Below are 236114 nucleotides of genomic sequence, written 5' to 3'. Positions count from 1 at the left end.
CTAAACTAATTTTATTTATACTAGATAGCTCTATCAGTTCTAAACTGTTCTGCCTGAAGATTCATAAGCTGGATCACCACTTGTGAAGAAATTTCAGTCTTCTCCAAAGTTTTCTTTTGAGTACTTTTACTGCTAATTTCTATGCATGATATAATTTACAAAGCGTCACTAAAAGTTTCCCATGTTTTTTATGCTACTTCCATAAGTTTAAATGCCGTATTGGCTAACTTGTTCAACAAAAGCAGATAATAAAAAATATCTGCCTGGACAGCATATTTTCTATTTCCGACAATCTTGAGTGTTTACGCGCGTAATACAATTCATGTTTATCATCTTTCTTGCATCATCTTTCTTGCCGTGTCATAACGACTGCTTTATTTTCGTAAACATCTAAATCATGACCTCTGCTCCCCGTGTTGTCGTTATATTTCTCAATTCACACCCATATCGTCTTAATATCTGCCTAATTTAGCCGCTTCTATTTGTTTTTCAAGGATGTGAGGTCTCTAAACCGTTGCGCCAACTGTCAGTTGTATTTAGCTGCGGTTAAACAGAGATATTTGCATCTTCAAAATCATGAAAGCGAAATAGGTTATATAGGTATGGCTGGCAGGCATGATAACGCGATTCTGAATATTTTTCATTCTGTTAAATCCGGTTCATATAGATCACAACAATGCATATTTGTTAATACAACATTATTCTAATTTCTAATTATTGTAATTGAACTACCTATAATGAACCAATTATCGAACTAAAATTTGTTAATTAACCATAGCGTAATTTGTTCGTCATGGTTGGTCTCGTAACCATTCAGGAATCCGGTTGGCTTTTTACTAAAAAGATGAAAACATCGTTCAGGCTTATGCCTCGAATATTTTCACTGACTTGCAATATATGGTTCCCCGTGATCCCCAGAACCATCATGCTGGTATAGACTTCAGTAACTCCAATCAATCCAATCTATTTACACAGCGGGGAAATTATACATAAACGTTTTAATTACATACATTTGTACCAAACACAAGCTCAATATTTCTATATTGAACAATTTGTCCACTCCCATGAGAACCTGAATGATGTAGACAATTATCCTCTTTTAATACTAAGTTAGTGTCGTTCAATTTTGATATTTTTCAACTAATACAAATAACCCATTTGCTATAATTGGGCGTGCATTTCAAGCATTTTAAACTCTCCGTATGTGTCTGCTGTAAACAATTTATTAATCTGTTGCTGAACGGCCAAGAACCGACTGATTCTATCCAGACCTATCCTTCTGTACCATCATCTGACGTTCCTGCCATAAACTCTGTGCTGTTTACTAGAAGTACGGACGACCAAATTGTCGTTGAGAGAAAAACAGCACGAAAAAGATGATGTATCATGTTTATGGAACGCTGTTGTGCGACCTGTGACCCATTGCACCCAAAATTATTTTTTATTATCGAATGATACCGTTCTGGATCTTGACACACCGTGGGAAGCAGGGATAACATGGTGTGAAAGATCGTTTTGACATTTTAGACTTAGGGGCTGTTTACATGAGCCCGGTTACCCGAGATTCAACGAAGCATGAGATGACTTTGAGGTATTGAAATAAGTCTTTATGACACCAAACAAGGACATGCTATTGTTGTGGTGATTATACGACTGCCAGGATCGTGTTATCTGCTCGTTTCAATACCTCAAAGTCCTCTCACGCTTCGTTGAATCTCGGGTAACCGGGCTCATATAAACAGCCCCTAAGATGATATCGGACAGTTATGTTTTTGAGGACTTATTCATGCAGTTAGACTTTTTTTCGGCGCCATTTTGTTGTTGTTCACACTCGTAATTATAATAATAAGTTGAGAGCCATCGCTAATCTTTAAAACCTGCTAAAAACAGACTAATATTGTCGGCAAATAAATAGCATTTCTTGGAGTATGAAATATAATGATGTTGATAGGATATCTTTTTCGTCACGAACATTTTTTTTTTTCATTTAAGTTTTTTTTTTGCGTATCTTTTTTTAAGTATCTTTTTTTCTCGTTGATTATATTTTCTTCGAGTTATTTTACAAAGCATGTCTGCGTCAGAATATGTGATTGAAGATGTTGGCCATGTCTCTCTTCCCAATGCAAAGATCTTCTCACGAATCTTCTCTCAGCACGAGAAGGATTGTAGGCAGTTATTGCTTATTTGAGTTGACTGTCTCGACTAAATAAGCCTGAGAGAAATTAGGGAATGACTCAGAACGGACGATCAACTTGCTCTAGAGCAATTTCCTGGCTTGATTAGGGAATTATAAGTTACAATCCTTCAGAGCTTATGGCTCGATCAGGCTTTTGAACCGAAAATCTGATTAAATTCGCTGAGAACCGAGTGAGTGCAGCTCGTTTGAAATTATAATTCTGCCTAAGAATAACTCTGAGATGATTTTAGTATAGTCATTTCGGCTGCATTCTTTTGTATTACTTTCTTATGTTACCACGACAACGTTTCCATGACTACCATGAGGTAACCACCTGGTTACGTAACAGTAATTTGCGTCACCGTAACTAAGCAACGACAAGTCAAAGGTCTTTCAACGAACGTTACCTAAAAAACCTACTCCAAAACATCCAAGTTTTCATTACAAATGACGCGAAATTCGTATGAAATGCAAGTCTAATTCTTCATTCAATATCTGTCCATCTTTAGTTGCATGGAAACTAACGATATTAACCTCATACGAAAGGCAGGCCAATCTTTATAAATATATTATTTATATTTGAAGATTCTGCTCAAAATTGTGTCTATTTTCATCAAGATGTTGTTTGCGAATGACGATAAGCTCATAAATTAATTATCAAATGCTAAATATATTTCGCTTTAAATAGCGTCGTTATTAGCGTGGGGCCATATCAGTATGATTTATGTAAATCTACTGTAAATTGTGTGATTGGAAATTATTTTTATGAATGTTTTGTTTGTAGCGACGCTCGTGCACGTAATAACGCACTAGGCCAAAGCGAACACCCACATATTTGCTTAGGTGACACGTTACACGTAGCATATCAGATCCAGCTTTTAGCAAATCTTCGTTTGACAGCGAGTTTTTTCTTCTGATATATGCTATAGTGCATCCATTCTTTATGGACTATTGTTCAGGAGGATGAGTTGTCAGTGAATCTAGAATGTTTCAAGTTTGCAAGAACGTACAATGGTCGAAAACCCATTCATCGTGTACATGCGGTTTTAGATTCGTAGAGTTTCAGCTTTCCGGCTGTGAAATAACGATTTGTTCAAGCATTGACACTCTCTTCATCTCAACAAACAAAAGCTACTCATACAAGCAGTTACCATCTGCCTCGTGCAATTTTAGATCACGTTTAGTTGTCACGTTCAGGCACTAATCTATCGCTTACTTGCGCAGCATCTGGTCACGCAGCGGTTTCTAAAGTCAAGTAGCCACAAAATTGCTTTGTCTTTGATCTTTGAGCTATTGGGAGGTATTCTTGGAATCTATACAAACTATATCTGTTGCACATTTGCACTCTTAACTAGCTGTAAATATAACTTGGAAATGAAATACATTTTTACTCCAATTCCCCTCCCAATATTAAAAAAGTTCAAGTACGCGTCAGTTTGACATCGAATTACTCCACATCATGACATTCAATACAGTCCCTAAATTGTGTTAAATAGTCCTAAATTATCTATAGTGATCGCTGGAATAATATCGGGGAACTTTGCATGATATATCAGTCAAGATATCCATCCTTCATTGTGATAATATATTACCTTAAAAAGTTAACATGAGTTTATTAAATTAATATTCTCCGGAACTGCTAAAAAGGAGAGAAAAACTCTAGTTATTTCGAATGAAATAGTTCAAATCCCTAAATGATGATTCAGAAATAGAAATTCAAGTTCGTGTTTATCTGCAGACTATTTGACGGCCAATTTGGGTCTTCATGGCTGATATGTGCAGGGCGGAAGATGTGGTTGTGACAGGCAAAGACATCTTGTCCAAAGTTGTTCATTGTGAGGAAGCAGATGTCGAAAATTAAGGAAATGTAGGTTGACTTTGTGGGGAAATTCTTGGAGAACGTTGACCGGTGAGCCCATCTAAGGTGGACTTCGCCGAAACTAAAAATGAAGGAAACGCAACCTTTGATTTACTTCTAATGAGGAAAGCCCTGTCACTGGGCTTCGTTCCTTGTGGTTAGGGTTTGATGAGGGGGTAAGCCTTGGTGGGGGATGAACCGTTAAAACGAGGGCGTGGTTCTGACAACATCAAAACAGACAAATTTTCACATTCGATCAATTCAAGAGCCCCTGGAGTAATATTAGAGCATAGGTTTTTGTCGACAACCGTGAAACAGCCTGTCGACAATGGCGTGAGAAGAGGAAATGGAGGTATATCATTTGGGGATAACTCACAGCTGCCCCTGCGCGGGCTTAACGCCCCAAGAATAATCCTGGCACAGTGTAGTACTCCCTTTCGTACCACGAGAAACGTGGCAACCCTTACATGGACATGTAGGAACAAATGTTCAGTCACTCCTAGGTTCACTCCCTTGATCACAGTTACAATATTCTCTGTAAAACAAAACACTTGTCCTTTGTCCTCGCGCAATATTTCCCATGTGAAAAGCGTTACATAAACGCGTGACCGAATATTGCTCAAACGGCTCTACAAGAACAGGTCCCTTTGTCCTATTTATCTCGAAGTCGCGGCTTTGATAAATGAAGCAATCAGTAAAACATGGGGTCATTCTGACCTTGAACTTTCAAACATTATGCTAATCTCTTTATTATTTACAATGTGTTTCAATTATAATTTTTCATGCATAATTCCCAGTTTTTTTAACACGCACGTATATAGGAATATTCGATCTATTTTTACTAAAATAAACGTAAAAATACCCGCAGGTTTTAGACATTAAAAACACGAACATCAAATGGCCAATAATATAAACATTTTATTTAAAATTTCGCATTTAGGGGCTTCTATTTGTTTTTCAACTACAGGAAGTTTATCGCTCATTGTATATCCTAGAATAACACACTTCCTTATGCCACGTTTTCTATTTAATATGGAAAGTTGTATTGCGTTTGTTGCTGTCAAAAAAATGACCGCAAAGAAAGTAGCACAATGTTTTGTTAAAAAATATTTCTTCAACGTTTTTAATAGGCTTATTTGTACGAAACTGAACCCTTTTGGGGGTAAAAACACTCAAATACGTCTATGTACGTACTTCACGATAAAAGCCTACGCGCGCATATGACGCAAAGTAATATTCTTGACAGTTTCAAGTCAGATACGAAGCACGAATTTTTCCCTCAAAGATTTTAGCCGTTTTAACAGTAAATCACTTTAAGTTTGGTTTATAAAGAGCACTGTATGTCACAGGGAGCATTTGTTTTACTCTCGGTATCTTTTTGATCAAATAAAACCCCCCAAGTAAACCTCAAAGTGGGGAATTTTCGAGACAGGAATAATTTTTCATCGACACTACGTAATTCTGCGGTTTCATTCATAAAATTCCGCTATGAGCCAATCACATTGCGAGTTAGAGATGACGCAGATATATTGACCAATCAAATGCGCTGTTTCAATTGTACCGGCGAAAATTCGAACGGAAGAGAATTTATATAAGCGAGCGTCACTTTCATATGAATAGGTTTTGTATATAGGGTCATGGCCTTAATATGTGAAGATTTTTATAGAAAGACGTTCAGTACGAAGTGTTTAAAGCTTAGTGATGTACGACAGGACATTCTCCGGTGCTCTTGGGCCATATTTTTCTCAAATAAAGCAGATAGCGGCTGGTGGTAATGGGAGAATTTTATCAGGGATCGACACACGTTTCGACTTTCCTGTATGTATTAAACGGATCTCAGTCGCCAACAAAGATGAATGTCGAGCCGCATTGAGAGAAATACGTATCAGGAGACGTTTAAGACATGAAAACATTGTTGGACTTCTTAATGCTATTATTTCAGACGGCACAGATGTGTCCGATATTTCGCCGGCGAATTTTAGAGAGACGAGTTGCATATACTTTGTACAAGAACTACTAGACGCCGATCTCAAACAAGTTATCGAAAGTCATACTCGACTCTCGGACGAATATGTAAAACTATTCTTCTATCAACTGTTAAGAGGGTTAAAGTATATTCATTCTGCGAATGTCTTGCATCGAGACTTAAAACCAAGTAATATAATGGTGAATGTTAATTCATTGCAATTAATGATCGGTGATTTTGGTCATTCAATGGTGTTAGATCCAGAGTACAATCACGGTTCTTCTCTAACCTCTTGTGATACAAGTTTATGGTACAAAGCACCTCAACTCATTCTTGGAACTGGCCAGTATAGTACGGCCAGCGATATGTGGGCTGTGGGCTGTATTTTAGCTGAAATGCTGTTAGGCCGGCCTTTGTTCGAAGGAGAAAATGATTTGGAACAATTAGAACTGATAATTCATGCAATTAAGGTACCCATAAAAGACCAAAGCCATATTCGCAAGTATTTAACGGAAGAAGTGAACATCATGTATTCGGGAGAACCGAAATTTCCACTTCAGTCGAAATTTCAAAAAGTTGATTGTCAAGGTATGTAGCAAATTTTTTACATACATATTTTTGAATATTGCCACCCATTGCGGTCTATTGTGAACAAACTCATAATGTCGACTGGCTTCGTAAAGTTTCGAGCAATATGGGAACAAATTTGAGCCATTTTAAGCAGATTTTCCTGCGTTTTCCTGCGTTTCCCACCGATCGATATGTTTCGTGTCATAATCCGTGATAGGAAACACGTTTAGTACTACAAGTTGACCTTTAAAGTGTCGAAATATGGGCTTTGTTTCGCTTCAATAATTAATATGCAAAATAACGATCGGTTTCAAAACTTCTGGAACTTGTTTTTGCTGCAATTTTTTCCCAGCTAGGCCTTTTCTAGGGAGTATTTGTGCGCCAGGTGAAGATATTTTGTTATTTTCATCTATTTGGTACGGCCCACAAGTCTGGTTTCTATATATACTTACAACATTGTTCATTACGTAATATTTAATATACAATCTTTGCATATTTTGGCTAACCACGATTAAAACTGTCTAGAAAAAGTATGGCTTTTATGGCTCATGCAAAAATAATCAAACGTCCTATAAACAAGCCTTTAGCATTCAAAGTCATCGTTAAAAGCTGTTTATGACTGGAGTTGATATTTTATTCAGGGTTATTAACTATTTATTTCCTTCAAGAAGCAAGGTTAACTGTAATCTTATATACATGTTTACTAATCCGTTTAAATATCTACCGGCTAAAAGCTAGTAACGCTTCTAACTTTTCATGAAAGGACCTTTATATGGATGGCAAAACATCCCTTTTATAATTGTTAACAATTTGTCTGTGTTATGACTATGCAAAATTTAATGAACTAGACACAGAAAATAATTAAAGGTTAGAACGTAAACATGTTTCTCCTGAACAACAGTCATGGGGTAGACTCATGATCTGAAGCATGACTGTCATGACATCATAGGAAGTAATCATGAAATGGTGGGATTCAGAAGACCGCTTGCTGTTGATAAAGAGAACTTTGATGTTTAGCTAAGGCTCTTTGTTCGAGAGTTTATTTTTAGGAGGTCTTCTGGAAAGGGACAAAGTACATAAGCAGCCTACCTTGTTGATAAATTTGTGTTAATGTCTAATAGAACCATATTTATTTAGCTTGTTGTCCCTAGAATCAATATTGCCCCCTGGGTTGGAGATGTCTTTTAGGCAAGTTCAAGTTATTGCAAAATACTACCTACACTAGACCACCACATTTGAGATAACCTTTCAGGGTGATAGTCTAGACACAATAACAGGTTATGGAATATTGCTATAGATAGAACCACCACACTCGAGAATTTTGAACGTAACTAGACCTGTACACTGTATTATACACTGAATCATTTGATCTGTAAATTCTTACACAATTTAAGATCTTACAAGGGGTGGCCATGTTCACTGTTTAATAAACATGTATTTCATGTGGTGATGTTTAGAAACTTGCAAAATGCCCGAATATCTGTTGCTAAGCAATGAAAAAAACATAGAATTTGTATCCAGGTGGCAATACAATGCCATATCTTGAAAGAATTCATATACAAATAAGAGAATAAAATTTTATCCATGCTGTAGGAAGAGATTATTTTAAAAATAACTCCATTTGTTTTGTTTACAACTCTAAAATTGCATAAAAAATTAATATAGTGTTGTAATGTATTTGTTGTTAATGGGAATGAGTGTGTTTTATCTCATTAAACTCAGCCAAAACACAGGTTAGACAAAGGTAAAATATGCCAGAAATTATATTGTTATATTTTCCATTGAACTCCTGTGCCTTTGTGTCTAAACTTCTTGAAAAGGTTCAAGTGTGGTGCGTCCATCATAGATTGTGTTCTACAATGAACTTGCTAGTCCTTGTGAGGAGAAATGCCTGAAGGAAAATGCCAGTTGGTAGACAAATGACACCCTTCATCCCTTTTAAGTATGAAAAGTAATCTTTGTCAAGAGGGTTAGGTTGAAAATCCTCAGATGCGTATTTAAAATGTCTCATTTCTGATGTGCCAAATTTGGGGGGTTATTAGCAACGATAATCTTTATGGCATAAAGCAACGCGCTAGAACGGCCTCAAATGTTATGGATTTAGTATTTTATCCCAAGCCTTGCCAAACATTTGCGTTAAGAGTGGGACAATGTGGGAGGGTTTTGTTTAGACACCTGTTTTGAGGGGGCTAAAACATTGAATTTGAACAAAGTGCATCCAAGGCAGGACACCTCAATCAACCCACAAGAATCTCATTGAGAAAATAACGATAAGAAAGATATCTTAGATAACATCCTGAATTCCTATCGTTCAGTTTCCATGGTGAACAATATTGCTAAATTACCACAGTTTTCATTATGGACATTAATCATCCCAGTAATAGACAACATATAACTTGCGATATCAAAAAAAGGCATATTTCACGCTAAAGTAATATATCGCTCATTCGCAGCTGTGAAATTGTGGTCATGAATATATAAACACGCACGTATAACCACCATAAACAAATTCCTAGACGACATAGGCTCATAGGTTGGGTTGGGCTGGTCACGTTGAAAGTCACGCGCAGACTTCCTTCCAGGAAGAAGGAAATATTAACGGCCAACGCAACAACTCGTAATTGACAATAACCAGTACTTCCTGATTATGGCTACCCGTTCTTTTTTTGAGAATCTCGTTACGAAAATATTATTATTTCATTGTAAAAGACGTATAAAATTATCTGGATTTTGTTGGATAGATTATGGAACAAATAAGAACCAAAGATTTTAGATTTGATTATTTTAATTTTTTTTTATTTTTTTACAGCGTTCCATCTCCTCGAACATCTCCTATCTTTCAACCCTGACGATCGCGTGACAACTGAGCTGGCTCTCAGCCACCCGTTTCTTCAGGAGTACGCATGCGTAGCGGACGAACCTGTGTGTCTAAAACCCTTACATCTAGAACACGAAGTCGACGATTTTTTGGAATACACGTTGAAAGATCTGATTGTTGGTGAATGCGTTGTTTTGGCTGAAGAACAACCTCGTATCCATCAGCAGATGTCGAGTTATTCAAGTCTCACTGATATAACCAAAGAACTGAGTGTTAGTCCATCTGAGAGCACGTCTCATTCGACGGAGGAAAGATGCTCTCTCACTCTAGATCTCAAGACGGTCGGTGAAGATTATCACGAGAATTCCAATGAAAGTGATTTCAATCGTTTTAAAGTTTTAGAGGTTCTCAAAGAGGAACATGGTTCGTCTAGCGATAGCAATGGTTTAGCTGCTCATGAAGATGGAGTGAGCGAGGCCCCTCTCGTTTTAAACCATTCAATGACAATGTTCAGCAGCTCAAAATGGGAAAAAGAAAGGCAACGATCTGGTCATCGACGACATCACCATCACAGAAGGAAGAAGAAGCTACATTTAAAGAGTCCTAGTTCCGATAACGAGTCATCTTTGGATTCAAATTCTGGTCGTTTCCATGATCATTGCAATGGATCCAAGGAGAAAAACTTGCCCGAGGTTCAAGTTCCGTTAAGTGAAATACCCGAGAATCATGTTCCTAGATTGAGCGGCCCGGACGAGCAACGATGTGATGTATCCCCAGTTGTTCATCCTTCGAATCCCCAGACATCCCTCGATCAACAATCCACAGAAGTCCCCAACGTCACAAACTCGCTCACGCAAGCTGGAGATGATAAAGTTCAAGAATTGATATCTCGTTCTCGTCAGATTATTGCAGAGAAAACTATAGACAGTGTGCCGGCGATCAGCGATATTTGTGAATGCCTCACTCCAGCTGTGTCCACTTCAACTGATATAACTAACAATATACCTCCAGTCCCGACTGTATTTGAGTCAGAGCTCTTTAATAATGCATCGACAGAAGTTGAAAAAGCGCCGGAGAAAAACATCTCCTCTTCAGTTAGCGATCTGAGTGTGTTGAGTAATCACAATTCTACCTTAGATCTTGGCGTTGCTGAGGTGATAAGAAGATCTCAAGAACTTCTCCGAGACGCTTATAAACCTAGTGTTGCCGAGGAGAAGAGTTCTGTGGCGGACGATCACGTCCAGGAATTGATTTTAAGATCAGAGCAGTTGCTGAAGAATAAGGTCGAATTAGAGACCTCCAGACACGACTTATTTCCTTCAGAAGAGAAAGGTTCATTGCCAGGTAATGGTAATTCCCAACCAGTGCCAAGTTTAAGAGAAACTACGGACGGATTTCAGGCAACACATGGACTTACTGGACTGAATATAGAATATTCTAGACCAGAGTCACCCGTAGGCCATTACAAGTATACAACACCTTTTACGGAGAGACCCTCAAAATCTATAACACAATTACCACCTTTCAATCATCGCTGCCATTCAAGTGCAAGAGAGAAACTCAATAACCCGCAAGCCATTACCTCGAGCTTCCCTTGCCCTGCCATTGACAACAACAGCACCTCCCAAGCAGTGCACAACCATCAACTCCTTCCTAAAGAATCCAACAGACGAATGCGGTATCTGTCGCAAGAATGCAATAAAATTCTCAGCCCGAAGGATGAATCGAAGCCGAAAAGCGAAGATGGAAAGACGCCACGTGTGGAGAAATTTCGAAAAAACGAGGGATTTAGTTCGATGAATGACATCCAGAATTTTGACCAGAGCCTGGACTCGATAGATTTACAGGAGATGAAATTAGTTCTCGATGAGGCCAAGAAACTGTTGGAAAAATCCAAAGAACTTAGTCCCAGGAGTGAGAACGTTTGCTTGGATGATGATCAGAACCTCATGGAAGTTGATGGGAACGCGGGGTTTCATAGGAACGAGGGGGGTGTGAAGAATGGTGCCAGGAATTTGGAACCTGATTTAGATCGAACAGTCGAGGTCAAGTTAAAAGAGTTATCTTGTTTTCAGAATGAACTTGATTTTGTTGATGAAGTGTCAGAAGAGGTTCCTGTGAGCGATCACGCCGTCAAGTTTGGGGTTGTCAGGGTAAAGTCGGCCCCTCCGCTTCAGAAACAAACATTGCGTCTTAACTGTTTCACGCGAGTGCGAGGCTCCACGATTGATGATCCAACTCCGCTAAACAAACAGAGAACCATCGTGTTTTTAACGAATCTAATTTCAAAGTAAATCACCATTTTCACGATAAATCCTTGGACGAAGCTCCTGTACAGAAAAGAACGAACGAAGCCGTCTCTGATGATAACTCTCATAAACACTTCAAAAACTCCAATATGACTTCATCCGATGTTCACCTTTCAACAGCCACAGTTTACGATACCATGACTGGAGTAGAAAGTAAAAATCATTCACCTGAGGACGATAACAAACACTTCAGAGTGAATGAAGTTACTACCAATATTTTGGACTTGAACGTCGACAAACGATTAACTACGGACTCGAAGTACAACCTTAACTTGAACCAAACCGAGTGTCGAAAGTATTCATCGAAATATGAGATTTTAGAACGAAACAAAAATGCGTTCTCAGACGAGGTCGTGGACAAGCTGTGTGGCAACGCATGTCGTATTGAAAACGGCACCAGAAGACTGAACTCCAAGGATACAAATAGACTTCAAAGCTTTTATGCAACTCTAAAGATAAAATCGATCATGCGAAATCGAACTCGCCCAATTCGGGACAAGCGACATGACACTTATCCATTTTAATCAGTGCAGGCCAAAAAATTCTCTATGGCCTTATTTTAGTTCTTTAAAACTCCTAAAATAACCGAGTTTAACATCGACTTTGATTCTCAAAGCAGCGAGCGCTCAATACATCCTCTTCATTATTAATCTCTTTATTAATTTATTTCCACTTTTTGTTTGGAAAAAAATCGATTTCCAATCGATGTTCTAAAAATTGATCGCTCTCTGCTAGTGGGAGTCTTTTATTTGATATTTAAAACAGATATGGGCGGCGGTTTTGTGGTAGAATAGAGAATAGAATAGAATAGAAAAACATAATTTATTCACTCGATAAAGCTTTATTTACATTCTTAATTTAAGGACAATTTTATTACTATTTTATTCGCGTGTGTTCTAACACGAATTTTAGGTGATATTAAACTTTTGTCTCAAAATAATATATCCTAACTTTGTTGTTTTATACGATGAACGCATTGTTAAATATATTCCTTAAAATATAGTCTGGCGTCATGAATTTCATTTGCTTAGTAGCATATATTGCGTAGCAGCAAGCCTTTCCGTTCAACCTTGTTTCAACCAACCTTGGCAAGGTCGAATTTACAGCAATACAGTATATTCTCGTAAACTGGCTGGTTGGATCCATTTTACCAGCCTAAGATGAAGTATTGGGGTGAGTTTAAAGAGAAACAAATTTTGTAAACAAAATGCCAGAATCGAAAGTGAAAGTTTGAAAGATTTCTCAGCGATTTAGTGAAAAGTGGCAACGTTGACAGGAACTCGAAGAGCAAGATATTCTCTCCTTTATTGCTTGGTACGAAAAGTGTATTTTTTACTCAGTTTGGAAGGTGATAGCCAGCTTACAGTTCTTACAGAAATCACTTCATGTATACTAGAGTTATTTCTATAGAAAAGCTATTTCTGTACCCAGGCTAGAAAGATATCTAATTTTTGCCAAATATCAAAGTAATTTGTGTTCAAACCTTTTTAACCGGTATATCATCTGTTCTTCGTAAAAGAAAGAACGGATAGCAGTGAATATTAGAGCTATTTCACTGCTTTAAGATACAGTTGACCTCTGGGTTCCTTTTTTTTCCATCGTTATAAAGAATTTAATACAACGATATTTATATAACATTCATCTAGGTGGTAGTGGTTAAACTGGTATGTACGTTTGATCAAATGAGCTGTCCTTCAAAACCTGCACAGAAACGAAAGAAACCTAACATTGGTAGGGGCGAAATAAATCTTTCTAATTTAATATAAATGTGGCTCTCTTGCGTTCGCTCTCTCTGCGATGACTTGTGAGTAAACTGCTTTGATTTTTTGTACAAATTCCCCAGGCCACAAACAAAACAGGGTGACCCCCCAAAAAGTACCCTATATTGAAATCATTCTTTCATTGTTAAGGGACTTTTTTGATGTACATAATACTGTACATCTCTGGTTGTTGCTAATTTTAAAGGGAACCATGCTTTGACGATGATCAGCTAGTTTTAATATTATGGCAGGAAACCCAAATTTTGTATTATTACAGAATGTGAAAAGCCTGCGAAGAAAAAAATGGCTTGGGATTCATACAATTCAGTTAAAGATTTTGGTTACGAGTTTAATGAAGGTGACCTTTTGAATTAATTCATTTTAATATATATGCTCTGATCTTTTATCATTTTTACTTGTGTGACAAGAAGAGAGTCATTCAAGCAATCACATTAGATTCGAGTGAGAATAATTAAAAAGCAAAGGACAAACAGTTTGTATTTTGAGAATAATTTGAATGTACATTGGTATTCCGGTTTAGTTTAACAAACTCATGTTTTTAAGTAATCGTTTAAAAATTACACCAGAATTAGCAATGATAAAATTTTTTTTTTAAATTTAGAGGGTCGTCTTGTCATGATCGATGATAATGAAGCTGGTTTTAATTTTTATATCAGTGATGACCACTCGTACAATCAGAAAAACTATGAAATGCTTGGCGAGGTACAGTATATCATATGTTATTGTGTAAAGATGTACGAAATGCATTTGGTGATTTGAAAATTGAAAAAGTCATTTCTATTTAAATGCAGGTCATAACGGAATATGTTTATGAACTAATGCAAAGTGAAGAGATTGGTTTGGAGAAGTTAGAAATACCGTTAACCAAAGAATCATCTATTTTTCCCAACATTAAAAAACAGGTACAGTATATGACTTGAAAAATTGTCAAAAAGATTGAAAGCCATAAACTAATTCACCGTACATTGCAGAAGAGCAAAGATGGTGCTAAAGGATTCATTTTTGTGAGTAAAGACTTTCACTCAAAAGAGAAATTATTAGTCCTTGTTCATGGCTCTGGAGTGGTGAGAGCTGGTCAGTGGGCTAGGAGGTTGGTCATGTTGTTTAAAAAGACATACAAGGCTTTGTTAATTAAAGTTAATTGTTTTCAGATTAATTTTCTTTATATTCACGCTGTGATTTACACATGTTTCAGGCTAATAATTAATGATTGTCTGGACCATGGAACCCAGATTCCTTACATCAAGAGAGCAATAAAGGTTTATATCATATTTATCATTATCATCTTGTATAAATGTGAATGTATATTCCATGATTAATATATCTGTTTAGAATAGCTATATAGATGTATTTCAAATGTAGGTAGTCACTTTGAAGGTCTTTTTGTGGTTATATAAAACCAATCAAGCAAAATGAATTAATTTGATGTCTTAAGGATGGTTATGGAGTTGTTATCATGAACACCAATCAAAATGATACATATGTTGATGTGAAAGGGCAAAAAGTCTGGAAACAAATCAAGGTATTGTAACTTATAATACAACATGGCATAAAAAGCTCGTATATGTTTAATAGAATAACTCTGATTTAGGAAAGTGAGTCACCAGAGAAACACTTTTCTTACGTATGGAAGAACATCATTTGGAAGACATCTGCATCAAGAATCTTTGTTGTGGCTCATAGCTATGGCGGATATCTTGTTGTTGATCATGTAGGTTAATTGTTCTGTGATAACTATCAGGGGCCAGTTGTATAAAAGGCTAGTTAACTTTTAATTGTAGTTAAGGACAGAATTGGCCAACCAGAGTCCTGTATTTCTGAGTTAACTAGGATTTTACGATGCAAAATGTAGCTAAAGAGTTTTATACAACCAGCCCCAGTAGTTTTAGATTTGACAAGTGTATAGTGTATAGTGTTAGATGATGACAGTGTAGAAGTACTGACATATGTCTTTCGTATTAATTTTAGTTTTCCAGTTCTCCAAAATGCCTCCCACGGGTTGTTGCTGTTGCGTTCACAGACTCAGTTCATAGTTTCTCAAGAATGTATTGCAAAAATGAAACAAGAAATTGGTTTATGAAGGTACAGTGAGTGACACAAGCACATTATGCATATCATATGTAATAGTAATATTCCTATAATAGTTAATATAAGTTGTAATTATTCCTTAATAATTCAGACAGTTAATTGTTATATTGTATATTACTTCAAGAACTCTGTAAACTGGGTTTCTTCAGACAGTGACCTTGATACACCAATGTCACATCAGGATGATGAGAAACATGTCACACGAGTTTCTGCTGGTAAATCAACTTTACGTATCTCATGTATATTCTAACATTAATAGACTTTGTCTTGAGATCCTAACTTGGTTGTGCATCATCCTTTCTATTTGAGAGAAAGGATGATGTATTCCCCTCTCCTGCAATCACAGAAATATAAGATGCTATTTTTTTTCCAACCAGGAACAACAAAACATGAAGAAACTTCGTGGAAAGCAATGGAATCAATTTTTAAATATTTCCAAATACAAGAATCCGAGTTTGATAACATAAAGGAGAACTCAAAGATGCATGGTAAGAAATCGTCAAATAAAACAGGGAGAAGGTTGGCTTGTAGTTTTGATATGACTATGACTGGCGAATCAAACAAAGAAAGCACGTCACATAGTGTTCATAAGAGTGAAGAGAGTTTTAAAGGTAGGTTTAATGAACCAGACAGAAATGAGAAAGGCATAACTGAAGTCAGCTCTGATCAACAAAATGTGGCTGGTGAGGGCAGTCCTGATAACAGTGCTGCTGATAAAGATGTGGCTGGTGATGGCAATTGTGATGACAACCCTGATCAACCAAAAGTGACTGGTGATGAGGACAATCGTGATGACATCTCTGGTCAACCAAAACTGACTGGTGATGAGGACAATCGTGATGATAACTCTGGTCAACCAAAACTGACTGGTGATGAGGACAATCGTGATGATAACTTTGGTCAACCAAAACTGACTGGTGATGAGGACAATCATGATGACATCTCTGGTCAACCAAAACTGACTGGTGATGAGGACAATCATGATGACATCTCTGGTCAACCAAAAGTGACTGGTGATGAGGACAATCATGATGACATCTCTGGTCAACCAAAAGTGACTGGTGATGAGGACAATCATGATGACATCTCTGGTCAACCAAAAGTGACTGGTGATGAGGACAATCATGGTGACAACTCTGATCAACCAAAATTGACTGGTGATGAGGACAATCGTGATGACATCTCTGGTCAACCAAAAGTAACTGGTGATAAGGACAATTGTGATGACAGCTCTAGTCAACCAAAAGTGACTGGTGATGAGGACAATCATGATGACAACTCTGATCAACCAAAATTGACTGGTGATGAGGACAATCGTGATGACATCTCTGGTCAACCAAAAGTAACTGGTGATAAGGACAATCGTGATGATAACTCTGGTCAACCAAAAGTAACTGGTGATAAGGACAATCTTGATGATAACTCTGGTCAACCAAAAGTAACTGGTGATAAGGACAATTGTGATGATAGCTCTGGTCAACCAAAAGTAACTGGTGATGATGGCAATTGTAATGACAACTCTGGTCAACCAAAAGTAACTGGTGATGAGAACAATCATGATGACAACTCTGGTCAACCAAAAGTAACTGGTGATGATGGCAATTGTAATGACAACTCTGGTCAACCAAAAGTAACTGGTGATGAGAACAATCATGATGACAACTCTGGTCAACCAAAAGTGACTAGTGATGAGAAGAATCCTGATGACAACTCTGGTCAAGTAAAAGTAACTGGTGATGATGGCAATTGTGATGACAATTACTCTGGTCAACCAAAAGTGACTAGTGATGAGAACAATCATGATGATAACTCTGGTCAACCAAAAGTGACTGGTGATAAGGACAATCCTGATGACAACTCTGGTCAACCAAAAGTGACTGGTGATGAGAACAATCCTGATGACAACTCTGGTCAACCAAAAGTGACTGGTGATGATGGCAATTGTGATGACAACTCTGGTCAACCAAAAGTGACTAGTGATGAGAACAATCATGATGATAGCCCTGGTCAACGAAAAGTGATTGCTGATAAGGTCAATCCGGATGACAACTCTAGTCAATCAAAAGTGACTGGTGATAAGGTCAATCCTGATGACAACTCTGGTCAATCAAAAGTGACTGGTGATAAGGTCAATCCTGATGACAACTCTGGTCAATCAAAAGTGACTGGTGATAAGGTCAATCGTGATGACAACTCTGGCCAACCAAAAGTGACTGGTGATAAGGTCAATCCTGATGACAACTCTAGTCAACCAAAGGTGACTAGTGATGAGAACAATCCTGATGACAACTCTGGTCAACCAAAAGTAACTGGTGATAAGGACAATCATGATGATAGCTCTGGTCAACCAAAAGTGACTGGTGATGAGGACAATCATGATAACACTGCTGGTCAACAAAGAGTGACCACTGATGCAGATAAAGACAAGGAAGACAAATCTGATAAGAATGAGGCATCCAATAGCCAGGCAATCACAAGTAGTGAGTATGATCAGGCCACAAGGACAGATGAAATAAATGACAAAGAGCAAAGTAAAACACTTAACTAGCATTGGTAATAATTGAATAATAATTGAAGATACTAGTACCAGGACAAAACAACCAAAGGAGGGGGTGTTATTTAGGTAGGTAAGACAATTGTAAGGTGTGGTGGACCTCTAATGGATCAGCTAGTTAATACTTTCACTACAAAGTCCAAATTTACAATTTTTTATTGAAAAACAACTCTACGCCACAAGTATAAATATAACTCTTTATATTGTTTTGTATCTAATCTTGATTTGTGAACAACCTCCAATCTTAAAAAAATTTTTAACTTCACCTCTCAATTGATCACTTTAGATAACATATCTCATAGACAAAGACTAAACATTTTTGCAAAACCCTATTCAACTTTACACATTTATAATAGATGTCACGTAAGGCAAAAGTAACCATTACTGATCACAACAACACTTGCCTATGGTCAGAAGATGATAGCAAAATAATATATTTTTTCGTACAATTGTTACTTCAATAGATTTTCAATATATTGCACAATGGCAATTAAAGCATAACCCAAAATCATCATGAGAACTTTCAACAGCTTGTGGCATTCCTTGCTGTTCAGTTCATGGAAGAATATTTCAAAAAATGTCACATAAAGAAAAGTTCCAGTCGCAAGTGCTTGAAACAAGGCTGAAAATATCCGTCCTAAGTTTGTAGAAGCATAGGTCAGCATGAGAATTCCTATACCAAAGCCAACAGGACTCATTGCTGAGAAGAGAAAGGATGACTTGATAACTGCTGGTGCAGGAAAGCTATGCTGCACAAGATTGATTCCAATTGAGAATGCCAGAATGCATTTGTGGATGACCAAAGCACCTAGCACTTGAAACATGTTGTTGATATCTTCAAAAAGGCCAACTGCAAGACCTTCAAACAAAGCATGAACTGACAAGGCAATAAGAAGCAGGTAGGATCTGAGGTAATGCCGTTCATTGTGATGCTTTTTGCTGATTTCCGCAAATATGCTGTGCTCGTGATCATGATCATGATCGTCATTGATTTGGTTATGTTCAGTACTCTGTACATGTCTGTGCTCTATGTGACTATCATTGACCAGAGGAACTGGTGGTGATTGGGCAATTGGTGGTGGTTCATCGTTGTCACTTTCTCCGCTGTCATTTTCGCTAGGTGAAGGCTGGCTGTCAGGTGTTCTTGTCCCATAGCTAGGAGTGTGTCCGTTATGAAGGAGTGGAGATGCTGTTGAATCCCTGTGGTTATGAGTGTGGCTGTGACCATGACCATGAGAAGGTCGCTCTTTTGCAACATGGATTATCTGCTCAACTGTCAAAATCAGAAAGAATCCAATGCTTATCCCAAATTCAGCTAGAGGAAAGCTGTGGTCTATCTTAGCGTTTTCCAAAACAACCTTAAAGTCCTTCTCAACTGCTGGTAATAATTCCAACATACTCGATGCAAAAAAAGCTCCACCAGCAAAACACGTACACAAACTAATCACTTGCTTGCGTTTTCTGTCACGCAATGCTCTGCGATTTGGGTCGCTTTGCGATCGCTTTTGACGAAGTGTTAGAGGAAGTAATCCCGCGACAAATGTGACCACAAATAAAACCGATAAAGAAATTATTTTTACCACAACTGAATGCATTTTTGAGAGTGAACCGTCCAATTTTTGCCGTTGAATTACGTCTGATTGATCAACAGTTCGTCAAACTATGCTACGATCTCCAATTCAATTGAGGAATGGCTCGTGACAATAGAATTGCACAATAGGAAAAGAAACAGATTTCCTTCATGCAAAAGCAGACGTGAACATGCCTTACATATACCAAATAACTCGTATTTCGGAAGTATTTACGATGATTCCCAAGCAAATCTCTGATTCTCTGGTACGATTTCACCCAAAAATCCTGTATTTACAACCACATTTATCAACATATGACTTAGCTGCGTAATGGTACTCGTTACTTAGTGTCCATATATAGACAAAATATTATTTATATAACTTGTCAGTGATCTGTCGCACAGTCAAAAGGACAATGGTATTAAAATTATTAAATATCAGATATCAGCCATATTTGTTTACGGATGTTCGTCATATTCGATTCCTGATTAAGATTGGGATTTGAATCATCCGATTAGGATTTGAATCATCCGATTAGGTGAGAAAAATGTGGATTAGGAAATACCTGAGATTAGGAAATCGATTGTTCCCAGACTTTCCTCGCTAGAAACTCGCTCTTTTATGTCCGATGAAAACATTCTCGCGAGATAACACGCGGGACGTGTCGGTGGTAAACTAACTGGTGATAAAGGACACCATTTCAAAACACAGTCAATGAACTTTTGTATTGAGTTTATATCTTTTATTAAAAAGCTATTTTATTCAAAGATTAACTCAATAAAGCCTCTACAATGACTCGTAAGTATGCTAGTCCTGTGTTTATTTTTAAACGAACAATAAATTTACAATAGAGCGACCTAAAATGGAAATTTTATATCGGTTTTTATTTCATTTCTTTTGTCTTTGATATTTAATATGTTGTCTTTAATTTCAGTATCTATTGATTGTAACAAAGGTAGAGATATTTGCCCCAATTTCTTTTCCTGATGATTACTATATTTTTTCCCCAATTTACTTCTTAAAAACTGATATTTTAATACTACAATTAAAATGACAAAATGTTTATTTTTAATTTTACAGCACATATAGTTCTTTATGTCTTTGAATGTTCATGTGGTTTTAATATATCAATATAATTTAAATATAAATAGCCTGAAGGCTTTTGCCATGACTACGGGTGAATCAACTGTAAGAATGTACTTGTTAATTGAGTATAGTGGATCATTAGACCATTGCACCAATTAGAATCATTAAGCATGTTATTAATTTTCAATTAAAAGATCAGTTAGCCACAATATTTACTATAGAAAGCTTATTCTACAATAAACTGTTGTTGTTTGTGTCTGAACTAGCCGAGAAAGATATCTCAAACGTGCTGGTCCAGTGTAGGTAGTACTCTACAATAAGCTGTCATGGTGTGTGTCTGAACTACCTGAGAAAGATATATTTATAGTGGTGGTCTGGTGTAGGTAGTATTCTATAATAAGTTGTTGTGATTTGTTTCTGAACAACCAGAGAAAGATATCTCAAATGTGGTGGGTTAGTGTAAGTTGTAGTATTCTACTATTAGTTGTTTGAAAATATCTGAATATTTCTGGGTAATCTTTTGAGCATGTCTTTATTTTGTTTGTCAGGTGGTAATCAGAGAGAACTTGCACGGGCAAAAAATTTAAAGAAACAGCAAGGAAAAGCAAAAAAAGGAGATGAGCAAGATGGAAATAAAGGAGCAAATCTTGTTAAAAGACAAGAAAGGTAAAATTCATGCTGTCTTCTTTTTAAACAATTTGTGGCTACGTAGTTATCCAGCTATGATTTCAGTACAAATATCAACCAATAATAAGCCAGGTATTCAACAAATCTGAATTTACATTTCTTTATTTTATATAACTTTGGCACTTTAAGCAATTCTATTATTCATGCTTTCATTTTCGTGTAGTACTTATTCAAAAAGCATTTCGAATAGTGCTTTCCTAAAATCCATACAATGTTTATGAGAATATTATTAGACACACATGCTTTTAGGAGTTTTTAGAGAAATGGTGCCTTTTAAACAAGGGGATGATTTAGTTATTAGAGAAAGCTTGAATTTGTGTTTTTGAAGGTGCTTAATGTCGTCTAATGTCATCTGTTTTATTTAAAAATGGATTTGTATATATATTAATGACTGGACATAAATCTCATGCACAAATATCGTTACAAAAATTGCAACTGAAACTTAAGGTTACAAACATACTCATGATATTGTCTGATGAAGCTTTATGCAAATTTATGGATTTTCAACCACAAAATGTTGATGTAATTGCAAACCAATGTTCACGGTGTCCTCTTGGTAGGCCGTTTGTGGACGTAAAGCTATGCCCATGAACACGTTCACTCTCCAGAAACTTCAGAAATTCTTCAACTTGTTGATTTTTGCCAATTGGGCAACAAATATGAACAGAAGAGGATGATCCTTGCTTGTTGATTTGCTCAAGTACTGGTTTGAGAAGAGCATTTGCAATGCTGATATTCTCACAATATAATGGTCCAATTTTATAGCCTTCATTGGGAACAACTGACTCTCGTGCAACAATATACCCAGCCACAGATCCTTCGCTATTCAAAGCAACACATGCATGGCTTGCTGGTGAATACAACCACTTGTGTAAAAACTGTTTCCGATCATATCCAAATATTACTTTATCATATTTCACCAAAGATTCAAAGTTAGCATCTGCAACTTCTCTCACATGATATGACGAAGCATCACTGGAGTTTCCTTGGAGTTTCCTGAAAGCGTTTATTGAGTTAAGATTGTGAGTCTCAGCCGAATACAAGATATCAGCATTGCCAAAGTATTTTTTGATTAGTTCCAGAGATTCTGATGAACGTGCATATGAGCCTATGTTTGTCATTGGTTGGGATTTTTTAATTATGTGCTGCAGCATTTTTAATGCATAAGCATTTCTTTGATGTTTCTCTTCAATGTTCATTGCACCTCCATGGCAATAACCATCTTCGTATTTGAGAACACAAGAAACCGCAATTGGCGTACCATCCAACTCTCCAGCATACAATCCTGTGGGGTCACAAGCCAGATAACAATCTATTTCATCAAATGCTGGCCGCATTTTCATTCTTAACCTTGTCTGTAGGAAATATTTCTTCAAATATGCTGACGATTCTGTTATCATTTTAATACGAAACATCTTTATTTGCTAATATGTCTGGATTTTATATTTAATGGTTTTGATTTATGAATAACAATGTGTGATTGTTACATTAGGGTTGCTTTTCAAATTTCAATGGTGCTTTAATTTCCTTTGGTGCTTCCTCTTGCACGAAAACAATTTCGAATGGTGCTTCCAGAAAACACATTGAATGTCTAGTTAAGCTCTGTTCAAAAAACTGTTTGTACTCTAAATTCTGACTAGAATTGCAACTCAAGGTCTCTCAAAGCAGTGCTATTATAATATTCAAAGGCAATTTTCAACCTAACAGTGTTGATGTAATTGCAAACCAATGTTCATGATGACCTCTTGGTTGGCCATTTGTGGCTACAAAGTTATGCTGATGAACATACTCACTGTCCAGAGACTTTAAAAATTCTTCAACTTGTTGATTTTTGCCAATTGGGCTACAAATATGAACGGAAAAGGATGATCCTTGCTTGTTGATTTGCTCAAGTACTGGTTTGAGAAGAGCATTTGCAATGCTAATTTTCTCACAATATAATGGTCCAATTTTATAACCTTCATTGGGAACAACTGACTCTCGTGCAACAATATACCCAGCCACAGATCCTTCGCTATTCAAAGCAACACATGCATGGCTTGCTGGTGAATACAACCACTTGTGTAAAAACTGTTTCCGATCATATCCAAATATTAGTTTATCATATTTCACCAACGATTCAAAGTTAACATCTGCAACCTGTCTCACATGATATGACGAAGCATCACTGGAGTTTCCTTGGAGTTTTTTGAAGGCTGTTATTGAATTTAGATTGTGAGTCTCCACAGAATACAAGAAGTCAACACTGCCAAAGGATTTTGTGAAAGCTTTCAGTCCTCCTGATGTCAGGGCATAAGAGGCCATATTTGCCGTTGGTTTAAATCTTTTAGTCACTTCAGACAATTTCAACGTATAGCCAGATCTTCGATGTTTCTTTTCAATGTAGTATGCACCTCCATGACAGTAACCATCCTCGTATTTGAAGATACAAGCAATCCCAATTGGTGTACCATCTAACTCCGCAACATACAATCCTGTAGGGTCACAAGCAAGATAACAATCTATTTCATCAAATGATGGCCGCATTTTCATTCTTAACCTTGTCTGTAGGAAATATTTCTTCAAATATGCTGATGATTCTGTTATCATTTTAATACGAAACATTTTTATTTGCTAATATGTCTGGATTTTATATTTTAATGGTTTTGATTTATGAATAACAATGTGTGATTGTTTCATTAGGGTTGCTTTTCAAATTTCAATGGTGCTTTAATTTCCTTTGGTGCTTCCTCTTGCAGGAAAATAATTTCTAATGGTGCTTCCAGGAAACCCATTGAATGTCTAGTTAAGCTCTGTTCAAAAAATACAATATAAATTCTGACTAGAATTGCACCTCAAGATCACTCAAAGCAGTGGTATTATAATATTTAAAATATTGTTTAATAAAGCAATTTTCAACCCAACAGTGTTGATGTAATTGCAAACCAATGTTCATGATGTCCTCTTGGTAGGCCATTTGTGGCTATAAAGCTATGCTTGTAGACATATTCACTGTCTAGAGACTTCAAAAGTTCTTCAACTTGTAGATTTTTGCCAATTGGGCAGCAAATATGAATGGAAGAGGATGATCCTTGCTTGTTGATTTGCTGAAGTACTGGTTTGAGAAGAGCATTTGCAATGCTGATATTCTCACAATATAATGGTCCAATTTTATATCCTTCATTGGGAACAACTGACTCTCGTGCAACAATATACCCAGCCACAGATCCTTCGCTATCCAGAGCAACACATGCATGGCTTGCTGGTGAATACAACCACTTGTGTAAAAACTGTTTCCGATCATATCCAAATATTACTTTATCATATTTCACCAACGATTCGAAGTTAACATCTGCAACCTGTCTCACATGATATGACGAAGCATCACTGGAGTTTGCTTGGAGTTTTTTGAAGGCTGTTATTGAATTTAGATTATGAGTCTCCACAGAATACAAGAAGTCACCACTGCCAAATGATTTTTTGAAAGCTTTCAGTCCTCCTGATGTCAGGGCATAAGTGGTCATATTTGCCGTTGATTTAAATCTTTCAGACATTTTAATCACTTCAGACAATTTCAACGTATAACCAGATCTTCGATGTTTCTTTTCAATGTAGTATGCACCTCCATGACAGTAACCATCACCGTATTTGAAGACACAAGCAATCCCAATTGGTGTACCATCTAACTCCGCAACATACAATCCTGTAGGGTCACAAGCAAGATAACAATCTATTTCATCGAATGATGGCCGCGTTTTCATTCTTAACCTTGTCTGTAGGAAATATTTCTTCAAATACGCCGACGATTCTGTTATCATTTTAATACGGGACATCTTTATGCACATTTTATTCCAGGTGCATAATTTATGACATTATTACCAGTTTTTCACCAAAAATTCGCGAAAATCAGGCGATTTAAATGATATGTATTATTCCTCGGTCAGATAAATACTTCTAAAGATATTTTGGATCAAACATTCCAAAATATAGGTTTTTTCAAGAGCTTGAGAACTTATTAGGGTTTTGACGTCATACCGTTCATGGAAATATTGTCACATTCAGTGAGTCACATTACAATAAATACATGTCGTCGTATGCATCAAAATTTGTATACTTTGCGCTGCAAAATTCCGTCTAGATGTGTTCTATACGGTTGTTTCAACACACCAGATGCTGAAAATCTAATAGCCCTACATCCAATACCGCGTATAATGGAGATATGGAAAAAAAAGTTGGAAGATGGAAAAAAGTTCTTTAGCTTGTGGATTTTTTCCAACTGGGCAGCAGATATGAACCGGCGTGGATAATGCTTTGATTGCTTTTGAGTTGATTCGCATACTGCGTACTGGTTTGAGAAGAGAATTTGCGATGCTGATATTCTCACAATATAATGGTCCAATTTTATAGCCTTCATTGGGAACAACCGACTCTCGTTCAACAATATACCCAGCTACAGATCCTCTGCTGTTCACAACTTTATTTAATTACGTAGTTCTAGCCTCGTCGTAACTGGAGATGGTGAAATTTATTTAGGGGGAGGCGTACAGGTTTAGTTTTTCCAGTTGTAAAGGGAAAAAAATCTTTATTACATTTTGTTTTTGAAAACATTACAATTAATCATTTTAGTAAATATGCCGTTATAATAAAGTCATGCAGTGAATCACGCCAAAAGGCGAGAAAGGTCAAGATTTACGTAATGCTTACGTAATCCGCTGTTTTGTGTCAACAATGAAGCACTATTTAATATGCATTACTTCTCGCTTGGTTTACTCTGTTCTAGTTAAAAAATAATATAAATTAGCAACGAAAAGTGGTTAACTCTCACAATATTCCATTACCTCGTCCTAAAAATGCCGCTTGCAAACATCAACTTTCCTAGACTCAATTTGCTTGTGAAAATACGCATGCATCACATGATCGACGCATTTTTATCCTTAGCCTTATCTGTCGGAAATAATTCTTCAAATATGCTGATTTTGTTATCATTTTCAAGCGAAACATCTTTATTCGTATTTAGAAACATTTCTATTAGTGCTTTCACTCTAGAGAATATTTTCTGGAAATACTTTTTCGAATACAGTTCTTCGAAGAGTTCTTACACATATTAAAATAACCTAAAATAGAATTACATATTATACTCTAATTTGTAACAAAAATTGCAACTAGATCTGAAAGTTACGAACATAGCAGCAACACAGTCATGATATTGTCTGATGAAGCATTGTGCAAATGGGATTTTCAACCAGAAAATGTCGATGTAATTGCAAACCAATGCTCATGATGACCTCTTGGTAGGCCATTTGTGGCGATAAAGCTATGCTTGTAAACATATTCACTGTCTAGAGACTTCAAAAGTTCTTCAACTTGTGGATTTTTGCCAATTGGGCAACAAATATGAACGGAAGAGGATGATCCTTGCTTGTTGATTTGCTCAAGTACTGGTTTGAGAAGAGCATTTGCAATGCTGATATTCTCACAATATAATGGTCCAATTTTATAACCTTCATTGGGAACAACTGACTCTCGTGCAACAATATACCCAGCCACAGATCCTTCGCTATTCAAAGCAACACATGCATGGCTTGCTGGTGAATACAACCACTTGTGTAAAAACTGTTTCCGATCATATCCAAATATTACTTTATCATATTTCACCAACGATTCAAAGCTAGCATCTGCAACTTCTCTCACATGATATGACGAAGCATCACTGGAGTTTCCTTGGAGTTTTTTGACACTTGTTTCTGAATTGATATTATGAGTCTCTGCCGAGAACAAGAAATCAACATTGCCAAGATATTTTTTGAACATTTCTGGCATTTTAGATGTCCGTGCATATGTGGTTAGATTTGAAATCGGTTCAGAGTTTTTTACGACGTGTCTAAGTATTTCCATTCCATAGCCAGACTTTTGATGGTTCTTCTCAATGTACGTCCCACCTCCATGGCAATAACCATCCTCGTATTTGAAGATACAAGCAATCCCAATTGGTGTACCATCCAACTCCGCAGCATACAATGCTGTAGGGTCACAAGCAAGATGACAATCAATTTCATCGAATGATGGCCGTCTCTTTGCACCCACTCTTGTTTGTAGCAAGTAATTCTTCAAATATTTTGAAGTTTCTGTTATCATTCTAATACGGAACATCTTTATATCTTCTAGTATTTCCTTCTTGTATCAATAAAATATTTGTATTTTCACCGATTAGCGATCACATGTATCATTGTTTATATGAAATGCATATTATTAAGTTTAATTTATACGGTTACATAATAATAAAGCTTTTTTTCTGTAGTACTTCCTGTCTATCGGTGCTTCCTTGTTGTACTAAGAAACATTCCTATAGTATACCTCTTCCACGAACCCGTACAATACCCCTTTACTATATCCCCCTGCAAAAATTGGGAGTGCTTTTAGGAGTTAGATAGCGATGCTTATTGAAGGGAGGAGGTGTGCTTTAGCAATTAAGAGCTTTTTAGAGAGTGGAAGTGGTGAAATATGTGTTTTATACAAAGTTATCGTGAACATCAGAGAGCTTTGGCAAGAAACCAAAGTAAAAAATGATCTGGCGGTTTTGCAAGCTAAAGGTTAATAACTATTATGTTCACTTTCAGAGATGCGGAGGTCATGAGGTTGAAACAGCAGAAAGCCGCTGAAAAGAAAGCCGCTGCTGATAGTGGCGCTGGCTCATCAAAGAAATAACCCAAGGACTATTCAGGTTTCTTCCAATATTACATGGTTTTATCTACAAACTATATTAGTTTATGCTATGTGCTTTGTTGTTAACCCACAAATATTTGTTTGCCTTGAATTTTCATGTCACCTTAGTTCGAGATACCCTCTAGTTCGAGATTTAAACTAGAGTAAAAAAATATTATAAATAATGTAAAAATGCTCTGAGAGTCACGTCGATAATTTCAATGGAGAAAAGTTTTTGGAACGCATAAACGTCAAATTGTTATAAATATAGGTATCAATCTGCACATGCACACTATGTAATAAATGTGTTTATTGCATGCTTTTAAAATAATATTCATATCGCATAAATTTATAAATAATGATAAATTTTAAAACAGTTGTTGTGTGATAAATATAGTAAACTTTGTCCTGAAATAAGCTTTATATTGGACAAGCATTGTGGCATTAGCTCCATATAATGCGGTAAAACTATACGATCGAGGCCTTCTTCACTTCAACCGTATTCTTGAGGAAAATGGTTTTTGTTTCATTTAGGTAAACGCGAAATCCCCAAATTTGATAGGAATATGCTTAAGGTGGATGGTAGCCGTTGCATTTCTAGCGCATGTCCTATAGGCTATACGAACTAAGAACCCAAGTCAAGACCCTGGGTACGAGGTTGCTAAGAAGCCAGCATGCATGCAGACAGTATACGAATTAACATACGAAATCTGTCATGACCTGCACCCTTGTCAATCAATGTAAACAGTTTAAACGTAACACAATTGGCTTGGCTCGGTTTTTCATCCACAACACATTATGTAAACACGGCTATAGATCGGATATAACGAGCGTTACACAATCCATAATCGTTTCTGGTTTTTGGCTAACTGATATTAATCTATTTTGGAATATATTTATTGGAATATATTGCACGCATGCATGCATGTGCGTGTATTTTGTTTCTAAGTCTTTCCGACTGCGCCTAAAAAAAGACAAAGCAAGCGGAATCATCTGGGATACTTTTGGAAGAATACAGATCATTTAACACAACCGCTTCGTTTTGTTTCATATCAAAAATATTGACTCTAATATAAAGAAAATGCTTATAGGCTTCTTTGGCTGAAGTAGAAAAATCGCTTATAACTTGTCTACGAGTCAAGTGTCATTCAAATGCCCTTAATTTTGTGGCGAAAAGCAATCCTATAACGACGAATTTGTTGTCGTGAGGCTGCATGTTTTTTTTCCTAATAATATTTGTTTCGTTATCTGTCTTTTCGTCGTTCTCACGCGCGGTTTAAAATTGCTGCTGGCCGAGAGTGCATGAGGCTATAGTCATTCTATAACAGCTCTTGCCAGACACATCAACGCGCGCCGTCACTGCATATGAAATGAGTGAGAAACGAAGTGAAATTTATTTTGCCTAATTTTGAATTCGTTTGTAATAACAGCGTATAACCGCAGTGCTAAGAACTTAATATTATCATTGCGCCTACAAGATCTCATCGGCGATTTAATAATACTGCTTTTCAGCATTGCCAATTATAGTACTATTTAGTATGTTTAATCTTAGCACGCAGATGTTTTCTGTCTTTCCACAAAACGGAAGTTGTTATAGAGCGTGCTAGCAGCACACATATTTACATGAAAAATGTAACGATTCTCTGGTAGCAAGGCTCCTTCGTAGATCATAGACAGACAATTTCTCCTGATGACTGGAAAATGCTAGTTTCTCATCAGTTCTCAAGCGGGATTTGAATTTTTTTTCGCTGTTTACGCGCTACGGATAAATATCTATTCAGCTGGAAAGGCAAGTTCGCTTTCGGTAGCTATATAGGCTTGAACCCAGAACAACAAAATGCCAGTGAGTATTCGCTTCACAGACTTACATCTCAACTACTTGACATCAAGAGCAAAGGACGAACCAGCCTTATCAGGAGAATTATCCATAAAGGATACTGACCACAGTTCCCAAAGATGGCACAAGAGATGGACAATTCTTCACCAGAATTTACTGCTTTACTTCGAGAACTCATCGTGCACCAAACCAGTCGGTATAATTTTCCTGGAACATTCAACTGTTGATCTCGTCTCCTTAGCAAAACTACGAGATATCCCCAAGCAGGTAAAGACTAAAGTAGTACATTATTTCTGCATGCATACGTATATAACACATGCAATCAATATACAATGAGTTTATAGGACCTGTGAATATATTCGCATAAATGACTGGAAGGATCCATCTAAACTTTGAACGAATGCTGCATGGAAATTTCTTTTAAACCACTTCGAAGAGAGCGTATATACGTTTAAGATCTTGTCGAAAACCTTTTTGGGATGCATGTTTATTGGCGCTATATAGTTTTGTTTATGTCGTTTATATATATATATATATATTCTGTCTTTTCCCGTCATATATTTACGAGTGCATGGATTCATCATTATATACATGCATGCATGTTACATTCATAAGCACCGATTCTAACCTTGTAATTTTGGGAAATCACCTATGGCTATGCTATTGTAATAACTATAACTATATAGTATATATATTTTTTACAATTGCACTTCTTATATATACAATCACAGTGTATTTGTGAATTCGCTACAATTCATATTTCACAAATGCCTGCCTTTCGAAAGAGCTTTTCGATACAAATTATTGCAGAATCATTGCTGCCCGTCTTGTTTTATTAAATAGACACAAAAGCTTTATATAAGCGGCGTTAAATCAAAACCTCGGCATGCAGACGCTTTGAAATCTCTACAAATTGCTGGCAATCTTGGTTGTGTGGCGTAGTGGATTTAAATCTGTGATAGATATGTATATATATAGAACATGGAGGCGTGCGATACTAAACTATTTTAATCTTTATATATCAGTAGATATGCGGCGTTTTATTTCGTTGCCAGTGAAATGAACAAACTACATATATAGAGCTACGGGACGGCTTTAATAGCGACCTGTGAACTTGCAGCTTGGATCAATCCCGTTTTCCGCACGAAAAATCAGAGTTAACTACCTTAAAATTCGTTTAACGTGTCCCTTGTGAACACGGGGATACGATATAATTGTTGAACACGTTTTTCAATTCGTCTGTTCGCTATGGCTTTAATTTTATATTTTATAGTTTATAAGCTATTAAAAAGTTTTTCAATGACCCCCTCCCCCCGTAAAAACAGTTGAACTAAACACAGCTGCAAGACAAACACCGAATGCATATACTATTGTATTTTAATAAAATATATCATTGTATATCAAAGCTTTTAAGCTCATTTTTCATTGCCCGAATTTGCATACGTAATGAAATTCGTAGACGGACAATAGACTAGCGACAGTATCTTTTTTCGGTATCAGAAGTAACGGCTGTCTCTCTGATATCTTCGTATCTTTCGGTAAACTTTGGATTATTCAATTCTATGCTTCCAAAGGAATGATGTTTATACAGAGTTATGAGCTTGTGAATTTTTTTTATTTTAGCATACGTTCTACATCGCAATCCCGGAGGACAGTGAACAGCAGAAATATTTTCTTCGAGCAAGTTCAGAAGATGAATGTAACAAATGGGTGAATGCTCTACGGTCGTGCAGGTAATTTTTGGATTTTTTGATGGAGTGAATGAAGACAGCCTAGTCCCTAGGACTCTTATACGTTCTTAGTGCACGCAGCAAGGCTGGACTTTGTCGCCACTTTCTGTATTGAGGTTAGTTTACGATCTACGGCGCGGTTATCTGATCTTGTTCGACGTCGCTAGTCAAATATTTTTCTTGAAATAAGCTACGAAATGCTTTCTTCCTTCATAACGTTTATTGTTGTAAATCGCAAACATGTCAAACACGTCACGAAGTTTTAAAACCCGATGTCAAACACGTCACGGAGTTTTAAAACCCGATGTCAAACACGTCACGAAGTTTTAAAACCCGATGTCAAACACGTCACGAAGTTTTAAAACCCGATGTCAAACACGTCACGAAGTTTTAAAACCCGATGTCAAACACGTCACGAAGTTTTAAAACCCGATGTCAAACACGTCACGGAGTTTTAAAACCCGATGTCAAACACGTCACGGAGTTTTAAAACCCGATGTCAAACACGTCACGGAGTTTTAAAACCCGATGTCAAACACGTCACGGAGTTTTAAAACCCGATGTCAAACACGTCACGAGTTTTAAAACCCGATGTCAAACACGTCAGAGTTTTAAAACCCGATGTCAAACACGTCACGGAGTTTTAAACCCGATGTCAAACACGTCACGGAGTTTTAAAACCCGATGTCAAACACGTCCACGATGTCAAACACGTCACGAAGTTTTAAAACCCGATGTCAAACACGTCACGGAGTTTTCGATGTCACACGTCACGAAGTTTTAAAACCCGATGTCAAACACGTCACGGAGTTTTAAAACCCGATGTCAAACACGTCACGAAGTTTTAAAACCCGATGTCAAACACGTCACGAAGTTTTAAAACCCGATGTCAAACACGTCACGAAGTTTTAAAACCCGATGTCAAACACGTCACGAAGTTTTAAAACCCGATGTCAAACACGTCACGAAGTTTTAAAACCCGATGTCAAACACGTCACGGAGTTTTAAAACCCGATGTCAAACACGTCACGGAGTTTTAAAACCCGATGTCAAACACGTCACGAAGTTTTAAAACCCGATGTCAAACACGTCACGGAGTTTTAAAACCCGATGTCAAACACGTCACGAAGTTTTAAAACCCCACGTCACGGAGTTTTAAAACCCGATGTCAAACACGTCACGGAGTTTTAAAACCCGATGTCAAACACGTCACGGAGTTTTAAAACCCGATGTCAAACACGTCACGAAGTTTTAAAACCCGATGTCAAACACGTCACGGAGTTTTAAAACCCGATGTCAAACACGTCACGAAGTTTTAAAACCCGATGTCAAACACGTCACGGAGTTTTAAAACCCGATGTCAAACACGTCACGGAGTTTTAAAACCCGATGTCAAACACGTCACGGAGTTTTAAAACCCGATGTCAAACACGTCACGAAGTTTTAAAACCCGATGTCAAACACGTCACGGAGTTTTAAAACCCGATGTCAAACACGTCACGAAGTTTTAAAACCCGATGTCAAACACGTCACGGAGTTTTAAAACCCGATGTCAAACACGTCACGAAGTTTTAAAACCCGATGTCAAACACGTCACGAAGTTTTTAAAACCCGATGTCAAACACGTCACGAAGTTTTAAAACCCGATGTCAAACACGTCACGAAGTTTTAAAACCCGATGTGTTTTTAAAACCCGATGTCAAACACGTCACGGAGTTTTAAAACCCGATGTCAAACACGTCACGGAGTTTTAAAACCCGATGTCAAACACGTCACGGAGTTTTAAAACCCGATGTCAAACACGTCACTTTAAAACCCGATGTCAAACACGTCACGGAGTTTTAAAACCCGATGTCAAACACGTCACGAAGTTTTAAAACCCGATGTCAAACACGTCACGAAGTTTTAAAACCCGATGTCAAACACGTCACGGAGTTTTAAAACCTGATGTCAAACACGTCACGGAGTTTTAAAACCCGATGTCGAACACGTCACGAAGTTTTAAAACCCGATGTCAAACACGTCACGGAGTTTTAAAACCCGATGTCAAACACGTCACGGAGTTTTAAACCCGCGCAATGAGGCCTACGGACTAGGCTGGGCTGGGGTAGATTGTGGGAGGATTGGGATAGAGATGGGAGGGAGATTGTAAGCGAGAGAGCAAGATAGTCGAAGATTGATTGAATGAGAGGTGATTGATTAGAAGATGAGGGATGAATAGGGAAGAGAAGAATTAATGAGTTGTTTCAGGCTTTAATGAAAGCGAAAAGGATAGAAAAATGATTGAATGAAAGGTGGTTGAGAGAATTAATAATGGATGAAAAGGACAGGGAGACATCGTGAAATCTTACGATTTTATCTTCTCTTGTAGTTATGCTTCCCTACAGTTGGAAAACAAACAGCTTGAAGCAAAATATAATCTCTCAACTCAAATCCTGGAAGCCGAGCAAGAAGCCAAAGAACAACTGATAAATCAATGCATGGAATATGATCAGCATATTCAATCCTTGGAGAGTAATGTAAGTGAACCAACATGATCTAATCGTCCCTGAATGAAGTGTACCTCTGAACCCTTTTGAAACCCTCATGGACAATGTAATATTCTGCTCATAGGTCTTTTATCGTCTTCTGGAATACTTGAAACATATTCTGCCATTTTTTGCCCTTGCAGCTCGCAAAAAAGAGGCGTCAGGAGGAAACAAACAAGCAGGTTGAAAATCAGGAAGACGAAACCGAGAGCAACGATATTAAAAAAATTAAAAAGGTTCTTCGACTAAATACTTCCTTCCCAACAAGATAAACCACTAACGATTAACTCCTTCAAGCAAATACTTTGAAAAGCAGAGAAAAGAAACGGAACTTCCTATAACTTCAACTAAAATATTTAACACTTTTTAGGTGCAAAGTCTGGTACGAGCTTGGCTTTGTCGTCGTCGCTGGCATTCTGTTGTCCAGAACTACATTGAGTCAGGTCATGCATCAAGCATACGCCAGCGAAATCAAGTTATCTTTCATTTCGTCCAAGAGGAAGAAGAATATGTGACAGACTTGTCAACTTTGGTCACATCATTCTTACGTCCCTTTCGCATGGCCGCCAGTGCTAGGAAACCCCCTACCTCACACGAGGAAGTTAATTCCATATTTTTAAACTGGTAGGTAACTGCGTGCATGCATGTCGTGAGAGTTTGTTTTAAGTTCTATATTCTGTGAAATACGTAATCCTAAGTTGATATATTTTGTTTCAGTGAGATTATCCTATTTCTTCATCAAATATTTCTAAAAGGACTTCATACGCGAATGGAAAATTGGCCGACACTTATTCTTGGTGAGGAAAAAACTAATTCTCTTTAACTGTAATCAACCTTGTATTCCAACATTTTTAATATCTTCCGTAACTTAGTTTAGGTTTCCTCCTGTAGTAACACTGGATCAAGAAGAGATCGACCTCTCTTACTGGACCTCTAGGAAGAACAATTTAACACTGTTTATCCTTTGCAGGCGACCTTTTTCGTATTCTACTTCCAATGTATGGGATTTATCAGGAATATGTTCGAAACCACCACTATAGTCTTCAGGTAAAAGCTCCATTAGTTTCGATGAAACAGTTTCAAGATCTCTTTTAATATTTTAAATCATGTCATGTACAGATGCTTGCAGAATGCAAGAAACATTCGCTAAGTTTCAACCGACTTTTGACAATCCACGAGGAAAAACCAGCCTGCGCCAATAGAAGTTTAGAGACGTTTTTAACTCTCCCCATGCATCGAGTACCTGGTTACATCATCACACTTCACAGACTTCTAGCATTCACTCCGCCTGATCATGTGGATAGACAATCATTGGAGCATGCGCGTGGCGTTTTAGAAGAATTATCGTTGGTAAGTTATATTAAGTTATCTCAAAACCTTTTTCGTGGTGACCTCTCGTGCTAATGAAAATTTATCTCTTTGGAAAATTGTTTATAGATTTTTAAGTCCATAAATAATGTTAGTTCGGTTTAGGTTTCCACCTGTAGTAACACTGGATCAATAAGAGGCGATCCTTACTGGACCTCTAGGAAGAACAGTTTAGAACTGATAGAGCTATCCAGTATAAATAAAGGTTTAGTTTAGGTTTCCTCCTGTGGTAACACTGAATCAATAAGAGATGATCCTCACTGGATGAATCTCAAGGAAGCAGTTTACAAACGTGGGCGATATAAAATGATAATAATTTGTTTTTAGTTGATGCATGATGAAGTTAGTGAAACAGAAAATATTCGCAAGAATTTGTCCATTGAAAGGCAGATAGTGGGAGGTTGCGAGGAACTGCTTGATGTAAAACAAGTCTTCATTCGACAAGGTTAGTGTTGTCATTTTATATTTTTTAAGATTAGTTCCCATATGCGTGATTTTCTTGCTTAATTATATAAGAATTAGGATAATCGAATTAAGAAGTTTTCAACTACGAGTTGAAATGAAATTATTAAAATTATGTGAATAACCTAAATGTTTGTTGCACGACCCCCCTGTGGTGTGGACACGTGTTTCTCGGTTGGTGAAAGATGAAAAATAATTGTCGCTAACCAAGTTTTCTCATTACATAATTATTGAGCCTATAGGATGTCTTTGAATTGAAGATTTCCACTCAATTCTTGCATTTCATTAAACCAGCAACTGCTCAATCTTTCGAAGAATATATCGGCTGTCAACCTTGACATTGTAGGTGCTTAAGATAAATCGTGTAATATTCAAGATGAATATTAAGCTATATGCATGAAAAATCATAACAAAACACTTATAGTTAGGAATACAGTTTTGAATATATTCTCACTCAATTTAGCATCATCTGGTTAATAAAGTATATCTCAATAGCTGTTGTTGCCGAGCTCCTCGTGTCTTGTGGAAATTTACCTAATTTTTTTCAACATAATTATGCTTTTCAACAATATATTTAAGTTTGTTGACACGAAAGCAATGAAATATATCATCAATTATTCATCGTAAGCTATCTTTAAAAATGACAACATAATCATTTGGCTCTTACTCTACCGGACACAAAGACCTTCCCATGTACTCAAAAACCGTCAAAAAAGGCACTGCATTGATATATTATCACAAAGTAGTTATAAAAATAGTTTCACTGCTGAACGCTTGAATATTTCCTTCATGAATACTTCAATGAGATCCAGTTTATCGCCTCATCAACGCCGTATCGTATCGATGTTTGTGGCTGGGATTCATCCGAACTGATTAATTTTAAATGATTTGCTCAAACGAGTGCCTTCGCGCTTCGACATTGGTGCGAAAACGACTTTCTGACACTTTCTCGATTAATCTTTTCGCAAACAAAAAGATAACATTCTGTAAACAGTAGATTGAATGTCGATGTTGTGTAGGAGTTTTGCAAGGTTTCTCTGAACCAAGGTATGAGCTGTGTTGATTTCATATACAGGATGTTTTTTTAGCTCAGTCCAGCCTATTAAATTTTGAGGTATCAATTGATATGCTTTAAATTTTGTATACGCTTTTGAAACTGAGCTAATTGCCAGTTTATATACGGCGGCTTGTGTCTTTTTTCTATGGATTGTTGAAAAGCATTCCTCGATATTAAGGTCAACTTAGTTTTATCATAACTCCGTGCAAAAGGGATTCGTATGTTGTATGTTTGAATAAATTTTGTCCGCTCATGAGCTGTATGACTCTGCGTGCAGCCGTCAAGGAAAACTTGTGTTTCTCTTAAGGCAAAATTCAATTTATAAGTGAAGAGTTGTGGAATTGTGATGGTGCCCTAGTTTACTGTGATTTCTATAATGTCTATATATTTAATTCAGTCTGCCATCGGAACATTTTATTCTGCAGATGGTCCTGCTGTGTACTATATCATATGTATAGTATATGTTTTGTGCATAATCACTGTCAAAAAATGAGTCCACTTCTGAGGCCTGGATACGAGAGACAGACGTTTACATAACTCTCGTACCTCGTGAATAAACTTTTTCGGCTTTTTACGTTAAGTTATCAGACTAAGACTTCATTGAGCCTTGCATGTTTTAATCTTGGCTCGGATGATTCTAAAAGTCCAGTAAGGACTACGCCAGGAAACCTAAACTAAACTAACTTTATTTATACTGGATAGCTCTATCAGTTCTAAACTGTTCTTCCTAGAGGTCCAGTAAGGATCATCTCTTATTGATCCAGTGTTACTACAGGAGGAAACCTAAACTAAATTAACTTTATTTATACTGGATAACTCTATCAGTTCTAAACTGTTCTTCCTTGAGATCCAGTAAGGATCATCTCTTATTGATCCAGTGTTACTACAGGAGGAAACCTAAACTAAATTAACTTTATTTATACTGGATATCTCTATCAGTTCTAAACTGTTCTTCCTAGAGGTCCAGTAAGGATCATCTCTTATTGATCCAGTGTTACTACAGGAGGAAACCTAAACTAAACTAACTTTATTTATGCTGGATAGCTCATCAGTTCTAAACTGCTCTATCAGTTCTAAACTGTTCTTCGTAGAGGTCCAGTAAGGATCATCTCTTATTGATCCAGTGTTACTACAGGAGGAGACCTAAACTAAACTAACTTTATTTATACTGGATAGCTCTATCAGTTCTAAACTGTTCTTCCTAGAGGCCCTGTAAGGATCATCTCTTATTGATCCAGTGTTACTACAGGAGGAAACCTAAACGAAACTAACTTTATTTATATATAATGAAGGAACCTGTTGAACGTATCATCGGCTCCAAATCAATAAAATCCTTCCCCCAATAATTCGTTGTTATATATTCATGATGTTTTTGTATATTTATTTAATGCATGTGACGTCCTTGAAACCATTCAAACAATTGAGTCAGCTGTCATGATAATAAACAGATAAAACATACAATGTTTGATCTCGTAAACACGCAACAAACAAATTGTTCATACTGTGTTTAGTGTCATCGTATTTACATATGCGATGTTTTGATTTTTTTCAAAGGAAGCTTGATTCAAGTCGAAGAAAGTCACAAAAAGCCGATATTGTCGTTTGCAGGACTTGGCTTGAAACCTCACGAAAGAAAGGAGTATGTTCGTCATTGCTTTTTGTTCTCTGGACTGTTGTTAATTGCAACAAGATCATCAAATGGGAAGCTGTCTCTACACAAGGTGAGCTGTTATCTAGTGGTAATAGTAATATACAACGTATTCGAGTCACGGAAGAACCGTGAGAGAGTTATCATTTGTGACAAAGTTAGTTTCGTTGAGATTTCTTCCTGAGGTAACAACGAGAACGTGATTCAGTTCCTTTTTATTGTACTGTTTCGAAATTGCCGCTAATTTACTCAGATATCCTAAATCCGGGCTCAGTTCTATTTAAGTCTTAAAAAAGCAGCTCCTATTTTCTACCTGCTATGATGTAATTGAGGGTCTCCTCAACAATCTTCTGCTCCTCATATATTTCCGTCAGTTATACAAAAAGAGCTAAACACAAGTCAGTTTTCCCACACTTCAAATATTGCGTGGCAAGATCTCAAGGTATACAATAACTTACTCACTGCTTTTATCTGTTTAATTCTTAAATATGATGTGTTAATTGTTCGTTAACACGATATTGTAGTGTATTATGTGCATGTGTCGTACAACTCTCTGACGAAGGGTTGATTCCATGAGGTAGATGTACAGTTATAATTGCCTGATCATTGCTTTACCTCAGTCTCATGTGAGAAGACTGCATGCTGTTGGTTTCACTCTGCCTATTTCCAGGTATTTTGGGGTTCCCCCGTACTAGGACTGTGTTAAGATAAGAGGGCAGATCTGGAGGGATAGATTAACTATTAGAAATAGAGTTTATATATAGTTTCAATATGTATTTTTATTATTTTAGTCAACTGGAAAACTACATCTGTCCAACGTGTCTGTGATTGAAAATCTATTCGAAGAAGGTATTGAAAAATATTCTGTATGGATTCACATCTGCTTTATTTCTGTTCGCATCACACAATATCATAAAATACAGCAATAATATAATAATTTAGACATCAAACACTACATAATATACTAATTCTTTTAAGTATAGTACTAATAGTAGAACATCCCCTCTACAAAAAGTCTTTTATTCAACATCGTTGCCTACAAGTGACGTAGCTATTTCTGTAACTATAAAATCTGCAGTTTCATCTTCTTTCGCTGTGAACTCATCTGACCTACACAGTTGCAATCACGTAAATCTCAAGTATATTACGTTATCGTTGACGTAATTGCTTTACTCGACGAATGAAAGTGTCGTATTTTCGTGATAAGCTGTGAATATCCAAGGATGCGGTTGGCAGACAAGTGAATCTAGTCGGATTATAAGCAGAGATTTCCCAGGTTTTCAACGCATTCATTGTTTGTGCAGCGTAGCGAATACCACTTTACTGCCATGATATGTAGGCTTAATGGTTTCTGCTTCTACGTCAGTCTATTTTATGCCTTGGTTGTGAACATTGCGTGGTAGCGCGGTCAAAATGTTGGCGTATAAATCTCGTGGAACGCACAGGCATTTATAAACATCACTCAAGCTGTGGTTTGCTTTGTTAAACGATGGCAGAATGTAGTTTCAGGGCGACATAACTTATAACTAACGGAATTGCTTATTGTTTTACCTGGTTTTGATAACCAGCAACTGCAGCATGGTAATTTCGTATTCCTAGATATAATCTTCGATGTTAGTACACCTACGACCAAGATCGATCAGCATTGTGGATATGCTGACATGGCGTTGAGAGTTGTTGTACATCCACGTGATGGGGAAACCCCACTGACTATAACATTGGTTGCACAGACGGCTCACGAGAAAGCAGCCTGGCTTGGTGACCTGAAGCAAGTAAGCATAATTCAGTAAGGCCATAGCTGGAAGCCTAATCGAGGTGCATATTCTTATAGTCGTCTTATTCCCCACTGATTTATTTTAAAAGCTATTGTTCATACGGTATGTAAATATGAATGTGTGGATATGCACCCCTCTCCCTCCAAATTAGAGGTCTAACCACGCCCCTAGGTTCAGTCATACTCCTGTGTGTAATCTCGTCTGCCCTGGCTTGAATCAACTTATAATACTTCTTAATCTTCTTTTTCAGTGCATTGAAAACATGACATTGATCGACAACGTTCAGGACACCTCGTTCTCGTCGCGTTATTGTTTTACTAATGTCAGGTAATTCCTTGCTCTTCAGTTGAATTTCCCGTACTTCCTCTCACGATATGAGATGAAATGATATTCTTGTTTACTTTTCAGAAATGATCCAAGTTTGTACACTGATGATGTTGGTATTAAATACTCCAAGTGTCTAAACTCTTGCAGAATACCGCGGGTTAGTGGAAAACAGGAATCTCAGTTTACAACCGATAGAACTATCCAATATGGATAAAGTTAGTTTAGTTCAGGTTTCCCCCTGGCTTTTGTGTTAACAGTAACAGTTCATCCATCTCTTTCTCCTTCACAATAGATACGTTATGCAAGTCTGAAGCGGTTATTTGAACGTTTACTGGATTTACGATTTTTGAGCATTGAATTTTTAAACACCTTCCTCATCACATATCGTATATTTACGGACGCTGACACCATATTGGATGTTCTGGAGAAGTTTTATAATGATCGACAAAGATCGTGCTCATTACCTGTGACCGGCGGCGATATTCATCATATCACTACCAATCGTCGTGTAAATTCACTGAACGAAAAATGTTCCACTAGAAATTGTGCCCCAGGTGAGTGCCATAATTCTTGCTTGTTGAATTGCCCGAATGTCAAATTTATGTTTCCTCCTGTAGTAACATTGGATCGATAAGAGATGATCCTTACTGGGCCTCTAGGAAGAACAGTTTATAACTGATAGAACTTTAAATCTTTTTTACAGTCAAAAACCACACGGGTCTTAACGAGGAATCGATTGAGGATGATGAAGAGCCTTTAGCTCGACCAACGACACTCCAACTTCCCCAATCTTGTTACCACCGTCGTCACTCATCCCCCTCTGCCCTGGGCGAGGGTCATGTCTTCCAGTACCCCAATTTGGACACTTCAACTAACAGCACAGACTCTGAGCTGGATGGAAGGAATGATTCTGAGGCGCTTTTCGCAAGCGGTTTAAAACGATCAAGAAGTCGTGTCAACAGTGGCCCCTCGAAGGGCCGCGAGGATAGCGATTCTAATCTCGGTTCAAAAACATGGCCGAGAGAGTCTCAGTATAGCAGCCAGGGGAATAGTTTGTCACAGATTCATTGTACAAGCCAGGGTAAAAGTCTGTCTCATGAAGGAAATGGTCAAGTCTCTGAAGTGTCTGGAATAAGAGAGAGAAAGTCTCGTCGTGGATCAGAGATTGCAGTTGAACCTATACCCGTCATTACTATGGACTGTTCCCTCGGTAATAATGTTACCTCGGAGAATATTGATACTCTAAACCAGACTTCTGTCTTGGAAATTGACGCTAATAACAATCCAAGCCCTAAGTCAAGCAGTTCTAGTATAGTTAGTGAGCACTGTCTCAACAATGTCTCAAGTGGTAATATCGTTAAGACTACTCGTGGCAGAAGTGGACAAAGTGATAACCTGCTCAAAGAGAGACAGAACAAAGACAGGAGTATTTACGAGGGAATTAAAGATAGTAATCACAGTTATGTTAAAGAGATCAGTGTTCAACAGAACAATATTAAAGACAAGAAACACTCCAAGTCGGTGATGAACAGTTGTGGCTTTTCGCTTGGGCTTGAACGTTCAAAAGAACTACCGGACAAAAGACCCAACTCTTGTCCTAAGACTGTGGGGAAACAAAAACCAGATTACCTCAAAACAACCTCCCAGGAGAACCCCAGCCCTAAGCATAGTAAAGCAAGATCTCAGAGCTTACTGGAGAGGCGCAAGGGGGGGAAGGAGGCGAAATATGGACTCTCAAGTTCTGGGGAACTTAAACCAAAACGGAAATTTTCATTTCCCCGCCCTCTCTCACCCCGGTTAAACTCGAGCTCGCCAAAACCTGTGGCAAGTCCTGGGGCGGTTGTGACGTCAGCACGGGCGTCTAGGAGAAGGACTAGTATTACTGCTGCCGCTGCTGCATTCGCGGCTGCCACTGCTGGCGCACCTTGCTCGCCTTCGTCACCTCTTCCGTCATCAAATGCACGATTTTCATTTCGTAAGTATCATTTTGTTCACGTAACACCTCAACTTCAGATCACCTGAAAATATACAACTCAACTATGTCATCTTTTGCATTGTGCCAGGTGAAGTTCAAGGACCATTAGCTAGAGTTTTGACTGTATTACATCACTGGCTTATTAAACACGGACAGGTATAATTATAGTTCCTTATCTTCCCAAGATATCCTGCGATAGCGCTTGATAGCCCACTCTATACTCTGTTTTAGGATTTCCGCAATGTCCTGGCGCTACAGTCGAGATTGAAAACGTTCATTGATAAAGTGAAAAGATGTGAAAAGACCACCTCGGAACAGAGACGATTTTGTAACACAATTTTACAGTAAGTGAGCGAGCTGTGGTGTCCAATGATGACATCATTGTGATTACATCATCGTTTCTCCATTCGCAGAACTCTCGATAAGGATCCCAGCAGAGCAACTGATGAAAAACTTTTCGAGAGGATATTCTTACGTCGGGTAAGGAATTGTAATGAATGAAGCTTTGTGCTGGACGAAGTAGAGTTCACCTGAGTTAAAATGAGCCCACGGATTGGACTTTTTAACCCATCCATTAATGATCTGAGGGATGAACTAATATGATTTGTGTTTAGATCCAAACGCCGTCAGAACTTGGACTTACTTTTGATAAGGTTTCCTCAAGTCAGTTGGCTGAACAACTAACACTCACAGAACATCTTCTCTTTTCAAGAATACCTTCTTTGTACGTCAGTAACTTGCAGCTATTTTGGCATCAATAATAGTGCTAATATTCTTGTATGTTTTCATGGTGACATCAATAAGTAAATTAGCTTGTAGGTACACCACGTCTGTATTTCATACTGCAAAGCTTTCGGTCCGTTAATCGGGGCCTTCATCAGTGCAATAATGATGTCTTAAACAGGTCATCATCAATTGCACTGATTAAGGCCCGGGTTAACGGACCGAAAGCTTTGCAGTATTAAATACTTACGTGGTGTACCTACAAGCTAATTTACTTCATAATAGTGCTGTTCGTCACATGAAAAGTTCGACGTCTGAAACAGGTCTTCAATACGTCAGTTTCAAAGTCTTTGTCGTATTTCTAGCGAGTTTCTTAATCTGTCGTGGATGAAGGCGGATAAGGAAGTCAGAGCACCGAATATTTTGAGAGTGAGCCAGAGATTTAACGAGGTGAGTTTTAAGGCCGGTCTTTGTTTTAATGAATGGCCCATTATCAGATTATCTTATGCCAGTTTTCTCATAGGTAAGCAGATTGGTGGCGTCAGAGATACTCAGCCGCAGTACAGCATCATCGCGGGCGGCGGCTATAGAGAAATGGGTAGTCGTGGCAGACGTGTGTCGTCATCTTTGCAACTTCAACGCTGTCTTGGAGATTGTTTCGGCGCTTATGAGTAGCTCCGTTTTCAGACTGAAGAAAACATGGGAGAAATTATCAAAGCAGGTGGCTAGATTTTGCCCATCCATTTTCAGTTTTCAACTAACTCTGCATTTTATAATCCAAATTCAGAAATGTTTACATTTTTGTCCTCTCTTTCACAGACAAAAGCCATGATTGACAAGTTGCAAGATTTGGTGAGCACTGACGGCAGATTCAAGAACATGAGGGAAGCTTTAAGATGGTATGCTGTCTTATGCGGAGCTGGTTCACTGAAATAAGTTAATCCATAATTCTTTTAAAGGAGCGCTTTTCGTCACCAAATACTGAATAATCCTGGCAATTTCCGAATGACAAAATCATTTTCTTATTTCTGTTTTTAGTTCTAATCCACCGTGTATTCCGTACCTTGGTTTTTATCTCACTGACCTGGCGTTTATAGAAGAAGGGACGTCTGTAAAGAATGAAAGTGGATTAATAAATTTCTCAAAGATGAGGATGGTATGCTTGTATGCCGTCTATTTCACCCGGAATATCCTAAATATTCGTTCTTCATTGAAATGAGAGAACTTCTTTATTTTATATAGATTGCACAAGTTGTTGAAGAGATTCGCCAGTACCAGGAAATTCGTTACAACATCCAACACGATTCGAGGGTTAGTTTAGTTTGCTTGTTTGTCGTCGTTGTAAACGTCCAGTAAGGATTATCTTCTAAGGATCCATTGCTGCCACCATAAAGAGAGATAAATAGCTCTTAAAATGTAGCCAGGATCGCCCTCCTTTCACCATCTCAGGTAAAATCACCTCAGGTAAAAACCTGTCAATTGTTCATCTTTATGAAAATCTTATTTTAGGTTACAGATTATTTATTCAATCGAGAGATGCTAATGGATGAGAATTCGTTGTACAAAACATCTTTAACTTGGGAACCAAAGAAACGACCATCTGTGAGATTAAAGAAAGCTGACAGTCAGGATTGACTCGCAGTGTGTATGATCATGGTATATCTACGTTTTACATTTCTAAGTAAAAGAGAGTTTCAGTTGTTAACTGCTGGGTTTTGAGCCAGTTTTCAACAGAAATATGACAATGAGCATTTGTTGTGGTTGGTATCAACAACACTCGACCAGTTTGCGATCAATTTAAACCTTCGTTTTCTTCATGAAATGCATTAATACAGTGTTGGAAATCTTATGTTTTCTTGGTAGTCATCCACTAGCTGATTTTATCCATGTCGTGGAAAGCAATTTTTGAACTGTTTGGCTTTGTAAAATATTAGATATTTTCTATTTTTGAATTTTAGATAGTCACTCATTTTCAAAGTAATTTTATCGTAATTTATTAACTGATACAAAAGGAAAATATGTTATCTACAGTGGTGTTAGATATAAGTTGAATTTATATGGGAAATAAAATGCGCATAGTAGGCTATCGTAGACTTGTGGTACCCTTTATTTGTAGTAAAACACTCCAGTAATATTAAGAAGTTCAATGATCTGTGCTCCTCACTGCTGGTCATATACAGCTCAGTGTCGTTGTATGACACTCCAGGATTATCATTTAGTTCAGTGTTTGTGTGCTGTTGCTAAGCAACCGGGTTATGACGAAACAGTTGATTGTGCATTTCATTTAATTTGCCACATACTTCATTCCTTCACTTTTTTGAAGAATTTAACCTCAAATCACTGCTCTTTTCTCCATTTAATCGATCTTAAAATGTCTATGTCCACCTCGTATCGATACGAAGTTGTAAACCCAAGTGCTAAAGCTTTGAAAAAGGCGTTAGAAAGACAAAAGCAGCGAATTAAAGTAAGTATAAGATACTAGTTGTGCGTGGAAACTTGAGTCCTACACGAGGCCGATACAAGCAGTTGTCTTTTGTATGTTCAAGTTATTCAAGTGTGTACTGTTTCAGTGGATTGTTAGAATATGTTCGTGCAGATTCTAAGTAATAGCCTAGCTTTATGTAAGGTCTAAAGACCGCAAAGCCTTATTAATCTATGTTTTTTTGGCATAGATTTTAATTACAAAACATGTGAAACTTGTGTACTCATATTTTCATTTCTCATGACTTCAATTTTAGAATGATGAAGCTATGACACAGAAGGAAGATGGAGTGAAGAAGTAAGTAAGAAATAGTGCAAGATTATAAGCTTTGAGTCATGACTACAGTCTTGACAAAAATGAAACAACTTGTGCTAAGGGTCTGTTCACACAATCCAGTTTTGTCAGATCCAGTTCAATTCTGACGTACGTTTTATAGCCTGTTAACTTGCAATGGATATGTGCTGCAAATCAACTGAAGCCTGGCAATTTAGTGCTGTTTCATCAATTGAATTAGGTGATTAGTTCACTAACTTGACATAATACAAACTTCTTTTTCTTCGTAGTGATATGAGAACAATTCTTATCGCTGACTGGGTGGAAAAACTGGAAGAGGTATGTTTATATACTTCAGCTTTAAATATTGGTGATTGAATAGCATTGTGAATCCAAACAGTGAACGAAATAAGTTCTTTTTTGTTATAGACATGTTTTAAGAAGAAAGCAAGACGAAATTCAGAAGAGATGAAAGGAGAACTCTTCCTTTCCAACAAAGAACTAACTGCTGTATGTACAAAGCTTTGTGTTTTGAAAATGATCAAGGGATAGTTCTAGTGTGGTATTGTAGGTAGGGAGGCAGATGAAGGTAGGAGGGAGGATTAGGGTAGGGGGATAGATTAAGGTAGGAGAGAGCAGATTAAGGTAGGGGGGTGAAGGTAGGGGGGTGAAGGTAGGGGGTGAAGGTAGGAGGGTTGCCGGAAAATTTGGATAATCAAGGTTGAAAATGGGATAATCAAGATGGCAGAGATTCAAGTGTTACTCTGAGCTTCCAATTATGCCAAGGTTTCCAACTTCACTAGGTTTTCACATAATCAAGACCCCCAAATTTGCACCACTCCAGCACCTGCACCAGCCTGATAAGGAGGGTGCACCCTGCACCACCTCCAGTAAATCCATCCTTCATCCACCACTGTTTGTTTTAGGTTAGAAGAGCTCAACTGCAAAACTTACTCTCAAGCGAACAAGAGCAATACACCAAAGAATTAAACAGTCTGGAAAAGACGTTCCACACACAACGAATATGAAGTGTTTGTAAACTGTGAGTACCTCGTTGAGTGAAACACTTGTTGTTGTGGGGAATATCTCGATAAATCAATATGAAACATAGATTCAAATTGACCTAAAATTGATCAACAAACAAACCTCACTCTTGGCACCAATTTGGTTGCAAGATGTAAATAGTATATAATATATAAATAATATATATACAATAGTTATATTTTTAGGATATTCATTTTCTACGTATGCACGAGAATTTATCATTTTTAAACATGCACCTATTTATATTTCGTACTCTACTGATCGACAGCTGTTTTAGTAATTTACTTTGAGAAGAGCTTAAGCAGTATATGGGCCAGCAAAATATCCGAAGTTGTAGAAACTTAAGTGAAATATTTTCGTTCAACCTTGATAATGATGGTGTGTGGATGTCCAGTTTCAAAACTGGAACCATCTGATACAGCAGCGTCAAACGCAGACAGAGATCTACTGCTCGCAAGAGATCGTATCCTGCGAGAAACTCGTCCCCTCACATGAAGCGCACAACATGCCAATGACGCCAATCCCCTCCCCTCCCGCCCGTTCAGAATTTCTTCATCGCTCTAATTCGTAAACTATTCGTGATTTCGGCCGTGCTGAATTTAGTCGGCCAATACGATTTTTGTGTCCTTCATCAAGTACTTTAGTATCGCTAGGATTATCTTGTGTGCTTTAAATATCCCCCTGCGCTAACCTATTTGAACTTGAACGTAATTCTTTCAAGTACTTCTGAAACCCATTAGCTACCTAATCGGCGTCTAGCTCATCACCATAATTGTTACAATCAGAAATAGACATTGCAACGTTTGGTTTAAATTTGTCGCGTGTCCAAAAACATGTCAAAGCCAAGTCAGCCTAAATATAAATTTGGTTTAACTATTTTTATCGTGGCCTACATTAGACAAAAGTCAGCTGGTCTGATATTCAACCATTTAATCACTTTAATATCCAACATAGGACCGACAAGCATATACTATATAGTTGGACAATAACTGAAATATGTTTGACTTATCGTCAAAGGGCGGGGATCAGAAATTATTATTAAAAACGTTGCCCCTCTAATCTTTTAAATATACGTGGGCAGTTCTGTAATAACCCTGGAGGAAGCATAAACGAAAGCGTTTCACCCACGCAAAATCAATTATAACGAACAAACTAGTCTTGTATAGCATACGACAATTCCATTTCATTTAACTGTTCATAAAAGAAACGATATAAAAACGATTTAAACAACAACATCAATTTTGAGGTGAAGTGATACGTGCTGAGGATTATTTAAAGGTAATGATCCGCTTCCTTCTCTTTCGATTTCTTTTTTAATTAGCGCCAAATGATTAACGCGAGGTTATACGTACGAGATAAATTTGTGGGCGAATTGTTCATTTTTGCGCCCTACTTCAATTATCTATAAAAAATGAAATTTTAAAAGCAATATTCAGCTCGTCGCGAAGGATTTCATATAATACTCAATATAGTCCAAATACGTGCCCTTATATGGAACTAAAATACTACAGTGTGTTTGGTATAGCACTTGTATAAGTTCTGTGCCTTCAAGAGATAACTCCACGTTTTCGTTTTAATTTTTTTTGGCTGTGGATTATGAACCTTCTCTGCTAAGTCGTCTTGGTATGTTTTCAATCCGTGTAAAAATGCGCAAAAAATCTTCGGCTGTTTCCTGATGAGCCGTCATGTATTTATGCATTCATTGCATTTGCCATAGAGTTCGAGGTCGGTTGGGCGGGACTGACACGTGAGGAAACTTCAGCCGCCTCTCTGATAAGATTCAGCCAAAATTGTTATACATTTTAAGCAATTTTTGGACCTTTTTGCCTAACTGATCATCTGTCGGCCTTACAAAAGAAGGTTTAGGCTGATACCCATGTATTTCACTCAAAATAACAATTCATAATTCATTGTATAGTTTTATAGTCAGTTTTGCGTGTATTTCATATTACTTATCAACTTAAATAAATTTTTGGACGTTTTCCATTCTTGAAAATCCTAGCGAAAATTTGTCGAATTTTTGTGTGTTTGCTTTGCATATCTTTCGGCTGCGGTGTTCAATCCTTGGCGGCAAGTCTCTTTCATTATACCACGCGTCTTTTAGCATACGACTATGCTGCTGTCCCGCTATCAACACTTGAGACTTTTTTAGCTGGACACGGGACAAGAATACATCAATTAACAAATATATTTGATATTAATTTAGACCTCACGCAAGGAAACAAATGATAACTATAGAATAGCTCTGTACCACAATAACTAGAGAACAAGGTTTTCAGAATTTGATTACTCAAAATCGTTTAAGATTCAGTTCTACCCACTATCGTGCAGTAAATAGACTTGCCAATCAGCCATTGACGTTTGATTCCTCAAGTCTACTTCCTATATTCAAAAAGACATGATTCTTTTCAAGCAAAGAAACGTCTTACCTCAGGATTAGAAATGCTGTTTACTCAAAATTATATACAATAAAAATATTTAGTTTGTTCTAGAAAGAAAAAGGAGAAACTTCTGAGTGTTGCTGTTCTCCAATGGACGTGGGTGTTTGCATGCTTGCTTGCAGTGTTATATCTTGTAGTGTTATATTTCTTGCTATGATCTCTCTCTCCTGTCAGCATGTCATGACCGAACATTTTGACAAAAAGCCACGTTTTTTTTTTATCTCTTTTTTAACTAATTCAGCGGAGTCCGGACCGCGCACAACTTGATGATATATTGCTTCTTCTATAATTGCCTCTTTCCTCCCGTCATAATTTTGCGTGGCTTTTTGCATTCCCGGTCATAGAAACCATCGCATGCACCATACGCACACGCAATATCTGAACACGCGTGAATTTAGTTTGTCCTCCCATCCTCCCAGAACTCAGCAGTACAGCGTAAGCAATTATAAAAACAGTTTTTTCTGATGAAACTCGACAGGAGTTTTGAACAACAAATTATGAAAAATCACAAAAAATTGTAAAAAGTCTCAGCATCAAGATTATATTCTCTACACAGGAGGGACTGTGGTTCGCAGATACACGATGAAAAATCTAAACTCTAGTTCGTTTTGAAAGGACAGGCATAAAATTTAGATAAATGTAAAGCCATATATGATTGTGAGTTTGAGATATCTTTAGAGTTTCAAATTATCCAGGGTCATCGTTACAGCATTTACAGTAACCTAAAACGGGACAGATTTTTTCTTCAACTAACAATTAAAGAAAAAAAATTTACATTTATGGCCAAGCTCAGACGCCTCTGTCGGAAAATGCCCCGAAGGCGGAAGGCTGATGAAAATAGTGAAAGAAATTTAAAGATTATTCTTTTTAACGAATCCGGATTTGTTTTGAACTTCCGTCAAGTGCGTTTACAAACCAAGGCAACAGTTGCAGGTCTAGAATATTTTTATATATAGCCCCATCTGCTAATAGCTAGGTCTGCGTTATAATGGGGTAAGATATTAACACAATTCATACATCAGCACGACTGTTATCTTCGCTCTGTTTCATTCAATCAGATGCAGAGATTACCTCACGATAACACCAAGCCTTTTAAAAAGCCTTGCGCGCCGTGAAATTTTGCCAAAACATTAAGTGATTCCAACGCAAAGGATTACATGTAAATTGGTTGTTGATTTCATTTGTAATATCATGGCTTTCTTTCAACAAGGAGTTTTTCTTGTCATTTTCGCCGTTCTTTTAAAGCCTCACGATGGAGTTCCTCTTCAACGCTCAGGCCAGAACAAACGTTTGTTTGATCCTGTGGAAATTGAACGAAATATCGACAACCCCGGTACCCCAGCCCGACAAGGACAGGTCAAAAGAGTCTCTTCTTCATTTGTGTTTATCAATGATACCGAAATTGCGAAAGGTTTGGATTATCTGAAGAAAAAATACCCCGGAGTCGACTGGTCTTTGGTTACACCACTACCAACAGTCAGCCCTGGAAAGAGGGAATTTGATGGTGAAAACTCTTTAGAACAGTCGAAAAGGACATCTTCATTTGCGTTTATCAACGACACTGACATCGCGAAAGGTTTGGATTTTCTCAAGAAAAAATACCCCGGAGTCGACTGGTCTTTGGTTACACCACTACCAACACTCAGCTCTGGAAAGAGAGATTTTGATAGCACAAAAAAGTCTTTAAAAAACTCAAACAGGACATCTTCATTTGTGTTTATCAATGATACCGAAATTGAGAAAGGTTTGGATTATCTGAAGAAAAAATACCCCGCAGTCGACTGGTCTTTGGTTACACCACTACCTACGGTCAGCCCTGGAAAGAGAGATTTTCAAAGTGAAATGGAAGAGTCCAGATTGATAAAAAAGAAACAGGATTTTGGCAAACAGTTAGATCAGTTCAAGAGAGATATGAAAAATCTTCATTCTTCAATCGCTGGAAGAAACAATATCCCGAAGTACGGTAGCGAGGCAATCAAACAAGACCAAAGAAAAGGAGATTTTTCTACACCGGAAGAAGAGATGAAGTATTTAAGAGAAAGACGTTAGATAGTGATTGGCCCGTATTAACAATTTTTGACTTTAAGAATAAACATTAGGAAACGAGTCTTGTCAGATGAACATAGAATTAACGGAATACGCGTGCTAGTTTATGAAAAGTGTACAAAATTTACTTCAGTTAAGTTTTCGTGGATATATTATGTACATTAGAAGAACCTATTTATTTTCATTCTGAAATATTCAACATGCATCCACTTACGTCACCCTAACAAATGATAGAATTGCTGTGAAAATAGTTAAGTTTTAAATAGTTTAATTACAATTCAGAAATGTGTCGTTTTGTGTCCAATCTTGTTTGCTGTTTTAATCTTGATTAAATTGCAATTATTCAGTCTTGAGTGTCGTATATAATCATTTAACAAGCCAGTGATAAATCTGTCTTCCATTAGACACTGAGGCTGTAGACTTTCTCCTATCTTTCTACATTGATAAATATTTTTCCCGCCTACACCGAGCAGCCGTGTTTAGTCTGACGATTTTATGCAAAACATATACAGGATGTTTACACATATATCTAAAATGTATTACAGAACTCGTGTGCGTAGAATTAAGTCTCTCGTGTGTTCTCTCTCAGTTAACTGAGTTAAGCATGATTAGATCATGCAGAGGTGGTACATGTTTTTGAATGAGAGCTACCTTAAAGTGATTTGATGTTGTACAGAACTCATGTGAGTAGAGTTAAGTCTCTCCTGTGTTCTCTCTCAGTTGACTGAGTTAAGCATGGTTAGATCATGCAGAGGTGGTACATGTTCTTGAATGAGAGCTACCTTAAAGTGATCTGATGTTGTACAGAACTCATGTGAGTAGAGCTAAGTCTCTCCTGTGTTCTCTCTCAGTTGACTGAGTTAAGCATGGTTAGATCATGCAGAGGTGGTACATGTTCTTCAATAAGAGCTACCTTAAAGTGATCTGATGTTGTACAGAACTCATGTGAGTAGAGTTAAGTCTCTTCTGTGTTCTCTCTCAGTTGGCTGAGGTCGGATGATGCAGAGGAAAATACATATTCTTGAGTGTGATCTATCTTAAACTAACCTTAAAATGTTGACAGACAATGTGTGATTCGCACAGATGTTTTAAAAAAAGGAAGCTTTGAAAATGAAACAATTACACTCGTATATATAGTATAGTTATCGTTCGTACTGAATGATAAAAACATTTTGGAGTGGCATATCTCAAAGCCTTATCATATCGTCTTTTGAATACCACTTAAGAGATATGAAACTAAGGAAAGGTCACGGTCACTTTGTTTTTACAATTCATCTTGACCCATTTCTCTCAATACGGCGCAGTGATAGCAAAGAGTTCACAGACAGGGTAATATTATCATGGTTTCAAATGTATCAGGCCACTTGGTAAGCCAAATGCACACAAAAATAGATCAGTTTTATATTTACAGTTAAAAAATGTAACAATCATTAATGATACGCCTGTATTCATTTTGATAAGTTTTTAACATTTTTTAAAGCATTGTTGTAGACAAAATATTCACCTTTGGCTGAGATAGATTTTTGGGTAAAAAAATTATGTCCGTTATGGGCACGCTAATTTGCTAACTGTTGTGAGATTGTATTAGAATATTATGTTATAAATAATTGGATCTCTTGTTTCAACAAAATATTTTCTACCACGTATTATTTCATACAATACTATCAATATTTTTAAATTGCCATACAGGCACTGTTTTACTTTTCCCCATGTATCCAGTTATGTACGGCCACTTATTTTTTATCTCTCTCAAATTTTGTATTTGGAGTTTTATATTTATCACAAACACACAAAAAGTTTGATGTTGTACAAAAACATTATATTTCCATTTTTTATATAACATAATATACTATTGCAAATATACGCGTCAATATAGCCGTTCCTGATTTAAGGAAGCGCTACCATGCTTTGGTTCGCCGTTAATTTATTACTGAATACGTTTTAATACGAGATATATATATATATTTAGGCACAATCAATATGAATTGATTCTCACAAATCGTTATGCGAATCACCGCGAGTTGTTGACCAAGAACTGGACCCTTTTCTTGCATTCATCTTCGAGCAATCGTTCTGATTCCTGACGTGCAAGTCTGGCCTTCAGAAGACCCTTACCGCCAATCTTTAAATTCCTCCTCCGCTCATCATCATCCTCAGGTATCCCATCAAATCCCTTGTTATACTCGGACAACCCTCTCTGATTATAAGAGAACCGATATGCCCCCGTGGACTTTGCCTTTGGGGGATGATTTTCCCGTCCTACAAACAAATCAGTGTTTTCCCCCCCGGTTGGGATTCGAAATCGTTTCACTTGTGTTTCTGGTGTAGTCACAGTCAAATACTGCGTTGCTACTGGAAACGTTCGAGCCGTTTCAGGTTGTCTTACTTGAAGTAGAAGGTCAGAGTTCACTCGAATTTGTTGGTTCAATTTCGAGCTTTCCTTCAGACATCTTGGCTTCACAAGTCCAATCTTTTCCTCTGCAAGCTGATTGCTCTCTTCCGAATATCTTGTAGGTCTTGTTTCTATGGGTGCACCCCTTTCCCCGTTCTCTTCTCCCCCGCCTAGTGATCCAAACCCTCTCTGCTGTGTGAGCGATTCTTTCTCCGTCGTTTCTCTGGGAATCTTCAACTCATCTTCGCCAAAAGGTATGATGATTTTTGTCGAGTATTGAAAAACTTTTGATTCGACAAATGGTTGTCGTTTACTGGTTTGAATGACAGTTATGATATCATCATCTGGTGCCCCCTTCTGGGGACCCAGAGCTTCCTCCAGTGACGTCTTTCGGTGCTGCCCTTCTGGTTTACAATATTCTTTGACTGTCAGCTGAGGCAGTCTTGTGTAGTTTTCAGAATTCTTAGACAGTGATACGTGATTGCTGTCTTTCCATGCCTCCCTTGGTTTCTCGGGTTTTGTAGTGGACTTCTCCACCTGATTGCGGGTAACTCCAGCAGTATTCTCCTCGACCTGTTCTTTGATGTTCGTGTTCAGCCTGATCTTCTCAGATTGTTGTTTCTGGTTTATTAAAACCTTAGGATAAATCATAATACTCTCGCAACGCACCAACAGCTCTTTGCTCTTATTCCGACCAGTTAGTAACGCACCATCCTCTCCTCTGTGAACTCGACGTAACTTTCCACCAACCATTGTGCTTCCAGGAGACAACACATTCTCACTAGAATTGTTTAAGCCCTTGCGAAAGCAAAGACTACCTAGCTGTCCCGTATCATTATCACCACGCATTTCCACTATACCCAGACTAGTTTTAGCCTTTGCTGTTTTGCTATGCATCGTTTTAACCGAAGATTTTCCTGCTAATGCAGCTTTCTCTAATATTGAAGACTTCTCATTCAGTAATTCCATTGGTTCCATGGACGTCGACGAGTCTGTTTCGGCATGTACCGATGGTCCTGGCATGCCTGGTGGTCGAGGATGCAGTGCAAGGTTTTGCTTTGGTTTTAATACGTTGAAATTCTCGTCTAATTTGGGACGTTTAAAAGTGGCTATGGATTGGCGCAGTTTCATCGGAGAACACTTGATTGCTTCGAAGTACGTCTTTTTTGATGGGTCGTTTTCTTTCTAAAATACGAGAATACTACGACTGTAGACTAACTCAGGTATCAAAATGCTTAATGAAAGCTTACCTTATCGTTTGGAGTCAATTTTCTTCCCTCATGATAGCGGCAAGGTGATTTATATAACACATTTGAATGATCTTTTTCTTGTCTTTTCTCAGCTATTTCCTTCCTAAAAATGGAAACAAAGTTTAGTTCTTTTCAGTTCCACTTGTCAAGCTCTACCACAAGTTGCAACAAACTTGTACAGTTTGACATTTTTAGTAGTGGTTGCCGTCTGGCTAAAACAGTCTTTAGGAACTCGCAACTTCTTCAGTTGTGATCTTCAGTGGAAGACAAACTAATAATGCCCTCACCGTGACACACCAGGTTCTCCAGCTTGTTTTATGTTAGGCAGCCATCGTGAGAGGTAGTCATCACTAGCATACGTCTGAGTCATTTCTCTATGTTCAACATCGCTCTCAAACTCCACCTCGCGCCAAATACGATCACTTGTTGTCACGCTTTCTGAAGAGTCGACCTCTTCTCGCGTGTCTTTGCTGCGAGGAGCTCCCAAAAATGTCATTTCTGTGTCTGCGAAAAATTGAAGTTCTGTAAGACAACGAGATAGATCAGACGCTAGGTAATACTACTGAGCTATGACGGAATTCAGGGTATATCGTCCCGATTTTAATGCTATGGACAGGGAAGGAACGTTGAAAACTTTCTGGAGAAGCTCGAGGAGTTTTCTTATGTAGTCTGGTTTTCATCGTACGTCAAGGACGGGGCTTTAAAGATTTGTCATTCAGAGACCTTCTTGTAGTCCATCATGCAACCACATTACTGTTCTTTCATCAAACTTAAATCATAACCAGGATTTAGTCATTTAGTAGTACCTTAGATTACCACAGCTATGTTTAGACTTGGGCACTTGGATCATTACACGAATACTAACTGAATATGCAAGTTTCCTGCTGTGTGGGGCTGTCTAGACGAACCAATATACTCTTAACTACCCTGCGGCCTGCCTTCGTCCAGACACAGCTTCCTACTGCATGAATTGATCATAAATCCTTGTTCATCATATCAACTCAATCCATTCAAAAGACGTTATTCTGAAGACGTTAAGCGACTGGTACAAGTCTTACTATCGCTCTCACTATAGACAATGGGTATATGTGTGCAGAGTGATATCGTATTACCATAGTATATTAAAACTGTGTAAACTAATGTATATAAACCACCCTCAAACATCACTAAATACGGCATATTAAATACATTATACCTTTATGCTAACTTTACTATCATCAATTCCAGTCTTTGGAATAAAAGATGTCGATAAAAAGGACTGACCCAACGCGTACACGCTTTAAAACCACTCTACAACTTTAAGTAGTTTTCCTTGGCTACAGTGTGTATACCTGTTCAAGAAACCATTTTACTCAGATTTCAGTTAGCAATACAGCGCACAAAAGAGTGCGACTGTGTACACAAGAAAGGTTTACAAAGTCACGGCAATTAATCACCTCACGCGATTTAAAATAAGCCGAAACAACCAACCGTGTTTGCCTTTTCATCAAAAGCTTTATGTCCATACAGTTTCTTGACAAGTGATGTCCCAACTTAGCTTGTTACCAAGGATCTCAAGAAAGATGATGCGACATTTGATACCCCGTTCAGGAAATTCCGACACCAAGAGTCGGTCAAATGTGACCTGTGATTAAATATGTTTTGTCAATTTTGCCTACCCGACTCGTTTCTTTAATTAAAAACAACGTTTTGTTTCAGTTAATGAGAATCCAAGGCTTTTAATTCCTGGTCTCATTCAGTTTGCTTTTTTGACTAGCATGTGAACAGAAACGACTGAAAACACTCGCGGTTAGGAGTGAAAGGATTTTTTACTGAAAGAATAATATGATCAATCCGGTAAACAAAAATTGATAATTTCGTATTTTAATGGACGTTCATGCTTCAAAGAAAACTTGACATAAGATCCAACAGCTTGTTTTGTTAAATTATTTGGCGGGGGCACCAGGGCCTTTTTTAACATATATACTGGGGGGGCCAAGGCCCCCCCACCCTTCATGTTGCCCCCCCCCAGTTCACTATTTTGGCCCCCCAGTGAAAATCCCCTTTTTGAAAGATATTAACAAAAAATGAAGAATATTGAATAATAATTTAGCTCTGCGACAGTGTATTACTATTAGCACTCTTGTATTCTGTAACCCAACCTTTGTCGAATGTAACTCGACGAATGTTATTTGTCGAGACAGTCGAGCACAAAAACGGCTTAAATAGACAAATAGATTCATCAATGATCAATCATTTTTCTGTTGTAATGTACAATATTTCAAATGCATCTTTACCTTTACAAATATACGTGGATATTTGAGTGTACAGAGATTATCCAGTTTAAAGAAAATATTCTTCAGACTGGAAAATACACTAAACTGTCAAATATACACTCCATTACTCCCTGTTGATATTGACACACATGTTGTACCTTTGATATTACTTTTGGTAAGACGTAAGTTAACTTTATATTTTTTGTGCGTTTTCCATATTTTTATCTGAGATACAAATACAGTTTTTAGAATAAATTTGAAGGCTAAGAATATAGGAAACGGCGTTTCTTGACTATACTGATTTCAAAAATCTCCCGGGTGCCCCCTAGCTTTCGGCCATGATCGACATTCCTGCTTCTTTCCGCTAGTGGGGAAGCCCTTTTCTGCCAATGGCCCACCCACTCGAAATTTCTTAAAAAAGGCCCTGGGGGGCACCGAAACTCAAAACGCGAACTTCAAGACATACAGCGCAAAGGGATTTATGGTTTTTTGGGGGGGGGATCTCATCCGGAATAGCCAATAAAGCATCGCGTTGCTTCCGATGTGTGACTGATGTGTGACCGATTTTTAAATATTTTAATTTTTCTATCATTGATACAATTAAAAAAATTGATTTTATTTCAGTTATCGACAATTTTGTTATATTATTTAACACATCAGTTAAGAAATGATATTCACAACCATACTTGAAGCTCATCATTTTATACACTGCATTCCTTAATACTAAATCATATTATCGTAGATACTTCTATGATATGCAGTTTTTATTTAATGTCCCACAAGGACAGAACCTTAGTAGAGTATGCTTTTACATCAGTCTGATTCAGTCATATAAATAGTTAAAATTTAGGCATCTCCCGAATTTGGACCACAACAGCAGTCACATCATCAAAGTTTCCTCCAGGAATCATCAACGCATCTTCATATTTCTGAAGTCTTTCTTCTCTTGGTGTGATCCTGAAAAGATTAGAGGATACTGGATGAAATGAGAGATTAGTCCTACTGACCTTTAGGAAGAACAGTTTAAAACTGATGAATAAAGCTACCCTGTTGAATAATGTTGATCAACAATAAGGAAAGGTAGATTTACCTTCCTGGTTTTAATTCAACAGAACGTGCAAGTGCTTCCTTTGTTAACTGCCTTGAGCGACCATTTAAATCCATACCCTAAAGAAGTAAAAGATATTGCCACCCTATGTAGATGAGAAAGACTTATATAAACAATAAATGACACTTACATCTCTTGGTGAAGTTAAACTAATTGCAGCATAAATATCCTTTGGATACATGTTGTCAAATAAACCATCTGTTCCAAGTATTATCAAATCATCATTTTTAATGTCAAACGTATGCAAAACTGCATCATGTGTGCTGTAGGGAGTAAAGCAGGATATGATATATTATGAAGATTTAATGGAGCATCAAGGTATTTCACATCCTCTACCACAGATAAATTAAAGGCACTTTACCTATTACCATGAGGAATTGCCTTGCCGTTCGCAATCTCTTTCACTCCAACTTGGAAAGGGACATTTAGGTCAATATATTGCTCTTTACTCTTGTAAAGTATTTCACCATTTCGGAAAATGCAAAAACCACTGTCTCCTAGGTTTAGTGTTTGGAGTTGACCATTTGCTTTGTCCAGTATACCAAGGCAGGCTGTACTGCTTCCTTATAAATATAGAAGCATTTAAATTTGCATGTTGGAATGCAACCTCGGTTAGAATGAGGTCAGAATAAGAGATTTGTTAAATCTCACAATTACCAGCTTCAACTTGATTTTTCTGCAAAATCTCACTGTATGCACAAGTCAAGAGTTCTTTGAGGTCTATTTTGCCTCCATTTTCTTGCAAACATTTTAAACAGTTTGCCATCAGCATATTGGGAAACAATGATGGATCAATGCCTGAATGTCGCCATCCACTGACACCATCCGCAACACCTTACAAGACAAATTGAAAACAACACAATTTATAACAAACAATATTTCCTAAGAGTCAACCAAACTAGCATGCCGGTAATAAACCAATTATTAAGTTGTTTCTACTGCGTTATATTTGCTATTTCAAACTGTCAATCACTGCAAATATATCAATCAATTTGCTGTATACATAAAGTCCTATGTCAACAACAAAAAGTCAATTTACCGAAAGCTGCGATGCCATTTTCATTCCATATAAAATACGCGTCTTCGCAGGCTGATTTATTGTGTGGAGCCCTGCAATGGGCTCCGAAACTTGCTTTATATTTTAGCTTACTTGCAGCAGAGTTTGCGACAACAAACCTTCCGCCGGTTGCAAAATAACGGCAAACATTTCTTCCCCTTTGCAACAGATTACATTTGGCAAACTTGATGAGACTTCTACAAGACATATTGTTGTTATTCTTGAAGGTGATTGCCCTACATTACGGTGATGTAAGCGTAAATCATGCAAGAATTTCCTGAAGTCCCTTTAAAAAAATGTTGATTTTCACTTTGTTGACAATTTTGTTACTTTCAATGTTTACGGGGGGGAAGAGGGGGCGGAACGGAGGGGGGAATTTAAACCACCAATCCGGTGATCGAAAACGATATATATAGATTATTTCCGATTATTTCTGGATTTAGGAGAGAGATTTAGGATTATACCATAAGATTAAATCATAAACTTCAAAGATTAAAAAATTAATATAATATGGCGGACGATGGCTGCGGACACTGAGAGATTTTATTATGTTTATAGTTGTGATTTAGACGCTAATGTTTCATTGAAAATGTAAGTTTTATAAAGTTTATATTGTAATTTGTGCATGTGCATATTGTTATCCTTGATAGCCCAGTAGATATCAATCAGTTTAAGTTTATATCCATGTTCGTTTGTGTGTGAAAGTGAAAAGTGAAAAGTGAAAACTAGTTTGTGCTATTCGTCTGCAATACAAGCCTTGTAATGCAGTACTTTAATACTACGTTGTTGCAAGCTCTGAGAGCTCTTCATTTTTGTTTAAGTGGAAATTTAGAGGGCAAACGTGAAAAGAGAAACTACAAGGCTTTAATTGAAGATCCACAATTACGATTCTCTGGTCTTTATCAGAGGTTCGTTTCAATCAGATTTATATGTGGTGACCATTAAGGCTTGCTGTTCAGTGTGTATTGCAACTAAAAATTCACTGTCTGTTTAATAGTTCATGCTCTGATCTCTATGTGAGTTGCCAGCTATATGCAGATGGTCAGCCATTATGCTTACCAACCAGAACAGCATATAGACCCTTTAATACAAGATGGAAGTAAGTACCAAATATTTGGTTCTTCCACCGTGAAGGTGGGGTAGAGTTAGTAATGTAAAAAAACGTTTCGTTTACATACTAAACTGCTATATTTCTTAAAATATCCTGGCAGACAGAACCAACATGCAGACATCACTGTAACATACCCTTCTTTAATATCTATTAATGTACTTCAAATCCTAACATAGCCGTTCACTCCAGTTTCTTTCTCTGTTCAGTTGGAACGAATGGATCAACTTGCCACTGAAGTACAAAGATCTTCCCCGTAGTGCCCAGGTAAACCTTCCAGTTAGAGATACAAATTACTTCAGATTTTGCTATGGAAAAATAATTTAAGTACCATGCGTTTCTCAATAATAAATATTATTGCTTAGGTTGCTCTAACAATATGGGATGTTTATGGTCCAAGGAAGGCTCTTCTTGTTGGTGGCACAACTGTTTCTCTCTTTGGGAAGTCTGGGTAAGTTGCTTTAGTCTCACATCCCCACCTAATACCCCTGCCTAACACCCCTTCACCCCCTCCCTCCCAACTCTTCCAAAGACATTAACTGGAATTGTTTCCTTTCACCTGCAGTACATTAAGACGAGGTATGCATGACTTGCATGTCTGGCCTGAAATTGAGGCTGACGGCAGTCATCCTTCCAAGACACCTGGAAAAACCTCAGATCCTGATGACAAGATGAGCTCCCTGGCAAAGGTAGATTATATTTAATTTGATATGATTATCTAATTTCATACTCCACTTATAGAAGATGACGTAAAACTGTACTGTATACTTTCCTTGATTACTGCAGTTGAGTAAAAAACATCACAAAGGCCGAATGCACAAAGTTGATTGGCTGGACAGGTTGACCTTTCGTGAAATTGAAATGGTGAATGAGGTATGAGTAAAGAAATAAAGAAATGATAGTTACAATCTTCTATACCTTCTCATAAGACAAATTTTATATACTGCCATATCTTGCAACAGTTTCATAGAAAATACCTAGAGCTGTATCTTGTGTTGATTTTCATTGGACATATTTATTTCATAGAAAGAAAAGCGAAGTTCAGATTCAATGTTTCTAATGGTTGAATTTCCAAGAATACACGAAGATGGGATTGATTTTTCTGTAGTTTATTATGAGAAGGTATGCCTTAGATTACAGTCTGGATCAGTTTGGTAGAGTGTGAAAATACAGGTTATCCTGAACGTAAAATCTTTGTGTAGCGATTTTTTTCTCTATTCTAAACGAGTGACTGCTGAATTCAGCCTATGGCTGCAGGCATTATGTATTAAATCGTGATGTGTTACATTTTACCGTTTGATATTTCTAGCTTTCAGACGAAGGAGAATTTCATTACACTCCAGAAATCGTGCGAGTTCATGATCCGGAGATATTACAGGTACACTTTTTAAGAGATAATTGGCCTCGCTATCGTCACAAATTTTGACTATAAGATTTAATAGCCGGAATAATGAATTGGATTCCCTCGAGACAAAACGGTTTCACGCTCATTTTTTAACCAATACAACGTTTGTTTCAAAGTCCTTAGTCTTCCTGAGTAGCCATAGAAAAGCGAAGAAAAAAATAAGAACGAAAAACTATCTTTTGCTGGAATAAAATAAAAGAAAAGCCTTACATTTGGACCCTTAAATTTGGAGCGTTTCTTCATTAATTTCACATAAAGATCTCATTCTAGGCTGCAGGCGCACTCCACACATTTTCGTGTGCATGTATTGGACTGAACTGAACGAATTTGCATAGAAAAAAATCGTTTATTGTGCGAAGTTTATTGCGATACACATACAAAACTGGCGAAGCTGTTTGTTATTTCAGCAAATTTATCAAAACCTTTGTGGTTTTTTAATTGAAATATCGCCATCTTTGTCGCGATAGTAAATAATTTAATCAGTTTATCTCAACAAGATATTAAACCTTAGCAAACTCTTTAATAACAGCGACATTCCATTCACGTTTTTAAGCTACGTTCATTAAATACAAGGAAAAAATTGGATTTTCAATATACGAGAATGCAAAACAGTTCTCATTGAACGCGGTTAATAATTAATTATAAAATACGAAATTAATACTGGCTGTAAGTCAAACATCGTAACATAGTTGAACGTTTTTCCAAGGATATCTCATTTGAAATAAAGAAAGATTTTCAAACGATTTTTGGTTTGTAAGGATTAAGAACTTTTGCATGATGATTGAGATGATTTTCCTGTAAAACTAACTGATGCAGGTAACTGTGTCCTTGTCAAGGGGCCATTTGCAATGAATGTTTTCCCGTCTTTGTTGCCCCCTATTGAATACAGTTATTTATCTAATTTCCACTTTGTTTTTTCCCAGGAAAATTTGGTCGAATCAAAGCATCACAAATTAGTTCGCAGTGTTCGTAGTGGAACAGTCTCGCATGAAATGAAGCCAAACGCGGCCGTCAGAGATCAACTCAACGTAAGAATACAACTCTTGATTGATCTAAACCATCTAAACTAAACCCAATTTCTTCAATTCACAAGAGGAACATGTCAAAGTCAATAATATTAATTTGAAAAGATGAAAACTGCTGTGAGTTTTTCATGACCTGTTGCGAGCCTCTTCAAGAATATTTTTATAAAAGAGTAAAATTGGGAAAATTTGCTAAGATTATAGTTTCCAATTATTCTCTCTTTTTTTGCTGTGTTTTATATTCGTTGTCGTCTCCCATGCGCTCTTATGTCAATCGTGTTATATCTTCGTAATTACCTCCCCATTGATATTTAATGTTTTTGTCATTAACAAGTCCCTATTTTCAGTGGAAAATAAAATAAATTCGGTCGAAATCTTGCCCGTTTTATAAAGCTTTAAACTTTTTATATGCGAAAAAACAAAAGAAAATAAACCATCTTCGTTAATTTCTCGTTATTTAGCTTTGTCTTGAAGACGTATTGAAAATTCGTCGTTTGTAATTGCTCTCGCAATTTCTACAATAATCTGTGGTTTATTTCCCGCTGTTCGTAATGAAACTCGCCAATTCTTTGCTTGATTCTGTATTATTTTCTTCAGCAAATCGTTGGTTATCCTCCAAGCAAAGTTTTGACCTCAGAAGAAAAAGATTTACTCTGGCAGTTCAGATTTTATCTTTCGAGCCAAAAGAAGGTGAGGGTTGTAAAATAATGCGAAATATGCAGGAGAATGTATTAGTTTGTATTATTTTGAATGTATTAGGCCTGTATAGTAGTGGATTTCGGTCAGCCAAGATATCCAGACTTGTTCAAGCTCGTTTCTCTGGCGCGAAATACGTAGTTCCCCGTAAGGATATCCTGCAAGATGAGTGATAATTTGTGTGATTTTAGGCGCTCACAAAATTCTTAAAATGTGTCGAGTGGAACGAGTCTCACGAAGCAGGACAGGTATTTGACAGTGGAAGATGTTTGTTTTTTTTATTTGAATATATACGACGTTGATTTGGCCCCAGTCTGCTTGGCGATAACACTTGCTAATAATTATTACTAAGAACTAAATTGATTGAAGATTGAATAGTGATGGATTTGTTATTTATTTGAAGGCCCTTGATCTTATGCAGAAGTGGAGTCTTATTGATGTCGATGACGCGTTGGAATTATTGAGCGAACAGTTCACTAATCCAGCGGTTAGAAAATACGCTGTCTCGAGACTTCGTGAAGCAAATGATGACGTGAGTGGTATCTTGTTTTTTGATTAGTTCATTTTAGAGCTCTGTTAATGAGGTGTGAAGTGGTGGTAATAAAATCTCCTGTCTTTCTTTATAAAGGACCTGCTGTTGTATCTACTGCAATTAGTTCAAGCTCTGAGATACGAGCCTAATCCTTCTCAACAGGCTGGGTTCAGTCCGGAGTCTGCTGGGGAAGGTATGTGATGATACCTTTAGGAAGAACAATTTAGAACTGATAGAGCTATCCAGTATAAATAAAGTTAGTTTAGTTTAGGTTTACTCCTGTAGTAACACTGGATCAATAAGAGATGATCCTTACTGGACCTCTAGGAAGAACAGTTTAGAACTGATAGAGCTATCCAGTATAAATAAAGTTAGTTTAGTTTGAGTTTCCTCCTGTAGTAACATTGGATCAATAAGAGATGATCCTTACTGGACCTCTAGGAAGAACAGTTTACAACTGACAGAGCTATCCGGTGTAAATAAAGTTAGTTTAGTTTAGGTTTCCTCCTGTAGTAACACTGGATCAATAAGAGATGATCCTTACTGGACCTCTAGGAAGAACAGTTTAGAACTGATAGAGCTATCCAGTATAAAAAAAGTTAGCTTAGTTTAGGTTTCCTCCTGTAGTAACACTGGATCATTAGAATATAAGAATAAATATTTTATGTTAACAGATAATCCTTTGCTTGAAAGCAAACCTCCTGAGCAGCAGGTCGCGCTATCAGAGAGTCTAAAATCAGTGGAACCGAAGGGCTCGTATCTTGAATCATTTCTTATATCACGTGCTTGCAGAAGTGAAATATTGGCTAATTTTCTTTACTGGCAAGTATACTGAAACTTTAGTAAAAGAATTTTCAAGGATCGGTGAAATTGATATTTGTGTTTCCAGGTACCTTCGAGTGGAGTGCAGTGAGGATAATACGACTAAGGCTCACGCTATTTACAGTAAAATTATTCGGCGTTACGTGCGTGCGCTTATGCAGGTATAAAATATCATTCCGAATAAAATTCTATTTACATATAGTAGTTGAATAATCAAATCGAGTTAGGAAGATGTCTCTTTTATATATTTACCAATAAACTCTGGACTGCTCCATATTAAGAAATGAGTTGACACCCTTGTCCCACTCTGGTTACTACGGTTGATATTACGATATTGCTTAGTGTTTTGACTGGGGTTTTGATCATGATTCTTGTTTAGGATGGTGTTCCAATAAAAGTGCGGAAAGCAAGGATGTTAAGACGACAACAACAGTTTGTTGATAAACTAGGACAAATCATGAAGACTGTGGCCCAGTTCGGTGGTAACAGGAAGAAGAAGGTATAGCGTGTGATAAGAAGGTATAGCAGGCAGTAAGATAGTATAGAGCATGTGAGAAGAAGGTACAGCAAGTAGCAGGTGATAAGAAGATAGTTGAGCTTGTGAGAGAAAGGTATGGCAGGTGATAAGGTGGTGGAGCATGTGAGAAGAAGGTACACCAGGTGATAAAATGGTGGAGCAGGTGAGAAGAAGGTATAGCAGGCGATAAGATGGTGGAGCATGTGAGAAGAAGGTACACCAGGTGATAAGGTGGTTCATTTCTCTGTTCCTTTAGATTGAGAAACTCCAAAGTATTTTACAAAATCCAGAATCAGTTGATCTGAAGGAACCTTTGCCTCTGCCCCTCGACCCAAACGTCAGAATAACTGGTGTAGTCGCAGGTTTGTGAAGGATCGTATTAAGTTTTGATCCCGCCAGAGTTTTTAGTCATTTTTCATCCAGAATAACTGATATATTTTAGATAAAGCAACGTTATTTAAAAGTGCTTTGATGCCAGCGAAATTCACCTTTAGAACTGTGGACGACAAAGAATACATTGTGAGTCATTTTATAAAAAAGTTGCTAGATATACTTGAAACAAGTCTGTTGCTGAAATGTGATTTTTTCTTATCAAAGACAATCTTTAAAAGTGGTGATGATTTGCGTCAAGACCAGTTAATTCTTCAAATTATTCGCTTGATGGATAAGGTACTGAGCTGAAGTTTTGTGGTTAATGATACCTGAAAAACCAGCTTTTTTTAAAGCCTTAAGAACTAAAGAAAGGCGTAGAATACACATTCGAAAAGTCGAGTTATTTTATTGTGTTTTATTAGCTTTTGATGCTTGAAAATTTGGATTTGAAGCTGACTCCGTACAATGTTCTAGCAACGAGCACCAACAGTGGTGAGTGTTGCGACCAAGAATGAATCTTGCGACCAAGTTTTGTGGAACTTTCGTTGAAAGTATTGAATCGTGTCTTCATTTTCTCCGTCTTAGGTTGTGTGCAGTTCATCGAGTCCTGTCCTGTCGCAGAGGTTCTGGCCTCCGATGGTAGCATTCAGGTAAATAACGAAATTTCAACTCGAATTTGCGATTTAACCATTTGCATGCATAGGTTACGAACTCTTCTTAAAATTATGCACCATCCACATCCAGTAAGGTTGTAGAATGTAGACCTTGATTGCTGAACGTAATCAACATTGTCCAAGGGACACAGTGTTTGTTTTCAAAGGTGATGATTGAGAGATTCTTACAATGGTTATTTTTTCAATTGTGTTTCCTTCAGAATTTCTTTCGTAAATACGCCCCATGCGAAGGTGCTCCGTGTGGAATCAGCCCAGAGGTTATGGACACGTATGTGAAAAGTTGCGGTGAGTTTTATAATAACCTTACAATGGTAATATCCAGAAAGAAAACGCCCACAGATCGATCCATTAAGCGGTTACAAAAAGCATTGAGATGCTAGCATTGAGATACTTGCATGCGTACCTAATTCCCGTTGGCTTGATAGCTCACGATTAATTGATTGTAAAGTTTGTAAATTGAAGTTCTTATAGTTCTTATATACCATGTTTAGTTTGTTTGATTGTAAATGTAATTTCGTCTTAGCTGGCTATTGTGTGATCACGTACCTACTTGGAATTGGAGATCGCCATTTGGACAATCTATTGCTCACAAAATCTGGTAGATTTTCCAGCTAATTGTTCTCATACTTGTTCAAGGTTTTCGTATTTGCCCAAGTTGGTAACGTGTCTTTTCTTCTAATATTCTTACGAAGGCAATTTATTTCATATTGACTTTGGTTATATCCTTGGTCGAGATCCCAAACCATTGCCACCGCCAATGAAACTAAGCAAAGAAATGGTGAGTACTTGAACTAACTTGAACTCTGTAAAAACTACTGTTTCAAGGACGACAACAAACACACATCGCTTGCTTCAGAGAGATCTTTACATAGCTTAATCCTCGCATGGTTCTTTCGTTATGAATATCTCTTTCAAATTTTTTCAAGGTTGAGGCAATGGGGGGAGCTCAAAGCGAATTTTATCAGGAATTCCGAAGGCAATGTTATACAGCCTTCTTGCATCTGCGCAGGTATGAACACATGTCTTTAAGTACGCGTTGTTTGTGCTAGAATTCTCTGTTTTATTTTTGCAGATCAGCAAATTTGATCCTCAATTTATTTGCGTTAATGGTGGATGCGAATGTACCAGATATTGCGTTGGAACCTGATAAAACGGTGAAGAAGGTGAGAGATTGATAGATTTGGGGGGGACTATTGCATGGCGTATCCCTTATTAGATCCCTAGACTGCTTGGGCCTTCAGGCATTGGCCAGTCCATCCTGACCCAGCCACTAACTGGTAGGTTTTATCTTCAATAGCATATGAAAGTCATTTTATACTCTCTGTTCTTAGGTGGAAGCGAAATTTCGACTGGATCTTTCTGATGAAGAAGCGGTCCATTATCTTCAGTCTCTGATTGATGAAAGTGTTAGCGCTATGTTCGCTGTCGTAGTTGAACAGATTCATAAATTTGCACAGGTAAATATCAACAAGCTTTCATATAACACGGCCACATGGGTTAAGATCCCATATCACAACACATTACAATGAAACTCAGGTGTCCTACTATTTTACTCTTTCAGTACTGGAGAAAATAGCCTGTGCAGAATCATCACAGCAAAGTATCAAATACAATGTATTTGGTCATGATATGCATTTTCTGATCAGTGCATCATCAAAGGTCAGTCAGACTTTGAGATGATTCGAAGAATAACATCTAATATGTAGCACCTTTGAATACAATTAGTACAGGTTCTATGATTGCATCAAATGATCGATATATCAATATCACCACAGGATTGAAAAAGCGAAACAGTCAGCATCTTGGTTATGATGTAGTAACAATGCACATTTCATATGACTTTGTATAAAAAGTTTACAAAATGTTTGGTAAAAGAGAATTATATTTAAAATTTCATGTTTGATTTTTCATCTGTTGAGTTCCTTTATAATTTCTTCCAATGAATACTTGTTATCTTCATTGTTATTGCAAGTTGTTAAAGAATCGCATGATGATGATATCTGAAGTGATGTTAGCACAAGATTATGAACAAAACAAACTTTATATTACACTAGAGAAACTGTTGCTTCAGTAAGTATCATCTTATATTGATCCAGTGTTACTTCAGGAGGAAACCTAAACTAAACTAACTTTATTTATACTGGATAGCTCTATCAGTTCTAAACTGTTCTTCCTAGAGATCCAGTAAGGATATTATCAGCAACAATATTTCCATGTAAGCCTTCACCAAAATCAGAACTCACCTTTTGTAGTTCATTATGTTTTGCAGTTATTCTCTTTTCTGTTTCAGTGATTTCTTCTCTTGTCTCATGTAAACTTCTTTTTAATGTCTCATTTTCATCTTGCAACTGAAATTAGGTGAAATTATGAAATTAATAGCATTCTAGAATGCAACATTCTCCAATTGGTCAAAAGTTGATTATTGTTTTGTATGTTATGGTATTATGCAAACCTGTTTCAGCTTATCTCGAAGTTTTTGACGAAGTTCTAACTTAACAGATAGAACATGATCTTTGATATCTTCACTTGGTGTACCAGAGGGTCGCCTAAGTATGCAAGATACATTTCTGAATAACAGTGAACAACAATGGTATCGGATAGACTCATAGTAGAGCATGTAAACCATTTGATAGCAATGTTATGAGTAAGCAATTTGAATTTTTTAATACCATGCCTCCTCTTGACCAATTGACTGTGGTTGTAGTTCATCCAGCTGTTGACATAGATGGACCAGATTCTCTTGTTGAAACATGAGCTCAAGTTCTTGCTAAAAACATTTCAGGATGTTCAGATACAAATCATGGCATATTATGAAATACTAGCTATGAAATTATCTAAAACATATCTGGTAGAATTTTATTGGTCAAACCTCAATGTTGACTTTCAAATGTTCAATAAGTTGTGGTACAATACTGTCAAAGATTGCTGGATTCTTCTCTCTGACCTTCTTGAAGCAGGAGGAGATCTTTTTAAATCTACGGTAAATCAAAACACAGGTAAATCAAAACTATACCCGCATACACATGTCATCACTCCATAGCCAATTTGAGAAACAGTTTCTACCTAACAGGGGCCAAACATTTCTGTGTACACATGTCCAACAGTTCTTTTATATGACTAAAATTGTTGCAGATCTCCTTCTCTTGCGCTTCGTCGTCCTTTTCAGCCTCAAAATTACCAGCTAAACCGCTTTGAATTTCCCGCTCCTTGTTCCCCGCCATTTTGAGTAAAGAATGCTTGTTCTTCTCGGCCTAGTCCACGACAGAGTGACAGGTCGATGGTCCAAAACAGTGAAGAAAATGGAGATGAATTCTTTTATTTTTTGCACTTTTTAGCAGGTAAAACGCTTCTTTTTCATTGGCGATATAAAGAGTAACTATGTATCTTTTACCTTGAATTGCTTGTTTGCTTATTTGTTGGCTGGAAGAAGCTCTGAACCATCTTACCTTACCCGGTAGTAGCTTAAGCAAGCGATGCCGACGACATTAATTACTAGTTATTTGATACGTGGTTTTTGATTCAATTTTAGATCGATCTCGACATATCAAATAACTGAACCGTGCTTTATTCTGCCAGTGATAACTCGTGAGTATAAACGCTTACATAAGAATTGTCCTAATTTCATCTTTACATCTAGTTTTGTCTCCTCCAGGACTTCCTGGCAAGTGACTGGGGTACATTGTTTAATAATCGCATGTATTGTTCATTTCATATTTATATTGTGACACATTACAGTTCGTATTCTAATATTTTATAAAGTAAACCAGACTACAGGTACTTTCACTTTGTAGAATTTTGTTGTAATTTACATCAGCGGCAACTGTTTGAAATTAAACAGTCTGACTTGTTATTAAATGTGGTGTTCAATATCTATATAATGTAGTTGCAAAATAGTCAAAATTGTGAAACATGATCATCTGATTTATGGATCCCCAAATGTGTAATTTATATCCGACATTTTCGGGCTGTTTATGAGAATATCTGAATCAAATGCAATAATAGACCTAATCGTTGCTAGAAAAAGCAATAAAAATGTTTAAAAAACTCCCTGTACAGTAAATGCAAAGAAAAGTTGAGTAGATCTAATATTGGTTGTCTTACAACATTGTTCCAAGTTTGAGCATATGAATATTCAATAACACAGATAGATTAATTTGATAAGTATACAGTATGATAATATGAACTTGATTAATGATGATTTTTCCAATTTCTACTAGTTTACAATGGCAGATAAACAAGCTAGTGTGGAGGCTAGCTTCTTGCAATCCAAACTTGGTGATTTAGACATTGAGACACTTCAAAAACTTCTCCAAACAGCTATTGCTAATAAAGCAAAAGAACCAGAACCTAGTGGAGTGGTCACCCCCACTCTGCCAATTACCTCAACTGATGTGATCACCCCCTCTCCACCAAGTACCATTTCAACTGATGTGGTTGCCCCCATTCTGCCAAGCACCACCTTAACTAATGTGGTCACCCCCTTTCCACCAAGCACCACCTCAATTGATGTGGTCACCCCCACTCTGCCAAGTACCAGCTTAGCTGATGAGGTTGTCTCCACTCCACCAATCACCACCTCAACTGATGTGGTCACCCCCACTCCACCAATCACTACCTCAACTGATGTGGTCACCCCTACTCTGCCAAGTACCAGTTTAGCTGATGAGGTTGTCCCCACTCTACCAAGCACCACCTCAACTGATGCAAACCAAACTGTAAATAATGGCATGACAGAAATGAACGACGAAATTGAAAGCAACAAACCAATAGTTGCTGGGAGCTCAGAAATGCCATTTAATGGTGGTTATGATGGCAATGAACAAGCTCAGATTATGGCAGATGAGGATTTTTCTCCTGGCAAAGATTTCTCCCAAGATACTCCACCCAATGACCAGGAAAAAGGAAGCTACTTTGTACCAACTCAAGTAACTAATGCAGGTAATAGCAGTGCTGAATATTAGTTATCATGACACTCATATTGCTATAGTTTGAGTCTATCAAAATGTTATCCAGCATATTTTATTAAATAGTCAATAGGAATGTGTTTTTCAATTGCAGATCAGCAAGCCATTGGATTACCCAATTCTCCAAACACTCCGACAGTCAATCTTCAAGCATTGAAAATATATGAAGATGATGATGCTGAAGAACTTACAAGCCATGTATCCGAGAAAAAAGCAAACTTTGCATCAACTTCAAGCCAAAGTTCTACACTAGTAGACACTAACCAGTTCGCTGATTTTGTTGACCAGGATGGGCAGGGTAACTACCTTGAGAAAACTTTCCTGGATGATCAGCAAAATGCACCATTGAATCAAGCATCAACAAGTCAAGACCCCAAGAATGTTCCAAGTCAGATGTACATCCAGCCCAAACAAACCCTATTCAATACCCAGTGGACTACACCTTCAAACACAATTGGCAAGCTTGATCAAAAACCAATTCTTGTCTCAGCAGAACAACAAACTATCCAACCCTCAACCAACCAGTTTAATTTACCATTAGATCGACCACTAGCTGGTTTTGACCAAGAATTCCAAACAGCTCCTAGTCCAATGTCGATTTCATCCAGTAACTCTCTAGAAGATGTTCCATCCAAAGATTTTCCATCTGTGGTACCACCTTTGTTAATACCAATATCCAAGGTTAGCCAGTACCTTCCTGATGGGACAGCCATTTTAAACACAGAATCAAGGATACCTCTTGCCTTGAAACCTGTCATTGTATTAAAAAATGAAGTTGCTCTGATGGTGTTTGAACGAGATGATGGTTAGTAAATTTATCCATGACCCTTTGATGAGGTGGAATGATAATTATGTAACTTTATAAACATGGTGGCTCTGTCATGAGGGAGGAGTATTCAGTGTTGTAGTATTTGTAACATGGTACAGCAACTAGTGATCATCATATTTCCCGCTCAGAGAATTTTTTTGTGAGCAAACAAAGTGTTAGCTTACCAATCAGTGAATCTCTATTCTCCTGTCTAGGTTTGTGCAATGGATGTGAAAAAGTTCTTGAACAACAGGACTTGCAAGACCTGAAGGAGAAGCATACCTTGAAACTTCGGAGAAGTCTTGTGACTTATTCAAAACAACAGCCCCCACAGCTGAGGCAGAATAATGAACCAGTCGAACCACTTCATCAGCAATCTGGTTCATATGTTAGTGAAGCAAAGCCTCGAGTACAGGGACAAAACAACTTGCAAGCAAGCCACGCCTTGTCGCAGCAACAACTAGCAAATGATTCAGGAAATCTCCAAGGACAGCAACCCCAAAAGCATGACCAACAAGCATCACAGCAATGGCATCTGGCTGATGAGACACTTCATCAGCAGCAACAACAACAACAGATGCAGCAACAACAACAACAACAGATGCAACAACAACAACAACAACAACAGATGCAGCAGCAACAACAACAACAACAACAGATGCAACAACAACAACAGATGCAACAACAACAACAGATGCAGCAACAACAACAACAGATGCAGCAACAACAACAACAACAACAACAACAGATGCAACAACAACAGATGCAACAACAACAACAACAACAGATGCAGCAACAACAAGAAAGCCATCTAAGCCCAAACTTCAATCCAAGCTCAGATCCCTACCAATATGAGTCCATCACTTCATTCCCACAACCCACTGACCAGGGTCCATCACAACCTGAACAAATGCACAGAACAAGCTCATTACCCCATCTTCCGACACAGAACCAAGGACATCCAACAAATCCAAATCAACAGAATCAAACACAATCAAATTTAGTGGTGAGTGTGAAGATGTTCATCTCCTGGACTTCAAAAATATGTTTGCTTGTTTTTTATTCATCATCAAAAACCTATTCACTTCAACCTTAATCAATTATGTCTACTTGTGAGAGGTGAATCATGTGATTGCTGTCGCTGTCATGTATAAAAAAAACATTGCACTTAATCCTTTTCTTCCAATTGAAAGAAATCATTCTGTTCCTTTTGCAAATTTGCCTATTGAATTTGCTGAGTCTTTTGTGTTTCAGCCTGGTCTGAAAGCCCCAATTTGGATGAGTGATGAAAATTGTAAAAATTGCAACAACTGTGGAAAAACATTCTCTGTTACAAGAAGAAAACATCATTGTCGGGGCTGTGGAAAGGTGAAGATAAACTTTTTGTCGATCATGATCAAGGAAGCTTAATAATCACAAACAAACAATTTACTTTAATGGTTTATTGATAAATACATTTTCATCCTTTCATTTTCTTTGCATTCTAGATATTCTGCAGTATTTGCTGTGATCAACTTGCCCAGTTGCCTTATTTAGGGAGAAAAGTTGCAAGAATCTGTGTGTCTTGTACAAGGGCAATCAGAAAAGGTAAAAAACATTTCTAATAGTTACTGGTTAACGCTGGTTAATCATGAAGTTTTGTGCTCATGAATAGTGCACTAATTGCACTAATCAGTGGCCTCTTTCTGGCCCCCATTCATGAGGGTGGAACTCTGAGGCTAAGGAATACTGAATGTGAAAATGTTCTATTCTGAAATGCTCCACAATGCATGTTTTAAATTATAACGTTTTGTTTTTCCCATAGCGTATTCTGATAGAGCAAGACTCAAACAGCAGCAAAGATCCCAGCGCCCATCGCGGTCAGCCTCGGTCTCTCAAACTCCAACACAGAGTCAATCACTTTTGTTTATTCCTGAAGATAATGTCCTGCCAAATACGCCGTTCACACCCAGGCCAGAGAACAACTTCAATGTTCCTCAGAGGACCACTGAAGCCTACCCCACCACTCCCACGGGCAACTTCAATCCTGTTAATGACGTGTCACAGTCAATGCCTGGTAGGTGTGTGAGGGGGGGGAGTTTTGTGATGTGGGGGTATTCTGGGGGGAGTGTTGTGCTGTGAGGGGGGAGTGTTGTGATTGTGGGGGGTATTCTGGGGGAGTATTGTGGTGTGGGGGTATTCTGGGGGAGTGTTGTGGTGTGAGGGGGGGAGTTTTGTGATGTAGGGGGTATTCTGGGGGGAGTGTTGTGGCGTGGGGGGGGGAGTTCTGTGTGGGTCTGCATTGGGTGTTCTTTGTATTATTATTTAGTCATGCTGAGGCAGTGAATTTTGTAGCTTTGTCTCTTTCATCCCGCTCACAAAATTTGATTCCAATTCCATTTTACTCACGATGAACTCCACCCTGAAAGAGGTTTTTAAAATCACACTCAAATCTTATTCAGACGTTCCCATGCAACCAACCTCGTCTCAATTTCGAAATACGCCGTATGATGATTGGCAACCGTCGCCTGCTGCCGGATGGGAGACCGCTAGCCTTTCTGGGTTTGGACAGAATAGCGGTAAAGTTGGAAATTCATGGAAAATCCCTTCACGTCCTGCGGGTCGGATTATCGCTTGGACAGATGCCTCCTCTTTGACCCTGGAGGAACAGAAAAAACGCTTTAAGAATCTTAGTAAAGTCTTAAAAAGTAAGAATTGTTTAATCTCAAACTGGATCTCTAGGAAGAACAGTTTAGAACTGATAAAGCTATCCAGTATAAATAAAGTTAGTTTAGTTTAGGTTTCCTTCTGTAGTAACACTGGATCAATAAGAGATGATCCTTACTGGACCTCTAGGAAGAACAGTTTAGAACTGATAAAGCTATCCAGTATAAATAAAGTTAGTTTAGTTTAGGTTTTCTCCTGTTGTAACACTGGATCAATAAGAGATGATCCTTACTGGACCTCTAGGAAGAACAGTTTAGAACTGATAGAGCTATCCAGTATAAATAAAGTTAGTTTAGTTTAGGTTTCCTCCTGTAGTAACACTGGATCAATAAGAGATGATCCTTACTGGACCTCTAGGAAGAACAGTTTAGAACTGATAGAGCTATCCAGTATAAATAAAGTTAGTTTAGTTTAGGTATCCTCCTGTAGTAACACTGGATCAATAAGAGATGATCTTCACTGGACCTCTAGGAAGAACAGTTTAGAACTGATAGAGCTATCCAGTATAAATAAAGTTAGTTTAGTTTAGGTTTCCTCCTGTAGTAACACTGGATCAATAAGAGATGATCCTTACTGGACCTCTAGGAAGAACAGTTTAGAACTGATAGAGCTATCCAGTATAGATAAAGTTAGTTTAGTTTAGGTTTCCTCCTGTAGTAACACTAGATCGATAAGAGATGATCCTTACTGGATCTCTAGGAAGAACAGTTTAGAACTGATAGAGCTATCCAGTATAAATAACATTAGTTTAGTTTAGGTTTCCTCATGTACTATGACTGTATTAACTTTAGAGGCCTAAGATCAATCAGGTTGTTAATCGTAGTTTGGTTCTGGTTTGACTCACTGAGAAATATCGTATTTTTAGCTGAAGAAGGCGCCGTAATTCAAGCAGCTACAAGTCTTTCCATATCTGTCAAAAAGATTACAGGTAAAAATTTTAGGAGAGCGTGATGTGATGTATTATACTTCACTGTCCATTTGTCATTGAGATGGTGTTTCTATTTTTAGTTACGTTGAAGCAACAACGTCATGAAGTATGGTTCTTCTCAAGTATTGGTTTGGAAAACTCTGGTTTTTGTGAAATTGCATTTCTTCTTGAAAAACGAATTATCGAGGATGTATTTCCTTACGAAATGTTGAAAGTATATCGAACTTTGCACTCGTTGATTTTAAATCAAGGTCAGTAAAGGCAGTCCAGTGATTTTTATTCTTTTCATATCCCTGATGTGTAATTTATATCCATCTCAACCTTGCTTCCCTCATCTTCTCTGCAATGTCTACCACCTCACATCTTCTTCTGATCTCTTCATTTCATAATATCTCTGACCAGTTCTCCTTCATCTCTTCTTATTACGTGTCCATATGATCTCAACCTTGCTTCCCTCATCTTCTCTGCAATGTCTACCACCTCACATCTTCTGATCTTTTCATTTCATAATATCTCTGACCAACTCTCCTTCATCTCTTCTTATTACGTGTCTTATCATTGTCCGTTTGGTTTGCAGGTGAAAGGTTTGATCACTGCAATTACTTGGCGTTCAACAATCCTCTGCTGGGAAGCGAAGAGAATGCTGGCTTTCTTTTTATCGCAGGCGACAAAACTGTGAGTACTGAGTGCATTACATGAAGAAATGACGGGGGAGGGGTCGTGGATTTGTGGTAATTAATGATTTGATTAATAATATACTGATTGTTTTTAGCCAACACTGGTCCAACGTCTTGCCAATGGGAAGAAATTACTCTTTGGGATATTACTGAAGCAATCCGAACTACTGTGGGCGAAATACGTTCCTACAAGATTGTTGAATGCATTAGGAGTCCAGCAACAGAGTAAGTGTAACAGTTGACTAGGAAGTGTAGCGATCCTGCAAGGCTAGAGACTCCTTTTATTGAAGTGGTCACATCAACAAAAAGCACTCTTCTAACGTTCAAATTATGAAAATTCGACCATGGTTGAGTCCGGTGGAAATGGCAAATACGACCATGGTCGAATTCGCCGGAAAATGGCAAATACGACCATGGTCATATTTGCCGGAAAATGGCAAATACGACAATGGTCATATTCGCCGGAAAATGGCAAATACGACCATGGTCATATTCGCCGGAAAATGGCAAATACGACCATGGTCATATTCGCCGGAAAATGGCAAATATACGACCATGGTCGAGTTATCCGGAAAATGGCAAATACGACCATGGTCGAGTTCGCGGGAAAATGGCGAAATGGAAAATTAGCCATAGCGATAAAAAATACTTGCTAGAGGTGAAATACACTTGGTCTCGTTGTTTTGAAATATCACAAAATTTGATTTTCTTTCTAGCTTTTCCATCTCCTGCAATCAGTTCAAGAGACAGGCCGAGTGTTTGCAGTGTCGATCCGAACGAGTTGTATTATTCCACCTTTTTTGCCCTCAACAAATTTTTGGTACGTAAGTGTCCTGATTCTTAACTTTTTCGCTGTGATTACTGCGGAATAAAAGCATACGCAGTATTAATGACTTGTTCACGGAGTCATTCGGGAATTAACCGCGAGTTTTATTTCTAGAATTACAAAATCCCTCAAGCCTTGATTCCTGGGGTGAGTATTTTAAAATCAGGAAGCAAAGTTGTTCTGGAGTTACCATTTGCCTATCAGACTGAGGTATGTCATTACGTCATTGAACCTTGGTGCCTCGTTCTCGCGAATCGTCCACCAATCGTCTCCCTCCTTTCATTTGCAGATCATCAGTGTTCTTGATAGTTTATTGATCGATGAAAGTAAACCAGTGACTCTCCCAATTGCTGGAGACCTCGTTCCTGGCGCCAGCGGTCATTTTGTTTATTCTCCTAGCAACGCGGTGTCAGCACGAAAAGGTTTCGTTGTGTTGCAAAATAGCAACGAGCAATTGCAGACTGGAAACCAATGTAAGATAATATTCGTTGTTTGTACCTAATATTCGTTATTTGTACCTAATATTCGTTATTTGTACCTAATAGTCGTTATTTGTACCTAATATTCGTTGTTTGTACCCAGTATTCGTTGTTTGTACCCCTAATATTCGTTGTTTGTGCCTAATATTCGTTATTTCTACCTTCGTACAACCGAGCCTAGAGGTACCAGCAATATTTAATGATTAATTTTATCCCGTTTAGATCTCTCCTTCAGTGCTATTCTTCTGGTTCTGACATTTGGAGATAATTGTAACGTACAAACAAGATTTGGGATATCAGTTATTGAAGGTTTGTTGAAGAAGAAATCCTCCTTTCTCCATTCTTCTCAAAAGTTATTTGTTTCGTTCTATTACTAATCCCACCAGCCTATGTTGATTTGCAAATAACTTTTCGTTGGAGACCACTGATTCCCCAGTATTCATCGGTTTTTGGAATTTTGTAATAAAGGCTTTCCTAAGTAAAGTTTTTCTTAACTTAAAATTGCCATCGTGTTTAGAGTTTTTACGAAAGAATATTGAGGTTTCCTTGCCTTCGTTCTAGATGGTATATCGGTCAACCTGAGCGACAACCAAGCCAGAGAAGTACGTAATGCAATATACCAAGGTACCAACTGCGCAATGTCCCTGGGAGACTCAGAAGAGTTCACATTGCGGTGGACTGATGATACCTGCGCTAGTGTACTCAACCTACCAACACCAATCAGAGTCGTTCAAAATGTGAAGAAACCTAGCAAAGGTTAGTTTTCTAGCGATGAAATAAGAGAAGTCTTAAGGGAGGAGATCATTCATGCAATGTGCGTGACCATATAACTTCCAAGTTCATAGTGAGAGATACCACTATTCTCAGTTGTAGTCCAGTGATCTTAAACCTTCACTCTACATTCAGGTTATTATCCTCCCTCTGCTGCGCCAAGTCAGCCAACGGTGCGTACAGAAGTTGGTCAAACGAACGTGGTGATAGAACGTGTTAAGACCAGAGATATTGAAGCCGCCATACAGACAAAAATTATTTCAGATAATCCTCAGCAGACCGTTGACAGTCTTGAGAATGATGTAAGACAAGCATGTGCTGGATGCTTGCTAACATTTGCAAACAGATTGAAGCCTGGTACTGAGAAACGATTGAATTTAACCCTAGAATTGGATTGTGGAAATTATAAGGTAAAACTGAACTATTTTCTTCCTAGAGGTCCATTGTTAGCTAAGAATCATCTCTTATTGATCCAGTGTTACTACAGGAGGAAACCTAAACTAAACTAATTTTATTTATACCGAGAGGTCCAGTAAGGATCATCTCTTATTGATCCAGTTTTACTACAGGAGGAAACCTAAACTAAACTAAACTAATTTATTTTTACTGGTTTCTGTTCTAATCTATTCTTTCTTGAGGTCCAGCAGTTAGGCCACTTATTCTAATATAATTATTTTGTTTATCAGAAATGGAGTCTTGGGCCTAGCAATCAGCCTATCAATCTCTCTCGTGCTTTGCAACTGGCCCTGAACGAAATTGATGTCCCAGATGTCAATGATAATATTGTGTTTGTATTCAATGTGATCCTTCAAAAGAGAAATTAATATATTAGGAATGTTAGTTCATAAGTTAATGGTAATTCATAGCTGTCGTGATTTTTTTATAAACTGGTTTAATATGCATAAACTCCGACTGGATGTTAAAAGAAAGACATCAGGTTTTCGCAAGTGGCGAGTAGTTAAAAACAAGCCATGATAGTTGTTCTAAGATTATTTACAGATTTAGTTTTTGTTGTAAACGCCAAGTACTTGCAGATGAAATTTTCAATTACAATTTAGTTTGATAATAGCAATAAAATTGCAGACTTGTCTGGTCAATACTATATTGTCCAATTTTATAGAAGTTTTAATTCTATGCTGTGTGGTCACAGATTTAACATGTATCTTTGAACTCATAAACTGTGTGGTTAGACATGGTCACACAGAGTTACCAGCACTGGTAACCATATATCGTGGTGTGGTTGTTGACGAAGTTTCTGGCTCGGAAATGATCGACCTGCCTTCGCACCACTTCGGATAATACGAAGAACTCCGAACTTTAACAACATGTGAAAATGAAATACTCATGTTTTATATACTAGAAAAACGTATATCTTTGCGATTTTCTTTCCTTGAACAATATTAAAGGGGATTTAAACATGACAAGGTTTGCAAGAGCTGGAAAAAGAAAGTTCTTAGACGCTTCTACCTGGAATGAACTATCAGAAAGTATGTGCTCAAGTTTCAAAATATTCTATCTCAAACATGAGACATGCAGACTAGTCAAACTCAACCACAAACCCCGACAGTTTATTGTAAAATACTTCTCACAGTAGACCACCACGTTTAAGATATCTTTCTAAAGTAGTTCAGACACAAACCCCGACAGTTTATTGTAAAATACTTCCCACAGTAGAGCACCACGTTTAAGATATCTTTCTCAGGTAGTTCAGACACAAACCATGACAGTTTATTGTAGAATACTACCTACACTAGACCACGTTTGTGATATCTTTTTCAGGTAGTTCAGACACAAACCACGACAGTTTTATAATAGAATACTACCTACACTGGACCACCACGTTTGTGATATCTTTCTCAGGTAGTTCAGACACAAACCACGACAGCTTATTGTAGAATACTACCTACACTGGACACTGGACCACCACGTTTGAGATATCTTTTTCAGGTAGTTCAGACACAAACCACGACAGCTTATTGTAGAATAAGACCTACACTGGACCACCACATTTGAGATATCTTTCTCAGGTGTTCAGACACAAACCACGACAGCTTATTGTAGAATACTACCTACACTGGACCACCACTTTTATGATATCTTTTTCAGGTAGTCAGACACAAACCATGACAGAGGTTTAAAGGGTCTTGATTTAGAGTGGAATTATATTAATGTATGTATGTAAAAACAACAATGTACCACTGTTTTTGAGAAGTCATTCTGTGTTCTTTAGATCAGTCAAATACAAAACCATCAGCTGTGAAGAAAGATGCTCCTGTATCAACCAAAACAAAGAAAATAGTTTCAAAAGGGAAAAAAAGTTTAACACAAGAGAGATCTGAGAAGACAGTTTTAGATCCAAAGAGACAAAAACAAATTGAAGCTCGTAGATTAAGAAGAAAGAAGCGAAAGGTAAAATTCTTCAGATTTTTTTTTAAGGAAAACTTAACTTCTTTGAATCAAGCCTTGAGGGGAATAGTTAGACCAAGTGATGAAGTGGATGCGGCTGTTCTATGATGCTTTTTTTAATGAATGTGAAAAAAATGAGAAATATTTTTATTTCAGTGTTGTTTTGTTTGTCGACAATATGGTCATCAAGCGTCAGAGTGTCCAAACAAAGAGGATATGAAAATTGGAAGTTGTTTCAAATGTGGATCTTTAGATCACACAACAAAGAACTGCAAAGAAAGTGTTGATGATACGTCTTCAGGTGCTGAAATTATTGCTTTGTTTGTTAAAGAGTTTTTATTAACATAAGTTGTACAACTATTCACTGTTGTATTCAAAATTCTCAACATTTCTTGTTGCTTTCAGGTTCTTTTCCATTTGCAAAATGTTTTATTTGTCAAGAGATGGGACATTTGGCCAGATCATGTCCTGAGAATCCCAGAGGATTGTATCCACAAGGTATTTGTCATGTTTCATAGCATCTTTTTAAAATGATTTTCTCTAAATTTTTATTCTTAAATGTATGTTTAAAGGTGGAGGATGTAAAGTTTGTGGCTCTGTTGAACATTTAAAACGGGATTGTCCACAAGTTGTAAAGAAGAAGATTAAAGGTAACATGAGTGGTCATAGCCTAGCTCAAATTCTGCTGTCCTAAACATGCTTCTTACGTCTCCCTTCCATTGCCCCACATCCATTCCTGCTTCTATAGTTTGATTGACTTCCTCTTTCATTCTCCCCTACCATTTTCATTTCCCACCTATTTTCTCTTCCTTTCAACTTTCATTGTCCCCATTCACTTTGATTTCCCCCAACCTCTGCCCTGTACTTTCACCCTCACCTTGTTTCACCCCCCTCTGCTTCCATGTGCCCTATTATTTCATTACCCCATTCACCCAATTTCATTTTTGCTGCTCCTCTTTCATTGCCCACACTTGCAATCCCCCCTGCATGGTCATTTCCATTTCCCCAAAACCTCCCCCCTCCCCTCTCACCTTGTCCATACAATAAACATCATTTCACTTGAACACACACAGGAAACGTAACAGAGTCAGTGATCCTGACAGTACCTGAGGGATCAAGTCATAAAAGTGCAGATGCTGAAGATATTGTGGAAAATGAAATTCCTAAACACAAAAAGAAACACAAAAAATCAAAAGGAAAAGTTGTCCATTTTTGAGGTTGGTTGAATTTTTTTCTTTAACGTTTATTTCTGGTCGAAAATCATTGTCAATTTTGTAAAGTTCCGTACATTAATAGACACCTTTCGTTTTTGCTCAAATTATTATAAAACGCTCTGCTAAGTATGATAATGTTTCAACCTTCAGTGAATCAGTTTTTCAGTGTTTCCACGGGCACATACATATATTTATCATCGCCCTTCTATCACAAGTTAGATTTAATGTTTGACCTAAGAAACATGTATAGCCTACATATCCACAAGTACGAGTTAAGTAGCCAAGGTTATAAGTTCGTTTTCTCAAAAGCTTCTTGATTTCTGAAAAACATTCTTCACTGCTTCTCTCATCTTGCGGTTCTTATAACAATATACAAAAGGGTTGACGAGGGCATTGAACAACGCTATCGTGTCAGCAATTGGTACATATATAAACAATGAGGTCGCATCAGGTTCCTTTTGAAACGACAGTTTAACCAGCAGAGCTGAAATAGGCACATAACAAATTGTTATAATAGCAACGATGTAAAAGACGGTCCATGTCGCGTTTCTTTCTCTAGTTTCAACGACTGATTTTGAAGCGTTTTTAAAGCTTACACGTTTGGTGTTCCGGCGCCGACTTTCACGCGTGGTTTTTCTGTCTGAATGCTTGGAGTTTCCAGTTGAGTTTGGTGGTGCTGAGTTTTGCGCTTGTGCTTCAAGTTTCTCTTGTGAATTTTCTTCGTTTGATGCGGTTTTAAAATATGTCTTCAAGGTCTCTGATTCCTCTGTATCATTGGTTATGTTATCTTCTTCATGTGGTAATCCACTAGCAGTCGTCTCAACTGGTTTATCTTCTGATTTATCTTCACTATCGCACGAGTTTTGCTCTGAAAGCTGACGCTTCATTTCTGCTTCTTTTGATGAATTATGATTGGCGTCAACTTGATGGATTTTTGTCAAATCGTTTCCATCACGAAGCTGTGATAGAGTTGATGATTCCTTAGCAACGCTTTTCGATTCGTGATTTTCAACTTCAGTTAAATTTCGCTTTCCTTCTATCATATTCTCCCCTGTGTTGGAAAACAGGACTACCGGATTTGTTGGTCTAGGATTTTCGCCCTGTACGGTTAATGACCCAGTATCTATGGTCCTGGTATTATACCCCGCGCTTACAGACCCCGGGGTGGTGGAGACCCTGGTGGGTCTGCTATGGAGCCGAGCTAACTTTCCAATCTTGAAATACATAAATAAATTGCCAACGAGCAGGGAAAAGGCGATGAAGGTATAAAAAGTGTAAAAAGCGTTCGTATTCGACGGGAAAAATGAGCGAATACCAATGACCAGGAACCAAACGAACCAGCTTAGCAACACAGCGTAAAATAATCGTCGTTTTGTGGCCATTCTGCGATGAGTTATCGCTTTAAATAAAGCTAGATATCGCTCTATTGTTGTCAATGCCAACGTCATGAACGAAACTGGCCGAAGATACTCGAGTAGTCGCCGAACTATAAGAACATAGACGCACGAAGTGAAGCCGAAGATTTCCGATAAAAGCCGAACAACGTATAATGGTTCAAGTACCACTGCTGAGACGAAGTCGACAAATGCCAAACACACCAAGAGAAATGTGTTTGTTCGTTGTAGAGACTTTTGTTTTACATAGACGTACATTATCAAACCATTGCCGACTGCTGTCAACACTGAAAATATCGAAAGAATTACAATGACTGAAATATAAGTGGCAAGTGTACTTCCACTTGGACGATCTAGTAAATGGTAAATTCCCAAACATCGAGTGAAATATGGCGCACTATCGTTTCGTGTGATATTGCTCTGCATTCTCGTAGTTTCCTAACCAAAACTCAAAGTGTGTTTACTCTCAAATACTCCAACGCTGTGTTTTTGCAGGAATTAATGTTTTATTCATCCGCTGATGATTATTTTTCTCCAAAGAACTGTCAATATTTCCAATCAGAGCGATTTTCTTGATGCGCAATTGTACCTCGTTAATTCTTCATTTTCTCCCTAAAGCTGCGAATATTTCCCAACGTTTCCTTCATCCAAGTTTTCCCCTTAGAATATGTGTAGTCAGCACTACGTGTAAATTAAAATGGCAAAGGTATCTATTTCTCATGCAACTCTCTCAAAATGAGACCACCACCATCGTGGTTTCCCAAGGAATATATCAATTGTATCGGTGTTCCAACAAAGCTTTCTTTTCTTCTCAATCTTATTCATAAGGAAGTGTTACCTTGTGTCGAATTTGCTGCGTTTTTTCAGCCTATTGCTGCAATCTTGTTTATTCTAAGCTTACATGGAATTAGTTGGCTATTTACTGGCGGATTAAAGGTTTTTTGTGAGAAATCACACCTGCTATAGATTGTCATTTCTTTTGTACTCTAATATGATAAGACAAAAATTTGTTGTCCAGCTTTGAAACTAATTAATCTCATTGCGCATTTTGACAGTTAGATCCCATAAAAGTTTTATATATTCATAAATTTTTGATGTTGAATCATATTCGTGCTTTTCCAATAAGGTATCCCGTGTGATACATGGCTTTGAAACCAATTAGTTTCACGTCATGTTGTGACATCAAAATACTTTGTAAATTCCATCAAATTTTTATTTGAAATGAGCTTAGTATTTCTAAGCCGACAGTAAATGGATGGAAATAGGTTGTTTCTAAGTCTTAAGTTGTCTAGAGTTCTATTTATTATGATTTAGTAAGTTTAGTTTGTGCAATAATTTCAGCCTGAATTATTTGAAAATCTAATCCAAACGTAGGACGTAGGATAAGTACGTATATCTTAATATGCCGTGGTTTGTATCATTTTAAACATTTCTAAAGAAATTACGAGTGATTCATTTTCTAAATATACATTATTGTTTTTCTGTTGTTAGATGTCATACTCGCCTATTGTAACTTATTATGGTTACATGATTTTAAGAAGTCTATATATGAAACATATTAACATGTTAGTTCAGCTTTTTAAACCGACAACAACCGGCGATGTGTATAATTACCCAGAACTCCAGAAACTTAATGAAAAAATTTGATACGTTTTGTCTCAAATCAAAGAAAAAATACCGCTGGTTAAATAGTGTAATTGTAACTGTAAACTTTATGAATCCTAGCCCAGTCTGAGATTGGCTTATTAAAGGACGTGGGAAGCTTCCTTCATTTGCTGGGTAATAAGGAACCAACCATTTGATTTTTATAGGCAGCGGAATATAGGAAGGTGTAGACTCTGGGTTTTGATAGAATTGATAGGTTTGGACTACATATATTATGTATGCATGCATATGTACATACAATTAGATTGTTATTCCCGCGTTGTTATTTTTAACTTTGAAGTTCTTGCTGGATATATTGAGATTCCACCCTGCCCTTCCCATAAAAACCAAGTAATACGTCCCTAAACGAGGCTGTTTAGTTCTGACATGCTGGATGATTATAATAGTTTGTCGTTCCTGTTGTTAACAGTAATTCCACACAAGACAAACTTGGGCTAACATCTAACACAACCGAATTAAACCCTAAAAATCTTAAACCATTCAAAGCCAACACTACGTGAAATTTTGAAACAATTCATAGTGAAATGTAATCATCTGAAAATTGCTAAAATTATCCTATTTCGTTGTAAAACATGTCAGATTTCATTACTGTAACATATTTTAATAATCTACTATACAAAGATTCATAGTTCTTATGTGTAGTTGTGTTTACCAGAGCATGTTAGTTCCGATCATCAAAGGTCTTCACGGACTCTTGTGATTACACGCCTACTTGAGTATCCCCGTGTTCTAATGCATGTGTCCTGACTCTTTTGGCGCCAAAATAAGGAACGTGGGTGGCAGACTGATAATATAAGTTCGATAATTTGACAAACAATTTCAGCCACAGCTAGCTTGGTGAATCATGGTTAAAAAGGATATTATTCTATATCTCGTAATGTATGCTCGAAACCTAACATCGTCATGCAACTGTACTAAAATTTCGATATTAAAAACGTTTTTCAAACTTCCAAAACTTCCAAAGCATCAAAAAATTATGTTTATGTACATTTAATCTAAAAACAAGTTGTAATGAAGAGATTTCTTTGGGTATTCGTCGAGAGGAAATAGCTGGATAAGCTCTTTAAAATACAAAATGCATGTTGATATGCTAATATGTAGTCAAATAACTTGTGATAAGATTTGGCTATGAAGAATAGAGCATTTTATTTGAATTATGACTCATTTCCACATCAACAAATCCTTTTACGTCAACTGACTCTCTACAAACCAAACTACACGAAGCATGCATATTCTAGAAGCTGGTCGGTTTGGTAAAACAGATATCGTCGATAGATAAGGAGAATAGGTAATGGTCTTCCTTCCTTCCTCCCTTATAGATAGCCACATTTTGAGAAATTGTTTTCAGAAAGACCGTGCATGATGTGGGCAGACGACGCAGAGGCGTAGATCAGTTCCGCGTGGTTGAAATCCTGTCGGGGAACTTCAGTTGAATTTTTCACATTTTTGTTAATTGTTTATCTTCTCCTTCGTTCACCCAGCCATGAATAACTATTCCTCGTCTGCCTGACCATTTGATTCAAAGAAAACGATAAAATAAAAAAAGTACTCGACACAAAAAGAATTCAAACTGTAACGGTCAAAATATACAATCTCATGTTAAGAATTAGTCAATTTAAAGTTTTGTTCTTCTAAGCTATATATAAAGATGTTTGAAATAATACTTGCAACTCAACTTACCCTCGTTACCAGTTTGCTGCGCATTTTAAGATATCCCGTCATGCTTTATCTTTAATCTATTCTCTTTAATCCATCGACGTCGTATTATAGGCATTAGGCAACTTTGGCAAAACAATAGCGACCCACACAGGCAATAATGTCTAACAAAAAATTACAGATTTCAATCGTGCAGTCCTGCTGACTTTTCCTGCTGTTTAATCGCTGAAAAACAAATCCTTTCGTTCCAGGCAATATAATCTTGTTGTTTTTAATATAAACATCGCAGAACAAAAACGTCTTTACAGCGTTCATTGAGTTCCTATTTTTAAGTAAATATCTTCAACATTTCGACAGATTTGTGCAAAAAAAAAACAATAGCTTGATAATAAGATTTTGTTTAAGATTTTTTTACTGAAATATTTGAAATCACCGGCTAATATTCATTTCACTTGTCGTTAAAAACTTTTTGGTTACTAAGCGATACTTTTGAGATGATATATTGCCTTCAGTGTTTGCCATGCAGTATCTTATTAATTCTTGTCGCATTCATAAAAGAATTTTGACCAGCACTCGACTAGATACCGCTATGAAGCAGACATCTGTCGTGTGCGTATATAGCTATCAAAAATAATAAAATATTGCATTCTTAATTGTTTTAAGAGGATTATGTTATCGAGTGGACGAAGATTTCTTGGATGAAATTTTGTTCTTTATTAATGTTTCTGAAATGATTGTTCTTTAGCGGCAAAGTTGCGTAATTCTTATTAAGAAAGAGGGGAGGTCTTGAGGTTATAAATTGAAATGATTAGCCATGCCTGGATGAAAATACCCGCAACAAAATACTTGCCAATTGTTCGAGTTGAACTTTAAGCTCATTTACTCAAGTGATTAATTTTTGTGGTGAAGTCTCAACCGTCATAATGGGCATCTATAAAGTGGCGCTGCAGTAGTGAATTACATTTTATTAGCTTCTTCGATTCCCTTCACCGCGAGCAACAGGTGCCCATTACTGCGGTATCAAATATTGATTGCATAATAAAGATTTGGCTTCAATATGATATAATTAGAAGTGATTTCTCAATATTTTCTGTGGTGATAGAACTTTACAAAAGTTTGAAGAAAAACTGTGCCAGTTTTCGTGCCAGAATCTTGTCCAAATAGCAACGCAAGTAATCGTCGATACAGAAATACAATATATTTGATATCTATAAATACTTCGACAAGGATAGTTACAATACTCAGGGAAACTAAAGCTGACTGTACGATCATTTAACGTCAAACCTAAAGATAGTTTTGCTATACGAGTTACGTTTAATCCTATTCGGATGACTTTCGTCGCGTTTCATCGTTTTAATTCCTGCTGGGGGTACGTTAGACGATTTTATGGTTTCCATGTAGATATCGAAAGCGAATCATTACAATATTTCGCTCAATATCTCGCACAGTACTCCAAGAGCAACTCTACGACCTTATAAAGTTGCACGCGAAAGTTCTAACGCAAGTTAGCTCAAGTGAAAGCCCATATCCTGCGGAGACGTTGTTATTACATCATTGACCTGCATGCAAGATCAACTGTGAACTGCGCGTATAATCGGATATTGTAGCGTATTTCCGAAACCAAGTGGTTGCATTCTGGAGGCGGGATTGCGCATAAAGATCTCTCGCATATGATATGAAAGTCAAGTCCTCTTGACATTGGGCGCATTTTGGTGACGAATCTCAAAGCATCAACACACATGTCCTCAACGATGAATTCAATCTGGGAGAACGATAGCAATCCCTTGGTGGAACAATGTCAAAATGGCGTTTATTACCTAACCAAGGCTCCAACGGGAGTTTTTTATTACAACTACTTGATAAACATAGTGTTATCATCCATCGCAGCTGCTGTCGGGACCGTGGCAAACCTACTCGTAATAGCAGCCTACTTTAAAACGCTTCGTCGCCACGAGTTTAACACCAGCCTTCTGGCGTATCTTGCTGTGGCTGATTTGGTGATCACGGCGCTTGTTCAACCGTTGATGATAAGCCGTTTAACGCTGGAGCTTCTAGATCGACATTATTGTCTTTATTGGCTCGTGATACGAAGATTGTTTGAGTTTACCGTGCCCGTGTCGTTCCTCTCAGTTGGTTTGATCACGTACGAAAGGTATCAGGCGCTTTTCAGCCCCATCAAATACCGCACGAACTCCTTAAGACGACGAATTAAAATAACAATGATCGTCATCTGGATATTCGCACTGGTTACAACGTGCTTGCGAATCTTCGATTTCTTTGTTGTAATCTACTATTTCATGGCTTTGATCATTATAATCGCGTTAGTGGTTGCAAATACCGTCATCTATGTTAAAATCGGACGAATGGCCGCGGTTTACACGAAGGACAGACGAGCAACTGCGCAGAAACTTTGCGACAGACAAAGCTCAAGAAAAATCCACGCGAAAGACAAGCGGAGTACAAGAACACTATTCTACATATTCCTAAGTCTAGTAATTTGTTACCTGCCCATGCTGGGAGCCGTACTCTACTCGATTATTAACGGGCAAGAGAGATCGCAATCGATGCGATTCCTATTTGGTTATCTTCCCTGGGCCGACGGATTCGCGTTTTTAAACTCAACTCTGGACCCGTTCATATACTGCCTGCGCAATCCCAGGCTAAAGAACGCTGTTCTGGGTTTCCTGTGTCGTCGTGTGTACGGAAAACGCGACTCGTGTGTCGAGGCTGGCGCAAAGAATTCTCTCATGCTTCAAAACAGCAGCTCTGACAAGAAACATCCGAGCGATTCACGAAACTCGTAAATGTCAAGAAGAACTCGTTGATAAAGAATAAAACACGCTCAAGAGACACTCAAATCATGCATTGCGGACACCCTTCTCTTGAACTGATGAATAATTGAGAAGAATTCAAAATGATTTGAAGCAAGATTGTGAATTATTATTAGCTACTCTGTAACGACTGTGGTAATCTTTCTGCAAAATTTACCAAAAAATCTTCAAACGAGCTGCATTGGAGAACACAAATCAAATTGAGCTACCATGCATGCATGCATGCGCGTTTCCCATTTCATCGTTTGCCATATATATTTGAACGAAGGCTATTTGACGTAGTCTTTTGAGGGATGTCGTCAACGTCATGGAACTGAAAATGCCTGGAAGGCAAAACCAACCCGTCACGACCATGTGGTAATGAACTAAGAGTTTTATCGCTCTTTCGAGTAGGAATTGTGAACAAACAAACAAAACTTAAAAAAGTTTCCTTAGATTTTATCTCCATGCATGCACACACGTGTGAAGCAGCTGAATAACAATGGCGCGTTTTAACTCTTGAAAATTTTGATATTTTGTTTGTGCAGTCCGAGATAATCCACCTTAAAAATTTGAGTTTTTTAGTCCGCTTGAAGTATTCTTAAGCTAGGGTTATGTTTTATATAGAAAGGAGTTCAATGAAGTTTGGCAGTAATCCGATTTGAGGGTTATAGATTTAAAATTTATCAAAAAATATTTTGGTAAATAGTATAAAAATCGTCTGGCATAAGTATTTTATAATCGACACAAAATAGTTGTAGAGATTTTGAATATACTATAGCTTGTGAATATTGAAGGAGTTCATTGCATATAGCAAGTATATGAGACATGATAATTTTTTTAAGCATACATGAAAGTGGCTTTGCATGCAATATATATATCATGGCAGCATCCTGCAAATTTCTGTAAATATGGCTGTAAAATATGAGTGATAAAAAGGTTGCTATGTGTTACATATTTAGTAATTGTCGATAAATAATGTTTTTCCCCGTTGTTTTATTCAACAAACACACTTCAGAAGTAACCAACTGTTAAGGTTAGACAAGAAAGATCCTTTTCAAGTACTATAACAGCATGTCCGTTGACAGACAAACGTCTGGCTTGTCTGTATACCACAAAACATATATAACCGCAGACAGACAGATGTGTTTTGAAATCTTTACAAATCCTGATAGAAAGAAGAAACAAATGCATGTAGGAGGCAAAATATGAAATCGAGACGTAGATATGCGAACAGTGAGTTATTTTCACGTTTCTTTACCACTGTATACAATCAGGGGGGAGGTTGACTTAGAAGTGTGGAGGATCTAATCTATCAGAAGATGAAGAGTCAAAGTGATTATTTGAAAATATTTGTAGATGCTGCGTTCATAAGTATCAGTGGACTTGTTTATCCTCTTGCATGACAAAGTTCACTGATGTGCGTGCATTCATCATATTACGAAAGACATCGAAAGTCCGAGATTGTGAAACTCTTGAGAATATCCTAATCCAAATATTGCTCGTCAAGTGCATTATTTATAATATCATGCACTGGCAATGCAAGTGCATTTGTAAACACAGATTATAATTCCTACCACATTATAGATAGTTGGGTATAAAATTCTATTTTATATTTATATTTTATATAATTCTATATTTTATAGAGCAGAAGTTATAATTTAGTTTTGTGGCATCCATTGCAATGCATCTGCTGCGCATGGCAGTATTCCAACATGTTATATAATATAAATATATCTTATCAAAATACGGCTGATGTTGTTTCAAAATTGAAACGCTGTTTTATAATTGAATCAAAAGTTGAGCAAAACATCCCATTATATTAAAATATTCATCTAAGGTTCGTTTACAAGACGCACGGTGCTTCTAAAATGCACTTAAACTGTTTGAGATTATCGTATTTTAATTTTCTCTCTATACACAGCACTCGTGCATGCATTCATACTCATTTAACAATTTCCCATCTTCTTAGCTCAAAGTGTTTGTATGTTTTACTAAAATCATTCTTCGTTTTTGTTTTGTAACTCCCGGACGCAATATTGTGTTTGTTTGTGCATGACAAGTGCTGTTTTTTACACGCACTCTCTCCTGTATGTCAGCATGTTGGCTAATACCCATGCATGCAATGGATTACCCTAATAGATACCTCCCTAGTAGATGGTAATTTTACCACGTTAATTGGACCATATTCAGGTACCAACATAATAGAACCAACGGTCTAAATTCAGGAACCAACGTTCCAAAGAATGGAACCAACAGTCTGAAGAATAAAACCAACATTTTGAAGTTTAGACTAGACTAAAGTGGATCGACTATTAATTGCCCTGCTCTAAGGGGCAACATTTTGAAAGTTATACTGGCCAAAATGGCATACTGCGATGGACGTGTTAGTTTTTGAGCGAGAAAAAGTCTGTTTGTAAGACAAAGCATTATTCTCATAATATGTTTGCTCAATACTTGCCAAAGGATAATGCATGACACTATTCAAGCCAGATTCAATATGCACTTAATGAACAGGAAAGCAAGTGTCACTACAAGTCTGCAACTCCGCAATACCGTGTGAATATTTTCGATGCAGGATCGCGTGTCCGGAGAATTTAACTTTAACGAGGTTCTAATCGTTATTTGCTTTTCCTGCATGATTGATTGACGCACAAGGTTGTGTGCATGTAGTTCAGATATCGCTTTTCACGAGGAGGAAATTAGAGACGTGACCTCATGAGTCTCTTGGTACTTGATGGCTTTACTTACTTAATGGATTTTGAAATGCCTGAAACCTTATGTAATTGCTTATTTCTTAATCCACGAGCGAAATAATTATAGAAGAACGTATGGTATCAGAGGAATAATGTCACAGATAAACTGTTTCCCCATTCACGTTTCTCTACAGTAGAGAAACGTGAATGGGGAAACAGTTTATCTGTGACATTATTGACTCTACATCAGTTTCACGATTGAATATTGGTTCAGTTTTTTAACGGGTCATGCAATTAACCGAATGTTATTGAAGGTGACACAAGTAACTGTGTCAGCAGCAAGCACGTTAAAATTTGAGTTTAAAATATGCAAATGATTACGCTTGAATAAGCTGGGTGAAGAATGCATTACCAGCAATATTTATCTTTGGATATTGTTCACTCGATGAGTTACGCGTGTCCAACAGTCAGAATTTCTTAAGGTTCTTATTTGAAGTAACACTTATCGAAGAGCTTATTGCTTGGGTAATCCGTGTCGCTATATTCATCTGTCAACGAAAAGTCAAAAGGTTCAAATGGATTTTGCCAATATTTAGGGATAACTTACAATCTTATTAAAGCTTTACGTCTAAGCTCTAAAGAGGTTCTTCAGAAACGTTTTAACCAGAGCGGTACCTTTGCTGCAAAGCTTTAGTTGTCTTACTCGCCTGGTCTCGTATATCTCGTCTAACAATAGCGAAACAAGGCGAGTTTAGCCCTTCGGCTTTTCCGGGTTGTATCAACGCAAGTCAACTAAAAAGACTTCCTCTCTTTATCGAAGAATTTAGTCCTAAGGCTAAAGGCTGCTTTCCACTTATATGCAAGTACTACACGGACGGAAAATTTTAAATGCTTTTAAATTTTTATTATTTAACATCTAGGTCAACTAATGCATACTAGAATATGCAGAAAACTAAGTTCCTTCGATTTATTCACTTAGTTTTTTCAAAGGTAACATGTATAACAGTATAAGGATTTAGACTTTAACGTGTGTGTACGTGCGTATGAAAAACGCGTAAGTGGAAAACAGCCTTAAGGCACTTATTTATAAAGCTATTTTGTTTTACACAAACTCAGTTGAAAACTTGGCCACTCTCACAAAATGGTGGAAAGACTCTCTCCTTTTCTCATTCAATTCGAAACACAAAAGATCATTGCGAAATTTACTTGATATACTAAAGCACACGGAACTATGGTTATTCGTATATTTAGAAAATAAATTTAAATTTAGCGCTACTTTTGATGTTTTCCTGTCGCTTTTCACCGAAGCGATAAGCGCAAGTGTTATAAAGATTCTTATAACGTACAATTACGAAACAACCATGGTCTATTACCGCACTAAACCCCATATAAACTGAGGCGATAACTCGGAGCCAATTTCAAGCCGAATTGGGTACCAATTCCAGCCGAGTAATTTTTTGTCTTCACAGTCAACGATTGCAAGGCGCTGATTTCAATGAGTTCATGTCAATATCTTAACCTATATCCTTCCCTAGTCTCTTATGATCAATCCGATTAAGGAAAGGGTTTAGTGAAAGATTAATGGTAAGGTTTGCTAATAAGATCGGTATTTGAAGAGGATGAAGGTTTGGAAGGTTTAAAAATGGGTGAAGGATTTGGTTTAGGTCTTAAAATGATTTATAGAGAAAGGATTAGAAAATTGAGATGGATTAGAGTGTAGTGTCAAAATCTCAAAATTTCAATCACGCGATGGTTAAAATGGCAAACTTTAATTATACAAAGAATCTCGTTACAACATTAATATTGAATTCATATAAAACATGCAGATATCTGTTCATACTATTTGATGTTGTCTATTGAAGTCTGCAACATTGTACGCCAACGGAATAAAAACTGGAAGGAACATAAGTGTTACATTTACAGCTGCATATTTGACCATTGCTTGAAATCCTCCATTCACCACAGCCTCGACTACATCCACAATCTGTCGCTGTATAACTGGCATCGTTACAGGACATAGAGAGGGACCCAGTCGCTGATTGACGATAGATACACGAGATGCTTTGATTGGAATTATTTCCATTGTTTCCATTTGGGCCATTTGGACCTGGGATTGAAGAAAAAAATTCATTACAATTCTGCTTTCTAAACTTTCTATTTTTTCCAAAATTTCTTTCATGGATGACGCTGATCTTTCACGTTCATCATCTTACCTCTTGGTCCAGGATATCCATTGATACCATCCTCTCCACGTACTCCCTTTGCCCCTTTAGTACCTCGCGGTCCTGGAGGACCTCGTGGTCCGGTGTTACCAACATCCCCAGGATCACCATCAGCACCATTCGCACCATTTTGTCCTGAATTACCCTGGTCACCTGGTGCGCCAGGATTACCCCTAGGTCCGCGTGGGCCTGGATCGCCTTTAGGACCCGGTGAACCAGTTGGTCCTTGTGGACCATTAGGTCCTGCGTCACCAGGTTGACCCTTGGCACCAGGACCACCATTTGCTGCATCGGCACCCGGTTTTCCCGGATCCCCTCGACACCCCTTCTCGCCTGGCGGACCTTTGGGACCTGAAATACCGTTGCTACCAGGGTTTCCAGCAATGCCATTCTCGCCTATGATAGAATTTTTTTTTAGTTTGTATAATTACAGTTCCTTCGTGGCAATTCATGGCCATTAGCTACAAAATATAATGATTGATGTTTCTTGTTTGAACCGAAACGCAAGAAGGTTTTTTATATTGGAGTCGTCGATCGCGAATTATCACAGATCATGTTATAAACTGCGTTATTAATTGAAGGCTTGAAGCTAGTATTTTCTTCTAAAAACAGCTTGTTGCATGAGCTCACCTGCATCACCCTTTACTCCCGTTGCTCCTGGCAATCCCTTAGGTCCTCGTGGTCCAGGATCACCGTCATATCCATCATCTCCTCTTTGTCCTCGTGGTCCAGGTGCACCTAATTAGAACCATTGTGATGAATTAGAATAGTGGTGAATAATTAGAATCATTGTAACGAATTAGAACAGTGTTGAATATTTAGAACAATTGTGATGAATTGTGGTGAATAATCAAAATTATCGGTGTTACTCAATTTAACTCAAACTGTTTCAAATTACACCAGTTAGAATTCCTCAAAATTCTTCACACGAGCAAATATCCTTATCAAAAGTTGCTGGCTGTACAAGATGCTGGTTGTGGTTGTCGTTACTATTACCACGACTAGTCTCCATTTGTTGCATTACAGTAATATCTTTAGTATTTCATTTTTAACCTCGTTTACTGCCAAAAAACACCATGTCTCACCTGGTCCTCCTCGCTGTCCTTTAGGTCCCTTATCACCCTGGGGACCTGGGTGTCCGTTAGCTCCATTGACCCCAGGAGCCCCTGGGAATCCCTTCAAACCTGGGTCCCCCTTGAATCCTTTTGGTCCGATGGGTCCAGTTGGACCTCGGTCACCCGGCTCACCGGGACTCCCAACAGCGCCGTTGTTTCCAGTTGGCCCGTCAAGACCTTGTTGTCCTTTTGGTCCAATATCTCCACGAAATTCTGTTGGAGTGAAAACAGAGGAATGCTGTGGTTGGTTATTATTCCTAATAGTCGAATCTAAGTCTTTGTAGCATTGGAATATCGCATAACATTACTAAGTAAACAAACGTACGTGCGTGTTGACAGATCAGTCTGGCAAAGAATCCAGCTTTGATATAGAGATCCAAAAAGTCCGTAGCGGTGAACACCATGTCTGGACGTGGTGTCAACAATCTCAATGCTTCGATGTTAACATTGCTGCCAATACCGATAGCAAACACGATCACACCCTTGTCAATTAACGGTTTTACAGCAGCATCCAACCCTTGACCTCCACTAACACCATCCGTGAAAACAACCTGAATAAACAACGATGTAAAATCATTCGCGGAAAAATTGACTGAAAAAGGATTTGACGCTTGGTTGCAAGGGGATGCATCACCTTCTCCCTCCTCTTCCCTCCTCTTCCTCCCTCCTCTTCCCTCCTCCTCCCTCCTTCCTCCTCCCTCCTCTTCCCTCCTGCTCCCTCCTCCTCCCTCCTCTTCCCTCCTGCTCCCTCCTCCTCTTCCCTCCTCCTCCCTCTTCCCCCCTGCTTGCACCCCCCCATCCCTACACTCCCGCTGAGCTCCTCAAGGATACTTACAGCAATCTTTGGGATCTTTGGGGAGTCTCTGGCGCCTCCACCTCCCATAAAAAGATTATCATGTGCTTCTTCTAAAGCTCTATCGATTCGAGTCCCACCACCAATCTTTGTCAAAGCTTTCACGGCATCTCTAAACGTCTCGAATTTTTCATGATCCAAGAATTTAATTGCAGTCGTTGCTGTTGCACCATAGTTCACGACACCATCGTGCGTTCCGAGTTTCATAACCCCGAAGAAGTAGGCCATTACTTTAACAACTGTTTTCTCTAATTCATAGTCAGCCAAGGAAACGCTGTCAGAACCATCGATTATGTAGGCAATGTCAATAGAAATAGGACATGTTTTGAAGTCTAAAATAGAGATGTTGAAACCAGCGTTATTTCTAAGCTGAGATTACCATGCATGGGGTTTTTGGAAGAGTATCGATTCCGTAGTTTATTGCTTTGTATTTTCGTTATTTTCCTTTTTAGTTTGCCATGCATGTGGTAGTTGTATGTTGCAACATGACAGCTTATTACTGTGTTGTAATAGTTGATATACTGCCGTTAATTGTGCTGCAACGTGTTCAATATAAAAAAAACCCATGACCAGCCGACAATTTAAAAAAGTAAAGTAAAAAGCAAATTCCGAACAAACAAGACATCTTGAGAATCAAAATATAATTCAAACAAGACACAGATTGAGACTGTAAATTTTCTACATTTTGTCTGAAGGTCATCTACATTCAGTCTACACATTCTGTCTGAAGATGACTTTGTAATAAGTCGAAAATTTACAGTCTCAATCTGTGTCTTGTTTGGATTATATTTTCATTCTCAAGATGTCTTGTGTGTTTAATATAAATGCTAGTGTACGGTTTACAACGTTTTGTAATCAATTTTCTTTATTCTTTTCAGATACCGAAGAAAAACCCAAAGGATTTGTTGTACTTAATGGCAAGGTTTGTGTAATATCCTCTTAAGTTCGGCGCTAATCCTGTGTTATAAATGAGCAATAAAACACTGTGAACGAGTTGAACAAAATATGCGGCAGTATTTTTAGATTTTTAGGAAAAAAAACATAGCGCATATATGGCGTTGAATTGAGGGACTAAAAAAACGCGTGACGCCCCCTTGTGGGAAAAATATAGCTTGTTGTTTCTCGTTGACCACTGTTTACCTGGTAGCTTAGCAAAGGCGAGGAAGGACTACAATATCTTCCTTGATAAAAACGCGTAAAATGACTGGCCCACACGTATTAGACGAGCGATAATATTCGCGTCAATATTTTGTTCGTTCATTTGGCGGCAAATAAAGGAAGGTGGGACTAGTAGCAAATCTAGTGTCATAATTTGACTGATGGAAATATTTTTAATGTAGTCAATTTTTGACTTAAACTAAGTCATCTCAAGATTACGTTAAATTATAATCAAATTATATGAATCACTAATGAACACATATTTAATGTTGCCAATTTTTGACTTAAACTAAGTCATCTTAAAATTACGTTAAATTATAATCAAATTATATGAATGACTAATGAACACATCATTAATGTTATCAAGTTTTGACTTAAACAAGTCAACTCAAAATTACGTTGAATTATAATCAAATTTCATAATTTGATTATAATTTAACGTAATTTTGAGTTGACTTGTTTAAGTCAAAACTTGATAACATTAATGATGTGTTCATTAGTCATTCATATTATTTGATTATAATTTAACGTAATTTTAAGATGCGATTTAAGATCCGATATTCGGATTTGGCTGGCATTTTGTTATTAGTGAAAGAATTTACTGGCAAATCATCCTGTTGGCAAACGTTTCTGGAATTTGTACAAAATATGACAGTAAAATTTTCCTTCATCCGACTGTGGGCACTCAATCCAGAGACTTTACTGCATCGTAAAACAGAGCAGTTACTGACAGACATGTCTGTTACTGCTTGAGGAAAGTTATTAAACACAACGGAATATATTTGTCGTTGTAAAACTTGCGAGATTTTTTGTTGTGATAAAGATATTGCTTTCTTACCAATATGATAAGGGTACGTGCTGACATCTTGTGAAACACGGTCTATTTCTGCAGCCATCATCTGCTGTCGGAAGGCATCTGAAATTGAGGGGAAAAAACATACATGAGAAAATCTTTCTTGAATGAAATCACCAAGCATTTGATGGAGAATACGATAGAGCCATTGCAAACTAAGGAATATTTGAGGCATGCCTTAGAGTGTTGTATCGTTACAGCCTCGATTTCAACCTTTCATAGCTTTCTTCCCAAAACTCATCTTAATTGAATGCTTAAGCTAACAGGAATGATATGAGTCGTGAGTGTGTAACTGAGCACTAAGTTTTGATTTTATATGCTATGACTATAATCATCGCTTTATCAGAAAGAAATTGTACACGATTCCACAAGGCGGAAATATTGATAAATAGACTTCGTGCACAATATAGAATATTTCTTCATATAATGAATTCGTATGACTCAAACGCTGAAAGGCACTGATTTGACTCAAAGTGTCTTTAAATCAAAGTATTTGGCTACGATATGTAGGCTAAACTCCGACAAGGCCACTCTTTTAGTGCGAGCGAGGAAATGTACACTCGATGAATAAATTAAATTGCTTTGAAATTCCCTCTAATAGCCGAATACAAACTGTTTTCCGAAGAAGACAGTGGGTTAATGATAATAATATATATCAGTGATTATATCACAGTCTTATTACTTTATAACACAACGTTACACTGAATTATATGGGCACAAGTATAATCCCCAACGTTCGTCAATCTGTGAATTCAATGTACTTTAGAGAATTATTCTTGCTTTAATAGTATAATGATTTACTTACGTGCTCCAACTAAAGCTGTTACCCAAAGGGCCAGCAAAGATACAACACGGTTTGCCATGTTATGTGGTTCAATACAGCCTGTGAATTGTGACATCGTAACTCTAAGTCTCAGTATATATATCGTGAAGTCATATCACGTGGGCACAGCCATTACTAGGCTCTCTTTGTTCCAAGCAAGGTTTCCATAACTCCGCCTTGAGGCTCCAAATTCCCATTAAAAATATCCGTCTCCAAGTGTTCTGAATAGCTCTTGACCCTACCTCTTCACACGCTCTTTATCACATCCTGCCTTAGGATTTTTGAAAGAAATTTAAGATTCTTGGTCACTGAAACTAATTTATCTTTTTCTCATTAAACGACATCAAAGACTAAAGAATTTTGATGGTTTGTTATGGGTAACACTAAGTGGGGTTTTTCTTTCGTGAGAGAATATTGCATGAAAATAGACTATATTTGATTGTCATTTCTTATAATATATTTAGGTTTATTAATAGGTCACTAATGGAAATTTAACAAACGTTAATGATTACAGCACATTTTTGTGCAGAGGAGAATGACACAAAAAGCTGTTAAGATTTTCTGCGTATTTTGGTTTTAATATCATTCAGCTCACAAGGTGGCCATACATTATATTCTCTGAAAACAACTCCTATATTTGAAGTAGTTTCACTTGAATAAACGTTTGAGAAATCATAATTTAGTAACGATTCTCTTTATTAAACTCAGTTCTCTTATTGAGCTGCCTGGGTATAGTTCATCACACAATGTTAAGTTTATAATAGCATCGTTTCAAAGTCCAACTTACTGCATCGATGGAGCTAACTTTTGCATGTAAACTAGAAATATGTTAAGATAAGATACAGTTTCCTGGGCTTCTAAAATTAATCATGCAATGACGTAAAAGGTTCAAAGACGTGTACAAGCACTTCTGTGGCATTCACAATGCGAAAAAGGGCGATTCTTCGATCAAGGTTTTCCTTTGCACCTAACCCGTGAAACACTTACATGCATTTGTACATAGTTAATGAAAGATCTAGAAGGCACAGCTTGCCAATGTGAAGTGCAAAGATACTTGAAGATCTTACAATAAGTCTTGTGCTAGGAATAAGTTCATTCGCAGATAATTGTATTTTAATGCTGCATGAACAATGACATTGACGTTGTCTTCCAAGCAATTTTGGGGAGAAACAAGTCGTATATGATAAGAATAATATGAAAGATATTATAAGCGTCTAAGAATTCAGTTATACAAAGTAATCTTCGCCCTAACTACCAGAGTGATACCTATATGATGCTAATAACTCAGTTAGAACATGGTTACAGTGTTGTAACATTAGTTACACAAGATATTTCACGGTAATGTAAGGTATAAAATATTTTAGTCCATGCATATACATAGAAAATAAGAAAGTTATTTTGTTTTAAAACACCCGTCATCTCCTGCTTTGGCAAACGTCATATCTTTTGAGAAAGACCTCTACGTCTTTCATGGCCTTTCCGCAGAAAGACACGCACAGAAACTTTGTAGAAAATTCTCTTTTTTTATAAAAAACGTGATGACGCCCATCGTTTCTCTTCAATCATTTGTAAAACCAGGCAACATAAACAACCAGGAAAAATGCAATTAACAGCTGATGAAATTAACACCGGTGTTTGCAAGAAGGCATTCCTGTGCTACAGGGTTTTTGATATTGGTTTTTGGCTGAGAAATAGCTCTTGAAATTTAAGAGCGCTTGTTGACTTTCATATTGCCTGGAAACAGCGAATCCGGATGAAATATGTAAAAATGTTCAATTTTGACCACTCCCACGCCGTTAAAGGCAGTATAAAAGATAATGTCTGGATGCTTTGATGTTATTCTCTCGCGTACTATATCATTCAACATGAAGGCGTTTGTGGCCCTCGCGTTTGTTTTTACCTTCGCTGTACTTCACACATGTAAGTACTGGATCTTATTGTTGACTTATAGATTAGTTATTAACTTTGTTAATTATTACCTTTATTCAATATAAGCTTTTCATGCTAGAGTCTGTCGCTGTTTTTAAATGCCAAGTCTCTATATGTGTATAATTATCGTCCTTTATGAAGTTATAAAGTTCACTAATTATGATTCGTGTATATAAAATTTCATCATCTGAATCAAACGTAATATTGGTTAGATAGTCAAAAGACGCTGTGGTTTCTGTCTGAAATATCTTAAACTATTCAATTTCGGGAGTTGATGAATTCGAAGCATCCATTTTATTCAGACAGAAACCTTTGTGACTTTAACTAGACCCTGTGTCTATGAATATATTCTCTAAATAATATCGTATGTATTGTCGTGAGCAATTATGCTTAATCGACTTGATTATTATTATTATTTTATACTTGAATATTACTTGTAATCATGAAAAATGCAAGCACCGTATTACTACATCATGTTTCTTCATGATTTCAAAAACATGATGAAAGTTAATGTTATATTTGAATAGAGCGAATGTTGTTCATGAACCAGTTACATTCGCAACGCAACAACTTGGCACAGCAATTGATGATGAAAATTATATATTCATAGAAAATATTGACGTGATATTGTATGTGTGAATAAACATTTTAATGTCAGAACCCTTTCTTTTCCAATTAACCTCGGTAACAAATTTTAAAGTTGACAATGTTAAAGTGATATTTTATTTATCTTGCAGATGGAGCGCCAAGGGCCGCGCATTTTGCTGCGAGGCAAAGGGACTCGTCACTACCGACAAAAGGGCCGAAACCGGCTATAAAAGGTATGTTATTAATTGGCAGGCGTTTCCAAAGTTACAAATTGAAATCTTGTGGAAATTACGGTTGAACACGAGGGTACTTGATATCGGTCTTAGAGACAATAGTTATTTTAAATCAAGCATGTTAAAACCTTTGTGCAAAGCAAATCAGTTCTGTCTTTTTGCAGGACTCCCGGGTCTCCGAGGAGCTACGGGCGTGAAAGGTGACGCAGGCCCTGCTGGTAGTACCGGAGCTCCTGGCCCTCCTGGTCCCGTCGGAATCAAGGGTGATAAGGGAAATCCTGGACCTCGAGGTGATAAAGGAGAACAAGGTGCACCTGGTGAAAATGGTGGTAATGGAGGAAATGGCGCGAAAGGAGAGAGAGGTGGCCAGGGGAACCCTGGGAATGATGGTGATCGAGGTAAGAACGTCATTAAATTTGATGTATTTGGTTCAAAAGTACCTACCACTTCCACTGTGAGTTCTGTGCAGCATTAGATCACTCCAAACAACAAATGAAGAGGTATATTTTTCTGATTCTCCCAGGCCCACAAGGCAGTCCTGGTGCAAAAGGTTTCTCTGGTACAGATGGTACACCAGGTGGTCCAGGGCCAGCTGGTGATCCAGGTGATGATGGAGACAGGGGTCCACAAGGAGAAAGAGGAAATGATGGTGCTGATGGTAGCAATGGTAGTGATGGTGCTAAGGGAGCTAAGGGTGACAAGAGAGCTAAAGGAGATATTGGTATGTATACTATGTACATTGATTAAGACGGGTTTAATTTTAAACCAATTATTTTTCAGTAAAAAAGTATGAAGCAATTTAAAATTTCTTTTATTTGGGAATATTGCTTTCCTATGCTGCTCTTCGATAAAAACATTGTAGATCTAAATTTATTATGTAATAAAAATTCTTTTGTCACACACCTGACCATTGCTCTTAACTTGATTTTGTTAGGACCACGTGGACCCGCGGGTAATAATGGTGCCAAAGGTCAAACTGGTAAACCCGGTGAACCAGGAAATCCTGGTGGTCACGGACCAAGGGGTGATGTCGGGGCTACGGGTGAACCAGGTGAATCAGGACCCAAGGGTTACCCAGGAATTCGAGGACCACAAGGAGCAAAAGGAACACCTGGAGCTGATGGTGACCCTGGTAGTTCTGGCCCCAATGGTGGTAATGGTAACCAGGGTAGACCTGGTTTCCCAGGAACACGTGGTATAAGAGGAGATCCAGGCGATAGTGGTACTGATGGCAACCTAGGACCTGCTGGTTGGTATCTTCGCAACCTCTCATATCAGCTAATCTGTCACGTTTTGTTTTTCGATTTTGTATTAGTTTGGCGATGTTTTGTAATTTCCATTTTCTTTTTTTCAGGTCCACCAGGTGACCCGGGTAAGGATGGTTCCCCAGGCAGCACCCAGGAAATGTCTTGCCGAGTTGTCGAGGCAGCTGGAGGAAAAGTGAATTGCAACACTCTACCAGGTGGAGCAGCCTATAGCATGATGGGTTGCTACTGTAGTTATTCCTGTACACGAAAAGTCATTACTAATGGAGAATGTAACTGCAATTGTCTGTCAGAGCATTTACACACAAAAGGAACTTGTTGTAAATTGCAGGTTGAAGTCACCGTATAAATGAACAAATAAAGGGAATGCCTGTGTATCTAGATATATTTGCACATTTTATGTATGTTGAAATAAATGTTCTGTGATTAATTTTTTTGAAATAAATTCTTTTAAATATATCTTCGAGTTGCCTATTTGTATCTTCTCGCGTGATGTCTTTCTGCTATATATCAAAACGTGCGACTAAACCTTGAAACTCTTCTTAATAAACACCTCTTCATGCTTGCCTCATTATGAGTCATAGCCCTAAATCTGACAGTAAATCATCCTCTTCATTCATATCCAAATAATCAACCCCCTTGCCCACTCACATGATTAATCATCTGCCTGTTATATAACACCCTCCTTTAAAGGGCCGCGTCTCTCCCAAAATTTATTTTCTGAATTCACACAAATGTACTTGTTTTAATACATGTTTCCCTCTACATTTGAGCCTGGACCAATAGTCCCAAATAGCTACACAGGATAAGTTGAATGATGCTATAAAAATCCTGCTTGAATCGCATTTAACCATCTCTGCATGATATAACCATGCTTAACTCAGTCAACTGAGAGAACACAAGAGAGACTTAACTCTACTCACATGAGTTCTGTACAACATCAGATCACTTTAAGGTAGCTCTCATTCAAGAACATGTACAACCTCGGCATAATCTAACCATGCTTAACTCAGTCAACTGAGAGAGAACACAGAAGAGACTTAACTCTACTCACATTAGTTCTGTACAACATCAGATCACTTTAAAGGTAGCTCTCATTCAAGAATATGTACAACCTCTGCATGATCTAACCATGCTTAACTCAGTCAACTGATAGAGAACACAGGAGAGACTTTACTCACATGAGTTCTGTATAACACCAGATCACTTTAAGGTAGTTCACGTTTAAAATAAAGGGAGAACACAGAAACACCACACTATAATATCATATTCTAACATTTTGTATAGTCCAGCCACAATCAGATTTTGGCAAATATCGCGTGTCGTAAATAAAACTTTATTAACATTGATTATTGTCGTCACATCAGCACTTCCTTTTGAGTCGAATGAAATTATGCGAAATAAAAGCACGTATTTCCTTACATCTCGTCAATTTCAAGTGCAACCTCTTCTCTTCCTAGCGACAAATTCTTTTCATGCATTATCCGATGGGACTCATTTTTTCAAGTGTCCTGCGAATTATTAATAATCACTCCATTTTATATTCTTTAGTCTTTGTTTCCCGGAGTGTAATTGATTAGGAGTTATAAGAGACTGAGAAATGCTTGTATCTAAATGGATTAGGTGTTGAAAATTATATTTTTGGATTTTCTACAGCGTTCGAAATGATGTAAAGGAAATCAACTTCGTGTGTTGTTCAGGAAACACGATTGCGTAGTGGGAGACAAAAGCTTTTAACACCGGCCTAGCAATACTGCCAAGGAAACAGTCTTAAAATATAACTCAAAGTCTGAGTCGTTTGTTGTATTCTTGTTGAAAAATAGAAGCAGAATATTGGTTATGAGAACCATATCAGATGCTATTCAAACATGAATGTACATGCATGTCATTCGCGATTGTCAATGATGAAAGAATATTTTACATCAGTTGATATTCCCGTTAAGTTGATATTCTCGATAAGGAACCAGGTTTGGTTTAGTTCCAACAAAGCATTGCCAAATGATATCGGGCGAGGATGCCACCTTCAATGACTTTGTATACACAGATCACTTTCAAGTTTGTCGTTTTATAGGATTTTGACATTAACAACTATGCATCCTTTCAAATTCATAACCAAAAGCATGAATGATAAAGAGAAGCACGTTAGATAAGTTAAGATGACACACACATTCTGAACACATTGTAAATGCTACAATTCAGGTAGCCTCAGAAAAAATGACAGAAAAAAAGCATTTAATGGAAATAAATATGTGCTGGTTGCGACTGTGCAAGTACTTAAGTGGCTAATTCGTTCATTCTGATCCTTAAAACGCCTATTAAAAGCATTTCTTAAACGTATCATTATATTTAAGTCTAGAAATAGTTAAGCAACCAACCCAATATCTACGATTTCAACATTCATGCACGCGGTATATCGACATTGTATTTTGCAATCAGATTTTTTATTTAATGCGTGCATTACTCCATGCCTAAAATAACCGCTTGAATGAGTAACGATTTATTTTTTTATTCTGCATAATATTGGCCTATTTCTAGATTTACATTCCAATGTTCATCAAATTTGCTCCACAAGGTTGCTTAGCATTGTAAAATCATTAATTTTGACACCAACTCGTTAGAGCTAATGAAGTGTTAATTCTGAAAAGGTCAAGGACCACTTCGTTTTACGATTACCGTTCAAGTGCCTTAGAATTATCTTGCAGCACGATTTTGTGAAAGTTTCTTTTAGAATAATTAGATTTTGAAATGATTAGCAACGCATTTTTTCACTGAATTAGATTAAATCCTAAACAAAAACTTAATCATTTTCCAGAGAAGCTAGTCGATTTCCCTGCGCAATCCTCGCTTTCTTTCTCTGGGAAAAAATACTCCTTTCATCCTCTTCAGGTTGTCAGAGCAAAAGTAAACGCAATCGTACTGAATCGACTCCTAGTGGCTAATTTAAGGTGGCGCGTTGTTATTCGTCTTTTCCTGTGAGGGCACTTACGGATACCATGTTAACCAACTAGGCAACGCAAGTATTTGTCGCACTTAAAGTTCTTAGTTTTCTCATGAACCAATCAGAGGCGAGTTACAGGGTTTTTGTATAGAGTGTCCGATATATAAAAGCGAACTTAGACAAACTGACAACACGAAGTGAGTTATACGGCCTGTGAATATGACGTCCCTATCGTTACTGGCGTTCTGTCTTCTAGCTTGTGTTTTTTCTTCAGGTGAGGAACTTATTTAGTTATATAATTATCTCAATTTAACTTAAAGAGATTCTTGTTAACATATTTAAACGCATTATTAAGTCTAATATCATTTCATATGTGATGTAGGTTTGCTTGCGAGTATTGCGACTTGTAGATTTTGCTCTATAAACTTCAAATTGTTAGCTTTCTACAACGTCAACGACACAAAACAACTCTTTCATTCTTGTATATTCTGGCTGTATAATATAGCATTGCCCTTTGCGAAATGGTTAGCAGGTCTTCGCTTAAAACTTTAGCCAAAGCTACTTGCTAGAAGCTACTTTACCTCAACCCTGAACTTACAATTTGAAGTTGAGAAGAGCGATAATCTATTCGTGGCATTAAGTTACTTAATTTGAACTCGTGGCAATAAAATCAATTGAAAATTTGTTCTAATTAATAAATTAATTGATATATTATATCGCGCAATAGCACAAGATCAATACATAGATACATCAATTCAACATCCTGAATATTTTTGTTGATATAATTACAAATTTTGATCATTTTGTTTTTAGATGCACACAAAACAGCTTTTGACGGTAAGATGACGATGATATTTTTCTTCCTCTGAATCAGATAATTTTGACTGCGTGACAGCGTGGACATGTACATATAGGGTTGGGGAGGGATAATTACGACCAAAATGGACATAATAATTTCATCTTATATTGCCAACATCGGAAGCGTAGTTTTCCGACTAAATTCCCACACATTATTAGCATAGCAATATATTTGCATTGAATTTTTTCCTCGCCGCTTGAGTCCTGATAAAACAGAACTAGCGACGTTCAATCCTTGTGGTTGACATCACGTAGTTTGAATGCACAATGTGAGCGATCCATTTTAATAATTGTGAAATTTCCTCTTTCCTAATATTCATTTTTATTTCACCAGCCAATCTAGCCTCACTTTTAGAGCCGTCAAATGATGATATTTACAGTATAAGCACGTTTATAAAAGGTCAGTATGCCTTGCTTAAAAATCGAAGCAATTGCGCGCGACGTTCTGATTAGATTTCTAATAAGCGTTCTAATTTTTACCCCCAGGCGAGCGTGGTCCGATCGGCCTTACCGGGATAACTGGAATGGCAGGAACGACTGGATCTCCAGGACCTCAAGGACCTTCAGGATCTGCCGGTCAGGACGGGGACACAGGTGACAGGGGACCAAAGGGAAGACAAGGTGATAGAGGTAATCCTGGAACTGATGGTCAACATGAGACTGATGGGGAACCCGGTATGTCGGGTCCAAATGGAGATCCTGGTGCTCCTGGGGCGAAAGGTGAGCTCTTTAGCCCAATTTTAATCTGGATGTTCTAGAAGAAGCTAGACCAGATTCACCTATATTACTCCTAAACTGATTACAAGAAAGTTAAAGAGCACCTTTGTGCATTTGAGATATAATTCCAGGTGTTTGACATCAGAGAATATTTCTAGAGGTGGTTTTACGTCATTAGTTCCCATTACTAAGCGAGTATTTTTTACTCCAGGTTACCAAGGAATCCGAGGTCTTCAGGGTGATCATGGTTCTGATGGTGTCGACGGACCAACTGGTCCCAGAGGAGCCACTGGCAATAACGGTCCTAAAGGTTACAAAGGTAACCCTGGTAACAATGGTGCTGACGGTTATAATGGTTTTAATGGTGCTCCTGGTGACCGAGGTGATAGAGGCGATAAGGGTGATATTGGCCCACCAGGTGCGGATGGTGAGTCTGGTGGTCCTGGTGATAGTGGGGCTAATGGTGTGCCTGGTACAACAGGACCTGCTGGTGATGCTGGTAACACTGGTAACCGAGGAGCACGTGGTCCTGCGGGGCCCACCGGTGATGCTGGACCTCCTGGTCATCCTGGTCCTAATGGTCTTGCTGGTACTGATGGTCCTGATGGTCTAAAAGGACAGCCAGGTGATACTGGTCCAGCAGGTCCACCCGGGCCACCCGGACCTCCTGGTCATCCTGGACCTGACGGTCCTGATGGTGCTGATGGAGCGACTGGTCCCCCAGGTACGTCATGTCTTATCACTCATTTCTCCTTTCCACGAGCAAAGTATAATAAATATTTCAAATTTTAGGTGCCGCTGGAGCTCCTGGAAATGATGGTACCAATGGAGCCACGAAGTCTTTACAATGTGTCTTCGGTACAACCAACGGTCTTAAACATGTATGCAGCGCAAATCGATTCCCAATGGGTTGCTCTTGCCATTTGAATTGCAATGGAAAAGCTTGGATTAAAGATAATGCTTGTATGTGCGACTGTACTTCATCTCACAGCACAGATAATCCAGTCACAACGGGTGGAACGTGCTGTTATATCGCTTAAATGAAAATATAAGAGGACCAAGAAGCGTCGTCAGTTGTACGCCTTATATACTTGTAATTTTTGATTCTTGAATAAATGGAAAGTTGTTTTTATATAGTTAAATATGATGTGTTGTTTTATGCTAATTTATGCTTAGCGTTGTCAAAACTGGTTGATGCAGTAACGACAGTAATCCGACCGTCTCCGTGACGGACCGAAATGTCTTTAACCTGCTATGACTGTGTCTTGGTGGGAATGCTATACCGGTCAATCAGCTATCCAACTGTCAACATTGTAACTTTACCTCCATTGATGGCAAATGACATTACATATGACTGCTCTTCAATACATTTCTTTACGAGGACCTATATCGTTCATAACGTGATATTCGTGACGGCTTTGTCTCCTGTTGTTTTCTAGTGTTGACAAAACAATGCCTGCAAATAATTGATAATTTTGTTCACATTCTGCCCTTGATAACAATCGTTTTGTGTTCATACTGTGAAATTTAATCAACTTAGTTCAGATCGCGAACCCTACTAAAACATTGTGATCTGTCTTGCTTCTATAGCTAAATCTGTTGCGGATACAAAATTCTCAGACGCCAGGAAAGTATTCAAGGTGAGGAAAAAGCATTAATCATTATGTTCTAGTTTTATTATCAAACGAGAATGCTTTGCAAGTTCATTGTATATGACCTCAGAGAAAAACAGATAATTTATCAGCTTTAATTTTCTCGTATTACTTGCATCAACTAAAATGTTGTTCACACTTCACAAGTTGTCTGATAATAGTCTGACGAATCAAGACAGTTCATTCATTTCAGTTTCTGAGTTTTGAATAATATCGGGGATTTTCACAGAGAAAACAGATTCCTATATAAGCTGAGTTAGGTTCATGAGTTAGTGTAATACAAATTACTGAAAGATGCTGTATTATCATCTCTTATTAGTCCAGTGTTACTACAGGAGGAAATCTAAACTAAACTAATTTTATTTTTACTGAGTAGCTTTATCAGTTCTAAACTGTTCTTCCTAGAAGCCTAGTAAGGATCATCTCTTATTGATCCAGTGTTACTACAGGAGGAAACGTAAACTAAACTAACTTTATTTATACTGAATAGCTCTATCAGTTCTAAACTGTTCTTCCTAGAGATCCAGTAAGGATCATCTCTTTTTGATCCAGTGTCACTACAGGAGGAAACCTAAACTACACTAACTTTAATTATTGTTTTATTATTTATATTTATTTTTTACTCAGGTCCTTAAGAGATGAAACTCATGAAAGCTTTGTTGGTTTTCGTCTTCACGATCTGTTACTCTGAAACTGGAGAAGCTTCTTTGGTTCGTGGAGAAGGTAACAACACGATAATAGCTCTTTTACCTTTCCACACCCCCACTGCAGACTCGAAGCAATGTTCAAACGAGCTTCATTTTAAATCGGCCGTTCAAAGTCAAGCTTTAGTCTATGCGGTTAAAAAACTGAATTCAGACCCAAACTTCGGTGCCATGATTTCTCTTGGCTACGATGTCGAGGATATTTGCGGAGATAAACCTGAACATTTGCTCAACGTGATAAACACTTTATTCAAAAGACACAAAAGACAACATCCGTGCGCTTTTGTTGCTGATTTGTCAAACTTTTTAACCCGACTTGTTGTGCGTAAATCACAAAAAATTCCTGTGTTTTCTCTCGACTCTGCACCTGATGATATTGGCGCGTTCTATCTCGAACCCAAAAAACCAAGAATCGGAAAGGCGGCGGCGAAGTTCGTACAAGAATTAAACTGGACAGTTTTTGACGTGTTAGTAGCGAATGAAAGCAGTTATGAGTATTTCAAGGAAGCAACTAAGACCTTGAAAGTTTGTGAAAATCGCGTTTTGCAAGAAAAGTTTGTATCTTCTCAGAACCTTGCGAATGAGAGTAATCCGATTTTGGTATTTTCCGATTCATTAAAAACCCTAAAAAATCTCCCATCAACCCTCAAAGAACGAGATACTGTTATCGCCGGAGATGTGCCACAAACTGGTGAACGGTTTGCAAAAACTTTGGCTCTAAAACAACGCGTTCCAAATCTGTCCGAATTTAAAACGTTTTTGTTAGAATCCGCTGGCAGCAACGACAGCTGGTTCGGTGCGTTGATTCGTGACTCCGCGCAGTTTAAGAATTGCGCTACGCCTGGAAACAAGTCATGTTTGTCGGAAATACTCGAAAAACTATCGGGCGAACTCCGTCACGGAGGAAAAGTTATCGATGCTGTGTATACAATTGCGCACACATTGAAAAGAACTCAAAAACAAGCTCTCAGTAATGACGATATTATTTCAACACCCGAATTCACAAGTGCAACAGGAAACCCAATATGTTTTTCGTCAAATAAAGTATTGGAAGTGATTGACTACAGCGTCTATAATCTTGGCAAAACGCCGCCTTCCTCGCTTGGAAAAATCCAGACGTTCTCCGCTAAAACAAGTGCCGAACTTTCGTTGGACGAGTTGGATTTGAATCGTGATATCACTAGTTGCTTACTAACGTGTCCCAAAGGAACCTCCCCAGTCCCCACCTCGGCCAAATGTTGCGTTGAATGTAAGAAAAACCCTAACCTTAGCCCCAACCCTAACTCTACCGCTAATACAACCGCTTGTAAAAAAGGACTGAGGCTGAATAAGGACGGCTCGAAATGTATTGAGGTTCGCTTGGATTATTTGAAGTGGAAGCACCCACTGAGTATCGTGATTTTCCTTCTTGCTATTTTCCTATTCTTTGTTTTGCTTTATTTGGTTAACCTCTATCATATTAAGGCACAAACACCGGCTCTTTTGACGTCTAAACTCGCCACAATGTTGCTTCTTTTGTCGTTGTTTATAACCTTAATTCACCCTCTTTTACCGATTATTAAACCTAGCGCTAGCGCGTGCAATGCTTATGTATTTGGCTTCGTTCAAGCACTGGGTATCCCATTATGTATCCTTATATCCCGCTCAAACTCCTACTTCAAACGCTTTAGACAGGAAGATGGAAGTTTAAGAAAGAAAGTTTGTCGTTCAAACCCTCAAAATCTCATCGCTATTTTCCTTATTTTGTTTCAAATCATCCTTTCTATCATATTTATCGCGGTCTCTTCGGCGCATGTCGTGTATTACGAAACCTCTGACCCCTCTGTCGATTACATCGAGTGCTCAACTTTTTCAGGTGGCGAATTTCTGTTCCCGTTTTTCTACACGATCATTTTGTCGCTCGTTTTTACCGTCAAAAATTTCGGTGCGGAAACGATCGAGCATGACTCGTATGAGTCGCATTTCACGGCCATCTTTTTCTTCGGTTTTTACTTTCTATCCTTTCTCAATATCATCATCGTTTACGGTGTCACTGGTAAAACCAAGGTGATGTTAATCTGTGTTCTGGGAGTCCTTCATGTCATCAATTTCCTCTTTTTTATCTTCTTCCCGAAGGTATATGTGGTTGTGTTTAAACGTGACCCAGTTCGTTTCAGACCTCCTGTTCGCACTGAGAGAGAAGTGTTAATCTTTGATTTATCTGGTATCGAAGATGACCCGCCAAAAACAAAAAAATGAACACCTCAAATACATATGAGGCTAAGTCAGGGTATTTGTGTACTTTATGTGGATAACTTAGGATCATGTATAGATACTGAATCATCTAACTTTGCAAGTGACTATATATATCTCGTATGCTGTGTCTCTGTTTTGTAAAATATTGTAAAAGAAATTGCTCTATATAGTATATACCCTTTATAAAACATTGTTTTCTATTTTTATTGCCAAATTTATTATACTGCTGTATTTTCCTATTAAAGTATATATAACCTTTTAAGAACAATCATTCTTTTTACTTCAATCATAAGGGCCCTTAACACATGAATCAGACTTCTGGAAGATTTCATTAATCTGTTTCACAGCTGAATGCGAACAAGGCTATTGAAATTAAAAGCAATTTATTTACTTTATTCTGTACATCTCTGTGAACAAACACTGCCTATAAACTGTATTTATTTGACAAGATTTAGGCTCAGAAACACGATGCAATGATATTGTTTTCTTTAGTTTTCATCAGAGCAGATTATGAAGTTTTCTTTATGAAACAGAAATTGTCTTAATAAGTTCATCTTCTGAGACAGTTCTGTGCATGGGGCACCCTGCAGTCCTTGACCACTGTTTTTGACAATAATCACAAGTACCGAGAGATTAAATTTACATGTCTGAAGAAGTGGTAATTGCGTATAAAAATACACTCCGTATATATTTGTCTGTCAGTTCGCTAAAGATCTGTTACCGAAAACAACGACACTTTTAGAGTAGAGCCTGCAAGAAATAAGATCATGCTTTTATTAAAGATTTTACTAACAATATTTGATAAAAAAGTGAAGAATTTGTGCACTAGGTTGCTCTAATATCATATCTACTCTGAATTTGTTTCGACCCTAACGTATGTGTATTCTACTTCATGGTCTTGGGAAAAAAATAGATGTCATATGCACATATTTATCTATCTGTTCAGTTTCAGCAGTAGAGAACAATCAGATTTTTTGAAGAGGCTGCTAGTCTGTAATTCCCTTTGTTATAACGGTATTGTTGTAGGAATTATTACGCTGGTATCTTTGTCATTAGCGGCAATGTTTGTGTCCTGCAGTGACCTGTCCCAGTAAATTAAAAACAAACTGTGTAGACCCTGTCCGCCTGTTGCAAACTGACATGGTTCTGTACAGTTCACAACAGGTTATACGCGGACATCTCTCACATATTTTTGTTTCATAATTCACCAGTGATTTCTGTGTTTCAAAATGTAGCCTCGATTTGATAGACTGCATTAAAGCTGTTTTGTAAAGAAGCTCCACCCCTACTCCGCCATCAACCTGTGAACTCCTATGAAATATTTAACACTTGCAAGAATATGTTTGGGTTAGATTGATGACAAGATAATAAGCCTAACAAATTTGATCGGTTTTCATCAATAACAATACACTAGACACTAGCATGTTGTTATGTTAGTTTCTCTGAGACATATGTTGAAGTAGAACCACGGTTGTACAACCTAATATATCTGAATAACTCAGCGACTATAGGATATCGTATTTATATGCTTGTGATTGAGAAGAGGTGAGTAGGTACAAATATATTTCTTCAATATCTTCAGTCTTTACATCATCTCATTTTTAAATACCGGACTTGGCAGCTCACAGGCTCACAGCTGTAGGCAATAAGACAAAGGCTAACAAGGGAAACAGTTTCGGCAGACCTGTTCGCCAAAACACTATTTGCAAAGCCACAAATTCACACCAAAATCACTTTAAAGCGCTTTAGAGAACAACAGGAATTATCGACTAGCAATTCTAGCAATTAATTTTCAAGTAGAATAGCGTATTAAATATACATTTGAACGGACGTACCTCACGAGTTTGCGCATGTATCGTATATCCCAGCAGAATTCGGCAATCTTTCATTTCAAGTGTAACTGTGTAACACTATGTTTGTCGGTTTTTTGGCTTGAAACGATGCGTATGACTGATTGGCAGACATGACTGGACTAATGCAAAACTCTATCTATATCCATACATATGTGATATATATAATATATATGTATATGTTTATATATATGAACGAAGATAGGCATAAAAACTGTTATTATTTTGGTCATTAGAACTAAATAAGTTGTTCTATTTTTCATTTTATAATCGTGTCCGGTCCTGATTACCTTTTTGATTTAAAATAATAATTAAAATAATTGCAGTGATAAAGGAAGAAATCTGTTCAACGGAGATTATAACATTTAACGAAGGCAAAGCCACAGGTTTGCGGTCCTTTGTACACAGGTGTCTGGGCTTTCCTTGAAACCGAAATATTCTGTTTTTGCACTTGAAATAAAAACAAAACCAATTTGACGCAAAGTAATAAATAAAACGCATTGAGACATTGAGGATAACTTCTGCAAAAACAAAGTGTTTAGCTGGCAGCTGCTGCTCCGTAATTGGCATTCAAACTAATAGCGAAGTCTTGACTTTATAATGATTGGAATTGTTCACTAATTTCATGAACGTTTCTTTGTGGTGAGCCGCCTAGTGTCAAATCAAATATGAGGTGCATGCGATATATGACGCTAGAATAATTACAATATTAGGAACACAAATGTCTGTATAATTAGCTTTTTGTAAAATGAATGTCCCATTTACCACACTGAGGTATTATGACAAGACTAACAAGTGTCGCTAAACAGACTCTTACGTGGCATGCTCAGTTGCAAAGGCAGTTCTCTGGTGTAAGAAGATCATGCAGTGTTATGTTATGTGCAAGATTTGAACTTACATAGTTGTATCTTAGAGGAATATAAACTTTCTCGCAAATTTATATATTTAACTTAGTATTGTATTCTTCTTTTCCTTTCAAAGACACAGAATAATACATTGTACAACCAATCTAACTTGTTGTCCAGGATGTTTACAAAAGCCAGCGCTTTCTATCTTCTTACAAACATTATCATCATCTATGGTTCCTCTGACGTAATGAAACATGGTGACGTCATAATTGGGCAATTACTTCCCATGCACCAGTCCTCTGGAAATCCCAGATGCAAGGTCCCTGATCTCACGAGCATCATCAAATTCGAAGCACTAGTTTACGCCACGAACCGGTTAACCAAAGAAATGGATCTGAAAGTCGGTTATCATCTCATAGATTCCTGCTCAAAAACTGAACCTCGTGCCAAGATTAAATTCGCTGTACAGAAATGGTTTAAAGATGGGCAAAATGCATCACGTATTCCCATTGCCATCATCACAGATATCTCTGACCGTGAGGGCTTCTATTCTTTTGCATCAGAGCGACAAAGTCAGGGTAAAAAAATGCCTTTAATTAGTTTAAAACATCCTGGAAAATTATGGAATTCATATTCGATGAATCCACAGAATGGTTTTGTACAACGCGGGGTGTTTGGTTTAGTTCGTCACCTTGATTGGAACATTCTTGACATTGTTAAAGATGACAATGATAATGGATTTGAAAAGTTTAAAAAAATTAACAAGGCTGGTAGTATATGTTTGTTGAATGAACTTTCTTTTAATGGTGATAAGTTGACGTGGCTAAAACGAGGAAGAAAGACATCCCCTGTCGCTGTTCTGTTTTCAAAAGATGACACAAGTTCAGATGTTATCGACCAACTACCGAACTATAATTTGTCTGACTGGAATATATTACTCGGACATGAGGTATCTCAAGGTAAGGGACGCTGGGCAACCAACATGGCGGGGGTAGTTGGAATACGAAGGAACTATGGAAATTTGATGGATTTTGAAAAACACCTCAAAACTTCAAAGCTATTTAAATCTGCTGTAACAAAAAGATTTTGTTCAAATCAAACTGCTGAGGTGTGCGCTGGTCATAAAGATAAATTTATAGATCAAAATATACATCATGGCGCTTCGGTGATTGACGCAGTTTACGCTATTATAAAATCCCGTCAAACTGGTTCGAACAGGTCATCAGAAACAAGTTTAACTGGAATTCGTGTAACCAGCGATACTGGTGAAGTCGTGAGCTTCGATACGGACGATATGACGAGAAATTATTTCAGTTATGATGTTTTGAATTTTCGTGGAAATCGTTTCATGAAAGTTGGTAAAATCCAGTTTGGTCCTTCAATGAAGGTAACGCTCAGTGATCAGATTTTTTGGAGGAATCAGAGCCCACATGGAAGATGCTCAGCGGATTGCAAACCAGGAACGTGGCGAGAGATCTGGGGTGAAGCTAAACAATGTTGCTGGGATTGTCGGCCTTGTGTTCCTGGAACTGTATCCTCATACGCGAATGAGACCAGCTGTGTGAAATGCCCGATCGGAACTAAGCCAACATCGGATCAAACAAAATGTCAACCTCCGTATATCGACTACTTAAAGTGGCATGATCCGTTTAGTCTTGTCATGATATTTCTGCACGCTTTCACAATATGCTTCCTTGTGTATGCTGTAAACATTTTCGTAAAAAAAGCGAATACCCCTGTGTTCCAGCGATCCAAAAGTGCCTCTCTACCTCTCTTATTATCCCTGTTTGTCACCTTTGTATTGCCTATCCTACTCCTGGTAAAACCAACGCAGAGTTCATGTGGCGCTTACAACGCGATATTCATGTTCTCTCTGGGAATACCGCTGACGTTTTTGATCGCACGGAGCCACGTGGTGCTCAACTATTGCTATGGTGACGATGGGGAATTAAAACGTAAGTGGTTTCATTGTAGCCCCCAAACCGTAATTAGCTTCGCTCTGATCATCCTTCAACTGATTGTCGTCGTGATCGTCCTCACTGTCGCTCCCCCGAAAGTTCAAACCTTTACCTCCCCCGGATCTGATGTGGAGTACATTGAATGTACGTCGCATTCAAGACCGGAGTTTCTACCTCTGGTATTCTTTATCCTGGTGTTGATAATGGCCTTCAATATCCTTCACATGAACGAAGAATCCTCTCCACTTAATCAAAACGAAGTGAAATTCGTCTCCTTTGGTATCTACCTGATGTATTCTATATTGTTTGCCTATTTTGTTGCGGTGTTTGGCATAAATGGTAAGAAGAAAATCCGCGTCCTGTGTGCAATGGCGTATCTGTTTGGAGCAAACTTTCTGGCAACAATATTTCTGCCAAAGATCTACGTGATCATGTTCCAGCCGGAGAAAAATCTGCCTGACCTGAGTCATTTGTTGAAAGATGAAAATGGTAACCAGGAACGATTGGCGCATCGGGAGTGTGTTGAATCACCTTTACTGGGACTGCAGGCAGGCCCATATGATCGCACGGAGGTCTAGGAACTAAAGCGCACTGCATGTCTTGGAATGAATAGCATAAAACCTGGCATAAAACAGAAAACTTTATTTGAAATGCCAACAAAGAAGGGCGTTTTGCACGTGACCCCGCACTAAAAACATAAGTCGTTTCATTTTAATAGAATTATTGTTCTGTTGAAATAAAGATTATCAAATATAACTGAACAGTGAATAAATATGTATATGAGTATATTAGTGTGATGTTATGTGACTTTTTTCGAGACTTTTAAACAGCTAGGGAAATTCCCCTACGAGTGGTGTCAGCAAGGATACCCCATATTAAATGCAATATAAAGTATTCCACGTGTTTCACCAAATCTTACGGGCTCATATAGGACTAATAGCAGCAAACAAGATTTAATAACGAGTGAAAATTTGTATTTTTTTATTTGATATTTTGTCCTAATTTCAAAGTTTTGTCCGTTTTCTTCGTGTTGGATAGTCTTTGAAGCGAAATCATGTATGGGAAAAGACGATACGAAGACAGAGATCGTGATGATGGTAAAAATTATTGAACTAAGTTGGAGTATCTGCACGTGTGAATAATCTTAAAAAACATTGCTGCAAATGTCTATTATTAAACTAGGAAGAAAGAGAAGACGTAAGGTTGACCTAAATGACATTGAAGATAAACTAGAGTCATTGATCACAAGAGTTGGGGAAAAGGTTTGATATTTGTAACCATAATTTGTAACCCAACACTGTTATTATCCTTTACAAAATCAAGCTCAAATGGCAGTGTCGATGCCTTGACAGTTTTCTAACTAACTCTGTTTTCTCATTGTAAAACTGAGAATTTATAACCCTACAGTAAGACCTGGTTGATTTTTATGTAAAGCTCTGTTTTCTCATTGTAAAATTGAGAATTTTATAAGCCTACATTAAGACCCAGTTGATTTTTATGTAGAGTTCTGCTTCTTTGGAAAACAATTTACAACAGTTAGCCAATGTTTTGGAGGCTGACCTGCCAAATTATAAAGAAAGAATTTTAAAAATTATTTGTACATGGTGAGTCAGTCAGATTTATATGCTCACAAACGTATCGTATATGCAAATTGAATAAGTTCATGTATCACAAAGGCTATGGATATGTGGAGTTCATTCATTTGATTTTTCATTTCTCTCTGTACGGTAGTGCTAGTAACCATCCTGATAAAATCAGTGTATATAGTACCCTTGTTGGTTTGTTAAATGTGAAAGACTATAAATGCGGAGAAGAGGTATGTTGCCATGCACCACTTGTTAAGTTCAGTCAAAAAACTGTCAAATTAAGAATCCAGACCTTTGGATATTGTATTAAAGAGATAAATCCATTGGCAAACATGTTTATTATTTTAGTTTCTTGACTTAATGGTAGATGATTTGACTAGTGTCTTAAAATCTGGTTCATTTGAACGAGCACAGTTGATGGTAAGTTGACTATTTAGCTCAGCAATTCTTCATATTTAAACCAGTAAAAAAACCCCAACATTTTCATCAATCTGTTTGTTGTAGATTCGATTTATTGCTGACCTTGTAAACACAAAAGTTGTTGTCCCATCATCATTGATGAATATGTTTGAGAGCTTCATTGCAGTCACACTGGAGAATGATAATATGCAAGTATGCAATACAATTAGGAGTTTATTCTTTTTTATTAAGTTTGAGAAAACATATGAACATAAAAATGTTCATTCTCACAGTGAACTGTTATCAATTTTAAAACAGGTTCGTTCAGACTGGTTTGTTCACACAGTTTTATTGTCTTTTCCTTGGGTAAGTTAAAGTTAATCGTAAAAATCTTAAGTCCAACAAGACTCATCAACTTTACCATTATGGTTACCAGTAACGTCTGCACAAACAACTAATTGATATCCTTGGGTTTTTTCACCAGGCTGGGAAACAATTGTGGGAAACACGTGAATCAGATTGTGAAAGATTGTTTAATACAATTGAAATTTATTTAAAGTAATTTGCATTCTGTTAATGTTGTTTACAGCTGCACTTTAGCCAAGAACATCTTTGTTATGATGTAATCATCAAAAGAATTGCATTAATTTTAATATTCTGTATTTGTCTTGCAGTAATCGTCGCAAAACTCATGTAAACGGTTTGAGAGTTTGGTCTTCAGATCATCCCCATCTACAGGAAGAGGTAACATTATACTGAGTGTCTCTTTATCTATTTTATTTGAAAAGCAGTCTTGCCCTGAGCCTAAATGATTTCACTGGTCATTTGTGAGGGAATGTCAGTCAATAACTGAATATTTATTATTTTCGTTTCAGTATCTTGATTGTCTTTGGGCTCAAATACAGAAGCTTAAGAATGACAATTGGGTGGTAAGTCATATTTTGTAACTTACCAACACACATAATGACTTTTGCCTCAACTTGTAATGCATGCATGATAAATGTTGCAATATAACCAGGGAGCATGCACCCTTGCAGGTGGCATTAGTAACTGAGAGTTGCAGTGTAGTACCTGAGAGTTAGTACCTGACAAAGGCCATTACTAGAAGGTTGAAACATTGAGAAATGTTTCGTCTATTTTAGGCAGTTGTTACACCAGTCATGATAAACATTGTTCATTTTGGTAATATTCTTCCTTGTTGAGACGCGTCCAAAATAGACTGAAATGAAATGAGTGATAACAATATTGGGGCGAAAGTTATTTTGGAATGCTTCTTGCAGCAAATCCGTAACTTTGTACTATTTTCTCATGATTTAGGAACACCATATCAGAAGACCTTATCTGGCTTTTGCAGAAACTTTTTCAGAGGCTTTACAGGTGAGAAACAGTGGATAAACAATTATCATCAAGGATGGTAAAGGAATGAATGTTTCATTTATTTTCTCAACAGCATCCTCTGCCAAAGATCCCAATCCTGCCTCGTGAAGAAGATGTTCAATATCCTGTTCCCCAAGTTGTGTTTCGAATGTTTGATTACACAGATGTACCAGAGGGACCCACAATGCCTGGCGCTCATTCTATTGAAAGATTTTTAGTGGAAGAAAGTTTAAACAGAATAATGAATGCACACTACAAGAATAGAAAGGAATGGTACAGTGATGATCATATACAACAAAATCCTTTCATCCGTTGTCGAAATATACCAGGACATTTCTTGATGCTGTTTTAATTCTGTTTTTGTTAGTGCTGCGCAGTTAATGAAACTCCCAGATCATGAAAAAATTCCTTTCGAATACTGTGTGATTGAGGTAAAGTGATTTCTTTTTCAATGAATGTTCATTTTTCAATCTTTGTTTGCAAAGCAATCTTGTTTTTTATTACAGGTGATATTTGGGAATTTATTTAACCTGCCAGTTCCACGGCATTTAGAAATATTTTATGGTTCACTTCTGGTTGAGCTTTGTAAGACACACCAAGCCTCAGTTCCTGGTGTCGTATCCTTTGTGGACATTGCTGTCCTTTTGTCATCAAATATGCATTTAAACTCTCTTTCCTGACCACTTTTGTCTGCTTCGGATGGGAAGTATTTTTCAAGACAAAGGACAATTTTTCACAGAGAAAGGTTGTCTTCTGGCAAACGTTTTTGAGAATGCTGGTATGTTTACGAGTGTCTGTTGTATTATGATAATGAATCCTTAATCCCAAAATCACAGCTTGCCCAAGCAACTGAACTGCTTTATGAACGAATTGATACAATGAATACAACTTGTCTTCACAGGTTAGAAATTATTTTCTAAATATTAGACTTCTGGCTTCCATTGAAATTTTCGTCGTAATATGTTGTAATACACGTCTAATTACCAGCCTTCTCAGCTCACATCACGTTGTATCATCTTCTTATTTCATTCATTTTTAATAGATTTATAAACTGGCTGTCCTACCACTTCAGTCAGTTTCAGTACAAATGGACGTGGAACGACAGGCAAGTTTCTAGATGATAAAAATCATTATTATCACAGTGTTCTCTCTTGCAAAAATATTCTCACTGTAATGGATTATTGTTTTATATTTGGGTCGTTTGTTCATTCTCATTCACAGGATTACCCTGATAGAAGAACCTGCAAACTCACCTCACAGAAGATTCGTTTGTGAAGTGTTGGAAAAATGTTTACGGTAGGACACGCGCCATTTTGTTTAGGAATCTTTAGAAGTTTCACTCCGTATATTTAAGTGACCATTTCTGTTATTTTATGGTTGTTGTAGTAATGCTTTCAGCTTCAACTATTTCGTTTTTTTAGGTCATCATATTATGAATTTATCCTAGAAGTTGTTCCAGAACAGTTACACGAACTTATGCCTCAAAAGCCAGACTACTCGTACAGATATGAGGATAATTCAGGTAATAGAATCTGACACATTGGGAATAGTTGATATATTAACAAGTTCAGAGGTCCTGAGTGTCTCTAACAGACAACGTTGTTATTCAGTTGAGTAAAAAGATCCTCGTCTTTTGCATGACAGAAAGCACGCCTGGTCATGAGCATGCCAAGACACTCGTTGATTCAATAAAGGCAAACAAACCCATGGATGAACTTCTAGCTTTAGTCAAAAAGATTCCTGCGACATCAGGTGATGAAGAAGACATGGATTATAACCAAGGTAAAGATATGATTTGTCTCAACACACCCCCACATCGGCCACAGGAAATCTATCTCTGAACTTTTGTATCGTTGCTTGAAGCTATTAACCATCTCTTTTGCAGAGACAGCGGGAGCCACGTCTCTGAAAGTTGATGTTTGTTTGCAAGTTTTGCTGAGAGCTGGTGCGAAGTCTATCAGCCACACATTTAAGGCTTTGGACAAGTATGTACGCTGCGTTTCATTCTCAAACCCGGCGTACGAAACTGCTAATTCTGAGCTAAAATTTTATATTTTAGATTTGAAAAGATACTGCGAAGTGTAGTTACAAATGAACAGCAGGAAATGCATTGCCTCAGGGTATTACAGTCATTCTGGCGACTTCATACGCAGGTAAAATATTAAAGCTTTGCCTTTGAAGTTATAAATTGTTGTTTTCGGGAATAAACAGAAAATCACAACATGTCTGTTTCAGATGATTGATATTGTGACGGACAAGCTGATACGGATGGATATCATCCACAGCAACTCGTTCGTTAACTGGCTTTTCTCAAAAGAAATGGTTGAAGATTTTCACAGGTATAATATACAGACCAATGATTTATAGAAGACATGTTTCGAAGGTCAGGGATCAGTACTAGTGTATGTAGGTGAACAGGTTAAGGATAGGTTTCTAAAACATGAAAAACAGAAAAAAAGCACATTGAATAATAAGATTTTAAGCTACCGTCACGTTTTATTGTTAGGTCTTATGTATGGGACATTCTTCACTCCGTGTTGAAAAAAATTACCAAACAAACAGAGAAGGTATTTGATTATAATTATCTGGAATAGTTGTTAGTCATTTCGTGTAGGTCATGAAATGAACATTTCCCTCAAAGATGGGTCCAGTGTGGTTCGCACTCCCCTCGAGCCCCTTCCACAGCAAATTCATCCTATTTTTTTCCAAAACTTTGTACTTCATGTCAGTTTACACGCTGACACTACTACTGTATCTCACGTGTGATGTAGGCGAAGGAGGAAATGGAAAGGGAGAAAAGTAAACTGGAGAGGATGGAAGAAAAACGGAAGAAACAGAATGAAGAACAGGGAAGTGGGGAGGCAAGCATTGAGGAAATTGAAATAAAACGAGTTGAAGTGGAGGGATTCACAGATAAACTCGGAGAAATGCAGAGACAAGAAAAAGAAGTGTTTATAGTCATCTTTCAGGTATGAGAAATATTGTGCTTCAGTTGGTAGCTTCGTTGGTAGCTTCGGTAACGTGCCGTGGAAGACGGTTGTCCCAGATCTACGTACTGTACTTGTCAATGATCAATGTTTTGTTAAATTTTTAGCGTTTTGTGATGATGCTGAATCAACATATTGCTAAAAGTGAGGAGCAACAACAAGAAATAAAGTCACCGTCTTTTCTCGCCGTTTCAGACAGATTACGAGAAATATTCTACACGGTAAGGATGCATTAAACAACTTGGGAGCTATCCAGTATAAATAAAGTTAGTTTAGTTTAGGTTTCCTCCTGTAGTAACACTGGATCAATAAGAGATGATCCTTACTGCACGTCAAGGAAGAACAGTTTAGAACTGATAGAACTATCCAGTATAAATAAAGTTAGTTTAGTTTAGGTTTCATTCTGTAGTAACACTAAATCAATAAGAGATGATCCTTACCACAACTCTGTATCAGATTTATTTTGTATAACTGTTATTCTATATTTTATATTTCAGTACCACAGTGAAATCAAACCGTATATTTCAATCTTGGATTCTCTGCTCTTCACGTCAGATGTTGATCCTCACATTCTTAGTATATTTAATCAATACAAAGCTCTGAGTACGTGAACTCATATATCGACTATCAGGTAATGCTGTATTGCTCATATTGGCGCTTAATGCTTTTTAGTGTGATTTAATGAATGTAAGTTTTAGCTATATATTATACCTCATTTACAAACGCTCTCGTGTAAACATACGTGGAAATTAAATGTTTTTAATATCGTAAAATCTGCCTATTCAAAAGAAGCATTAAGGATCATTGCGACACAGATTAAGTACTAGTTGATATGAAACACAGTGACCATGGTATGATGGTTCTTTGTCCCGCTTTATTGTTGGAATTGGAACCTTATGTGCCTTGCTGAATGAAGTGCATTACATGAAGTCCCTCTACTGCCACTTGCTGCCACTGTACACTATTATACAGTTACATACAGGTCAGTGGATTAAGTGATTATTGACCTATGTTATTGACCAAGCATGAATAAAAAGTTAAAATGGGACACCTGATATCTCAGTTTCATTAAAAGGTTGCATCACTTCTAAATAGATTTAGAAAGCTGATCATTGCTTCACTGATATTGGATAGCCAAAGTAATTGACAAAATACTTGGAAAAAGACCCAACACATGCTTAAAAAGGGGTAATACTATATGGATCCTATACAAATCATATTAATTTAAAAATTTGATCACATTAGCAAAATTGTGTTCTAGGTCAGGTCCAGGCTACCTTTTACTGTAGACCTTCTGTAGACCTGGATTTTGTGGCCTCGATCAGGTCCAGGCCTGCATGGTCTGGGCTGGATAAACAGCATTCACATATGGGCCTAGGCGTGGTCCAGGCCAGGTCAAAGCGTATAGTGTAAATGCAGCTATCGAAAACATGCAACATTTGACTATGGATTTTTATGGTTATAGCTCCTTCAAGAAGAAAGTTTTGTAATGAACAAGTTCAAGATGCAATATTTCAAAGCAATGACATACACATTGTCAGTATGAGAGGATGTAAAAGTCATATCAATAAAATATCTGAAAGTTGTCTTAAGAATCAGGTATAGTATTTTTTCTTGCACTAAATGTATGGTTGTTGATTGTGTGAAAACATAAAATTGATCTTTTTATACCTCTGTCGTTCCATTCTCCTAAGTTTATTTTCTAACTATCTTTTATATTATCTTCTCCTTGCCCATAATCTTCTGTCTAATAAAACATTTGTTTGTCTATCTACATGTCTATTTATTTGTCTAATTGCTCTACTTTTTTTTGCATGAACAAATCGGTGGTAATAAGTCTCCTGTATGATGGCAACACTTTATTAATTTTTCACTTTTCTTTCTCATTTTTTTTGTTGAATCATTTGAGATCATTGACCGCTCCTTCATTTCTCTAACAGCAAAGTTATAGCGGCTTGGCAGCAGATTCCCCTGTAAAAGACAAGATGAAAGAAGGATAATGGAGTTTAACATTGCAGAAAGGTAACAATTTTATTTTGATTTAGTAAAACTGGTTCAGCTCCTTTGAAATATTTAGTATAAGGCCTTGAAGATAATTAAATATAAACCACATTTTTTGAAACTGCATGGAAAGAGTATGATAAAGAAAAGGTGATATAATCTTTAATGAAACTCTTTGGCCAATCAAAAAATAATTTACAAATGTTTGAAGCTAGAACTTACTATTTTAAAACCCGGGTTAACATTATATGATCCTTCGCTTTCTTTATTGAGCCTCTCTTGCTTCTCTCTCAAGAGACTTGAAGTTTTCCATACATTTTTAAATGCTGAATATCTTGGCTTTGTTATGCCTTGTTCTGCATTTCCAACCGTTTTCCCAAAACTAAGGTCAATTACAGGAACCGTATGGGGTCGAGAGCCAAGTTCATCAATGCAATCAATAGATCTATGTTGTTTGTTGTAGGTTGGCTTCACAAAGCTGTTTTGTTGTGGTGTAGTGGCTGATCTTACTTCTTTATCTTTTCTAACTCTTGCATTTTGTCTAATACCGGTAGTGGTCATATGTTCATCAAATGAGTCGAAGGAAAAGCCTGAGATATTTCTCTTATTAATTGAATCAGGATTTCTTGCTGAGGGACTTGTAGTTATTGAATCATAATACTCCTGCCAATCGTAAAAGGATTGTGAATTATTCTGTTGTTTTACATCATTTTTCCATGGTACATCTTCTCTTCTAAAATTATTTGATTTCTTAATTTCATTTCTTCGCGTTTCTTTCACTTCAAATTCTCTATCAAAGCCTTGAAACTGATCATCTTTTGAACAATTCTTATTTCTTCGGAAATCCCTTTGAGCATCATTATTCTTTGTGTGATTGTCTCTGATGTGAACCATAAGACCTTTCTCTTTAGTCATTTCACTAGGGGTTTGTAAACAGTTATTCTCCTCTTGTTCATTTCTTTCCCAGATACTGGCAGCGAAGGTGTCAGCATTTAAATTGTTTCTTGTATACTCACTTTTATTTGCTAAATATTTTTTTGTTCTTGTTTTGCATGTCTCTAAATCAATTTTGTCTTCTTTTTCAAACTGAAGTGTGTAAGCTCTTGGGGGTTTTAAAGGATTTGAATTAGAGACAGCCACTGGTATCTCATCTTCTGAAATATTTCTACTTTCTGTGATTTCATTTCCTTGACACACATCCACACTTGTTGTATTTTGATTTATATCATTCATTTGCTTCTCAGTAATGTGAAGATCCTTGGTTTCAGATTCATGATTCTTATGTGTTTCTAAAAAACCAGGCTGTTCATTGCAACTGGAAGTGTCCTCATTCTCCATAGAATTTCTTCTGTGAACTGGTTTCCAGCTTGTGTTATCAGTCCTTGTTATAAAACTTTTTTCTTCACTATTGTCTGGAGAATGTCCTTTAAAGTTTTTCACCAAATCTGTAGCTTCTATTTCTGCATTATAATGCTGAGCAATGTCTTGCCTAGATATGTTTGAGCTTGACATATATTTTGTTATAAAACACTTATCAAATGAACTTTCACTCGATTCTGGAACATTACTTCCACCATTGTTTACAGGGTCATTGCTTTGTGAACAACCACCATCTAATGGATTACCATTTATCTTCAATACCTCATTCCTATTTGTGTTATCCCCATGTCCAGTAAGGTTGTCATCCCTGCAGTCATCACAAGGTAATTTCAACTCAGCTAAGTTTAATTTTAAGTCTGTTAAACACAGTTTATCTTTTTCATTTGACTCAACATGAAAATTTTCTAAGTCATTTTCCATGACACTCTTTGCTTTTTCTATAACTACAGATACATGCCACGCACCAACAGACACCTACAAAGGAAATATCTTTATCTTAATAGCTAATTTATCATGATTTCCTCCAGTGTGATTTTTCATGCATGAGTGGGTACAAAACACAAATCATTATATAATCATTATATTATAATCCAAATGTTGTTCATTATCATACCTGCACAACAGTCAAGTCACCCATGTCCATGTGGTAGGGTAGATATTGAAAATATTGAGAAGGTTTGTGAGGGTAAATCAAACCTGCATTCTTTCCCCACATGTATAATTTGCCAGTTTCTGAAATATATTTTGAAGTTTACTTCATAGGTATGTGACATGTGCATAGGAGAACTAGTTATAAATGGACTAGCTATACCTTACCTGTAACAGCAGCTGAAGTTGTTTCACCACATGCTATTTGTTTAACTGGCCTTGGTAAAAACTGACCAGGGATTGGCTCTGGTTTACTTTGATATTTTATACTTTTATCCACTCCTAGTTGACCCTTACAGAACAACAGAATATATAAGATTATCTGCTATAAATACTGTAGCATATCTAGATGACAAAGCTTATCTCGGTTGAGCTAACCTCGTAGTTGTTTCCCCAAGTGTACACTATACCAGAGTCACATAGTATCATTGAATGACAGTCACCTCCAGCTAACGAAATTACCGAACTGTTTTCCATGTTTTCAAGAGTAAAGCTCTGTGGAGTGGATACAATTCTTGTCCTGTTTCCAAATGCTTTACCATATCCCCATGCAAACACTGCACCACCTTCTGTTGAAACAAACATAACACAGACATTACAATATCAAACTTGGGCATCAAAAGTGGAGAATGAATGAAGTTCATCATACCAAGAGATACCAAGCTGTGGATATTACCACATGCTACATGGGTTATTGAGCTGAGACAATCTATCTTTGTTGGTATGACAGCATCATCTGTTGTAGCATTTCCAATCTGACCATGTTGGTTACATCCAACAGCCATTACAAAGCCAGTAGCAAGAAGGAATAATGAATGTCTAGCACCACAAGCAACCTCTTTAACTTTCATGTCTGGAAACAGTTCTACCAGGACTGGTTGGAGCTATGAGATGTGTGTATTGTAAAGCTAAATTAACGGATTCTTATCCACCAAAGCTAATTTTGTGGCTATGTGTGGTGTGTCAACCTCAGTGAATTATTTGTGACTGTTCAATTCTCAGTGATATGTTGCCATTCTAAAATCATACCAACAATACCTGGTTTTCTTTGAAATCAGCTTTGGAAAAATTGTATCCCAGTTGAGCATTAAAATTATTACCAAAACTATAGCAATAACCAGTGTTTGTCCAGATAAAACTATGCCTTGCTCCACATGCCATGTCTTGTATGTTTCCATTCAGTTTAAGAGGTACTAGCATTGGTTTAATGGTAGTCAAACAAGTACCATTACCTAACTGACCGCTGGTACCATTACCCCAACTGTAAAGGTTACCTGTATCTGTTTGGAACAACACTATGGTTAGCAAGTAAAGTCATGAAAACAATCATTAGTCAATGTCACTTATGATGTTATTGATCTTATCTAAATCATTACTAACTGAGTGGTCATCAGTAATTTTGATTATATATCATCATCATCATGTCCATAGATATACCTGTTAAGGCCAGAGTATGGCTTGAACCACAAACACTGTTCAGTGGAAATTCACCATCAGGTAACATTAGTCCACCACCTCTCAACTGATTCAACGCCATTTCCAAAGTCACATCTCCTTTAAGATCTTGTCCATGCTGTCCAAATTCACCACAGCCCCAACTAACTAGGGAGTGCGTTCGTTTTTGGTTTGTTGGAACGCTATTTACAGTTTTTTCTTCCTGGACATGTAGAGATTTGCTTTTTGGCTTGTAGGGAGCGAAATCTTGATCTTTCACAGATGTACCGTAGCTAAAATATTGCTTTGAAATTCCGTGAAGTTTTTTTTGTAAGACTTCTGTAAAATTTATTGGAGTCATAACTTCCATTTTGATCTATTTTCCTGATAAGTTCAATTCAACATCCTTTCTGCCAAGCACACAGGAAAGTTTTTAAAAATAAAAACAAACGAACAATGAGTCAATGACATTAGTTGCCATTGTAACTCATACTATACACACGGGTTTTTACCCAGGTAGAAAGCCCTTCATTAACGGATGTATTATTTCATTATGTGCATATTTCATTGCGATCAACTGCAATTTTTAAATAAATAAAGAGACAATAAAACATCAATTGAATGTTAATGTTTACTTTGGGGGGAAAAAACTATCAGTATTTATCTTAAAAGAGAAAATGCAAAAGATTTTTCCCGAGTATCTTCTGACCCTAATATCTATCAAATCTGTTATTATCTCAATCCCTTATGAAAATGAATAATAAATGATATTTGTTTTAAAGCAAATTAATGATTGAATGGTATAACTAGTTCGCAAATATCTGCGACTAGTTTTTTTGACGATATTTAGTTTGTTAGGGGCTTTTTTAACAAAACTACGGTGTTTTTTCCGTTTATATTTCCGGTCAACTCATTGCGATATTGTTCCGAATTTGTTCCGAGAATCATCCGACTGTTGACTTCCCTTTCTTCCCTTGAAGAAATCTCAACAAAGAGCATGCCTTCTTTTTATTTTTGAACAAAGGAGAACCATTTTCTACAGTGAAATATGGGGAAACCCGATGTATTTAGGGTGCTCCTTTTACAGATAGCACAGGAGTTAACATCGCGTAATTTTGAAGAGATGAAGTTTGCTTGCGATGATGCAATTCCTGAAGGCGTTTTAGAAAAGCTTCTTCGCCCAATTGATCTGTTTACAGAGTTGGAACATCGAGATCTCTTGTCAGACACAAACAAAGGTTTCTTAGCTAAGTTATTGCTTGAAGCTGGACGACAAAAGCTTGCTACAAAACTTTTAGGCATAAACGAAAAAGGTAAATACTTTGTGGGTGATTTAAATATTTGTCTGAAAGCTTCCTCTTGAACATTTTTAGTATAAACAAAGCACGAGTTGTACTTCTAAAACAAGTTAGGAAGCTTTTAAGTTGCAAACAAGAATGAAAATTAAAGTTATGTTAAGTTATCCACTCCCTATAACATTAACTAAAGTTGTTTTATTTCAAATTATATTATCATCATGATATCATCTGTATTTAGCATCTTTCTTGTTTTCAACTTAATATTGTTTTCTCTTTTCACTTAGCCTGTAAACTGAAAAGATCCTGCAGTTTACTTCATGGAAAGCTTCCAGGAAAAGTTCCCCACTTCCTTGGTCGTGCTCTTCTGTGTGAGGAGATAATTGCCCACCTTCACCAAGGCCATGACCGTCTTGTTACGATTACGGGACCTCCAGGGTATGGAAAATCAGCAGTTGCTATCAGCATTGGTCATGAAATGATAGACCAGCATAAGTATAGTGTTTACTATGTGTCCACCCGTGGTGCCTCGTCTGTTGACAGTGTTGCTTTTCAACTGCTCTACTCTATGAGTATTGTTTCAGGGGATGATCCAATATCCCAAGCGCATCATTACTTTGAAGCATCCCACAACGATATCTTACTCATATTGGATAATGTGGAAGATATGTTAGTGCCAGAGTTAAAAATGAGCTTTCTGAAGTTTATAAGACTCACAGGTGAAATGGCTCCACATGTGAAGATGATTGTTACTTCCAGAGTAGCACTAAAGTTCATTTCCTTCAATATGAAGAATGTTCCAATTCCTGCATTAAACAAGAGAGAAGCAGCTCAGTTGATACGTATATTTGCACCCCAAGAGATCACTAATTCTCATGCTGAGTTGTTGGGTCAGCATTGTAAAGGAATTCCATTACTAATTCGAGCTGTAGCATCATTGCTTGAGACTAATGTTGATCCTGAATTGTTAATTCAAGAGTTTCAACGCTCACCAGGGACAACTCTCAAGGGTATTGGTTGCGTAGGAATGCCACCTGAGTCTGACTTGTATCCATGTTTGAAGATCTGTTTTGAAAGGCTGTCTGCAGAGTTACAACGTCACCTTGTTGCATTATCAGTGTTTCCCTCGTCTTTCAAAATTTCGGACACAAGTTGCGTACTCCGTGATATCTCAGACCTGCAACGACAAATCGTCATCACTCAACTTGTTGATAATTCCTTTGTCAGACCGGATACCGAAGGCCGAAGCTTTTATGCCGTCCATAGCATTGTCCAAATTTTCTGCCAGGAACTCCTTAAGGAAAGCAAGGAACTGAAAGAATTTTATGACGCTGCTTGCAACAACTTTAATTTGTACTTTTTGTCTTTTTTACATGATTTGAATGAGAAATTTTATCGAACTGGTGATGAACTTAAAACTGCCATGATTGCCTTTGAATGCAACAAGAATAATATTTTTCGTGCACTTGAGAGTGCAATTCATGGAAATACGCTGGTAAAATATGTAGCGGATCTACTAAACTCTTCGTTCAAGTTCTTCACTGTGAGATTATCGTCAGATGAATTTCGACGTCTCTATAGAAGTTTGCTTGATGTTTTTGACAACCCTAAGGACAAGAAACGTTATTGTCACTCTTTAGTTTCCCTGGCTTTTCACCAATTCTGGGTCATGTGTTCTTGTCATCGACCTTGTCCGAAAGCTACCAAGATGTTTAAAGAGGCTTACAAGATGCAGAAAAATCTGGGACTTACCAAGAGTGAACAATATGCGGAATGTTTGAGTAAAATAGCAAGAGCAAATGCGTTTGATGGAGATTTAGCTACATCTGTTGCAATGGTTGATGAAGCAAATACAATTGTTGAAGAAATTGGATGTAGTAACCTTGCAAAGATGTCAGTGATTAATGATTATGCAGGTGACTATATTTTCTTTTCTGTTTTGGTTTAAATTTTGTATGACTGCCTTCTACTAATGATACCTTTAAATATTTAAAACAAAAAGCTAGCAATTGATTTCTATAGGTTTGTAAATAATATATACGAGAAAGTGCTTGAATTGAAAAGTGTTTCAGAATTTCACAAAATATACAAAGAAAAGTTAATTTCAAACATATTTGATGAATTTCTCATATATTACCATTTGAGAAAGAAATTTAAAATTCCCTTTGGAGGTCGCTTTTCAGTTTCATTTTAGTGAGGTATATTTTGGAAGAGCTTTTGCACAAAATGTACATTTTGACTTTTTAGTTTTTGCTTGGAGTTTTCATGTGAATTTTTTTAAGACAATTATTTTTATGCAATGTACATAGCTGTGTACAGCTTCAAGGAGCACCACAAGACTGCCATCAAGCTACGAGAAGGATTCCTTCCGACAGCTAAGGAGTTTTTGACAGATCATCCTTCAGTTGGTACTCTCTATGAAGAGCTGGGTAGCTCTTACGAGGCACTGGGTGATGCCCAGAAATCTATGGAATGTAGAAAAGAAGCAATAAGGATCTTTGGAGGATTTCTGGGTGACCATAAGTTCACAGCTACCTCCTATCTTGGTTTGGGAACCACTTTGAAATCTCAAGGTAGGATCTTTTCCCAGTTTTGAACTCGTCTATTTTGCATCAATTTTTTCCAAGTTTCAAAGTGTGTTTTGGGAGTACTGGAGTATGGAAAATCACTTTCTCACATCAAAAAATACATTTCATGTGATAAAAATGTGTTTTAACGTTCTTTAGGTAACTACGAAGAAGCCCTCGTAGTTCTTCGAAAGGCGCTGGACATTCAACGTAAAACCATCGGGCCACACGTGGAAACGGTGATCACTAGTCAAGAAATTGAGAAAGTTCTTGAGAAACTAGGACGGAAAAATGAAGCAAAAGAAGCAGCAAGGTTTTCTGATAAACTCATGGCTGACCAGAAACGAATTGAGAGAGCAATGGAAGATTTTGAAATTTGAAATATCCGTGGAAAAAAGCGATGATTATCATCCAGAAAGCACTTGGACTAATAATTGAAGGTTTTGTAAAAGAAGATATAATTATCAGACAGAGCACAAGGCGTTTTTAGTTATAGATTTACATAGGCCTGACATTCTGACATCTTTTTAGTGTTTTTTGTTTAAGTCTTATCATGCACGCACCTCCGTGAACCTAGCGACTACTACCAGATTTCTCGAACTCAAATATGGATTTCGTATTATCTTTGTTGCATTACCGGTTGATGCTAATGAAATGTGTTTGAAAAATGTGCTGATCGTATATGTTTTTAACGTGAAGAAAAATCCAAATTTTGCTGCTTATTTTTCATTAGCGATCGATGAATGTGCCTCCGTGCATATCATGTGCTAGGTGGATCAAACACAACAGTCGTAGATTGTAGAAAGCAAGCATTGCAATTAAACAAGTTTATGTGAATGGTTATAATAGGTAACTTACGTGTAATTTAGTTTCCCCAATAAAACTAAATGTGAATTTAATACTTAATAATAATGATAACAAGAATTTTTTTATTGGATTGTTTTCTGCAGGCAACAGGTGGTGATGAAGAAATGGTTAAGTCGTCTCAAAATTATTCGGGAAAAGCTCCGTTACGGCGTTAGGTTAGAGTTTATAAAGCAAAAAGTCTGATGAACTGCTATGATTATATTTGTAATGACCTGCTATCTTTTCGGCCGCTACCGCAAAGCTATATTTACATAGGCCACAAGTAGACTTTAACCTCATTCTGTTTCATCCAATACGTTTCACTTGGTCTAAGACTTATGCCGCTAATCTTCTGTAACTTAGCAACTGCGTCGGTTTGCAAAAGATTATTTAAATATGTGTAACATATATAAGCCTCTTGGCACATGGCAACGGTCATACGATAATTGTTACATTGTCCAAGGTGGTGCTGTGCTACACGGTATTATCCTATACAACACGGTGTTGACTTCCAACGTGAATTTTTGTTAAGAAGAGGCATCTTCCGCAATGGCTAGAGCTTTCAAAGTTCCGGTTCCCAAGTCGTATAATAATGTCACGGAGGCAAAGCTAGTTCAGAAAGGCAGTAATGTTTGGGTCCAGTTACCAGCAAATTTGGTGACAGACTCAAAAATGTGTCGACGATCAGTTTATATGGATGATTTTAACTCAAAGCCGTTTCATCGATATAGAAATGTCAAGCCTAAAATTACGACCCGACGATCCACTTGTCCACAATCAAATAAGGTAATGAATGAACTCAATTCGTTGTGTCAAATTTCACTTAATCTTCTGTGTAAGTTTCGGATTAACTGTCCTATTGTCTCTATAGTATAGTTCTTCACCATTTAGACTTTGGACGAATGTGTATTTCTTTTGTTTATGGCGTTTCTTTTTTCTCTATATTTAATTGTTAAAACTAAACATTTTACATTCCTTTTACGAAACATGTTTTGAGAGTTTATCAGTTCTCTTCAACGTCTTTGTTTAAATTAAAAACAATTATTGTAACAAGACGATTTTGCTTCGAAACAGGCGATTCTTTAAAATTATTTTTGTGTCATGTTTTTCATTTTTAGTACCTTTATCGCCTACAAAAGTAATCTTATACACGTCTTTTAAAATTTCATAATTCAGGAGTTTTCGTATCCACGCGAACATTTGGTACCTGGTTACAGTGACACAAATCATGCAGGACTCGTTAAAAAAAGTGATTTGAACTTGAACACCAGTAGAAAGTTCGGGGAGCCTTCAAACAGTTTTTACGAAGGTAATATACACTGTTTTATAATAATGCTTGCTAATGAAGTCAGCCTCAAATACAGATATAGCGTCTTCCGTATTTCAAATAAAACGTCTTCAATTTTTTGAGGAAATCCTTCCCTTTTGAGGAAATCCATCCCTTCCCGTTGTTGGACTGCTGACTTTAATTCTTTGTGTTCATATTGCAAACATTTATCACTTGCTGGTGTTTAGTACAGAATTAGAATAGTTGTGTTTAGTATAGAGCCTTTCGTGCATGGACATAGTTGTTTCATGAAATGAAGAATCTCGCAACGTTTTTCACAACTTATCAAACTTCTAGTGGAAAAAGCAAATGTTTATAGCTTGATTAAAACGATTTACTAAGTGGCTGTATGTGTGTGTTTATTTCTTGTGTGCTATAAAGTGAATTGTATTTTTATCAAACATGGTAACTTGGTTACAAATAAAGTTTTGTTTTAGTTAAAGTTGAATGTCATCGACTCGGACAGATCACCTGTTTCGTGTTAAATATTTATAGCCTATCTCAAATGATCTAAATATATATAAAGCTTTTTAAACTAAATAAAAGCGGCCTATGCTAACTTGGAGATGTCTTTCAACGTCACTTTAGGGATGTCAAAGGGAAAATATTACGAAGGAATGAAGCATACAAGCAGCGAACCGGTAGGTTTCTTGGTTATATTGCTCTTAATTTAGAAATGTTTGGAATATCTTGGGTATTTTTTTTTAAATGGCACAGATGGTCCTTGATGTCTCATGCACTCAGATGGGAGCAAACAGCTCGAACTATATTTCTAAATTTTTGATCTTCTTATGTACGAATACATGATTGCTTTTCTCATTTATGTTTTAATTCGTGTTATAGATTCAAGCGTTTTTGCCAGTAATGAGTGGAGATGCCTCAATGAGTCATCATTATTCTGGCACCCCTATTTATGATACAAGAAAACTTTCAACAGCAAGGTCATATAACGACAAAGCAAGAGATGCTTTACCTGGTCTTGGAGGAGGTGCTTTGGACACTTTTCCTGTAAATGGTAAGAGTTTCCTGGCGTGATGTTTAATGTAATGGTCCAGGAATTCCAGCTCATCCACTGAGCAATCATGCCATTTTCCTTTCAGACACAATAGATGGGGGAAATTTTCATGAAAATCCATACATGAGGCCAGATTTGGTGAATTATGAGGTCAAAAGGTCTGCTTCTCTTCACACGCCAGGACGGAGCCTTTCTCGTTCCAAATTCGAAAATTTTGATCCAGCAGCTAATGTTCCTCTAGATCCTTACTCGAGTTTTGAGAACTCCGCAAAACGGCATGAACTAGAAATATTGACAAAGTAAGTCTTTGCCTGCCTTTTGGGAACATATTAGTAAACGATTTGATTGTCGACTTTTGCAAACTTTAGGTTTAAAATTCTTTCCTAACAATTCTGTTGATATTTTCAGAGCAGAGCCAAGAGCAGTCCAGTTTGGTGAACCTAACGTAGATCACCTCTACCGGACATCAGGGTGCACAAGTGGCTACAAAGTAATTGCCCCCACCTATGAAAATACTAACGGCACTTTTTCTCATACTGGGGGTAATTTCAGAGGATCATTTACCGTAGCTCCAGATTGGGTCTCGGAAAGAAAGAAATCCGTTGTTCTTCGGCATTGAACGAAGAAATCAAATTTTTTATCATTTTACTCATTTTCAACTTGCAAAGTAAATACAGCATTTTGCTGATTTTTTTGCAAATGTTTTTAATGACATTTTCGGGTGGTGCGTTAGGCCGATAACGGATTTAAATTATTAATTTTAATGATTTTTTAAAAGCAGAAATGTCTATGAAACCAATACAACATGACGATAAGGCTACCATGTACAGTATTTAAACCAATCATGTTATTTAATATATATTGTAAATAAGCGAATAAGGTAATAAAACGATAAAAGTGATCGATAACAGTGATAAAATTGTGATAAATAGATAAGAGTGATCGATAACATCAATGTTCGCTCCCAGTTCCCTGCACGTGGGAGATTCGTGTCTGAATAAATCCAAGATGGCGAACAAACGCATGGTTTACGTTGGTGGTTTAGCCGAAGAAGTTGATGAAAAAATACTCCATGCAGCTTTGATTCCGTTTGGAGATATCACAGACGTCCAAATACCTTTAGATTATACAACACAGAAACATCGTGGGTTTGGTTTTGTTGAGTTTGAGCTACCTGAAGATGCGGCTGCTGCCATAGGTATGTATGAACTTTGTTAGGTTCAGCAAATTCCTTATCAAAAAGCACGATTGATTTATTCCATTTTCTTTAGATAACATGCATGAATCAGAGTTATTTGGTCGGACTATCCGAGTAAATCTGGCGAAGCCAATGAGAGTGAAAGAGGGCTCGTCAAGAGCAATATGGAAAGATGATGCTTGGATGTCTAAACATGTTGGTGAGACTCTGGAGTTAGATAAAGGCAATGAGAATACTGAATCAGGCACTGGAGAGTCTGTTGAAACTGGTAACACCAGTGAAACAAAGCGAAATTACAAAGTATATTTTGACATAAAGATTGCAGAGCGTAATGTTGGAAGAATAGCGATGGAGTTACGAAATGATGTTGTTCCAAAAACGGTTGAAAATTTCCGTTGCCTTTGTACTGGAGAGAAAGGGTTCGGGTACAAAGGCAGCCAGTTTCATCGAATTATCCCGCAATTTATGTGTCAAGGTGGGGACTTTACCAAAGGAAATGGAACTGGGGGGAAGTCGATTTATGGAAAAAAATTTGAAGATGAGAACTTTGTCCTGAAGCATACAGGTCCTGGAATGCTCTCCATGGCCAACTCTGGTCCAAACACAAACGGATCACAGTTTTTTATAACAACTGAAAAAACAGAATGGCTTGACAACAAGCATGTGGTCTTTGGCAGTGTTATAGATGGTATGGATGTCGTTCGGAAAATGGAGACAACTGGTTCCGCATCCGGGAAAACAAGCAAGAAGATTGTGATTGAAAATTGTGGACAACTTTGAATCATTTTATTATTAGTTGTTACAAGTACAGTAAACACACTATTGTATTTTAAAGTTCAGTTGAATGTATTTTTCATTCTATTCTCTGCTTTTTCTTGTCTACTATATGCACTTTTTGGTAACAAAGTACCTTGTCATGGGGGTAAATTGTTAATTAAACTGTTCTAATTGGCTTACTCTAATTTCTAATTGATAATAGGTAACAAAACCATAAACTTGTTAGCTCTAAAGTGTATCAGATCTTGGTGCGATAAATTCCTCCTCTTCATCATCATTGCCATCTTCATTAAGAAGTAATTTGTCAGACTGTTCTAATTGACTGTTTGCCATATTATTATTCCATCCTCGGTTTTTTCTAACTTTGTTTACTTTTCTATTACTCAAGCAAATTGCTGTTGCACAGGTCATGATGCCAAATGCAAAGAACAATGACATCACCATTACCCCAACTAAGATTGGACTCATTGATTGATTTGCATCATTTAAAAGTGGCTTTACTGCGCTGTAGGAACCATTGTTTGGGTTTGGGTTGATTTTCAGCAGTTTGCACATCAGTGGGTACAGGTCAATTGTGTTGAAAACTTCTTTTGAGTGGTAGCCTTTTTTAAATGCTGGACCACGGGCAAAAAATATCGGCCACATCAAAGGGAAAGTATTGAGGTAACCATGTGACCCTTTGAACTTCATGTGAAATGTTGCGGGATTGATAGCGAAAGTCCATCCTTCATCTGCGGTAAGCAAAATTGGTCCTATACGACGGTTGTTGTAATAGTGAAATTCTTTTGGAAAATTTTCTTTAAGCCATACTTTCATGTTTGGGTGATGGTTTGCTTTTAATTTCTTGTAGACTTTATCTTTCATTCCTTCTTTAGGCCAAACAAAATTAATGTGTTTATTGCCATTGACCATACACTCTGATGTATTAAGATAATTTGTGATATTGATTACTTTGCTCTTTGAAATATTTGCCATTCCATGATCAGCAGTCACGATAATATTCCACTTATCCAGCAAATTGTTTTGTCTCAACTGCTCGATGATGTAACCAGTAATATTGTCATTATTAATGACTTCTTGTAATGATTGTGGTGAACCAAAGCCATTGTGATGTCCTGCATGGTCAAGCATACCAAAGTACATCATTAAAAGATTTGGTGGTTTTTCTGACTTTAACCAGGATAGTGCTAAATCAACTTTATGCTTGTATGATATTTTTGTATTTTTATTCCAATATTTTGGGGTATAATTTTGAATATTATACCCTGGCCACCATATAACTCCACTGGTACCACCCTGACGCTCATTTGTGTACCATAAAGGCTCAATGCCTTTATGCCACCACCACTTAGGGTCAGTTACAGTCATATTGAAAGTATCATTGAATTCAGGGTCGTACATATTGTTTGCTATTATCCCATGTGTTTCTGGATACAGCCCAGTAGCAAGGGAAATATGATTTGGAAATGTTTCTGTAGGAATGACATTAATCAGATAGTCAGCGTATACTCCTTGATCCTTGAAAGAGTTCAAAACTGGTGTCTTAACTAAATCCAGATATTTCCAGCCAAATGAATCGAACGAGATTAACAGAACATTATTTTTGTTTTTGTAGTTATCGTTGTCCTTCAAATTCGTGCTCTCTGCGGCAGCGACAGTAGATTTGACTGGTTTGGCTTCGTGAGCTGGTGTGGCGTTCAAGTTCAGTATCAGGCAGAACGTAAGGTACAAACACCTCATTTGTTGCATATTGGATTTTCACTGAAATGTTGACCGAATTCGTAATATTTTAAAAGCCAACTGTTACAAAAGATATAGAAGCTCTTTGTTGACACGACGATCTATTATTATGCTTCAAAGAAATTATACATGAATTAATGAATACTTATGATTTATATTCGCGCACAGCTCACCCAAGCAAACCTCGTCTAGACAAATTAGTTAGAGAACCTCACTTACAGTTTTGTCACATAGCGAAGTTTCTTACAAATATGTTCGAAGTAGGTACGTTTTTAAAAACGACTCTGTCGGCTCCTGCTCAAAATTATTCTACAATAATTACTAAAATTCAATTTTACACTACAAGTACAATCATTTTTAGATCTTCCTTCATTGAAAATGCAACACCAGTCCTGACCGACGCCGCAAAAAAAAATCTCATCATGCCAAAACTAACTAAAGGTAGGTGAAACATCAAATTTTGTAATATTCTAATTTTTAAAGCCAACTACCGGAACATAATGTTCATTTTACAGCCCTGAACGTATTTACAGCAGTTAGACTTTAATAATACCGTCCATGGATCTATCATTAACCTATTTCTTTTTCTGACTATCGACTTTGATGGCATGTCGGGAGATGGTCTTGTTCTTGTCTGAGTATTTCTTGTCATCCCCTCTGTGTAAGATATACAAACACATTACTCCCATTAGCTTTCCCATGACTCTATAATATCACACTCCCTCAATCCTCTCTATGTTAATAATTCCATTGTACCTGCTCATCTTTATCTTGTTTCTACAACCTTTCCCTCCTTCCCAATGGCTGGTGTGAATCGCTGTCATTGATGACTTGCACGAGACACAGTTGTTTTGACTGAATGGCTGTCAAAAGAAGAAGATAATCTATATTTGTGCAAGACGGGAAGTCACATCATACAAGGAATTATTGTACCTGTTCTTTGGAACAGTGACCACAGATCATTCTTGTCGCTTGCTCCATATCGTGTTCACGTTCAGCATCTTCGTGACATTTATCGCAAGGATAGCATTTCCCGCAACAAGGAAATCGCATCCATCTGTAGCTCTTCTTGTAATGCTTACAAGTTCCGTTCTCTGGAAGCGCTTGGCCATGCTTGATGGGAGGGTCTTTGTTCCTCGTAGTTTTCTGAAGTTGAACTCTTTTAATTTTTTCACCTGCGCAAAATATAGGACATAAGATTTGTTAAACAATGGTGCATCATGACATCGTCTTCGAAAAAACTCTTCGATAACACTCGTTCATTTCTGTTCAGCAGTTGCCAAACTAAATCTGATATAACTTAATGTGAGACTGTGAGTTACGCGAAAACGACGCTGGACTTGAAACCTTTTGTTTCTTACTATCTGGTAACAAATCCTGAGCAAAAAGTGATATAGATCTATCAATCTGTTACAAATATTTTTACCAGAAACTAAAGCGATATCAGGTCGTAGTTGATAAAATCTAGCTGTTTCTATTTTCATGTCCAATTTCTGATGGCAATGGTTACACCACACATTCTTTGTCGAGCCATAGGTGATGCCCTGAAAAATAGATGAAGAAAACGTGAATGATTCACCCAATTGACCCAAAGACAGAGCTAAAAAAATCAAACCTTTGTTGATGTATCTTTGCTGCAGTTGAGACATCCAATGATTAATTCACACTCTGACAGAATGAGATCAACTGGTAAACATCTGCAAAAGAGGATTCATGTTTTAAACTCAAATCGTCTCAGGTTAATAAGGAATAGAAAATTTCATTTACAATTATTCTCACCCTTGAGGATCCATGTATGCCACTGTAGTGGAGTTTTGATGCACAATTTCAGAACTTGTAATAGTAATGCTTTGGTCATTTGAACATTTTGAGCAGGGAAGAACCATTTGCATACTACAAACCAAACACTAATAAGGTAAATATCTGACAGAACATTATCTTCTAAAACACAACCATAAACCTACTTCTCCATACAATTTGGCATCTCTTCTTTATTCTTGCAACGGCCACATTGAACAGTGAAAAACAATGATTTTATTCTAACAGTTGCTGTATTCTCATGAAGTTCCATTCCTTGAAACCTGATCTCTGTCCCCTTCTTTGAATTATGTGTTTTTTTTGCCTCTATCATTTCAAACATAACACTTTCAGGCTTACTATCAACTTCTTTATCTTCAGCATCAAATTGTGATGCACTTGTCTTAACATTTTCCAGGTTAGATTCCAAATCTTGCTTATCATTAGGATTAGAAAGCTCAGTTTCCTCTTTGGAACTTCCACCAACAACTTTATTGTCAAATGTAATAAATTGAAGTCCAGCTGCTTGGGCTTCCACCTCAAATTTTATCTGAAAAGAAAAGTGATTGAATCAATATTGCTTGTGCTGTTGTGCATAGACCTAGTAAATGCTTGGATTAAAGATATGTCTATATTGGACAAATTACTAGATATCTTTGTATTTAAAAAGTTAAAGGTTGTACCATATATTGAAGGGGTGTCCAAATTAGCAAGGTTTTTACCTCAAGGGGATACATGCATGTCAGAGTTGTCAATTCCGGAGATTTGCCCATGCTAAAGAGTAATTTTTATCATAGTTGCATGACTACATGCAACAGTTACCTGCTTCAATGCTTTTGTGAAGAGATCCTCTAAGTTTCTATCAAGCCATCTGAGAAATGGCCGAAATAAAAGGTCAGAAGAGTCTCTGAGTTTCTGGGCATCAGCATGCTCTTTCAAATGTTTGGCAATGTCATCATTGATGTATCTTTAAATTTATATAAATGTATGTTAGATGACTCTGAATTACCAACATAAAATGTATTAGATTTGCAAAAAATTTAATGACATACTCAGTAAAATATGGTGGAAATAAGCCATCATCATCTATAATTTCTGCTTGGAAAATCTGTTTGTGATACATACATCACATAATTAGGATTACATGTGAAAAAGTGTATTTGCAAATTAACACAGAGAATGCCATCAATTGTTTTAATTACCTCTCTTGGATAATTGTCTGGGAATGTGATATTCATTGAAACTTTATTTATATCATAAGGCTAAAAGATTAAAGGAAAGATTTGCTAAAGGTAGGATGACATTTTGAGTAAAAAGAGTATAATTTTTAATAATTTATTCCTACCCAGTCTGGATCCGATGGTTTTATTGTAAACATGCAAATGGTTCCATAACTCTCATAATTTATTTTCAAACTGTCATTAAATCGTTTCTTCAATTGCTCCAACTCAATTTCCTGCAAATACTTTACATCTTCCAGTGATAATTCTGATAATTTTTCACTTAAATGTTCTGGTCTCTTTCTAGGCTTTGAAACATGTGCTTGCCCTGTTGGTCCAATGAATCCAAGCATTTTGTTCTGAACAGGGCTTTCTTCAATAATGACTTGATCATTAGAACATCCTTTTTCAGGTATTTCTCTATTGATAGTATTGAATGTTTTGTTAACTGATTTCTCTACTCTTGTCTTGTGTAAAAACCTGCATTTTTCACCAAATCGACAATAGCCACTTCTGTGGAAGTTTCGGCAAACCGGTTTCCTTGGTTTTGGTTGTGTTTTACCCTTGTTATCATGTGACCTGTCCAGAACACTTTTATCTTGTTCTGAGCATATTTCCTCATCTTCAAAATACTTTTTTGGTAAAATTTCAAAAGCTTGTATTGTTTTAACATCATCAGTGTTTGTCTCTTTGTTATCTGCCTCATGATCATGCCGATAACGACATTTCTCACCAAATCTGCACCCACCAACACGGTTGACATATTTACATGTTGTAGAAGTAGCAGATTTTGTTCCACAAGATGTTGTAGAAGTATCCATTATGATTTAAGATCGTGATCTTTATGGTTAAGAAAAAAAGATGTTCTTCCCCAATAGCTGTTTTAAAACCATTAGAGCAACATCTGTACAATATTATATAACTCCAGTGTTGCAATTATATGGTGCAACAAACACTGATCTATATAGTAAACTGGTTCCTTTCCATCAAGGTGGTTAAACTTGCCAAAATATGACTGCTATTGAACAAGAAAATATTCATGGAGAGAATATTCGACGTTTATAGACAAGCGATATAAGAAGTTGATGTGAAAGATTTGCGTTATCCCAGGTATAGACGTATAGCTCAGTGGTTATTTACAAGTGTTATTAGTGTTATTATTATTATTAACTCTTCGTAATTTATTATAATTTATTCGTGTATTTCGCGGACTAATCCCAGACTTCCGGTATCCAGAGAAACAGCCGGAGGTGAAGATATTTTTGATATGGTTTCACTTTTACGTTGTCCAAAAGAATTAAGGTATGTGTTTTGTAATATATGCTGTATTTTGAACATTTCATACGCTTCTTTTACTTGTTTCTTACCTATGAATGTGCGTGTATGACAACGTTTCGTTTTTCGTAATTTGTTGATGGAAAATGCTGTTGTCTTTTGGGGCAAAAACAATTCTTGCATTTCAACTCCGGTAGTATGTAAAAGCTGCGAATTTGTTTGTCCCGCTTTGGCGTTTTGTGTTTATTTTGGAATTTAAAGTTGCTTAATATAAGTGCAATGTAGAATATTGTGAAGAGGAGTATTGTCTAAGTTGGTATAATTGTCGTTATACTAGGTTCTTTAAAGGAAGTTATTTATTAGACTTCAGACAGTATTTGTGTGGTGTCTTATGACTCTTATGGCTATTTGAAAGTTGATACAGTTGAACCGGTTTAATCTCGCAATTGTTTTTTTTGTTGCTATAAAAATGACGGGGCTTTAACAATTAAAAAGGGTAAATAAAGAATAGAACCAAGTTAGCTTATAAATATACTTTGTATTAAAATATTTAAATGCTCTGAAAAGAATTGTTATAAATAATGCTCAGAAAAGTTGCTGAATTGCAATTGAATATTGGAACCAATAAACTTTTCTCCTTTTAGCTTTTAACCATGCAATGTGTGACAGTAGTTGATTATCAGAAGTTTTTAACAAAGAAGCAAAAGAATCGGCAAGGTTTTCTTACAAAGAAAATTGCTTCCAAGCAGAGCGATATCGGAACTCAAAGTTGCTTGATAATCACCTACCGTCACACATTACGCACTTGAAAGCTAAAAGAGGAAAGGTCTATTATTAGAATCACATATCAAACAAAAATGTCACTTCAGTGTTAAAAAAAAAGTATTTTATTAACAAGTATGGTCAGGAAAAATGTGTAGAAGTTTCCTTAATGTGCTAATGAATGTTTTAATTTTTAGAGATGATATCAGATGATGATGATTATTTCTTCTTTGAAGATGATTACTACACAGAGTCAGATAATGATTGGTATGATGATGATGATGTTGACTTTGATGAATATGCTGCAATGTATGGAATGGGAGACAGCGATCACATGGACTATGAACCAACTCGTCTTCCACAAGAACTAACTGACCAACAAGCTGTGTACAAGGAATTAGGCATTTCCAACCCAAACAATGATCCAAAAAATCCTCTTCCATTACTTGATATTTGTGCCAGTAAGATTGCTTTGAACTTTCCATTTGCTTATATTGAGGATCGACACCCACCAGTTCCTGAGAATGTTCAGCTGAAAGTCATTAGTTATTCCTTTCCACAAGACATGCAGAAAATAAAACGATATTGTTCACTAAATAATGGTTCTTCTGGGGAATTTGATAAAGCAATTAAAAATTTGAAGTCTGTCAAAGATTTAACCCAAATTGGTAAGTAAACTATGCTAATATGTGAGCATCTTTCAATTACATGAAACAGGGCTTGTCCCATCAAATTAATTCAGGAAATAATTGCTAAGTTGTCTGCTCACTACTGTTTGTTTATGTGTTTACTGTGTCTTAGGTTTTCATCTGAGTGCCAATGTTGAAACTCGAAGCTATCGCGAGGTATGGCATGGTGGCCCACCTGGGAAGAAGGCTCCTTATTTGTATGTCAATGTCAAATTTGACCGTGGAAAAATTATTGACACTAATTGTCCCTGTGAAACCAACAGCAGTTGGTGTTATCATGTGATAGCTGTGTGCTTATGCAGAATCTTCCAACCGGAAAAGTGTGAAATGAAACCACCGTTATCAGACTCTTTGAACAATCTTACAACCTACGCTCAGCTAAGAACATTTACACAGTATCTTATTGCAGAATTTAGTGATCGACGTATTGTTGAGTCAGCTCAGAGTGTTTTAGACAGAATGATCAAACCTCAGATAGATGATGCTATTAATGAAACATGGGGTGCTCCAGATCCAACAGCAGGACCCGGTGAGTTGAGATGCGTTAACATGTGAACCTTAATTATAGCAGCATGATTTCTGGACCATGTCATGAAGTATTGTTATGTCCCTGTATGAATATATTTTCATTGATGCCCTAGGTTTTGAGGAACTGGCACAATGGTTGATCTGTGAAGAAGGTTTGAAGACGCGATGTACGGTATTAATCCAGAACTCTGATGTCACTGAAGGATGCTGGGCAACAAGTCTTGGGGACTCTGATGATCAGTTTGCATCTGTGTGGGATAGATGGAGATCAAGTCAGATAGAAAAACCTGTTATTGAAGGTAGAAAATTAAATATTTGCGGTTTGAAGATCATATAATTATATCATCAGCACAGGGCAGTATAACAAGGCGGCAGCAGTGAATACACTGTGGTGGAGCATCAAATGTGGTATAACAACTGCCTAAAATAGACAAAAACCATTTTCAAAGATTCTACTTAAGGGCCTTCGTCAGGAGAATTAGTATGAAAGTATGAGAGTCATATTAAATATCCTAGTTAAAGGGCTTGTCAAAGAGCAAGGAAATGTCAAAACGTCAGGAAATGTTTTTCTTTATTTTATCCCAGAGCAACTGTCCAATCTCAATGTTATCACATGTGTTATTAATCTGGAATTTCTTCTTTCAATAGATTACTTCAACAATCTTGAAGCAATTCCTGGTAATATTTTATTCTCGTATAATCATTACAAGAAAACATATTCCCGGGAGAAAAGTCAAGAGATAACGAAATTTCTCAAGAATTGTGAAGAATTGCTCATCGATGACTTTGGGTACTCCCTTAAAGCAGTCCAGACGTTTACAGTTCAGTTGATGGATAATATTGAAGAGCGTAACAAGAGAAATTCATATCGAGTTGGGAGAGAAAAGTTTGAGAGTAACTTGCATCTTGGCTGTATACCAAGACCTCAAGAGTATGTTGTCTTTTAGTTAGGGATAAATTCATTTACGGTCAAGATGATATAATTTAGAAAAAGCTCTAAGAGATTTGTGTTTATCATATTTCTAGCTGTTGGTTATTTCGTGATCAGCTTGCTAGGTTATGGCGACTGTTGGTTTTAAACCCTTCAATTTCTGCCAGAAATCGTGAAGAAATATTTACAACGTTGGAAGTGCTTGAAGCGAAACTACGTAAGTTCATTATTTAGTTTTAATAAAAATACCAAATATCTTGGTGTCAGCATTTCAAGCGCTAAATGTTGTGTCGTATTATTGATAGACCCTTCAGACGGCAAGAAACAGTTCATAGAATGGGACTCCCCTCAACATATTCAACAGTTGAAGAACTTATCCTGGGAGTCGTTGCAGCTCTCTGATGATCCGTTTAAAAGCAACAGTACCTCGGAGATCAGTGTATTGAAGTCAACTGCGATAGAGTATGGCAAAAATCTCACAAAGATGAACTTCTCTGACACTTCTGGCCAATTCCCGTACCCAGTGGAGCTCAGATGTGGCGACTTTGTCTCTTCTGTGACGATGTATTGTTACTTTATTGAAGCGTTGGTAATTTATGGTAAAAAAGAACAAGCTGTTGATCTGGCAATGAATTTAGCTCTGGCTATAATCAGATACTACAGTGCTTGGTTGGAGGTAAGCTATTCTCTGGCGTTTGTTTGGAGTCGAGGGAATTAGGGCCATTTTTCTGTTGCTGGATTAAATTTTGATAGGTCAATTTTGTATCTTCACTTTCGATTGTTCATAGAACGATGGGGTTATTCTTGCTGAGACTTGTTACGGCTTTGCGCAGAGCTTTGATCCGTCCACGTTCATTTGTAAAGTAAAAAATCTCACAATTTAATCCTGTGTATGTTTCGTCTTAGGGAAGCTCGCCTTCAGATGTACAGAACACTTTGTGTGTAGACCATGATGAGAAACACGAGAACGAGACAGGCAAGAAAGCCAAGGGGAAAGGAAAGAAACGACAGACTAGAAAACGAGGAAGATCAGGTAATGTTTCGTTTAAGAAACGACAGGTTAGAAAACGAAGAATATCAGGTCATGTTTCAACACATTCTCCCTCAGCTTATATTTGTGCATTTTTCTTTTTTCTTGTAGGCTCAAAAAAGACGGGAGACGAAACCGTTAAATTCAGTCCAAACGAAATGCTGTTTGATCAAACTAAAGGAATCATACCAATCACTTCTATTGCATATCTCATGTTCATTTTGGATGAAAATCAAGATCTGCTCGCTGAAATGTTGAAACTGGTGAAGCTAAGAGGTCTGGGATTGAGCGAAGACGAGCTTATGGAGTGTGATGACGTCACAAACGATGCTAAGTCTCTGATATTCCGTATTGGTGTAGTGGGTGTTGCTATGCCTAAGATACAAGCTGCTTCACTTCAGATACAGGTAGGTTCTTTAGAGCAGACATCGTATATCCTGGCTTTTAAGGTCCGGAATAAAAAAGATCGAGCCCGATGTTTTTGTGACAAGTTTCTCGTTATTGTCTTAGGTCGAGTGGTTCAATTGGGATGTGTATGTTTCTCAGAAACTGCTGCAGTGTACGCCATCAACTGGTGACGTGGAATTTCTTAGAATGTTCACACTTCGCATGCACACCCTACGTGAATTTGGTTTCCATCCATCTCATGTTCTTGTCACAAATCTCTTTCATCATGCTTATAAACCTGGTGGCAGAAACTACGATGAAGACATCAGTATTGTATTGGGAACCATATCTGCGTTGCCATGGAAATCAAATTCAATGAGCCTGCATTACAGAACTTTCCTGGAGTGTTTAAGACGACATTGGGTGAAACTGGTGGAAATTGTTCTATGTCGTGTTAGTGCGAGTTCAATTGAGTTAAGTGATGCACTGAAGTGCGTCTGTTCGGCGACCGCGATGTTTGGTTCGACTGATGACGATTGTTCGGATAAAACTAGCAGAAAGGGAACGGCTCGAAACAAGAAGTCAACGGAAAGTTCTGAGCACTCTGGAAAGTCAAATAGCGTGGCACAAAATAAGAAGATTGTTCAAGATATGTTAATCGAGAAGGTTGTTGCTAATCTCTACCTGGCGTATGTGTTAGTCAGTCATGCAGACAGTTTAAAACAAGATACTGCATCCGAAAAGCGTGTTGTTGCCAGTCGTAAAACTTCACCAAAGCTTGTGAATTTAAAGATCATAATGGGAAAGTGGAGATTTCCAACCGAACAACAACAAAGACTGTATGAGACAGCCGTCACACTTGCATGTCGTTCGTTTGCTGTGAAGAACTTCACGTACTCTCAACTTGACATGATTAACAGCAGTCACGATTATAATTTCATCGAATTCATGCAACGAAGTTTAAAGTAAGTGAGCTTTCAATGAACTACTAGTCTTAGATTTCTTAAGTGTTTCAATACTGCTGTATCTTCTGCAGATGGATGTGCAGCATTAGTGAAAAGATCGGTGTGAAAGCGTTTGACATTATTATGGAACGACAGCGTCTTCAAACAGGATCAGCGAAATGTTTTAACGATGATGAAATTATTAAGATTTGTACCACGATGTTGGAATCTGATCAGGTCAATATGGTTTTATTCCCTTTCTTTCTCTTTGATTACTATTTTAAGTAAACATTAGTAATAGACAAACTCAACATAATTATATATATTGTTATAACTTTAACAGAAAGATGAAGATCTTGTCTGGGTGAGAGTGCGCGAGGCTTTGTTAACCTTGATATGTCCTCGTAGTCAGTCGAAGATTTCTGAAATCCTCAACTTATTTCGGTAAGTTAAATTGACAAAAACCAAGTACAAAAAGTGATCTTCAATGTAAGAGGCGTTAATTAGGTTTGCGGTTATAATTTTAGTGTTTCCGACAAGGAACAGTCAAGCAAGCAAGTGCTGCTTGTTCCCGCTATATGTAAAGAGCTCTTGTCGTATATTCCCGGCAGTTCACTCGAGGAAAGTACAAAAATGAACCATCTTTCTCGCGCGATGATTACCATGCATGGTTTGTGTAAGAAATTAGAAAATGAAGATTCTGGTGAAAGTCTTGAGGGAGTGGTGAGTTGGAAATGAAAAACCTGTATATATTTACCCTGAATTTCGTACTATGATTAAACCATCTTCGTTCCTTCATATAGCAATTAGCCAAATGCTTCTTTTCTACCACTTTTTTAAAGACACTTCTCCCCGCCACCCTTGAATGTAGAATTATTAGTACGTGATATAAAATAGATCCTATATTTCTCTTGTTCATTTTTAGAAAGAGTTATTTGCTGAAAGCTCGGCGGATAAACCTGGTACCAGTGATGATAACCAAGAAACCTTGGATCCTAACTTGCAATTATGTTTTGATCTTGCTATTGAGTCAATCAAACATATCAATGATAATTTTCGATTACGCTCAGGGTTCGAAGTAAGACGAACATTTGAAAACATGTGTAATGTCATCACTTTTGTTGCGAAGAAAGCTTCTTCTGGATCTGTTCCGGAGGATGGTAAGCAAATAAAATATATATAAATTGGTCAACATAACATTTACTCGGGAGTCCATTCATTACTACGCCCAGAATGATTCATTAAAAAAGGTTTGTTGCTTTCTTTTATCCAGCGAAAGTCAAAGCCGATCCATTTGAGGAGGTTTATATAAATCGATTCGTCGAAGCTCTTTGTAACAATGTTAAAGATTATCTTCTTCTCACAGATTTCTTTTTTGAGGTATGTTGATATAATTCGTTAAAGGATGCTACTGTTCAGATGCATGCTTTGTCCAAAATAGACTTAATATTTGTTCTTTGTTGTAAAGTCTATTTACTGCTTTCAGTTGTCTTCACGTCTTCTGGCTCTGCCACAACATGGCTCGTTTGGTCGAGATCGGGTTTTATTGAGTGATGATTTGAACTTAGGATTATTTTGCCAGTCATGTTCAAGTTTATCTGTCTTATTGAAGAGGTGAGTAAAATAACAGTCTATCGTAAACCATGCAGCTGTTTTCTTCTAAATATGCGTATGAATGATCTCGTATAAGGTTGGAATTACTTAAGTTATATTTATTTGTGTTTTGTTTAAAGATGTATAGCTGGTCTTGTTGCAATTACACAAGGTGATGATATGGAGAAGTTTATTAAGGATTCTCTTCATGATAACCCTGGCTACTGTAAAACAAGAGCAAAGAATGCAAAGTTTTACTGCGGCTCTACTCTCGTAAACTTTTTGGAAGTTCTTAAACGACTTATGAGCATCTCTCAAGAGGACGACTTTGAACCATTCTCGTATAGACTTGCGTCAAGACATGCAATTACTAAGGCAGGAATTGACGAGCTTGAAAATAAAGTCGCTAGCAGCCCTGTGGAAGAACCAGCTTTCTCGGAAAATCAGCTGATATCATCATTATTATTGAGGAGGATGTTCAGTCCTGCTTTCGCCTGTTTCGATTATGACTCGGATAATTGGATGTACTAGTTAACATTCCCGGCACAGTGTGACCCAGTCGTTGGCCGTTCTCGTCTTGTGTATGTCCTAAACTGCGGAACTTTACCCTGGGTCAATCATGTTTTCATTATAAAAGACGTTTTGCGAAGAACAAGTATTTATAAACTGGAATAAAGCTTTTTCTAGATTTAACCCTATAAAGTAAACTTAAATTGATCATGCATGGGATTCTTGAGACAAACTACAGTATGAAGAAATTATTCATTAGCCGTTGGACAGTCCTGATCCTGCGCCTAGGAATAGTATTCTATTGGTTCATATTCGATTGATTCTATCGGAGGGGCTTTTAAATATTGGACACAAATAATTGTGCTGTATTTTTGTTGAGTTAAATTTGTAGTTTTGTTCATTTGAAGGCATTGCAATGATTAATGTTGTGTTGTTTGTGTTTCATATTGCAGTCTATACGGTAGAAAGCAGTGAGAAGTGTCACTCTTCGTTGATAGAGGTTTTCAAGGGTTGTTCCTACAACAGTACAACTTTCCATTCAATCTCATATTTTATCTTTTTTTACATCCAGGCATATTAAGGATACGTTATATTCAGAACCCATAGCATCTATATGTGAAAAGTGCAAATATCTTTACAAGCAGTATGCAGTTTGAAATTGGTAAGTTACCATGCATTGTGACGATCTATGCCTACACTTTATCTTCAGTATACAACTTTATTTAAATGCTAGTGGAGTGTTTGCTTGTTTGCAATAACTAACAAATATAGAAAACTTACTGACAACATTCTAATTACAGCATACTGAAAAGTTAGAAAAGTTTCTTTCTATCGTTTTGGTTATATTAATTATGATGTTAGTATGTTTTTCCTCCCGACCCAGGTGAACTCCATCCAGTGTTGCAATACGAGAGCATAACTCCACCTTGTTCATACGCTGTTTTTGGTCTTACATTAGACTTAGATGAATGAAGTCTTTCAACCATCGCCTCGATATCTGCTTTACTCATCTCTGGTTCAACCTAGAGGAGCAAAATAACTTCAGGTGAGCGTCGTTGCAGATCAACTTCTCATCTATTTCTGCATTATTTTCGGTACGGCAACAAATTTTGTCCACTTATTACTAAGGAATAATCAAACATTCTTCCGACCCTGTGGCTACGATCTCTTCAATTAAATTATTGAAATAATTTGCCAAGCTAACAGACATTAAAACTTTGCAGTTATTGTTAGTTGAAGTCGATGAAAGTTTGTTTATATCAGAACAAACCTTTGTTTATTGTTAAAATAAAACTCACTCGTTCAGTCCGAAGTTAAGAAGTCGTACTTTGAATTTGCCATCTGCATAAAAATAGCTCTTGATAGAATTTGAAACGCATGCATCAAAGATGATTGGTTACCTTCTTGCGTCGATCAGGATTCTTTGGTTCATATGTCTTTTTTTGTGTGTTTAAACGATTTACAATCTCATCCACTTCTCCACTGCTTTTCGCCTGACTACTCATTTTGCTATCTTCTCTGCCTTTTTGTTGTGACATTGCACGTTAGTTACAAGACAAAACAACGGGTTACTTGGCTGTTTGCAGCAGCTGCACGCATGGAATGTGTTAAGGGTCGCCCCGCATGCTTTTAAAATATCTTGTGTGGTTTATTCCACCAGTTTAAGGAACTGGTGGTTTGCGATTTCTTGATGTGTGAATGTTTAGAATTTGAAAATGTTGCAGTAACTTCTCGCCCAGTCCTGGTGAAACAACACTCGAAATAATTGGGATCATTTCTAATTTTTATCCCTTTCTTCAAAAGTGGTTTCCGTTGTCCCGTTCAAATCCCGTTCAAACGAAAACACCAAGGAGACACCTTAATACGACGGTCCCGCACGGTCTCGCGTGGCGTGTGCTGCGCACTTGTTTAAAAAATGGCGGCAAGCTTTAGGAGTGAAGAAAAATCGTTTTGAATATTTTTTGCTTTAAATAACTATAATTGAAAATTTCGAGGGTGTTATGGATCAACAGCATCGAAAGGTGTGTAAAGAAATTGATATTTTAAGTTTTGTGAGAGAAAATTTGCCGTAATAGATTTCTTTTTGTGCCTATATTTATGCGCGATTTTTACGTGAAGAAGTGCATTTTATGTTTATATATACTTATAGGTTTTTGCCTGGCTTGAGCGGTTGTTTCTTGATGAACCAATGCCTGCGTTTGAGATGAATTCTAAAACAATCGATATTCTTGCGAGCTTGGTTGACATTAACACAAGGAAAGATGAAGACATGAAAATATTGTTGGAAGATCTGGCTGAGAAGAAAGAGGAATACAGGAGTGAAGGTATTTAGGAAATAATGTAAATGACTAATGGCAGGTGAACATTGACAAATGTGGCCAACAAGTTACATTTATTCACCTGTCATTAAAACAATTTTTTGTTGTTGTAATCTCAACTTATCTCAGCCCACTCTTAGGATGTTTTGTTTGGATAATTGATCTTCATATGAAACTCAGACAGACACTTGTGCCTCTTTTTCCTTAGCAAATAGAATTCAACAAATCTTGTCTCGTATTGGTGTACCTCTGAATAATCTATCTCAATCTGGTCTGACAAGTGTAAAGATTCTTAGAGATATTGCTGTGGTACTGGAACTGAAAGATATTCAGCATTCCAGGTAAACAGATAGAAAAGTTGGTTGATATTAAACCTCTTTGCATAGTTGCAATAATCTTAATCTATTCTTTCAGCTATGTTCTTGCTATCAATAAACTATTGAAAGATATTCATGATGTTAAAATTGGCAAAATCAAATCCCAGCATTATTTAAAGAAACAATTAAGAAAAACAAATAAAGTTTTGATTGAGTACAATAAACTTCAAAGGTAACTTCACAATCCGTATTTTAGTTTTTGACAGTTTTAACAGGAAAAACATGTGTGTCAGCTAGGTAACAAGTTATGTATGTATTGTTATTTGATATCAATCAGGGCATTTCAAGCACTGGAAGATCAGATATCATTACAACAACCATTATTAAAACAACGACTAAAAGAGACAGGATTTTTGAATCAGAAATCTGTAGAATATCAAAAACAACTGGATCAATTACAGGTTATTTTTCAGTTATTTTGTTATATATACCATAGTTATATAAATATTAAGCTGAATTATATATTAACTGAATTATACAATTTTTTAAGGAATATCAAAGGCATGCAAAGCTGGAACCTCAATTTTGTCATAAAGCATTAGAGAAGTTTTATGAGGTATGGTGTTAACTAACCATTTGAAATATTAATTTTGTTTTATTACCAGATAGTCATGCTTAATATTTTATATCCATCCATTCTTGTATGAATTGAACATGGTTAAACCAGACTGAGTTGAATAATAAAGATGTTTTTTCCAACTCAGGATATTGTCATTTTGGAAGAGGAATTGAAACCATTGAAGTCAAAAATTGATGCCTACCACAGTCTACCTCCGGTGAATAAAATGATACAATCTAATGCATTTTGTGCAAATAATGTTTGAGCGTTACATATGTATATAGCTTCAATGACTTTTCAAGAGAAGTTTTTAACATTTTATTTAACCTAATTTTATTTAATCTCTTTAATACAGGACATTTCTCTTGCTAAAGTAAAACTTGAAGAAGCACGAAGAGAACTGGTAAGTCTTTTATTATCTCTCATGTTATAAAGCTGACTTGTTTTCACACTGACCTGACTATTTAATGTTGTACTTCAGGAAAGTTTAGAGAATCAGTTGACAAGAAATATTGAATCTATGCACAGTATGTAGTTTTTTCTCCAATATACAGTACTACAGATAATGATAAAACATTAGCTTGTCTTAAATATTATAATAGTGGCCTAGAAGTAATATTTTTAAATATAATTTAGTCATTTTAACATTTTCAACATGTTGAATTATCTTTTGGTTTATGCATATTCATTCCATCTCTTCTTACATTGAGCTTCATGGACTTTTATGGAACTTGTTAAGAAGCTTTCACCACAAATATAACACAACTCTGTCTTTGGTTTTGACTCAGCCTTGAATTTTGCTTCCCCACTTTGTCTGCCTACTTTTTTGTTTGATATTTGAGGTGATTTCTGTTGGTTGATGTTTTTTAATATGTCAGTTTTCTTTTGACATTGTTCTTCATGAACTTTTGATGAAGATATTAATATTTCCTTTCCACAAATATAGCATGCTTTGCTCTTTGGTTTTCTTCGACGTGGGGTTTCTGGTCTTTCTTCTTCACTAGGGCCTTGATGTTCTTTGTTAGCAATACTTTCTTTTAATTTTAATTTTTCATTCTCAGGCACAGGATCACCCATCTTGTTCTTGCTACATTGTTTTTCATGAAAAGCAAATGATGATTTTAGGAATTCCTGGCCACAAATGCCACAAGTAATTGTTCTAGGTTTCTGATAATTTCTAACTCTATTTGGGATGGCTTTAGTTGTAACCTGATCAGGAGTTACTTCTTTTTCTTTTAAATTTTCCACCTTATTTGTACATTTCTTTTGATGGAATTGATAAGAGGACTTTAGGACGTCTTCTCCACAAATATAACAAACAACTGTTTTAGGTTTCATAGAGTTTGGACGGTTAGTGACTTGCTTTTTTTCTGGTGTATCAACTTTTGTAGTTTGACTTTCTTTGTTATTGCTAGAGCACTTTTTTTCATGGAATGGATATGATGATTTTAGGAACTCCTTCCCACATATGTAACAAATAACAGTCATAGGTTTCTTAGAAATACAAGTTTGGGAGGGATTATTTGCCTCATCTGAAGAGCTATTTGTACCAATGTTTTGTTGTACCACAGTTTCAATTGTCAACCTGTCAAAAACTTCTTCTGACAGTGTATCCTTTTCAACAGTATCTTCTTGGAAACTTCCATTATCTTCAGATTTCTCTCTGCACTTCTTTTCATGTAATTTCAAAGAGTGTGGCAGGAATGCAACACCACATAAATAACATGGACTTGGTTTTGACTGCATTGGTTTAGGACTAGCTGGATTATTTTTAGCCTTTTCTGAATCACTTTTCAAAGCCTTCTGTGGACTTACATTATCTTCTGTTCCATCCTCCAAGCTACTATTTTCCATTGCTGATTTTTCTACCTTGTCAGATCTCACATCCTTGGGCAAAACATTGTGAGGTTTTCCTTGATCTTTCATGATAGTTCTTTCTGATACAGTTTGATCATTTGCATCTGGGGTTTTATTAGCTTTCCAATTCTTTATACATTGTGTTTCATGAATGCCTAAAGAATGTACAAAAAAATCTTTGCCACATAAGTAACAAGCCTCTAATTGTGGTTTCTTTGAGATTTTTGATTTGTTTGGGACTGCATTTGTTTTTAAAGCCTTTTCCTGTTTCTTTGCACATTGCTTCTCGTGGATTTTTAGTGAAGTTAGCAAGAATTCTTTTCCACAAATGTAGCAATTCTCGGACTTTGGTTTAGGTGACACAGTTTGGTTTTGAGTAGCTCCAATATTAACAAGGCGTTGCTGGTAGCCATCTGTTCGCTGCTTTATCACAGTTTTGGGACGTAGTTTTGGACTATTGTCATTGCTTTTAGGATTACTATCTACACTGTTGTCGGCATTGTGAACCTAAACGATGAAAGTTTTTCAAAATATAAAAAAAACAATAGAGAGGAATAATGAAGTAATAAAATATGCCTACATTATGTGTTGTGTTGTCATTATTTTCACCAGGAGAAACATTGACCTTTGAAAAAAATACATCCCCAATGCTTGTTTCATCCTCACTATTATTGTTGTCCTTGCGTAGCTTGGTAAGTGAGACTGTCTGAGGTCTAGAACTTTCATTAACTTGATTCCCATCATTAGAAGCTGACATATCTTCTGTAGAAGCTGACATATCTATAACTCCTGTAGTGATAGAAGTTTGTAGAATATGAAATTGCAGCTGTTTGGCTAGAAGGGACTAAAAAACTACTGTTTGCAGCTGTTTGGCTAGAAGGGACTAAAAAAACTACTGTTTTTTTTGCCAAAGCAAATTTAGGAAGTTGCAATGAATAATTAATAACTAAAGCTTGAAAAGTGAATTTAGCTATATTTTATTATTCTTCTATAAATTACCCTGTTTTCCACTTCACTGAATAAGGTATTATATAGAAATACCAAAAGTAATGAAAATTAAGAAATATATACAATTCAAATATAGGCTATATAGTCAAATTAAAATATCGTTATTTTGTATATACTGTAAGTACAAAATTTGGTTCAGCATTAACACGTATTAGAGTCGAAGAATATTCTCATCTATTCTCGTCAATATAAACGTTAAATATCGTGTATAGTCAGTATAGAAGCGCACTTTAAAAATTACAAAGTCTACGAATTAATATTAATATACAGCTTTACGCTACACTAAATATAACATTTAAAAAACAGCGCAGAGAACAATTATATGTGTGAAATGAGAAGCAATTTTTAGTTTAAAATGCCTTTATGTACATCCAAATATAATATTTACTTACTTTGATAAAATGTTCACATTTATTTGATAAAATTCGGGTTTTCGCGAAGCAAGGGGATTTAAAAACACAATGCTTGTAAACAAGAGTTAATTAATGTTTCATGTAAGCGAAAATAAAATGTCTCTTAATGTAGATATAGCCACAGTTAAATGATATAGGTCAGTGGCATTTTCAAAATCTCGATTTCCAAGATGGCTACCAATAGTGACGTGGACGAACTATTTGATATCCGAAATTCTTTTTACTTGGGCAGTTATCAACGGTGTATAAACGAAGTACAGAAAACACAGGTATGTAAAGTTTCTAAATTCGTTTCACTTGAATAATGTTTATTGTGATTTGATGAGGTTAATTTTTACTTAACTGAATCTATTGTCAGCCTTCGTCCCAAGATTTGAAAATTGAAAGAGATGCTTTCATGTTTCGAGCGTATTGCGCACAGGTACCACTTATGATTGCCAGGTTAATACAAGTTTAAAAGAAGTATTAACTATTGTACTGACATTCTTTAATAACTTTCAGGGGAAGTATGGGGTTGTTCTTGATGAAATCAACAAATCTTCTCCTAAAGAATTGCAGCCAATTCGTACTATGGCGGAATATTTGCAAAATCCAAGTCGAAGGTAGAATTTCAGCGTATTAAATAGTTTAATGGTTAACTTCAATGATTATGGTTAATGTCGCTACTTAGTGTTATTTATATATTCATTCTTCACATAATATGTACTAGTATGTTCTAATATCGCCAAGGAGCAGCGTGGCAGCATCTTCAAACAACTCAGCATCAAATGTGGTATAACAACTGCCTAAAATAGACAAAACACTTCTCGACGTTTCGACCTGAGGGCCTTCGTCAAGAGAGTTAATATTAGACAAAGTAACTCTCCTGACGAAGGCCCTCAGGTCGAAACGTCAAGAAGTGTTTTGTCTATTTTAGGCAGTTGTTATACCACATTTGATGCTAAGTTGTTCTAGCATGCAGACTCAATGAATAAATATTTGGATTTACAGGGAAACTATAATCAACACAGTTGATCAAAAACTAAAATCTGGTGATGTTGATGATTATTATCTTCTGATAGCAGCTATCATTTATTCCCATGAACAGGCAAGTGTAAACAAGTGCTATCATTTATGTCGCCAGCATTGTGTGGACATTACACTTCCTAGAACATAAACTGCAATAAACTCTTAATCTTTATTTCTTTAGAACTATGAATCTGCGTTACGATGCCTTCATGCCTCAGAAGCATTAGAAAGGTTGGCATAACTAGTTTTATGTTTTTCCATTTTTATCCTCAGATCCTATTTGAATCCTATTGAATATTTTTTTATAATTTTAGTTCTGCATTGACCATTCAAATATATCTTAGCATGGACAGAATTGATCTTGCAAAGTAAGAAACTTATTCACTCTCAAACTAAATTGAGTAAATTCTGTTGTATGAATTAAAATGTCTACTATATTTCTACATATATACCACATTATGTTAATTAAAATATCCTTTTTTTAGGAAAGAGCTTAAAAGAATGCAGGTAAGTCTGATTCAGTTAAACAGAATTACAATCATTGTATACTTAATTAATACTACTAAATGATGGAATATTGAAATACTTTAGGAAATTGATGAGGATGCAACACTGACACAGCTAGCTCAGGCTTGGTTTAATATTGGAGTGGTAAGATGAAAAATGCAAAAATGTGTTAACTTGAATTGAAAGTTTATAAATTGCCTGTTTTGTTTTTGCAAGGGTGGGGACAAGATTCAAGATGCATATTACATATTTCAAGAAATGGCAGACAAGTATGGTGGTAGTGTATTGCTTCTCAATGGTCAAGCAGTTTGCTATTTACAAATGGCCAAATATGAAGAAGCTGAGAGTCTTCTACAAGATGCTTTAGATAAGGTATTAGAAATATATATTACCATAGTTGGCGTACTCATTGTAATCGTTTGTGGCATTTGTTTTGCCTCTAGGATAACAGCAATCCAGAAACACTCATTAACCTGGCATTTCTATCACAGCACTTGGGAAAGTCACCAGAGGTATGATATGCAGCATTATCTCTTGTGAGTAAACTAGGGCACCTGTTTTTCAACATGCAAACAAACTGTATTGTTTCTTAGGTCAGCAACCGATACATTTCACAATTGAAAAGTTCACACCCAGATCACCTATTCACGAAGCAGTATAATAATAAGGTTAGTTTCTAATGATATTTCATCCGCACCAAGTATAACTTTTACCTAGCTTTAAGTAAACTTGTTTATTTTCTATAGGAAAAGGAGTTTGACAGATTGGCTGGCCAATATGAGGCTTCAGTCCAGGCATAAAGATAACAAATTTCCGTATTATGCTAAGTTAAATTTAATAGAATTTTTATTTGATTTCCAATTGGTGTATTTCAAAGGACATCTCTTAGGTAGCGATCAACGTAAATTAACTCTCGTAACTTTATTCTTGAGTTAATTTCACGCCACTCCTCCCAGTTAGGTGAGCACCAGGTTCCTAGCGTAAGGAATACTACAGTTGTTATTGACCACAATGAGCTTATAAGAAGGGCAGAAAGATTGAAGATTCCCAACTTGTCTGCTTTAGTTGAAACTGCAATGCTTTGGAACACCACTGCTACAATATTGATGATAAAGGATACATAAGCTAGGACTGCTATAACAACCACCAGGCCATCCTCAATCTCCAAGGATGCAGAAACCCACTAGAAAGAAATAATTTACTATTAAATCATAGGTGTTTTGTGGTAAGATAATATATGGTTATCAACATTATCAAGATTCATACTGTCTGACCTCTCTAATTGGTTTCAATGTTCTATAAACAGGCAATCTATAGTTACAAAGATCACACGACTCTCTACCAGAGATTGTCAACCAATTTTCCATACATTCTTGATGCACCAGAGCAGCTGAACCAGTACATCTGCATGGTGATATCAGTTGTGTATCATTCTCACATTTTGTATCATGACAGATCCTACAGAACAATTCAACATCCTCACTTGCTGGAGGTGGGGCAATGTACACACGACACACGCCATTGATTGGTTGCATGGGAGTTACTGGATTTTGTCGTTCATCATCGCGCGCGTCTCGTGTTTCACCTCCAGTGGACGTTGCAAAACTACATGCAGACATCACCTTGATTTAATTGTCTGAAATAGTGAAAACTAGTGAATTAACCAATGCTTCGCCATTAACTGACAAATCACGTTCAAAAACCCACTATGATCTTACCTTGTTTTATAAAAAATTGTGGCTAATTGTCTTTGTTATATCACACATAATTCATGACGTACGATTAGTGACGTATTAATTTCGTTACCTTGGTAATCGTGATAACATAACGATGATATGGTTCGTATTTAAAATTATATCAGGGCGCTGTAAAACACTTGACTTCTTGCTTTTCTTGTTAAACGCGCGCTAGATCCAGTTTTCGAGTGCATCACACATAGATCAGGTCATAATGAGCGCGTTTCCACGCCCGTGTTTTACAGCGCCCTGATTATATTTATAGTGGGATATCATATTACAGATAAATACCAGTGATAAATACAGACCTTTAGTACATTACAGAGACTGGAAATTATTATAATCGACCGACAGTATGGATGGCATATTAGGAGGATATTCTGTATTCTTTGATCTTCCTTATCAAACGGCTTGGAAAAGATATAATCATAAAAAATTTTGGTGAGTGTTTCGTCATTCCTCAATATTATGCTGACAAAAAATTGGAGATACTACCATTTGCGTTCAAGCTTGCGGCGTACGATTTTAAAACGTACGTTTAACGTTTCAAAACGTACGTTTAACGTTTCAAAACGTACGTTTTGTCACGCCCCCTTTCATGTTTGGGTTATTTTTAAATACGGTTTTAAAATACTGAATGCAGCTATTTGAAAAAAGAAAATTGCACCTATATAAGTTTACTTTTCTCACAGAGTAAGGTTCCATTTGTAATTCTTATAAAACACTTCCGCAAACGTTACAAATGTAATAAACCTATTTTTGGATATTAGCTAAGTTCGTTTGAACTTCAAAAACATGTCAATTTCATTGTCTAAACATGACAGGGGGCGTAACAAAACGTACGTTTTGAAATGGCAAACGTACGTTTTGAAACGGTAAACGTACGTTTTGAAACGTGAAACGTACGTTTTAAAATCGCACGCCGCAAGCTTGAACGCAAATGGTAGTATTAAAAACAATCCCTACTTCGTTTTCTTCACTGATCTGTCCATAAATGATGTCATTGGGTAAACCATTTGTTTACACTTCTGATATATTTACTTAAATAAATATCATTTTATATGTTGGGTGAGGTCAGGGAGACTACAAACTTAAACTCTACAGACTACACATTTTGTTAAATGTCAGTTTGCTGCATTGTTATGAAAACATGGTAGTATACAGTTTGACTGAAGTTTTATATGTCTTGTATCTGTTTCCAGGAATGTCATAATTCATTTTGTTACTGCATGGTTGGCAGTACGGCCATTGCTGTCCATACCAGGAATATTGTTTCCAACATTTGTCAATATTTTTTTTATTCTGATAATCATCACCACTTGTGTGGTGCAAGATCTTACACTTGGGGTATGTACTTCTTCATAGTTAGAAATTATATAACAAAGGCCTAACAAGACTCTTAAATGCATTTTTTTCAGGCATTATTTTCCACTGTTTACATTGTGATTGCGCTCTATTCTCTCAGTATTGAAACAACACTTCTCAGTGCTTTCTTCACACTCTCATTGATCCTGGGTTTTCAAATTGTTATGGGCCATTATGTTGTTGAAAAGGAACAGCCTATCTTATCAGAAAAACAAGGAGATGCAGTATATACTGGTCTTACCATCATGAATAGCCTTTTCTTGGAACCATTTCATTTCTCTGTACTTGTTTTGATGAGAGCTAACTTATTGCCTGACTTACAATGGAGATCAGATCTACAGTTAAAAAGAATCATGGAACATTTGGGTGGTAAAAAATCTCCATAACATGAAACACATGGATGTATATTTCTGTGCATAGTGGCAGGGCAAAAGAACTGTTGATGCACTATGATATGCATTGTTTTATGTGGGCGTTAATCTCTTTTTTTTTTTTTTTTTTTAACCCGGCCTTCTTCAGTACAATACCAGTTGAGAACTTACAAACTGATTTACTTATTGATATCACCATGCAAACTTACAAGAATATCAATCAAATATTGTTTATTGTTATAGGTCTATATTATTGCATGGTAGTATAAACCAATGTTTTAGAGTTATATATATGAAAATATATATAATACTAGATCGATGAATTTAGCTTTATACTAAAAATAACTAAATCATTATAAATGTTGAATGGCAATATTAACCATGAATAGCTAAAATCATTGGCACTTTTCAACTATTTGTTATCATACAACTAGTTCATATAAAAAGTACTTTCAAAGCAATTGTATGAACAAAAGCAAAAAACAAAACAGCAGTTAGTTTTATCAATCTGACAGAATAACTTGTCTTCCATCAAAGTGACAAGTTGTGTTTCAAGACTGTTACAAAGTTGAAAGAATGCATTCAAATAATATCTCTGCTTGCAAAAGTAACAGTGCCCTTTTGGTGTTTCAAGAAATGTTTGCAGCATTTTTGGAAGCAATTCATGTTTCATTTCTAAGAAGAAAAAAGCAATATATGCATGGATGTTTCTTGGTATATAATAGAATTTGCATCTTTTTATAATTGACAAATATTATTATGAAAAACCTACGAGGTGCCTTTCGAAGACACAACTCTAAAAGTGGTAACACATTTCCTACAATATTTTTCATTCCTTGCAGTTTAAGATAGTGTTCCAATATTTCTAAATAAATGCAAAGCAGAATACTTTCAATATTGGTGTAACATGCATGCATAATTGCATGGTATTAAAATTACCTTGATTGCTTTTTCCAAAATGCTTAGAACCACACCTTCAATTAATTAAAAAAGTCATACATATTCTTCTGAACTGAAATCAATATAAATATTGTCAATTTGCTTACCCTTGCATTCCTAGAGTTTGAAGATTTGAAATTTGCAACACTGCTGCTGGAAAAACTATCAAATCTTGATTGCTGTCCATAACCAATGACTTTAACTGGCTTAGTCTTTCCAAGTCTGAATTAGTAGAAGAATAAGAACTTTCATTTAAATATAGAATATTTATCCTACCTTCAATCCAGCACTATCATAATCCCTATAACCAAAGTTTATTTATAATCAATGCAATGTTATAATAATTGTGGTTTAAAATGTTACCATGTGGCAAATGACTGATAGCATTTTTACTTAGGGATAGGTCTTCAAGACTAGACAGCTTGAGAAGATCTGCAGGTATTTCTTCAACCTTGTTTGAGCCAACAAATAGGGATCTCAGTCTGCTACATCCTGACAGCTCATTTGGAAGATATTTTATGCTGTTCTTCATTAATTCAAGAACTTCCAATGATTTTAGTTGACCAATTTCTGTCACAAAATAAAACCATTCGATTCTAATGTGTGAACAATTGGGCATCAAACTACAATATAAACCATAGTTGAACCTGGTGGAATAACTTCAAGCTCATTGTTAGATGCTTGCAATTTTTGCAGCTTCCTTAACTCTCCGATTGTCTTTGGAAGAGATTTCAAAAAATTATCATCAACATTGAGATTCTCCAAATGTTCGCATTTCCCGATTTCTTAAAAGAAAGTGGGTGAATCGATAGTTATTTTCTTGTTGATTTACTGTTGAAAAAATGTCCCTTTGCAAAATTTACCATCTGGAAGCGAGGTGAGTTTATTTGATGGTAGGTACCTTAAGTCAATAGTAGAAAAACAAGTGTCATGAGAAGGAAACATGGTCACCAGCTATATCAAACAATAATTCACTGATACTTACAGTGTTTTGAGGAATGTTAACCTCCATAAATCTGCTGGCTGAAGTAAATAAATACAGTAAACAATGAGAGTTTTTATGCATAACTACATGAGAGCTTCTGGCTGAAGCATTAAGCTTCTAGATACAGCCCTGTTGTCATCAACCCCTTACCAATGTTTTCAATAAATTGCGTTTGAGAAATAGACCTTGGATTGAATTAATCTCCAAAACCTCTCTTGGAATTTCTTCCAAGTTTTCATAATTTATATATAGGTTTGAATAAAGTTCATTTTTAGCAGTTGCAAGAAGATGTTGTGTTTGATTTCGTCTTATACTTTGTTTCATTTCATTCTATGTCAAATATTCTTATTTCCCTGACATTTGTTGCTAATTAGAGGCTAATTATTAACAAATTAATGAGATAATGAGCAAAACACAGCTCGCCCCAATGTCCATGTTCTAAATCCTAACTCTGATCCTGACTCAAACATGGCGGGGATTCCCAAATATTTAAAAATTTAAAACGCAAATTTTTAATGTTTATGGAACTATTTTGTTTCTCTAAAGACCAAAGGCATACCAGAGATGTAAAAGTTTGGAAATATTACGTATGTTGTGATTTATTTTAAAGTGTATTTGTTAATATTTATAAATATATTTTTATAAATTCGTCAACGTGCATGAGATAATATATTTAAACACGTGCAATTATTAAATATATATAAAAATTCTTTTGACGGAGGCTTTTAGCTAGCCAAACGTAGGGAAGTTTTATATTATATATTTCGTAGTTACTTAACCACATTTTTATGACACTACTTCCCGTTTATTTTCCTATTTATACAATGATAGTGAAATCAATAATGAATAATTGTACCCAAATTATAACGCAATTTACTGTAATAATGTACCCTAATATTTATGGTAGGCTTTGTTGATATGAAGAATCTTCAATTACTCACCTCACATGTGAGCAAAGCTATTCCTAACTGTCAAAATGCTTGCATGAGTATTGATGTTGACACCGGATATGTTTATCTTGTATCCTCAAATCATTTGGTTGGATTTTCACCAGAAACAGAGAGTGTATGTATCAACATTTCATATTGTATATTTTCAAGCCACATTCAGACTGAGGGCCTATAGATGTTTAATCTTAGATTAAACTACTATAGTTATTCAATTAATATTTTGTAGGTTATAATTGAATTACCATTATGTAATTTTAACCAAGAAAATGACAATTCACAAGATATAATTGGTATTCAAAATTTGCCCCTCCTTGATGCTGTGTGTTTTGCAACTGCTAATGGTGATGTTAATCTTTTTGATACTTCTACACAACAGGTAACAGATCTATAGATTAGCTAAAGCAATCAGGGAGCAAGGTGGCAGCGTTTTCAAACAACTTAGCATCAAATGTGGTACAACAACTGCCTAAAATAGACAAGAACAATCCTCGACTTTTCAACCTGAGGGCCTTTGTCAGGAGAGTTAGTCGAAACGCCGAGAAGTGTTCTGGCAGTTGTTATACCACATTTAATGCTAAGATTACCTAAAGCACTATATGTTTTCTAATGCTTCTTAAAAACTAAAAAGGATGGATCATCATGATATTTTGAAGCATAAATGGCAATGTTACTATTGCTTTATATAGTTAGAATGTGTTGGAAGTGTTGATAGTGGCCTTACATGCATGTCCTGGAGCCCAGACCAGGAGATTGTAGCATTTACAAGTGGTAATTTTACTGAACATCATTGATAAAGATACAATATTGTCTACTTACAAACATTTTAACAAGCAATGAAAATTTCAATGTAAAAGGACTTACAATTTTGCATTGGGAGCAATAGCATTGTAGACAATTTGAAATGACATTTGGATCACTGTTGTTTAGGTCAAGGTACAATCATTTTAATGAACAAGGACTTCAATCCTATTTCAGAAATACCAATACATTCAGAGATATTTGGAACAGGTTACTGTTTATGGAACATAAATCTTGTCTAAACAGGTCTGCTACATATTGACCTCAAATGTAAATTTAAAACATCATAAAATATAATATAATTTCAGATGAACCAGTAAATGTTGGATGGGGTAAAAAAGAAACACAATTTCATGGGTCTCAGGGAAAAGAAGCTGCTAGAATTAAAAATGAGGTAATGGAAATATATATTCCCTTGCAATAGTCAATAAGAAACTCTATTAACATACTTTACCAAATACATTCTTAGAAATGAGCATTCATTCAGAGGTTTTAATAGTCAATGTTTTGTTTGCAATAACTCCTATAAGAACTCTAATGCCTTGAAATCCACTGTCCCAGTCCTCCCTAACTCAAATGTCTTCATTCTTTTGCTCTAAAATTCTTCCTTAAAATGGTTAATTATTTTTTTAGGATGATTCAGAAATAATAATTCCCACAGATGATGATAAAAAACCAAGAATAGCATGGCGGGGGGATGGTCAATTCTTTGTTGTTAGTTCAATCACTGAGAAAGGTAGAGATAACTTCAAGCTTCAATGTATATTATTTAACCACATTTACTCTGATTTGATATACTAATATGAATGGATTCAATTCTGTTTTTGAAGGAAACAGAGAGTTAAGAGTGTATAGTCGGGAAGGTGATGTTGTTTCCACTTCAGAGTCTGTCACTGGGCAAGGAATGCCTCTTGATTGGAGGTTTGTGATTTCAAAAATATTTTGTCCACTTTGTACTCTTATGAACTGTGCTGTTACGATCCTCTATTGTGCACAGATGTCGATTTGTCTACCAAATACTGAATATGCTACTGAATACTGAATATTTTAATTTGGTATTGAAAAGTTCTTATCTACGTTCTAGGCCATCTGGAAATCTAATTGCCTCAGTTCAAACATCGGATGACAAAAAACAAGTCATCTTTTTTGAGAAGAATGGTCTAAGACATGGAGAGTTTTCTTTGTTCTCAAAAGACTCCAAGGTACTGCAATGCTGGTTCCCATTGTCAAATTTTATCGATCATCGCTAATGATAAAAATCGCATGTGAATTGCGATATTGAAACCATGTTAAAGAGATGTACCAAAACTTATTTTTTCAGGTTGTTCAACTAGGTTGGAATATTGACTCTAGTGTACTTTGTCTTTGGCTCCAAAACCCAGCACCAGAAACTGAATTATTCTACGACAATGGTAAAGCTGTTTGACCCATCTTGCTTTACTCGCACCACCCCCTATGTTTGTATAAAAGCTTTGTGTATGGCTAGTTTTAGGAATAGTTTCTTAAGTAGTTGATTTTCATCTTATCTGTCCTTTCTAGTTCAGTTCTGGTACTGCAGTAATTATCACTGGTTCTTGAAACAAGAGTTGAAATTCATGGAAAATTCTCTCAATGATATTTGTTGGGATGATGAAACCCGGTTAAAATTTCACATTTTAACAAAAGATGGAATTTATGCCTCGTATCGATTTTGTTGGGAAATATTTCAATCACGTGGACACCACATAAATAATGACGCCATGGTTGTCATGGTAGATGGAGGTATTTTATTACTTTTTAATAAATGATTAGTTCCAGATTTGTGGAATTATGAATGTTATTAAATACTCCAAGGTATATAATTATGGTGCAAACTGAACTCCTAATGTCTTCTGGATCATATTCGATGATCATCATAGTCTGTTACGAGTCAAGATTGTGCAAGTGTATAAAAGTTGGTTAGACTTGAAGTTTACTCCAGTTTTTGTTAGTAACAATGCGATAGCACCGACCCTCCAATCTTGTGATTACAATCATACACAAATTACATATTTTCTTTGTCGTTCTTTAGCCACTCTATTATTGACCCCAATGTCATCAGTTGTTGTGCCTCCTCCCATGTCTGCTTACACCATACAAACAGACAGCTCAATCAATTCTGTTACTTTCCATCCACCATCCCATCGTATGGCTTTACAACTTTCTGACGGCAGCCTCGTTATTGTCAAGAAAACTGTAAACACGAGTGACGATCAGAGCTCGTGTGAGTTTCATCAAACGAGGTGCAATATTATTAAAATTTTGTATTTGTACCAGGATATTCAAGATTCAGTAGCATAATGGCGTAATCTCAATAGTCTCTGAAGATTTTCCCAAAGCTATCGGATATTTCTTTTAGAGTGCAAGATTTCGAAATGAACGAAAAGTTGCGGAATGGACCTGGATGTTTTCGTCAGTTGACATGGTGGAAAGATGGTATTCTGCTGATTTTGGGGAAGTTGCATGAAAGTGGAGGAAATGTTATTTGTGAAATATCTTTATCCCAAAATGACGGAATATACCAAGCAAAATATCAGTATGTTTATATGTACTTGCTTGCTATATTGCTGTTTGGCAATATTTCTCATTGTATATTTTGTTTTTTCTTATGGATAGAAATATTTTGCCAGTGGAAAATGTTCTTCGACTGTCTGTGAATATCGACACAAGTTTAGTTATATTAGAGTGTGATGATGGATCTCTGTTGCGATATACGTCAGGTGAAGTTCTTTTCAAAATTTTAGACTTTCGTTGTTTACTGCAACTGAGACTGGTATTGCTTTCGAAACCACACTTACGCGTGTAAAAGTAATATAATATTTTTTAATTCATCGCATCAAATTTTTACTATATTCCAGATGCTGGTAATGGCGAACTGGAGCCATGGCTTAATTCAAGAGGGGATTCTATAATTCTATCACAACCGTGTATCTATATTGAGACTGTAGAGTTTGGTGATGAGGTTAGTGTTTTGTTGTAATATTTTTTTACTTTACTTTTTCTAAAATCTATTTGTTATGGTTTTTCACAGGAGGTGGTTGTTGGTTTAACTGAACATTCTCGACTTTACGTCAACGATAAAGAGATTGCTAACAACTGTTCATCATTCTTTGTCCATGATGAATTTCTTCTTCTGACTACCACATGTCATGTTTTGCGCTCTCTCAGCATTGTACCTCATGAAAGAGGTATGTATGAAATAAATGAAATATTTTCGATATTTTGATCTCAAAGTCTTCGTTGAGAACTTTTATATACCTGCATGCTGCCCTGCAGATGAGAATAGTTGATGACTTAAGAAGCTGCTCACTTCCTTTGTGTACCTGTACGTTCTTTCCAGGTTTGACATCGTTATTTGCTGGGAAAACCGTGGAGGAAAATGTGAGAAATGTTGAACGGGGCTCAAGAATTATAACTGCTGTTCCACAAGATACAAAAGTGATTTTACAGGTAAGAGAAGTCATTGATCATAGCACAGTTAACCACGATAATATGTTGAGTACTTTATGTTGCAGATGCCGAGGGGGAACTTAGAGACGATTCATCCTCGAGTCTTGGTTTTATCATATCTTAAGAAATGCTTTCAGAAGTACGTTATTGTCGGATTTATAGTCTTGTTCAGTTTTCAATATTTCTATTTCGTCGTGCTAATTTTACTCACTATTTGTATTAAGTGTAAAATACAAGAATGCCTTCACATGTATGAGAAGACATCGAATCAACTTAAACTTAATTCATGATCATAACTCAAAGGTATTCTATATTCGTACATTGGCCTATGCATGTGTATAAATCTACCTCATGAAGATCCTTTCACTAAACAATACTATCGTCGACAGCATTTCTTAGATAATGTGGCAAATTTTATCCAGCAAGTTGAATCAGTGTCGTCTATTAATATGTTTTTGTCAGAACTGAAGTAAGTGTGCATTTTTTGAACGCTACATGTTCCAGCTTGATCCAGCACTACCAAAGAGAACCTAACACTAATTTTCCCGTTAGAACAGAAGACGTAACCCAATCTCTATATTCAGAATACTATCGTGACAAAGATCCCAGGTGTGTGTTTATTGTACGTGGAAATAAAACATTACCAATAAACAAGTGTTTTAATCTGGGGTTTCTTATTTGTTTTAGTGAAGGAATAACGAATAAAGTTGACACAATATGCGATACTTTGAGAAATGCTTTAGAGGCGATTGATCAGAATAAGTAAGTACAGATTCAACTATGTATCTCTTCTGGAAATTATATCTCCGTTGATTCTTCTGCTCAATAATTTTACTATGTTTTAGATATCTCCTCTGCATATTGACATCTTATGTGAAGAAAACCAACCCGGAATTTGAAACTGCTTTACAAATTGTGAAGAAACTTAAGGGTAAAGATTTTTTTGTCATATCTAAATAATAACCAAATACCATTTTGAGTAATTTCAGTCATTGTTCATCAGTTGTTTGAATAATGTTCATCAGTGATAAAAATTATCTTTCTTCTATTCAGATGAGAAGAAGATCAGTGATGCTGAAGATGCTCTGAAGTATCTGTTATTTCTGGTTGACGTTAATAAAATGTACGACGTTGCCCTTGGAATGTACGATTTTCAACTCGTTTTAATGGTTGCAGAGAAATCACAGAAGGTTTGAATCAAAGATTAATTATTTTCTTTATGGAGAGACGATGGAAAATCTTACTAGACCTTGATGATGATCAACATTGCAGCTCTGACAGAGCTATGAATAATTCTACACGGGATTTTTACGAGATGATCCTACTTGGGCTTTTATAGGAGGAAAAAGCGGTAAATTACGAGCCTATATTTTTCAGGATCCAAAGGAATATCTGCCTTTTCTGAATAATCTTCGCAAAATGGAGGAAAACTACCAGAAATACTCCATAGATAAACATTTAAAACGTTATTCAAAGGCTATCCGACACCTTGCTAAATGTGGTAAGTTTAATTTTCATGTTATATTCCTTACTATTTCCTTGGATAAATTCTGAACATTTCATCGTCTTTCCTAGCTTTGTAATCATATATATTCCATTTTCTGTTTGGTTAGGATCAGAACGATTCAATGAATCTTTGCAGCTGATTCAGGAACAAAGTCTCTATACGGAGGCCCTACAGTTACACTCTGGTTCTGAATATAGAACGATAGCTTCAAGTTATGGAGAATATCTAATGGAAAAGAAAAGTTACGAGGAAGCTGGTTTAGGTATAAACTATCACGTTATGTCTTAGCTACAATGTTTTCATCGGTTGGTCTTTCATAAAGCTGGTTGGTAATTAGGATAAAATAGTGTGTGTTTCACTGGGGTTTAGGCCGGCGTGGAATTAGCAAGCATGAGAAAATTATTTGTACCTTTGAGTCATTTTTGCATTATTTTGTTAGTTTTTACACGATGTGAGAAATATGAACAAGCGCTCGAAGCTTTTCAGAAATGTGGAAATTGGAGACAAGCGTTTTGTTTGGCTGGAAAGCTTGCGTTGACTGCTGAACAGATTTTACACTTGGCTAGATCTTTGGCAGGTGAAAAACATGATTATCTGTATGTACAATTAGTAGTAAGTTTTTTATTATCATTTTATTTATCTTGTCAGGTTATCTTAAAAATCGTAATAATTTTGCCGAGGCAGCGGTTGTTCTGGTGGATTATGCCAACGTAAGTTTATTTGTGATAGTGGACCAGAGTTCACTATAGTGGGCGAATTAGGATTTGAGTGGATCACGGATGGATTAAGACTTTGGAAGCAGTCTTCAGTTACTGTAACTTATCTTGAAGAAACGTATATTCTATGTTTCAGGATTACGAAGGTGCGATTGAATGTACTATTCATGGTAAATTGTGGGAAGAAGCTTTAAGATTGGCAAGTGAAACATTTTTATTGTACAACGGTTATTTGCGATACATCGAAAGAAATCGTAATCATATTTATATTTATCTTTATATTTTATTGCCTTTTCTAGATACACAAGCATGACAGGGCAGATATCATCGAGACTCATTTTCAACCAACCTTATGTGAAGGTTTGTGCTTTTTTTTACATTATTTTTATGGTATTCTGAGATTGGTCTTTGTAGCCAACAAGGTAGCTATTTCAAGTTTATTATAGCATTTTCTGTCCTTAGTATGTGAGCAAATATTGTCATCATTGGAGTTAAAAAAAGAGGATTTCGAGCGATACAAGACAAGGTTAGCAGTTGTCAGGGAGGAGAAAGACAAACGCAAACTTGATGTGATTGGTAAAATTTTTTATCTGTTATCATCCCTTATGTCTGGAGTAACAATTAACACTTATTTACTGCGAACGAAGGAAACATTATTGTTTTGTGGACCCGAGACCTGTCGATATTTCACGAGATTAAGCCTTTTGGTTGTCCTTTTAGTTGTGCTTTAGTTGTCCTTTTAGTTTCCTTTTAATTGTCCTTTAGTTGTCCTTTTGGTAGTCCTTTTAGTTGCCTTTTTAGTTGTCCTTTTGGTTGTCCTTTTAGACCCCGTTTACACTAAAGCGAAAGTTTCCGGATTCATCACGAAAGCGGAATGTTTTAGTACCGGATTCATGTTGCTGTTTACACACGCAGCAACGAATCCGATAGAAAATGTACTCGGTTTTAAGCCGTATCCGGAAACTTTGAATCCGTAAAAGTCTGTGGAAACTTCGTATCCAGAAACATTTGAAACCGGAAAATTTTCTTGTGTAAACGCTTTGCACGACGAATCCGAAGAAATTCAAACGTGACGACCAAACATTTCTCCAAGAACAAGTAATGTGAGTGTAAACGGACAAATCCGCATACAGAGACAACTAAAGTGTAGTGTAAACACTTGGCGAATCCGATACATGTGTGTAACAATGAATCCGGATAATTTTACAAATCCAGAAACTTTCGTTCTAGTGTAAACGGGGTCTTAGTTGTCCTTTTGGTCGTCCTTTTAGTTGTTCTTTAATGTTGTAATTTTCTATTTGATAGAAAATGATGTTGATGAACATTCCAACGCAGATTTATTTTCTGAAACTTCAAGTATGAGTGGTCTTACTACTCTGACCTCATCATCTCTCTCCTCAAGAATGTCGCGGAGTTCTGGGTAATATAACACTGAGAATTGTTTTTACTGAAGGCGTTACTGCAATCGTTGCAAAGCTGGTATGGAAAAGTTGTAGAATTTTAACATTTCAACTTTTTTCTAGCAAGTCACACAAGAATCGTAAGAAATCTCAACGTAAAAGAGTCAGTTTAAAAGAAGGAAGTCAGTTTGAGGATTTAGCTTTAATGGAAGCTTTAGCAGAAATTATTTTATTTGTTGACGAGATGCAGGGTAAAATTTTCAACTTTTTATGACTTACACGTATAAGGTGTGAAAAAGTAATTTTTATCGTATGAGTGAAACGATGTGATTTTTTCGTTATATTTTAGAAGAAATTTCAACATTATTGAGAATGCTTGTGTTATTTTCCTTCCAAAACGAAGCGAGGGTTTTGCAAACCTCGTATGGTGAAATACTTGATATGGTTCGTAGTTCATTGATAGATATTTGGCCATCAAATATGCCAGAAGACACATCATCCACAGTAAGCTGAAATAATTAGCTAATTCATACCCTAGCTATGTATTTTTGCGTTAAACGTTCCTATATACGTAATTTTACAGAGTTTTGGCCCTCATTTGACTTCAAACGCTATTGTAAGATCTGTGAAGAACAAGGAAACATCCCAAGGTACAGGAAAATATATCATCTGACTCTGGTTATGGTTGTGAGAAAATATCATTATTTTATCATAGTTTATCGATAGAAATACCGATAGAATTGAAACTTGCTGTCAAGTCAGGACTTACGATATTTCACATTCAAACTTTCTACAAGAACTTTCTTAATTTCTTTCTTTATTTTCAGATATTCCTTCAACACCGGCTGTTCCTGTTCTTAAAAAACGTCTTCACTGGCGTTTGGACCAACTCAAGTAATACTGGACAATAACTGCATGAATCTCACTGATGGACAGAACTTCCATGCAAGGGATAATGACAGTTTGTACGTTGTTGTAAGTGCGAAGGGGTATAAGTCGTCTCGGGCTGTTTCTATGGAGTAACTCTACAGGTTTAAAAGACAATTTTTTGACGTTGAAACGTAACCTTTCAGATTTATACTCTCGGAACTAGAGATATCTTTGACACGGGTCATAGCTTATGAAATTAACAAGATTAAGATTAAGCAAATACATTGACAGCCAATGAAACACTCACTTGAACACGGCGTGAACCTAACAAATATGTTTGCTTGTTCTATTATTACAGAGCAACAATGATCATTAATTTATTTTAATCCTGAATTTACGAAGTCATAATTTCTAAACTTCTTGTTTATTAATCGAATGTTCTTAAACAACTCTTGTCTCGAGTACAGAAATTATTTGTTTGACTTTATTAATAGCTAATTGAATTATTTGGGGATTAACACAAAGCTTGCATGTGTATTACCATAGAGGTGAGTTATAAACATCATTTACTTGTTTAATTCAGCTTAAACTAAAACGAAGTACCTTCTCTATAACAATTGAACTGGAATTTTTAAACAGAATTAATCCACTTGCTTTGTTTATTTCAGTTCATCTTCGCAACAGAAATGGCAGATCTGTTGAAAACCCCGTAGGTGGTCCAGGGTTTGTTTTCCATTATAGTTTCAATATTGATTGTTTTAAAACAAGGTTGTCGTTATTATGGTCTTGCGTGGAATCAATGTTTGTTTCAAATCAACGAATAGTTATTGCTGTCTTCAACATTATTTCAGTTATATCAGAAATAAGAGCTTGGAATGTAACAGAACGCTTACAGAATTATACACAGTTTACTTCAAAAGGACTTGGAAATCTCACAGCATTTAATCTTACAAGTGTATTATTATATTCGCGTGTCGCACGAAAGTCCTGCACAATCGAAAATATCATATCACCTGTGAATAACAGTGATTCCTCGTCATCCGCTTTATGCTATAATTTGAAACAGCAACCACTGTTCAGAGGAAAATTACAGGAAGGCTCTCGCTTTGCATCGTTTTATAAAGTAAGTATTGGCAAAGATAACTTTGTTGTGAGATAATGAATCTTGCCCTCCGGGGGGATTTTATTTAGTGATTTAGAATCCTAAATATTGATCCTTGCTTGGTTTGTTTGATACCACGCTTTTGTGGAGGCGCGGAACACGTTAATGGTTAACTTTACATTTTTTTAGGTCCGTGGCTGGCTTGTTCTTGGTGTCGTTCTCACTGGAATTATTTTTCTGGTCGTCACCTCAGGCAGACGATCTCCCCGCCGATGTAACGCTTATTGCAGAATGATTTGCTGAAGGTAGGAATGTCTTATTCTGTATTATTGTAAGTGCTGCGGTCTAAGTTCTCCCCAAATGATTGAATTGCGAATTAAATTAATTAATTTCTCAACATGATTCAAGTCATCATTACAAATGATTCCAGATTTTATTCGTATCACGTACAAAGTCTTAAGATAATTATTTACATTGCGAAAAATTATGCAAACATTTTCTCTATAATCATTTCATTGACCTCGAATAGAAAACAAAGTTATAAAACCCATCACTTAAAGTTTAAACCCAAGATAATTTAAGCATTTATAAAATGTTCGACATCAATTGAGTACAAAATCCCGATGCGATATGTTTCTTTCCTAGTGATTTTTAATACCCCCCCTCTACTTTACACATCGGAGGATTTACATAACCAAATACATTTAATTCTATAACGCACGCGATCGATATAAATATTAAATAAACCACAAGATAAGTGCAACCAACTGTCTTTGTTAGAGTCCATTCGTGAAAGTGCATCATTAAAAATGTGAGTAATATTGAAGCCATAATGAAGAAACAGCAAATATACAGTCCATGACTGTTCAAAACAATTGATGACTTCGATTCAAATATCATTGTCTTGAGAGTCCAAGGGAGGCCAAGGCATAACAGAATATCAAAAACATTACTTCCCACGGTATGACTGCAAGCCATATCACCGTCACCTTAACAATAACATATATGAAATGAAATGGTTATACCGTCCAGTAGAAAGTCTTGTGAGGGTAGGGTTAAGTTTCTCCTGCGTTTTTATGGAAAACTTCCTCTCACCTTTCTTGGCGACGACCAGGCTGGAGATACAGTCAGGAACACTGCTACCAAAAGCCACTAATGTTAATCCCATGATTGTATCAGGAACACCGAACGTATATCCAACTAGTGTCACCATCCAAACCAGAATATAAGATGTCACTGCTATCCATATGATGCATACAAAGAATGACAAAGGATACCATTTCTTGCATTTGGGTTTTCGTACGTCAGGGATTGTGAAGTAGAAGCATATGTTCAATGGTAGGGCTAAACACCAGCATAATTTTTGACATTTTCCACTTGGCGGGTGAAATGGATTTCCTAAAGCAGCATCGAATTCCATATCTTGAAGGCAGCATTCATTATCTAAAACGAAATGTTTGACCTTAGTGTTTGCAGACATTGACAAGTCTAAATTACTTCAATCTGTTCCGTCCTGTAAAATGCTCGTTCGTCGTGGTAGGTTTTCACTTGTTCGTAAACATCAAGCAAATCACACCTTTGTTCGAAGAGCCTACGCTAGTTCCATCTGTCTTGATTTCAACCTCATCATCACTTAACATCAGCATCGCTGCTTCGCTAATCTTTTCAACCTCACCTCGTTGTTTTTTATTTTCCTCAGAATCTTCCTGATCTCCGTCATGTTTATAATGATGACCAGGGCATAACTCATCTGTGCCATCGTCCCGTGCTGGAGCTAACCCCGTATAACCCAGATGATGCTCTGGGAATTGAATAGCTTTCTCTGTGTTTGTGATGCGGTAGACAAACCTCTCGATTGATGGATTAAAATACATTAGGATTAGGTACAGAGAATATGAACACATCATCGTAATAGCTTCGTACCTGGAAACAGAAGATGGAACATTGCTTAGATGTTTCGTATTATTCCCTAATCAGCACAAACTTTGGGCCAGTGTTACTAATGTTGGTTGAGAAAATTATGAATCATAAAACTTTGTCTAAGTTATTGAAGGAAGGAATTGTAGTCGAAGGTAATGTTACACTTACCATTTCACGACGCCATCCATGATCACCAACACTAAAATTATCAACGCCAGAAGGTAAGACATGAGGTCACGAACAATTGGCCACCAAGACAGTTTTAGCACCTGAGGGAAAAGGAGAACAAGTTATGTGTTTACAGAAAGACCAGTTTTTGATGAGTGGCGGAATCCTGACGAGTGAAGCAAGAGTCTTCTAAAATTTCCGACTTACGTGTCCGGAGAAGAGAGCACAAACTCCGATGACAAATAAGACATTAAAAACAGCAGAACCTAGGATTGTTCCCGTTCCAATGTCACCTTTGGTTATGAATACACCTGAATTAAGGTGAAAGATGTTGTTTTTTGAGACATAATATGACAATGGATGGCTGAATTGTTCTTCCCATCTAAGGCTGTGGAAATCCTGCGTATTTCTCAAGTAAACTACTCCTTGTTCTTTCACGCTATAGGCCTCATTTATAATACTAACCAATCACAGAATATCGTTTATAATACTAACCAATTACAGAAGCGAACAGTTCAGGAGCTGAGCTTCCCAACGCCATAAAGGTTGCCCCAGCAACATCACTTTGTAAGTTACATCTTTCACATATCACATCCAATGCTGGGACGAAGTAATCATCACAGATTATAGTAATTGCCCAAAACATATAGAATGCGACTAGGACGTGTAGTAGTATCCCCCCGTACAATCTCTGTTTACGGTTCAATAAGTCACGTGGAAATTCCAGAATGGCCGGGGGGGTGCATTTTGGTTTTGTTGGATGGCTAAGCAAATGACGGACACTTGAAGTGGACGTTTCTGTAAAATACAAGAAATCGGAAATGTATATCTTTATATCGTTTCATATCAGCTTTAAAGCCAGAAAGTCTGGGGGATCATCTCTTTTGGATCCAGGTTTTTACGAAAACTATATGAACCAACTTTATTTAACTCGTCTGACTGGCTCTACCAGTTCCATCGGGATGAAAAAGTTTAAGAAAGATTCGGTTCATCGTATCCATGCAGTGCATCATGTCATTTCTGTTTTTGATAAACACTTGAACAAACCAAGAGTTCTTGTGTATCATATTTCAAACAGCAGCCGTGCCAAAGTAATTTGACATACCATGCATGTACTTTGCATTTTGAGAGCACCTGAATATTGGCCCCAACAAAACAGATTCACGCCGGCCAAAGATGTTCAACAAGACACCTCGTTTTGAATAAAAGATATCAAACTGGCGCGTAGCAGAGACTTTCGTTGAAGTAGCCTAATCAAACCTACAAATCTTATTTTCCTTATCTTTGCATGAACAGTGTATCTATATTTATAAGAATTTCTTGTCAAGCACCATATTTAAATCAAGGCGATCGTTGGACAAAGTGTTATTATGAGCAACACAAAGATGCTTTGATGCTGAATTCTATACATCCTGTCATAACAGATAGCAGTTTTTCTATATTATACTTCCTTTCGTCTTATTATAGATCTTTTGGTTTAAGCGTTTTTCAAAAACTGAGTTATACAACTAGGAATTACTACAACGTTTAGCTGTTTGTTCATATATCCATAAAGATATTTGCAACTACCACATCGCCCAATGCATCTAAACCGCATGTCTTTATTATCTCGTGAATTGAGTGTGATGTGTAGAATAATTCAACAAGAAACGTTATTTAAAAGCTATAATAGAGCGTGCTGTATAAAAACATGCATCGGAACCTAGGATTGCCCCATTCCTGTGCAACCTTTGGTTGTGACTATACCTAAATCAACGTTGTTCGTTGAGACTTGTCATAAAGATAATGTCTTGTTATACTCATGCAGCATCGTTTGATGAACAATCGTCATGCATTAGCCGCACATTGAATTGCTCAGTGAGGAAGCATGTTCCATTAGTGCGTTTTCTGTGTAGCATTAATTCCAAATTAATTAAAAATCTATTATGACTAATGAGCAGTTATGATGAATATAATTTTCAAAATACAAATATCACATCAGCTGGTACGAATTTTTATTAATCCATGGTAACACTTCGACTTCATGTGGTTTGAAAACGACCTCTCTTATAAATGTAAGAATATCTTTCCATTTGTTTGATTCAAGCATATTCATTGTCAGGCCTGTCTGCGAGAATACGCCGGGAGATTGAATTGGTTAGAACTTACCTATATTTTGAGATGATTTATGTCTAATTTCCAGATTAAATCCGTTCATATTTGTCGTTGATATCTGCAGGAAATCTTTCACCGTGTAAAAGCCACAAAATAAGGAGATATATAAGACAATGTATTTTATTTTCTTTGTAAAGACAGCCATTATTGAACGACGTAATTTATTTTACTGTATGGACTAGCAGCAGCTGAAAGAGAGAGAATAATTACAATATTTTATATTTGCTTTATATCAACCTCATTTGAATTTCAATTTTACAAGAGTCTCAAGTACACGTCCGCAATAAGTGAAAACTATCTTTATCCCTATATTAACTATATGCTCTATCCATGCCCAACGAATTATCCTGAGGTACAAAATTTAGGTTTCAAAGATTTATAGGTTATACTTCGGGATAAAGATATCATTCTCTTTGATTATGTTTGAGTGTATACCACGTGTCTCCTAATACTAGCTGTAAAATGTTTCGTCTCAAATTACAACAATTACGGAAGTTTTATGACATATTACGTATGCAAGTATACTAATTTAAATATGATCAAACCGGATTAAATGCTCTACATCAGGAAAGAAAATCCTATCATTTAAATAATCATCTCAAATAAAATACTTGAACATTTTTATATTGCATGTTTTTTATTGTTTTGTCTATGCATGATACGAATTCATCTAAGAATCATAGAATAACGTTCATGCAGAGAGGCCACTGCATGTTAATAGCAATGATTTCAGTTTATACGTGACCATTCACATAAGATAATATTACATCCTGCTGTGATTCCTTTCATCTAAAAATACTTCAGTATATCATAGTATTTTATACTGTACAAATCAAATAGTAATTTCTTTAAACCCTTCTTGAAAAGTGATCTTTAGATATAGAGGTAGTTTTAATTACGAAATCAATATAATGGACCTGTACTGGTCTCCTATAATGACTCTTATGTGGAGTCTTAAAAAAATCAACGCCCCAAGCAGCATACGGTAGTTTGGCCTTTGTTGGACTGGGTTTAGACTATTCGAATTCATCTAATTGTAGTTAAAATAAAAAAACAGTATAATATATGGATGTCGTGATGAAATATAGATTGTATGATATATTTTACCGGCCTTTCTCTCTGTATACGATTTTATAATAAAGTGAAAAAATATATAGTTTAGTTAATGTGAGAAAAGTTAAAATAACTAAGTTATGATATAAAGACATTTTCACAATTGTAAACAGTGTAATTTATTATTATATTTTTGTATTTATTTCCTTCACAGGTGGCAAAAATGAAGGAGAAACGAACACCAGGTACCTACCGTAGAAGACTTTCGTTATAAAAACAATACTTTATCCTAGCTATATTGAGTCAATGGCATCCTAGATTACTATTCTTCCAATTCGAAGTTCTTTAATTCTTGACGATAGACGGAATATGTTAACGGTTTCATGGTAGTTTACCTCATCAAATGTCAACGAGAAATTCATAAATGTTGATTATGTCATATCTATAAGATATTTGCTTCGATGATAATGTAGTGACAAGCAACTGATTGTGTTCCGGGGGGAGTGTTACTCTGCTATCTCTGAGCGGGTTCCGCGTACTCATGCGTTGTGTTTGGGTTAACCCAGGTTGTGTTGAGATTTCCACTTTGCCGTGTGGAAATTAAAGGATTTTTATCCGGAATGCTAAGTCATCTATCAGAAGAGAAATGCGCGCTAATGTCCAGTAATAATTCTTCCTTATTTTTTGTTCAGTTATCCCTCATCATATATGAACCAGTGACATCTTGGTAAAGCCTGTGTGGTTTCCATCAGTCTAAGCTGTCGTAAAGAAATCAGGTAATTGATCTGATGTTGTACTTATAGTTTAAATTATAGACTGACGTCCTTCAACACACACACACGAAATTATTTTTTATCACCAAATGGTTGTTTGAAATATGATTAAGTTAATACTTGACTAAGTTGACTGAGTTGATACCAGGCCTTCACTGATGACTTGCCACGCTTCAGCCTGATTTTCACATATTGTCAGTCATTGTCATTTTTGGTCCTTGACTGTCCTGGTGGTCCTTGGAGGTCACTGGAGATCCTTGGCGATCATTGCGGTCTTTGGCGGTTATTAATGGTCACTGGCGGTCACTGGCGTGGTTCTTAGCGCTCATTAGCGGTCTTTGGCGGTTACTAATGGTCACTGGCGTGGTTCTTAGCGCTCATTAGTGGCCGTTGGTGCGTAAAATCGAGAAACAATTATCTTCTTCATCAGTGACCCCCAAGAGAAATTAAGATATGATGTCCAGACATATGAAAATAATGCTTCAGTGATCGTGCGTTAGATGAAATTCTCATGTGCCTGAGATGAGAATATCTAATGTGACCTGCAGGCTGAAGTATAACAACCTCGTGCTAATCGTCTGAACCACAATAAATATATTTTGATAGTTTCCTTGGTGAGAATGCTAAACAAAAACAAGGACACCCGCTTTTATATTTTAAACCCAAATTTCAAAGCAGGTTTTGAGAGATTGCCACATCTATGTCTTGACATATCAACATTTAAAATTATGATTCTCATTTAGTAAATAGTTCAACAAAGAATAATATCTTGTTTCTAAATTAATGTTGATTTAAATCTTAAAGGTTTAAACCTAGTCAACGAGCGTTAAACCTTTTAAAGACTGCCGCAAACCACAATTTCCCATTAAAATTTAGTTGCTGATAATGATATGGCCTGTGAGGTTCTTTATCTTTCTTTGTGGAGTAAGAACTGTCGCAGTTAATAACGTATGTATACTTTGGGTTGTAATAACATGCTTTGTTATAAAAAGTGTTGATGTCTTAATACCTACAAATCATTCGTTAGCCAATAGGAACAAAGCAATTAAGGATAAGTCTTTATAGTACGTACGGAAGTAATATAGTTCTTTCGTAGTTGGAAAACCCTTCTGTGGAGTAAACAGTACTTTCTGATATACGTGTGTGCCTCTGCTGCTGGAATAAGACTGGAAATCAGTTTGGCTTAAAAATATCTTATATCTTTGTTGATTTAAAGATTAAACTTGTTTCAACATAATTCTGCTGTCATTTATCGACATTTACCTGCCAGGTTTTGCAACCGTATTGTGTTTTTAGTCGTACGAAGAAACATTTTGGGGATTGGAAAAATCACTTTCGTCAACACCAAACTGAAAGCAACGAACTGTATTAAAGTTACAACTGATTTGTCAGGTTATTTTGCTACAACTGAATACGAGCTTTAAAGATGTCTCAAAAAGATGAAAAGATTTCCTTCTCGGAGCAGATCACTTCAAGGCTTCATCGTTGGGTTCAGAGAACGACCAGCAAAGTTAGGAACGAGAGAGCTCAAATTGTTAGAATACAAGAAAATCCAAATATTCTTGAAGTGAACGAATTGAATGAAAAGAAATGCCCTCCGCGTGAAAGTTCTGAGAAAAGATGCCGAGAATCTAGATCGTATGAGGAATTAGAAAAGGCTTTGAAGGATTTAATAAATAACTGCGTTACGAATGACTGTGTTATTCAAGAAGGAAGTTCGATAACTCACGACAATACAAATATTAATATCACTAGGGAAGATAATTGCTCGGAATCTTCGCCATCTAATAAAACAAATAATGATATTGAAGCTAAAGAAATAAAGAATTCAAATAACAATGAGGCAAATGAATCGTCTTCCGGGAGTGATTGCCTGCAGGAAAATGAGAATAATGATCCAGGAAGGAATCTTAAATCACTGCCACAAACACAACTACATTCTCCCCCGCATTGTCAAAGCAAACAAACTGTCATTTTTTTAAGCGATGAAGAAAGAAAAAAAGCTTTGGAGGAGTTTGAAAATGATGAAAGCATCGTAAGTTTGAATGCTTCAAGAGAAAATGAAAAAGATTGCAATCCTGAAACGAGATCTGATGAGTGTTTTAACCATTTATCAAAATCCTCCGACGCTTGTGCTATTAATACATCATCTTGTAAAGTAAACACAGGATTAAACCCGCCAATTGATCGATCAAGTTTGAATGAACGTCGCTTTCAAACATCGGCAAAAACACTGAACAAAAAACAGCCATTAAGACGTATACAATCAGAAGGGGATGCTCTAGAGTTAAAACTCTCTTTCTTTGACAGTGACGTCTCAGAATTTGCAGCCACCTGCGTCAGACATGCGCAGAAAAAGCGCTTTTCTGATATCACTCCTGACGTGCACAGAACAGTTCATTCACCAGGTTTCCTTACTGAGGAAGGCACAAAGAGTTGCTCAATTCCTAAACACGAGGTGTCGGTAAGCACTGTTGAAGAAAATACGAATTTATTTGAAGACAATGATGGGGAAGAAGAAACGAAGCCAAGGCATATTCCTTTGTCTGGACGGTCTAGTTCGCTGAGCTTGCCTTTAGAAACGTCCAACTGGAAAAACAAAGCCAGTTCTTTTAAATGCCTAGTTTCCTCCAGTCTCCCACGATCAATTCCTAGTCCCTCGCGGTCGGTGCCTAATACTACGAATTCAGGTCCCAATTCATCGCTCTCAAGCCCCAGTCCCTCAAAGCCAAGCCCTAGTCCGAAGTTTCGCAGGTTTCCGTATCAACCGGTATTCTACGTACCAAAACCAAACGAATCACGAAAACCAGCACAATGTGGGTCTGTCGGAAAACAGTCGAAAGAATATTTGATTTAGCACAATGATGTCACTGCATTGAAAACATAATAATTAAGGAAGTTAATGAACAATTCAATATATTATTGCACAATTTGAATGAACGTCCTAATCACACTGTAAAATTATATAAAAACCATGTATAAAACTCTGAAGATGTATTCTATCAGATGAGCTCTGATTTCCATTTTTGTGGATCTGTATTGTTTATACTGCATAAATATGTAATCATAATAGGTTTTATGGTGTATTCATGGCTAATATATATCAAAAAATAGGTACAAAATAGGTACAAGACGAATATACCGGAATATAGTATGTTAGACTATGGTAAGGTCCAATTTACCCCCGGAAATAAAAATGAATAAACCCTCACCCGCGGCTAGCCACCTTAATACGGCGCCAGTTAGGGGCCTGGTGCGGTTATTTTGAGCGGAAAATTCAAAATGGCGGCGAATTTGGAAGAAATTGTTTCGTATTTTCACCAGAAATGTGCGAATGTTTCGCAGATTTTAGAGCTTAGAGGCATTGGTATGTTTTAGTTATAATGTATAAAGACTAGGATAAGTGCATAGGATTTACGAGACAAGTAAATATTTATGACTAAAGATGAAAAGGGAAGGGCTAAAAGTAAAAAATGGCGAACAAAATGAATTAAATAATAGAAAAATGTATGGTTGTGGGATGTAGGGACTGGATCTGGGTGGGTAACGATTAGTTAGAAACTGTTATTTTTGCTCATCTGCAGTTATTTTATAGTTATATTTATCATCTAGTGTACTTACCACAGTATCTGACTTCTTGCTATTAATTGTTAATTTAATCCATTTAGCCCATTTGTTTCTGTTAGAGGCCACGCCCATATTCATGTTGCCCAGCTCAAAGTTATCGTCCGCACACACCCACCCACCCAGCTCAAATGACGTCAGACCGTGGCAGTCAAATTTTAATGTTGCGTATTCAACTAGCAAGTTGATCACACCATTATAAATATCAGTCACATTTATTTCACAACACTAATATGTGGAATAACTGAAGTGTTTTTAATATTTTCAAACATTAATGACAATATACAGGCGGTTGTAGTAATTCATGAGAAGGACACTATATTTTGCAGCAGATCGATTGAAAAACTGAAGTGAGTTTCATGTCAGTATTCTTTTAATCTTTCTCAAATATGGAACTTGACGTGGAACTCACTGACGTGGAACACCACACAATAACGTTGAGAGCTTGAGGTAAAAACCCACCCACCGATAACGTCCATTCGATGTTTTGCCTGGCAGCATGAATATGGACGTGTCCCCTTATGAAATGTTGATATTACATTTGTAACTCATCATAATTCTACATTCTTGCAGATGATTCTGGTGACTCATTAAAGACTATGCAAGCAATCAATGACGAGGTTACTGAAGTTGAAGAAATATTGAATGACTTTAGGAAAGAATTAACCAAACAACGTAAATTGTTAAAACATGCCGAGACTGTCAAAAAAGCTCTTGAAGGATTTGAACAAAGAAGTGAATATATTTCAAAAAACTTGCCTCAACATTTACCAGGAAATAAATTAAGGTTGGTAATTTTGTAGTTCTTTATTGTCAAAAGGAGTTTATTATTTCAATACAATGATGAATTGTTGTAAAAGCAAGATTGGTTTCACTCTTTTGTATGTTATTGTAGCAAAGGCCCTGAAAGGGCAGTCGTCTTGGCAGAGAAGGGTCAACTTGCATCTACAACAGTTGAAAGAAAACCAAAAGTGAAAGTTGCAAATTATCATAAAATTGGATACCTGACCACAGAAGAGTTTGACAGTGTACCAAAGTAAGTTGCTAAATCTATTTTTAATGATTGGTGATAATACACTCATTGCTTTCACAATATTTTATGTAATATTATTTATTAATTTTTTAGATATTTAAAAGGCCGTCTTGACTATACACATGTGAACAACGCAATTGATCAAATTCATCAGGCCTTGGCTGCCAAATATAAAATCCTCAGCACTAAAAGAATTGGTATGGGGGAACATGTTATGAAAAAGTACAGGGTATGTTAATCGTTTTCTCAATCATGGGTCAATCATCTTTTTCTACCAGAAGTGTTCAGAACTGTTCAATTTTTTACTTCTCATTGTATAATTTTTATTGAATTTCTAATAGGAATTCAAAGAACAAGAAACTGCTGAGACAAAAGGTATTTTTCTTATTTTTTTGTGTGAATCTTAGGAAAACAGATTAGCAAGGATATTTTTCTAATTTCTTGGAAATGGCAAGAAATACCCCCATAACTTAACTGTTTTCAACTTCTGGGAAATCCTAGGAGTTGGTGTCTTTTTCTGGGGAAATGAATATCTTTCTGAAAAAGATGAAAAGACCTCCAGGATCAAGTACATGCCCAGAGCTCATTAAAAACCTGTCTTCACTCATCTTATTCCTAATTTGTAGGATGTTATTTCTTCATCAATAAGGATCTTAAGGAATTCTCCAGTTTCAAGTTGGACAAAGTTGGACAATCTATTTTAAATATCTTGAGGCATTGTGGAAAACTGAAAGAGGTACGAAGTGGAAAACTTGTTCGTTTTGTTGTGCTACCATAAAATATCTTGGTGTGATGTATTTGTCTTTATTATAAATGTTGGAACTTTGTATGTATGTATGCTATAAAGAAAGACTGCTCAAGCACATATTAGCACGATTTTGATCATGTTTATTAATTTAAAATTATATTAACTAGTAACAATCATAATGAATTTTCTAACTACTTCAAATATAAAAACAATATAATAATGGAGCACAAAACTATAAACCTTTAGTAAATACCTAGTCACCAATAAAAAGTGCATGTAGAGATGTTCAATATATAGTTTAAAGGAAACACATCATTTTGTATATTGCATGTTTGTAAATGTAACTTAGTGATATCTCGGATGTGTAAGTTAATTATAATGGTCCCAATATTCGTTTCAACGGACAAGTGCGACTGTGTATTCATAATTAAGACGCTGGTGATTTTGCTCCTCCGTTGTTTCTTTGTGCAATCTATGAGAAACGAAATTAACAGTTTTGTTGAAATCAAAATCATCTCGTCTTTTCGTGTCTTTAAGAATTTACCTTTTCTGCTTTCTCTGCTTCGCGTCGTTTGTGTTCAACTTTAGCAATCTCATCTTCGACCCACTCTGGGATATCAGGAATGGCGTATGATACTGCAAACTTGATGGCGAGAACCACGTGCTTAATAAATAAATATAGTTTAAAGATTTTCACATATCCTGCATGGGTAAACATCTTCTGCCAACCATTTAGTTACCTCAATAACAATGATAAGCAATATTCTCTGTGCAGGAGTCATTCCTGGAAACATTCGAGTCAATGAACCTCCAATTCCAAGTAAAGCAAGATTCACAATTACTGCTATCACTCCCATCAATTCCATTGCATCCTTCGGTGATCAAATGAAGAAAATACATTAAATTTGTTGAAGTAATAAAACCAAATAACCAGGTGAAATGTTCTCGAGTATTTCCTTCCTTACCTGCCATGTTCCAATGTTTTCAACACGTATGCCGAATGGTCGTTGAAGATTAGTACATAATTTAAATGCATCGCTCCGAATTTCAACCAAGTTGTTAAGTAACGCACACAATCCAGCCAGCGGGAAAGCACTTGAGAACAGAACTACGAAACCAAACTGAATGAACATCTCCAAATAGTCTTCAAATGTATCCTAAGAAGAAAACATAAAACAGTCGAGAGGTGGTATGATATGGACACGTAATAAGAAGAGATGAAGGAGAGCTGGTCAGAGATATTATGAAATGAAGAGATCAGAAGAAGATGTGAGGTGGTAGACATTGCAGAGAAGATGAGGGAAGCAAGGTTGAGATGATATGGACACGTAATAAGAAGAGATGAAGGAGAGATGGTCAGAGATATCATGGAATGAAGAGATCAGACAGGATACCTCGTATACTGGCATAGCGGCTTCGATTTCGGGCTGTTTTGCCTTGGCTGTATCAAGTTCAGCAGGTTTGTCTGGCTTAGTCGTGTTCCCACTTTTTGCTGCTTTTTTCGCCTCCTCTTTTTTCTTCTTCTCCTCATCTTTTTTCTTTTTCCACTCCTTAACTTTTTGTTTGACAAATGGAACCAGAGCTTCTTTCACATTGCCAATCACTTGTTTTGTAATAAGCAAAGCACCGAGTTGCTAAACATATGAAAATGTTGGTCTCACATTAGCAAAAACTTAGCACTTGTGTTAAAAGGATAATCAGAAACTTTATCTTGCATAATGTTATCTTTCTGCTGATTTGTCAAGAAGAATTCAGTGAAACGTTTGGGGCAAAGAAGAGCCTACTGAAGACTCTAATATGCAGAGAAAGAATACTATGTTTGATAGTTTAAAGTGTTCATAGTATCCATATCATAAAAAGAAACTTACTGTTTTCAGTTTGTCAAAGTTCATCAAAGCGAATGCAATGTAGAACAAGGAAAGATAAGCATTGAAGAATTGGAACTAGCAATGGAATAACATTATTGTAAGTTAGTTCTGCATTGATATGTTAAAGGCATTTGTGTCTGATACTTACCGAAACAAGTTTGATGATCAGATGATTTTCGTAAGTTTCGTCCAAGCGATAGTTTTCTGCAACACAAATGAACATGTTGAGATCCCGTTTAATTTACGTGAATAAAAAACTAACTAAGCTTACCTTTATCGTTTAGTTTATAGGCAATAGTTTTATAAATATCGTCCATTTTTCCAATAGAGACCGCGAGGGCAATCTTCGGTGCAAACTTCAGCCATTTAGGAGGATTATCCATGCCATCGACCCAACGTTGAAACTCAAATACAATGATCATTACCAGAAACACGACAAGAAGAGACAGAATGATCACGGGAAGAGTGACGCAATATCTGAATACATTGCGTTTCCATGATGGGTATGTGGGTTCCATTTTACCTGTGATGTGGCTTGGCTTCCATTCACCCTGATAGAACGAGGAAGTATCGTTTGATTCAACTTACGTTAATATATCAGAGACCATGTCTACAGTAAACCCTATCAAGATTACTGATGAAGTTCGGTAAATTTGTACCTCAAAAAGAACTCTCGGATCCTTTAGAGATTCAGACGGCATATCCAATGTTCCCCAACGATACGCCAGCTCAGCAGATCTTCGTTTCCAAGCCTCGAGATAAAGTGTCGCCCAAACGATGTTGAATATACTGAATATGAACATACACCAATCACGAATCACTTCACCACGCGACATTAATCCAAACATTATTATGCCAAATATCGCTGGAGCAAATAACCATTTGGTGTAAAGTCCAAGCCATCCAAAATACATCGCTATTTTAACACCGAAATAATCACGGATATCATCTATATATTGAAGAGAGAAGATCAATTTAGTCACCGATTAAGATGAGGGAGATCGATAATCAAGGATTTTATCATCTAGGTAATAGAGGTTTAGTGTAGTTTCTTTATTTACTGAATAATTTATTATATTGTAACCTAGAGGCTGTGGTTTGAAGAATGCTTTGACCCAAGTCTTTCGAAGTTGCGCTAAATCATCGTGATCATGAAGGGGGAAAATTTGTTCAATCACTTCTTCAACCAAAAGTTTAGGAACTGGAAAAACAGAAATAATTTTGACATATTGTAATAAAACATCTTCTTCAAACATCATCTGCATATCGTGTGACCTACCTATAGTTTGTCCTGGAACAAACTTAATACCAGCCAATTCATCACCTTCAACTGCTCTCATATTGTTGACCAATTCCATTATGATGCTCTGCCTGTCACCTGAAGTAAAGAATAACTCAGGATCTTCAATATTCAGAAACTCTTCTTGATTCTCAACTGTAAATTCTGCCATTCCTCCATCTTTTAATTTCTTCCTTAAACCAATTTCCTCCGCTTTTTCCATGAATACTTTGATTGATGACGTAAGAAAGAACCCGTATGCAGGTTTATCTGCCATTTGTCGCACGTTGATTTCCACTTCTGGTATTCGTGATCGCAGTCGTGATAGCAACCACATCACCACATAATCTTCGGTTTTGGCTGGAAATATGATGACGACATCACTTGTTCTGGTGACTGTTGATTTCTGCCATACTTTATTTGCGATCACAAAACGTCCTGCCCCTTTGAGCAAATTTTCTGTGAATAATAAGAACGTTAGCATGTAGTATTTTACAGTCGTGTAGATTGAGATTTTTCTCATTGCTGACATCAATTGCTCTACGATAGAAATATCTCTCATTTGGCCAAATAGTGGTAAAAGTGTCTTACTTTTTGCAGGATCTGTTTGGACATTTGGTTCTTCCTTTACCACCTTAACACGCTCTAGAAATACACAAGATTCAATTGTATTATTTAACGTTATTTAACGTATTATTTAACGTATTATTAACTCAGTATCGTACGAAGAGAAAACGCAGGTTGTGTTTGAACGATTGCAAAACAGATTATAATATCTCTTGAAAGACAAACTTGTTAGAACAAAATTTCCGTTTAACGAAAAAAACTGGTAAAGTAGGATTTGCACTCAAGGACTGGAACAGTTAAAAGATTTCAAAAACCTTGTTCTATCTTAAGGTGCAATAAACACCTTTGTTGCAAGGACCAGCCAGTTGTCAACCCAAACGTGCAAAGGCAACATTGCAAAATCGTCTGTTTCATAAAACGAAACTTTATAAAGATAAAGGTGTACCTCGAACCGATTTCATTCCTTCAGGAATCGGCATCTTTAAACCAAGAAGACAACTTGTTTTTGCGCTGCAAATGCCAACAAGACTTACTTCGAACTTTTGCTTAGCTAAAGCGCATTAGTATTGTTGTAAATTCCAAGGGACGCGATTCCCACAAAACTGATTGGTTGTTTTTGTTTTGGCAAATTAATAAACATGATATTGTTTTGTTTTTAGCAGGTACCACTAGTCTTTTTGGCATAAATTACGCGTACCTCGCAATAATTACGCTCTGGATGTATCATGTCATGTTATTCTGATCAATATGTTATATATTTTATATCAAATCGTGAATCTAAAGCTACCAAGATTCATGATTAGATCACGGATAAAAGTTGATAAAAGTTGTCCACACAAGAAGACCGATATAGCCGATAAAGCATTGAGTATAGTTTATGGTGTATATAGCTCAGTGGCCTGCATGGTGAAATCCAATATGGCCGCAGAAATGGTAAAAGTTTTAGATGGTTTGCAAAATTTAAGAGTATTTCCGTCTGTCTCACAGGCATTTAACTCTGGAAAATGTCATATTAGTGTTCGTGGAATGAAAAAAGTTGGTTTAAAGGTGAATTCGTCAGTCCGCATTAACATTAAATCATGGCAATTCTACTGCAGTGTCTGGCCATGTGCAAGTGTGAATTCCCCAGATTTTATCCAAATTGATACAAGTGTAGTATTTAATACTGATACGTTTCCTGAAGTTGAAAACTTACGTGGATGTTACTTGGACATATTTACAAATATTACTCCTCTTCAAACTTTGGTGGCAAAAGTTGTCGAAGTTGTTGTTTTTGTAAGAAGTGAACAACTAAATATTTCACCTCGGCTTATTTTTGATAAACTCAGAAGAGAATCTCAGGTCAGATGTGTACTACAGGATAAAGTTTTTACAGAACATTGCTGGGTTTATGTGAGAGAATGTCACAATTGTGGGCTGCAATTTACTGAGGAAATTGATAGAATATTTATAAATCATGTTGAATGTTGCAATTACAATTCTGAGGTTGGTCTAATTAATGATTAGTAATAGTGATAAGTAGTATAAATTATGTGAAAATTAGGACTTAGAACTGTGTTACATTTGTTTTTGTATATTATTGAATAACAACTTTCAATTACCTTCATTATCAATTTAAAACTGTATTTGGGCTCATTTGACTTCAGCTGGGCTCTCCCAAAGCTGAAACAAGTGTCATTGATTTTTGAGTGATCAAGTTTCATATACCTTTCTCTAGGAAAATTTTGCAAGCGTGATTTCTGCAGGCACAAAAATTGTTATTAAAAGAATTCAGAGATACCAACCTAAAGTAATAAACAAGAAAGAAATATGTTTATCTGCCTATGGAGATATTGTGACTCAGATGAAAGATACAGTGTTTTTATCACACCAGCAAGAACAGTTGCATGTTGAGGGACCAAGAGGATTCCTATTGTTGGGACCACCAGGGGTTGGCAAATCATCACTTGTTTTGTATCTCTCTGAACTTTGGGAAGCAGAATTGCTGGTTTTGAATGGTGCTGACATCTTTGGTGCTCATATAGGACAGAGTGAGAAAAATTTGAGGAGAATATTTCAAACAGCTAGGTTGGTATCTTCTGTTCGTTTAGTTCCATGCTTTAACCCTCAGCATTTCAAATGTACTTTCCTGCTAGTATATTCATACCTATCATTTCATTCTAATGAACAATTCTTTTGATTTTCAGGGAAACATCAAAGCATGTGACATGTGTGTTATTTATTGATGAGATTGATGTGTTGTGTCCTAGTCGAGGTCAGGGTGATAATGTTGAAAATCGTGTGGCGTCGCAGTTATTGACATTAATTGATGGGATGTTTAATGAGTCCAATGTCATATTAATAGCAGCAACTAACAGGCCTGATTCTCTGGATCCAGCTATTAGACGACCAGGAAGACTTGATAAGGAGGTTTGTGTATATTTAAGTGGCTGTATGTAGACTGATAGATTTGGTCTTTCTGTTTGATATTTTTTTTTGTTAATTGAAATATTGCATGGTAAGATGCTTATATATATATATATACAGCCTAAGCATTGAGTGATTAGCTGTTATATATTATAAATTACATTCAAAGTCCAGTAGTAATTCAACTTTTATTTTAGTTTGTTATAGGTGTACCAAGCTATGAGGAAAGAATGGCAGTGTTAACAAGCTTAACATGCAATCTTAGTTTATCATCAGATGTTCAGCTGGAAATACTTGCTAAACAATGTCTTGGCTATGTTGCAGCTGATCTTACAGCATTGGTACGACAATCCATAATAAATACATTTACAACAACTTCAAAAAACCTTCCTGCAGGTAATTATGTCATAGAAGTGGTGGTTTTTCATTGTCAATACAAGTCAATGTTTGACATTATTTCTTTGCCTTTGTCAAATGTAGATGAAAATACCAGATGTGTAACAATGGCAGATTTTCAGAGATCATTTAGTACAATTGTTCCATCAACATATAGAGGATTGGATGGCATAGTTGAGTCTGATCCTGTGGATTGGCAAGATATTGCAGGCTATGATCAAGTTAAACAAGCTCTTAGACAAGTATTTTTAATATATATTTGCTTTTAATGCATATAATGTTGCTTCTCTGGCATAACAAATTTGAGTTATTTAGTGTTTCAAAGATGCATCAAAACTACATTTGGCAGAATGCATCATTCGTAATTTTCATTTGTAGGGAAAATTATTAATGAAAATTTTAACTGTGTTTTTTGCCTGTATAGGCAGTAGAATGGCCTTTCCTATATCCAGAAGCATTCTCGCGGCTTTCCCTAACTATGCCTCGTGGAATATTGTTGTTTGGACCACCAGGATGTTCGAAGACTATGCTAGTACGTGCAGCAGCAACATCTTGTCATTGTACCTTCATATCCCTAAGTTGTTCCCAGTTGTACTCGCCTTATGTTGGTGATGCTGAACGGATGATAAGAGAAGTAAGTTTTTTAAAAAGTAACTTAAATATTATTTCTAAGTGCTTGGTGAAATTTATGTTTTGATAATTTGATGATTTTTAGGTATTCACTAAAGCGCGTGCTGCGGCTCCATCCATCTTATTTCTGGATGAAGTTGATGTAGTTGTAAGAAAGAGATGTGTGGATGAAAGTGGTGAAGTTCAGGCTAGAGTGTTGTCTACCTTGCTAAATGAAATTGATGGAGTTGGAATATCTAGTAATATTTATGGGACAATGAATCGGAATTAGTGAGTATTCTTGCTATGATGATATTGCATGAATGTTAGTTGACTAAATAAGGAGCTAAAACTAGTTTTAAGGTCAATTCTAGCTAGTACTGGCTCAATCTCAAAAACGCCAGAATGGCTTTACTACAACCCACCTTGAAGGTCCGAATACCATGGTTGCGCTGGCTTTCCGCTCATGGAAACAAAATCTTTTTTTAATATGGATTTATAAAATATTATCTTTTTCCCAAGCAGTGAAACCAACACACAGCAGAAGAATATTTTGTTTGTTGCTGCTACAAACCGTCCAGATGTGTTGGATGAAGCCATCATGAGACCAGGGCGAGTGGATCGTGTTGTATATGTACCTCATCCTGATAGAGAAACAAGGCTGAAAATATTAAAGTTGTATTGTGAAAAGATTCCAATTGCAGAAGATGTTAATCACAATACGATAGCTGACCAAACTCATCTTTTCTCTGGAGCAGATTTGAAAAACTTATGTCGTGAGGTCAGAGATCTGGTTGGAATTTCATTGTAAAATCCACTGGAACTAGTCCTTGTAGAGAAATATTTGCAGGATTTTTATTTCATTCTTTTTGCGCTTTTTAGGCAGCTCTCAATGCTTTACAAGATTTTGGTGTTGAGAAATGTCGTCAAGTTGAGCAGAAACATTTCCTTGCAGCTCTCTCTACCGGCTCACCTTCACTGTTTCTTGAGCAAGTCACATCATATGAAACTATGGCTACGTCTTGGTGAAAATTAAATAAACTGTGGATTGATTTGTGGAATTTATGGCGCTTCTTTGCTGGGTTTAATGGTACTTTATGATGATGGTATAACGTTAATATTGACATATAGTATACTGGAAAAATACTATACTGTATAAACCTATTGGTTATTATTATTGGAATATGGAAATATGGATATATACTATACTGGATGAACTAACTGGTTATTATTATTGGAATATGGAAATATGGATATATACTATACTGGATGAGCTAACTGGTTATTATATTATTGGAATATGGAAATATGGACATATACTATACTGGATGAACTAACTGGTTATAAATATTGGAATATGGAATTCAAACAAGGAAGGTAAGATCAACTTTTTTTTGTTAGATCTATGTATGTTGTTTTAGAGTTTTCCACGCAATATATGCTAAAGATGCTACATACCTTGCAAAATTTGATTGGTTTGAAATAATGTGCACAGAGAAAGCTCGCTAAAATTAAGATACGCACGGGGTTGCCTTTCATAGGTATTACTATAATCGAATGCAATCAGAATTTAAACAATAATTAATGCTATTCTATATGTCCTTAATGGAATAACTCTTGCAAACAATTAATTTAATATCAGTCACAATGTCAAATTTATGATTCTGTTGGTGGATCTGTTTGTAACGTATTGGGATATTCTCTGTATATCGTCTCCAGTCTTTCAAGCTGCACTTCATCTTGCGGTCGAGATCTACGTGTATGCCAGTATCGGTAACTATAGTAACTGCAGAACACAATCTTCACTGTTGTTGCTATGGCAATCAACACAAATACATACCTAAAAGTGAACAGTATGAGGACCATCATTTGTCTCCGATAATATGAATGAAGTAGTTTGAATGTTGAAAAAGCTCGTAGTAACGATACCATTTATTTATCAACCATTTCATGATAACATCAATTGAGTCTTTTTGCTCGTAGAATTTATGCGCATGTTCGGTACATTGACCATCGTCGTCACAATACATATTGTCAGCACATGGAGTTTTTTCCTTGAGAAACAAAGTTCTCCCTGTGAACGACGAGGAAGCGATGCATTCTCCCTGCAGAGAAACCAAAAATCACCTGAAATAACCACTTTCAAGCCTGAGTTCTTAGTTTATCTTTATTTCACTTCATGGTTACTTCCATATCAGGTTTCCTGAGATTTATATCCTCTTTTCTACTGTACATACCATTGTGTTGTTACAACACACATGACATCGGTAATTCAACGTTGTGCATAGACATTGTTTGGTACCGAAATAAGAACATATTGAACCCTGGCATTCTCCGTGTTTGCAGACATTGGAGCCGTTGTTGCAGATGATGTTGTCTGGTTTTTGTGGGGCCTTCACACACGTACCATTCATACCTGGTAAAACAGACTTTGGTTCGTCAAAATGTTAAAATAACTTTTAGAAAGGAGAACTTATTTGTATTTGTAACTTACAATATGATGAAAAGGAACATTCTGTTTCTTCCAGACAAAGCTTCCTTTCGGTGCTGTTGATAAATTCACATTCATTCGTGCAACATGGTCCTGCCTTCGGACTTAAGAATCAACAGTTTATTTAATGATTAGTGATAGTGTGACCTCACTACGGCACGAGTAATAGGCTCGCTGATATTATATTAATTCAATATTAGGAGTGCAAACTTGTGTTACCTGCACTGCGCTGGGAATTGAAGAACGCACGATTCAGAACAACAAGGATCGCGTGATTTACAATTATAATGATCTCCACAGTCACAATCTTCACCTGGTTCAATGATTTCATTGCCACAATATGAAGTACCATCTAGAAATTAATACAGTCAACTTACTATCAACTGTCTACCAATAAGATTTCAATCTAATCGCAGTAATCCTAGCTCTCTGCTGATAGCTCTTCAAGTCTAACCTGTGAAACACTCGTGTGCTCTTGATACCAGTATTCTGTTCATGGTGGTGATGCTACATTGTGAAAATCTATCGTTATTTATATGTCCTGTGTCACTGGCATGTTCAAACATCAAGTAGTTGCCTTCTTTTCCACCTGGTTGACAATGTTTTGGATCATGCTAGAATGAATGTCATAAATATTGGATGTTAATTACTCTCATACTGTCTTATTTAACTCAGTTTAAGGACAATGTTGGATATATTGGAGTGCTGTTGTTACACCTCTGCCCCAAAGCTGTGACCAACTTCATGTGCCATTGTCAACGTTGCTGTTTTATCCCCAACCATTTCACCATGATTAAGAAAGGTTACAATGGCGGTGTTATAGGAAGAATCCCCGTCCCAGGTTTCGCATATTCCTCCTTTTTGCAGGAGACCAGCAAGCCAAGCCATGCCCAAAACTCCTTCTGGAAAATCTCTGTAAGTCAGTAAAACACTGAGACAATAGGATCCGTGATTTTGTTTACTCCAGCGCTTGAGATATTCGATGATGGAAATGTCAACAGGAGATGAAAATGCACCTGAAGAATAGAAACAAGTTGATGTTATGGATGGACACCAGATTTAAATACCGAGGTCGGCAGTCTCGTAATTGAGAATTTTTCTCTCCCTTTTTTGGTTTTCTCCGCTCACTAAAAGAACATCTTTCAGGTTTATCAGACATCGTTCCGGAGATATCTTGGTATTCAGAAGTAAGACAAGCGTCCAGGCATTGATATATCTTTCACCAACCTTCTGATTTCTGATCTTTGTACACGTGTAATGAAGCGATCACCAAACCAATACTTTCTCTTTGATTTTCAAAGAACGTCGTCTTTCGAAAGATCTTATCAACTTCATAAATATGATAGGCCATCTTAGCCAAGGAAGTTGTTACACTTCCCTTACCGATGTGTTTAAAAAACATGCTGTCAGCTGCTAGCATAATTGGACAACTGTTATATGATGTAGAAAAACGCTTGGTTCGCCCTTCTTTTCTTCTGTGATCTTTTGGTGGTGATGGACCATATACATGAGCACATTTCGTATAGTTTTGAATAAGATCTTGCTCTTTGTAAATGATGATAATTTTTTGAGTTTCTTTTTCAATTTGCTCTATGTAGAACGTTTCTTCATCATGAACAAATATTTTCCCAGTGAACACACCATGCGTAAAGTAGCCAGATATATGTGAGGTTTCCCTGTCTGAAATGATAGTAAACCAAATATAAACCGTAATCTTAATATTTAAGGCAAATCCTCAAGCATACCTGTCAGCTTTCCTTCGTAAATAAGATTTTCTGATAACCATTTTATGTCTTCATTATTTTCAGAAACTATTTTAATTTGAACATTGGATTGAAATATTTTGTTGTCGGGCCATAGTATCGCTGAAAAATTTCTGTAATAGAAAGATAATTTAAACGTAATATTTTTGCGCAGCACATGACTGCAATGTAGTTTCTTCGTGAGTTGTTTATTATTTCACGCATCATTTTCTATTACCTTTTGAAAGCATTGAAGTTAAGCAAAAACCTCTCGTTTGAACCAGGATTCCCAAGGACGCGAATGTTAATGTTTGTGGTTTCATAATAATTGACAAAATGCACAAGTGGAGATTCTATAAAGAACAAATGATTTTATAGGCAGAATCACTCTGCATCATCTTCTAGCTTTATCATTGCCAAACTTGATAACTAAGGTGAAACACTTTAATTAAATGAATAGGGTAATGAATGAATATAGGTAATTTCATTACTTTTGATTGTTTTTTCCTACCTGTTGGCTTTGCATCTATAAAGTAAAAATAAAAAAAGTATAATAAAAATAAAACATTTCCAAAATATTTTGGCTTAAAAATAACCATTAATCAACCGACAATCTCATGAAACACATTCATATTTCAACATGTGGATTATAATTATTTCATTTTCAAAAAACAACAACAACGACAAGAGATAGTGACGGCCATATTGCTGACGTCAACCAGTTCCAGTCTCTTATTGAGTTATTGTTAAACGCAAGACATGCTAATCTTACAATATAAATAATTATGTCATGTTTTCTGTGATAATGTGAGCAAACAAGTTCACTAATTTTGATAATTGCCGCAGGCTATGACATTCTTGTATTTCTTCCCGTGTGATTTTTGGCGACCACCGTATATAGCATGCATGCATGTAAAAGTAATCTTGTTTATTTTTTTTTTAAAGTGGGCAGTCTTTTACCTGAATGATATTCTAAAACTGATCTAGTTCAAATATTCACAGATTGAAACAGGCACGTAGTCTGTGTTTACTTCATGAAATTCCGTCAGTTATTTCCTGTTAATTTCCATCTTTAATCTTGCTTTAAAAGTAAATTAAGTTAATTTGATAACGCACGAAGAATTATCTCGTGCGAACATGAACAGTATTTCATGATATTTATTGAACTAATCTATGCTTACTTTTCACCTTAAGAATACAAAACACTCTTATCTTTTGAACAGTAACAAACAGTAAAAACAATTCAACGCACAGATTATTTTTACCAGATGTAGTGAAGTATGGATCGAATTTCGTGCACGAAATATTTGTTTCATAATGTTTTTAAAGCTGTTGCTACTCAATCTTAAAGCATTGGAAAAAAACTGATTTACGTGTAAACTGACCAAATTATACAACGAAATTTCCGTTCTTGTTCCGTTTATCTCCTCCAACCAGATACGTGTAAATTTGAATTTTGGTTTGTTTAGATAATGCATGCTTTATGACATGGCTAGACTGCATTGTTTTAGCCCGATGCTCTGCCAATATTGTGATATTTCGGTATTTTATGGTTGTGAGGTTTATCAGTTATACCAGTGCGGGAGTTTGTCTTTTCGTCTGTTTTCATAATTCATGGTAGTTTGACTATGTTAAGTTTACGTGATACTAAAAACTTGAGGTGTTCAAACGCAAAGAAGTAAAGTTTAGTGAGTTAAATATGTTCTCATTTTCTGTGATGAGTCTGGGAAACACTAGCACCAAGTCACAGTTTATTTCACACCGCTTTTCCTTTTCTTCGAACGATATCGTCACGCAGGATTAAGGCTGATTACAAGCAATTAGGTCGTGTTTGGGTAATCTTAAACTAACATTATGTTTCCTCTTGTAATCTTCACTAAATCCTTTCTAATTGTGTTGATAACGCTGCAAGGCCAATGTCCAACAACAACAGTTTTACTGTGTTTATTTTGTAATGCGATTGTTTCATAGTCACTGTATATTTCGTAATTGAAAGTAGTAGAAATATTTGAGGAACAATTGTTGTTCAACGTTAGTAGTTTTCCAATTCTTTTTGTCTAAGAATTTAACTTATTTTTCTTTCTATAAATTTTCGAACATTTTTATTTGCTTTTTGTCTCTACCTATTTACAATAATACACGTAGCTATATATAGTAAGAAAGCGTTAATTATATTTTTATTAATGAATCTAGGTTTGTGATTATTTACATCTTATACTTTTAATATTAGAAATGCATTAAAAAGTTTAAACATCTGAACAAATGTGACACTTGCATGCATGTGGCCAATCAGGTGTATTTAACTAAAACGGTCATAATACTCGGTTTTACTTGTACGTAAGAGTTTATAATGCTTCATATCTCCCTATATTATCGATATACGTTAATTTACTTTATAAGTGTTCCATTTTAATACCTGCATGCGTGCATCAGACTTGAGAGGTCGTTTAAATCTAGATCAGGTTTTTCTGGCAATTATACCCTATTTGGTTAACTCGAATTCCTTTTGAGGCACAATATTTTAAATTAAAGTCCCATCTATCAATATTTCATCGCCTGAAGGTTTTACATGTGTGTTGGAAAGTCATTTCTTCAATTAAGTTCATCGAACTTTCTCTGTCATTGTGGGTGGTGTTTGTAGGCGTCGCTTCTTTTTACTGCATGTGTTATGAAATGACACTTTTGAAAAAATAATTATTTTCACCTATGTCTTTTCGTGTGGATTTCGTGAAACATAAAACGAGGCAAACTCAAATTTTATCATTTTAGAAACTGAACTCATTTGAACTATCACCATGCAGATACTGTTTATTTTCATAAACGTGAAGAAAAACCCGCCGTATATTAATAAAATATGCTTTTGATTAATGCTATATTGTGTACTTGAAACATGACTATGCATTTCATATAGACATGTCCTCACTAGAAACGAACTTTTTTTAATTAACAGACATATTGTTCTTATTGCCTTGCTTCAGATATTAAATATGTATAGTTAGTTTCGCCAAATATTCATTCGTATCGATCCAAACCCTTTTTACTTTAAGTTTAAACATTTCAATTATAGCAAATTAATTGATAATTTTCACAACAAGAGCGTATATATTTTTAAGCTATATAAAAAGTATATCTTTGTACATGTATGCACTGTTGTTAAATGTTCTTTCAAACATTCGTGTTAACTGACTTTTCGATGTCATATTCTAAAAATTGGGTTTTCATGCAAGAATAATTATCGACTTTATTCAGGTTCATAAATTTTCTTCATTTCAACCTGACCTTCTTCCTCAGTTGGGCATGTTGTACGCAGTGTCTTGGGAGATCCATTTGTGCTACACTTGAAATTTCGATCTTTTCCAAAGCTAAATGTGGCCAAGAATGCTTTGCGATACTTGGGCAGTCTCCAGGCGTACACGACTGGGTCGACTACGAAATTTAGCAATTCGATTGGAAAATAATATGTCGAGAACATCATTGCTGGATGATCAGGTTTATTGAACAAGTCATAACCTAAGATAACCTGATTAGCAATCATGTAAGGAATGACTGTCACAACCAATATTACAGCCAAAGTCACAACAACTATTGTAACTTCGTATTCACGTTTTAGATCCGTGCTTTTCATCGTTGCCATTTTATTACCTGCCTCATTATTGTTATGGCCATTGTAAACTGCGCGATTTTTACTGCTCTGCCAAAGAGAACGAAGTTGCCGGAAAACTTGATAATATTCTATAGCGATACAAATTATTATCACCTCAAATAAGATAGTAAGAAATAGTTGAACTTGATTAATTTTAAAGTTCATTAGTCCGGCGCAGACGATGGCGAAAATCCAGACCGCAATACAATATACTGTGGTTTTCTTCTTTGACATCAACAATGCTGCTTTAAATGGGAACACAATGGCTACCAGGCGTTCTGTTGACATCACAAAGATCGTGAAAAACGATACTTGGACTGTTATCCAAAATATTGTCAGTAAAGTCATGCCTGCTTCTTTACTGAACGTTCCTGGTGTCGAGAGTCGTTCAATGCCCCAAACAATGGAATTCACCCCCGTCACAAAGTCAGCTATGGCTAAATTGAAGATGAAATAAGAACCCAGCGATGCAAAAACTTGTTTAGAATTGAAAGTCATTACAATGAGTAAAGCTCCATTAAAGACAACTGATGCAACTCCAATGACGACAACTAAAGATGGAACAACTTTGTCTGGTTCAATCAACTGACCCGCGTGTGTTGTGTTGTTAATCTCATTCATTGCGGCAGAATATTATTGTTCAGTACACGATTTCTTTTCAATCTCTTTATGCACACAACAGTAATTGTACACTTGCCCTGAGACAAGACAACAGATTGTCGAGTCAAGTTTATTTAGTTAACATGCAGAAATATCACGCTGTTCCTGTTAAATCGAAACGGACGTAAAACACAGCGGTTTATTGCTCTCACGCTATTCCTGTGGTTGCTCTGGACTCTGAACGCGTGCGAAGATATTCTCAACGATAGTTTTTTCTGTGTCCTGTGTCCGATCTGATGATCCAATGTCCTGTGTCTGATCTGATGTGGATATTAAAATTGGGTTTGTCTAGTTCGCTGCTTATATACACGATGATTTCGATTGATAAGGTCTGTGGTATACAACGCAGGTGGATCGCCCATGACAGATATAATAATCACATTGTCATTCACAAACTTCGACAAAAATTGACACTAGATGACGGAATTGTAATGAATTACGGTTTTTCTTTGGTTTCGTATTTCCGATTCACAAGTGGCGTGGCACTTCATTAAGAGAGCCCATGCAGTAATACCGCATGTGTTATTATAAAACGGAACGATAAATCTATAAGATCTGTGCTTGAATTCATCTTACTTCAATATGAGTTGTGGTTATAATTATTAATGCACTTTTACATTTAAGAATGACCTTTTAACATTATCATGTCCGACCTCTTTGTTCGAAATCTTCAATCAAGCCTGGCGATCATTGCATTGTCGGCGACTGTAGTACTGTAATATTGTTCCTGATATACAAGAGTTCAAAGAAGCCCGGTTATACATTCTGCCTTCCTAACATGTTTCTGGACTCCCACTAACTTTATATATGGACACTCGTTTTTATCAATGACAGATGTGGAAACCTTACACAAAATATCATGCAATCCGCATTTTTTATATGTTGTAAATTGTGCTTTAAGACGCACGTCTATACTGTCGTTTAATATAGTATTTCATAATTACTGATATTTGCGAAATGTTTTTGTATTTCAACATATTGAATAGTAAGAGTTCTACATTTTTCCTCGGTTAGAATGGTTGGCCCAAACGGCGCGTGTATATAGTTACATAGGAGAAAATTGAAAGAACATGTTTTAACTGTATATATACGCCGGCACGAATATAATTATCGCGCATGACACTTTTGTGTTTGTGGCCATCATATGAGTTTGCGTGAAAGAGATTGTTGATTTAAGCTTTCTTTATGTGAAATTATTTTTAATGACATTTGTCTACATCTTGGTATAATTGAGGCAAAATTTAGTTTAATGTATGCAAGGCATTCGTGATGCATGTGACTTGAACATACATTCATGGCTGTCATGAATAGCTGTTTTCCTGATGAAGCTAGGGCGGGTCGAATGCATTGTCTTTAGATGATCCCACAAATTTGCTCTAGTTTGTTGAAATTTCTATCTAATGCATTGTACATCATAATTGATTGTATTGAAATACGGGTCATCTTATTCCGGCATAATTCGTTGCAAGCGGAGAGAATTTGAATTTCATCTGTGGCATGCTGTGTGATAGATATGGAAGTGTTAAAGATTCTGTTTCATATTTACCGAAAAGAAACCACAAATCTATAAACTGTGTTAATGTTTGTTCGAGGCTATACATCACACTTAAAACCTTTTAAAGTTGTACTCATGAGTTCTAAAGTGCGTGGTAACTGGTAAATTCACTGCATCGTTATTGAATATCATGTTGTACTCGGTTCTTGTTTCATTTTGCAAATATTTTATTATCAGTTTAAACTTGCATGTCTTTAAATGTGGTCGAGCAACTTAGAATATTGAAGAAAATTCGATCTAATTATAAGAAAGTTGATTCATACACTGTTTTTGTTAAGATTATAGTGGATTGCGAGATTATTATTTTCATTTGAATAAAACAACTTACATGAAACGGAGGCAATTAATATTCGCGACTGGCTTCTACGAACTTGCAGTCTTCTACAACTGTTACTATTTAAAACACAGACCGCAAAAAACCATTGAGTTAAGAGTGCGTTAAGTAACAGCAAATATGCATCAGATATGCTTTGGCAAGATGTACGCGTGAGCCAGTGTGGCGTGCATGCATGGAATGATTTAGAAAAGGAACATTTCAATTCTTTCTAAGTTGTTTTTAAGTTCTAAGTTCGACAAAATAAAATAATTAAATGAAGTCAAGTGCCCTAAGGAATATGATCTTTCAAGTCTTCCTGCATGTGTCAATTACGTTAAAAAGTGAGAAAGAAAGACTGCATAATTATGTTGACCTCTTTCTTTTTACTGCTTTAGTTCATTCATTTTCTTCTGTCTTCTTTCATTACCCTCATTCCTTTTTTCTTCACCTCTCATTCTACCCCTACTTTATCTCTTCGTCTCTCAAACTTGTCCTTCATCCACCCCTACCATTCCCTCTTCATCCTTATCATCCCCACCCTATACGAGACATTGTTTAGATTTTCTGTGGCATGGCGGCGCGATAATGTTATTCCATATAACGTCCGCCTAGCTGTGAAGAGCGTCATATTCAAGTGTGAAAAGGTTTAATTTATAGGATTACAGAGAGGGGATGACAGATCCGTGTCGAGAAATTCCTTTTAAATGAATCGTTATCCTCTTGTGGCTAAATCTTGTTTATATATAGTTTTATTTCTTGCTTAACAACAATAAAATTTAATAAATGAGTTTCTTTGTACTGCGATTATTAGGGGATCAAGGCGTTTTTTGGCTATTATAGCATGCAAATAATTTAAAACAAGATATCTTTTATTTCCCCTACTGAGAGTAAATTAAATATTGACGTTCTATATATTCGTTATTATATTCTGTGTCACGACAACTCAGAATGAGATCTCAGTCCATGCATGTATGTTTTACACTATCATTATTATTAAAGATAACTCGCAATTCTTTTCATCGATTTTCTGTTTAGTTTTCTTGCTGTGTTTTCCATATTCGTGTTGATCGTTGTGATCTCGGCGTTTTGTTGAAATAAAAGTAAATATCCTTTCCACGCCTACCCTTGTTTACAAACCATTCTTTATTTCAATTTTAATTAAAACCAGCAGCTGTTATAACAACTAAGTTTATGAAGTTTTTCATTAATATCTTAGACTGAGTTTTCATGGAGTTGAAGTGGATTTCCGCGCCAAAGAGCTATCATGCAGAGGGCACGTGAATATGTCAACATCCTGCACACAGAACGATAATCTATTTTTTATCCATAAAACGCCATGTTTTAAAAAGCTGTCATCATATTACAATATTTTATTATTTCAGCTATGTAGACAACAAGGTCATTTTAAAAATTTCTTAAATCTCTGATCATTTAGCTTAATTTTATAGCGTGGTTTAGGAATTAGGTGTAATATGCCCTACGAATTAGATTAAGTGCATCTTCTCTCAAAATGCTCTTCTTTTAAAGATAAATTATCGATTTGTTTGCACTTTAAGTTATGTGGCATTTAAAAAAAAGTCTACTTCACTGACCACTCAAGATACTTCTTGCATGCTCGGATATAGTACATCTTTCATATGCAGTTAAGGTTTTTATTTTGTATTTTTCTTTTAACTATTTTTCCACATGAATTTCCACATGAGATTAAAGATCATATAATGGAACATACAAGTTTATTTCATGCAATTCCTATCAGTTGGAAGAAAGTTTTTAACACAATAGGGTATCAAATGTGCGTGCATTGAAAGTGCTTATCTTCGTTCGGGTCTTTCTAATGTACGTTTAACTAAAAACCATCAACTTATCGCGGTCTGTATCAACGTCTGTTCCATTAATTTTTGTGCTTATCTTATTTTGATTATTTGTTTTTATGAGAAGCATTTGTCACCTGAACATCTTTAAGGTCTTATCGTGCAAATGAACATTTGCCATGTTTGCATAAAATTTCTACTCGTTCCTGCATTAAACTTCTGTGCGATTATACACTGTACATTTAATAACTTGATCCGTTATTCGTACATGTCCTATAGTCTTTAAAACACGAGCACGTCTCTTACAGTCCGCCAACCTTTTTTTACATTGAGACGATACTTGTTACGGTAATCACCAAATGATATCCACCTCGGCTTAAATTTCTCCTGAGCAACCTGTGATAATACTTTGTAAGATAAGAAAGTTCTGCATGGTTGAAATGATCACGAATGCTTGTCATTTGTCATATTTCTTAGAACTTAGTTCGTCAGGTTTTCCAATTAGGTTGAATAGGATGTGATCGAAAGTACCATACGGTGCAATTTTTCTTGCAACTTCAAATGCAATTCTACTTTTGAGAGATGTATGTTTGGGAACAACGAAACTTTTGTGTTTCTTAAGGTCTGTTCACACGATCCAATTTTGTTCGATCCAATTTACTTTTGATGGATGTTTTATAATCTGTTGTCTTGTAATGTATATCAGCCGCAAATCCACTGAAGCCAATGTACTACTGCTTCACCAATAGCCGACTATATTTCATACGTCAAAAGTGAATTGGACCTTTACACTTCATGCACTTTTCGTCTGCAAGACTCTTTACTAATTTACATCTCTTAGAAGTAGCATTACAAGTTGCACCGTGTAACATGGCCTTTAAGACGAAATATTCCTTCATCGGCTCAATCATTCGCCCAACTCACCTTCTCATTTATGTTTAAAGTTAACACTGGAATTTTTTCCCAAATCCATTTTAAGAAAATATAACCTTTTTCAGAGCGAGACACTGTCATTATTTTATGTTCATGAATGATGATACAAAGGTGTTTCCTGAAGTAATGATGGACCTTCGTTATGCGTAACGAATGGTTGAAATGCCGATCACCAACTTATAATCACTGGTTTCCTATTGTCCTTTAATATGCACTCATTCAGGTATCTTCAACACCTCTTAATTTGAGAGAAAATTTTATCACATTAGTCTGTTTAAGCTCTAAGCGACAGTTGTAGTAATGAATATTATTGATTTGCACGTTTTTGCCATCGAAGCTGATTGATAGAAAAGATGCATTGAAGAGGCAGTTATAACGTCCTATTATATATCTGCATGCATGGTTAATGTTCAACACATTCTTTTAAACCGTTATGTAACCCCCGACCCCGTTAAGACGAACTAAACCTTTTACCATTTGTGCTTCTAAACTGGTCCTGGCGTTCATGACATTGCTCCAAGGCTAATAATAGTTACAATGAAATGTAAGGTATTCAGGGTCAAGGTTATAGTAATGAAATAATTCTTCAATAATGTACGTTCGTTAATTTTTATGTTGTTGGTTTTTCATTTGTGTGCTATGATCGAGAGTTGTCACAAACGACGGTCCCAGCAATAAAGTTTCTGTTTATTAATTTCTGTTATCATTTCTGCATCCTCGTAGTGTTTGAAAAATTGCAAGACGATATTTCGGTAAACGAAGAGCGTAAACAATCGGATTTACTACAAAATTCATCAGTTCAACTGGAAAGAAGTAATGCAGAAACAGTTTAAGATGTGGGTTATCTTTTGTGCTAATACTAATCTGTCCTGCTATCATGTATGGTAACACTGTCACTATAAGAATCACTGTTAGCGCAGCAACGACTGTCGTTAATTGATACTCTCGTTTTAAGTCGCTGTTGCCTTGGTTACCGCTTAATTGCAAAGGCAGACAATCACGACGCTCCCCCAGTTTAATGAAGATTTTGCAGTATAGGAAACATGTGACTAAGATTGTTATTTCAAAGAACAATGCAATGAATAGTTGGGTTTTCTCTTTATAATAAGCCATACAAATTCCACTGACTCCAGATAACACCCAAGCCACGATACAACCGAGTATTGTTCTGGTTTTACTTAGGAAAATATTTGCTTTGAACGGGTAAATTATTGCAATATATCTTTCTAAACTCATGATGAAGATAGTGAGGAATGAAGCTTGAATACTTGTCCAAAGTATTGAGAAAGATGCATTCTGACCAGATCTAGGAAGCAAAAATGATCTTTTCATTCCCCAGACGGAGGAATTAAGGCCAGTTAGAAGATCAGCAATAGCGACGTTTGCAACGAGATATGCGCCATTTGATGTGAAGATCTTGCTGGCGTTGAGCATCATTGATAAAAGAAGCAAACCATTTAACATCACTGCCATTACACCAATTATTATAGTCAGTATATCGTATGGAGTGTAAGAAAGAGTCTTTGTTGAGTTGAAGGACAATATATTGTTTATTGTGCTGACATTCTGTGTTGGAGGAATCATCTTCGTTTTATTTGCTGATCAGTTGTTTCATTCTTTTTCTAATTTTTAATCTTTTCCTTTATTGTTGTATGAACCATTGTCGTTTTTCACGTCTAGGATTGTGCATCCATCGATAATTCTTTTCGCTATACATAAACCGTTATAAGAGGCAGGAAAATGAATAATACTAGCTTACTATGTTAAACCCAAATATGAGCCTGAATAAACTGTTATCAATATCAAAGTTTTTCCAGCTGTATCATGATTAGGGCAATATTTTCATTTTACATTCTCTACTGAAACTAACGTGCACAACTTTGAATATTAAAGTTGACACTAATGTAGCATCATATATTTTTAATGGCAATCAATTTAAATGTTAATATATTTCACCGACTTAAATTTTTTTACAATTTGCACGTTTGGAAAGTGATGGACGACCTGTGCTGTAAAAAGCTGAGCTAAATGAGTAAATTGACATCTCTGAATAATAGACTTTCTTGATTGTTTCAGTCTCTTGTTAATCAGCTCGTTTTAATGTGTCATTTCACTGAGCTGCTGAGTATATTGTGTGACTCTTTCTTTAGTTTAGGTGAGGCAATGTTGCGTATTATTATACAATTTACAAGACTATTTAAAGCATCGTTGTGTTTCACTGATAGATTTTTTTAACCTGGGTTTTATCATTATAGACCACGCGGTCTAATGTCTGGACTATCAAACTCACGCAGTTTTGTCGGCTTCTCTGCTTTGATTGAAGTCACTCGAAAACTAATTTTCACTCAATTTAGAAGGAATGAAATCATAAAAATAATGCATTTTAAATTGCTTCTTATTTGAATGCCAGAAAAAAAGGATTCACCTGCCGTAAATCGACTGCTTTTTCCGACAATTTATTGATGATATAGAAATTGATACGAAATTCAGATCGTCATGATTTTTATCAAGATTTTGTCTTCATGACTTTGATAAAAAGCTCGCCACAAGCATGCAAACTGGTTTGCTTTCAGATTTTGAACATTGAATATATTTGCAGATATTTTAAAATGGAATATAGCGTTGCTTATTGTAAGTGACATCTGCCTTCAGATTTAATTACATGCATATTTTAAACAAGCCTCGATCTCATTTGCTTTTTTTCCTGACCCTTTTTATTTTATTTGCGCCCAACATATATATACATATACTGTACTTTCTAAACGATGTTTAATCAAAATAGAGAGTTTTCAAAATGGTATAGAAATTATACATTGTTAAATGGGAGAATTTTTATTATATATTTGTCTGTTTTGGAATTAAACGTGTCGTCTAATACTAAGTAATAGGAATAAATGACATATTTGAGTTATTGTTTCAAAATAATGCCGGGTTTTACGTGTAAAAGATTTATGCGTGTTCGTGATTGACACATACGTGTAAAGACTGTGAATAGTTGTGTAGTTTTAATTAGGTAAAGGCAATTGCAGATTTTGTGCCACAATATTGGAGGCAGGAAACATGTTTTGGCGCGTTATAAAATTTCACTAATAAGGAATGGGCGGGAAAATGAATAATGTGACGGACTCCACCCTTCAGTTTTTCGACATTTTTTTTAAAAATGCGCCCCAAATTTGAAATCAGGCTCTGTGGTGAACTCCCTAAAACACTTGTTTGCGTGTCAAAATCGTATCATATTTAATACTTAAGTGATATCAGAAGTTAAATTTCGACTATTTCTTTCTAGGTCCACTCTTAAGAAGACGAACCTCAGTGGCTCAGAAATTAACCTGTATATAAATGTGGATTTTTACTGACTTCGAGGTAAGAAATGCTGCTTAACTTATTTTATGTTTTGATGATATTACCGGGTGTATTTCACTGGGTGTTAAACAAACACGATATTCATTACACGACGTCAAATTAGTTGCAGTTTGTAAGTGTTTTTTTCTCCCAGTTGCGTCAATTATTTCCGGTGGAACGTCGTACAAATGAATAGCTTTAGAAATATTTGATGCTCTCGCCAGTAATTTCAATACGTATAAATCTTTGTCACTCACAGCTGAAAACAACTGCTCCGAACAGCAATACTATTTATGACTTCCTAGATTTTCTATTTTAATATTGACTACACTTTATATGGATCTCTTAAGGCCATATTGATCTATAACAATGCACATTTTTTAAACGATAAGTGCGTCACTTGGAGACGTGGTATATGACGTGGTATTGTTCAAGAACATGTACCACCTCTGCATGATCTAACCATGCTTAACTCAGTCAACTGGGAGCGAACACAGAAGAGACTTAACTCTACTCATATGAGTTCTGTACAACATCAGATCACTTTAAGATAGCTCTCATTCAAGAACATGTACCACCTCTGCATGATCTAACCGTGCTTAACTCAGTCAACTGAGAGAGAACGCAAGAGAGACTTAACTCTACTCACATGAGTTCTGTACAACATCAGATCACTTTAAGGTAGCTCTCATTCAAGAACATGTTCCACCTCTGCATGATCTAACCATGCTTAACTCAGTCAACTGAGAGAGAACGCAAGAGAGACTTAACTCTACTCACATGAGTTCTGTACAACATCAGATCACTTTAAGGTAGCTCTCATTCAAGAACATGCATGTGGTACATTTACCCGTTGATCAAACTCTGTTTTTTTTCTTGCATAAAAATAAGAAGGACAGACTCAAAACCGAGCGTGGAAACGCTATATTTTCTGAAAATCTGCCGTATAGAAATACAACCATTCAAATCTGGTCAGTAAGATATAAGTTATAACTCCACCTTGGGCGAAAAGTGGTTTGTCTCTGCTGAACGAATCTCAAACGACTGGTTGCTTTGTTCTACGGCTGTAATATTTCCGTGCCTTCCACATCTTATACATTTTTACTATTTTACATAGAATGATAGGTTGTAGCATTACTTGTGTATTTTAAGGTTAGGATAAGATATTGGGTGCCAAATCTCTTGGGATATAAATATAGCAGAATATCGTTGACATTGCATGGGTCACACCAATACATTTACCATACCAGCATCCGAGTTTATTTAACAAAGATTATTGGCACATACTTTAGCGATCGTAAACAAGTTTTTATGCTGATTTAAGACTCTTTAACAATTAACATATGTGCCGAAAATCGTATGACACGGCTGGAACGTGACTGAAAATTGAGCTACAGCTAGTCAGGGCTTTTTACTTATAAGAACATGTTTCTGGAAGTTATTTGCAGCGACTGAATAAAAACGAAATGAAGAATCCCAGATAAATATTTTTATTATATATAGTTTTGAATCAAAATAAAATATCCACAAATACACATGACCTTCAGGCTTCGTGAGAGAAGTTGGAAGCTTGCCGGCCCCGACGAGAGCCTCTTTATTCTATATATTATTGCGATATTGCTTGCTCTGCCTTTTTACTTGTTTTATTTATTAAAGTATGATTAATGTAATAATGCGCGATCATTTGGGAGCAAACCTGTCATGCATTACATAAAAGGGAGAAATATTTCTAAATTGGTGAATATATAGCTACATTTAAGCAAAGCCGTATACAAGAAAAATGTTTGTCACTTTGTCATTAACCCACTTCCTTCCCGGGCTTAATTTTTCTGTTTTAAGATGCATACATGCATGCATCAGGCTCGTGCATTACACGTGCATGTATATGATTCGGTCCAATACTTGGAAAAATGACAATTATAAGGTGGTAAAAATATTCCTATATATAAGTATTTTCATATTATGACTTTTTTCCGAGCAAAATTCAGTGGTAACAGATGTAATTGTTTTGGTTTTTTATTCCAATATACAAACCTTGTGTTATGGTACGAAAAGTAAAATATATATATATATATATATATATATATATAATTATATATATATATATATATATATATAATAGTAATAGTAAATAGTATAGCACGCGGTAATTCACTTGTTTCGGAATTTAAGTATTTCTGCAGCTTTTAAAGCCATTGTGATTAGTTTTTCTCTGAGAAAAAATATTCATACCTGCAAGAGCACATCTAAATTAGTTTCATGAACTTTTGATAATAATTTTAAACGAATCTTATAGAGGTGTTATAAAATAGGAATTAACCCAAGTTTGGGGGCTTTTTATCTTCGGATATCATACAGTTGTAATTTAACCAAACACTCATGCATTTTTTGAGATATTGTTCATGCATGTAAGAATATTTGTGAATACACCCAGTTTTTATGAAAGTGTTTGTATACTATGCCAATAAGTTCTTTATGATTTGAAATCACGTTTTAGAACAGAAACGAGCATGGTAAAAATAATTAAAAAACATCTATATACGAGTACCACAGGCCTGTTTTACAAGTCGTTGATAAGTTACAAGTTGTTTTAAATGATATTGATTTGTGCAATACTAATCGTGTATTGCATGGTTAGAAAAGGGGGTTAAGTACCTCCCACACTTCACTTCCCAAAAAATAACACGTATTGCTCTTCCTTCCTTCTCCTTTCTTTCATAAATGCTTTTTAAACACTACAGTTTCCAAGTAACACATTTTCACTGATAAAATTTCCCAAACGTGCACTGTATATAAAGGGCGAGCAAGCTTTGATGAGACAATTCAGACAAACCAAGCCATGAAGTCTACAATTATTTTTTTGGTCGCACTGGTTGCGCTATCGTGTAAGTATTGACATTTTTTCTTTATTAATTATTATCACATATTTCGTTGATTTTCACCAGTATCTGTTCATTCAGAATACAGCCAATGTCTCACTTTTTGGGTTTATAAGAATTTTTATTCTCAAATTCACTGTCATATATTTTTCTTTCAGATTCTTCACCACTTCACGGAGGTATGTTGCTCTTCATCATTCATTCAACTCTAAATGTTGCTTGGCTTTTTTTAATTGTAATTTGTAATTCTTTTTTCTTTTTTTTCGGCAGATGAAGGATTAGCGAAAGAAGGTAAGATGAGATATTCAAAACCCTCGTTCTCGGGTTTTTGTTTTGTATCTTACGTCTTATTGTTTTTCTTTTAGATGAATTATCCTACGAACAACAAGGTGAGAATAGCAAAATTTTACATTCATAAAGTCCTTGAGGAACATTTTTTTGAAATGTCGACGTAATATTATCCTTGCTCTGACAGATTATAAAGCGTACTACAAAGGACCCCCTGGTCCTAAAGGCATGAAAGGAGATCAAGGCGAGAAAGGAGATCAAGGGAGGAAAGGACCAGTTGGTCCTAAGGGACAACCAGGTCCTCCTGGACCACCGGGTCCGAAGGGAGATAAAGGTTATCCGGGTCCACGGGGTCCAGAGGGACCTCAAGGTAAGAATTCAATGTTAGATTGTAAATAACGTAAATTATTTTTGATTGTAAACTATTTGAGCTGTTTTGAAACAAATCATAGAACAATCTTAATTCTCATGCAAAAGACGACCTCCTGTGAACACCCATTTAAACCCTTGTCTTCCTGTTTAGGCCCTCCTGGTCCTAAAGGCGATCACGGTGAAAAAGGTGCTCCAGGTATGAAAGGTCCCCCAGGCCCAGATGGTCCAACTGGACCTTCAGGTCCACCAGGTAAAGATGGAGAACCAGGTGAGCCTGGAAAAGATGGAGAACCAGGACCACCAGGTCCAACTGGAGATAAGGGCGATAAGGGAATGAAAGGTGACAAGGGTAGCCCTGGTGAAGATGGTGATCCAGGACCACCAGGACCCAAGGGAGACCAAGGTAAATTCAATTTTTTTCTGTTTTTCTATCGTATCGTTGCTGCTCATGATATGTACCATTAAGATTTGTTTTCAACTCACAGGTGATCCAGGGCCGCCTGGTCCTCCAGGTCAACCTGGCAAAGATGGACGTCCAGGACAAAAAGGAGATCAAGGACCACCTGGACCTCCAGGCCCTCGAGGACCTCAGGGAAATGAAGGACCACCAGGACCACGTGGGCCTAAGGGAATGACTGGACCACCAGGACCACCTGGTCCACCAGGACCTCGTGGTAAGTATGATGAAGTTATTTACCGAAAGTTTTTTCTACCTTGAGCCCTTATTTTGATACATTTAATTGAACTAATGTAATGGACATTGTTTTATATGGAAAAATAATTGTTTTCTAGGTCCACCAGGACCACGGGGACCACCTGGACTGTCAAACTGTAGACTTGTGACAGGAGCTGGCTCACAATTGCAATGCAAGTCCAATGAAGTTGGTTTAGGTTGTAACAGTTCTTGTGGTAAGGTCTGGCGCTCTGATGTCAGAACATGCAAACACAAATGCTATGGTGCTTACATTCGAACCCAGATGATCTGCTGCCGTGTTGGAGGATATTAAACAAACAATATGTTCTTTATGAGTTCATTTTGTTAAGATATTATGATTGAAATAAATGCTATGAAAAAATAACTTCTGTATATTCAGCTATGGATTTATCACTACCAACTACACAGTTCTGTGAGGATGTAGAAAATAAAAAGAAAGCACAGGTAATGGAGGAATATGCTGTGTCCATCATTATTATTAGCCTCTTAATTCAATCCCTAGTTTAGCATGTAGTTCTTTGCGTAAAAAATCCTGAATTTCATTCACTTCTTCATCCCGAAAAGTTTTCTCCATGGAACGGTATGTGATTCGATAACAATGACTCAATCGTTCTGTCCTGGGATGTACAAACTCATCTATCAATTCAACCTTGAATAAAATATTGAGGTTGATAGAATGTAAGTTTTCAATAACTTTTCAAGAGATGTGTGTTTGTTAGGGAATAATTCTAACAATTTTGTTGGTCTGGGGAGTAAAAAAATAGTTGAGCAAGCACTCCTGTCAGAAAAGTGAAAAGGATTCAAGGGACTGCTGTGGCTTCTTAAAGTATAACTGTTATGTATTATTTTTTAAATATAACCTTTTCAACAATATCTCCTGCAGTGGATCGTACAATTTCATAGAAATTGTTTGCTGTGTATTTCTCAGAAACCCAGAAAGACACATCTTTATATGTTGGTGGATATTTACTGAATGGCTTGAATTGTACAACCTTGTTTTCTCGAAATTGAGACAAAAATCTTTCATCTTTACTCCAAAATAGGCGAATATCTGGGATTTGAAATAATTTCATAGCAAGGCGTTCCAGGCCAATGCCAAATGCCCAGCCAATTTTGTTTTCTGCACCAGCTGAAACATCAAATTGTTATATATTAGAAACAATCCTGGAAAATAATTGAATGATATTCACTCACCATTTTTCAATATATCATGTTGTAAAATGCCACATCCTAACAGTTCCATCCAATCATTCTCAACCCTGATCTCCATTTCCCATGATGGATGTGTGAAGGGAAAGTATGCTTCAACCCAACGAGTCTTTACTTTCTCCTTACATAAATGCTCAACAAGATTGGTTAGCGTTTCCTTAAGGTTGTTTTCAACCAATTTAACAGCCTCTTTGGTGTGCACTGCTTGACATTCAGGTGTTGCCTTCTTATCATGACTGAATATATTTACAGGCTCCTTAAAAATACAATAATATTGGATATAAAGTGTATATTTTGTCAGTCTTTATTTACAGTCTCTGCTACAGATACTAACTTGATTATTTTGGAAGAGTTCATGCTTAACAAAAACTCTAACACCTTCCATTTGATGAAATACTGGATAGTGACTTTTGTCAATTTCATCACGACGATATACATCTCCTGTTAAAATCCATGCATCAAGGCCCATCTTAAGTAAATCTTGTTCATGTGCCGTAGTATGGGCGCGTAATAATATGTCTTTATTGATATAATAATTGTCATTTTTTGATCTTGCAGTATGGTCTGATGGTACCAGTAAACTATCAAAGTTCTGATACGTGGTAACCACAGGACTGACATCATCAATCATTGTGAATACAGGTGAGCCCCAACGGGTACGATGTGTGGCATACATATATTTGTGTATCTTATCCTTTAAAATCTTCAATGGATGGTCAGTTAAATTATGTAGTTTTCTATCAACTTTTGTTAAAATACTTGGTGTGATATTAGTCATTTCATCAGCACGGTACGACTGTCCCAGTACAATAATTTCATTGTTTACACGATTGAAACTAGTACTCGAAATGGTCGACAAATATTTGTAAGCATTGATTTTGCCGTAAATAAATTCAAATCCTCTAAAATATCTCAAACAATTCTTTTGTACAACTAAATAGCGCGATTTCTGCAGCACCGACACCATTTTGAATCAGCCAACACTAAACACAGCTATCGCAAAGCATGCTTGGAAAACAGGAAAACCAGTGGTTCTGGAATAGATTTATTTATAAACGAGGTTGTACGTCTTTATACTCAAAATTTAGAGGCTGAAAGATGGTGAAATCTTGTAAATAATGTGGTAAAATCAAGGGGAAGTGTAGGAACACTTGGCCTCAGTGTGACCGTATATGTAACTTTTAACTACAAGACATCTATTTAGAGATTTTAGACTGCCACCACTTGGTATAAATTTGGTGAATAAATCAGGTGGAGTACTGTTATCCAACCCTGGTCAATAAATCAAATGACATGTGTGAATTTCGTCAAAGTGTACATTTTTACTTCAAATAAAAACCATTCCAGACATGAACAGCCCTTCTTTCAAAAGACCTAGCAAGCTGGTTTTAAGGCGCCAGACACTCGCCTTCACACCTTTGCCACAGGGGAAGAAGTTTGGTTGGAAATTGGGCGACTTTTTGTGACATTTCTTGGATGTGAAACTCCTCAGTTTTTCACACCAACCCCAGTCTGTTCGAACCCTTTTACCCCCCCAAACTAATTTTTATTTCATGCAATAAAAATATATATCTAAATTAACATTATATACTTAAGCTGTGAGTTTCTTAAGATTATCCTCAGAATATACACGACAGGCAGCATCACTGGGAATTACTGGCATTGGCAACCCTTTCTCTTCCTGTGGGTCTAGTACGGCTTCTGTGACTAGGATTTTTTTGAAATCTCACAAAAATAGCTGAACTTCATTTCTCCTACATCTAATTTGGAGGAGATAGACTGAAAAGAACTTCACAGCAAATCAATTTCCACAATAGAACACTGTTCGACAGTTGTATCAAACCAGAAGGCAAGTTTGTTTCTACTGTTACTTGTTCATCATGTAAATTAATGTTGAAAGATTCAACTCCTGTAATAATGGGATACATTGCTGATGCCTATCATAGTTTGTCTGTCAAATATATATTAATACCTTTTGCTGACTCTAGTGCTGTCTGAATGCTCGAGACACAACTTTGGCAAGTCATCTGAACAGCAAACTCCATCTTAAGACAAAACAAGCACTAATTTAGCTATGGGAGTGTTGAAATTTCTGAAATGACCCCCAGCACCTCACCTTCTGTTTTTGTTTTTCTATAGATGTTGAGTTATTAGAAGCTTGTAAACAAGAGTTCCATCGCCGTCTTAAGGTTTATCATCAGTGGCAAAATAAAAATAAGGCATCGAAGTCGACGGGTCAAAGTGCTGGTGATCAAAGAGCACCTCAAGAGGTCGTGGAAAAAGGTTGGGAAATAGTTAATATCAACATTATATGCTTTTATTCTAACAAGATGATTTATTTTATCAGTTCTGAACTGTTGTTACTACAGGAGGAAACCTAAACTAAACTAACTTTATTTATTCTGGATAACTCATTTAGGAAATCCAGCATTGAAGAAATCAAAGGAAAATATTTTATATCTTCAGGTAAACATTGTTGGTAACCAAGGATGCATGTGACAAGACTTCCCTTATTGATACATTCAATGCTGGTAAATTTCCATCAATTTCCTCTGTGTCTTGTTACTCTTGAGTCTTGTTACAAGCTAATGGCTGTGAATAATATTCCTGTTTAGTTTATGATATAATTGCGGTAGAAGATTATGAAGATGTTAAGACAAGATCTTTAATGTAATGTTATTCAGTTGAGTCAAAAGAAAGTTTTGAAAGTCTTTCCACTGTATGGTGGCCAGAGATCAGTGCTGCTCGCATAAGGAAACCATTTTAATTTGTTGGACTAAAAAAGGAGCTTCGTCCTGGCAAACAAACGCATGAACTGAGTAGGTGAAAGCTAATGAAGGTAAAAAACTTGCAAAATATATTGGTGCAGGTTTTTAAGAGTGCTCATCAGTTACTAATGAAGGAAACAATGAGATTTTTGAAATGGCAGTAAACAAGTGCAAGATTGTAGTAAAAATTAAAAAAGAAAGGGGAACTCAAAGATCAAGCTTGGGTGTATATCTGTTGTTACAAGACAAACTAATGAAGTACTTGAAATTTAAATCATTATATATTTCAAGTTTGCCCTGAATACCTGAGATGTTTGGAATGACACTGGAAAAGGATACAATTTTTTTAGTTAGGTGTGCAATTTTCCACGGGCAGAGAGGGTCGGCTGACGGCTATTTTCCATTTACAAAACACTCAGAATCTTATAAAGGACAAAGCAGACTGAGAAAATAAACCAGACCCTGAAATAACTCAAAAACTAACCAGGTATTTTCGGTGGTTCCATTTCGGAGTTTGCAAATATCGAAAAATAAAAGAAATGGTAAAAGAAAATTGCTACCGGGAACCGAGAAAAAAAGTTGTTATAGTTTTAGTTTGAAAAGATTAACGCGAAAAGAGAAGGCTTTTATATCAAGCTAAGAGTATTTTCACTTACAACGGACTTCTTACTAATCACTTACAACGGACAATAGAAATATGCAAAACATATATTTATTTGGCTAATTTATATCCATTCCGGGCAAGTCTGGCATGAGTTAGTTGATTATCTATTGTTGTCAATGCGTTACTTGTCCGTTGGAATTTTCTTTGTTTGTTGAAGTAATAAAAGGCGGTTGAATCTAGACGAAACTCAGTCTTTGCAGTCTCGAAAAGGAAGCATCAGTCAACGAAGTTCAGGAAAAGTTGGAAGATTCTCGTAGATACATGGTGCATGATTGTTAGTTTGAGCAGCTTTTGGCTTGATCTTTGGCTTTGTAAACAAATTTACTGATCGCTGTGTTGATTTGAATAGCGTGGGAAGACGTTAGTGAGTGGAGCCATATTCTTACCGATTATTACTGCTTTATCTTGTATATTTCGATTGAAAATGTCCAATGCAAGTGAGCTGTTACTTTAATTTAGTTTTTCCTTGCTTATTTGATTTCAGAACGAACTACGGCGCCGAAAGATGGGAAAGACGAAACACAAGCGCTTGCTCGCTGCGGAATAATAGGTATTGTCCTATTAATATATGTGTATTTTGCATTTGTGACTTGAAAAAACACGTTTGCACTTTGTTTACGGACAGTCAGGGTGGACGAAACTTGAATAGTTTTGATATATAGAAAGGAATTCGAACTTTATGACTGTAACTAACTTTCCCGGCTGGCCTATTCGTTTTTGGGACAGGGTTGCCCGAAGGGAATGCTCGTTTTGAAAGGGAAAAACGGATTGAAACTCAGTGCCTATATAATTATTTGTATTGGTATATGATTGTACTATGCTAGACTTCCCTGTCCTTTTGTTTTACCGAAGTTCTGTTTTTGTAGAACGAAAGAATCGTAAAGAGATATCGGACATGCCTTGGGACATTTATGCACGCAAATACAAAACTCGATTTCGACAATATGCATGAGTAAAAATTGCATGGAATTTGGCTTTTTGGACTGAGATATAAACTGAACACTCTTCTGTTTACCTCCTTCATTTTCAAGTTTTCCGCCTGTGCATGATTTTTGCATGAAGTCTGGTCGTATCAAGCGCATGCGGAGTGAATACAAGTGATTCTGGGGCCCCAATCACTTGTGTTTTCTCCATCTTGACGACTATATAGTCCGGACAAAAATATCGCTCAGAGAGCGCCTAAAACATAAAAACATGAAATATGTATTTCTAGAAGGAGATGATAGTCCAGTGTTCTTGCTTTCTTGTACAAAAACGTGCATGATATTTTGTATTAAAACGTGCATGATATTTTGTATTAAAACGTGCATGATATTTTGTATTAAAACGTGCATGACATTTTATATTAAAACGTGCATGACATTTTGTATTAAAACGTGCATGACATTTTGTTTTAAAACGTGCATGACATTTTGTATTCAAACGTGCATGACATTTTGTACTAAAACGTGCATGAAATTTTGTATTAAAACGTGCATGACATTTTGTTTTAAAACGTGCATGACATTTTGTATTAAAACGTGCATGACATTTTGTTTTAAAACGTGCATGACATTTTGCATTCAAACGTGCATGACATTTTGTATTAAAACGTGCATGACATTTTGTATTCGCGTGCGCAATGCGAAGGCCACGAGTGACTGACGTTGGAGTGTTGGAGGTTCGATATAATTTATCCTGAGTGCTTTATACATAAGTGACATTTCTCTCTTGGAAATTATTCATATCATACTTTTGTTGTTAGATGATGAAGGATCGTCGCAGGATCAGGAGGATCATCGCAGCATCAGATGTTGAAGAATCGTCGCAGGATCAGATGGTATGGTATGGTATGGTATGGTATGGTATGGTATGGTATGGTATGGTATGGTATGGTATGATATGATATTGCTACCTAAGTGATATTTGTGACTTGAAAATTAATGTCATATTATTGTGATAAAGTATCGTTGCAGGATCAGATGTTGAAGAATCAGATGTTGAAGGATCGCCGCAGGATCAGATGTTGAAGAATCAGATGTTGAAGGATCGTCACAGTTCAGTTCTGATTTTCATACAGTTCACACACAGTTCAGTTCTGATTTTTGTATAGTTCATTCACAGTTCAGTTCTGATTTTCGTACAGTTCACACACAGTTCAGTTCTGATTTTTGTACAGTTCAACACAGTTCAGTTCTGATTTTGGTCAGTTCACACACAGTTCAGTTCTGATTTTCGTACAGTTCACACACTGTTCAGTTCTGAATTTCGTACAGTTCACACACAGTTCAGTTCTGATTTTTGTACAGTTTAACACAGTTCAGTTCTGATTTTCGTACAGTTCACACAAAGTTCAGTTCTGATATTTGTATAGTTCTCTCACAGTTCAATTCTGATTTTTGTACAGTTCACGCTCAGTTCAATTCTGAATTTCGTACAGTTCTCTCACAGTTCAATTCTGATTTTTGTACAGTTCACACACAGTTCAGTTCTAAATTTCGTACAGTTCAACACAGTTCAGTTCTGATTTTCGTACAGTTCACACACTGTTCAGTTTTGATTTTTGTATAGTTCATTCACACTTCAGTTCTGATTTTCGTACATTTTACACACAGTTCAGTTCTGATTTTCGTACAGTTTAACACAGTTCAGTTCTGATTTTCGTACAGTTCACACACAGTTCAGTTCTGATTTTCGTACAGTTCACACACTGTTCAGTTCTGATTTCCGTACAGTTCACACACAGTTCAGTTCTGATTTTTGTTCAGTTCTACACAGTTCAGTTCTGATTTTCGTACAGTTCACACACAGTTCAGTTCTGATATTTGTATAGTTCTCTCACAGTTCAATTCTGATTTTTGTACAGTTCACGCTCAGTTCAATTCTGAATTTCGTACAGTTCTCTCACAGTTCAATTCTGATTTTTGTACAGTTCACACACAGTTCAGTTCTAAATTTCGTACAGTTCAACACAGTTCAGTTCTGATTTTCGTACAGTTCACACACTGTTCAGTTTTGATTTTTGTATAGTTCATTCACACTTCAGTTCTGATTTTCGTACATTTTACACACAGTTCAGTTCTGATTTTCGTACAGTTTACACAGTTCAGTTTCTGATTTTCGTACAGTTCACACAGTTCAGTTCTGATTTTCGTACAGTTCACACACTGTTCAGTTCTGATTTTCGTACAGTTCACACACAGTTCAGTTCTGATTTTTGTTCAGTTCTACACAGTTCAGTTCTGATTTTCGTACAGTTCACACACAGTTCAGTTCTGATATTTGTATAGTTTTCTCAAAGTTCAGTTCTGATTTTTGTACAGTTCACACACAGTTCAGTTCTGTTTTTCATACAGTTCAACACAGTTCAGTTGAACGATATTAGTCTTAGGAAGCCATTTTCAGCATCTTAAAACAGTTTTTGAACAAAGGGGTAAGCCTTTCCATTTTGGTCAATTTTGACGACTTTTTCAACTTTTCAAAAAGTGTCTCAAAATGCTCTAAAATGAAATATTAGTCTTAGGAAGCTTTTTTTAGGATTTTAAAACAGTTTTTGAAAAGTTCAAAAAGTTGTCAAAATTGACCAAAATGGTAAGGGGTAAGCCATTTTGATTACTTTTTCAACTTTTCAAAAAGTGTCCTAAAATGCTCTAAAATGAAAGATATTAGTCTTAGGAAGCTATTTTTAGCATTTTAAAACAGTTTTTGAAAAGTTGAAAAAGTCGTCAAATTGAATAAAATGGTAAGGGGTAAGCCTTACCATTTTGGTCAATTTTGACGACTTTTTGAACATTTAAAAACTGTTTTAAATGCTAAAAATAGCTTCCTAAGACTAATATCTTTCATTTTAGAGCATATTTGGTTATTTTGATCAATGGTTCAAAAACTGTCTTAAATGCTAAAAATGGCTTCCAAAGACTAATATCTTTCATTTTATATCATATTGGTTGGTTTTTTGAACATTGAAAAAGTCGTCAATTTTGCCTTTAAGTATTGAAATGTATTATTTTATGGCACGTATCAACACACAATGCGGTGGCCTAGTGGTTAAGAATCCTGGAAGGGTAAGTGTAATTTTTCCCACCTAAATTGCTATTTAATTTAAAATTCTTCGAATAGGATTTAGTAAATAAAAAACAAGAACTATTGATAAATGATGCTGTGGCCCAGTGGTTAAGACTACCGGCTACCAGGTTGTGAACCTAGGTTCGAATCCTGCCTGAAAAAAGTTCGATTTTTCCCACCGAAATTATTCTTTAATTTAAACTTTATCGAAAAGGATTAGGTCAAATAAAGAACAATAGCTTTCAACAAATGATGCGGTGGTCTAATGGTTAAGACGTTCGTCTCTCAATCCGAGGACTAATGCTTCAACTCCTGGCAATGCAACAAAATTAGCCTAAAAATTTCAGTGTGACTTAGAATGTTTTAAAACAGTTAAAATACTTCTCGGCCTTTGCAAAAGACAGTAAATTGGAAAAATTTGAAATATAAAACCAAAAAAAATCTATCGCCTTCAAAAGTACCTGAAAATTGAAAGAAAAGCACAGAAAAAAAAGAGTTCTAAAAACACGAATCTTCTAAAAAGCCTGAAAATGAAGAACGTCGGTCGGGAAAAAAATTAAAAAAATTTAACAATGTCCCGCTTTTAAAAAACTCATGTTTACTTACCTTAATTTTTTTTCACGAAAATTTGACAGGGTGATTTTCTCGAGAGTGAAAAATTTAATTTTTTCACTTTTTTGAAATTCTCTAAGATTTTTTTACGAAGATGTATTTTGTCTTGGGCTAGCTGTGTCAATCTTGGGCTACCTGTGTCTGGCTTGACACAGGTAGCCCAAGACATAATACTTTTTTCGTAAAAAAAATCTCAGAGATAAACTAGAGATATAAAAGAAAAAATAGAAAATAAACCAGAGACACAAGACAAAATCAAGTTTTTTCTAAAACTTTTCAAAAAACATTTAGAAAATACTTAGAGAAAACATTAAGAAGAAACTAGAGAAAAAAACTAAGCAGAAAATAGAAAAAACTAGAAAAATAGAAGAAAAAACCAGAGAAAAGAAAACTAACTAGAAAAACTAGAAAAAAAACTAGAGAATAAAAGACAAGAGAAAAAAGAAAAAAACTAGAGAAATAGAAGAAAAAACCGAAAAAAACTAACTAGAAAAACAAACAAGAGAAAACATTAAGAAAAAACTAGAGAAAACACTAAGTAGAAAAATAGAAAAAAAACTCGAGAAATAGAAGAAAACCAGAGAAAAGAAAACTAACTAGAAAACTAGAGAAAAAAAGAAAGAAACATTAGGAAAAAACTAGAGAAAAAACTAAGTAAAAATAAAAAAACTAGAGAAAAAGAAGAAAAACCAGAGAAAAGAAACTAACTAGAAAACTACACAAAAAAACTAGAATAAAAGACATGAGAAAATAGAAAAAACTAGATAAATAAAAGAAAAAATAGAGAAATAGAAGAAAAACTAAAGAAAAAAAAACTAGAGCTATCGAAGAAAATACTAACAGATTTAATTTAGAAAATACTAAAAATACTAAGAGGTTCAACTTAGAATTGTCAGTCACACAGAAGAACTTGCAAAATAAACTAACTAGACTAACTAGAAAACTAGAGAAAAAAACAAAGAAAAACATTAGGAAAAAACTAGAGAAAAAAAATAAATAGAAAAAAAACTCGAGAAATAGAAGAAAAAACCAGAGAAAGAAAACTAACTAGAAAAACTACAGAAAAAACTAGAGAATAAAGACAAGAGAAAATAGAAAAAAACTAGATAATAAAAGAAAAATAGAGAAATAGAAGAAAAACTAGAGAAAAAAAAACTAGAGCTATCGAAGAATACTAAAGATTTAATTTAGAAAAATACTAAAAAAATACTAAGAGGTTCAACTTAGAATTGTCAAGTCACACAGAAGAACTTGCAAATAACTAACTAGACTAACTAGAAAAACTAGAGAAAAAACAAGAAAAAAACATTAGGAAAAAACTAGAGAAAAAAATAAATAGAAAAAAACTCGAGAATAGAAAAAAAACCAAGAGAAAGAAAAAACTAACTAGAAAAACTACAGAAAAAAACTAGAGAATAAAGACAATGAGAAAATAGAAAAAAAACTAGATAAATAAAAGAAAAAATAGAGAAATAGAAGAAAAAACTAGAGAAAAAAAAACTAGAGCTATCGAAGAAAATACTAACAGGTTTAACTTAGAAAAATACTAAAAAATATTAAGAGGTTCAACTTAGAATTGTCAAGTCACACAGAAGAACTTGCAAAATAAACTAACTAGACTAACTAGAAAAACTAGAGAAAAAACAAGAAAAAAACATTAGGAAAAAACTAGAGAAAAAAATAAATAGAAAAAAACTCGAGAAATAGAAGAAAAAACCAGAGAAAGAAAACTAACTAGAAAAACTACAGAAAAAAACTAGAGAATAAAAGACAAGAGAAAATAGAAAAAAAACTAGATAAATAAAAGAAAAAATAGAGAAATAGAAGAAAAAACTAGAGTAAAAAAAACTAGAGCAATCGAAGAAAATACTAACAGGTTTAACTTAGAAAAATACTAAAAAATATAGAGGTTTAATTTAGAATTGTCAAGTCACACAGAAGAACTTGCAAAATAAAAACACTAACACCATCAGACGAAAAAGGTTTATTTCTTAAACTTTACAAAGAAAAAAGATTTATAAATCCAAGTTTTGAAAATTGTCACATTATTCATAACATTTCACACTAAAAAATATTAATCAATGAAACTGGGTGCCTTTCAACTTTCTTCAACACCAAAGAAAAAAGAATTTCATCAAAAAATAATAAGAGAAATATATTTAGAAAAAATACTAATACTAAGAAGAAATTAAAGAGAAAGAAGTATGAGAAAAAGCCAAAAGCAACTGCTAAAATATTTTCAATTGTGAGGAAGCACAGGGAAAAACATGCAAAATCAAAACACCAACACCACCAGACAAAAAAGTTTACTTCTTAAACATTACAAAGAAAATTTTCTCTTTATAAATCCAAGTTTAGAAAATTGTCACATAATTGATCACATTTCACACATGTTATCACACACTAAAATATTCAATGAATCTAGGATAGGGCTAAAATAATTCAGGTTCTTCTGGGGTGCCTTTCAACTTTCTTCAACTTCATTCATTCTAAAGAGAAAAAGCATTTCATCAATCCTTTTACGCAAAAGTTGTTTTTTCAACCTGACATCATTATTAAAGATATTACTCATTATCTTACTTTAGCCATCTTTCATGGATAGACAATACATTCGTGAATGCATTTTGTTTTATGCCAATTATATTTAGCTGTTTTCAATAAAAAGAATGTGTCACATGCATATATTCAACCCAGAAATATGTCACTATTTAATTTGAACACAGAAAAACTGGGTACCACCCTTCTGAGTACTACAGAATATAAATCACATGGAAATCAGAAAAATTTCTCCCAAGTTTAAATAGTAATTGCTGGTCTTTTTCATGGATATTTATTGTAAGACCACCACAGGAATTATAGTAATCAGCCAGACTTGTTCAGCTGTTATAGCATTAAGTTTCATCATTGGTTTCACACATGGTGACCATAGAAGCAAATTTCAATTTATTGTTGTCATCTCAACAATGTAGTGGTTTTTTAAATCAAATGCTGACCATCCATGACAAAATCAAATTACCTCAGTGCAGATCTTGTTCACTTTCAATCAATGTACATCTGACAGTAAAGTTCATATCCACGACTCATGTTGCACTCTTGACCAGGGAAATCTTGAATATTACAAGAACAAATGATTAATATAAAATTGCATTTTCAACTATCTTAATTATTGTCTAGTTTTTGGTCAGGCATTCTATGGTTACTTCATCCCTCTATATAAATATGCTATATTTATTCAAAGCCCACCACAGGAATTTATCATTGGTGACCACATAGAGAGCATAGAAGCAAAGTTCACTTAGCAATCCTAACAAAATTGTGACTGCCTGACGATTTTAATGAAGATCCTAGTTGCAGCAAATTCCCCCTTATACTAATACAAAATATATATCTGGGCGGTGATATATATTACAAGGTCACTACAAAATTTCAGCTGCAAGGCTAATAGAAATTTTGAGAACAATCAAAATTACTCTGCAAAAATCTTGTTCACTTCCAATTTTCCTCTCACAGTAAAGTCCATATCCAGAGCAGCTAATGTGGCTGGTTGCACTCTTGATCAATGAAAATCTTGAATATATAAAGAAGTTATTATTAAGACAAAATTCCATTTTCAACTATCTTATTATTGTCTGTTTTTCGTCAGGTATTCTATGGTTACTTCACCTTCTAATATAACTATGGTTGCTATATTTATTCAAGACCAGCACAGGAATTTATTACTGGTGACACATAGTGAGTATAGAAGCAAAGTTCACTTTATAATCATAACAAAATTGTGACTGCCTGAGATTTTCATGAAGATCCTAGTTGCAAAATTCCCCCTTATACTAAATAACAAAATATATATCTGGGCGGTTGATATATATTACAAGGTCACTACAAGAATTTCAGCTGCAAGGCTAATATAAATTTTGAAGGAACAACCAAATTACCTCTGCAAAAATCTTTTTCACTTCCAATTTTCCTCTGACAGTAAAGTCCATATCCACAGCAGCTAACGTATCTGGTTGCACTCTTGATCAAGGAAAATCTTGAATTATAAGAAGTTATTATTAAGACAAATTCCATTTTCAACTATCTTAATTATTGTCTAGTTTTTCGTCAGGTATCTATGGTTACTTCATCCCTCTATATAAACTATGGTTGCTATATTTATTCAAAGACCAGCACAGGAATTATTACTGGTGACACATAGTGAGTATAGAAGCAAAGTTCACTTTATAATCTTAACAAAATTGTGACTGCCTGACGATTTTCATGAAAAAGATCCTAGTTAAAGCAAATTCCCCCTTATACTAAATAACAAAATATATATCTGGGCGGTTGATATATATTACAAGGTCACTACAAGAATTTCAGCTGCAAGGCTAATATAAATTTTGAAGGAACAACCAAATTACCTCTGCAAAAATCTTTTTCACTTCCAATTTTCCTCTGACAGTAAAGTCCATATCCACAGCAGCTAACGTGGCTGGTTGCACTCTTGATTCAAGGAAAATCTGGAATATATAAAGAAGTTATTATTAAGACAAAATTCCATTTTCAACTATCTTAATTATTGTCTAGTTTTTCGTCAGGTATTCTATGGTTACTTCATCCCTCTATATATAACTATGGTTGCTATATTTATTCAAAGACCAGCACAGGAATTTATTACTGGTTACACATAGTGAGTATAGAAGCAAAGTTCACTTTATAAATCTTAACAAAATTGTGACTGCCTGACGATTTCATGAAGATCCTAGTTGCAGCAAATTCCCCCTTATACTAAATAACAAAAATATATCTGGGCGGTTGATATATATACAAGGTCACTACAAGAATTTCAGCTGCAAGGCTAATATAAATTTTGAAAAACAATCAAATTACCTCTGCAAAAATCTTTTTCACTTCCAATTTTCCTCTGACAGTAAAGTCCATATCCACAGCAGCTAATGTGGCTGGTTGCACTCTTGACCAAGGAAAATCTTGAATATATAAAGAAGTTATTATTAAGACAAAATTCCATTTTCAACTATCTTAAATATTGTCTAGTTTTTCGTCAGGTATTCTATGGTTACTTCATCCCTCTATATAAACTATGGTTGCTATATTTATTCAAAGACCAGCACAGGAATTTATTACTGGTTACACATAGTGAGTATAGAAGCAAAGTTCACTTTATAATCTTAACAAAATTGTGACTGCCTGACATTTTCATGAAGATCCTAGTTGCAGCAAATTCCCCCTTATACTAAATAACAAAATATATATCTGGGCGTTGATATGTATTACAAGGTCACTACAAGAATTTCAGCTGCAAGGCTAATATAAATTTTGAAGGAACAATCAAATTACCTCTGCAAAAATCTTGTTCACTTCCAATTTTCCTCTGACAGTAAAGTCCATATCCACAGCAGCTAATGTGGCTGGTTGTCTCTTGACCAAGGAAATCTTCAATATATAAAGAAGTTATTATTAAGACAAAATTCCATTTTCAACTATCTTAAATTGTCTAGTTTTTCGTCAGGTTTCTATGGTTACTTCATCCCTCTATATATAACTATGGTTGCTATATTTATTCAAAGACCAGCACAGGAATTTATTACTGGTGACACATAGTGAGTATAGAAGCAAAGTTCACTTTATAATCTTAACAAAATTGTGACTGCCTGACGATTTTCATGAAGATCCTAGTTGCAGCAAATTCCCCCTTATAATAAATAACAAAATATATCGGGCAGGTTGATATGTATTACAAGGTCACTACAAGAATTTCAGCTGCAAGGCTAATAGAATTTTGAAGGAACAATCAAATTACCTCTGCAAAAATTTTTTCACTTCCAATTTTCCTCTGACAGTAAAGTCCATATCCAGCAGCTAATGTGGCTGGTTGCTCTTGACCAAGAAAATCTTGAATATATAAAGAAGTTATTATTAAGACAAAATTCCATTTTCAACTATCTTAATTATTGTCTAGTTTTTCGTCAGGTATTCTATGGTTACTTCATCCCTCTATATATAACTATGGTTGCTATATTTATTCAAAGACCAGCACAGGAATTTATTACTGGTGACACATAGTGAGTATAGAAGCAAAGTTCACTTTATAATCTAACAAAATTGTGACTGCCTGACGATTTTCATGAGATCCTAGTTGCAGCAAATTCCCCCTTATAGTAAAAACAAAATATATATCTGGGCGGTTGATATATATACAAAGGTCACTACAAGAATTTCAGCTGCAGGCTAATATAAATTTTGAAGGAACAATCAAATTACCTCTGCAAAACTTGTTCACTTCCAATTTTCCTCTGACAGTAAAGTCCATATCCACAGCAGCTAATGTGGCTGGTTGCACTCTTGACAAGGAAAATCTTGAATATATAAAGAAGTTATTATTACGACAAAATTCCATTTTCAACTATCTTAATTATTGTCTAGTTTTTCGTCAGGTATTCTATGGTTACTTCATCCCTCTATATATAACTATGGTTGCTATATTTATTCAAAGACCAGCACAGGAATTTATTACTGGTGACACATAGTGAGTATAGAAGCAAAGTTCACTTTATAATCTTAACAAAATTGTGACTGCCTGACGATTTTCATGAAAAAGATCCTAGTTGCAGCAAATTCCCCCTTATAATAAATAACAAAATATATATTCGGGCAGTTGATATGTATTACAAAGTCACTACAAGAATTTCAGCTGCAAGGCTAATAGAAATTTTGAAGGAACAATCAAATTACCTCTGCAAAAATTTTGTTCACTTCCAATTTTCCTCTGACAGTAAAGTCCATATCTACAGCAGCTAATGTGGCTGGTTGCTCAATTGACCAAGGAAAATCTTGAATATATAAAGAAGTTATTATTAAGACAAAATTCCATTTTCAACAATCTTAATTATTGTCTAGTTTTCGTCAGGTATTCTATGGTTACTTCATCCCTCTATATATAACTATGGTTGCTATATTTATTCAAAGACCAGCACAGGAATTTATTACTGGTGACACATAGTGAGTATAGAAGCAAAGTTCACTTTATAATCTTAACAAAATTGTGACTGCCTGACGATTTTCATGAAGATCCTAGTTGCAGCAAATTCCCCCTTGTACTAAATAACAAAATATATATCTGGGCGGTTGATATATATTACAAGGTCACTACAAGAATTTCAGCTGCAAGGCTAATAGAAATTTTGAAGGAATAATCAAATTACCTCTGCAAAAATCTTTTTCACTTCCAATTTTCCTCTGACAGTAAAGTCCATAACCACAGCAGCTAATGTGGCTGGTTGCACTCTTGATCAAGGAAAATCTTGAATATATAAAGAAGTTATTATTAAGACAAAATTCCATTTTCAACTATCTTAATTATTGTCTAGTTTTTTCGTCAGGTATTCTATGGTTACTTCATCCCTCTATATATAACTATGGTTGCTATATTTATTCAAAGACCAGCACAGGAATTTATTACTGGTGACACATAGTGAGTATAGAAGCAAAATTCACTTTATAATCTTAACAAAATTGTGACTGCCTGACGATTTTCATGAAAAAGATCCTAGTTGCAGCAAATTCCCCCTTATAATAAATAACAAAATATATATCGGGCATATATATTACAAGTCACTACAAGAATTTCAGCTGCAAGGCTAATATAAATTTTGAAGAAACAATCAAATTACCTCTGCAAAAATCTTTTCACTTCCAATTTTCCTCTGACAGTAAAGTCCATATCTACAGCAGCTAATGTGGCTGGTGCACTCTTGACCAAGGAAAATCTTGAATATATAAAGAAGTTATTATTAAGACAAAATTCCATTTTCAACTATCTTAATTACTGTCTAGTTTTTCGTCAGGTATTCTATGGTTACTTCATCCCTCTATATATAACTATGGTTGCTATATTTATTCAAAGACCAGCACAGGAATTTATTACTGGTGACACATAGTGAGTATAGAAGCAAAGTTCACTTTATAATCTTAACAAAATTGTGACTGCCTGACGATTTTCATGAAGATCCTAGTTGCAGCAAATTCCCCTTATACTAAATAACAAAATATATATCTGGGCGGTTGATATATTACAAGGTCACTACAAGAATTTCAGCTGCAAGGCTAATATAAATTTTGAAGGAACAATCAAATTACCTCTGCAAAAATCTTGTTCACTTCCATTTTCCTCTGACAGTAAAGTCCATATCCACAGCAGCTAATTGGCTGGTTGCACTCTTGATCAATGAAAATCTTGAATATATAAAGAAGTTATTATTAAGACAAATTGCCTGACGATTTTCATGAAAAAGATCGTAGTTGCAGCAAATTCCCCCTTATAATAAATAAAAAAATATATATCCGGGCAGTTGATATGTATTACAAAGTCACTACAAGAATTTCAGCTGCAAGGCTAATATAAATTTTGAAGGAACAATCGAATTACCTCTGTGCAGAAATCTTGTTCACTTCCAATGTTCATTTGAAAGTAAAGTTCATATCCACAGTTAATGTTGCACTCTTGTCCAAGAAAAATCTTGAATATAAAAAGACATTATTAATATAAAATTCTATTTTCAACTATCTTAATTACTGTCTAGTTTTTGGTTAGGTAATCTATGGTTACTTCATCCTTCTATATATAACTATGGTTGCTATATTTACTTCAAGACCACCACAGGAATTTATTACTGGTGACACATAGTGAGTATAGAAACAAAGTTCACTTAGCAATCTTAACCAAATTGTGACCGCACTGACAATTTTCATGAAAAAGATCCTAGTTGCAGCAAATTCCCTCTTATACTATTGAAATAACAAAATACATACCCAGGCAGTTGATATGTATTACAAGGTAGTGACAAGATTTTCAGCTGCAAGGCTAATATAAATTTAGAAGAAACAATCGAATTACCTCTGTGCAGAAATCTTGTTCACTTCCAATGTTGACCAAGGAAAATCTTTAATATAATAAGACATTATTAATATAAAATTGCATTTATAACTACCTTAATTATTGTCTAGTTTTAGCAGAAGGCACACAAACAGTAAAGTAAAATACTTAACTTTGACCAGACAGCACAACAATCTTGCTCAGAAAGGTCCGCGAACGGTCCACGTGTATAGTTTTCTTCGGCATCGCCATTTTGAATTCGGCCGGGCGAGTCTTGAACTGATTTCTATTTCAACTGTTCTCTTGACGTTCGTCTTGATAACTAGCTGTTGAGATAAACGTTAATGACAAAATCTTCAGTTCTGCTTCAGTCTATGGGTACGAAAATTGCTCAAGACATAAATTTTCAGTAAAAAATTATCATCATTGCAGGCAAAATTAATCTCGAAACTTTAGATAACCTTGTACGCAGAATATTTCATATTGTATATGGTTTTTTGTTATTTCTGACCGACAATTAGCAGAAGGCACACAAACATCAAAGTAAAATACTTAACTTTGACCAGACAGCACAACAATCTTGCTCAGAAAGGTCCGCGAACGGTCCACGTGTATGGGATCGCCATTTTGAATTCGGCGGCGGCGAGTCTTGAACTGATTTCTATTTTCTATTTCAACTGTTCTCTTGACGTTCGTCTTGATAACTGGCTGTTGAGATAAACGTTAATGACAAAATGTTCAGTTCTGCTTCAGTCTATAGGTGCGGAAGTTGCTCATGACATAAATTTTCAGTAAAAAATTATCATCATTGCAGGCAGAATTAAGTTCGAAATTTTAGATAACCTTGTACGCAGAATATTTCATATTGTATATGGCTTTTTGTCATTTCTGGCCAACAATTAGCCGAAGCACACAACATCAAAAGTAAAAATACTTAACTTTGACCAGACAGCACAACAATCTTGCCCAGAAAGGTCTGCGAACGGTCCAGGTGGATGGTTTTCTTTGGCATCGCCATTTTGAATTTGGCCGGGCGAGTCTTCGCATTCATCTTGACAACTAGCTGTTCAGATAAACCTATATACAACGAAAAAAAAGGGTTCGGCTCAGCTACACTGTACTCCTTAAGGAAGGCCTACGGCCTTCCCGTAGATTAGTGTAAAGGCCTACAAGTGGGAACTAGCAGCGTGCGGGGGACCAAAACGCTCTAGGCAAACGGTCCCCCTACTGGGGTCGGACAAAGCAACCGCAGATTACGCATATAATCGCCGGAACCCACCTTTTAGTCAACGGCGAACACCTTCTTCTTCGAACAATCTTCAATCTTGCTGAGCTTCGATCTTGCTGTCCACCTTCGATCGCCACCAATCTAAAGAAATTTTTTTTTAACGTTGAGATTAGTTTCATAGGCAATAATTACCATGTGATCTTAGCAGATCACGTGGTATGATAATGTACGACAACATGCCGATCAACTCCGAACATCATCGTGAGCGATGTTACAATAAACGAATCACTAAACGCCTAGAAAAAAGTTGTCCTTTCCTATATTTCAACCTTTTAAAAGCAGTGCATTCTAGTTTTGTTTTGAAGCACAATTTGTTTTTTGCTTCTAGTTTTTTGGTTTCGTTTTAAAAGGTGAATTGTCTCTGAATTCTTTGTATTTCTGATGTCAAACACTCCTGTTCTTTTTGGTATCATCAATATAAGCTCCTTTGTTTTGGAGACATACAACAGTTTTTTTTATTTTAGCCAAAACATATAGCAGCAATTACAGATTCACTAAGTTCATTCTCATCTTGATTCACAAATTTTTAAAGGACTTGAATCGATTCCATGCGGTCTACAATAGCTGGGCGAACGTCTTACACCTAAAGTCAGTCAAAGATTGTTGTATCTCAATTCTTCAGCTTCAGTGGTTCTTTAGACTTAGCAATAGTTTATTTCCCTTTCTTATCATTGCATTCCAGTTTAAAATTATAGTTTATATTGTATTTCCAGGCATTTATTCCATATTTCCCTTTCTTATCATTGCATTCCGGTTTCAATTTATAGTTTATATTGTCAGACAATAATTGTCTTTCCAGGCATTTATTCCACTACATATCTCCAATATTGTAAAAATGGTTCTTTAAGCCTTCAGATCAAAACATTGGCAAAAACAATCTGAAACACAAAATTAACATCAGACTCTGATAAAACAACATTGAATCAACGTTTAAACAATTCTACT

At 36.3% G+C, this 236114-nt stretch overlaps 45 protein-coding genes and 5 long non-coding RNA genes across 78 annotated transcripts; 26 read left to right on the top strand and 24 right to left on the bottom strand.

The window, feature by feature from the left end:
* The first annotated feature begins 5635 nt into the window (after nt 1–5635).
* Nucleotides 5636–12665, top strand: LOC114529401 (serine/threonine-protein kinase ATG1-like). The gene is made up of 2 exons (XM_028551199.1): nt 5636–6588; nt 9380–12665. The coding sequence occupies exons 1-2, from the start codon at nt 5736–5738 to the stop codon at nt 11680–11682; spliced, it is 3156 nt and encodes a 1051-aa protein (XP_028407000.1). The 5' UTR covers nt 5636–5735; the 3' UTR covers nt 11683–12665.
* Nucleotides 12666–12893: 228 nt separating this feature from the next.
* Nucleotides 12894–18385, top strand: LOC114529475 (uncharacterized protein DDB_G0290685-like). 2 transcript variants are annotated; one of them, XM_028551293.1, is made up of 12 exons: nt 12894–13011; nt 13344–13428; nt 13735–13815; nt 14080–14180; nt 14270–14380; nt 14450–14568; nt 14674–14737; nt 14914–15000; nt 15070–15189; nt 15447–15560; nt 15691–15781; nt 15944–18385. In XM_028551293.1, the coding sequence occupies exons 2-12, from the start codon at nt 13380–13382 to the stop codon at nt 18112–18114; spliced, it is 3108 nt and encodes a 1035-aa protein (XP_028407094.1). In that variant the 5' UTR covers nt 12894–13011; nt 13344–13379; the 3' UTR covers nt 18115–18385. The 2 variants fall into 2 exon arrangements, with proteins under 2 accessions (XP_028407094.1, XP_028407095.1); XM_028551294.1 differs by having other exon boundaries at nt 12894–13045.
* On the bottom strand, nt 18259–20150 carry LOC114529476 (zinc transporter ZIP1-like). Its single transcript, XM_028551296.1, has one exon. The coding sequence runs from the start codon at nt 19713–19715 to the stop codon at nt 18573–18575; it is 1143 nt and encodes a 380-aa protein (XP_028407097.1). The 5' UTR covers nt 19716–20150; the 3' UTR covers nt 18259–18572.
* A 2986-nt stretch (nt 20151–23136) lies between these two features.
* On the bottom strand, nt 23137–24263 carry LOC114529478. Its single transcript, XM_028551298.1, has one exon. The coding sequence runs from the start codon at nt 24066–24068 to the stop codon at nt 23160–23162; it is 909 nt and encodes a 302-aa protein (XP_028407099.1). The 5' UTR covers nt 24069–24263; the 3' UTR covers nt 23137–23159.
* A 95-nt stretch (nt 24264–24358) lies between these two features.
* LOC114529287 lies at nt 24359–25469 on the bottom strand. Its single transcript, XM_028551044.1, has one exon. It carries the CDS (start codon nt 25286–25288, stop codon nt 24359–24361), a length of 930 nt encoding a protein of 309 aa, XP_028406845.1. The 5' UTR covers nt 25289–25469.
* A 298-nt stretch (nt 25470–25767) lies between these two features.
* On the bottom strand, nt 25768–28098 carry LOC114529477. Its single transcript, XM_028551297.1, has one exon. The coding sequence runs from the start codon at nt 27591–27593 to the stop codon at nt 26682–26684; it is 912 nt and encodes a 303-aa protein (XP_028407098.1). The 5' UTR covers nt 27594–28098; the 3' UTR covers nt 25768–26681.
* A 1106-nt stretch (nt 28099–29204) lies between these two features.
* Nucleotides 29205–45644, top strand: LOC114529479 (ras-specific guanine nucleotide-releasing factor 2-like). The gene is made up of 26 exons (XM_028551299.1): nt 29205–30249; nt 31606–31715; nt 34084–34231; nt 34384–34476; nt 34611–34864; nt 34958–35037; nt 35211–35287; nt 35360–35590; nt 35936–36053; nt 38682–38848; nt 39567–39624; nt 40375–40547; nt 40801–40877; nt 40959–41034; nt 41170–41431; nt 41581–42852; nt 42941–43008; nt 43084–43196; nt 43266–43332; nt 43467–43576; nt 43941–44025; nt 44099–44296; nt 44395–44474; nt 44614–44731; nt 44818–44886; nt 45085–45644. The coding sequence occupies exons 1-26, from the start codon at nt 29983–29985 to the stop codon at nt 45208–45210; spliced, it is 4497 nt and encodes a 1498-aa protein (XP_028407100.1). The 5' UTR covers nt 29205–29982; the 3' UTR covers nt 45211–45644.
* A 219-nt stretch (nt 45645–45863) lies between these two features.
* Nucleotides 45864–47550, top strand: LOC114529480 (uncharacterized protein C1orf189 homolog). The gene is made up of 5 exons (XM_028551300.1): nt 45864–46039; nt 46314–46354; nt 46621–46669; nt 46760–46840; nt 47257–47550. The coding sequence occupies exons 1-5, from the start codon at nt 45947–45949 to the stop codon at nt 47356–47358; spliced, it is 366 nt and encodes a 121-aa protein (XP_028407101.1). The 5' UTR covers nt 45864–45946; the 3' UTR covers nt 47359–47550.
* Nucleotides 47551–53824: 6274 nt separating this feature from the next.
* On the bottom strand, nt 53825–57109 carry LOC114529505. 4 transcript variants are annotated; one of them, XM_028551320.1, is made up of 5 exons: nt 56940–57109; nt 56699–56834; nt 55791–56007; nt 55504–55606; nt 53825–55438 (listed from the first exon to the last, which is right to left on the bottom strand). In XM_028551320.1, the coding sequence occupies exons 3-5, from the start codon at nt 55997–55999 to the stop codon at nt 53873–53875; spliced, it is 1878 nt and encodes a 625-aa protein (XP_028407121.1). In that variant the 5' UTR covers nt 56000–56007; nt 56699–56834; nt 56940–57109; the 3' UTR covers nt 53825–53872. The 4 variants fall into 4 exon arrangements, with proteins under 4 accessions (XP_028407121.1, XP_028407119.1, XP_028407120.1 ...); XM_028551318.1 differs by having other exon boundaries at nt 56974–57109; XM_028551319.1 differs by having other exon boundaries at nt 55791–56025; nt 56699–57109.
* A 1366-nt stretch (nt 57110–58475) lies between these two features.
* Nucleotides 58476–60243, bottom strand: LOC114529435 (protein phosphatase PTC7 homolog). The gene is made up of 6 exons (XM_028551241.1): nt 59906–60243; nt 59524–59700; nt 59228–59429; nt 58997–59129; nt 58849–58925; nt 58476–58715 (listed from the first exon to the last, which is right to left on the bottom strand). Exons 1-6 carry the CDS (start codon nt 60129–60131, stop codon nt 58598–58600), a joined length of 933 nt encoding a protein of 310 aa, XP_028407042.1. The 5' UTR covers nt 60132–60243; the 3' UTR covers nt 58476–58597.
* Nucleotides 60244–60435: 192 nt separating this feature from the next.
* On the top strand, nt 60436–68723 carry LOC114529311 (phosphatidylinositol 3-kinase catalytic subunit type 3-like). Its single transcript, XM_028551067.1, has 29 exons — nt 60436–60514; nt 60745–60831; nt 60921–61022; nt 61241–61298; nt 61397–61482; nt 61597–61720; nt 61818–61904; nt 62058–62153; nt 62341–62409; nt 63360–63464; nt 64056–64148; nt 64346–64402; nt 64558–64686; nt 64783–64879; nt 65361–65508; nt 65576–65669; nt 65888–66007; nt 66282–66387; nt 66468–66544; nt 66623–66694; nt 66820–66889; nt 66983–67047; nt 67272–67356; nt 67595–67669; nt 67764–67849; nt 67998–68080; nt 68144–68234; nt 68403–68528; nt 68633–68723. The coding sequence occupies exons 1-29, from the start codon at nt 60444–60446 to the stop codon at nt 68645–68647; spliced, it is 2574 nt and encodes an 857-aa protein (XP_028406868.1). The 5' UTR covers nt 60436–60443; the 3' UTR covers nt 68648–68723.
* Nucleotides 68724–68944: 221 nt separating this feature from the next.
* On the bottom strand, nt 68945–70757 carry LOC114529314 (polyamine-modulated factor 1-like). Its single transcript, XM_028551071.1, has 7 exons — nt 70463–70757; nt 70135–70322; nt 69941–70046; nt 69741–69838; nt 69524–69617; nt 69315–69419; nt 68945–69071 (listed from the first exon to the last, which is right to left on the bottom strand). Exons 2-7 carry the CDS (start codon nt 70290–70292, stop codon nt 68979–68981), a joined length of 654 nt encoding a protein of 217 aa, XP_028406872.1. The 5' UTR covers nt 70293–70322; nt 70463–70757; the 3' UTR covers nt 68945–68978.
* LOC114529313 (transcription factor SPT20 homolog) lies at nt 70321–73477 on the top strand (the record flags this gene model as incomplete). The annotated part of the gene is made up of 5 exons (XM_028551070.1): nt 70321–70409; nt 70601–70656; nt 71289–72009; nt 72130–72840; nt 73059–73477. Coding segments are annotated over exons 3-5 (1845 nt in total), but the record flags the coding sequence as incomplete, so codon positions are not given.
* Nucleotides 73478–73570: 93 nt separating this feature from the next.
* Nucleotides 73571–80312, top strand: LOC114529312 (zinc finger FYVE domain-containing protein 16-like). The gene is made up of 16 exons (XM_028551069.1): nt 73571–73849; nt 74098–74211; nt 74331–74430; nt 74648–74899; nt 75285–75530; nt 76415–76477; nt 76558–76728; nt 77055–77152; nt 77250–77379; nt 77871–77974; nt 78095–78190; nt 78270–78453; nt 78682–78768; nt 79021–79215; nt 79366–79640; nt 79917–80312. Exons 1-16 carry the CDS (start codon nt 73592–73594, stop codon nt 80052–80054), a joined length of 2511 nt encoding a protein of 836 aa, XP_028406870.1. The 5' UTR covers nt 73571–73591; the 3' UTR covers nt 80055–80312.
* Nucleotides 80313–80546: 234 nt separating this feature from the next.
* LOC114529383 (zinc finger CCHC domain-containing protein 9-like) lies at nt 80547–113726 on the top strand. 4 transcript variants are annotated; one of them, XR_003687613.1, is made up of 9 exons: nt 80547–80717; nt 81461–81639; nt 81793–81937; nt 82042–82134; nt 82209–82286; nt 82710–82853; nt 98140–98183; nt 110214–110263; nt 110903–111251. XR_003687613.1 is itself a non-coding variant. In XM_028551169.1 (7 exons), exons 1-6 carry the CDS (start codon nt 80648–80650, stop codon nt 82850–82852), a joined length of 708 nt encoding a protein of 235 aa, XP_028406970.1. In that variant the 5' UTR covers nt 80547–80647; the 3' UTR covers nt 82853; nt 98140–98823. The 4 variants fall into 4 exon arrangements, 3 of the variants coding, with proteins under 3 accessions (XP_028406970.1, XP_028406971.1, XP_028406969.1); XM_028551169.1 differs by lacking the exons at nt 110214–110263; nt 110903–111251 and having other exon boundaries at nt 98140–98823; XM_028551170.1 differs by lacking the exons at nt 98140–98183; nt 110214–110263; nt 110903–111251 and adding an exon at nt 85736–86666.
* LOC114529466 (alpha-2B adrenergic receptor-like) lies at nt 82748–84670 on the bottom strand. Its single transcript, XM_028551286.1, has one exon. The coding sequence runs from the start codon at nt 84668–84670 to the stop codon at nt 83153–83155; it is 1518 nt and encodes a 505-aa protein (XP_028407087.1). The 3' UTR covers nt 82748–83152.
* On the top strand, nt 88711–91940 carry LOC114529391 (beta-2 adrenergic receptor-like). The gene is made up of 2 exons (XM_028551181.1): nt 88711–88934; nt 89014–91940. Exon 2 carries the CDS (start codon nt 89305–89307, stop codon nt 90367–90369), a length of 1065 nt encoding a protein of 354 aa, XP_028406982.1. The 5' UTR covers nt 88711–88934; nt 89014–89304; the 3' UTR covers nt 90370–91940.
* On the bottom strand, nt 94825–100301 carry LOC114529386 (collagen alpha-2(VI) chain-like). Its single transcript, XM_028551174.1, has 8 exons — nt 100078–100301; nt 99258–99335; nt 97244–97593; nt 96734–96959; nt 96379–96621; nt 95924–96031; nt 95285–95689; nt 94825–95178 (listed from the first exon to the last, which is right to left on the bottom strand). The coding sequence occupies exons 1-8, from the start codon at nt 100169–100171 to the stop codon at nt 94925–94927; spliced, it is 1758 nt and encodes a 585-aa protein (XP_028406975.1). The 5' UTR covers nt 100172–100301; the 3' UTR covers nt 94825–94924.
* On the top strand, nt 100431–104540 carry LOC114529388 (collagen alpha-1(I) chain-like). The gene is made up of 6 exons (XM_028551177.1): nt 100431–102015; nt 102762–102845; nt 103010–103243; nt 103369–103566; nt 103780–104094; nt 104200–104540. Exons 1-6 carry the CDS (start codon nt 101913–101915, stop codon nt 104457–104459), a joined length of 1194 nt encoding a protein of 397 aa, XP_028406978.1. The 5' UTR covers nt 100431–101912; the 3' UTR covers nt 104460–104540.
* Nucleotides 107162–109745, top strand: LOC114529389 (collagen alpha-1(I) chain-like). The gene is made up of 6 exons (XM_028551178.1): nt 107162–107322; nt 107862–107885; nt 108241–108306; nt 108393–108626; nt 108835–109347; nt 109416–109745. The coding sequence occupies exons 1-6, from the start codon at nt 107268–107270 to the stop codon at nt 109661–109663; spliced, it is 1140 nt and encodes a 379-aa protein (XP_028406979.1). The 5' UTR covers nt 107162–107267; the 3' UTR covers nt 109664–109745.
* Nucleotides 113727–113747: 21 nt separating the features above from the next.
* LOC114529382 (metabotropic glutamate receptor 3-like) lies at nt 113748–118640 on the top strand. Its single transcript, XM_028551166.1, has 2 exons — nt 113748–114759; nt 116046–118640. The coding sequence occupies exon 2, from the start codon at nt 116091–116093 to the stop codon at nt 118446–118448; it is 2358 nt and encodes a 785-aa protein (XP_028406967.1). The 5' UTR covers nt 113748–114759; nt 116046–116090; the 3' UTR covers nt 118449–118640.
* Nucleotides 118641–118803: 163 nt separating this feature from the next.
* Nucleotides 118804–124998, top strand: LOC114529380 (nuclear cap-binding protein subunit 1-like). Its single transcript, XM_028551164.1, has 26 exons — nt 118804–118967; nt 119053–119132; nt 119374–119474; nt 119602–119686; nt 119805–119876; nt 119961–120068; nt 120174–120221; nt 120340–120413; nt 120530–120599; nt 120731–120784; nt 121173–121232; nt 121306–121505; nt 121600–121663; nt 121739–121849; nt 122069–122133; nt 122275–122337; nt 122454–122528; nt 122654–122754; nt 122877–123014; nt 123118–123217; nt 123292–123385; nt 123468–123571; nt 123739–123799; nt 124004–124201; nt 124327–124440; nt 124717–124998. Exons 1-26 carry the CDS (start codon nt 118925–118927, stop codon nt 124828–124830), a joined length of 2397 nt encoding a protein of 798 aa, XP_028406965.1. The 5' UTR covers nt 118804–118924; the 3' UTR covers nt 124831–124998.
* Nucleotides 124999–125730: 732 nt separating this feature from the next.
* On the top strand, nt 125731–137626 carry LOC114529392. 4 transcript variants are annotated; one of them, XM_028551184.1, is made up of 8 exons: nt 125731–125818; nt 126160–126241; nt 135122–135176; nt 135567–135699; nt 136306–136358; nt 136561–136732; nt 136818–137031; nt 137141–137626. In XM_028551184.1, exons 2-8 carry the CDS (start codon nt 126219–126221, stop codon nt 137349–137351), a joined length of 861 nt encoding a protein of 286 aa, XP_028406985.1. In that variant the 5' UTR covers nt 125731–125818; nt 126160–126218; the 3' UTR covers nt 137352–137626. The 4 variants fall into 4 exon arrangements, with proteins under 4 accessions (XP_028406985.1, XP_028406984.1, XP_028406986.1 ...); XM_028551183.1 differs by lacking the exons at nt 125731–125818; nt 126160–126241 and adding an exon at nt 134508–134566; XM_028551185.1 differs by lacking the exons at nt 125731–125818; nt 126160–126241 and having other exon boundaries at nt 134824–135176; nt 137146–137626.
* On the bottom strand, nt 125814–130374 carry LOC114529378. The gene is made up of 8 exons (XM_028551163.1): nt 129686–130374; nt 129287–129528; nt 128898–129132; nt 128627–128817; nt 128417–128540; nt 128214–128332; nt 126443–128074; nt 125814–126190 (listed from the first exon to the last, which is right to left on the bottom strand). The coding sequence occupies exons 1-8, from the start codon at nt 130050–130052 to the stop codon at nt 126020–126022; spliced, it is 3081 nt and encodes a 1026-aa protein (XP_028406964.1). The 5' UTR covers nt 130053–130374; the 3' UTR covers nt 125814–126019.
* Nucleotides 130639–134435, top strand: LOC114529381. The gene is made up of 4 exons (XM_028551165.1): nt 130639–130995; nt 131265–132893; nt 133287–133550; nt 133704–134435. The coding sequence occupies exons 1-4, from the start codon at nt 130731–130733 to the stop codon at nt 133922–133924; spliced, it is 2379 nt and encodes a 792-aa protein (XP_028406966.1). The 5' UTR covers nt 130639–130730; the 3' UTR covers nt 133925–134435.
* Nucleotides 137627–137735: 109 nt separating the features above from the next.
* LOC114529395 (peptidyl-prolyl cis-trans isomerase-like) lies at nt 137736–138742 on the top strand. Its single transcript, XM_028551188.1, has 2 exons — nt 137736–137930; nt 138004–138742. The coding sequence occupies exons 1-2, from the start codon at nt 137741–137743 to the stop codon at nt 138708–138710; spliced, it is 897 nt and encodes a 298-aa protein (XP_028406989.1). The 5' UTR covers nt 137736–137740; the 3' UTR covers nt 138711–138742.
* A 171-nt stretch (nt 138743–138913) lies between these two features.
* Nucleotides 138914–140474, bottom strand: LOC114529387 (ectonucleotide pyrophosphatase/phosphodiesterase family member 5-like). Its single transcript, XM_028551176.1, has one exon. The coding sequence runs from the start codon at nt 140454–140456 to the stop codon at nt 138936–138938; it is 1521 nt and encodes a 506-aa protein (XP_028406977.1). The 5' UTR covers nt 140457–140474; the 3' UTR covers nt 138914–138935.
* A 525-nt stretch (nt 140475–140999) lies between these two features.
* Nucleotides 141000–144599, bottom strand: LOC114529384. Of its 2 annotated transcripts, none has more exons than XM_028551171.1 (11): nt 143590–144599; nt 143447–143506; nt 143297–143352; nt 143067–143211; nt 142412–142794; nt 142227–142340; nt 142063–142144; nt 141874–141991; nt 141381–141622; nt 141204–141310; nt 141000–141104 (listed from the first exon to the last, which is right to left on the bottom strand). In XM_028551171.1, exons 1-11 carry the CDS (start codon nt 144283–144285, stop codon nt 141023–141025), a joined length of 2085 nt encoding a protein of 694 aa, XP_028406972.1. In that variant the 5' UTR covers nt 144286–144599; the 3' UTR covers nt 141000–141022. The 2 variants fall into 2 exon arrangements, with proteins under 2 accessions (XP_028406972.1, XP_028406973.1); XM_028551172.1 differs by having other exon boundaries at nt 142412–142782.
* Nucleotides 144520–152541, top strand: LOC114529377. 3 transcript variants are annotated; one of them, XM_028551161.1, is made up of 18 exons: nt 144520–144574; nt 144686–144766; nt 145699–146169; nt 146303–146719; nt 146832–147017; nt 147367–147649; nt 147745–147866; nt 147955–148325; nt 148556–148682; nt 148791–149086; nt 149190–150031; nt 150103–150247; nt 150354–150454; nt 150538–150733; nt 150936–151170; nt 151284–151390; nt 151497–151624; nt 151744–152541. In XM_028551161.1, the coding sequence occupies exons 3-18, from the start codon at nt 145701–145703 to the stop codon at nt 152132–152134; spliced, it is 4416 nt and encodes a 1471-aa protein (XP_028406962.1). In that variant the 5' UTR covers nt 144520–144574; nt 144686–144766; nt 145699–145700; the 3' UTR covers nt 152135–152541. The 3 variants fall into 3 exon arrangements, with proteins under 3 accessions (XP_028406962.1, XP_028406961.1, XP_028406963.1); XM_028551160.1 differs by lacking the exon at nt 144520–144574 and having other exon boundaries at nt 144614–144766; XM_028551162.1 differs by lacking the exon at nt 144520–144574 and having other exon boundaries at nt 144615–144766; nt 145738–146169.
* Nucleotides 152542–153937: 1396 nt separating this feature from the next.
* On the top strand, nt 153938–155935 carry LOC114529396 (HAUS augmin-like complex subunit 1). The gene is made up of 9 exons (XM_028551189.1): nt 153938–154134; nt 154263–154437; nt 154640–154772; nt 154846–154980; nt 155086–155209; nt 155299–155364; nt 155513–155584; nt 155723–155770; nt 155849–155935. Exons 1-9 carry the CDS (start codon nt 154114–154116, stop codon nt 155900–155902), a joined length of 828 nt encoding a protein of 275 aa, XP_028406990.1. The 5' UTR covers nt 153938–154113; the 3' UTR covers nt 155903–155935.
* Nucleotides 155936–155964: 29 nt separating this feature from the next.
* LOC114529385 (zinc finger protein 474-like) lies at nt 155965–158713 on the bottom strand. Its single transcript, XM_028551173.1, has 3 exons — nt 158625–158713; nt 157805–158013; nt 155965–157731 (listed from the first exon to the last, which is right to left on the bottom strand). The coding sequence occupies exons 2-3, from the start codon at nt 158000–158002 to the stop codon at nt 156043–156045; spliced, it is 1887 nt and encodes a 628-aa protein (XP_028406974.1). The 5' UTR covers nt 158003–158013; nt 158625–158713; the 3' UTR covers nt 155965–156042.
* A 74-nt stretch (nt 158714–158787) lies between these two features.
* LOC114529394 (coatomer subunit epsilon-like) lies at nt 158788–162217 on the top strand. Of its 3 annotated transcripts, none has more exons than XR_003687615.1 (13): nt 158788–158914; nt 159004–159066; nt 159147–159247; nt 159636–159732; nt 159835–159884; nt 159968–160021; nt 160139–160160; nt 160245–160304; nt 160377–160532; nt 160604–160672; nt 160754–160828; nt 160907–161385; nt 161616–162217. XR_003687615.1 is itself a non-coding variant. In XM_028551186.1 (12 exons), exons 1-12 carry the CDS (start codon nt 158816–158818, stop codon nt 160958–160960), a joined length of 900 nt encoding a protein of 299 aa, XP_028406987.1. In that variant the 5' UTR covers nt 158788–158815; the 3' UTR covers nt 160961–162217. The 3 variants fall into 3 exon arrangements, 1 of the variants encoding a protein (XP_028406987.1); XR_003687614.1 differs by having other exon boundaries at nt 161467–162217; XM_028551186.1 differs by having other exon boundaries at nt 160907–162217.
* A 14-nt stretch (nt 162218–162231) lies between these two features.
* LOC114529397 lies at nt 162232–163753 on the top strand. 2 transcript variants are annotated; one of them, XM_028551190.1, is made up of 3 exons: nt 162232–162337; nt 163099–163243; nt 163315–163753. In XM_028551190.1, the coding sequence occupies exons 1-3, from the start codon at nt 162252–162254 to the stop codon at nt 163645–163647; spliced, it is 564 nt and encodes a 187-aa protein (XP_028406991.1). In that variant the 5' UTR covers nt 162232–162251; the 3' UTR covers nt 163648–163753. The 2 variants fall into 2 exon arrangements, with proteins under 2 accessions (XP_028406991.1, XP_028406992.1); XM_028551191.1 differs by lacking the exon at nt 162232–162337 and adding an exon at nt 162519–162589.
* A 198-nt stretch (nt 163754–163951) lies between these two features.
* Nucleotides 163952–165971, bottom strand: LOC114529390 (leucine-rich repeat-containing protein 28-like). 2 transcript variants are annotated; one of them, XM_028551179.1, is made up of 9 exons: nt 165707–165971; nt 165557–165594; nt 165435–165472; nt 165219–165356; nt 164935–165141; nt 164679–164793; nt 164572–164606; nt 164405–164497; nt 163952–164307 (listed from the first exon to the last, which is right to left on the bottom strand). In XM_028551179.1, exons 1-9 carry the CDS (start codon nt 165878–165880, stop codon nt 164063–164065), a joined length of 1083 nt encoding a protein of 360 aa, XP_028406980.1. In that variant the 5' UTR covers nt 165881–165971; the 3' UTR covers nt 163952–164062. The 2 variants fall into 2 exon arrangements, with proteins under 2 accessions (XP_028406980.1, XP_028406981.1); XM_028551180.1 differs by having other exon boundaries at nt 164965–165141.
* A 48-nt stretch (nt 165972–166019) lies between these two features.
* LOC114529517 (elongator complex protein 1-like) lies at nt 166020–183803 on the top strand. 2 transcript variants are annotated; one of them, XM_028551335.1, is made up of 42 exons: nt 166020–166143; nt 166464–166621; nt 166733–166882; nt 167193–167274; nt 167434–167514; nt 167613–167698; nt 167938–168040; nt 168135–168225; nt 168389–168506; nt 168626–168716; nt 168844–169065; nt 169355–169565; nt 169682–169858; nt 169939–170042; nt 170181–170284; nt 170354–170510; nt 170663–170772; nt 170838–170911; nt 170997–171075; nt 171162–171241; nt 171325–171381; nt 171460–171534; nt 171618–171703; nt 171826–171962; nt 172150–172273; nt 172386–172541; nt 172719–172856; nt 172928–172989; nt 173132–173194; nt 173295–173355; nt 173458–173571; nt 174301–174415; nt 174519–174646; nt 174745–174899; nt 174979–175045; nt 175223–175813; nt 175934–176388; nt 176557–176672; nt 181877–181907; nt 182355–182438; nt 183312–183383; nt 183732–183803. In XM_028551335.1, the coding sequence occupies exons 2-36, from the start codon at nt 166475–166477 to the stop codon at nt 175291–175293; spliced, it is 3876 nt and encodes a 1291-aa protein (XP_028407136.1). In that variant the 5' UTR covers nt 166020–166143; nt 166464–166474; the 3' UTR covers nt 175294–175813; nt 175934–176388; nt 176557–176672; nt 181877–181907; nt 182355–182438; nt 183312–183383; nt 183732–183803. The 2 variants fall into 2 exon arrangements, with proteins under 2 accessions (XP_028407136.1, XP_028407134.1); XM_028551333.1 differs by having other exon boundaries at nt 175223–176388.
* LOC114529519 (sodium/potassium/calcium exchanger 3-like) lies at nt 176799–182137 on the bottom strand. 2 transcript variants are annotated; one of them, XM_028551337.1, is made up of 8 exons: nt 181916–182137; nt 180604–180797; nt 178951–179253; nt 178663–178766; nt 178456–178556; nt 177944–178290; nt 177463–177810; nt 176799–177356 (listed from the first exon to the last, which is right to left on the bottom strand). In XM_028551337.1, the coding sequence occupies exons 2-8, from the start codon at nt 180752–180754 to the stop codon at nt 177019–177021; spliced, it is 1692 nt and encodes a 563-aa protein (XP_028407138.1). In that variant the 5' UTR covers nt 180755–180797; nt 181916–182137; the 3' UTR covers nt 176799–177018. The 2 variants fall into 2 exon arrangements, with proteins under 2 accessions (XP_028407138.1, XP_028407139.1); XM_028551338.1 differs by having other exon boundaries at nt 178043–178290.
* Nucleotides 183804–183837: 34 nt separating the features above from the next.
* Nucleotides 183838–185502, top strand: LOC114529520 (myb-like protein V). Its single transcript, XM_028551339.1, has one exon. It carries the CDS (start codon nt 183862–183864, stop codon nt 185290–185292), a length of 1431 nt encoding a protein of 476 aa, XP_028407140.1. The 5' UTR covers nt 183838–183861; the 3' UTR covers nt 185293–185502.
* Nucleotides 185503–185652: 150 nt separating this feature from the next.
* Nucleotides 185653–187985, top strand: LOC114529521 (spindle and kinetochore-associated protein 1-like). Its single transcript, XM_028551340.1, has 6 exons — nt 185653–185802; nt 186633–186846; nt 186955–187095; nt 187186–187321; nt 187434–187467; nt 187719–187985. Exons 1-6 carry the CDS (start codon nt 185718–185720, stop codon nt 187868–187870), a joined length of 762 nt encoding a protein of 253 aa, XP_028407141.1. The 5' UTR covers nt 185653–185717; the 3' UTR covers nt 187871–187985.
* LOC114529518 (anoctamin-8-like) lies at nt 187958–192114 on the bottom strand. The gene is made up of 13 exons (XM_028551336.1): nt 192000–192114; nt 191579–191632; nt 190988–191446; nt 190793–190909; nt 190368–190657; nt 189980–190259; nt 189857–189912; nt 189709–189783; nt 189235–189474; nt 188806–188997; nt 188581–188712; nt 188385–188504; nt 187958–188312 (listed from the first exon to the last, which is right to left on the bottom strand). The coding sequence occupies exons 1-13, from the start codon at nt 192031–192033 to the stop codon at nt 188268–188270; spliced, it is 2094 nt and encodes a 697-aa protein (XP_028407137.1). The 5' UTR covers nt 192034–192114; the 3' UTR covers nt 187958–188267.
* A 351-nt stretch (nt 192115–192465) lies between these two features.
* LOC114529272 (spermatogenesis-associated protein 5-like protein 1) lies at nt 192466–217564 on the top strand. 6 transcript variants are annotated; one of them, XM_028551024.1, is made up of 11 exons: nt 192466–193039; nt 193272–193621; nt 193741–193963; nt 194158–194356; nt 194441–194598; nt 194781–194990; nt 195072–195256; nt 195488–195746; nt 195848–196342; nt 211403–211479; nt 217480–217564. In XM_028551024.1, exons 1-9 carry the CDS (start codon nt 192473–192475, stop codon nt 195992–195994), a joined length of 2298 nt encoding a protein of 765 aa, XP_028406825.1. In that variant the 5' UTR covers nt 192466–192472; the 3' UTR covers nt 195995–196342; nt 211403–211479; nt 217480–217564. The 6 variants fall into 6 exon arrangements, with proteins under 6 accessions (XP_028406825.1, XP_028406826.1, XP_028406827.1 ...); XM_028551025.1 differs by lacking the exon at nt 217480–217564 and adding an exon at nt 214257–214276; XM_028551026.1 differs by lacking the exons at nt 211403–211479; nt 217480–217564 and adding exons at nt 206408–206472; nt 206589–206709.
* On the bottom strand, nt 196622–198344 carry LOC114529286 (disintegrin and metalloproteinase domain-containing protein 10-like). Its single transcript, XM_028551042.1, has 7 exons — nt 198174–198344; nt 197911–198070; nt 197676–197808; nt 197460–197560; nt 197203–197381; nt 196895–197070; nt 196622–196805 (listed from the first exon to the last, which is right to left on the bottom strand). Exons 1-7 carry the CDS (start codon nt 198342–198344, stop codon nt 196622–196624), a joined length of 1104 nt encoding a protein of 367 aa, XP_028406843.1.
* On the bottom strand, nt 201367–203901 carry LOC114529275 (adrenocorticotropic hormone receptor-like). The gene has a single exon (XM_028551031.1). It carries the CDS (start codon nt 203460–203462, stop codon nt 202440–202442), a length of 1023 nt encoding a protein of 340 aa, XP_028406832.1. The 5' UTR covers nt 203463–203901; the 3' UTR covers nt 201367–202439.
* LOC114529277 (melanocortin receptor 3-like) lies at nt 208231–209557 on the bottom strand. Its single transcript, XM_028551034.1, has one exon. It carries the CDS (start codon nt 209551–209553, stop codon nt 208807–208809), a length of 747 nt encoding a protein of 248 aa, XP_028406835.1. The 5' UTR covers nt 209554–209557; the 3' UTR covers nt 208231–208806.
* On the top strand, nt 213669–216058 carry LOC114529276 (collagen alpha-1(I) chain-like). The gene is made up of 8 exons (XM_028551033.1): nt 213669–214343; nt 214496–214516; nt 214608–214628; nt 214703–214726; nt 214813–214995; nt 215149–215400; nt 215483–215671; nt 215790–216058. Exons 1-8 carry the CDS (start codon nt 214298–214300, stop codon nt 216002–216004), a joined length of 951 nt encoding a protein of 316 aa, XP_028406834.1. The 5' UTR covers nt 213669–214297; the 3' UTR covers nt 216005–216058.
* Nucleotides 216064–217897, bottom strand: LOC114529274 (phenylalanine--tRNA ligase, mitochondrial-like). Of its 2 annotated transcripts, none has more exons than XM_028551029.1 (4): nt 217256–217897; nt 216907–217177; nt 216573–216841; nt 216064–216361 (listed from the first exon to the last, which is right to left on the bottom strand). In XM_028551029.1, the coding sequence occupies exons 1-4, from the start codon at nt 217886–217888 to the stop codon at nt 216191–216193; spliced, it is 1344 nt and encodes a 447-aa protein (XP_028406830.1). In that variant the 5' UTR covers nt 217889–217897; the 3' UTR covers nt 216064–216190. The 2 variants fall into 2 exon arrangements, with proteins under 2 accessions (XP_028406830.1, XP_028406831.1); XM_028551030.1 differs by having other exon boundaries at nt 216705–216841.
* A 1167-nt stretch (nt 217898–219064) lies between these two features.
* LOC114529278 lies at nt 219065–219842 on the top strand. Its single transcript, XR_003687604.1, has 3 exons — nt 219065–219204; nt 219341–219387; nt 219537–219842. It is a non-coding gene; the product is annotated as an uncharacterized LOC114529278 (long non-coding RNA).
* A 7457-nt stretch (nt 219843–227299) lies between these two features.
* On the bottom strand, nt 227300–227655 carry LOC114529491. The gene is made up of 2 exons (XR_003687630.1): nt 227590–227655; nt 227300–227498 (listed from the first exon to the last, which is right to left on the bottom strand). It is a non-coding gene; the product is annotated as an uncharacterized LOC114529491 (long non-coding RNA).
* Nucleotides 227656–228541: 886 nt separating this feature from the next.
* Nucleotides 228542–233175, bottom strand: LOC114529455. 3 transcript variants are annotated; one of them, XR_003687625.1, is made up of 4 exons: nt 232212–232253; nt 231742–231839; nt 228942–229039; nt 228542–228576 (listed from the first exon to the last, which is right to left on the bottom strand). It is a non-coding gene; the product is annotated as an uncharacterized LOC114529455 (long non-coding RNA). The 3 variants fall into 3 exon arrangements; XR_003687626.1 differs by lacking the exons at nt 228542–228576; nt 228942–229039; nt 232212–232253 and adding exons at nt 229943–229976; nt 233146–233175; XR_003687624.1 differs by lacking the exons at nt 228542–228576; nt 228942–229039 and adding an exon at nt 229943–229976.
* A 39-nt stretch (nt 233176–233214) lies between these two features.
* LOC114529456 lies at nt 233215–233944 on the bottom strand. The gene is made up of 3 exons (XR_003687627.1): nt 233903–233944; nt 233435–233524; nt 233215–233241 (listed from the first exon to the last, which is right to left on the bottom strand). It is a non-coding gene; the product is annotated as an uncharacterized LOC114529456 (long non-coding RNA).
* A 605-nt stretch (nt 233945–234549) lies between these two features.
* Nucleotides 234550–236055, bottom strand: LOC114529419. Of its 2 annotated transcripts, XR_003687617.1 has the most exons (4): nt 235753–236055; nt 235161–235250; nt 234821–234958; nt 234550–234589 (listed from the first exon to the last, which is right to left on the bottom strand). It is a non-coding gene; the product is annotated as an uncharacterized LOC114529419 (long non-coding RNA). The 2 variants fall into 2 exon arrangements; XR_003687616.1 differs by lacking the exon at nt 235753–236055 and having other exon boundaries at nt 235161–235569.
* Nucleotides 236056–236114: the final 59 nt, after the last annotated feature.

Source organism: Dendronephthya gigantea, unplaced genomic scaffold (genome assembly GCF_004324835.1).
Source record: "Dendronephthya gigantea isolate DGI-Jeju-01 unplaced genomic scaffold, DenGig_1.0 000056F, whole genome shotgun sequence".
NCBI classification, from domain to species: Eukaryota; Metazoa; Cnidaria; class Anthozoa; order Malacalcyonacea; family Nephtheidae; genus Dendronephthya; species Dendronephthya gigantea.
Note: the sequence above shows the minus strand (reverse complement) of the source record. Positions and strands in the feature narration are given on the sequence as shown.

Excerpts from the sequence above, each read along its gene's own strand:
- LOC114529401 (XM_028551199.1), top strand. The coding sequence starts at position 5,736 with ATGTACGACAGGACATTCTCCGGTGCTCTTGGGCCATATTTTTCTCAA. Across the intron at positions 6,589-9,379 it reads TCAAAAAGTTGATTGTCAAG|CGTTCCATCTCCTCGAACAT; the intron begins GTATGTAGCAAA and ends ATTTTTTTACAG.
- LOC114529475 (XM_028551293.1), top strand. The coding sequence starts at position 13,380 with ATGAGCTGTCCTTCAAAACCTGCACAGAAACGAAAGAAACCTAACATT. Across the intron at positions 14,181-14,269 it reads ACTATGAAATGCTTGGCGAG|GTCATAACGGAATATGTTTA; the intron begins GTACAGTATATC and ends ATTTAAATGCAG. Across the intron at positions 15,190-15,446 it reads GATATCTTGTTGTTGATCAT|TTTTCCAGTTCTCCAAAATG; the intron begins GTAGGTTAATTG and ends TATTAATTTTAG.
- LOC114529476 (XM_028551296.1), bottom strand. The coding sequence starts at position 19,715 with ATGCATTCAGTTGTGGTAAAAATAATTTCTTTATCGGTTTTATTTGTG.
- LOC114529478 (XM_028551298.1), bottom strand. The coding sequence starts at position 24,068 with ATGTTTCGTATTAAAATGATAACAGAATCATCAGCATATTTGAAGAAA.
- LOC114529287 (XM_028551044.1), bottom strand. The coding sequence starts at position 25,288 with ATGTGCATAAAGATGTCCCGTATTAAAATGATAACAGAATCGTCGGCG.
- LOC114529477 (XM_028551297.1), bottom strand. The coding sequence starts at position 27,593 with ATGTTCCGTATTAGAATGATAACAGAAACTTCAAAATATTTGAAGAAT.
- LOC114529479 (XM_028551299.1), top strand. The coding sequence starts at position 29,983 with ATGCCAGTGAGTATTCGCTTCACAGACTTACATCTCAACTACTTGACA. Across the intron at positions 40,878-40,958 it reads TATTGTTTTACTAATGTCAG|AAATGATCCAAGTTTGTACA; the intron begins GTAATTCCTTGC and ends TTTACTTTTCAG. Across the intron at positions 43,577-43,940 it reads TTTTCAAGAATACCTTCTTT|CGAGTTTCTTAATCTGTCGT; the intron begins GTACGTCAGTAA and ends TCGTATTTCTAG.
- LOC114529480 (XM_028551300.1), top strand. The coding sequence starts at position 45,947 with ATGTCTATGTCCACCTCGTATCGATACGAAGTTGTAAACCCAAGTGCT. Across the intron at positions 46,040-46,313 it reads GACAAAAGCAGCGAATTAAA|AATGATGAAGCTATGACACA; the intron begins GTAAGTATAAGA and ends CTTCAATTTTAG. Across the intron at positions 46,670-46,759 it reads GGGTGGAAAAACTGGAAGAG|ACATGTTTTAAGAAGAAAGC; the intron begins GTATGTTTATAT and ends TTTTTGTTATAG.
- LOC114529505 (XM_028551319.1), bottom strand. The coding sequence starts at position 55,999 with ATGACATTTTTGGGAGCTCCTCGCAGCAAAGACACGCGAGAAGAGGTC. Across the intron at positions 55,607-55,790 it reads GGAGAACCTGGTGTGTCACG|GAAGGAAATAGCTGAGAAAA; the intron begins GTGAGGGCATTA and ends TTCCATTTTTAG. Across the intron at positions 55,439-55,503 it reads AATTGACTCCAAACGATAAG|AAAGAAAACGACCCATCAAA; the intron begins GTAAGCTTTCAT and ends CTCGTATTTTAG.
- LOC114529435 (XM_028551241.1), bottom strand. The coding sequence starts at position 60,131 with ATGTCTTGTAGAAGTCTCATCAAGTTTGCCAAATGTAATCTGTTGCAA. Across the intron at positions 59,701-59,905 it reads AAATGGCATCGCAGCTTTCG|GTGTTGCGGATGGTGTCAGT; the intron begins GTAAATTGACTT and ends TTGTCTTGTAAG. Across the intron at positions 58,716-58,848 it reads GTTGAATTAAAACCAGGAAG|GATCACACCAAGAGAAGAAA; the intron begins GTAAATCTACCT and ends TAATCTTTTCAG.
- LOC114529311 (XM_028551067.1), top strand. The coding sequence starts at position 60,444 with ATGGCTGCGGACACTGAGAGATTTTATTATGTTTATAGTTGTGATTTA. Across the intron at positions 61,905-62,057 it reads AAATTGAAATGGTGAATGAG|AAAGAAAAGCGAAGTTCAGA; the intron begins GTATGAGTAAAG and ends TTTATTTCATAG. Across the intron at positions 63,465-64,055 it reads CCGTCAGAGATCAACTCAAC|CAAATCGTTGGTTATCCTCC; the intron begins GTAAGAATACAA and ends TATTTTCTTCAG.
- LOC114529314 (XM_028551071.1), bottom strand. The coding sequence starts at position 70,292 with ATGGCGGGGAACAAGGAGCGGGAAATTCAAAGCGGTTTAGCTGGTAAT. Across the intron at positions 70,047-70,134 it reads AAATGTTTGGCCCCTGTTAG|ATTTAAAAAGATCTCCTCCT; the intron begins GTAGAAACTGTT and ends GATTTACCGTAG. Across the intron at positions 69,839-69,940 it reads ATTTGAAAGTCAACATTGAG|CAAGAACTTGAGCTCATGTT; the intron begins GTTTGACCAATA and ends AAATGTTTTTAG.
- LOC114529312 (XM_028551069.1), top strand. The coding sequence starts at position 73,592 with ATGCAACAACAACAGATGCAACAACAACAACAACAACAGATGCAGCAA. Across the intron at positions 76,729-77,054 it reads CTCGTTGATTTTAAATCAAG|GTGAAAGGTTTGATCACTGC; the intron begins GTCAGTAAAGGC and ends TTTGGTTTGCAG. Across the intron at positions 77,975-78,094 it reads TTGCCCTCAACAAATTTTTG|AATTACAAAATCCCTCAAGC; the intron begins GTACGTAAGTGT and ends TTTTATTTCTAG.
- LOC114529466 (XM_028551286.1), bottom strand. The coding sequence starts at position 84,670 with ATGCAGAGCAATATCACACGAAACGATAGTGCGCCATATTTCACTCGA.
- LOC114529391 (XM_028551181.1), top strand. The coding sequence starts at position 89,305 with ATGTCCTCAACGATGAATTCAATCTGGGAGAACGATAGCAATCCCTTG.
- LOC114529386 (XM_028551174.1), bottom strand. The coding sequence starts at position 100,171 with ATGTCACAATTCACAGGCTGTATTGAACCACATAACATGGCAAACCGT. Across the intron at positions 99,336-100,077 it reads AACAGCTTTAGTTGGAGCAC|ATGCCTTCCGACAGCAGATG; the intron begins GTAAGTAAATCA and ends CCTCAATTTCAG. Across the intron at positions 96,622-96,733 it reads ACTGATCTGTCAACACGCAC|AATTTCGTGGAGATATTGGA; the intron begins GTACGTTTGTTT and ends TCACTCCAACAG.
- LOC114529388 (XM_028551177.1), top strand. The coding sequence starts at position 101,913 with ATGTCTGGATGCTTTGATGTTATTCTCTCGCGTACTATATCATTCAAC. Across the intron at positions 103,244-103,368 it reads TGGGAATGATGGTGATCGAG|GCCCACAAGGCAGTCCTGGT; the intron begins GTAAGAACGTCA and ends TGATTCTCCCAG. Across the intron at positions 104,095-104,199 it reads TGGCAACCTAGGACCTGCTG|GTCCACCAGGTGACCCGGGT; the intron begins GTTGGTATCTTC and ends TCTTTTTTTCAG.
- LOC114529389 (XM_028551178.1), top strand. The coding sequence starts at position 107,268 with ATGACGTCCCTATCGTTACTGGCGTTCTGTCTTCTAGCTTGTGTTTTT. Across the intron at positions 107,323-107,861 it reads AGCTTGTGTTTTTTCTTCAG|ATGCACACAAAACAGCTTTT; the intron begins GTGAGGAACTTA and ends TTTTGTTTTTAG. Across the intron at positions 108,627-108,834 it reads TGGTGCTCCTGGGGCGAAAG|GTTACCAAGGAATCCGAGGT; the intron begins GTGAGCTCTTTA and ends TTTTTACTCCAG.
- LOC114529383 (XM_028551168.1), top strand. The coding sequence starts at position 110,914 with ATGAAACTCATGAAAGCTTTGTTGGTTTTCGTCTTCACGATCTGTTAC.
- LOC114529382 (XM_028551166.1), top strand. The coding sequence starts at position 116,091 with ATGTTTACAAAAGCCAGCGCTTTCTATCTTCTTACAAACATTATCATC.
- LOC114529380 (XM_028551164.1), top strand. The coding sequence starts at position 118,925 with ATGTATGGGAAAAGACGATACGAAGACAGAGATCGTGATGATG. Across the intron at positions 121,664-121,738 it reads TCGAATACTGTGTGATTGAG|GTGATATTTGGGAATTTATT; the intron begins GTAAAGTGATTT and ends TTTTTATTACAG. Across the intron at positions 124,441-124,716 it reads TACGAGAAATATTCTACACG|TACCACAGTGAAATCAAACC; the intron begins GTAAGGATGCAT and ends TTTATATTTCAG.
- LOC114529378 (XM_028551163.1), bottom strand. The coding sequence starts at position 130,052 with ATGGAAGTTATGACTCCAATAAATTTTACAGAAGTCTTACAAAAAAAA. Across the intron at positions 128,333-128,416 it reads AACTTCAGCTGCTGTTACAG|AAACTGGCAAATTATACATG; the intron begins GTAAGGTATAGC and ends AATATATTTCAG. Across the intron at positions 128,075-128,213 it reads GTGACTTGACTGTTGTGCAG|GTGTCTGTTGGTGCGTGGCA; the intron begins GTATGATAATGA and ends TTTCCTTTGTAG.
- LOC114529381 (XM_028551165.1), top strand. The coding sequence starts at position 130,731 with ATGGGGAAACCCGATGTATTTAGGGTGCTCCTTTTACAGATAGCACAG. Across the intron at positions 130,996-131,264 it reads TTTAGGCATAAACGAAAAAG|CCTGTAAACTGAAAAGATCC; the intron begins GTAAATACTTTG and ends CTTTTCACTTAG. Across the intron at positions 133,551-133,703 it reads AACCACTTTGAAATCTCAAG|GTAACTACGAAGAAGCCCTC; the intron begins GTAGGATCTTTT and ends AACGTTCTTTAG.
- LOC114529392 (XM_028551182.1), top strand. The coding sequence starts at position 134,940 with ATGGCTAGAGCTTTCAAAGTTCCGGTTCCCAAGTCGTATAATAATGTC. Across the intron at positions 136,733-136,817 it reads GGACACTTTTCCTGTAAATG|ACACAATAGATGGGGGAAAT; the intron begins GTAAGAGTTTCC and ends TTTTCCTTTCAG. Across the intron at positions 137,032-137,140 it reads GAACTAGAAATATTGACAAA|AGCAGAGCCAAGAGCAGTCC; the intron begins GTAAGTCTTTGC and ends TGATATTTTCAG.
- LOC114529395 (XM_028551188.1), top strand. The coding sequence starts at position 137,741 with ATGGCGAACAAACGCATGGTTTACGTTGGTGGTTTAGCCGAAGAAGTT. Across the intron at positions 137,931-138,003 it reads AGATGCGGCTGCTGCCATAG|ATAACATGCATGAATCAGAG; the intron begins GTATGTATGAAC and ends CATTTTCTTTAG.
- LOC114529387 (XM_028551176.1), bottom strand. The coding sequence starts at position 140,456 with ATGCAACAAATGAGGTGTTTGTACCTTACGTTCTGCCTGATACTGAAC.
- LOC114529384 (XM_028551171.1), bottom strand. The coding sequence starts at position 144,285 with ATGGATACTTCTACAACATCTTGTGGAACAAAATCTGCTACTTCTACA. Across the intron at positions 143,212-143,296 it reads TTTCCACCATATTTTACTGA|ATACATCAATGATGACATTG; the intron begins GTATGTCATTAA and ends ATAAATTTAAAG. Across the intron at positions 142,795-143,066 it reads TCACAAAAGCATTGAAGCAG|ATAAAATTTGAGGTGGAAGC; the intron begins GTAACTGTTGCA and ends TTTTCTTTTCAG.
- LOC114529377 (XM_028551161.1), top strand. The coding sequence starts at position 145,701 with ATGATATCAGATGATGATGATTATTTCTTCTTTGAAGATGATTACTAC. Across the intron at positions 146,720-146,831 it reads AGATCCAACAGCAGGACCCG|GTTTTGAGGAACTGGCACAA; the intron begins GTGAGTTGAGAT and ends TTGATGCCCTAG. Across the intron at positions 149,087-149,189 it reads CTGCTTCACTTCAGATACAG|GTCGAGTGGTTCAATTGGGA; the intron begins GTAGGTTCTTTA and ends TTATTGTCTTAG.
- LOC114529396 (XM_028551189.1), top strand. The coding sequence starts at position 154,114 with ATGGATCAACAGCATCGAAAG. Across the intron at positions 154,438-154,639 it reads AGAGGAATACAGGAGTGAAG|CAAATAGAATTCAACAAATC; the intron begins GTATTTAGGAAA and ends CTTTTTCCTTAG. Across the intron at positions 155,365-155,512 it reads CATTAGAGAAGTTTTATGAG|GATATTGTCATTTTGGAAGA; the intron begins GTATGGTGTTAA and ends TTTCCAACTCAG.
- LOC114529385 (XM_028551173.1), bottom strand. The coding sequence starts at position 158,002 with ATGTCAGCTTCTACAGAAGATATGTCAGCTTCTAATGATGGGAATCAA. Across the intron at positions 157,732-157,804 it reads ATGACAACACAACACATAAT|GTTCACAATGCCGACAACAG; the intron begins GTAGGCATATTT and ends TTCATCGTTTAG.
- LOC114529394 (XM_028551186.1), top strand. The coding sequence starts at position 158,816 with ATGGCTACCAATAGTGACGTGGACGAACTATTTGATATCCGAAATTCT. Across the intron at positions 158,915-159,003 it reads ACGAAGTACAGAAAACACAG|CCTTCGTCCCAAGATTTGAA; the intron begins GTATGTAAAGTT and ends ATCTATTGTCAG. Across the intron at positions 159,885-159,967 it reads GCCTCAGAAGCATTAGAAAG|TTCTGCATTGACCATTCAAA; the intron begins GTTGGCATAACT and ends TTATAATTTTAG.
- LOC114529397 (XM_028551190.1), top strand. The coding sequence starts at position 162,252 with ATGGATGGCATATTAGGAGGATATTCTGTATTCTTTGATCTTCCTTAT. Across the intron at positions 162,338-163,098 it reads TATAATCATAAAAAATTTTG|GAATGTCATAATTCATTTTG; the intron begins GTGAGTGTTTCG and ends ATCTGTTTCCAG. Across the intron at positions 163,244-163,314 it reads TGCAAGATCTTACACTTGGG|GCATTATTTTCCACTGTTTA; the intron begins GTATGTACTTCT and ends CATTTTTTTCAG.
- LOC114529390 (XM_028551179.1), bottom strand. The coding sequence starts at position 165,880 with ATGAAACAAAGTATAAGACGAAATCAAACACAACATCTTCTTGCAACT. Across the intron at positions 165,142-165,218 it reads GCTTGAAGTTATTCCACCAG|AAATTGGTCAACTAAAATCA; the intron begins GTTCAACTATGG and ends ATTTTGTGACAG. Across the intron at positions 164,607-164,678 it reads CAAACTCTAGGAATGCAAGG|GTGTGGTTCTAAGCATTTTG; the intron begins GTAAGCAAATTG and ends AATTAATTGAAG.
- LOC114529517 (XM_028551335.1), top strand. The coding sequence starts at position 166,475 with ATGAAGAATCTTCAATTACTCACCTCACATGTGAGCAAAGCTATTCCT. Across the intron at positions 168,041-168,134 it reads TAGTTCAATCACTGAGAAAG|GAAACAGAGAGTTAAGAGTG; the intron begins GTAGAGATAACT and ends CTGTTTTTGAAG. Across the intron at positions 172,990-173,131 it reads TTCTGGTGGATTATGCCAAC|GATTACGAAGGTGCGATTGA; the intron begins GTAAGTTTATTT and ends TCTATGTTTCAG.
- LOC114529519 (XM_028551337.1), bottom strand. The coding sequence starts at position 180,754 with ATGGCTGTCTTTACAAAGAAAATAAAATACATTGTCTTATATATCTCC. Across the intron at positions 179,254-180,603 it reads TAAATCATCTCAAAATATAG|AAACGTCCACTTCAAGTGTC; the intron begins GTAAGTTCTAAC and ends TGTATTTTACAG. Across the intron at positions 177,357-177,462 it reads CCTGGTCGTCGCCAAGAAAG|GTGACGGTGATATGGCTTGC; the intron begins GTGAGAGGAAGT and ends GTTATTGTTAAG.
- LOC114529520 (XM_028551339.1), top strand. The coding sequence starts at position 183,862 with ATGTCTCAAAAAGATGAAAAGATTTCCTTCTCGGAGCAGATCACTTCA.
- LOC114529521 (XM_028551340.1), top strand. The coding sequence starts at position 185,718 with ATGGCGGCGAATTTGGAAGAAATTGTTTCGTATTTTCACCAGAAATGT. Across the intron at positions 185,803-186,632 it reads TTTAGAGCTTAGAGGCATTG|ATGATTCTGGTGACTCATTA; the intron begins GTATGTTTTAGT and ends ACATTCTTGCAG. Across the intron at positions 186,847-186,954 it reads TTACCAGGAAATAAATTAAG|CAAAGGCCCTGAAAGGGCAG; the intron begins GTTGGTAATTTT and ends ATGTTATTGTAG.
- LOC114529518 (XM_028551336.1), bottom strand. The coding sequence starts at position 192,033 with ATGCCGATTCCTGAAGGAATGAAATCGGTTCGAG. Across the intron at positions 188,713-188,805 it reads AAAACATTGGAACATGGCAG|GATGCAATGGAATTGATGGG; the intron begins GTAAGGAAGGAA and ends TGATCACCGAAG. Across the intron at positions 188,313-188,384 it reads AAGCAGAGAAAGCAGAAAAG|ATTGCACAAAGAAACAACGG; the intron begins GTAAATTCTTAA and ends CGTTTCTCATAG.
- LOC114529272 (XM_028551024.1), top strand. The coding sequence starts at position 192,473 with ATGGCCGCAGAAATGGTAAAAGTTTTAGATGGTTTGCAAAATTTAAGA. Across the intron at positions 193,964-194,157 it reads CAGGAAGACTTGATAAGGAG|TTTGTTATAGGTGTACCAAG; the intron begins GTTTGTGTATAT and ends CTTTTATTTTAG. Across the intron at positions 194,599-194,780 it reads TTAAACAAGCTCTTAGACAA|GCAGTAGAATGGCCTTTCCT; the intron begins GTATTTTTAATA and ends TTGCCTGTATAG.
- LOC114529286 (XM_028551042.1), bottom strand. The coding sequence starts at position 198,344 with ATGGCTTGGCTTGCTGGTCTCCTGCAAAAAGGAGGAATATGCGAAACC. Across the intron at positions 197,071-197,202 it reads TGTGTTGTAACAACACAATG|GGAGAATGCATCGCTTCCTC; the intron begins GTATGTACAGTA and ends GTTTCTCTGCAG. Across the intron at positions 196,806-196,894 it reads AAATGGTTGATAAATAAATG|GTATGTATTTGTGTTGATTG; the intron begins GTATCGTTACTA and ends GTTCACTTTTAG.
- LOC114529275 (XM_028551031.1), bottom strand. The coding sequence starts at position 203,462 with ATGAATGAGATTAACAACACAACACACGCGGGTCAGTTGATTGAACCA.
- LOC114529277 (XM_028551034.1), bottom strand. The coding sequence starts at position 209,553 with ATGATGCTCAACGCCAGCAAGATCTTCACATCAAATGGCGCATATCTC.
- LOC114529276 (XM_028551033.1), top strand. The coding sequence starts at position 214,298 with ATGAAGTCTACAATTATTTTTTTGGTCGCACTGGTTGCGCTATCGT. Across the intron at positions 214,517-214,607 it reads TTCTTCACCACTTCACGGAG|ATGAAGGATTAGCGAAAGAA; the intron begins GTATGTTGCTCT and ends TTTTTTCGGCAG. Across the intron at positions 214,727-214,812 it reads ATTATCCTACGAACAACAAG|ATTATAAAGCGTACTACAAA; the intron begins GTGAGAATAGCA and ends TTGCTCTGACAG.
- LOC114529274 (XM_028551029.1), bottom strand. The coding sequence starts at position 217,888 with ATGGTGTCGGTGCTGCAGAAATCGCGCTATTTAGTTGTACAAAAGAAT. Across the intron at positions 216,842-216,906 it reads ACATGATATATTGAAAAATG|CTGGTGCAGAAAACAAAATT; the intron begins GTGAGTGAATAT and ends TTGATGTTTCAG. Across the intron at positions 216,362-216,572 it reads CAGGAGATATTGTTGAAAAG|GTTGAATTGATAGATGAGTT; the intron begins GTTATATTTAAA and ends ATTTTATTCAAG.